Source organism: Macaca thibetana, chromosome X (assembly GCF_024542745.1).
Source record: "Macaca thibetana thibetana isolate TM-01 chromosome X, ASM2454274v1, whole genome shotgun sequence".
Lineage (NCBI taxonomy): Eukaryota > Metazoa > Chordata > Mammalia > Primates > Cercopithecidae > Macaca > Macaca thibetana.
In genome coordinates, this window is record NC_065598.1 from 104,993,584 (window position 1) to 105,255,523 (window position 261,940).

A 261,940-nucleotide genomic window follows, 5' to 3' on the forward strand; every position below is an offset into this window, starting at 1 on the left:
TGTCCATTTCTCTTGGCTAAGTATAACAATTCATAAAACCAACTACCCTCAATGCCACAAGTTATAACCATAGTAAACAATAACTAGATTGTTTTCAATGCACAAATGAGGAATGTTTTCATTATCAAAGGTTAATGGTCCTCAAGAAAAAAGTTAACCAACTATGATATACTAAAAATGTGACTTAATTTAACTCTTTAGTATTTTATGAAGGAAATATAAAAACACTCAAACACTTTTCAGATAAAGAGCGAGGTATCTAACATCTAACAAACACAAGAAATACAATATATACTTTGTTTTTAAATAATAGGTATGAAGTTACATTATATATATGTGAGTATATATATGTATATCTTCACAGGTGATGAGAGAGAGGGTGATAGTAAATAGATGGATGGGAACACAAGAAAAACATTAAATAACAAAAGGGGTAAAAGTGCTCAGAAAAAAGACACATATGCAGAAAGACATAGAAATATTCATTTATTTATTTAACATATATTTATTAAGTGCCTGTCATATGCATCAGGCACTGTGCAGAGTATAAAGATGAATTAAACATAGTTCCTGCCTTCAAGAAGCTTATAAAATTTTTTTAAATCTAGGTCAAATATAGTTGAGACAAGAAGATAAGTAAACAACCGTAAAATAAGTTAATGTTACATAACCATTAAAGAAGTATAGCTAGGAATTTCGAAATGGAGACATGTGATTACAGTGAATAAGGAAGGCTTTTGGTGAAAAGAGATATTTGTCTAGACTTTGAAGAATGGGTAGAATTTGGGTAGGAGACAGAGAAGGAATTTTAGGTAGAATAAACAGCATGATTAATGGCATGAAATCAGAAAATGTCAAAGGAAAGAGCTAATAATAGATTTTGACTAGAGAATAAACTGCAAGAAGAAGGGTAGAGAAAGCTAGGTTGGAAACCAACTAAGAAATTTATAAAACTAGTGGAACATTGAAGTTTCTGGAGCAGGAAAATTACAGGAGGTGAACTGTGATCCCAGAAAAATACACTTAAATGCAGCAAAGATATACATACAGAAGGAAAAAAAGTTACTTCCCTGGAGTAACATAACCTTCTTATGATATGGTTTGGAATACTGTTACTAAAAACCATTAGAATAGTGTTGTACTTTCTAATTATAAGCATAAGTGGGGATATTTTGTATTAATGTTTACCCTGTAGGGTCAGTGACTAAGTCAACCCAAATCTGACCAATGAGGTAGGTTCTACAGTCTCACAACCATCCAAAAAACTTAATCTGACCCTAGATTGCTCCTGGACCAAGGGATGCCCCACCAAACAAGTTGAACTTATTTCTAAACCACATCAAAGATGTCCCAATGAAATTAAAATACTGCCACTAATAGTGAGCCAAAGTGAGTATATAGGTTAATGGTCACCTGTCCCCCCAGTCTCTCTTTGAAAGAGATTCATTATTGCTTGACCTACAGCAAACCCAAACTAGCTCCATCAGCTAGTCCCTGAGAGAGCTCATTCTTATTACCAGTGCTGCTTGAACAATTGTTTTTCCTATGATCTCTCATTCCAGGAAGCCATGGTCATGAGAAGTTCACCTGTGTCTATTCCCCATGATAAGCTCAACCACCCCTGAAGTAAAGCCCTTCTTTGGCTAGTCTACACCCAGTGGATACAAAATTGTACTCACAACTCAGGAAATTCCCTATCTCTGGAGGAGAAAGTTGGTGTCGACAAGTAGTAATCAGATTCAGTTCTTATCTTGCTTTAAAGTTCACAGGTTTGGTTCTCCCCTGACTCCTCTCACTATATATAGGAGCTACCATTTGGATATTGGGCACATTGAAGACATTCTTGGTGTTCTCCAAAGTCAGGTATCTCCTCATGTATTTCTGAGACTTTAGTTCTATAGGACTTGGGTCCTGTGCTAAAAGCTACAAATGAATCCATAGGGCCAGGCAGAATTAGAGGTTTATTCTCCATTCACTTGGGTCAGATCATCTTAGATAGGGACGTATATGGATTAGATCCTGTCTGCATGGTAAAGCTGATTTAGTGATCAAGGAATCTGCTATCTTCCTTCTGTACTCTATTTCTTTCTGGATTGTGATGTCAGCAGTCATCTAGCTCAAAACACCCCAAACCAGAGTATTCCTGCCAAGCCCACGCTTGTACGTACACGGTTAGGGATCTTACCCCCAGAATTTCCAAGAAGTATTCCTAAGGGTCAGAGGTTTTCCTTGACAATTCAGATCTGTTTTTGACTTGTTAAAGCAAGTTCTTATTTACTAACTAGATGGTAACTTTAAAAGGATCGCTTCTCCTCTCAGAATCTTCATGTTCTCCTTCATACTATAACAGGGTTGATAGTTTCCAAAGGCCCTGCCAGCTCTATGCTTCTATATGTATATTCATTTGCTTGGAATTAGTCACCTTTGAAAGATCTTTAGTGGCAACTGGAGCCACTCTAATTTATAGTGAGCCAAAGTGAATGTATAGATGAATGGTCACTTCGGCTTCTCTCTTTGAAAGCAATTCATGGCCTACAGCAAATCCAAACTAGAAAATAAGTAAGATTGCAGGGGTTTTACAAACTACTCTAGGAGAAACACAAACACCACACAAATAACAGACATATAATGTCTTATAAAAGGTAACTTGTGTCCATGTCTATGGTCTACTCACCAATTATCTTGACCCAAGAAAAAGGCATGGACCACAGAAGGGGTGAGAGAGAATTCTATTGCGCAGACTCCACTATTGTAATGGGCTATATTCAACCGGTCAGATGGGAAATGCATTGATTAGGTCCACAAGCTTTGGCTGGAGAAGAGGTTAAAGTAAAATGGTCAATCCTCTGTGGACTTTTGGCTAATTAATACTTACTTGATTCAATTGAGTGTTTAAGTTACGTTCAACTATTTGATGTCACATAGATGTGACCACCCAGTGAATGAAGTATTACTGTCTGGCTGTTTGCCACCTCCTACTCCTTGGAAGTTGATTCCAGTTGGATTAAGGACAAGAATGTAATTATATGAGTAGTTTGGTAATAAAGTTGTTTATACTATGTCTAAGACAGGGTAGGAAAAACGAGAGTCCTTGCAACAATACTTCTTGTTAGAGTTGCTTTATGTAGTAAACCTAGTTATGGCCCTCTGATGAAGTAGATAGCCATCTGCTATCTCCTCCTGCTTCACTATCCCAAGTGCAAGAAAGAATGACTGGATCACTGAAAGCTTCCCAAAATCTAAACAGAGTCAACCTCTACCATCAAAAATATGAATAATATTGCCAACAATAAAATAAAATAAAAGCAAAGTGGGTAATTTCAGAATCAGCTGAGTTCAGGTATTCTTTGGCTAGGTAGATGCTATAATAACATGCAATAATCTATGAAGTGAAGCCAAACAGGGAAGATAGAATAAAGGATCTAAAGGAATTTTGAACAATCCTAACTTCCTGTGTGCCTTTCTGTGTTTTTCTAAATTTTCTACAATGAACATATATTGCTGCTGAGGTCCATAAGGAAAAAAAAAATCTAAAGAAAAGGACTTATATAATTCCCCATGGGATGATCACTTTATTAAGTTATGTTGTAAAGTACAGTAAAACCTCAAATAAGCAAAACCTAACTTGCAGTCCATTCACATTTGGCTTTGTTTTTCCAATAATTTATTTTTAAAAGATAAATCACAAGAAAACAAGCAGATATGAGGGATGTGATAAGATAAATTTAAATTTGTTTGAAAACTTTATTTGAATTGTTTTCTAAATAATTTATTTTATACAAGGAATATAAGGGTACTTAGGAAAACAACTGGGAAGAAATTTTTACTCCCTCTTAATGACCAACTCAAGCCAGTGTGTTAGTAGCAACAGACAAATAGAGAAATAATCAGCTGTATGTGAGAATCATGCTGTACCTCCCTAAATAAATCAAATAGTATATGAGAGTAGGGAATGGTTTTTCTTCTGATCAGATAATTAAAGCACTAAGAAAAATTGAAGAAAACTTAGTTTTGGTCAATGCAGAAGGCCTTAATGAAAAAGAATCTAAAAATGGATGGAATAGTTTTACAAAGGGCCTCATGATAAAATCAAGCAAAGGGAGATGTGATCATGAACAAGACAGAATTAGTAGGCTTGACAAGATAAACTTGGTTGACATGCTGGACTAGAGAAATACTAAGGAGGGAAATAGGGGATAGGATCAGATACAAAGTTAAGAATCACTCTCAGTGGGTTTTGTTGCTTAATAAAAGATTTTGGCTGAGCAACGTTCATTTTGCACGCCCACGCTGGAGCTGTAGGTCCTAGGGCTAAATAACTGAACTGTGTTTGGGAGAATACAAATTCATGGAGGATCTGGAGCTGCAGCCCCACTCCCACTCCCTTGCCCTCAATTATCCTTCCATATGTATACTGCAGGATAATGCTACCATCTCTGGAAGAAGAAAAGCTTTTTCATTGCCTCACCAAGAGAAGATTCAAATCTTGGAGCCCTTTGCCCTAGGGTGAGAGAAAGAGAAAACATATGCCTTGTATATCCTAGACCTTTCACAGGATTTCAATATGAATAATTCCAAGCCCCACACCACCACCATATTCCATAAACAGCTTGCAAATTCCTCAACTTTCCTGGATTGTTAAACAAATAAACATTATTACATTTGTCGCCCAAACTTCTAGTTAGGTCTTAAAAGCTCAGTTTTTGACTAAGACCTTGATAAAAATAGAGGATGATATTTTATGTGTCCTTCTCTGATATGTCTGGAAAAAGGAGTTAGAAACTCAGCTCAAGGAAGTTGAAAGGTAACTTAAGCCTTTTCTGCGTCCTCTTGAACAGCTTTGGCATGGTAAATAGACCACCGGAGGCTGGCAGAAGTTGGATTCTGTTAAGAGATAAGTAGTCCAAGGGCCTTTGACTAAAGGTTGAAGGAAAACTGCTGGGAAGAACTTTTGACTCTAAGCTCAGATTCAGGGTGAGTTGATAGTGGAAAAATTAAATAATAGTGAGAAAGGTATCAAATTATACCTTAGGCATTTATTTCTTTAAAAGGGGTTGTACTAAAAAGAATTAACTGCTTTACTAGCTGATATGTTTGGGTTCAGCTGTTTTAATAAGGAGATTTTTTAAATATAATAAACAAGAGGAAAAGCTTGCTTAACTATTTTAAACATGCCTGAGACTTAAGCCTTATTGCTTTGGTCCACGTGACTGCGGCAAGCCACTGCCAATAACCCCTTGAAAGTGGAATCTGGAAAACTAAAAGCATAAAGTAAAAACAAATGTTCAAAGGGATTTATTTTAGGAGAAGGGGTAGAGGGTTGAAAGGCAGGGTGGGCAGGAAAAGGGAGGGAAAGTACAAAACTTTAAGGGAATCGCTCAGTTCAATCCATGATTTTTATATATTTTACCCTGACAACATATCTTACATTTATTCTGTCATGTTTAGAATACTACCCTGAGTCGCAATGAAATACTCATCTAGCAAGGACAATCCAATTATGTTGCCCAACTTAGGAAAAGAGACCGTGACAGTTTTGGAAAGATTTTGAAAAATGAGCAATAAGGAAACAAAGAAACTTCTTAGCCTTCAGTTATCCAAACAACACAATTAACCAGACTCTTCTCCCTCCTTCTTCCTTATGCATTCCAGCCAATTGAGATCACAATAGACTGGGATTCAGATGTATGTTTGTGAAGGTTTTTTTTTTTTTTTTTTCCTGGCACTAATCTTATAGTATCTGAGTCATAAATTATGTTCATTAAATACTTTCTAGAGATTAAAATGAAATGAAAAAGAAAACATAGTGCCTCCTACTTTTTTTCTGTGAAAATAGAGAGCTTCTCATCTTCATCCAAGTTGGGCCTGCTACTTTGGAATGACTAAACTTGGAGGTGGCTCTCTACTCTTCAATAAAGTTCACATCTATTGCAGTTTACATTCATACGGCCTTGCTAGTGATAGCTGGGTACTGAGCGAAACTTTTAAAAATACTTCCCAGTGTCCTGCTCACACTGGAATTAGGTCATCCTCAGAGGTGTAGTCATTCACTAATTTCTTGCCCAAGCAGAACAATTTGTTGAACTGAAGTGAGCTTTTCCATTGCCTCACCAAGAGAAGATTCAAATCTTGGAGCCCTTTGCCCCTGGGCGAGAGAAAGAGAAAACAGTAACCATACCTTATATATCCTAGGCCAAAACAGTAAGCATACCTTATATATCCTAGGCCTTTCACAGGATTTCAGTATGAATGATTCCAAGCCCCACACCACTATTATATTCCATAAACAGCTTGCAAATTGCTCAAATTTCCTGGATTGTTAAACAAATAAACATTATTACATGTGTCAGATTTGCATGATTAGACATTGCTATTTACAGGGGTTTTACAAATTTAACAAACCATCATTCTTAGCAAACTATCACAAGAACAGAAAACCAAACACCGTATGTTCTCACTCATAGGTGGGAACTGAACAATGAGATCACTTGGACTCAGGAAGGGGAACATCACACACCGGGGCCTATCATGGGGAGGGGGGAAGGGGGAGGGATTGCATTGGGAGTTATACCTGATGTAAATGACGAGTTGATGGGTGCAGCACACCAACATGGCACAAGTATACATATGTAACAAACCTGCACGTTATGCACATGTACCCTACAACTTAAAGTATAATAATAATAAATAAATTAAAAAAAAAAAAGAGGGCATGTTAATATACAGGTGGTCTCAACTTACTAATGAGGTATGTTCTACACATTTATAAGTCGATGATTTGGAACTTGGAATGGCTTCCTCCATAGTAACAGTGCTATATGTGTGGTGGTCAGGTTTCTAGCCAGTCCACAAAGGCTGATTTAACTCACATGGAGCAGAGTTATATTAAAGCTCTCGTGGGGGTCTTGGGTCCTGATAGCAGAAGGAAAATGTGCTTTCTCTCCATTCGTTGAGTCCAATAAAGACTCAAAAGGCTTAAAAGAGGTGGAATGTAAGCTAACTTTTCCATCTTCATACTTACTTTCACCCTTTCCTATTTCCCAGGGATCCACTGCTTTTGTGTTATCCCAAGTCTGCCAGTGTGACCCTCTATTCTTCAAAACTGCCAACTTCGCCATTTCTCCTTGTCCTAATCAAAATAACCAAATCCTCCTGAACAGTTAGCTCAGTTCACCTTCATTATGATATGGGTGATTAATTGCTTCTCACCCTCAAAAAAGCACATCTATGATTAAAAGAGGGGGCTTGTCAGCCCAAAATTAACCCCAGTTGGTGAAATGTTATGGAAAGTAACCAGATGATACAAAAACCAGGTTTGAGAAGTAGTGGATATTTGGGGACACAAGGTAAGAGTTATCAGGTAGGGCCCTGCTTGAGGCAGCCCCTATAATCACTTCACCAAAGCTGTGCCCCCTTTCATAGCAGTTTTTCATCCTTCCTGTCCAACCTCACAGGGCTCTCTTAAAGGTTTCAAGTTTTTCCTCAACATCTCTTACGATGGTGGCAGCAAGTCAGTGGCATTCATAGGTGTCATAGGTCTTTTGTAAGTTGGGTCTATCCCAGTAAGTGTCAGCCTGTAAATTCACAGAAAGTTGGAAACATTCTGGAATAGGCGGTGTTAGCAAGTAACAGCAACATAGGTGTGCTTGGATTTAGGACAAGCCTTCTGAAATTTGTCAGGGGTGTACTTCTTGGGGACTTTTGTGATTTGTATAGGCCAGCAAGGCCATGTGGTCAGTTAACAGGCTGATTGAAGTACCTGTGTTAACGAGGCCAGGACCAGAGGTGGAATCCTCTCTTGACCCAATGGCTTCGATCTGTTCCATATATCTACAGTACACAGAAGCTGGCCCTCTGTCAAGGGGTTCCAGATGAGTGAATTTACAAATGACCTAAGCAACATTCATCTGTATGTCAGGAAAGCACTACCAAGCACACAGCCAATGATGGTGAGTTGCAGTATTTTGTGCTGCAAACTCCAACACATTCTTAGGAATGGATGGGTTCTTGTACAGTGCCTCCAATGCCACACTACCCTTCCAAAGGGATAAATCCTTCGAGAGCTTCCAAACACTTTCCTGAAGAGAAACAGAGAGAGAGAGAGGAGAGGAGGGGGGAGAGGGAGAGAGGGAGAGAGGGAGAGAGAGAAAAAAAGAGAGAGAGAGAGAGAGAGAGAGGAGAGAGAGAGAGAGAGAGAGAGGAGGGGGGAGAGGGAGAGAGGGAGAGAGGGAGAAAGGGAGGGAAGGGGAGAGAGAGGGAGAGGGGAGGGGGGGGGGGAGAGAGAGAGAGAGAGAGAGAGAGAGAGAGAGAGAGGCTAGAGAGTATGTGTCTGGATCTGTGTGTGTGTCTGTCTGTGTCAGAGGTTGTTGCTGTGTTTCCCTACTCAAAGGAAAGAATGGTTCTGGAAATTGGAAGACTGTAGAACAAATCCTGGCCCCAGGTGTCAGGGAGTCAGAGGGTGATGCAGGAGGCTGCAGAAGAGCCACACACTCAATACAGAAGCCTTTGTAATGCATAAATGTTTACGACTAGTTCAGGGTACCTGTTATTATTGCAGAAGTGAAGATGCATTGGGGTTTCCTTAGGACAGAAACAGTCACAAAGAATCAACAAAGTCATCAGAGGCCAGTAGGAGAATATGAAAGTATGTGGATGCCTTTAGTAGTTGCTGTTAGAATTGTGATTATTCTGGGACAGGTTAGAGAACAAGGGAGCAGGAGTATGTGGAGATGCCTTAATGTTTACCTTAGAATCTTGTGATTTCCAAGGATATGTGGAGAGAGCGAAATGTTTCAGGGTCAAAGTTTCCATGGAAGAGAGAATAAGAAAGCAAGATTTTAAAAAAGAAAAAAACAAAAAGCAAACACGATAAAGAAGATAAGAGATACTGAGAAGAGACAAAGAACACAATGGATTCCTCAGAGATAAATATGGATAAATATGTGGAGAGAATTCCTGATAATTAGGTGGTTGTTGCTGCTTCAGAATTGTACCATCCTAGTAGGGGAGAAAGGATGGGAGAAATTGTCCTGAATACAAGCCAGGCAGTTAAAGAGTAGCCAGTCTTATTTTGCTTGGCAAGGCCAACCGTGAAAGCGATCAGGCAGTGCCTCCGGAGGAAATGACATAAATATCCCCTCCAAGGTGGTCTTGCCAACAGATCCCAGGAATAGCAGGTAGTCCTATTACTATTGCCTAGACAGATGTAAGTCTCTAAAGATCTGATGTGGCTCACCATGTGGCCCAGGTGCTCAACAATAAAAGAGACAGGTGTACCTACCTGATAACTGGATAGCAAGGCCAGCTTTGTTAGCATTCAAATGTGTTGTCAGGGCAAGAGGCAAGGGTCTCTCTCGGGCCAGGGCAGACAACTTCCCTCAAGTGCAGTTCACCCTGCAGCAGGCCTCCCCACAACAAGATTTTCACCCATTTTATTAGACCGTGGAAATTCTCCAGCTCCATCACACTATGCCAACAGAGTGTAGGCTGACACTGGCACGCATGCCAAAGGAAGCTCCAGATTTGAAAATTTGGCAAGCTGCTGTGCTGTTTTCCTCCTGGCTATTACCTTATGGCTTGTTTCTCACCAACTGCCTTTCTGCTTTTCTTCTTTGGAAGGCTGCAATTTCCACTGGCTGTAGGCCATGGCCCACTTGCCTGCAGGGCAGGGGAGACATTAAATAGGTAGTGAAGAAAGTGTGGCAGAGTATGGCATAGGAAGACTCCAATTAAATGTGAACTCCACTTACCCATCTTTGTCCACTGGTGGGGGCACAGGAAGGGGCTTCGTGAAGCCTTTTTTCCCAATCAGCCAGAAGGTCTCCTCTGTGCCTTTGCCCTTATTATAGAAAACATGAAAAATCTTAAGCATGTTATAATCAATATTCCAAAAGGATACAAGCATTCAGGTTGGCTCAGAAATTGCCTCACCACTCCCTGGAGTCTTCCTCCCTACGGGGCTGAGCCAGAGCAGCCAGATGAAAAGTGAACACCATATCAAGCTGTCATCCAGATGCTTTGTCTCCCGCCACCATATAGCTTCATCATTGGGAATATGTGGATGTTTGGCTTCACAGCAACCAAATGTCTGGATGCCCAGTTGAAGATTTTGTATATCATTTGTGCCCTGATCTTTTGGCATTAGGCAAGCCATTGTCTTCTGTATCTAGGGTGCATATATTCAGATTCTACCTACCTCCTTACCCTCTCATTCAATGGCTCTCACCAAACCCAAAAAGAGAGTAGAAATAGAAAACAGGCTGTTAAATTTTAAGCCTAAATTATCCTGGCTATTTTGAGAGGTCTACATTTGTGCAGTGTTCTTTTCTTCCAGCCAAGGGACTCTCACAGGTAGGGCAAGACCCCAAGTTGGCCTCCATTTATAGCTCAGTTACTTGGTTGTCAAGAACCACAGGTCTAAGAAGAGAAAAGGAGTGTACACTCAAGTTAGTCACCCCAGGGCCTGAGTGACGACCTCAGAGGAGTCAAATTTTCTGCCTCTGTTCTGCCTTCCTCTCTTTCCAGTAAACTTTCCTCTCAATGTGCTTCTCTCTCCTCCTTTCAATTCTCTTTCATCTGTTCTCTCATTTCCTCTAATCCATAAGAAAAAAATGTGTTTACCAAGACTGAGGAAAGTAATGGGATGTGTTTCCAACTCATTAATCTGAAATATGGTCTCACTCTCAGCAGCTCTCATTTGGAGCAGTTCTGAATTGTTTAACTTCGAAATTCCAATTAGATTTGCCCCCTTTAAATATCAAATCCACTGTTCCCTATTTTACATCACATATATTTATCCCTTAATAATAATGACAATGACCATAATAATTAGCACATTTAATTGGAGAATCTCAAAGCATTTTGCAAATATTTGATTCAAGGCTTGAACAAGCCTTCTATGAGGCAAGTAGAAAGAGCATACCACATAGTCCAACCTCCATTAACTGGCATCAGACTCTCCCTAAGTCTCAAACAGTTCAAATAATTGGACTATTTGAGCCTACTCTGTTTTCAGAAGAGGTAAACAACTTGAAAATATATTCCTTCATGCATTCTTTCATTTATTCCACTCCTCCTGTACTAGGGCTGGAAATACAGAGATGGCTCCATCCTTAAGGAGCTCACAGTATGGTTAAACACAACCACTAGGCCATGTTTTAGGCCCTAAACACATTAAGCCCAACTCTTCTGCTTCCAAAGCTTTTTCTTTTTACACGGTATCTAGTGTGGTGTCTTATACAGACAGTTGCCCAGTAAATAATCAGACTGTTTCATTAATTGAAACTCTCAGCCCTTGTACACTTGGAATACTCAAGGTGCCATTGGATCTTATTTTGGAAAAACATACTATTAAAGTTCAAACTCAAGAGTCCCCCACCCTCAGCCATATTTGACTGTTTGTCTTGAGATCTAGAGGCTATCAGGACAGCATGCCAATCTCCAAGGGAGCTTTGTAGATGCCAGAATTGTCCAAAGATTTGGGTGGGTCTTAGGACACACTGGGATGCCAAAACTAATGGTTGCAAAAGAGGATGGAAGTGTTATGGACTCAGGCAAGCTTCCAAATCAGAGTATGCAGGGGAGCTCCAGGGGCCCTCTGAGGTTTTGGAGCCCATCCAAAAGAATTCTTAGAATCCTAGTTCTCTGTTTACCTACCTGACTTCCACAATTTTGCTAAAGGGAGAAAAAGAGAGAAAACAAGTATGGCAACAACTAAAGCCTGAAGCAAACTCTTTGACCCAATATCAATCCCTAAGCAGTCCTAGAGATCCCCCAAATAATAGCATCTTACTTTGGCATGATGCTTCTGAGACATTTTGGTATCTCCGATCTTACTTAATCCTCACAAAAATCTAGAATATAGGTTAATTATTAATCTCATTCTGCGAATGGGGACACTGAGGTTCCTGGAGATTAAATGACTTGTCAATAAATAGGCACAACGGGGACTTGAACCCATCTCCTAGACACCAAATTTTAAAGGCTCTTCCTTCCATTAATTATTAATCTCATTCTGCGAATGGGGACACTGAGGTTCCTGGAGATTAAATGACTTGTCAATAATTAGGTACAACTGGGACTTGAACCCATCTCCTAGACACCAAATTTTAAAGGCTCTTCCTTCCATACCACAAAACTTCTCCAACACACTGGAGTCAAAAGGCAGATCTAGAGGCCAAAAAGCAACTATTGGGAAATTTGAAGCTTGTGAGATTAATGAGCTTCCTGATAACCGCAAGTCAGATGAGGCCTCCATGTGGACAAATGAAAGCACGGAGAGAGGGTGAAATTACTTGTCTGATGTCAGACATTAAGTCAGTTATGGGGCAAGAATTTGAGGCAAAACTTTCTGACCTTCATGGATCTGTCAGTACAATCTCACCATTTCTTAATTCAGTTGCTGGTGTGTGTGCATGTGTGTGCTTATATGCACACTTGACTGCTTGTGTGTGTACGCTAGGGGTTGGGTATGAGTAGAAAATATTGGGGAAAATAAAACAAACACTAATACTTAGGAACCTGAGAACCAAATACTGTTTAACCCCAGAATTCAAAGACAAGTTCAGAAAGTGCCCACCTCTAGAATGTAAATTAGTACAGCCATTATAGAAAACAGCATGAAGATTTCTCCAAAAAGTTAAATTACCATATGATCTAGCAATTCCACTTCAGGGTATTTACTCAAAATATTGGAATTAGTTTGTCAAAAAGATATCTGCACTCCCATGTTCATTGCAGCACTAGGCACAATAGCCAAGTTATGGAATCAACCCGTTTATCAACAGACGAATGGATAAAAAAAGTAGCATATAAACACAATGGAATACTATTCATCCTTTAAAAAGAAAGAAATTCTATCACTTGTGACAACATGAATGGAATTGAAAATGTTTGCTAAGTGAGATAACCCAGGCACAGAAAGGCAAATACTGCATGTTCTCATTTATACGTGGAATCTAAAACAATTGAACTAATAGAAGTAGAGAGTAGAATGGCGGTTACAGAAGCCAAAGGTGGGTGAAATTAAGAGATGATGGTGTAAGAACACAAAATTTGTTCAGTTAGACAGGAGGAATACGTGTGATTTTTTTCAGCTCTATTGCATATCATAGTGAATATAGTTAATAATGTTGTACATTTCAAAATCACTAAGCGAATGCATTTCAAATGTTGCCACCACAAAAGAAATGTTAAGTATTTGAGGTGATGGATATGTTAACTGGTTTGATTGAATTATTCCACATTGTATTACTAAATCCTAACATCACTTTGTACCCCATAAAAATACACAATTATTAATTGTCAGTTTACAATAAAAAATTACGAAGTATTTATAAAGTGTCCACCTCTGACAACAACAACATAAACTGGCTGAAGAGCAATCATTTGAGAAAGTCTCCCCAGAATGTAGCTCTACCTAAAAGCTTCTGGTAAATACAGCTGATAAGCCTAGATATATACAAAAATCTCAGCAAGGAGCTCCACACTTGTCAGAAAAACAGTGACTGAAACACGACTCATGTACGAGAAGAGGTAATACAGTGACTTATCACTAGCCCATCAGGAGAGAAATATTGAAAAAGCAGAACTGGCCAGCTAGGCATTGATAATTTGTTGCCAGTATAGTACAAGAGGGGGTTGAAGTGGGCAATGGGCAGTGGGCACAAGAGGCCGAGCTTCTCATCTCTAAATGAGTCCTCCCCCAAGCTACTTCAGCTTCCTCACTTTGTTCTCTTTCTTTGTAACCTCAACCCAGCCAATTACTCAACTGCCCTATGTTCTCCTCTCTCACCCAATTAATCCATGTTTTTGATTCCACTGAGGGAAACAACATAAAGTGTCATCAACCTAGTGGAGGAGATGCGGTGGGGGGAAGAATGTTCTTACTGGATACAAGCCTTGAGCCCAAGAGAAAAGGCTTTAATGGAGGAATTTCAAACATCAGTCAGTTGGAAGGAAAAGACATTTCTAGCCATCAACTTTGAAATCACACCAGGCTCACCATCAAATGTGATATTTCTGCCCCATGTACTAGAGCAACTCTTGCTTCTAGTAGCACAGAGTAGATGAGGAGTGAAAATGTTGAATCAGAATTTCTGAAGTGTGCTGGTGACATGGTCTTATTGGGGGTATATTGCATGTCCCTGGTGGACCAGAAACCCCATGCCCCTCAGCCCCTATGATGCAATGTACAACACCTGTTTCTGGTGGTGAGGTAGAGGGTACACACACAGAAAGGATCCCTCCGCCTCTCCTGACCTTTCCTGGGGCCTTACTTCCTCTCCTCTTCCTTGTTCTCATTGCCCCTTCCTTTCCTCTGAGGCTCCCTCTTCTCTTCCCTCTTAATCTCTCCTCCTTATAAGGACCCTGACACTACAATAACCCAGGCCCAATGTGGCATCAGGAAAAGGCTCCTCTTCCAACCTGCTACAAAATGTTCCCAGATTCCCTGGGGTTGAGGAAACCACGAAACTGCAAAGGGCCCTTTTGAAGTTAAGTCCTGATTTTGTACTTGAAATACCCAAAGATGTGAGTGCTCCTGAACTGAATTTGTGGGACAATAAAAACCATGGGGACAGGGATGCATTTTCGTTTTTCAGTTTCAAAAGTGGCAACTCGTCGGTTTTTAAATGAGGGATCTCTGCCCAGCAATGCAGAGGAAAAGGTCTTCAGGAAACCAAGCTGCATTTCTACTCCTCTGTTGAAATATGACATAATGTATAGAAGGATCACAAAAGCTTTGGACAGTTAGATTTGCTGCCCAAGTAATATCCCTGTCCCCATCATTTCACTGTCTGAGTTCTCTGCAAGAGGTGGGAAAGGAGCCTCTGTCCCCTTGTAAAGTGACTCATCCAACCTACTGGAAGATACTAATAACCTATTGGAAGGAAAAAACTAGGACTCGCCATAGGAGGAAGTTATCAACGAGAATTAGACCTTCCAAATTTTAACGTCTAAAATCTAGCTACGTGTAACTTGCCACCATTTAGAAAAGGAATGCCAAAGTCAGAAGCTAATTGTGCATCACTTAGTGCCCTGCTCTTGCTTTACCCAAAAATAATCACTGAGAAAATCATCTTCATGGAGCATGATGTCATGGAAAGGTCGCTAAAAAGGAAGTCAGGCTTCCTGAGTCTTGACCTGATTCTGCTATCAGTTGACGGTGTGACCCTGCTCAAACTACTTCACCTCTCTGGACCTTGGTTCTTCATCTGAAAATGAGGGAGTTAGATTGTTATATCACTGAGCTCTCTTACAACTGGGTCAACCGGTGGTCTTTGGGTCATTCAGAAATAGATAAATAGAATGTAGTGGAAATGGCAAAAAAAAATAAAACTAAAATGATTCTAATCCTATATCTCAGGTCAAGCGATAACTCTAACAGGGAAAAAGGAGTTACAAAATGTTTGTCTTTCATAGAAACTGACTTTGTTCCTCCTGGTTTCTTAGGGAAAGAAAATGTCTCTCTGCAAATAGTGTGCCAATGGGTGCCTTTCACCCAGGAAGGGTGGCCGCTGAGAAAGTGAATAGAAAATCCAAACTAACAAATACTGTGGCTTATTAACAATGGCTGGCACTGCCAAACAGTGAACAAATGCAGGTTAGAAAATGTAAATAATAGTGCAGCTCATTGGAAAGCCAAATTTTGTGCAGTTCTTTAAGAGAGAAAGATACAACTTAAAGTCTGAAAAATGCAGAAAAAATCTCAATACTCCTCCCCACTGTAGCCATATTTTAAAGAGAAGAAAATTGAGGCAAAATGGAGCAATCTTTTGGGAACCCCAAATGGGGCTGAAGATTCTGCCCAAGTTATAGCTCTGAGTATCAGACTCCCAGGTAAACTCTTTTAGGAGACCATGACCTCTCCAGAAGCAGGTGTATCCAAATAGTCTGGCTCAAAAAACAAAAAGACATTATACCTTGAGCTCTGTTCTTCCTCGAAGCTCCATTTCATAGCCCTCACTCAGATTTTGAAGAATTGTAACAGTGCTGAGACTGACATGAATGCGATAAGCTGCAAAAGAAGGAGAGACATGATTTGAGCTCCTTTCTCATTGGTAAAATTAATGAGAAAATATCAATGTAATAAATGTCTTCACTTGTAAATGGACTGGACCATTAGCAACGTCCTGAGAGAGGTTTACTTAGGGTTTCACAAGAGGTGGAGAGGGAGTGATTGCCTTCCTCACCAGGTCCAAATAAGGCATTAGTTGTAGCACCTATCAGCCTCCTAGACACTATCTCAAATGAAAGGCCATGCAATGGAAAGGTGTTAATTTAACTCAAAGGTCGAGATGGAGAAACCAGCATCTACTGTGCTCTTGGCTGAAACGTGACGTCATTTGAAGAAAGTTTGACTTCAGCAGCTTCTTTCACAGGCTGCTACTATGGCTGAACTCTCATGCTTTACATATCTTAAGAGGCAAAAGGATGTCTTTTTCATATGCATTCTTACAATTATCTCTCAACATTGCTATACTGAAAAATAAAACATCAATGAGAAATATGCCAAGAACTCTTTCAACAAATATTTTGTGAAGACTGTACATTTATAGCTGACCTTTGGGTGGGGGCACCTAGCTGTGTCTACACATGAATGTACTATTTTCCAACCAATGATCTCAATCTGGGATAAGAGATTTACATGGGGAACTGCCACATTAAAATTTTATTTAGAACCTAAGAGTAATTATTTGATGAAGAATAATCACTTGTTCACTCAGGTAAGATCCTTGACATTTCTAAAAACTGTCACCCCATGAAGCGAGACCTTGCTGAGGTTGAGTCTTAAATAAAAGTCCAAGGCTAGTTTTCACACATGCTTGAGAAAATCATTTAAAAAAAAAAAAAAAAAAAAAAAAAAGCTGATTACAACCTGAGTAAGAAGGCACGGCTTGAGAGACCTGCAAGGATTTTCTGCTGCGTATACTCACAATGACGTTCTTTCTCTTGATAGCTCAGTACTGTTGTTTGTTTGTGTCTTCCTCATTAACTCATGATCACCCAAAGCCCTTATTCAAAAAAGGTTGTCCTATTCCTAAAATATACATGCCCAGCCAGTATATTCCTAGCCAGTCCTATGTGTGCATCCCACAAGCATCTGGTCTTCAGAGAACCTTTCAGTAATCTTGATAGTAGGGAACACACAGCTTAAAAGAGAGATAGCTCATACCAACGACCATCCACTTGTATGGTAAGGAGAATCACTCCAGGGCTGGGTCACAAGTCACTTCCATTCCAGAATCTCAGTGGTTTCAACTGAGCACAAAGGAGATATTGAGGAAATAATGTTTTTATTAATAGATGTGTGACATATCCTGATTTCATATCCAATGTGAGGAGAGGCTACCTCTCTACAGATCTCCATTCAGTTGTGGAGCTTAATGTCATATTTGGGTCATGGTCATTAGCTTTTAGAAAAGCACATTAACCAGCTCCTTTAGCACAGAGAGCATGTGTGTATACTTCTTTGTATGCTTCACAATAACTTCCTTGCACAGTCAGTGCTTAATAAACTCCTGCTGTGGGTGATTCACTCCATTTTCTTCTTCCTAGCTGATCACTGGGCAAGGAGCTGTCTAAATCTCAAAATTCAATTTCTGGTCTCGACTTTGTATTTCCAATGTGAAATGTGTGGAGTTTTCCCTGGTTCAGACCAGAATATGACTTCAGCCTTCTACAAGCTTACATCAGTCCAGAATACTGCGCCAAATCTGCATTGCAGTTCCATGATAAATGTCACTTCATCTTGGGTTGCACTTTAAGAGTAAAATCATATGCAAAGCCATATTCATGCAGCAGTTCCTGGATGGCTACTTCCATGGCCTCTGCCATATCTAAGGAGTTTGAAGACTTTCCCAGATGTCAGAAAATTTATTCTGACAACAGCTTCTAAGTTCCATACTGCCTCCTTAATCATGGCTGCACAGGCTAGATTGACTAAGACTGGACCCATTGTGTAAGCCTGTTTCTACACATGAGTGATGGGAAGTGGGGTCAGACAGGGCACCACCCACTGTTATACAGGCCACCATAACATCAGGGACTAGTTTGAGTATATTGCTGAAGTTTGGGAAGAACTTTTCTTGCCAGAGCTAGAGCTTCTAAGGGCTTAATTGATTTCTTCCCTTTTTTGGTATAAAATCCATGAAAACTACATATAGAATTTAATGTTATTCTCTATGCTCTTCCTATAATAGCATAAAAAATGCTTTGCTCAACCATGATATAAGCAAAAGGCACATTGTGATTCTGTAGTGGCAGTAAATAACCAAGTAAGAGTTGAGCCAGCATCTTACAAACAGACAAATGGCATATGGTTTGTACAGTTTTCTTTTCAAAGAAGCAGAGAAGAAATGGTATCTTTGATACTATGCCTGTTTTGATAGAAGCTAAGGGTTTTATATACAGGGAAGTTGCAATAAATTATTTCAGAATTCCAAGCTACTTGGATTGAGGGATTATTGCTAGCTAAGTTCTAGAGGGCTATTTGATGAAGCCAGAACTCCTGGGGTCCTAACTGGTTCAAAAAGGGGACTGCAACAGCAAACAGTAGGCAACTGGGAGGCAGCTGGCTTCAGTGTGTCTCCACAAACTAGTTGAAAAATGGAAAATGTCAGTCCCTCATGTAGTTCTTTTCTCAACATGACTCCCACAAACCCACAAGCCCGGCCAATTTTTTTCTTTACCCAAAATACTATTTTAGTTGTTTTTATCAAATTGAGTGGCTGTTTTGGTGTCACTTAGCTACAGCTTCATTTCTAGAACAAGAAAGGTACATGTTCAGTCCAACATCACCCCCTACTGGTTTGCCATTAGAGACCAGGAAAATGTGTGATAAATCTCAATCTTCTCAAATTATCTTTTATTTTTCTTTAAAACATTAAAACATCAAGTACCCTGCTCTCTTTCATGTCTGTGAAGAAGAATTACCTTCTCAATAGCAGGATGGTGCCATCCTATCCATCCCTCTATTAGGTACTCACGTAAGCCTGTTGATTCCATCCGAGAAGCTGTGTTCACAGTGTCTCCAAACAAGCAGTATCTGGGCATGGTGAGGCCCACCACTCCAGCAACAACCGGCCCTGTAGAGTAGCAGGGGGTTGGAATTACAGTCAACAGGTACGCACCCAATGCTAATAGAGGAATGGTACAAAGAGGAAGGAATGTATCTTTGTAAAAGAATAAAAGTTGCCATCATATAGCTCTGGGAATCTGAAGAAAGACATAATGAGTAATGAACTCTTTGCCCTACAAGAAAGCAAATTTATAACAGTGCAGACATGACTGCCCTTCTGATTTGTACCTTTGTTCCAAGTAACAGTTACACTCGAGATGCTTGTATCTGTCAACAGGGACAAATAAGTATCAAACCCAAACCAAAAAGGCCTGGACAGGGACTCAGGGTCCAAACATGTTTGTTGTAAGGAAAAAAATGTAATTTTTCTCATGCCTTAGCGTTGGAAGAAAGACTTTCATGGGTTTATCTGGCTCCCAAACTGTGTCTATCAAGAGAATTATTCTAAAAACAAATAGAGTTCATTTTCAATTGTCTGTGTTGGAGCATGGAAAAGCAGTATGTATAAATAATCAAAGAATATTTTGCATTTAGAATTTTTTTGTTCTTACATTTTAATATGGCTGTGTTAAGTGTTCAAGGTAATTGAGAAAACTTCAGCAGCCATACTGAAAAGTCAGTTTGGGAGTATCCAGAAAGTTCTTCACCTTCACCTTTCTGGTTTCTGCTCTGATTTTTTTTCCTAAAAAGAGATGGGGGTCTCACTATATTTCCCACGCTGGTATCAAACTCCTGAGCTCAAGCGATCCTCCCACCTTGGCCTCCCAAAGTACTGGGATTACAGGTGTGAGCCACCATGCCTGGCTTTCTGCTCTGTTTTTATGGCTCAGCACCAAGGAGAATAAAAAAGAAAAGTAACACATAGTCTTAGTTCTCCAGGAATTTATAGTCTAATTGAAGAGAAGATACTATCAAAGAGGAAGCAATTAAGCAGTAACCCAAGACAACATATGGCTGAGGCAAGAAGCACAGACAGGAGTGCTATAATAGTTCAGAAAATGGGGGGAGGTGCTTATTAGGACCTGACTCAATCAAGAAGGGTCCAGTGGAGAAGGTAGGATTTGATCTAGGTCTTGATGGGTAAGTAAGATTTGAACAGTGGAAAAGAGACATAAATCAAAGGCCTGTGGTTGGGACTGAACATGTAATTTGGGAAGCTCTTAGAGAGAACAGTCTGCCTAGTTCACATGGCTCGGGAGAAACTGGAGACAAGGTTGGATTAAGTGGGTTGTACAAGATGGAAGATCTTGAACCACTAGAGAATTTTGAGCAAGGAATTACATGATCTTCTTTCTCAGATCAGTATATAAAATGCACTGAAAGGGGAAAAAGTAAAACCAGGGAAAACCTTTAGATGGCTGCTGCAGTAATCCAAGCACAAGGTACTTAAAAGGAGGCAATGATAAGAAGTGGATGGCCACGAAGTAATAAGAGAGACATAAAAGAATCAACAGACTTGTTGGCTGTCTGATTGACAACCATGAGAAAATTGCCATGGGCTTGTGAGTTTATGCTGATTTGTGGAAAAAGATGACTTGAAGTTTTAAATATGTTAAATTTGAAATAATGGTGAACGCTTCAAGAAAATGTAGGCTGAGGGGGGTTGGAAATGTGAAACTGAAGCACAGATGACAGATGAGGGCTTTTCTCTAAAAGAAAAAATCAAACACCTGCTATGTGCTAAGAACTCTGGATACAAACATGAGTAAGATATGCTTCCTGCCACCAAGGAGCTTAAAGCCTAATGGAAGGACAGACAAGGAAACACAGATTATGCTGATGACTATGAGAAGGATGGATGGTAAGGGGCAAGAGTGGAAGCAAGAAGATGCTATTGCAGTGATCCAGGCGAGAGATGTTGGTGTCCTAGGCTTGGGTTGTGAGAGTGAAGAAGAGACAAGATAGATCAATACATATTTAAAAGGTAAAGTGTTCAAGACTTAGTAGTTAGTTGAATGTTAAAGGTCAGAGTAAGGGAGGAGTCAAAGAGAATGACTCCCAAGACTAACTGGAGAAACTAGGTCAATGGTGGTACCACCAACTAAAATAGAGAATAAATATGAGAAGAGCAGGAAGTTTGTATGAGTAAAAAATAATTCTGTTTTAGATGTGTTGAGTCTAAGGTCCATGTGGAACATTCAGGTGGGCATATCAGCAGGAAGTTTGATATAGAAGGCTGAAGCTTAAGTGAGAAGACTGCACTAAAGCTGTGGAGTTGGAAGTCATTAGCGTACAAGTGGTAGTTAAACCACAGGTATGAATGAGATCACCCATGAGAGTATGTAGGAGGAGAAAAAAAGTGCATCATGACAGAACACTGGAGAATACCAATATAAGGGACAAATAGAGACACAGACTGTGGTAGATAATGAAAGTCAGGTTGCTGTGGGTTGAGTAATAAATTAGAGGTGATACATGCAGACAGCAAAGAGATCACAAGACTGAGAGCTTTGCAGAAAATGTTAGAGAACAGGAAGAGTCAAGAGAACCAGTAAATAAAGTGAAAAGCAGCATTCACAGAGTGAGGAGCATGTCATAAAAGCCAATTGAGAAGCGTTTTAGGGAGGCTTGTCATGAATTCCAGATGCCGCAGAGGTAAAGGCAGACAAGGATTGGGGAAAGTGGTGAGAACTGAAGTCAGATTGCAAAGGAGCTAAGGAGGGACCGGACAGTGAAGAAATGGCACGGTGGATGTCATTCATTTTTTTAAAGAAGTTTGGTAGGAAAGGGGTAAAAAGGATGGGGGAAGGAAAGGAGCCTAGAAGAGCAGAGCAAAGAGAAAAAGGTAGGGAGTGGATACAGAAGCAAGAGGAGCTAGTAGGTAATGAATATGGGAGGAAAATAGTTCCGAAGTTGGGATTTTAATTAATTAAATGAATTATCCTAACTACAAGATACACTTGTTGATTTTATAGCATAGTCAAACATGGAAATATTGCCTCTAACCAAAATGGTAGATTAAAAGGGTTTAGTACCTGGAACAAGGAGCTGCTGCCCACTGTGTTAGTGCAGGTACTGGGAGGAGAGTAAACTTGGGTAGGCATAAAGGAATTATGCAGCCCTGGACACCTAGATAATCCAGTGGCCAGGGATCAGTGGAGAGCTATCCTTTTCCCTTTCTTTTTTAGTCTTCTTAGAGGCACATGAGAATGTTTCCTTACTTTAACTGGTTATTACCTGAGTGCAGGCCAATTCGAATTCGGACTGGCACCTCTGGCATGTGCCGCATCTTGAAAGTGCCCACGGAGCTCAGGATATCTAAGGACATGTTTGCAATCTCAGCTGCATGCCTACTGCCATTCCTCTTCGGGAGGCCTGAAGCCACCATGTAGGCATCTCCAATGGTCTCTACCTGGGAATTAGGAAAAATAGAATTAGCAAACAACTTATTTGTGCTTTTTTTAGCACAGAGCTGTAAGGGTATAATGGAGGCCAGGTGGTTTTGTTGTAAAGTGAGAAAGGCAGAGAGGGACTGTCAATGATCCACAAGTCTGGCTGCATGTTAGAATTGCTTAAGGAGCTTTATTAAAAATACTGAAGTCTAGGCCCCACACCAAGAGATTCTGAAATGAGTATAGCTACCTCACAGGCTCCTGATTGACCTTAGAAAAATACCAGGCTCTGAGACATTTGTGGGGAAGAGAAAAGGGAGATTTCTAGGACTGTCCCTAGGGTGTCCATGGGGGAGCATCTTAGGAGAAGGTGGCTATGAGGCTTCCCAGCAAACGTTTCTATAGATTATTTGGGGTAAATAAGCTAGGGTAGCCTTAAGGAAAATATAGGGAAAGGGAAAGGAAGAACAAGCCTGTTCCCTCTGCTTTGCCTTGCTAGTATGATGAAGTTAGTTTTGCTGGCCTATTGGGTATAAGAAATTAGTCTCTTCCCACCAGTTACCTCCTCCTCTCCTACTACTACCTCCCTGAGGAGCAGCAGTACTGGCCCTCAACTGCTTTGCAGGGGATGGTTAGGGCTGGACACTTGAAAAAAAGGGAAATCTATGCTCCTCGCCTTCCCCACAGAAGTGTGCTCACTGTTTTAGATAACCAGTAAGTTGAAACTTTTCGGGTAAATCCAGAAAATAACTAAGCTGAAGGGACTTTTTATGAAATGTGCCAGTCAGACTGTGTTACTACAAGTTTGAATCCAGTTAAAACCCATGTGTTCCTGGAGAAATGCACCCACAGAATACAACAGTTAAGAACATGAAACTCTGAAGTTATACCATCTTGGTTAGCATTTAAGATTCAACATTTGCAAACTGTGTGGCCATGGGTAAATCACTTAATCTCTCTGTACTTCAGTATCCTTATCTGTACGATAGTGTTAATGATAGTAAAAACTTCATAGGGTTTTCCAAGGAATAAATAATTTAATATATGTCAAAGCATTTAAAACCTGCCTATTAGATAATATATATTTAGTTCAAGCTATCACCATCATCATCATCATCATCATCATCATTATCAAATAGGTATGTCTCGAAACTAGCCTTGGAACTGTGGATATGATTCAGCTCCAGAGAAAGAAGTTTAGCAATCAGCAATAGGCTCTTCATCATGAATTTCTATAGCCAATAACAATGATCCTTTCAATCTATAGGACTTTCTGCCTCAAAATGTTTCCATCCAAGGTCTCCCTTACCTTGTGCAATCTGAGGAATGGATACCTGCCCTCACGTAGGCATGCCAGCCTGCACACAGGAGGGAAGGATTACCATGTAAATGCTATATGGAAGGGGAAAGTCAGTGGCTGGCCATTATCAGAGATTAGTGGTTGACCCTTTAGCTTTGATGAGTCAGTCACCCAGGAGGCCCCAAGGATATGGATGAGGAGATTAGAAGAGCAGGGAGCATGGGCATGCATGGTCTTGGTGTGCAGACTGCTGTGGAAAATTATGGGTTGCTGTGGAAATTATCAGTCAACATAAGGATGCTGAGAGGGAAAAGGAGGTTTAGAAAGGGGTGCGATTGAGATGCAGATACTGGCAGGAGAACTGAAACGGAATCACTAACTTCACAATTCTATAGTAGCCCTCCATTTCAGATTATCCATTCCATTTCAGATTATCAAGTACCAGGGGGCGTGATTCAAATTTTACAGGTAAAGAAAATGAAAATACAAATGAGTTTGGTCATTTGCTGCTGGTTCAATTTTTATTTCCTTTGCACTGTGTCATTTTTAATAAACAGGGCTGAAAAAAATAAATTTCATTTTTGGATTTATATAGCCTTGCTCTGTTCTGGGAACAGCCCATTAACTCCCTACTGCAACCATTAAGTACCAAAATATCTAATAGCCTATTGGTAAGACCCCCAACAATTGTCTGAACAGAATCAGCTGGATTGATTAAACTGGTAGCTGTGTTACAGCCCACGCTGAATCATCTTTGATTTTAGTTTCAACTGAATTAGCTTTCAGTGATTTGTTTTTCTCTTCAGGCTGCTTGAGTTCATCAAGTTAAGACAGGTACTCTGATTCCATGGATTTTTCCTGCATCGTGGTTTCCATGTGTGCTTCTTGATTAGCTTGTAGCTCCTGCTGATTGACAGGTATGATGTTTATTTCTGAGCCCTATTTAGGTGGCTTGGCCTAGCCCTGAGGCTCCCTATCTGACCTGAAAAGGCCCTGTCTAATCTGAGATAAACACACTTTCTTGTGTGTGATTTGAGAGCTAGAACATTTCAGACTACTGTGAAGAATCCAATGAATGGAGCTACTCATTCTCCAGCTCTACTTTGGTCCTGGGATAGAGAAGCTGTCTAAAGTTTAGGATGCCTGGGGCATCTTTCTTCTTCAATAAGACAAGTATCCATGATGCAGACAACGTAGAAATGTCCCTGCACAGCTTTGAGATTTTTAGTCATGTTTTGCCTAGAGACAAGACAACATATGTAAACAAAGGTAAGGAAGCATGGCACCAAAATTAGTCAATGTAGTCATTTTGCAAACTCTAATAGAGTGACAATTCACAGGCTGGAGGAGTGAGAGAAGGTGGGAACAGGGGCTTGCCACCCCGCAATTAATCACTTCCCCAGACCTCAGACCAATAGGCAGCCTTTCAGTTACCCTGTAGCAATCCCAAAGAGCCTTGAGTCTAATATTTCTCTGCTGTAATGCCAAGTTCTCTCCCGTAAAAAACAGTACCTGAAGGAGGAGACCAAATTTTTATAGCATGTATTAGATCTACACAAACCTTACCAAGAACTCTGTAGCAGTCACCAACTATGGGCAAAACACCAATACTTCCTCTTTATCCCCTTCAGTGCCTAGTACAGTACTGCCTACACTATGAGTACTCAGCCACTGATGTGCAATAACTCTCTTGGTCCCAACATCTTCTTAGTCCCAATTCTAGAAAAAAAGTTCAAAAGAAATCTGACTGGCAATCTTTTGCTGGGTTGAAAGTTGTTATTTTGTAAATTGGGAAATTACATGCATTCTACCTGGCTTTCATTTCCAGTGACATACCAAGGGAAGGGGTGTACTATTTAATTTTTTATTCCTAAATAACAATATTCCATAAATTTTATTCTTCAATTTTGGAATACACATGGATGGGCCTCATGTAAAAATTTCACTATGGAATATATTTTCCTGCTAATTAACCTACCTTGTAGACATCATGACTGCCAATTATTGCATCAAATAGTGTGTATAGGTCATTCAGAAGATCCACCACCTCAATGGGCTCACTCACGGCTGAAATGGTTGTGAAGCCCACAATGTCGCTGAAGTACAAGGTGACCAAGTCAAAGCCCTCAGGTTCAACTGTGCAGCCCTTTTTGAGAGATTCAGCAACTGATCTGAAAAGCAGACACAGCTATTCCTAAGATGACTCTGGTCCCCCTTCATGCCACATCCACCTCCTAAAAATACACCAAATAAACCTCTAAAAATCACTGCTAATAAATGATGAGGAAGAAAGTGTTACATTGATGAAAACATTAATTCGTTCATTTATTCTACATATAAGTTTTAAGTGCTTACAATGGGTCAGGAACTATGCCAGGTGCTGGAATACAGCACTGGATGAACCTGGTCTGTGCCTTCATGTGGAGGTTTTTCAGCTCTCTAAACGCCTAACTCAGACACCTGGGGAATGCTCCCAGGTGACTGCCCTTTCATGAGGCTAGTTTCCTTAATTATATCCTAGAAGATCACGTTACAACATAATAAGTAAGGTGCCCTGGAAAACTTGGAAATTGTAGCAACAGATAAGGTTTTCAGCTAAGAGAGGAAAGACCTGGAAAAACGACCTTGCTACTTTCCTCTAGGAGCTCAAAGAACTGCTTTCTTTTAATCAGTCAACCTCCTAGGAAAGTCACGAAGTGATATACAGAAAAATCAAGGCACAAAAACTTAAATGACCAGCATGATCTACAGGTAGTGGAAATTAGGATGTGTGCTCTGCTCCCTTGGTTTCCAATTTTACTTTGATTTGAAGGTGTGACTCAAGTCCACTAGAGGGTGCAGGACAAGGGGAGGGAGCAGTTAAGTTGATGGGTAATTTTTTCTTTCTTTCTTTTTTTTTTTTTTTTTTTTTAACAGAACACACTGTTATAAAGATTCACACTCCTCAGGTGTTCTCACATACGGCGGTAGCATCTGTGTTAGAAGCTTTTCCGTTTTCTGTTTTTCAATTTCCAGCTCTTCAGTCCGCTCCCGAATCAAATCTTCCAAGTTGCTAGAATATTGCTCCAACATCCGAAGCATAGAATCAATGATATTTGTCTTCTTCCCTTTATTAAAAGTTTTAAACTGGAAGTAAAATAGAAAAGGGAACCAGAAAATGCTTATTCCTCAAACTCAGAGATGATGGAGCAGGTCCCCTTATCACAAATCCATTCCACTAAAATGCCAGGGCAGGAAAGGTGAACCCAGATATAAATAGGAAAAGTCACCACCCATCCTCACTGTCACCCTGACCCATTTACAGGGCACTTCCAGTGCACCTCTGCCCCCTCCCCATCCCCGCACACCAGTAGTTCTTCCCCTACACTTCTGGTTCTTTCAAGCCTGAGCAAAAGTGCTCTGAGCAGGCTCCTTCAGTTCTGAGATGCTATTATATGCATAGTAGCCACTTCTAAGACAACAGGATTTGGTCTTGAGCCCAGGCCAGTTGTGTGTGAGGTAAGGGGAAAGAGGGCCGAAAGTGCCGTTTTACTCTTCTGGATCATCAGTCTACTAAATCATTCTTATCCTCAAATGCCACTGTGTTGCCAGTTTTTGAACAGTGAGAGGCTCCTTGACCTCTTACAGAGGGCTCAAGATCCACATGATAAAATCAACCCCTATTTCTTACCATGGAGGTCCAAGAATAGGGGTGTCCTCTAGCACCTGTCCTTCGGTCAGTCAGAGTGATGTAAAATTCAACTGATTTTGCCCCCATTCTATGCCCTAATGCCTTAGAGATGCTTGCATGTCATGAATTTTCAATATGCCTTTTTGGGACCTTGTCTATCTACAGTAACAGGGAGCTAGGCATAGTATTAGAATCATGAGGGGTAGCCCCTCTATACTGTTATAGTCAACATGCACATGACTGTGTTCACAACAACAAAAAATCGGAGGCGGTTTTGCTAAGCAGACATCTAGGGCTCTGTCCCAGTGAACCTTTTATATATAGCTGGGCCACACATGCTCCATCTAGCACCCAATGCCCCAAGGCCAACACTAGGAGTTTCCCTTCTGAGCCTGGTTCACATCCGCAGGTTCATCAAAGTCCTGGGGATAACCTTGTAGCCAGTTTAGATCCTTCGGGCTCCCCCTATTGCCTAACCCAGGGAACCTCCCTCTCCTCCTCCTCCCACTTAAGTGTTATTAACTGCAGGAAGTTAGGAGGCTAGCCTTGTCATCAGACAGCCTAAACTTCCACTGAAGCATTTTAGTGAGGGCAGCTATAGCAATGTCTTGTTTGAAAGTCTCATGATGTACACTCCCCCTATCTATCACTGGCTTCTCTGCTGCCTTCTGAAATAACATCTCTAGCATCAACACAGGGGCAAATGCTCTTTCTCCTGCCTCATGGTAAGGTTTCAGAAATTTGACCTTCATGGTCCCTCACCTTTTCCATACTATTGAACACCTGTTTGAGTGTCCTCAAGAAACTTAGCCGGGCTAATGGAGGCATTGTTAGCTGGGGACACGGATGACTTCATAAGCAGGGCCCCTCAGGCTTTCAATTCAACTCTTTCTTTCTTTCCGCCTCAGATACCTGCCACTCATAAAGCATGTCAGTGCTGTACTCCAGCCAGGCACAAAAGCCTCTCTGCCAGAGCTGACACAGCACTCATGGTGAGCACCCTCAGTTTTGGTGTCCTGTAATTTCAACAAAGCCTAAACCGCATGCTCCAACATTGGAATTGCACCTTAGTTTCCACAGCAGGGCCCACTCTGTCCTTTCCTTCACTCCCCTTTCAATCTCCACCTCTAGGGAAAGAATCACCCTCTTTAGAAATTCAGTATCTTAAGGAGGAAGGTTATCGCTTTTCATGTACCCCATTGCCTGGGAACTTAAGGAATTTCCTGCTTTTGCACGCCACATTTGCACTTTCTCTTTCTTCCATCTTGAACACCAGAGTTGAATACCAGAGTTGAATACCAGAGTTCTCTGGTATCCGAAAAGTAAACATGGCTCTGTGAGGAGCCCCATCTATTCCATGATACCCATCATCTAATAGTTTCAATGCCATTGCCTTACAAATGCCTAATGGTTCAATTCCATCTCTGAAAGGTTGATTAGGTCAGATTGTGGATGGTCGGGAACAGAGCTTCAGACACAGAAGAACACTAGAACTAATCTTTGGGCTCTTGGAGGATGTGCTGATGACACTCCAGCACCAAGAGCCTCAAAGTAGCCACTCCCAGGCTGTTTCTCCGAGAGGAGTGCCCTTCCCCCTTGCAAGAGGTTCCTTCCACAATATGACAAGGACCAAGGAGTTAGCCTTGTATAGGTTGACTTCAGGAAGGCTCCTGGGCAATGATAAGATTCAGAGTCCTTACCTGGTTAAATATTTCATCAAACGTTGGTCGTTGTTCTGCAGCCTCAGCCCAGCACTGCTTCATCAGCTGGAGACATTCTGGAGGGGCATGCTCAGGAGGAACTACTGGTCTGTACACAGGAGGAGGCTTCTTAAGTCTGTTTATGATTTCTGTCCAGATGCAAGAAGAGAAAAGTTTACAAATCATGGAAAAAAGGACCAAGATTTGGCAAAGATAACTGACTTTTAGCCAAGAATGGGGGTAGGTTAGCAGATAACACAGAAGGGCCATCTCCTTTGCTCTCTCCTTAGGTGACCTGAATATAGATTATATTTGAGCAAAAGCTGCATCAGGCAATGGGGGAGGAGTGAGATATTAATCAGTTGGACTCTTGGTATCATTTAGGCGCAACTTTATTCTGTTTCTGCCAGGTTTTAGATACTGCCTATCTGATGTCAACTCTAATGCTCTAACTTCAGTGACCTGGCTCCCCTCACCCATCCCCAATCATCTAAGCCATCCAATCCCCACAATAGACCCACTTAACTTTCCTTACAAGCCCAGGCCCAGCCCAGGTCCAGGTCTCTACCTTGTGTCTAGGCAAAGGGAATTAAGAACTACAGTAAACAGTTCAAGGCCTCATCAAGATCCTCCTGGTTGATGGTCCATGAACTCCACTTCCAGTAGAATATTTCCTATATACCGGTAATGTGCTGAATACTTTGCATGCATTATTTCACTGGATTCTCACATACAAACAGGTGAGGTAGGCACTCTTATTTTAATTTTATAGCTAGGGAAACTGAGACATGAAGAGAGTAAGTAACTTACCCAAGGTCACATGGCTAGAGAGTGACAGAGTTCAAATTTGAACCCAGGCAATCTCAATCTGTTACACTGTCCTGCTTCCAAATGTCTCAGACTTCAACTGGGAATTCTTAGACTCCCTATTCAGACCCAACAGCCATTAGTGACAAAAGGTCTGGAGCAGTCACACTGACCTTTTTACAAAAAGAAAACTCCCTGGCAGCAGGGGAAAAAAATCGTTATCTCTCAATATCCCCAGCAACCCACACTGGGCCTCAAACTGATCTCTCTGCTTCCAACCTACCCTTCTCCAAACCTTTCCTAAAACCCAGATCTGGTCATGTCACTTTCTTGCTCAAAAGCCTTTTATGACTCCCCATCACCCACAGAGTAAAATCCAGGCTCTTGTCCTATCTCTTCAGGCTCATTTCTCATCTTTAGTCCCCTCCCCACCACCTCCAATTCTAACTTTCTAACTGCCACATCAGGAACCAAGCTTTGCTTGCCCCACCAGTGTGACCTTCCCATTCCTGAATTGGCTATAACACTCCAACAGTGCCGCTTTACCCCTGATACGAGCCCCTTGCCTCCATAAAAGAATTCCAGTTGTTGCCTCTGACTTCGCAGTTCCTTGTGACATCACACATTCCGTTCCTTTAACCCAGGTCAGGCTGTACCAGTAATGGTTCCTCCATTACAGCATCGTGCTCTCAGTACAACAGATTCCATGAGAATGTACTCCTTGAAACTTGACTGCCTCATCCATTCTCTGGCAGATGGAGTCTTTGTCCCTTTCTCAGAACACCATCAAGATGAATGGGCCACCTCTCTGCTTAGGCACAGCATGATTCATGCACTTGAGGATCTCACAGTCCAATTGCAATAAACAATGGCAAACAATATAAGTGCTCTAGCTGAGACAGGCACTTGTGAGTACAGAAAAGGCACCTGACCCACACTAAAGAAGGTTTCCCAGAGAAGGTGACATGAGTTGGATGAGGCAAGGTTGGGAGGAGGTGGGAAAATTCCACCTCCTAGTATGTGAAAAGGCACAGAGATGGGAGAGACCATGATACTTTCAGGGCCCTGCCAGTCATGTGGTTTAGCTGGGATATAGAGGGTGACAGAAGATAAGCCTCGAGAGGTAGCTAGGGGCCAGATCGTGAAAGGCCTTGTATGTCATGGGAGGAGTCTCACCTTCACTTAACAAGTGATGAGGAACTGTTGGAGGGCTTTAAGTAGAGGAATGATGTGGAACCCTGAGTGGGACACAGCCTAGCTAAGTGGTTTTAGGGTTTTTTTCTTTTTCATTTTTAAAAGATTTTATTCTGAAAAAAATTAAACTTCCAGAAAAGTTTTAAAAATAGTACAATTTCCTGTACACCTTCACTCAGCTTCCCCTATTGTTAATAACTTACAGAACCATAGTACAAAGGAAATTAACATTTGTACAATAATATTACTAAGGTTCTTATTTGAATTTCATCAGTTTTCCCTTAATGTCCTTTTTCTGTTCCACAATCCAATTCAAGATCCCATATTGCATGTAATTATTGTCTTTGTCTCTTTCGGTCTGTGATAGTTCGTCATTCTTTTCCTGTCTTTCCATTCTTTCCTGTCTTAGATACTTTGGATTAGTCCTAGCTACTTATTTTGTAGAATGTCAGCTGGGGTTTGTCTAAAGTTTTCTCATTATTAGATTGAGGTTGTGTATTTTTTTTTTTTTTTTTGTCAAGAATAACACCAAGGTGACATTGTGCCCTTCTTAGTGTATCATGTCAATGGATATATGACATGGGTGTGCTGTATTACTGGTAATAGCTTATTATTGGTAATCTTGATCGCTTGCTTAAGGTGGTGTCTACAGGATCCTCTACTTGTAAACTCTATTTTTTCCATTTGCAATTTGTAAGTATCTTGTGGGTTCATACTTTGAGCATATACAGATATCCTGTTTCCCCTCAAAGTTTTGTCTACTGATTTTGTCATTATTGATGGATATTGCCTAATAGCCAAGTGTCTTGGTGGGAGATTAGGATGGAAGCCTGGGGCATGTCACAGGGAAACAGTGGTAGGGCCTTGACATCCAGAAGCATCATGAGGGATACTAAAATACTTGGCAGAGTGTCTCAAAGGAGTAGAGGGGACTGTGAAATTAAAAAGAAAAAAAAAAAAAAAAGGATTGGCATCAGTCCTGTAGGCCCTTGGCTTATGTCACAGTCTGAAAAAAAGACCAGCTTCTTGGGTGGGGGAATTTCTTCCAGATGCCTAAAGCTGTCTGGCTATAAGTCCCACCTGTACATAACTTGAGCTGCTTGCAGACTATCAGGCTGTTAGCACTAACACTCTTCTGGAAAATCATGACAGCCTGAGTTGGTCTGATGATCTCGGCCATGGTGGACCCCTGGGGCCCTTTTCTCACCTCCCGCTTACCTTGAGCAGGCAGATCCATCATGCAGAATGGGGTACCCCGGACCATCACTTCTTGCATGATGATGGCAAAGCTGTAGACGTCTCCTGCAAAAGAACCTAACCTGCCGCCTCTTGGGGTTCTCAACAGTTCAGGGGCAGTCCACAGCAGCTCTAAAAAGAAAGCATTGTGTAATGAATGCAGGGAGGATTAACTGACGACATCTGCAATGCCCTTAAGGGCTCAGAGGGTACTGTTTTATTGACTGCCTTATATTTTTATTAGACAGACTGCCATGCTAGTGCCCCCCATTCCCCCAGGTCTGAATCTATTCTTCTAAGGAATTATGAACAGAGAAAACATACTACTCTCTCCACCCCAGAACCACGCAGGCAGACACAGCAGCAATGTGGGAAAGGACGCAGAAGCTAAAAGTATAGAAATTCTCTGGTGCTTGCTTTCTTGAGCCTGCAAGTAGCAGTTGGCAGGTTTCCAGGGAAAGGCAAGTGTGCTACCACACTGGTTGCCATGGATTTGTTGTTTGCTGAGATCTATATGTGTCTGGTAATTTGATTGTGCTGGGGCTAAGAGATTCACAAGTTGCTTTCTCTAGGTCTCCTCTAAAAGGATTAGAGGAACACCAACCTTCCTGCTCCTTGCAGTGCAAAAAGGTGCAGCAATTCCTTCAACTCAGTTCTGCAAATATTTATTGACGGTCTACTAGGTACCACACACTGTGCTAGGTGCAGAGGTGGTACCAGAGATGAATCAAACTTGAGGAGTTCACAGACCAGTAGGAAACACAGACATATGCACCCCTAACTGCAATAAAAGAGTTGGAATGATGAGGGCCACTATATAGTAAAGGGAAATGAATCCAGTAAAGGTCAAAGTCCAACACCCATTGTGTGCTCTGCTTCATTTCAGGCCCCATCAGGGACAAAAGACTATTTCTGTGTTCAGAGTTTATGGCAGTGAGAATGTCAGAAATTTTTCTTGGGGGGGCACTGTAAGCAATATATAAAGAAATGTAATTTAACAATAGAAATATGGTACTCAAAAGCTGGAGGAAGAGTGTTTTAGATTGAATTATATAAAGTTACCATTTCTGTGAATCAAAAACAGTTAGATATTGGCAATTTCATCAGGTTCAAACTAATAAAAAAAAAAACTGAGCTGAGCAAATTAATCCAGGAAGACTTCCTGGAAAAGTTAAATTTTAAATGTGCTTGTTAGGAAGGTCAAGGATGCAACTTTCTGGAGCTGAGAAGGTAAGGGCTTTTCAGGGAGAAAGAACAGCATGTGCAAAAGAACAAGAGGCAGAAAGGAGCAAATTGCGGCGGGGGGGCGAGGTGGTGGTAAGCAGATTAGCTTGGCTGAAGAGAAGCACTCTGTTAAGGAATAATGAGAAATGAGAAGTGGGGTTGATGAAGTGGGGGAGGGCGGGTGGCTGGAAGAATGGCAGCAGAAGGTGAGAGGGCCTGAGAGCCAAATGAAGGCATTTGGAGTGAATACAAAAGGCAGTAGGGGTGCTGGAGCTGGAGAGGGATTTGATGAAAGCCCTGTTGGGGAAGATTAATCTGGCAACATGCACAAGCTGGATTGAAGGAGAGAGGCTGGAATCAGGGAGACCAGCTAGGAAGTCATTGCAGTAAGAGCAGGTAGTGAGGTGAGAGGAGCCTAAATGGGGGTGGGAGTAGCAGCAGCAACACAGGGAACCAGAAACATTGGAAGGCTACAATGGAGAAAGCAGTGACAGGGCTAAGGATAGGCTCCCTGTGCCTTGAGAATGAGAGGGAGTTGGAGTAAACAACAAGGTGACATCTAGATAGTGAGGCTGGAGACAAACATCTGCTAAGAGTGAGGGTATCAGGGGGAAAGTAATGGCTAACTTTTCATCTTGTTAAATTTTGGGTATTGGGAAGAGAGTCCAAGAAACAAAGTACTATGAAATAGGAAGAAGGGTAAAAGGTGAGATATTATTTTTGGTTTGTTAGCAAAACCCAGGAAAGAGAACTCCACCATGGAAATTCTTATTTTCAGCCAATCCTGATCAAAATGGTGAAATAAGAAATTCCAGCTTCACCACCAATCATGCACCCATCTTCTCTCTTTGCTCTTTAAGCGTCCCCAGCCTTTGTCCCCCAACCAGGCCCTTCTGAGCTTCCACCCACCATCCACTACTCACCTACACCCATGAAAGTCTCCAACACACTCACTATAGTGATTTTGCCCCTATGTCTCCCTACCTAGGAAGATTTATATTTACAAATCAAACGGGAAACAATGAATGATAGTTTAATGACTGAATGTCAAAGGAATACATTTATGGTTGTGGGATTTTAGGCACCATGGCTTTGGAGAGGAGTGCAAGGGTGAATATTTGACAGCAAGAAAAATGGCATGTGGCTGCTTCTTTTTGACATCCTTTCTCCCTGCACATTTAAAAGCACAAGATGGAAAAAGAGAGCAAAACTCTCTGGTAAAAGCTGGGTGATTAAATACAATCATTACCAAATAGTATTTCCAAAGAGCACTTACAGGTATGTTGTTAATGGCTATAATGAGGCTTTTCTGCACTATACTTACATAATTGAAAGCGGACAGTAATGAATACACTTACAACCCACCCCCATTTCCTCATCTCCACTCCAGAACCAAGTAAGAGCCACTAACTACCATTAGAGTTGAACTCTCGAGAAAACTAGAGAAATTACTTTGGCTTGTTTTTTATCTGCTGGAGCCAGTATTAACTCTGAGCTTTGCTAGGGCGATAGAATTGACTTTGGAGAGCTACTGCGGTATAGTATAAAAGAACACAGAACTGGAAGTCTAGAGACCTGAGTTCAAAATCTTAGGTTGGCCACTAAGTAGCTTACCTTTCTGAACCTTGGCTTCCCTATCTATAAAATGGAAGTTGAGTCAGATGACATCCAATGGCCTTTCAATTATAAGATTCTTTTAGCCTCATCATCTAAGGTAGGGAGACAAGTTCCTTTATTTCATTTTATTTTGTTCTTTTGTTGATTCAACAAATATTCTATCAGGAACTATGAAAGGCACTGAGAGAGGCAAACCTGTTTCCTGCCCCTACAGAGCTTGTAGTTTGGGTGGGGGGAGAGAAGGCTAATTGAATGAGTAATGCTAATGGACTACGGTCTCACAACAAAGTTCAGGGCCCTGAAGGATCATAAAGAGGGTAACCTAGCCCAGCATAGGGGTCATGGAAAGCCTCTTGAGGCAGTGGTACTTAAGTTGAATGCTGAAGAAGGAGTAGAATTTAGCCAGACCCAGAAGAGTATATGAAAGAGTGGGAAGAGAAGAGTGTCCCAGGCAGAGGACACAGCTTGTGTGGAGATTTGGTAGTAAGAGACAGCCTGGGGTAAATAAACAACTAGAAGGAGTTCAGCATGGCCAGAGCATAAAGACAGAGGGGGAGTGGTTAGTATGGGAGGTCAGCAAGTTCCAGGCCATGCGGGGCTCAGCTCGTAAACCGTGTAAAGGAATTTGAACTTTATCCTTAGAGCAATGGGAAGCCATTCAATAGATTTAGGCACAGCTGTAACATGATCAGATTTGTGGTTTAGAAAGCTCCTTCTGGCTGCAGTGTGTGAAGAATGGACTGACCATCCATACTGCCACTGCAATTTGGAGAATGGAGTAAAATGATAAGAGGGAGAGACAGAGACAGAGACAGACAGACATAGTCCCCTCAGAAGCACAAAACCAGAAAAGAGAGTCCTGCAGCTATCTTTTACCCACCTTAAGACTAGATTTTCTTAAGTTTCAAAGCTGCCAATCTGGAAATTAAACGGAACTCTGAGAAGCTAGGCATTGTTGTTTGTTTGTTTGTTTGTTTGTTTTCGAGACAGAGTCTCATTCTGTCACCCAGGCCGGAGTGCAGTGGCACAGTCTTGGCTCACTGCAACCTCCACCTCCCGGGCTCAAGCGATTCTCCTTCCTTAGCCTCCCAAGTAGCTGGGATAACAGACGCGTGCCACCATGCCTGGCTAATTTTTGTATTTTTAGTAGAGATGGGGTTTCACCATGCTGGCCAGGCTGGTCTCAAACTCCTGACCTCGTGATCTGCCCGCCTCAGCCTCCCAAGGTATTGTGTTTTATAGAGAATTGATTTTGACAGAATGCTAAGTACTTGCCATGTCTACAGGATAGGGGTCAGACTTCAGAAAATCTGAATTTGAAGTCCTAGAACTGCTGCTAAGTCACTGCAGGTTTGGAGGAAATCATGAGTTTCAATTGTCTCATCTGTAAAAGGAGGGAATTGGACTAGACAACTCCCTAAATTTAATAACCCACAAGTCTTATAAAGAGCAAAGATGATACCACCAATGACTGGATTCTCTGTCTATGCATGTGTGTCTCCCTCTCTATGTGTCTTTCATTCTTCTTTTCTTTTATGTAGTAAAGTCAGCAGTTTAAAAACTTATGCCAAAGATAATTTTAAGAATATGGATATATGATGTAGTTTTGCATCTCTCTCTCTCTCTCTCTCTGTCTTTTTTGGGCTGTTTGCTTTTCTGTCTTTTTGTGTCACTATCTCTCTTCTTTATGCTTGCAATATTGGTTAAAACATTTAATGCCCACATTTCCTATATGTATTTCATCATATTTGTTCTCTTTCTTTTTTCCTCTTTCTCTCTCTCATCTAGCTGCTCATTCCTCCCTGGTTCTCACCCACCCACCCCCCCATCTCAGATTTCTCCTATTTCTTTGATCTGTTATGACTCCTACAGGCATTGTTTAGTGCTACCATTGGTGCACTAGACAGAAGACAAAAACACAAAATGGACATTGTTGGTGTGAACATTGATGATATGAACTGGAGTTATCTTATTACATCCAATTAAATTGGAGTCCAGAGACCACAGGAGAAAAAGAAAAGCACTTGGGGTACAAGTGTCTGCCCAAGGATAATCTTGCAAGCCAGATGCCGAAATGACCTTCTATAATCTTAATAGCCAGATGCCGAAATGACCTTCTATAATCTTAGTATCAGTTTTACCTAGTAGCTGATGAAACAAACTTCCATGACTCTAAGACTAGTTTTACCTACGGCCATCACTTACCAATCGGAGCTTTCCTGCTCCCCAAAACTTTGGTAGTGCCAATGAGTTTTCTTTAAAAAACATATATAACATTTCTCTTTCCAATAGAACCCCCAACTTTTCTGTGTTCTTTGGACATACCAAGGACCACCCTGGTCTATGTGCATGCCACAAATTGAAATACTGTTTTCCCAAATAAAATGTTTCATTTAAAGATTTGTCTCTATATTTTTATTTGACTTTGAGACAGGCAATGGCTACTTATTCGCTAGAAGGCCACAGTTCTGCCTGAAGCCTTCCCACATAACCCATAGAGCATTTATTTGCTGAGAGATCACTCCTCAATTCTTCCTCTCTGACAGAGACAGTGCTGGTATGCTCTAGTGACATCCCATTCTAAAATGTACTTTGTGGGGGTCCAGCTTCCAAATTACCCTCCATTCAACTTGACAAGTATTTATTGAGCACCTACTGTGTGCCTAGTGCTCAGCAAGTTTTTCCAGGGACTGCTGGGGTCTCCAAACAATACAGCCTAATCCTGCCACAGCAGGAACTGAACATTATTACACTGGCTTTGTTCAGAAAGCTAGGCTGGGCCGAAGTTACAGCGGGCCTACTTCATTCAAGTCCCTTGGCTTGGAAATGAGTCTGGATTTTCAACAAAAGTGGAGAGTTGAAATCAGCCTGAGGCTTTAATTCAGTGCATATTTTCATTTGAACTTTGGAGTTACCTCATGTGCATCAGAAGGGTACAATTCATCGCTTACCTTCCACACAAGATTCCCCTTCAGAGAGTCTCAGCATTTCTAAGATGTCGTTAAAGCCATAATCTGTCACTTTTAGTACAAAACGCCCATCTACCACACAGTTTCGAGACTTTAGCCTCCCATGAACAAACTCTCTGTGGTGTAAGTACTTCATGCCCTGTAGATGACACAACAGGATTTATTTAGCAACTCATTTAACTATTTTGTGCTTTTAATACCAATTTCTTAGATTGTTAATGGCGTGAGTTATTATGATCCAGAACTCAGCTGTTTTCTCTTCTATGCAGGCAAAGTAAGCCTTTGACAACATGAGTCAGTTTTCAGATCCCTTGTAGCTCCAAAATGTTATGTTTTGGTGAAGAATGTTATCTTGTGTGTACAGAGAATTACGTGTTACTAGGAGATTTATTAACATTTCAGATACAGAATACATACATATGCATATAATTGCCAGGAATTTGGAGAATTTCCCCCAGAAGTTCTAACCCACTCTCACCCATTATTGGCAAGAATGGAAACTGGGACAAACTTGTGCATGGGCAGTTTGGCAATAGCTATCAAAATTATCAAAATTTAAACTATATGTACCCTATGATCCAGGGGTTCTACCTCTCCTCCAGAGAAATGCTTGCATGTATACACAAAGAGACAAAGATAAGACGGCTTGTTGTAGCTTTGCTTTTATAATAGTATATAATTAGAAATGCACTAAATATCAATAAGGGACTGGCTAGAGTGTGATACATTCACACTAGGGAATATTCTACAGCACTTAAAAAGAATAAGATAGACCTGTATGTAGCTGACATAGAAACAACTCTAAGCCATCAAGTAAGTGAAATATAGTAATTGCAGAACTATGTGAGAGCATGTATATTTAACAAACAAAAAAGTCATCTATAATGCTATAATGCATATAAATACACATGAAATTAATTACAAGGTGGTTGCCAAATTGTTAGCAGTAGTTAACTTTGAGGGGGAGTATGAAGAAAGAGGGTTGAGTAAATGTATTTTTCTAATATATATCATTTGAGTTTTACATTTAATATATTATTTTTGTATTTAAAAATAGGCAACCAGAAAGAAGAAAGCTGTCTAGTACTGATCTCTGCACTTGCTTGGCAACCTTTACAAGGTTTTCAAATGTGACCAGGACTCTCATTCAGATGGATTTATTCATTCTGCATATACATACATTTATATTCTAGTCCAGTCATTTCAGAACTTTGTTTGCTAAAAGTCCTTTTAAGTATCTGGCTCTTTTGCAGTGTGACACCCCTTTGTACTTGGAATTATTTTCACCCTGTGCTCTTGGATAGTCTGCACTCTTCAGTACTTCTGAGTAGAGTCTACAGTGGGCAAGATTCCCCCCATGTTGTCTAAGGGTTGCTTTTCATTTATCATGGCCTTGAGAGGATTGTCATTAGCGGCTCCTCCCTTAACTCACTGGGCTTAGCTTACAGTGTGAGCAGAAAAAGTACTAGAATAAGAATCAGGAGATTTGGATTTTATTATCAGCTCCACCACCTAATAGTTGGCTGAGAAATATTTATTGAGTACCTACTATATGTGCCAGACACTCTATAACAACGTGTACCTCATTTAGCCTCCCTGAGTCTCTGTAAAAGGAGGCTAATCACACCTATCTTAAAGGGAATTGGCATGAGAGAATGTCTTTCCCTTTCAAGGCCCCTGAAAAAGGATTAGGCTAGCAGAAAAAGATCAAGACTATGATCAATATGCAAGAAGCCCAAAAAGTCATTGATTATGCAGATCAGCCCTGTAAAAAAATGCACATATACACAATTTGCATATCATTCCGTGGCATTCATGGGATCCCCAAAAACTCCTCCATGGGACTCATCTATGAACCCTACCTTGGCTGTCAGGAGTCTTTGGCTCAGAGTATAAAGGTGATCCTTGATAGATCCACTGGTCTTTTGGTTTTCCAGTGGCACTGAGTTCCACATACACAGCCATGGTGTGTAAAGACCTGTCACCTAGTTCGAGACTGAGCCACCATTTAGAAGGGTGAAAACTAGGAGGTAGAGCTAAGTAGCCCCAAATAATCTGGGAATGAGCACTTTCTCACATCCACAAAGCAGAGAAATTGGATGAAAGAAAGGACGGCTTAAGGCAGAAGAGTGCTCAATGACAACAGGAAGTAAAGAAAAATCTGGACCTCAAATTGGGGAGAGGACAGGCAAACCTTTTCTGTATCTGTATCATATAACAGATATGGACAAAAGAACTGTGAGAAGGGTGGTGGGGGCAAAACTTGGGAAGGAAAGTGATATGGTTTCACTGGGTCCCCACCCATATCTCAACTTGAATTGTATTTTCCAGAATTCCCATGCATTGTGGGAGGGACCCAGGGGAATGTAATTGAATCGTGGGGGCTGGTCTTTTCCATGCTATTCTCATGATAGTGAATAAGTCTCATGAGATCTGATGAGTTTATCAAAGGTTTCCACTTTTGCTTCTTCCTCATTTTCTCTTCCTGCTGCCATGTAAGAAGTGCCTTTTGCCTCCCATCATGAACCTGAGGCCTCCACAGCCATGTGCAACTGTAAGTCCAATTAAACCTCTTTTTATTCCCAATCTTGGGTATGTCTTTATCAGCAGCATGAAAATGGACTAATATAGTAAGTTGGTACTGGGAGTGGGGCATTGCTGAAAAGATACTCAAAAATGTGGAAGCGACTTTGGAACTAGGTAACAGCCAGAGGTTGGAACAGTTTGGAGGGCTCAGAAGAAGACAGGAAAATTTGGGAAAGTTTGGATCCTCCTAGAGACCTGTTGAATGGCTTTGACAAAAATGCTGATAGTGAGATGAACAATAAGGTCCAGGCTGAAGTAGTCTCAGATGGAGATGAGTAATTTGTTGGGAACTGGAACAAAGGTGACTCTTGTTATGTTTTAGCAAAGACACTGGTGGCATTTTGCCCCTGCCCTAGAGATTTGTGGAACTTTGAACTTGAGAGAGATGATTTAGGGTATCTGGCAGAAGAAATTTCTAAGCAGCAAAGCATTCAAAAGGTGACTTGGGTGCTGTTAAAGCATTGTTTTAAAAGGGAAACATAGCATAAAAGTTTAGAAAATTTGCAGTCTGACAATGCAGTAGAAAAGTAAAACCTATTTTTTGAGGAGAAATTCAAGCTGGCTGCAGAAATCTGCACGAGTAGCAAGGAACCTAATGTTAATCCACAAGACCATGGGGAACATGTCTCCAGGCCACATCAGAGACCTTCATGGCAGCCCCTCCCATCACAGGCCTGTAGGCCCAGGAGGAAAAAGTGGTTTTGTGGGCTGGGCCCAGGGTCCCCATGCTGTGTGCAGCCTAGGGACTTGGTTCCCTGTGTCCCAGCTGCTCCAGCCATGGCTGAAAGGGGCCAACATAAAGCTTGGGCTGTGGCTTCAGAGGGCAGAAGCCCCAAGCCTTGGCAACTTCCATGTGGTGTGGAGCCTGCAGGTGCACAGAAGTCAGGAACTGAGGTTTGGGAACCTCTGCCTAGATTTCAGAAGATATATAGGAATGCCTGGATGCCCAGGCAAAAGTTTGCTGCAGGAGCAGGACCCTCATGGAGAACCTCTTCTAGGGCACTGTGGAAGGGAAATGTGGGGTCAGAGCCCCCACAAAGAGTTCCTACTGGGGCACTGCCTAGTGGAGCTGTGAGAAGAGGGCCACCATCCTCCAGACCCCAGAATGGTAGATCCACCGACAGCTTGCACTGTACACCTGGAAAAGCCACAGACACTCAATGCTAGCCCATGAAAGCAGCCAGAAGGGAGGCTGTACCCTGCAAAGCCACAGGGGCAGAGCTGCCCAAGACCATGGAAACCCACCTCTTGCATCAGCGTGACCTGGATGTGAGACCTGAAGTCAAAGGAGATCATTTTGGAGCTTTAAAATTTGACTGCCCCACTGGATTTCGGACTTGCATGGGCCCTGTAACCCCTTGGTATTGGCCAATTTTTCCCATTTAGAACAGCTGTATTTACCTAATACCTGTACCCCCATTGTATCTAGGAAGTAACTAGCTTGCTTTTGATTTTGCAGGCTCATAGGCAGAAGGGACTTGCCTTGTCTCAGATGAGACTTTGGACTGTGGACTTTTGGGTTAATGCTGAAATGAGTTAAGACTTTGGGGGACTATCGGGAAGGCATGATTGGTTTTGAAATGTGAGGACATGAGATTTGGAGGGGCCAGGGATGGAGTGATGTGGTTTGGCTGTGTCCCCACCCAAATCTCAACTCGAATTGTATCTCCCAGAATTCCCACATGTTGTGAGAGAGACCCAGGGGGAGGTAATTGAATTGTGAGGGCTGGTCTTTTCTGTGTTATTCTCATGATAGTGAATAAGTCTCATGAAATCTGATGGGTTTGGCAGAGGTTTCCACTTTTGCTTCTTCCTCATTTTCTCTTGCCACCACCATATAAGAAGTGCCTTTCACCTCCTGCCATGATTCTGAGGCCTCCCCAGCCATGTGGAACTGTAAGTCCAATTAAACATCTTTTTCTTCCCAGTCTCAGGTATGTCTTTATCAGCAGCATGAATATGGACTAATACAGAAAGTATTGTGAAATGATCACAACAATCTAAGGAAGATAAAATATCCCAAAACATTAAAGTTCTAATCTACAGAGAAAATCCAAGATTTCCTCAGTCTTCCCATTAACCTTTATGAGATCCAGCAGGAGTGATGATTTAAACATCCAGTCGAGTTTCACATCTTGGTTTGTCAGTATGTCTTCTAGGCTCCCTCGGGAACAGAATTCTGTCACAATGGCAAACATCCCCGAATCATAGAAGAAACCCAATAAAGGGTTAATATTCTCATGACGCAAGTCCTTCATCTGGAAATGAGAGAGAGAAATGAGAGTCACAGCTGTCCTGTCTCAACTGGGGACCAGAGTTGAGGGCACATAACTTTCTCTTGACCCTTCTTATGATTGGTTGTGTGGTTGACAGAATTTTGACTCCCATGATCTCCAACCCCTAGTGTTACTCCTGTGATTGTGTTTTGTTATACAACAAAAAGGAGATTATCAGGGTGAGACTAATCTAATCACATGAGCCCATAAAAGCTTCAAAAGAAGACTGCAGAAGATAAGTCAGAGAGATTCAAAATATGAGGACTCAACAGGCCATTGTTGGCTTTGAAGATGGGGGGAAGGAGGCTATAAGCCAAAGAACGTGGGCAGCCTCTAGAAGCTGGTAACCACCCTCAGCTGACACCCAGCAAGAAAGTGGGGGCCTCAATTAATATGGTTTTGCTGTGTCCCCACCCAAATCTTATCTTGAACTCTAGTTCCCATAATTCCCACATACTGTGAGAGGGACCCACTGGGAGGTAATTGAATCATGGGGACAGGTCTTTCCCATGCTGTTCTCATGATAGTGAATAAGTTTCACAAGATCTGATGGTTTTATAAAGGGGAGTTCCCCTGCACACGTCATCTTGCCTGCCACCATGTAAAATGTGTCTTGCTTCCCCTTCACCCTCCGCTATGATTGTGAGCCCTCTCCAGCCATGTGGAAGTGTGAGTTCATTAAACTTCTTTCCTTCATAAATTACCCAGTCTCAGGTATGTCTTTATTAGCAGCATGATAATGGACTAATATATCGATCCTGTGACCCCACTAAACTGAATTCTGCAGGCAACCTGAAGGAACCTAGAAGTGGTTCCTCCTCACCCCAGCCCTGACCCCTGCCACAGGTCTCCAGATAAGAGCACAGTGCAACTGACACCTTGACTTTGGAGTTTTGAGATGCCAAGCAAAACACCCAGCTGAGTCAGCATTGACTGCTGATCTACAGAACTGTGGGATAATAAATCAGTGATGTTTTAAGCCACTGTTTGCACTAATTTGTTACAGCAGCAATAGAAAACAAATTTAATGGCCAAAGGGGAAAGTTTCAGAAAGGGATCTCTTTTAGCATAATTATAAGTGAAACTGAAGCTGCAGATTTCTCCTTGATTCCTTTGGGACTTTCTGGAATGGAGCTCAGTGGGTCAAGAGGACTAAAGAGAGATGATACAGTAAAATGTAGAATAGATTGTCTTTCTATGAATACTCATCTACCTAGCACCTATTAAAATAGTTTCCCTATATAAACATCAGGCCAGAGCTTATACAATTTTTTTCAGAAGAAACATTTAGAATTTTGGCCACACTTTCTCTTTGCATTCATTCATTTTATTTCACTAATGTGAGAAGCATTTAGTGCATGCTCACAACATCCAAGACACTGGAATGCATGCTAGAGAAAAAGAGACAAACAAGGTAACATCACTGTCCTGAAAAAGCTTACATTCAATGAAGGGTGATAGGCAAGTAATCCAATAATTGTATTTCATTGTGAAATGTGTTCTGGAAAATGGGGGCATGGGATGCTGTGAGAGCTCAAATGTTAAGTATCTAATTCACCCTAGGGTAGTCAGAGAAGGCTTCCCTAAGGAGGTAATATGTGGACTCTCTCAAAGGACAAGTAAGAGTTGACCAGGTGACGATGACATGATGAGAGGGGTTGAGAGTGATAGCACATTATGTTGAGAAATCCACAACAGGTTTAGGTGGTCAGAATGGAGTGTAAGGAAGAGAATATTAAATACCAGACTGGAGAAACAGACAGGAGCCACATCCCATGGGACTTTATGAACCATGCTATGGAATTTGAAATTTATACTGTGGGCACTCAATAATTATCATTTATTATTATTACTATTTAAATGAGGGATGAGAGAGGGGAAAAAAGACTCCATGATCCCTCCCAGATTTTTACTTGGATACCTGGGTAGACAGTGGTGCTACATATTAATATAGGGAATTCAGGGATGAGGTAATAGTGGATATGTTGGTGCCCTACACATAAGCCTTTAACCATGCATCCCCCAACTGCTGTGACTGTTGACTGATAACTCATAGTTGCTCCATTTAAAAAAAAAAAAAAAAACTGTCCTAGAGCACAAATTAATGGTGAGCCACCTTACCTGAGAGGTTAGGTCCCACCCACAGGCCTCAGGCAATAATTTACTCACTGAGGACAGTACAAAAGTCCAGCTTCCTAGCCTCAAGGTAAGATTCATGGTATAACTTGTACTCCAGCACTTCCCCATAAGATCATACTATTGCTAGTTTCCAGCTGAAATCAAATGTTTGCTTAACTTTTACCCTGTCCTATCCTACTTGCCTCACTCTTTACTTGAAAGCATTTTCTCCATAAAAAATTTGAACAAGAATTTCCATCTCAGGCTCAGATTTGGGGTAATCTCAGCTAAGACAGATGGAAAAGCACATTTGGTGGTGGAAAGGCTGATAAATTCAGTTGGAGACATATTGAGAATGAGGTACCTACAGAACATCAAGGTAGAACTATTTCAAAGACAGTTGTATAGTCAGAGTTGGAAGCTCAGGAATGAGTTCTGACCAGTATAAATACATGTGGGAATTGTAAGCAATTAAATTTTAGGTAAAAACAGTGGGAATAGATGAGATTACCCAAGGAAAGTATAAAGAAAAAGAGAAAAAGGAAACATCAACATTTGAAGGGTGGGAAAAGGAAGAACAGCCTGCAATAAGACTTAGAAGAAAGGCCAGGAAGTAGGGAAAAGCCTATTTAAAACAATATCGTTAAAACCACAGGATTAGTTTCAGGAAAGTGAGAAAAATGCCCGCCAGAAAGAATTTCAGGGAAGTGTGATAAATACCAGAGAGGTCAGGTAAGATGAAGAAAAGTGTCTGGTGAATTTCACCATTAAAATTTATTAATTATAGAAACTTACAAGTATGTTTACACAGATATGTATATCTATATCTATCTAAATAGAGAGATAGGCTTAGAATGGTAACAGTGTAAATGAACAGCAAAAGGCAGATCTGAGATGTATTTTGGAGCCATAAATCACGTGACTTGTGCGGGGAGGGGAGGAAAGAATGAAATCAAGAATTATTCTATTTTGAACATTGAACTGATGGTGGCCCATTTATTGAGATGAATTACACTATAGGACTTAGAATATGAGCCTGCCTCTTAGAATATGATACAAGCAAATGTTAAATTATCCCTGGTGGGAATGTCAGCTATTGACCACCAAGGTTGCCTTCTAAGCACAAGAGCCTGGCACCCATGACAATTCTCTTCATCCACTGCAACCTAAACTAGTTAAGGTGGACAGAAACTCAGCCCACAAACAGCAAAACAGGCACTGCTCCTAAAGTTCTATTTTCTTATGAAGCAAGCAGCCAAAATTACTGGGCTCTGGAACTCTGTTGGAAGAAAAAGTAAAAAGTTGTCATATTCAATACTACTAGCTGTTCAACACAAATCTATTTTCTCTTCTTCTTGGGCAGAGAGCTAATCCATATTTTCCAGTCTTTCTTGGAGCTAAGTGTAGCCATATGACTGAATTCCAAGCAATGGAATAGAAGAGGAACCAATATATGCCACTTCCTCTAGGCAATTAAATGGGAGAGGAAGTGATATGTGCCATTTCTAGGCTAAGGCTTTTATACCCTCTTCCATATTATTTTCCCACTTCTATGGATGAATGCAGATGATGATACGGCCCTAAGACATAGCAGAGCCATGAGATGGTTATAGCCTGGGTCCCTGAGTCATGATATTGGAAGAGAGTCACCTGCCAACAGTACAAGAATATCTACCTTGTGCTGTTATTTGGGTGAAAATTAAACTTCTGCTGTGTTTGAGACATTACGTATTTGAAGGTCTATTTGTTAAAGCATCTAGCATTATACTAATGGTATTGGCATGGGAAAAATTCTGTCTAGATCTTTGATAGATCTCTATATGCATCCATCCTCAGCTGTAACCAATAGAGAAGATCCCGTATAAGGAGCAGGTAGATGCCTACATGCAGTCATGTCCTACCAAGATTCTGGACAACCTCAGGACGCAGAGAAAGTTTGCAACATCAGCTTTAGCAAGATGAACATTTACCGGGTAGACATGTACTTTACCTCTTCCATAATACCTATCTGGCTGGCTACCATCAAATGTTTAAGAGTTGAATGTGTCCTGTCTCTCAAGGATTTTGTTAGCTTCATATTCGACATGACATCTTTTTTTTTTCTTTTTTTTTTTTCTTTTTTTTTTTTGAGACAGAGTCTCATTCTGTCACCTAGTTGGAGTGCAGTGGCACGATCTCGGTTCACTACAACCTCTGCCTCCTGGGTTCAAGCGATTGTCCTGCCTCAGCCTCCTGAGTAGCCGAGATTACAGGTGCATGCCACTACACCCAGCTCATTTTTCATATTTTTGGTAGAGACGGGGTTTCGCCATGTTGGCCAGGCTGGTCTCGAACTCCTGACCTCAAGTGATCCACTCGCCTTGGACTCCCAAAGTGTGACATGACACCTTTAAGCATACAGCCACCAGAGACATCTGTTCCTAAGTCAAATACTGACCTAAATTATCTGAAAGACTCCTTCACCCACTTGAAAAAAGTTCCTAGGATGTCATAACACCAGAATTAATCTCTCCGTGTCCCTCTTCCACAGCAGCTGAAATTTCATCCTAGAGGTGGGTGTGTATACCTTTATGAAAATGTCCTTCTCCACATAGGTGCTCACCCGCAACTATATCAGCAATTGCTGACTATTTTGACAAGAAAATGTTCTTTTTTTTTCTTTTTTTCTTTTTCCTTTGTTGTTGTTGTTGTTGTTGTTGTTGTTGTTGTTGTTTTGAGACGGAGTCTCACTCTGTCACCTAGGCTGGAGTGCAATGGCACGATCTCAGCTCACTGCCACAACCACCTCCCAGTTCAAGTGATTCTCGTGCGTCAGCCTCCCAAATAGCTGGGATTACTGGTGCGTGCCACCATGCTCAGCTAATTTTTGTATTTTTAGTAGAGACAGGGTTTCACCATGTTGGCCAGGCTGGTCTCGAACTCCTGACCTCAGGTGAGCCGCCCACCTTGGCCTCCCAAAGTGCTGGGATTACAGGCACCAGACAGTGTGCCTGGCCTCAACAAGAAAATTTTCTACCTCCATGAGTTAATTGGTGATTCATGTCTGTTTCCTGCATTTATTTTTATTTTTATTTTGTTGTAAAGAGCTATTGTTCAAGACCTCCTATCCCTGGATCAACCTACCCACTATCTAACACCCAGAGGTCAATTGTCATATAGAACACATTAACCAGGTACTAGTGAAAGACTTCTGATCCTATATTTCCCACTAGCAATATTTTATTCATTTAACAAAGTTTTTTAGTACCTATTATTTTCCAGGTCCTGAGAGAAAGACTGGGGACAAATGATGAACAAAATGTTACATGGTTTCTGACCTCTTGTTTTAACCAGATGATTACACAATGATACAAAATTTGTGACTCTGACAAGTCCTATGGAGGAGAGTTACATAATGTGAGTATGTATAATTGGGGCTTTGACCAATCAGAGAAGTTGGGACAGGGCTCACGGGAAGTGAGAATTGATCTGGGAGTTAAAAGATGAGTGGATTAAACCATGCAAAGCAGGGAAGGAAAAGTATTTGAGGGATTGTAATAGTACAGGTAAAGGCTTTGTGCTGGGAGCATATCATAATCCAAAGACTAAGTAAACGCCAGTGTGCCTTAAGCAGAGTGGTTGAAGGAAATATGATGGTGATATAAGACTGAAGAGACAGGGAAGAGCCAGATTATACAGAATGTAATAGGTCATTTTAAGTTGCTATTTATTTATATTAAAAATGATTATAGGGACATTGAATACCAAGTAGGGTGTAGTAGGTTATGGCAGACCACCATTCCTGATGCTACAGCTTTTAACAACTAGAAAAATTGAAAAAATATATTTTAAAAAAACCACTGGGGATATGCAGGTGCAAAAAAAATAATCTAAAATTCAAAGATGCAAGAGCCCTTCTAAGATAACCAGGCTGTTGTCCGCCATTTTCTTCCCTGAGGACATTTGCTGATTTCCAGCACAAGCCGAAGATTGGGCTTAGTTTAACAGAAAGAATTTGCTGGGAAAATGCAAAACCTGGTAATGCTTTTGGCAATTGTGGAAGACTGGTATCACAATTAATAAATTTCAGGAGACCTAAATGTGAGCTAATTTTCTCCCCACAGCATATTTTCTGAGTCTGGGGGCTATAGAGGAGACTAGAAAGCTTCTATAAAATTGTTTGAGATCTTCTGTAGTTTTCCGATATTTAGGAAACAAAGTCTCACTGAAGAAATAGGGCCTGCGGCAAACATTCGGTTGGTGTCTTCCTCAAGAAATTTGCCAAATTTGGAAGCAGCATGGATTGAGAGTAAAGGAAAAAGGTTATGAAGTACAGTCTGAATATCCCAATCTTTCAAAGTGGAGGAGACAGACTTGTAGACTCTTGGAAAGATATGCCTGAGAAACAGTAGAATTTGTGGTGGACTGAGTCTAACTAAAACTGCAACACAGCTTCAATCCAGCTCAATCTTTGATTCGATTAATCTGATTAGTTCCTTACCCAATCCACCTAACAAATGAAAAGAGAAAAATCCTTGCTGGTAGAACATATGACCTGGAGCTTCTACAGTTTATTTACATAAAATATCTAGCATAAAATAAAAAATATTAGATATTTGGGAATGCAGAACAAAGTCAGAAGACAATTGAACAATGTCTTTAAATACTCAGTAGACAAAGAAACCTATAAAATATGAATCAAATATTCTAAAAACCTGAGACAGTGGAGAGTGACTGAAAGCAGAAATGGAGGTAGAACTATATTTGAAAGACAACTAAAATGAGTAAAATTTGGATTTACCTCCAAGAACAAAAAAAACAGTTCTTCAGAGCAACACCACAGAATCCAGAGTTTCTAAAATGTATTATTCATAATATTCAGTAATGAACCAAAAAGCCTTAGATGTACAAAGAAATAGAAAAAATGTGACCCATACTCAGGCTAAAAAAAGGTCAATAGAAATTAATCTCAAAATGACACAAATGTTGTGATTAGCAGAAAAGGCCTTTAACACAGATTTTATAAATATATTGGAATATTTAAAGGACAACATATGCAAAATGAATATTTGGGTATAGAACATGGCAGAGAAAAAGAAACTATAAATATGAACCAATTGAAAACTATATAGCTGGAAAATATAATAACTGAAGTAAAAAAATTTGCTAGGTGGGCTTAGGAAATGACATAAGAGTAATGAACTTGAGGAGAGATCAATAAAAAAATACCTAATCTGAAAAACAGAGGGAAAAAGGATAAGTGGGACAATATCAAACAGACTAACACATAAGTAACTTGAGTTCTAGAAGGATATAAAGAAAATGGGGCAAAACAATTTTTATAGAAATAGTGGTCAAAACCTTTGTGAATTTAGTAAAAGACATCAACTTAAAATTCTAAGGAGCTCATTGAACTCCAAACAGAATAAACACAAAGAAAATGCCCTACATACATCATATTCAAACTCCTACAATCCAGAGATGAGCTTAAAATCTAAGAAGTTCAGTGACCCACCAAAGAGATTAAATACAAAGAAAGCAATATCTAGACATTTAACAGTCAAAACCCTGAACTATGATAATAAACTTTTGAAAGTAGTCAGAGAAAAACAGTACACACTACATACAAAGAATGAATAATGGCTGACTTCTCATCAGTAACAAAGAAATACAAAAAAAAAATGAAACGAAATATTTAATATGCCAAAAGAAAATAAATGCAGCTATCAACTCATAATTCTGTACCAAGCATAAGTATCATTCAAAATTGAAGACATTATCAAATAGACGAAAACAGAAAATTTGTCATCAGCAGGCCTGCAATACAAGTAATGCCTAGGGGGAGGATCTTCAGGTTGAAGAGAAAAGATGCTAAATGGTAACTTGGCTCTATTAGGAAATAATTAAAGTTATCAGAAATAGTAAATATGTTGATAAATATAACAGAATATATTTTTATTTCATTCTCTTAATTTGTATGAAATGCATATGAATGCTTAAAATAAATTTTAACACTATATTATATGGTTCACAATAAATGTAGGTATATATATGATAATAATAGAGCAAAGAATAGTAGGCTAGTAAATGGGACACTGCCGTTACAAATTTCCTATGTTTTAGGTAAAGAAGTGGAATATTAATTCTGAGTAGTTTGTGATAAATTCAAGATGCATTTAAGCAATTCCTAGAACAGTCATTAAAAAGTGCAAAAATGTATCGCTAAAATGCCAATATAGGAAACAAAATGGAATATATGAAAAACACTTTTAGCCCAAAGGAAAGCAAGGAAAGGGAAACAAAGGAGCAAACAGAGACATAGATGAGTCAAATAGAGAACATATAGCAAAATAGATGATGAGAAATCCAACTATGTCAACAAGTGCCTTAAATGTAAGTAGCCTAAACATTTCAATTAGAAGACAGATTGCAGAATGGGGAGATAAAAAGAAAGAACCAAATGCCTGCTCCCTAAATAAGATGAACAGTAATCCAAAGACACAAATGCATTGAAAGAAAAAGTACAGAAAAAGTGAATCACGCAAAAACTAATCAGAAAGCTAAATTGGCTATGTTATTATTGGAGAAAATAGAAATCAAGAAAATAAGTATTATCAGACATAAAGAGGGACATTTCATAATGATAAAATAATCAAGACATAATAATAAAATGTATATGTGCAAAGATGTGCTGGATCATAAGAAGAATATTTTGCATATTTCTTACCATCTCTGTGTTCAATGACATCACATGGGTAGTCCCAAATTAGTTACAATGGAGGTACTTACAGCACAGAAATCAGGAAATGCTCCAAATTAGGGATCTTTTTCAGAAAGCCTGTTGTTAAACATTTACTAGATGTACTTAATAATAGAACTTCAATGCACCTGAAGAAAACACTCACAGAATTAGAAAATAGGAAAATTTTATGGTAATTGATAAAACATATTGACAAAAATGTAGTAAGGATATAGAAGATCTGAATCACACTATCAACCATCTTGACCTAATTGATATTGATAGGATTCTACACCAAACAACTGTACAATGTGCATTAATTTCAAAGTATGTGGAATGTTCACCAACATAGACCACATGCTTGGCTATAGCCAATGTTTTTGATACATTTCAAGATTAAATTTGCAGATAATATTCTTTGACCACAACAGAATTAAATGAGAAATCTATTAATTGTGGTATCCAGAAGGGCCACAAATATTTGGTAATTAAGCATATATTTCAAAATAATACATGGGTCAAAAAAGAATAATGAAATTATAATTATTTCAAGCTGAAAGGTCAATGAAAATGTAACTTATAAAATTTTATGGGATGCAGCTACAGCGGAGCTTAAATGTAAATATGTCATTTAAATTAAAAAGAAAGAATGTTCAAAAAATAAGAATGAATAAACCAAAAATAAGCAGAAAGAAATAACATAAGGGCAGAGATCATAAAAATAGAAAACAATCAAAATGTAGAGAAAATTAACAAAATCGAAACATTGTTCTTTAAAACAAAAGTAATAAATTTAATAAATCTCTAAGAAGACTGATCAATAAAAAAAGAAAAAGAAAAAATTATTAATATCTAGAATGAAAGATATGGTATCACTACAGATCATACAGATATCAGTAAGGTTATAAAGGAATTTATAAACAATTTTATGCTAATAAAGTCAATAACGAATTTGACATTTCTTGAAAAACACAACTTATTAAACTTGGCACAATATGAAATAATAATCCTAACAGCCCTATATTTAGCAAAGAAATTGAATTTGTTTTCAAAAACATCCCCACAAAGAAAATCCAAGGACCAAATGATTTTATTTGCACTCCAGCCTGGGCGACACAGCGAGACTCCGTCTCAACAAAAAAAAAAAAAAAAAAATTTAATAATAAATAATACCAGTCTTACACAAACTCTCAGAAAAAGACAAAGACGTCCAAACTTGTTTTATGAAGCCAAACATAATGCTGACAAACATTAAAAGTATAGACTAATTCTTCTTAAAAACATAGATGCAAAAATTCTTTTAAAAGATTAGCAAATATCGTCTACCAATATATTAAAAAGATAATCTATCGTGACCAAGTGGAATTCATCCTGGGAATATTAAGATGTGCTTAATATTTCTTTTAAAAATGATGTAATTCACCACGTTAACAGAATGAAAGAGCAAAACCATAGAATAATTGCAATAGGTAGCAATATAAATATAAAACCTCTTTATGATTAAAAGAATCACAGAAATGCAGAAATGTGAAAAACTTTCAGGTAACATCAAACCTAAAAATAAAACATTGATTCCTTTTCCTCTAAGGCCAGGAACAAGGCAAAGATGTCTGCTGTTACCATTTCTACTCAACTTGTATAATAGTATCAAAACTTTAATAAGAAAAAAGTAAAGAAAACTTAAATAAATGGTGACATATACCCCATTAATGGACTGAAAGACTCAGTATTGTTAAGACATCCATTTTGCCTAAATGTCTCTATAAATTCATTGCAATCCCCATCAAAACTTACAGAAAGCCTTGTGGAAGTAATAGACAGGCTGATTTCAAAATTTATTTTAAATTTAAAGAATTTACAATGTCCAAAACAATCTTGAAAAAAAAAAGTTAGAGGCTTACACCACTTGACTTTAGGAGGTACTCTATAGTTATGATAACCAAGGGAGTGTGATATTGGCATTATGGTTACACTAATGAGTGAAGGAAACAGAACAGAGACTCCAAAAATATATGCACACATACATAGTCAGTTAATTTTTCTCCAAGTTACAACATTAATTCAATGGAAAGCTTTTTAAAAACAATTGTTACTGGAACCCTGGGTATCTATATGCAAAAACTGAACCTTAATCATTGTCTCAGTCTGTACACAAAAAGTAATTCAAAATGGATCATAGGCTTAAACCCAGAATCTTGGACTGGGGGGAGGGAGAGAGACAGAGAGAGAGAGAAGAAAAGAAAGAAAGAAAGAGAGAGAGAGAGAGAGAGAGAGAAAGAAAAGAAAAAGAAAGAAAGAAAGAAAGAAAGAAAGAAAGAAAGAAAGAAAGAAAGAAAGAAAGAAAGAAAGAAAGAAAGAAAGAAAGAAAGAAAGAAAGAAAGAAAGGAAGGAAGGAGGGAGGGAGGGAGGGAAGGAAGGGAGAGAGAGAAAGAGAGAAAGAGAGAGAAAGAGAGAAAGAGAGAGAAAGAGCGAAAGAAAGAAAAGAAAGAAAGAAAGAAAGAAAGAAAGAAAGAAAGAAAGAAAGAAAGAAAGAAAGAAAGAAAGAAAGAAAGAAAAGAAAGACAAAGACAAAGAGAAAGAAAGTAGGAGGCACAAAGGGGGAGGACAAAGGGAGAAGAAGGGGGAAAGGGAGGGGAGTTGGAGGGGAAAATAAAATGATAAATTGGACAATTGGACTTCCTTAAAACTAAAAATGTTGCTCAACAGAAGACATCATAGACAAGCCACAAATTGAGAAAAATAATTACAAAATAAATAGTTCAGCAAAGGCTATTCAGGATATATAAAGAATGTCTGTAATTTAAAAATAAAAATACAAAAAATTCCCAATGTTTAAGAATGGGCAAAAACTTGAAAAGGCTCTTCACACAAGAAGATATACAAGTGAATTGTAAACACGTTAAAAGGGTGCTCAACAATTTTAGTCATCAAGAAAATGCAAATTAGAGTATAAGATACCATTTCATACACACTAGAAAGGCAAATATCAAAAAGACAAATGTTATTAAGAATTTAGAGCAACTGGAACATTTCCGATGGGAACGTAAAATGCCAAAACCAATCGGTTTTGGAGAACAGTTTGGATGTTTCATATAAAGCTACACATACAACTACTCTATGACCCAGTTCTATTCTTATGTATCTACTCAAGAGAAGTGAAAATATATGTTCACAAAAGACATATATAAAAATCTTTATAGTTTTCTATGAAAAGATGGCCACCACCACTAATTAATAGAGAAATGCAAATCAAAACCTCTGGGAGATATCACCTTAACCCCATTATGATGGCTACAGAAAATAAGTGTTGGCAAAGATGTGGAGAAATTGGAACACTTGTGCACTGTTGATGGGGTTGTAAAATGGTGCAACTGCTATGGAAAACAGTATGAAAGTTTATAAAAAATATTAAAAATAGAACCATCACATTAGCCAGCAATCTTACTTCCAGATATATGTACAAAAGGATTGATAGCACAGTCTCAAAGAAGTATTTCTACAACCATGTTCCTAGCAGCACTATTCACGTTAGCCAAGAGGTGGATGTAACCCAAACATTTAACAATAAACAAATGCATAACATACAATGGACTATTACTCAGTCTTAAAAAAGAAGGAAATCCTGTCACATGCTACAACATGAATGAACCTTGAGGACATTATGCCAAGTGAAATAAGACAGTCACAAAAACATAAATACTATATGATTATACTTACATGAGATATCTAAAGTAGTGAAACTCATAGGAACAGAAAGAGTGGTAGTTACCAGGGGCTGTTGGAAATAGAAATGGGGATATTTTCAAGATCAGATTTGCAAGATGAAAAAGCTTAAGATTTGCAAGATGAAAAAGTTCTGGAGATATGTTTCACAACAATGTGAATATGCTTAACACTACTGAATTGTATACTTAAAAATGGTTAAGATGGTAAATTTTATGTTATGTGATTTTTTTACCATAACGAAAAATGTTTATAGTTGCCTCATTCATAAAATCGTCAAAAAAACTCTTCTGGTGCTGATGAGTTGATGGGTGCAGCACAGCAACATGGCACAAGTATACATATGTAACAAACCTGCACGTTATGCACATGTACCCTAGAACTTAAAGTATAATAATAATAAAAAATAAAAAAATAAAATAAAATAAAAAAATAAAAAAATTAGAATCAAGCCAAATGTTCAACAGGAGAATGATAAAGAAATTGTGATATAGTCATAAAACGAACTACTACTGGCAATTTAAAAAGTGACCTACAGGTATATGCAAAATCGTAAGTTAATCTTAAAAAGCATTGTGCTAACAGAAAGAAGGCAGGCACAAGATACTGTATCATTCCATTTACATAAAATCAAAGAACAGAAAAAAAATATTAATTTATTTTAATAGACATTAGAATAGTGATTGCCTATGGGATAGGAGAAATTACTGAAAAGGAGGACAAATGAACTTTCTGGTGTAATGAACATATTAGTAACTTTTTTGGAGAATGGTTACATAGATACATGCAATTGTCAAAATTCATTGAACAGAACATCTAGCATGTGTACATTTTATTTTATATTACACCTGAATAGAAAACATATTTTATAAACACAATGAAACATTATGCTAAGTGAAATGAGTGAGTCACAAAATGACAAATACTGTATGATTCTACTTATACAGGATATACAAAGTAGTGAAAATTCATAGGAAAAGAAAATAGAATGGTGTTTACCAGGAACTTCAGGAAGGAGGAAATGGAGAGTTGTTTAATGAGTACAGAGTTTCAGTTTTTCAAGGTGAAAAAGTTCCAGAGATTATCAGCTTAAGGAGATTTTGGGCTGAGACAATGGGGTTTTCTAAATATACAATCATGTCATCTGCAAACAGGGACAATTTGACTTCTTCTTTTCCTAACTGAATACCCTTGATTTCTTTCTCTTGCCTGATTGCCCTAGCCAGAACTTCCAACACTATGTTGAATAGGAGTGGTGAGAGAGGGCATCCCTGTCTTGTGCCAGTTTTCAAAGGGAATTTTTCCAGTCTTTGCCCATTCAGTATGATATTGGCTGTGGGTTTGTCATAGATAGCTCTTATTATTTTGAGGTACGTTCCATCAATACCGAATTTATTGAGCGTTTTTAGCATGAAGGGCTGTTGAATTTTCAGCAAAGTCTCAGGATACAAAATTAATGTGCAAAAATCACAAGCATTCTTATACACCAGTAACAGACAAACAGAGAGCCAAATCAGGAATGAACTTCCATTCACAATTGCTTCAAAGAGAATAAAATACCTAGGAATCCAACTTACAAGGGATGTAAAGGACCTCTTCAAGGAGAACTACAAACCACTGCTCAGTGAAATCAAAGAGGACACAAACAAATGGAAGAACATACCATGCTCATGGATAGGAAGAATCAATATCGTGAAAATGGCCATACTGCCCAAGGTTATTTATAGATTCAATGCCATCCCCATCAAGCTACCAACGAGTTTCTTCACAGAATTGGAAAAAACTGCTTTAAAGTTCATATGGAACCAAAAAAGAGCCCACATCTCCAAGACAATCCTAAGTCAAAAGAACAAAGCTGGAGGCATCACGCTACCTGACTTCAAACTATACTACAAAGCTACAGTAACCAAAACAGCATGGTACTGGTACCAAAACAGAGATATAGACCAATGGAACAGAACAGAGTCCTCAGAAATAATACCACACATCTACAGCCATCTGATCTTTGACAAACCTGAGAGAAACAAGAAATGGGGAAAGGATTCCCTATTTAATAAATGGTGCTGGGAAAATTGGCTAGCTGTAAGTAGAAAGCTGAAACTGGATCCTTTCCTTACTCCTTATACGAAAATTAATTCAAGATGGATTAGAGACTTAAATGTTAGACCTAATACCATAAAAATCCTAGAGGAAAACCTAGGTAGTACCATTCAGGACATAGGCATGGGCAAAGACTTCATGTCTAAAACACCAAAAGCAACAGCAGCAAAAGCCAAAATTGACAAATGGGATCTAATTAAACTAAAGAGCTTCTGCACAGCAAAAGACACTACCATCAGAGTGAACAGGCAACCTATAGAATGGGAGAAAATTTTTGCAATCTACTCATCTGACAAAGGGCTAATATCCAGAACCTACAAAGAACTCAAACAAATTTACAAGAAAAAAACAAACAACCCCATCCAAAACTGGGCAAAGGATATGAACAGACATTTCTCAAAAGAAGACATTCATACAGCCAACAGACACATGAAAAAATGCTCATCATCACTGGCCATCAGAGAAATGCAAATCAAAACCACAATGAGATACCATCTCACACCAGTTAGAATGGCAATCATTAAAAAGTCAGGAAACAACAGGTGCTGGAGAGGATGTGGAGAAATAGGAACACTTTTACACTGTTGGTGGGATTGTAAACTAGTTCAACCATTATGGAAAACAGTATGGCGATTCCTCAAGGATCTAGAACTAGATGTACCATATGACCCAGCCATCCCATTACTGGGTATATACCCAAAGGATTATAAATTATGCTGCTATAAAGACACATGCACACGTATGTTTATTGCGGCACTATTCACAATAGCAAAGACTTGGAATCAACCCAAATGTCCATCAGTGACAGATTGGATTAAGAAAATGTGGCACATATACACCATGGAATACTATGCAGCCATAAAAAAGGATGAGTTTGTGTCCTTTGTAGGGACATGGATGCAGCTGGAAACCATCATTCTTAGCAAACTATCACAAGAACAGAAAACCAAACACCGCATGTTCTCACTCATAGGTGGGAACTGAACAATGAGATCACTCGGACTCAGGAAGGGGAACATCACACACCGGGGCCTATCATGGGGAGGGGGGAGGGGGGAGGGGGGAGGGATTGCATTGGGAGTTATACCTGATGTAAATGACGAGTTGATGGGTGCAGCACACCAACAAGGCACAAGTATACATATGTAACAAACCTGCACGTTATGCACATGTACCCTACAACTTAAAGTATAATAATAATAAAAAAAAAAAAAAAAGTTCCAGAGATGTGTTGTACAACAATGTGAATATACTTAACACTACTTAACTGTACACTTTAAGGTGGTAAATTTTATGTCTTTTTAGCACAATTAAAAATAAAAAACACTATGAGAGAACCTCATCAACTCACTAGAATGACTAAAATTAAATTGACAACATCAAATATTGGCAATGATGTAGATCAAAGGGAATTCTCATAACTTGTGTGCAGGAAAGTAAAATGAGAAAATATTTCACAGGGTGTTATAGAGTTAAGTGTACACTACTCTTTAACCTAGAAATTCCCTTCCTGGTATTTCTAGGAGAAATTCTTGAGAGAAATTCAAATATGTGTCCATAAAAAGACTGGTTCAAGAATATCCATTGCACTTATATAGACAATAGCCAAAATTGCAATCAACCCAAATGTCCATCAGCGGTAAAATGGATAATTAAATTGTGCTATATGCAATGGAATACTACTTAGCAATAAAAAGGAACAAGCTACTTATACATGGATGAATATCACAATCTTTCTGTTGTCTGTTTCCACTTATATGATGTTTTAGAACAAGCAAAATTAATGCAAGTTAAACAAACAAACAGAAAAACAGAACTGTGGTTGCCTCTGGTTTTCGGTGAACACAAATTTACTAAGGGACACAAGTGAAATTCTGGAGAGAAGGGAATGTTTTATATCAGGGGTCAGCAATCTTTTTCTATAAAACTACAGATAATAGATAACTTGGGCTTCGCAGATAATACATGGTTTCTGTTGTTTTATTTTTTCATAACCCTTTTTAAAATGTAGAAAATATTCTTTGCTTCCAGACTGTAAAAACAGCCTATGGGCCATAATTTGCTAATCCCTACTTTATATCATGATAGAAGTCTAGATTGTATGGGTATGTCATTTTATCAAAATTATAGAGAAATGATATGGGCATTTCAATGTGTGTAACTGCACCTAAAAATACAGAATTGAAAATTAATAATAACTACCACAAAATTAGGGATGTGAGAAATGGGTGAAGGTATAGATGAAAAAAAATATAGGATAATGATGATTGTTGAAGGTGAGTTTTGTACACATAAATGTTATACTATTTTGTTTATTTTGCATATGTTTCTTCCTTTCCTTTTTTTTTTTTTTGGTAGCAATGGGGTCTCTTTATGTTGCCCAAGCTGGTCTTGAACTCCTAGGCTCAAGCTATCATCCTTCCTCAGTCTCCCAAAGTGCTGGGATTACAAAAAGTGGGTTTTTTTCAAAAAAGAAAAATTTCTGGATTGTAGCTGAAGCAGTGCTTAGAGGAGATTTTCTAGCTGTAGGTGACTAAATTAGAAAATAAGAAAGGTTAAAATCAACCATCAAAGCTTCCAACTCAGAAACCTAGTAAAAGAGCAACAAATTAAATACAAAGTAAGTAGAAGGAAGGAAAAAAAAAGATAAGAATATAAAAAAAAAATAAGAAGAATATAAATCAATGGGACAGAAAGCAGGCATACAATAGAGAACAATCAACAAAGTTCAAAGTTGATATTTGGAAAATATGAATAGAATTAATATCCTCTAGCAATGCTGATTAAGAAAAAAACATAAATTATCAGTATCAGGAATGAAACGGAGAACATCGTTACAGATCCTAAGGATATCTAAAAGATAGCTTGAGCATATTATATATACAACTTTGTGCCAATAAGTTTGATAACGTATATGAAATGAACAACTTCCTTTAAAGCCATAACTTACCAAAACTGGCACAAGAAGAAATAGAAAGTTTGAATAGTCCAATATCTATTAAAGAAGTTGAATCTATAATTTGAAATCTCCACACAAAGGAAAGAACAATAGGAATCTACTAAAGAGATTTAAGCAGTGATAAAATCGGACTCAATTTTGAAAAGAGTAGTTTGCAATGTGAAGAATGGATTTGAGAGTGGATGTGATTAGAATAGTTAAAAGACAGTTGCAAGGTGCCAGGGGTTAGGGGCAGACAGGTGTGAACAGGTGGAGCACAGAGGATTTTTAGGGGACTGAAACTATTCTGTATGTTGCTATAATGGTGAATACATGCCATTATACATTTGTCAAAATTCGCAAGATATATAACACCAAGAGTTTACCCCAATGTAAACTATGGACTTTGGGTGATAATGATGTGTCAGTGTAAGTTCATGATTATAATCAATCAGCCAGCCTGTTCATAGTTGGGGAGGCTGTGCATGGGTGGGGACAGGAGATAGATGGGAACTCTCTGTGCTTTCTGCTCAATTTCCTGTGAACCCAAAACAGTTCCAAAAAATTAAGTCTAGATGTTGGAGTGGATGCAGTGAACAGAGAACACTTTTTTTTTTTTTTTTTTTTTTTGAGATGGAGTTTCAGTCTTGTCACCCAGGTTGGAGTTCAATGGCATGATTTTGGCTCACTGCAACCTCTATCACCCGTGTTCAAGCAATTCTCCTGCCTCAGCCTCCAGAGTAGCTGGGATTACAGGCGCCCACCACCACGCTCAGCTAATTTTTGTATTTTTAGTAGAGACAGGGTTTCACCATGTTGGTCAGGCTGGTCTCGAACTCCTGACCTCAGGTGATCCACCTGCCCCGGGCTCCCAAAGTGCTGGGATTACAGGCATGAGCCACCATGCCCAGCCGAACAGGGAACACTTCTACACTGCTAGTGGGAATGTAAACTACTACAACCACTATGGAAAACAGTATGGAGATTTTTTTTCTTTTTTTTTTTTTTTTTTTTTTTGAGATGGAGTCTCACTCTGTCGCCCAGGCTGGAGTGCAGTGGCATGATCTCGGCTCACTGCACCTCCCAGGTTCATGCCATTCTCCTGCCTCAGCCTCCTGAGTAGCCGGGACCACAGGTGTCCACCACTACGCCTGGCTAAGTTTTTGTATTTTTAGTAAAGACGGGGTTTCACCATGTTAGCCAGGATGGTCTCGATCTCCTGACCTCGTGATCCACCCGCCTCGGCCTCCCATTAGCCACCGTGCCCGGCCAACAGTGCAGAAATTTCTTAAAGAACTAACAGTAGAACTACCATTTGATTCAGTTTTCAATCCCACTACTGGATATCTACCCAGAGGAAAAGAAGTCATTATGTGAAAAAGATACTTGTACACGTATGTTTATAGCAGCACAATTTGCAATTGCAAAAATATGGAACCAGCCCAAATGCCCGTCAGTCAACGAGTGGATAAAGAAATTGTTTTGTGTGTGTGTGTGTGTGTGTGTGTGTGTGTGTGTGTGTGTATGATATAGATGTGTATATATCTATTGGTATATATGTGTATATATATCACATCATATATACATATATTTATATATATGATGGAATACTACCCAGCCATAAAGAGGAATGAATTAATGGCATTTGCAGCAACCTGGATGGAACTAGAGACTATTAATTCTAAGTGAAGTAGCTTAGGAATGGAAAACCAAACATCGTATGTTCTCACTCATAAGTGGGAGCTAAGTTATGAGCATGCAAAGACATAAGAATGATACAAAGGACTTTGGGGATTAGGGGGAAAGGGTGGGAGGGGGGCGAGAGATAAATGACTACAAATTGAGTTCAGTGTATACTGCTTAGGTGATGGGTGCACCAAAATCTCACAAATTGCCACTAAAGAACTTATTCATGTAACCAACTACCACCTGTTCCCCCCAAAAAACTATGGAAATAATTTTTTTAAGAAATTAAGTCTATGAAAAGAAAAAAAAGACAATCTTAGTAGCTCTAGTGGGAGATGATGGTAGCTTGGACCAGGATAGCAAGAGTAAAAATCGAGAAAGAGAAGGACATTGGAGCTTCAAGGAAAATGGAGAAGCTTTGATGTATGGGTTGTAGGAAGTGAATTAACCAATAAAGTATAATGGAATTATGAGGTAGTAGTAAGGGACATTTAAATATAAGAAACCATGAATTTATAGTGGAAACAATATACTTTGTTGCATAACTTTCTGCTATAATATTTGACTGTTTAAGTGCAAGCACAAATAAAGTTAAGAGTTGGGATCATATAGAACTAGAGTTTTGCAAGTGGGTCTGACCAAAAAAACAGAAATATTAATAAGAGCATGTTCAAATGATGGATTATAGAATCTGAATTGGACAATAAAGTAAATAAAACAAGGGCTTGTGAGTTTGGAGAAAGCAGAGGTCAGTAGAGTGGAAGACCTGATATAGTCAAATATAGGAACAGTTGGGATAAAAGGAGGTTATAATCAGAGAGTGTGATGAATTCATAATTTGGGAGGTGAAGCTTTTTGTTTGTTTGTTTGTTTTTGTTTTTTTTTTTTTTTTTTTTTTTTTTTTTTTTTTTTTTTTTGAGACGGAGTCTAGCTCTGTCGCCCAGGCTGGAGTGCAGTGGTGTGATCTCGGCTCACTGCAAGCTCTGCCTCCCGGGTTCACGCCATTCTTCTATCTCAGCCTCCTGAGTAGCTGGGACTACAGGCAGCCACCACTACAACCAGCTAATTTTTTTATATTATTAGTAGAGACAGGGTTTCACCATGTTAGCTAGGATGGTCTTGACCTCCTGACATCGTGATCCGCCCGCCTCGGCCTCCCAAAGTCCTGGGATTACAGGCGTGAGCTACTGTGCCCGGCCAGGTGAAGCATTTTCAGTAGCAGTTATAGAAGATGGAAAAGCAGAAGGTATTAATATAATGGTAGCAGTGTTTGACCAAAGCAGAATGGAAGAGAAGATTATTAGGACAATATGACAAAGAATGAAATAGTCAAGATATATAGTTGTCCACAGTCCATGTCCAATTGATGTCACCAGCATAACAGCAGGTCTTGGAGTAGAGAGGAGGACCATGATCCATATCCCAAAATATTCAATAAATTAGGGGTAGTGAATATGGAGAGTAGATGGAAGTAACAGGAGGTGTAGAAGATGCTAAAACAGATAGTGGCATTAGCCTCAAAAGCTTGTGAGTGTGTTTAACAAAGGCAAGAGAATCATCGTTTGGGAAGCATCATCAGTAATCAAGGGATACAATTTCACCACATGATCATGATCCTGAGGTACTGAGGCATAATAACAGCCACCACTGGAGAAGAAGTGGCTACGGGGAAGATAATATTCTCAATAGAGGCTCTAGAATGGCCCCAAATATTTTTTCACAAAGTAAACACTTTGTTTCACAGCAACTGCAGTTTACTCCTCTTCGCATTTCTTAAAGAAAGAGATAATCTCTAACAACTGAGAATTTCCTTTAAAGAACTCCAGGATACTTTCCATTTGCCTTTAGAGGAGTACAGGGAACATGCCAATCAGTTCCACATTATGGGGAAGAACATGAGACTAAGAGATACAGCCTAATTTTTCTGCACACAATTTTGCAGAAGTTGTGATCTTAAAAGATGTTGAAAAGTATCAGCTCTGTGGCCTTCTGACTCTAGCTGCTTGTTTTTCAAGGACATCCATCCCATTGTGCACTGCTCCTTTCTATATCTGGCTCAGAAAGGTCTGCTTTCCATCTGGATCCTGGTACCCAGCCCTAACGTTATAAAGGTCATGAATACATATAAGTAGTCAAGGCAGTGCTGGACTCACAGTGACAGTATGATCAGATACGTATAAATAGTCAAGGCAGTGCTGGACTCACAGTGACAGTATGATCAGATCCACCTCCAGCTTCAAAAAAGCATTCAACTAAAAAGCATTAAAGCACGCCTACATGGTAAATTGGTAAATTCTAGAAAATCCTGGCTTTCTCTCTAAGTTTGAGTTATACTCTATACCTGACATGGCAACACAAGTCAGTGAAGGGAACACATAAAGAGATGTCATGAGGATAATGGGAGGGCAATTCTTCACTGTCGGAGAAGGAAATTACAAATATGGAAAAGTAAAAAATAAAATAAAATAAAACAGAATTAACCCTGTGGCACTGGATTAGAATTAGAGAGTTTAGTATGAATTTATGGTTTTAGATAGATTTATTGATATGAATATTATAGATACTAATTGAATAAAATAAAAACCCATATGTGCACACTGATATAAATAAATGAATGAATAAATAAATGAGGAAGAAGAGAAGCTTCTTTCTTATAATAAAATGTCAACCAGTAAATGTAGAAACAATGATGGAATACGACATTTATCAATGGATGTCAAAATTATTGGGTAAAACTTTGATGAAGAACAGGATATTTACATAAAGTATCTCTCCCAATATTATATATTAATTACAATAAGATAAAAGCAGTTACTCTCCAGTGGAGGAACTTGGCAGACAGCACCTACTAAATTAATTACTTACTAAATTAAGTAATCAGGTTAACATCACTAATAATGGGATGATCAACATCATCCTCATAAAGTGCCTCCTGATAAAGTGCACTGAAAAAGACACGTAACTTCTGTAGTATTCTGGCTGAAGATGCATAGTTTAAATCAATCTTGAGGAACCCAGGCAAACTCAAATTGAGGGACAGTCCATGAAATAATTGATCTGAATTCAGTAAAAATATAAAGATGAAGAAAAACAAAGAAAATCTGAGAAACTGTTACAGATTAAAAGCAACTAAAAAGATATGACAGCCAACTAAATGTGTGAGTCTGGATTAGAAACTGATCTGTGGGAATATTAGCTGTATTGTATAAGACCATTAGTAAAATTAGAATATGGGAAGTAGTTTAGATAATAGTATTGTAGCAATGTTAAATTTTCTGATTTTGATCATTATACTGTAGTGTTTTTAGGAAGTACACACTGAAGTGTTTAGAGATAAAAGGGCATAGGGTCTACAACTTACTCTCAAATGGCTCAGAAAAATAATGTACATAAATATATAAGTAGATAATAAAAAGCAACTAGGCAAAATGTAAATAATTGCTGAATCTTTGAATTATTCTTGAAGCTTTTTGTAGGTTTGAAATTATGTCAAAATTAAAAGCTACCCCAAAAAAGATGTCATGGACACACTCTACCTTGAGTCAATACTTCTAGTGTATCAGCTGTCCCAGGTTTGGCCTGTTTTGGCTCCATAATTTGGACCTAGATTTCTGTTTAGCATCCTGGATTATCAAACCAGTGTAGAATTGTCTATTTTAGTTCTGACCTTGATCCCCCTTTTGGACTCATGTCTCATTATCTTGCCTTCATCTCCGGGCATTACAATCACGTGTAAGAAAAATACCAAATTGGCCGGGCATGATGGCTCACGCCTGTAATCCAAGCACTTTGTGAGGCCGAGGCGGGAGGATCACCTGAGGTCAGGAGTTCCAGACCAGCCTGACCGACATGGTGAAACCCTGTCTCTACTAAAAATATAAAATATTAGCCGGGCGTGGTAGTGGGTGCCTGTAATCCCAGCTACTCAGGAGTCTGAGTACTCAACTACTCAGGAGAATCCCAGCTACTCAGGAGAATCGCCTTGAACCTGGGAGGCAGAGGTTGCAGTGAGCTGAGATTGTGCCATTGCACTCCAGCCTGGGCAACAGGAGCAAAACTCCGTCTCAAAAAAAAAAAGAAAAATACCAAATCATAACATCTCTTCCTAACCTCTAGGACATGTCCTATCTTCCACAGGCCACATATCTTCCATTTCCTTTGTTTTCTCACTTGTTCAGTGCTCTGGAAGTAGTAGTTGCCTCATTCAGATTTGTTGGAATGATTTGAAATGGCCCGCTTCATAAATGTACAGCAATCTGTGATTGCCTTTTAAAATCCCACTTTCAAGAACCTGAAGGAACCCAAGATAGTATTCACAAGTCTTGTATGGACTCAGTCCAAGGAGGAGCCAAGATTTTAAAATGGCTTAGGAAGGATCATCAGTATCCTTGCCTTATCTACAGGCTGCTTTCTTAAGCAAGCCATCCAAGGTCTCCTTGAACATAATTAATGGGATTAGGGAAATAACCACTTTTCAAATAGAAATTACCAAGTGACTGGAAAATGAAGATTTGGAATGATTATGGGATATTTACTTGATAATAATCCTAATAGTTACCACTTGATAAAGAAGCTATGCGCCAGGAAATGCACAAGATGCTTTACGTGTATTGTCTCTTTAAATCCTCATCCAACCTAAAGGGTAGACATTAATATAACCCTTTTATAAATAAGGAAACTAAGGCTTAGGGAGTTTAGATGACTTGCCCAAGTTAATACAGCTCTTACATGGTAGAGCTGAGATTTGAGTGCTTCATGTCTCTTTGACTCCAGAGCACATATCTTTGCCATTGCATAATATGATCATGCCAACCCAGTAGCAACCCTGCAGTTTCCCTGAACTGATTTGTTAAGGGGTCTTCCTAAACAGCTCTGATGTTAGTTACTTTGGAGAACAGATTTATTTTAGTGGGAATTTACATAAATGAAGGTTTCTCATACCATTTCGAACACATCACTTGCTCTTGACTTGATGGACTTAACGTCTCCAAAATCTCCATGAGGGAGCTTTTTCAGCCACACCCAATCACCCTAGAAAGAAAAGGAGGAGAATGAATAGTGGTTAAACTTAGTTCCCAGCAGTTTTAGAAAAATGTCCCTTCCACATAAAGGGTTTATAGCTATACCAGCAATCCAAATAGACATTTTCCTTCTCTCCCACCCTCCACCTCACAGACATTCTGTATTCTGAGCTGAAATGAAGTCATGCACAGAAGTTAAACTCAAAAATTACAGTTTCTCAAGACAGGGAAACAATTGCAGGTATGTAGACTCCAGAAAAGGAATGATACCACTCTTTGCAAAGCCTTTCTTAACTAACTGTAGGAAGTGCTAGGTCATTTCACTTTTTCATAGCTAAGTGATGTAGCACCAGGTTCCCCGTGATTAATGGTGATGGTTAGTGGTTGCAATTCCCACTGCCTTGAGGCGTCTGTGGAGGGAAACGTAGGGTGGGAGATGTAGTGTAGCAAATGTTTCCTGCATTTACCTTGATCCATTTTTCTCTTGTGGGACAGGCCATTTGTGTGTGTGTGTGTGGAGGGGGGGGGTTGTCTTATGCTTTAGTCATAATCCAATTGGCTTAAATCTAGATTAAACATTTCTTATTTGAATGCTCAATGTACTACCATAGTAATGTGAGTAATCTAGAGTCTTCCAAAAGTCTGTTTCTGACTTATTAAGTAAAAAACTGCTATTTTAAGGCTTCTGTCAAGTTAAAAACAACAATTATTTTATTGTTTTCACTTCAACACCAGCGCCTGATAATTTTTTCTATGTGCATAGCCTCAAGGATTCATCAGTCATAAAGCCCTATTTAGTTTCCATCCAACCCAAATTTAAAAAAATACAAATATAGATTCTTTCTTCTCCATAATAGTAATAATGCCTTACATTTGCACAATTCTCTCTACTCTTCAAAGTGATTTCACATCCATTACCTATAGCCTGGAGATTCCATTTCGGGCTGCACCAACTTGTCATCAAGTAGAGATAATAAAGCAGAGAGCTCTGTGCAGTCAAATTCCAAAAATAAAAGAGTGTAACCAAGCCGGGTGCACGCCTGTAATCCTAGCACTTTGGGAAGCCAAGGCGGGCACATCACGAGGTCAGGAGATCGAGACCATCCTGGCTAACACAGTGAAACCCCATCTCTACTAAAAATACAAAAAATTATCTGGGCGTGGTGGCGGGCGCCTTAGTCCCAGCTACTCAGGAGAGTGACGTGAACCTGGGAGGCAGAGCTTGCAGTGAGTGGACATGGCGCCACTGCACTCCAGCCTGGGCAACAGAGCAAGACTCTGTCTTTAAAAAAAAAAAAAAAAAAAAAAAAAAACAGTGTAACCACTCTCTTATCAAGGAATATATCTGGCTATGGCAGTGCATCTGGAAACCTGCCAGAGGCAAAGGCTAATGGAAGCTGCAGGCTTCTGAGTTAGTTGCCAGCACTTTGTATTATCATTTACTACCCAAGGAGCTCAAAGCCCTTTAACTAAGAAATAGCCCTCCGAGACCTTCAGCAGCTGGAAAAAACGAACAAACAAACAAACAAAACCCAACAAATGCACTGGCCAGGCTCAGTTCCCAGAGAGTTCAGAAGGGTAGTCCCGGATCAGTGCCTGCCTGCAGCAGAATGGTCAAAGCATTCGATCCACTAAATCTCCAAGTGTGGTCCCTGGACCAGCTGCATTAGCATCACCTGTAAACTGGTTAGAAAGGCCAGTTCTCAAGCCCCACCCAACACTTAACGAAATCAGAAATTGTAGGGTGAGGTCCAGCAATCTGTGTTTTAACAAGTCCTCCACGCGACTCTAATACAGGTGAAAGTTTTTGATCCACCATCCCAGCCTTTGCCTTTTCCTCATATTTATGAACTCTCCTCACTCATACTCTCTTCATTTACCTCTTACTAAGTTTCTTTCATCAAAATCTGCTCTCAGTCAGGGATCTAAAACTCATTCACAGAAGTCAGGAGGGCCTGACACAAGCTTGAAGTTTTACCCTTCAGAGAACTTTGCCCTTTAGAGGGACCAAAGGCTAAACATTAAGCTGAAAGAATAAAACTCTGTAACTGAAAATTCATGGAATCAACCAACGTGTGGGAAAGACTAGTGAACAAAAAAGCCTTCCCGGCACCTTTGCAGTTATGTTACTGAGCCCACAGGCACTTTTGTGCTAGTTAGAAAGGGTATTTTCTCTCAAATTTAAAAAATCTTAATTTTGTGAGTATATTATCATACAGCCTGTGGCAGCCCTGTGATGTTAGGCAGCACACCCTGGCTGTATACATACACATACCATACTCTCATTTATGGACACATCCCCCAGACACCAGGGAGCACATTCCACTAGCAGCATGGATGCTCTGCACATCACCAAATTCTATCTGCCCAGTGAGGCCTCTTTGTTAGCTTTGCAGTCAGGCATTAGGAGTTGGGGTGAGAAGTCGAAATTGGTCCTCTGAGAATATTAGGCAGGAGAGAAAAGCAACCTCAAGAAACTTCTGGAAAATAGTCAAGATAGTACATACCCAGCTACACATGAGTTTACCAGTGACTGTGTACGTGCATAGCTGGGAGTGCCAGTATAGATGTAGATGTGAGAAGGCTCTTCTACCACCTCATTCCAGAACTAGGCTGGGAAGCCAGAATCTCTGTGCCCACTTTGGTACCACTCACACATAAGTTGGCATATGTTACAATGTGAATATTACCCTCTTAGATGTAGTTCCCTTTTGCAGAGCACAACCTGAACATCAGTACTCACAGTCCTGACTCTGCCTCACACCTGGTACCCCATACCTTCTTCCTAGAGCCAGCCCTATTGCAAACATGGGCTAACCTTCTGTCTGGCTTATTAACTGCCACCAGCAGCTAAGCAGAGCTTTTTCCTGCCAAATCAACAAATGTGAGAGCTGGAAAGGGTCATAGGTATCCCTAACACAATCCCTTCATATTTTGATAAAGAAACTGAAAACTTAAGAGATTAAGTGATTATCCCAAGGTCAGAAAACTAGGTAGTAACAGAGCCACAGTTGACCCAAGGTCTTCCATCTCCTACTTTGTTGCTCTTTCCTTTCGTTGGGGTTTCTTTGGTTTGGGAGATTTTTGTGTGTTTGTTTTAAGATTTAAATAATTCTCACAAAGTTTGTAAGCAAATTTTTTAGTCTGTGTGCATTCTACTTCATGAATAATGAGGAAAAGGGAGGAAATGGGCAAGTTTTATCTTCACCACACATGCACTATTTGTTTTGTTTTTTTCTTCTAAGAGAGAATGATAAAATACTTCACTCATCACTCACTTTTTAATTAAGAGCAAGAAACATCAAACTCTATTCACTTAACTTTTTAGAAGTAATTTAATGTCCATCAGTTTTGAACTAAAGCCATGGTGTATTAATAAGGGGAAAGAGCACTAGATCCTAGACCTGGCTCTGCTTCAAACTCAAGGGTGGCCTTAGAACAGCCACTCAATCTGCCTGAGCCTCAGTTTCCTCACTGACAAAGCTGGACTTACTAGATGATTCCTTAGGGCTTACTAGATGATTTCTGGACTTACTAGATGATTTTTTTTTAGCTCTGATGATCTGCGATTCTGTGATAAGAAAGAAAAGATGGTTGACGGAAGGGAGGGGGCAGGGAGAGAGTTACAAGGGATATAGAAGGTGAGAAGACAGAAAAAATGCTCTGAGAAAGAGAGATGAATGGAGAGAAAGAAAGATGAGACAAAGAGGAAAACACAGGGAGAAGCAAAGAGGAAAAAGTAGTCAGAAAATGAAGAGGGAAGATGAATTCAGTGGGTTCTCTCTGAATGTGTCAGGGTTACACTGCTGCCCACCACACCTCGTCTCACCCAGACTGTAACTATTAGAGCAGATCATGACATGTCCCCACTGCATCTGCTATTCACAGCTCTTTCTGCCTGGAAGTCAGCTCATCTGGCTTTCCTTTCACATTTCAAAGGCTATCTGTGAAATGAGGGCTGATTTTCCCACACAATTCCAAAGGTTATGCATCTGTGTGTAAAATAAAGTGTGAATTTGTGAGTGTAGTACAATGTGATAGCATGTCCTAGGGAAACCTGTCTTTTGCTATTAGATATCTGCTACTCCAGGCACCTTATCTGGAAATTCCAGGTCTTCCAATGACAATTCTTATGAAAATCTGATTTATTTTAAACAGAAACTAGACAATGAGTCTTCTTTAAAACATTCCTAATAGAATACTGTTTCAGAAGACACACTACGTCTTTGTTTTATCTGTTAATTCTATTGGCTTATGTCCCCTCTTTGAGTCCTCTTTAACCTCTTTAGTCAGTCCTCTTTAGTCAGGGCAGTTTTCTAGCCTCAGCTTCCTTCCTTCACACTGTGCCATCAGCCTAATATTGACTTCACCGTGTAGGTATTATTCTCATAACACCCTCCTTTTGTAAAAATAAAGTCCCCATTTGGCCTACACCATTTAAAAATACTCATGATCTGACTGACCAATAGTCATTCTTAGCTCTCTGCCTCCTTCCAAAATGAGAAAATACCTGACAGACTGTTAAAGGCCGGTTACATACAGATGTTAATTTTTTTCCCCTTCTCAATTCTACACTATAACCTTCCAACCCCACCAAATAAAACACACCACAATTTAACACATAAATTATTCCACAGAATCAGAGAATGATAGCATATTCAGCCAGAAAAGGCCTTAGAGGTCTGTTAGACCAGCAATTCTCAACCCAGGCTGCACATATCAGAGAACTTTTAAAAAATACCAATACCTGGCCCCACCTCATGCCAACTGAATCAGAATTGCTGAGGGTGGGGCCTGGGAGCAGGTATTTCTTAAATTTCCCCAAGGAGATTCCAGTAAGCAACCAAGGTTGAGAATTTAGTTCAACCCTTCATTTTACAGATAAAAACCAAGGTTATGGAGATTTACTTCAGAATCCCAGAGGTGTCAATACATTTCTAAAGCCATCAGTTCATTCCATTTGACATTCAAGAGCCATCTGGTTACCCTATCTTAGGTCTTTGAGAGAGTAGAGCTGACAATTCCCCAATACCTCAAGTTTACATTTGAAGCGGTTCTCCTCTTTGATTGAATTAAGTCCAAAGCAAGATCCAGAGGTTTCTGCCACTAATTTAAGTCAAAGCCCTCACATAGGCTGAACAAACATACACCATGCTAATGTTGGTGTTGAAGGCCTATAGTCCATTTGTGCTGCTATAACAGAATTCCTATGACTGGGTAATTTATAAAGAGAGGAATATATTTCTCATAGTTCTGGAGGCTGGGATGTCCAAGATCAAGGTACCAGCAGGTATGGTGGTCTGGTGAGGTCTGCTCTCTGCTTTCAGGATGATGCCTTGTTGCTACATCCTCCCAAGAGGAGGAACACTATGTCTTCACATGGCAGAATACAGAACAGCAAGCTAGCTGAAGGCTGCATTAAGCCTCTTTTATAAGAGCCTTAATATCGTTCACAAAGGAGAAGCCCTTGTGGCCTAATTAGCTCTTAATATCATCACATCAATCTGTGAAATCAAACAAATCATATGCTTCCAAAATACAATGGTAGGATATGCACAAGATAGACATTTCTATTCCAAAAGTAAGAAGTAGGCAAGAAGAAAGATGTAACAGGTCCAAAGTAAGTCCAAAATCCAACAAAACAAACAACATTAAGTCTTAAGTCTTGAGAATAATATTTGACTCCATGTTCCAATTCCCAGACACATTGGGGTGGGTGTTGGGCCCCCAAGGCCCCAGTGGATTCCACCTTCATGGCTTAACTGGGTGCAACCCATGCACAGCTCTCACAGGTTGAAGTCAGTATGACTGCACCTCTCCCAGACTGGCGTTGCATTCTGGTGGCTTTACAGGTCTGGGGTGTCAAGGGTGGCCATGCCCCAAAGCCCCACTAAGCACTATGCTACTGGAGGATCTTTGTGGTGGCCCTGACTCCACAGTTTTGCTGAGTACTGCCCTAGTAAGGACGCTTTGTGGTGGCCCAGACCCCACAGTTCCACTGGGTATTGTTCCAGTAGGGACTCTCTGCAGTGGCCCTGCCCCTGTGGCAAGTCTCTGCCTGGGTGCTGAAGCTGTCCAAGACATCCTTTGAAATCTAGATGGATGTATCCATGCCTCCATACCTCTTGCACTCTGAGAGCCTGCAAAGTTGGCACCACGTGGATACTACCAAGATTTATGGCTTGCATCTTCCAGAGCAGTAGGCCAAGCCACATCTTGGACCACCTGAGTCAGAACTGGGAAGGTCAAAGAGCCCTGCACTGAAACATGGGAAGCAGAGATTTGAGTCAGCCCCAGGCGGCAAGCCCTGGGATCTCACAGGTGCCCTGGACCGCATCAGTGTCCTGGGCCTCTACTTTGAAACCAGTTCGACGCTCAAGGCCCTGGCTCTCTGGGCCTGTAAAGGGCATGATAGCTTTGAAGATCCCAAAATGTCTTTGGGGTCATTCTCCCATTCTCCCGTCATCTTGATGAATAGCATCTGGCTTCCTTCTATCCATACCAATCTCCTTAGCAAACTTTTTTTTTTTTTTTGTCACACTCTTGGTTTTCTCTCCTAAACATGCTTTTTCATTCTTCACATGGCAAGGCTGAGAATTTTACAACTCTATATGTTCTGTTTCCCTTATTTTTTTAAAAAAATGCATTCTGTCTTTAAGTCATTTATCACTTTTTGCATCTTACTATAAGCAGTTAAGAAAAGCCATGCAGCACCCTGAATGCTTAGATGTCTAGAGATTTCTTCCACCAAAAATCCTCATTCATTGCTCACGAATTCTACCTTCCACAGGGTCCTAGAATATGGACATAATTCAGCCAAGTTCTTTGCCAATTTATAAAAAGAATGGCTTCTTTTCCAACTTCGTTCCTCATTTCCATCTAAGACTTCCTCAAAATGGTCTTTAACGTACATATTTTTACCAATGTGGTCAATCTGTTCACGACCACTTAAGTAATCTCTAAGAAGAATCAGGCTTTCCATACAGTTCATCTCTTCTTCCAAATCCTCAACAGAATTTCCCTTACCACTCCATTCTCAGCAATCAAGACTTTTTCCAGCACTCCCTTCAAAAGTGTTCCAGCCTCTCCTCATTACCCAGTTCCAAAGCGACTTCCACAGTTTTAGGTATTTTTTTGGTAACAACTCACTGCTCTGGTACCAATTTCTGTCTTAGTCTGTTAATATTGGGTAATTTATAAAGACCAGAAAATTATTTTTTACAGTTCTGAAGGATGGGATGTCCAAGATCAAGGCGCCAACAGGTTTGGCTGTCTAGTGAGGGCTGCTCTCTGTTACCAAGATGGTGCCTTGTTTCTGCACCCTCCAGAAGGGAGGAATGCTGTGTCCTCCCAGAGCAGAACGTGGAAGGGCAAATTAGCCAAACACTGCATGAAGCCTCTTCTATAAGGGCTTTAATTCAATTGATGAGAGAGGAGCCTTCATGGCCTAATCACCTTCTAAAGACCCCATCTATTTATACCATCACATTGGCCATTAAGTTTCAACACCTGAATTTTGAGAGGGACACATTCAAACCATAGTAAGGTCCCTGTCAATTATTTATCTAATGGAGAAGAGTATTCATTTGAAAAATCCAATGTGGTTGACAATCTAAAAACTCATTCTGTCCTGTTTTGGACTTTCTTTGTAGTTACTGTTGAAGTTGAGAGTATTTGCTGCTCTTGGGAGTATCTTCAAACAAAACAAGGAAACCACACTGAGAAGGCCTCACTTAGAAGGAACAGAAAGGCAGTCTAGTTTCCCTTTTACCCCCTGCTTAACTCATTCATGCTGAGAAGAAACAGTTCATCTCTCTGATGCAAGATTTGTTCTGGTTGCCAAATTCTAGTATCTTAGATCAGGTGGTACAGGGTGGCCTCTTAAAGCTTGAAAGACCGAAACCTCAGTGGAATGAAAAGGATTTCTATTTTCAGCAGCAGAAAGTAACCTGTTACTCCAAGAGGCAGAACAGGTGAAGAAAAATAAATAACTGAATAATTTTTAAAGTCTCAATATCAGAAGTACAAGTATAGGAAGAACAACTAGAATTTGAAGAGAAGGGTACCCCAAACTCTGCCGTGCACACGCATGTCTCTAGACATCTCATTACAAACAATAGACTCAGGGAGTCATTTCTTCTATTATTATCTATATATCTTCTGGAGTGAGTGACACATTTAAATGTTTGGGTCTCAAGAACTTTTTTCTACATGCATAGTAAATATATGGAGTTGAAAGACCAGTGAAGTTATAAATAAGTAGATTTGTTGCTGAGGAAAATAATTGCCAAGAATGTCAACTAAACAAGTCCATAAGCAAACACAGACACCAAACTGGAAAGACTTGCCAAAAGCCCCAGTATTTTTACCCAAAGACTAATTACTAAATCATTGCCTCATTTTAAAATCCAAGAAAGCAGTAGATTAGACAGCTGTTAAATATCTTACTTCATAAATCGCTATGTTGGAGTTTTCATAGGTAGCTGGAGTTAGACTGCCTGAAGAAAAGGAGAGTCTTGGGAACCTCCCACTTTGGACCTCTGAGGTAATCTGGAAGCTTACACTGGCACGACTTCCTCTCTGTGAAAGGATTAGGAAAGAAAAGTTATGAACAAAATACTCATGATATAGCACAGAGCTTATCTGAATTTTCTTTTTTATTCCTAAGAAAAGAACCGTATGAGTTGAACTCTGTAAACATGAGGTTGATTGATTTTCCCTATCCTTCTGAACTTTTTTTCTTTTTTAGTTCAGGGTTGGTACCTTGTTTAACCACCATGTAGCACCAAAAAATTATAAAGGTGCTTCCATCTCCTAGAGAGGATTAAAATTATAGATGGGGGCAAGAAAGAATGCCAGTCATAATTTAATCTGGGACCCTCACTTTATAGACAAAAAAGTAAGACCAAAAAAAGATAAAATAAGTTTCCTAATATCATACAGCTAGTCAATTGTTTAGTTACAAGAATTATTGTTTATAAAAATCTAACATTAAAAAAAGTCAATAGCAGACCTAGGACAGCATCCCACCTTGCTGACTCTCAGGAGTGGCTCTTTTTGTGATACTATCCTGAATGGCATCCTTCTTTGTGCAGGTAAAATTAATGGCAGAGGGATCCCAGAAAGCAATAATAGTAGAGAGTGAGCAGATCACATGCCTATATATAATTTATGAGTCTGATGCTTAAATGGGTCAAATTCTCTATTCCTTGATTTTTGAAGTTGAACACATAAGTCTGGTAGGAAAGGGCTGGGAACTGCACAGTTGAATGACAAGAGGAAGAGTTACCTGCAATCTGTGTTAACCTTTAAAATTGAACCTCTGTATCTTCAATTGAACCAGTAGACTTATTTCACATGAAGACATATAAATCAACAGGTTCCTCATATTCTCCATACCTCCAAATGTGCCTTTCTTAGAATTAAAGCAATCCAGAGCTAGTAGTTACATTTTGGTATTGTCTAGGAGTGCCCCCACCCTCAACTCCAACATCCCTGTTTTATAATTAGGAAACAAAGACCTAGAGAGGTACATAGGGACTGGGACAAAAATCTTGGTGTTATATCTGATCCTGTGCTCTCTCTACAACTACATTATGCTTTATTTTACTTTGCTTGCCAATAAAAATTAATCTTAACTACTTCCCAACACTCTACCCCTTAATAGTCTTTGATCAACTAAAGATTACAGCTGAGTTAGCCCAGAGTTAAGCTCCTTCTATGAAGACTATCACAAAGTTCCAAGACAATGGTAAACTCCACCCAGCCCCCAATGTGCTGAAATCTCAACAGCTCAAAATTCAGACAAGATGGAAAACTTGACTCTTCACATAACCCCAGCATCAACCTGAACACTCCCCAACAGAGCAAGGTCAGGGAGGAATCTACTTCCCTTTCATTCTTTATTTTCATATCTCAGCAGGAGTACCTAGATCTGTATATTGAGATATAGACCTCTCCATGAAGGGCAAAGGAGAAAGCAAGGGAATTGCCAAAATCCACATACATTTTGACTTCAGCTTCATTTTCTTCTAAAAACTTCCTTTCCTAACCTGACTTCTCCTGACCTGCCAATTTTTCTAGACGGAATTAATTTTATATTCACTAAGAGTTTACACTTTCAGACATTCCATTTGGATGGAATTCTTGGCTTGGCTTCTTGACTGATTAGGCACAGCCAGCTGCAAGTTTGTGACTACACAGCAATTAAGGAAAATGTATGCTTCCCCTATCTCTTCCCATCAGAACCTCTGATACAAGCCAAATGCCAAAAGGGATCTGGAGGCCAAGAGCTATGTTCTTCTAGGGTAATGCCATCCTTTTCCACCTGGGCCAAAATAGTAAAAACATAAAATAAAATAAAACAATTTTTTTTTCAATTTACAAAAGAACATTGCCTACTATAAGGCTACCAATCCCTTATAACAGTATACCAATCCCTTAGTAACAGTAATAGTCCCGTTACTATTCATTTTTCTCACTCATGTGGTAAAAAGTGATGACGTTTTATTCTCATCTCAAAATTTATGCACAAGTGAAAAAAAAACTATCAGGATGAGCAAGATTTTAAAACCCTAGGTACTTTGTTTACCTGAAGGTAGCACTGCTCAGCTATTTATGGTGACTTTGTGAGGCCTGGTATGCTTTAGTCACCCAAATATGGTTTATGTCTCAGTACAAATGAGAGGAGGAATAGGTGGAGGTCTTATAGACTACACTGGACTATTGCAAATCCTATACAAATTAAAGCCTCATTCAGCCCAAAATTGAGCTCTGTGTATCATTTTGATATGTTAGAGCTAAAACATCTAGGCAATTGATATGAACTGTCATTTTGACATGGATACCACCAAAGAAGTGGGGATTTTACAAATAGGTTTATTGCTTTTGACTGAAACTTTACTATATTTTGCTACATTTAGACAATAACTTCTAATCATCTACTTTTACTACTGAACATCCATTTCTGGATAAAACATCTTGTCACAAAAGTGAATACTTTTTTCTTAGTATTGGGTTACATATTAGTATTGCTTCAGAGCTTGTATTTCAACATCTATACTTTCTACTTAAAGCAGGAAATTTTATGCAAGGCATACTGAGTATGGCAAATCCAGACAAATTCCACTACCATGAGTCCTAGGGTCCTTTGGTGGCTCCAAAAATGGGGACTAATATCAATAAATTTTTATGCCACAAGTGTGGAGTGTAGGCTTCAGCCACAGTGACAGTTTTGGCTTTCAGCAATACATTTCCAGGAACACAATATCAACCTTACGAAAAGATCTGATGATTTAAACAAGTAAGAATTAGGGTTATAATTGAAAATTAAATCAAACAGCTGAACAACTAATTTGACTCCAACTGCTCAGGGTAGTACCATGTAAATCCATTCTTACCCAGCCAACTAACTAAATATACCCTTCAATTTCACATTCAGGCAAAATACCAGTTTGGTCACTGAGATAACAATTAATTATCAAATCTGGCACAGTTGTGTAGCAAGAGTAAATGGCACATGAAGACAATATAAGGTGTTTGTATACTCTTCCTATATCCACTACCATACTATAAATTACAGACTAGTGTCTTTACTGTGGCTACATATACTAGCACAAGGAGACACACTAGCTAGCTTTGACAGTACTCTTCCCCACATGTTCTCTTCTCCAAGCTTCTATTTATGCTGTTTCCTCTGCCTAGGATGCCTCACCTATGGGGCCAGATAGGTAATATAAAGAGGTGAAATATGCTGAGTATAAGACAATATAGAGTGGTGGGAATTGTATCAAACTGCAAAGAACATGCCTTTTCCACAAAACACAACTACTACTGAGTTATAGCCAATTGTCAGAATGAGATCCAAGGTTGACAGATCTTCCAACTTTTAAAGAAAACTCAGAAATCCAGATTTTTATATGTAATTTCATAATTTCAAAATTCTGGCTTTTTTTAATAGCTGTGAGGGTGAAACAAAGTTGGTTACCAGTTTGTGACCTAAACAAACCCTATCCTTCCTTCATTAAGACTCAGTTTTTGTGCTGAGTTTCTGAAAAGCCTCCCTCCACTGATCTGCCTCCTCTGAAGTTCTACCACACTCTAGTTTCTTTGTACAACATGGCGTCTCTCTTGTGTGGTATGATTTGTCTCTCTAACTTAACTGCAATCCTCTTGAAATCTGGGACTACATGTCATCTTTCACAAAGCCTAGCCCCAGGGGTAGGACATAGTAGCAGGCCTTTAATGAAGATCACCAATTACATTACAATCACAACCAGTGAAGACCTTTTGGTGAAATGCAACTCTCTTTCACTAGTTGATTAATTCACCAAACTTTTACAAGCACCTACTATATTATAAGCATTGTTAGGCTAACATTTTAAAAGGTATATTGCTGCCCTTGAAGAAATAACCATCAAATGTTGAGTCCATATATACAAAGAACTACATTAAGTCAAAGCTAAACTACTGCTCAAAGTGCACTGCATTCACTTGCACAACAATGTTCTAAGGCTGCACTATTTAATAAAAATGTAACATGAGCCATATATGTAATTTTAAGTTTTCTAGTAGTCACAATTAATAAAAGGAAACAGGTAAAATTAACTTTAATAATATACTTTAACCCAATATATCTAAAATATTTAATTTTGACATTTAATTAACTTTGTAATTGTTTAAATATTTTTTTAAATTTAATAAGATATTTTACATGTTTTTGTACTGTCTTCTAAACCCACTGAATATTTTACTCTTATAGCATATCACAATTCAGACTAGCCACACGTCAAGTGCTCAATAATTATCTGTGGCTTGTGGCTACCATATTGGACAGGGCAGCAAAAGAAAAGGATACGCCTTACCTTACTGCCAAAGTGGGGGTTGATAAACGTTACATCCTCCAAAGTCAGTAGAATTCTATTGGGTCCTTTGATCAACTGGATTTTATTTATACGACGCCTAAAACAAACATGAAATCAGAGGGTCACAAGGGACTGGGTGTTTTGGCAAAGCCAGGGTTAATTTGCCCTAAGATAACAGTTAAAGAATATTCAAGGTATACAAAATAATTGGGAGGATAATCACACATGGATTTTTACCATAGTACCCACAGGAAAAGAAGGAAGCCACCCCGGCCCGCACAACTTGCAGTTACAAAGACCAAAAGAGAAAAATTAAAATGCTCTTGAAGATGCATCAAAAGAGAGGTGCGAAGGCACTGCATGGGAATGGTATCTCAGGCTAATAAAATGGTGATCCCACATCAAGGGCACATTCATAACAACACGTCTGAATACATTTAAGGAACTCAATACTCTTTCTCATATGCCATAGTATTTATCCTGATAATACCAGGGCCAAGAATCATTAATCTCCATTTTATAGACAAAAACACATTAGAGAAACAAAACAAAATTGAGCAAATTGGCATGAGATCCCCTAGCCTGAGGCAGAGCTGGAACTTGAATCCTTGCTCCCTGGCTGTGGGCCCAGATTTCTGCCCATAAGACTCTTGTCTTGTAAAGTTGCCAAAGCAACAGGTTGAAAAGTGGAAAAATTCAATCAGTTGGTTGCTTTGTCTACATGATTCCAAACAAGTAGGCTGACTGAGTTTTCTTCTTTTACTGAATTGGTCTCTTGTCTGAGCATTACAGACACAGTTTAAACCTGATTCTCTCTAAACATGCCCATTAATTTGTAGTGAATGTAATTATTTTCTACAAATCAATTACTAGACACACAGGAGTTTATGATGTGTACTCACACAGTCAGGTAGGTCTGACTGGGCAACTTGAAGACCTGGAGGGAATCTTGATTAGTCGGTATGCTCGTTTTGTTGTTTTGTCTTGGGGGCTCTGACAGCTACAATTTGGCTTTGCTTTTTCCATAACCCCATAATGGTTACTCTGTGGAATGTGTTAAAGCCAAGAGCCATCATGGAGAAAACAACCACTGAATCAAAATGCTTTGTCAAGTTGCTTTAAGAAGTTTACAATGTCACTGTAGCTTTAAGTATCAGCAACTCAGTTTTTCTCAGTGATTCCACTGGTTTGTAAACAAACAATTAATGTGTTTCTAATTGTCTGCCAACAAACATGTCCCTTATCACTGTGGGAGCTGCTGCCCTGCAGAGAAAATTAAAAGAGCCCTGTAGTGGATTCTTGGGTACAGCACATGAATCTTTTGGCAAAGTAAAGCATCACTCCCTAACTCATCTGTTTCATATGTGTGGTGAATTGTCTTAAAACAGGCACACCTGTAAAAATAATCATGCTACAGAGTACACTCTAGTAGAAAGCAAACTGGACTCCCAGTCCAGAGATCTGGGATGTGGTGCAGATTCTGTCATTAATTAGCCAGGTCCAAGTGACCTTGGATAAATAATTTAACCTCTGCATGGCTCAGCGTCCTCATCTAGCAGGATAATAGTCCTTGCATTACCTGCTTTATAGAGTTGTTTTGAAAATCAAATCAGATAATGTATGTGAAAGTGCTCTGAAAAGCATAAAGCACTATGAAAGTATGAGGGCTCATTATTATCATTATCATCATTAGTATAACAAAGCACGGGAGAGCTTTATAGAAAGGCGATGCAATCTGGTTCCGGAGGAGTAGGGAGAAAGGAGGAGTTCAAAGAATCCTTTGTTTTGGGGTGGTTGGGTTCTTTGCATGTCTTTCTTTCTGAAAAAAAACCTTAAACAATCAAAACATACAGAAAAGGAAGGAACAGAGAGTTACTCTCCTGCAAGTAATCACCGTCTATTACAGAATCTCATCAGCCGCTCAGCTCTTCTGATTGCAGCCGTGGTGGGCAGAGAGAGGGAGGAAGGCAGCAAAGAGGGGGCATCTTTTGTGCTTTGTTAGCTGAAGAACCAAGGACCAAGTGAGTCTGGGAAATGATGTACCTCTTTCCCATCTCTGAGTTTTCTGTGACCACTTGAAGTACCAATTGTCTCAAACTCATTTTCCTCTCCAATCATTTTCCTCTCTAATCAGGTCCCTCTCCAATAATTTTCCTCTCCAACCTTTGCCCTTCAGCCCACAAGATTCAAACAAACCCCTCCCCACTGTTTTTGTTTTTTTTTTTTTTTTCCTTTTTTCCTTCCTTTTCCAAGAATTGCAGACTAGGCTCACTCAAAGCGCAAAGAACCAGTCCATACAGTGAGAAAGATGAGTGAGAACTGTCAGTTGGGGGGTTGACAAGTAACATAAACAGCTGAGTGACTACATTTTCCACACTGCCATGGGATGTTTTGGCATTAGGTAGACAGAGTCTGTTACTCCTCAAATTTCTCTAGACAGGGAAGCTTTTTGATTGGATAGAGTTAATTTTTGCTAAGTATCTAATGATGTTAATTAAATACTTTATTCTTCGGCAGCAGCTAAGTTAAAGATATTGAATTTCTATTCTTAGCAGGAATATATCCCAGTTACAGAAATTAAAAGAAAAACTTCCTTTGAACTAGTGTCTTTATCAAGTGTGTTTTAACAATTCATAAGCTACCTACGACTCTGTGTGACTTTATCAAATTTCTAATACTGGGGAAATTTAATAATAGAAGTTTTTCACAGCTATGCCAACATTTTAAACACTAAGAGTAACACCTGTTATGGTTTCAATCCAGGATTTCACAGACTTATTAAAATATCAGAGCTGGGAAGGCTCTTAAACATCATCTAATCCAATTTCTTCATTGTGCAAATGAGAAAATTCTGGCCAAGAAAGGTTAGGTGGCTTGCCCAAGGTCACACAGCTATTTAATACACTATAGAAATTTTTTCGTAGAACTCAACAAAATAGCCTCACTCTATTCCCTACCAATCCAGGCCATATTGTTGTCAGGACCACCCTTACTAAGAGGTGACAATGATGTGGTTTGCAGGGTGGCAATGGAAAAATGAGATGGCTATAATTTATTTTATTTTTCACTTTCCTCCAATTGTTCTAGTATGGAGAGGGTCCAAGTGTTAAAATGCAAAGTTTCTAAGAAACAGCTGTCATGTTAGGCCATCTTCAGCCACTTATCCCTGGTTCTGTAGTACCTCATTAGATTATTTGGTCATGTACTAAGGGATCTGAGGGAGGAAGGCAAAACTTGATGATAATAAAGATGTTGATGGTTAGACAGGATAACTTTTGCCCAAGGAAGCAAGATGGCAGAAATCTGGAATGTGATACCCTGGACAAAAGGCATGAGTATCAAAGTGAAGATCCTGAGCTTCCAACAATCAGCAAGAGAGTTCCTTATTCTTGGGAAGGGGTTGAGATTTTACCATTTATTGAGCACCTACTATGAGTCACATACTGTTCTAGGTGCTTTACTTATTTTAGTTTACTTAATCCCCATTATAGTCCTATGAGTTCATACCATTATTCCTAGAGCTTGGATTTTAGCAAAGTCTGCCTAATTCTTGAAATTCATTAAAATATCTCAATTCCATTCCCTATCATCACATATCATTTGGGCAAGGAGATGGTTACAGGAGACTCTGCTAGGAGAAAGGAGAACAAAGATAGGGAGTACACAGGCCCTAAAGTACTAGTTCTCTTATTTCACCATTGTGTTGAGAGCCAGATCTATTCACAGGCAACAACACTGACAACACAGCTGAGGAAGTTATTCTTGGCATCATGAAAACACTTCACTCTAAATGGGGCCTGTAGGAATGGTAAACCACTGTGGAAAAAAGAAAATCAGTGGGTCATGTAATGAGGCAATTGTAATGAAACAGGACTTCCTGGAAATCAATATTAACAAGGCTATTATGGGCTTGTATTTTTTTATATACAAAAAGAACAAAAAATGTACCTTATAAAGTAAGCAAATCCATTAATAAACAGCAGGGCTATAAGCAAAGTAAGGCAGACCATCATGGCAAAGGCAGCATCGATGCCTGCAGAGAGTGAGAGGAAGAGGAAGAATGGCATTATCAGAGAGAGGCAGTAAATAAAGGGCACCGCAGAGTGACTCCTCATGCTTTCTGGTGACTCTAAAATCAAGCCACATCTACCTAACCTAATTCCATTTTTTCTCAGCACAGTCTGTCTTGTTGACTTTATGGACACAGAAAGCAATTTCACTGTTCTGAAGCAAAACCACTCACCACTCTGACAATAACAAATCACATGAATTAAGGCTTACCAGAGTGTTTCTTTGGAGGAAAAAGTCCACGAATGGAAAACTTTGAGTACCTTAATTTAAGTTGGACAGCAATAGAGTTCTTGAGAATAAATATGTTATCTCACCTGTGAAGGGTAAGTATTACCTTGCCTTCATAAAATAAAAGGCCTTTTTAATTCACCTGAGCCCATAGACCTTGCAAGTTATAGATGAAAAACACAGAACTTCTCCTTCAAGGGTGAGGGTAAGTCTGGTTTTGATAATTAGTGTTTTCATCAGAATGTAAATTAGCCTCCATAAAATCTAAATATTTGGATAGATTAGTAAGATTTTTGAGGGAAATATGATGTGAGTGAAGACGTAGCTGGATATATCATGCTAAAGCAAAGTAGAAATCAAAGCCCCTTTCAAATAGATGCATTTGGTTTTAAGAGTATGGTATACAGTTGCATAATAATATGGGTCCTTCCAATGATCCCCTCTGGCTCTCAGAGATTTGACCAAGTTTCCCCTCTTCCACAAGCTAGAGGAGTTCCACCAGTCAATCAAACTGCAAGTATTTACTGGATACCTACTGTGTTGGGCAGTTGGACACCATAAAAATTATTAGCTATGGTCCCTATCCTCAAAGAGCAATATATTTGGGAGTGGGGGTGGAGACAAAATCAGTACACAAGAAACAATTGAAAAGCAATTTTGTGCTAAGCTGTGAGGCACAAACTTTTTTTTCAATGGGAGTTCAGAGAGGAGAGAGTATAGACATGGTATTTCTGTGGTGGGACCTGATTGGCAGGATTTGGAAACATCAAGGGATGGATAGGGGACCTTGAAAGCAGGAGAAACAATCATAGGTCATAGCCTACAAAAGAGCAAGAAGAAGGCTAATGTCTTCCTCTTTTTAGAGTAAACTCTTTGGGAAAGAGTGGGATTCTTTTTAAAAAGAGTGGTGGGGAGGCTTTTAAATTGTGGATGATTATTCAGGGCTGCAAAGTACCTCTCATTGTTCTTATTATTTTAAATTAACTAGATAGAGTGCCAAGAGGTGTACGTCACTCGAATGCAAATGACTGATTTTATGCATGTTTCAATATTAAAATACGCCTTCTCCTAAAGAGGTTCCCTTGTAACCCAAGCTGAGCCAAATTGACTACTAGCGATTTTCCATTCCTTACCTCCATGGCAGATCTTCCCTTCTGCAAACCAGCATTTTGCATCTGCTCTAGGGGGCCTGCCACCAGGGAAGTGAATAGGGATCCCTCCGAAACGTAGCAGCTCCATTTCCATGTCCACAGTGTAGGTGCTATGGAGTTCCCATTCTTTCCAGTTGGTGTCCAGGATTACATATTCTGAAATTCCATTTCCATTTGAATCTGTCCTTATCAACTGGTTGAATCCATAGAACTGCATGTTTCTGGAATGCTGAACCAGGCTGGCAGCACCAGCCTGTCCATTTTCTTTCATAGCATTATTCATGGCTTGTGCGATAAAGTAAATTGAATTGTAGATGGTTCCAAACAACGGTGAAACCTATTTTTAAAAATTACAATTATCTTGAGCCCTGGTCACCCTAGAGCAATCTCAGAGTATATTCTAAGCCTGTGTTCATTATTATGGTCTGCACGTCTGAGTGAAGTAGAGCTATGAAGACCCAGAGGAAAAAAATTGTTTCTAAGGACTTGCTCAGTTTCTCCCCTGAATTTTCCTGTTTTTCTCCCCCAGGCCGTCACATCTTTAAATATATCAAATATGACAATTTTATGAGCAAACCAAGTCATACACAATATATTTTTATGCTTCTAAACTAAGAAAATGATTTAGAATTATAAAGGGCACTTAAGAAAAACAACTATAGAATAGACAAGGGGAATTCAAAGGAAATATGCCAGGTTAATTACTGGTGCACTGTGCATGGTAAAATCATTTTGCTGGCACTACTGGAGTGGTAGGTGTGTGTGGAAAGACTGTAAATAATGTGTCTCCACAGTCCATGTCTGTATCCTGTCTTAGTTCAAAACGGCTATTTTTCTGGACACATGCTCCCCAGAGAAAGTGAACATTAGAATTCAGTTTTAAACACATACCTACACATACACACTCACATGTATGCACACGCAAACATCCACCCTGACACATACGCACCCAGCTATCTAGAACCAAAGTTTGCAGAGTATAGAGAATATGAATTTTAGTCAGAAAACCTATTGGTGTGCAAAGTGGCAAAGCTTCGACTTAAAACAGTAGGACTGCTAGGGTGGATAGCATAACTATGCCTGCTAAATAAATATGGTAAAAGCAACAATGTTTTTGTATACTATGCCCAGATGCACTGCCCATTAACCTTGTAAGTTTGTTTTTGTATAAAATCTTGTATCTTTTTTCCAAAAAGGTAGAGGATGAGAAAACAATTCCTCCCTTCTCTGTACCTCCCCCTACATGGCCCCTCACACACGCGGCCATGGCTTCATGGTTTTCCATGTCACTTCATTTCTAGGATGGAGTTCAAGAAAGCTATGGTCATGCCATTTTTCTGAGCATCAGGGAAAGCTGATACTTGCTACTTTGGTTTCACAAGGTCTAGAAAGCTAAGCTCCTGTAACAACCTTCATGTGAAAAAAAAGGGCTTAAAATGGAGTGAATCATTTTTTATTAGAAATAAAAGTCAAGATGCAGAGAGGTGTAGCAGATAGCAAGACACTGCCATGTCCTGTTAATGTAGAGTGGGGGTTTTCAACACCAGCTGCACGTTAGAATTACCTGAAGAGCGTCAAAAATAGCAGTGCCAAACCCAACCCAGACCAACAAAAAGAGATGCTTTTAGTTTGATACTCCAGTAATCAGCATTATTGAAAGCTCCTCAAATATTCTAATACGCATGCAGGATTTTAAGACATCAGTATAGAAGATGATACCCTGTCCTGTGATCAGTGCCTAATGCCAGAATGTTTGAGAAAGTCATTTATCAGCTTTCTCTGTGCTTCCGTTTCTTCCTCTGTGAAAAGAGAACACAGAATCATGAATGTCTAAACTTTAGAAGTCATCTTGTCTAACTATCTTACATTATAGGTAAGAAAGGGAGACACAGAGAAGTTACATGATCTGTCAAGTTCACATACCTGAGCATAAAATAAGGAGTAAAATCAGGTCTCCTGTTTCTCAGTTTAGCATTCTTTATTGGAATATATGTCCCCTGTGGTCCCTTCTGGCTCTGAACTCCTGTGAAAATTCCTAATACTTGGTATAGTTCAGGGACAAAATTTAGCTTGTAGACATTTTCATAGCCTGTTTAGGGGTTCTTCTTCACCTCGCTGACCTCTCTCTTCACGTTGGAGTGCCCCAAAACTCAGTCTTTGGTCTTCTTCTCTGTCCACACTAACTTCCTTGGTGATCTCTTTTGTTCTCGTGGCCTTAAGTACTAGATCTCTGCCATAACTCTCAGATTTATACTTCCAATTCAGACCTATAGCCTAAATTCCAGATTCATATACTCACTTGCCTACTTTTATATCTCCACTTGGATGTTAAAAATCAACATACCCAATGTTGAACTCATGATATTCACCCCAAATCCTCCTGATCCATCTACAACTAGTCTTGTCAATCTATGTTAATAACTACTCCATTCTTCTAGTTGTTCAGGCCAAAACCTTGCCGCACATAACAGAGCTAACTACTAGCAGAGCAGAAATCAATACCTCAGTCTCCAGAGGGTTTTATTCCAATGATCTTCCTTCATCACTCTGTCTCAAGATGTACTCTGTAGAAATAGATCATGAATGGATGGCATGTGCTGCCACCAAGGTATCCACACTTAGTTGCCTAGCGCACGCTGAGCTCCCTTAAGAGGTTTTCACTAATTCCCCCTCCTGACATTCTTGGATGCTCTATTTGATTGTCTTTGGAATTTCTGCAAAACCCTGACTGTTTTCTGGGGGCTTTGGTAGGTTATGACAATAAGTGAAGGATGGAAAGTGGAGTATAAAATCAATACTAGTAAAACAAATAAGTGAAAAAAAAAAAAAAAAAAAAAAAAAAAACAGGGCAGCAAGCTCCTGAAAGCAAACAGAATGCTAGTGTTCTGTTTTGAAAGGCACAGAGCCTTCTGGGAAAGAAAACTGCATCTACCTACAGCCAAAAGTGAAGATTAAAACTCAAAAACAACATTCCCAACTCTGAGTTTCTCCAACACACTGGGTTTTCAGCTGGCCAGGCTGTGCTGGCTTTTGTGCTCTGATTGACCTATTGGAGCTGACTGACAGAAACTCCCCAAGATGACTGAAACTGAAACCTGTTCTTCAGGATTCTCTAGCCTAGACAACACATGTACTCACAGCCACAACACTATGGTAGAGAGACTTATAGCATAGCTATAGTAACAGCATTCACTTGCAAAAGAGGGGCTGTCACAATGGTCCACTGTCACTTCGAGGCCTTGGAGTTGTGCTGTAGTTGGTTTGAGTTCCTGTTTCACCCATTGTGCCCTTCAGCAAAGGGAATTGCCTCTTCCCATACATCAAGGGCATACTCTGTTGGCATCATTCACAAAAGGTCTCTAGTTGCACTTGCCACAAATAATGAGAAAGAGAAAAGGTAAAAGGTGGAACACGGGAAGAAGAAGCATTCTCTACAGGCCTCTATCCAGCTTCTCACTGAAGCTCCAAAAAAGTAAGACAGAATTAGCGGGAACTTCTGTCAGAGAGATGATCTTGTTGACATCGCAGTCCAAAATGGTGAGACCACTGATGACTAAGCCTATTGTTTTTGCCTACTCTATAGACCTGAACCTGAAATAATTAATTATGAATGATAATTAAAACGTATCACTGGTTTTTATTCTGTTACTTTAGATAGCTCTACCCTAGGCTTTTAAAGTTTTTATCCAAGAGAATAAGGTTTGGATCAGGAACAGTAATATCTGAATTTGTTCAGTATAATGGTTTGTGCTGTTGTTAAGTTGACTACCATCAGTTCAGATTTACTGTGTCTGAGAAGACACAAAACCGGCTTCCCAAGAATTTTGTCCTCAGAAGTGTACATTAAAACATGCATAGCTTCAAAAGCCATCACTTGAAGGACAAAATGGCACATCAATTATGAACAAAAAGTCAGGCACATGCACAGATCAAGAAACCAAATGATAATTGAATTCTTGTTATTAAAGGCAGTACCTCCAATAATGCATGATCTCAACCCTTGGGCATAGCCAAGAGATGGATAAAAGACCAATGTGTTTGATGTGATGCACATCAACACAAAACCCTTATTTTGTATAGAATGGGGTAGAAAGACAATCTTAGCCACTGTGAGCTGCAGGCAACCTTTTCTGACAACCTTGTTTGGTGTGCCCCATTCTGGAATGTTCCAGTCCTAAACACATCTGCTGCAGCCTAGCATCCCCCTGCCAGGCACCCATATTTAGGGTAATGGAAAACAATAGCAATAACGAGCATAAGGTCCCCAAGTTTGCTAAGAAATCCTAAGGATTTCCTTTGCTTAATCAAATAACTGTACATTTGAAAAAATATCCAAAATGTGTGTTCCAGCCATATATATTTGTGGCCAATAGAATTTAACTGAAAACAAGCATTGAGAATACAATGAAAAGGAAGAATGCAAGCATCAAACCCTAATTCAGAAGTCTAATTTGTGCCAAAATTTAAAGGTACAAAGTTATAATCCTTGCCCAATCATCCTGAGACCAAATTAGGAAGTTCATCACTGGTGTGCCCACCCCTCAAATCTCTCTATTCTGATTTATTGTTCTCTTTTCACAGGTCCACATAAGGTCCTAGTACCACCTACATTACAGGAAAACAATTCAATAAATCTATTCAAATCAAAGTATTAGTCACTTAGCAATGTTACTTTGCCTGAGTAAAGCATTGGCATTAGATATTATTAGCACAGTGGAATAAAACACAAGCCTAATGTGTGGTTAAATGATCAGGATCTGGTAGCAGCCTTGGGTTGGAATCCCAGCTCTGCCACTTGCCAGCTGTATGACCTTGAGCAAGTTACCTTGAGCCTTAGTTTCCTCAACCACAAAATGTAGATGTTAATATATCTAATTTGTAGGCGTTATCTGAGGATTCCATTGGATCATTTATGTAAATGACCTGGTACAGAGTAAACACTGAATATACAACAGCTGCTATTGTTTGCATTTCAGAAGAGGAGCATAGGGCTCTGGTAACATCATCCTGGAAGTATAGTGTTCAAGTCCCTTGTCCTAGTTTTGAACTGGTGACCAAGAAGTACTAGAGTCCCAATTTTAGATCCAATTTCCTTAGCACCTGAATGGAAAAACTGTTCTCCTTCATTGGGGGAAAGATCTCATTTCTATTTTGATCTCTATTATATCCCCTGCAGAGTGCCTGACCCACAATAATAATAATAATAATAATAACTTTAATAATAATAATAATGGCTAACATTAATTGAGGGGTTATCAGGTGCCAGGCAAACTATGTAGTGTGTTCATTCATTTAATCCTCACAAGAACCCTGTTAGGTAGGTACTATTGTTATTTTCAATTTTTAAAATGAGGAAAAGAAGACATAGAGAGCTTAAATAAACTTGAGGCAGTCTGCCTTCGAAACCCATGATCTTAACCTTCATATTAAGTCTGAGCTTAATAAATACTTACTAACTTAATTAATAGGCTTTGGTGAACTCAACAGTAAAATAATATCACATGCACCCTTTCGTGACTTATTTTTTCCTTTATGACTTTCCATATTCTTCCTTATTAAACGTAATGAAATCAAGATTTTTTTTTTACTCCACTCTCTTTCTCCTCTCAAACATCACTCTCAAACAAAGAGAACAAGGAACAGAAACACTAAATCTCCATATCTAATGGTATCAGGAAACATCTGTAACCCTGTACCACAGAATCTGAAAATAAAAATTTGCTACAAACATGGCAACTGATTTAGCAAAGTGGAGAACAGTCAAACCTAAGTGCCTGCAGAGGGGAATTATTGATAAGCAACAAGCAGATCTGCCCCGTAAGAATCCTGGAAAGACTTAGTAATTACAACCACCAAGTACTGTAGAAGTGAAGGTGAGGCCAAACACTAAAAGAGGGAGAGCTCTTTGAATGTCTGCGTAATAAACATGTAGACATCCCCCATACCCGCCTCTACTGGGAGGTGCAGATGTCTACAGGAAACAGATTAAATTGATTCAGAGTAGCTCCAGAGCTGGGACACTAGACAAAAAAGAAGTTGGAAATGAGGTGGAGCACAAAAAAACAGTGATGGAGTTAAAGTTTTCATTCTTTTTTTTTTTTTTTTTTTTTTTTTTTGAGACAGAGTCTGGCTCTGTCGCCCAGGCTGGGGTGCAGTGGCCAGATCTCAGCTCACTGCAAGCTCCGCCTCCTGGGTTTACGCGATTCTCGCGATTCTCCTGCCTCAGCCTCCCGAGTAGCTGGAACTACAGGGCCCACCACCTCGCCGGCTAGTTTTTTTTTTGTTTTGTTTTGTTTTTTGTTTTGTTTTTTTTGTATTTTTTAGTAGAGACGGGGTTTCACCATGTTAGCCAGGATGGTCTCGATCTCCTGACCTCGTGATCCGCCCGTTTCGGCCTCCCAAAGTGCTGGGATTACAGGCTTGAGCCACCGCGCCGGGCCAAAGTTTTCATTCTTAATGGTGAGAATCCCAGTCTCCTCCCAACATTGCTTCTGGAATACTGACAGCTATGATTATGACTCCCGAGAAGATTAGAAGACTCTTCTCTGAAGAAAAAGACTACCTCAAAAGCCAAGGCATACAGATATTGACCAAAAGAAGCAAACAAAAAGCAACAGGTTAGCCAATTGCCCTGTACTGAAGCCCACTTGTCAATATATCCATCATGCACATAAATCTTCAAATCTGCGGACATCTAAGGAAAACTTTCAACATGAAATAAAAACACGAAAAAATAGGAACTGAGGAAAAAACAGATAAAATAGAGAGCAGAAGAAAATGTCAAAAGAACTATAATGAGTACCTCAGTGAAATAGGAAAAATACTGTATTGATAAAACAAAAGCAGAATGCTATTAAAATAATCAAACAACAAGAATGAACTCTTGGAAATTAAAAACATAATTAAATCATTCTTAAGAATTAGTAAAAGTGTTGGAACACAAAGATGAGAAACTCTCCCAGGAAGGAAAACTAAAAACAAAAATATGGACCATATAAGATAAATAATAAGACAATTAAAAGATCAACCAAGGACATCTTATATCTTACATATCTCATAGTATTTCCAGAGAGAAGAAAGATAATGTTCTTCAAGAAATTAACAAATAAACAAGAGAAGAAAATTTCTCATAAGGGATCAGCTTCTAGATTGAAAGCCTCCACCAATACAGCATATTATGTGTCAAAGACTCATACGTCATCATGAAATTTCATAGCATCAGAAATAAGGAGAACATTTTAAAAGTTTCTGAGGGGATAAAGAGGAATGAAAATAGGTTGTATCAAAAGATTAGGAATAAGAATAACATCAGTGTTCTCAATACCAACAGTGGAAATTGGAAGACAACGTGACGTGTCTTCAAAGTACTGACGGAAAATGATTTCTATCCTAGATTTATATACTCATTCAAACTATCAATCAGTAGTGAAGATGAAATAATGACTTTTCGGACATGCGAAATCTCAAAAATTTACCTCCTGTAAAAAGCTACTACAGGGTGTGCTCCAAAAAAATGACAGATTAAACCAAGAAAATAGGACATGAGATTCATAAAACAGTAGATCCTGCAGAGAAGAGAAAGAGACATTTAAGAATTATGAAAATAGAAAACTAGCATAATATTAATAGTTGTGCAGCAGCCTTAGGGAGCAACATGTTTAGATTGGAATAGGAAGACAGAGAGCCCCAGCAAAAACAAATGAAATTGATAAGAGATTTAATAGGCTTTACTATGTATAAAATTGTTTTGAGAGGATTTTACAGCCTTATCAGAAAGTATGGAAAGACTTAGACATTCAAATTAAGGTAAGCAAATTAAAAAATAAAGCAATTATTAACCCTGGTAAAAATGAAAAGTTACATGTGACAAGAATTATAACCATAGTATATCATGTGGATCAGCAATAAACGATATTTACCTAGGTACTATGTTAAAAATACTAAATGTGGATTTAACTATAAATCATGACATAACCATATTTAAGGTTTAAAAGAGAGTAAGGAACTACAAAAAAACTAAGAGTGCTCCTCAACTATAATAGTAATGCAACAAATAACGCTCAAAATTGATTAATCAAGAGTCACCAGTAGCAGCATAGCATTTAGAAACATAGAAGTAAATACCAGAATAAAGAGCTAAAAAAATATGAAAGTGGTTGCTTCTGATGAAGGGAAGAAAGAAGGCCTTATAGACTGCTTTGTTATTTATATAAACCTTTTAGCATTTCTTGACTTTTAAAACTATGTGTATGTATCACTTTGATAGCTTTTTCTTCATTTCATTTTTTACTTGTTAAAGAAGCAAGGGTATAAATTAAGAGATGTTGCAGACAACTGCTGTAGGCAATGCTCCTTGTATATAGAAATCTCCATTTCATTGAAAGTTATTGGGCAAGGGAGAAATACAGTGATCCTGTTAATGCATTTGCTTAACCATTTATTATCTGTCTCTCTCACTAAAATTTAAGGTCTATAAGGGTGGCAATGAGTGATGTGCTAATAAGTGTTTGACAACAGCCATATGGAGAGGGAAAAAAAAACTCTTATTTGTAGCATTTGCCCGTTTCTGTGGTGTAACTACTATCATGCCTGATTTCAAGCTACCAATTGATGTCACTGAATGCAGAGCTGGGAAAAGATGCACAAAATCAGCTTTTCTGGACTGGTTCTAATATACCATTGCTAGAAACCCGTCTGTCTTGTTTAGTGTTCTACCTAGGGTTCAGCGTAGTGCCTAGCACATCACAGGTGCTCCATAAATAGTTGTTGACCTGTTGACCAAATAGGGAACAAAAAACAGAAGCCCAGGGATAGGCAAATATCAAACTACATAATTTGATCTGAGAATATGCCATTTATAATTTTGAAAGCTGGAAATACTGAGAGACTCTCTGCCAGTAATCAGAAAACTTCAAGAGAGTAGGAAGCTAAAGTCAGATTGTAACTTAGATGCTAGGTCACCACCAATCAATAAGGTCATCCTAGCCTCAAAGGAGAAAAAGTGGAAAAAAAGGTAGCTGTGAGCCAGGCACTCTGATAGTCACTTTTTACATGTTACTTTGTTTAATTTTCACAGTAGTCCTAGAAAATATAGCTCACAAATCCATTTTACACATGGAGAAACTGAGGCTCAAATGTCTAAGTAACTTGCCCAAGGGCACCCAGCTAGTAAAAGTGAGAGCTAGAATGTAAACCCAAGTTTGTCTAAAACCTTAACATTTGCAGTTTCTGCTATACTGGCTGCCTTCTAAAGCACCTTTGAGCAAGATAATTTAGGGAAAGTGGGGGTTTTGTTTATTAGAGACATGAAGATAATTATCTCACCCTTTTATCATTCTTCAGTTATGAAGGTCCAGACTGGGCACCTGCAAACTGAGGGGTACAAATGCATCCAAACAGGCTTTTTCATAAGCTCTGGATTCTTTGTTGTAGCTATTCTATTTCCTTGTGTAAAGCAGAGTGCAGGCTGCCTAGCAACCAAGCTAATGGCACCTTTTTTTGCCTTAATTACCTTATGTTTTCCACAAGCTCAAAAGGATTGACGCAAATATCAAGAGGAGAAGGTCTGAGTTTTTATATCAAAATACCTGTTCATATATATACGAGCAATACATATACACATACATGTGCGCACACACACACATACACCCTCTCCTTCCTTTGATTCTTTGATTAAAATAGAAAGATGACTTTAATTTTATCTATGTGATGCCATACCATTGGCTAAAAAGTACAAAAATTCACCATCTAGTTGCTTGCCTATAAACACATCAAACAACAGGTTTGACCAACCATTCTCAGCAATTTGAGGAGTTTTGCAATTCTTTACTAAACTGACCAGTTGTTTTCAGCTATGTGTGTGTGTGCATGTGTGTGTCTCCTAAAAGAGAGTAATACTTATTATAAACTTATCAGTAACAATAAAGTCCAAATCCAGCACTGTTAATATCTCTGTTATTAATTTGTTTATTAGAACAAGAATCAGAAAAATATTTGATATAAATCCTCCAAGCAGAAAGAGATACATAAACCTAAATTTCATTTGAATCACTATTCAGACAGAGAAGCAGCCCACAGGATGATGAAATAAAGGACAGATAAAAAAGAATATGAATATCAGACACAATCAGCTGCCTACCTAACAGCCTCTTTCTTGCTAACAGAATCTCAATTTTGTTCACATTTTTCCAGCAGCTATATATTTTGTTCACACTTTTCAATCACAGTTGTCACATTCCTCCTTCCAGATTATTGGTTTAGGCATGGGCATAGGACACAATTGTGACAAAGAAGGTATGGGAAAAAGTCTGCTTGGGAGATTCTGGGAAAGATTTCCTCACTCTTAAAAAGAGATACAAGGGAAAGACAGCCTCCACTTTCACCTCTGGACATTTCCACCTGTATGTGATGTCTGGAACTGTGGCAGCCACCTTGGGACCATAAGAGGAACAAGCTCATGAGGGCAAGTTTAGCATGCTACGGCTTGTAAAGTGGAAAGATGAAAAGAACATGTTTCATTGATGACATTATTGACTGCTGAATTAACCAACCCTGGGGCCCTCCTATCTTCAAATTTTGAAAACGAATTATTACTTAAACCATTTTGTATTGAGCTATTACTTACAGCTGGAAGCAATATGACTAATACAGTATTCTAGCAAATGCCAGCGCTGTTAAACTTACATGTATGTTGTTCTAAGTACTTTTGAAAATGCCTACTTTCTACATCTGGCCTCCAGTGTACAGAAATGTCCCTCTGTACTTTTTCCCATCTAAATGGCTTCTTTTGTCTCCCCATCTTCCTCTTGTATTCCTCGTCTTCTTTGTATTCGTCCTCTTTGTTTTTGTCTTTGCTCTCCGTTGTTTTTTCTATTTTCTTCCCCTCCTCACTCCTTTTTTTTTCTCTAAGCCTTCAGTGGCTATGATTGGAATCTGAAATATGCCTATACATACATTTATCTACACATATATAAATACTATTTCTTGTATATCAGAAGGGAGGACTTCTTCCCCATTCCAAGTGGCCTGTCTTCATCCACTTACTCGCTCCTCCCCACAAAGGAGAAACGAATTAATCTGACTGGTTAGTTTGGAAGGAGAACTAAGTATGTGTAGCTCAGCCCCTCCTGTCTTCTTTCTCTTGGGAGCAGACTACCTACAAGAAGCAAATGCTCTGCTGTTCCTCTCCAGACTACACATTTTACAAAAGGCCTGCCCTCATGGGGCAGGACTGCAGTGGTCCAGCAATGCCATTGACCAGATGGAGAAGTTTGTTTAATCCTTGGGTTCAGTATTGGGAAGCTCAAATGCCTACAGGTAGAAGCCATATCCTCCAATACCAGAGTTATCAAAAATAAAGGTAATAGTTTATTATATACTAGCTCTTTTGCCTTATTGTTAAATTAATTCAGAACTTACACCACAAACAGGAGTTCTTTTTATTAGGCTCCCTTGAACAGCACTAGTATATATTAAAGTTTTGTTGCTCTGTTCTTAAATATATTTATTTTTCCTGACTATATAATGTCATCATGGGCTGCTTAAAGATAAAAGAAAAAAATCTCAAATAATATGCCTTTGTTTCACAAATGTTTTCAGCAAACTAAAGATGTTTTTAATTTGTCTGTGGTTGCCTGCCATTGATTGGATCTCCTATGGAATTGAGACTGTTGGTATGAAAATAATTTACCATGCTGATGTTTTAGGTTCTCAGCTCATGATAACTTATGAATGTTTACTTACTTGATCGAACTCCAGCTTCTCAGGAATTTCACCTCTTGCTGCTGCCTCTGTAAAGGCTTGATAGAAGGTCTTTTCTTGGGACTCCACTGTAATGGTCAACACTGCATCATAGGCTTCCCGGAGCTTTGGGTTGTTCCTTAGGACCTGGTAGGGGGTGTGCTTATAAGGTAAACTGTAGAGCAGGGCATCATAGGGAACAAAGACGTAGGTTCCATCAGTCATTTTCAGATCATGAGCCCATTCCAAGAGATGCGTCTGAGTCTCTCCCCCAATCAAAGCTGAATGCATACACATGATGATTACTGAAACCAACAAAGCAAGGAGGTTATGGAAGCAATCTGCTAGTAAAGCACAGTACCAAAAACTACAGAGAGGAAAAATAAATGTGTTCTAACCAATTTGTAAGTAGTTTCTTATGCCTCCAAGATAAGCAAGATGTTGTCCTGAGCTGAGGCTGAGGTATGTTCATGGACTCTGGATTGGGGACAGTGACAAGAGAGATGCCTACAGGCTGCAGAGCCTAATACCTAGACAGGAACAAGAACTAGTATAATAAATGGGGAGTAACATAAAAAAGAGGCTTTAAGGTTGGAAAAATCAGCTTTACATCGCAACACCACCAGTTTTAACTGTGTACCCTTTTTTAAATTACTTAACCTCTCTCTGTCTCGCCCATAAAATGGAGATAACAATAGGTACTTACGGGGTGGTAGTGATGATTGAAGAAAGGAGACAAGTCATTTACTTAGTACATAGCACCCAATAAATAGTAGCTACTATATACATAAGAATTAGAAGAGAGAATAGTAAGAGAGGATGGGAGATGTTACCACAGCCACTATTGCTTTTTATTGTCCATCTCCTACAAACATGCACTCTAATACATTTTGACCAAGTGTTCTCATCCTTACTAAGGTTATTATAGACAATGAAAAGCACTAACTCCCTCACCTATAAATGTTACCACAGGTTGAGTACTCCTTATACAAACTATCGAGGACCAGAAGTGCTTCAGACTTCAGATATTTTTTGGATTTAGGATATTAAGTATAATATTTGCATTATACTTACCTGCTGAGCATCCCTAATCCAAAAATCTGAAATCTGAAATACTTTAATGAGTATTTCCTTTAAGTATCATGTTGGTGCTCAAAAGTTTTCAATTTTGGAGCATTTCGGATTTCAGATTCTCAGATTAAGGATGTACTCTCTATAATATTATGGGTGAGCTGTTCAACTTTTTAAAACCTAACTTCCCTGTAATTGGAATTACTATGCACTCAATTTAATTCTTCCTAGACTTATGAAACTATGTTGTTTGGCAAGGTTATGCTAGAATAGAGTGGATTCAAGGGGGCCACGGTTGAAAAATGACAGCTAGATCATGAGACTGAAAGTCTTATATCCAATTTTGCCCTTGGCATGCTAAATAAGTTTAGTTTAAGCCCACTTGTGCTTCAGTGCCCACATCTTTAAAACGCAGATTCCAATGCATTTTACAGGTACACTGAGTAGTTTAATTAGATAGTGCCTGGCAAGTATTCTGAGCTCCTTGAAGAAAGGCAAAGACTCTATTGCTACTGGTAAATATTAATTATACATGTTTACACGGAAACTTTAATCTCAAGAACTAAGGGTGCTTAACTACATTCAATGACTTGTCTTTGGCATTTACATATTGTTTCATCTATTTTCAAACACCTTTTTACACTTGTTAAGCACCCCTAGAAAGTTTCCCTTTGAGCTAGAGCTGGTACCTTTTATTTTGTAAAATGTAACTAATAAGTTATGAAGTTGATTTAAACATACCACACACATATGCACATACCACAGCATGACATGAGTTTTCAAATGACCATTAACTCCTTCAAAATAATTACACTAAGAGGTTCTTCATGTATTCTGATGCTCAGACCTTCCTTAGAATTCTCAAAGGATATCTTTGGAGCTAGTGCATGAGCCACACAAGGAATTCAGCCTTACTTGTTTATAATCACACATTGTATAATGGGAAAATGGAGTGCCAGAGATGTTTGACAATGCAAGAGTTGGATTTAGAAAGAGAAAGTAGAACTGAAGACTTCTCACTCTCTCCATTTGGCTGAACCATTAAAAATAAATTAGTTTGGTCAAATTAGCGTAGTCACAGGGAGTTTAGTCAGAGGCTTCAGTTGGCCAGTTTGTCCAACAGTATCCTCAGCAAGTAGATCAGTATTAGCATCTTTCTTCTGCAAATCAGAGATTGAGTGATTTGTTCAAGGTTACTCAACAGTGATACAATTTGATTTAATTTACTTAAAGGGATATTTAAATGACTTTACTGCATGGAAAATGTTAAATAGAACTAGTGTTTGATGCTGATTGCAATACAGCAAATACTTTACCATACATTACATGTAGTAGGTGCTATTACGATGTGCCATCAAGATACACACTTCAGCACTGAAGCACTCATTCCACTAGCTGCTGGGTGTGTTAGCAGCTGATAGGTGATTTTTCTCTGAGAGTTGGCCTCAGCTAAGGAAAAGCACCTCTCTCAAGGTTACATGATCTCAATAGTGTGTTGGGGCTCACTTTTGCTGGTTCAACTTCCAGAGATTTTGTGAGCTAGTTAACATCATGTTATTAGCTTGAAATTGACCATTGTGGGAGTGACCTCACTATGGAAATCAGCAAACACTACAAATCAGAACTTTTTTCACTCTGAAGATCTGACTGTTAAACAATTATTATTACACACTGTGCCCCTTTCTGTGGGTGCAACTGAACCTAATGACTATTCCACATGGAGGTAGAAGAGCCCAAACTCCTCATCTCAATTCTGGACAACTCTGAAGGGTCATACCAGTTCTAGAGCGCCCCCTAAGACCGGCTGAGGCCTTTGTTGTGGCTGCACTGCAGTTCAATTCTCTCTGCCCAATCCTACTGTCTTCTCTTCCTCACAGGTGTTCTCCTTGAAAATACTCATTAAATAAGCTTCCTGCACTCAAAGCTCCATCTAACAGGCTGCTTTCCAGGGAAACTGACTTGTGACACTGGATTAGAGCCCCCACCTTACCCTGAGATGATTTCTACCCTGGCACTTACAAGATTTGTTGCTCTTATTTACCTATATCAGCTTCTACTACCAAACTGTGAGCTCCTTGAGGTCAGGAACTGTGTCTTATTTATTTCCATATCCTTGTACATATTATGCACACAATGAATGTTGTTTAGATGAATGTTTGTAAACTAACAGCCTCTTCAGGAGGAGAGCTTGTACACTTGGGTATTTTTTGTGCGTTCCTTGAGATATGAGATATGAGCATATATTGATTGTTAGGATGGAGGAACAATTGGAAGTGATATTTGCTGGGCAGGTAGATACTGCCATACCTGTTGTTCATGCCTACTATCATTAACTATGCCCAGTACCTTACCCTCAACCCTGAATCTCTCCGCTTTATTTTTCTTTCATTGACCCACACTGACCATATTTCAAAGGGCCCAAAGTTTTATGACTGAAAAGACCCTTTAAGACCAAGTAGACCAACCTGTCCCCATCATTTTATAGAAGAAGAAATAAGAAACTCAAGAGGGAATAATCACAGGCTTCTCTATTTTTTGCCTAGCAAGATTTTGCCATTGAACATGATTAAAGTAGAAAGCATAAATACTGAATTCAAACAAAAGCATCTTAATTTAATAGATTGAGTGCTTCGTGAACAGGGATTTGTAGATACATCTGTTCTACAAGATAATTTTACTAAATAGTTTTATTATGTTAAAATTACATTCATTAAAATGGGATTTGACCTGTAAGTTGTTGTCAGGAAAGGATTAGTGTACAGAAACCTTAAATCCTAAACAAGGCCTGGGTCAACAGGTGGTCATTGAATAATACTAATTGGTAAGTTTCCATCCTGTCAAGCTACTTTATAGTCAAAACAAGGACCAGGAAATACACCCTTCTGAGATCGCATCTCACCAGGATATGACATCAGCACTTTCTCTGAGCTACTTGAGCTGTCTAGCGTCTATGTCTTCATATTGTGGCACCAACCATAGCAGGCTGTCTAGGACCCTTTCTTTCACTAGCAGCAGGAAATGTCATGAAACTCCGGGAGAAGTCAATTTCCATGTCACTCAATTCCTATTTCTCTTCCTAAATTAAAATATTCTATCAAATATTTTCTTGAGAGAGAGTAACTGTGTTTCTGAAAGGGCAAAGGGCACTTTATTTCTCTCAGATTACTGACTATGGTGTCCTCCATGGAGGAAACTGGGCCCAGTTTCACACCTTGCGAGATAGAAATGATTCCACTTGCTGCTGCTATAGAAGTCCTTAGGAGCCATATTCATATTTGTGAGCCATCGATATTGCTCACAAACCACAGAGACACCCCCCATTGTACTGTCTTTGCTCTTTATTGTAACCCCTTTGTGATATTTCCTATCACTGTCATTCATTTTAACAGTTGCTAAGAGGGCGGGGAGGGGAGGCAGACCAGAGGAGGAGGGCAGCATGCAGATTTATCCCAAGTCTCATCTTCTCTCAGGATTCTTTCCTATCTGGCTATATTGTGAAAGAATACATTCCTACCCTCTCCCTCTCAGTTTTCTCCCACCCAGCCTAATAAATGGCTGTGTAAGAAGAAGGTGGGAGGCTCTGGAACATGCATGTTTCCCAGGCCCTATCCCCAAGTGTGACTCAGTGCAGGAGGCCCTCAAAGTAGACTTTTAGAACACTACACTAGGGGATGTGTGGGTATCTCTATCAGCTAAGGACACCCCACGCATTTTTGGCCATAAGTCCTGAAGCTACCACTTACTTAACTACCACTGGTGTTGAACTGGTCCAAGTAGCTCAGCATGATGGCACACAAATATAACATTCAAAGACTATTCCATCTACATCAGACTATGCTTTTTCCATACTCAAACTTGTATTGCAATTGCATTTGTTGCCTTAACATTGCTGTCCAGCTTGAGATAAGGTTTTATATTTCTCCATACCTTGAAACATATGTTTTCTCCTGTTTTTCCTAAACAGCTATATACATAAGGCCTCTCAAATGCAAGAAGTCTAGATGTTTAGAGATTTCCTCTTGTGTCAAGTCTTCAATAATTTGATCATTAGTGATCATTTGCCATTCATGAAAGCAAGTGGTCCTCTTGCCATTTATATTTACTTACATTTGGTGTTACATTATAGCAAATCCTATACCAAATTCCCTATTGGTGCAAAGACTCCTAATCATAGTATTATCAGTATCACTGTTGTTATTAGCATAGGAAAACAGGGATAACACCTGTATGTTGAGGCAGATGAAAGAATTTTATCTATGGGTCCAAACGTTACGAAAGAAAGGTGGAAGGGCTGAATTATATGCCACATATAGAACACAGGATCTCAAGTGAATATGCTTCAGGAGCATACCACAAGTGGACGGGAGGTAGTATAGTATTGGTCTAGCATTAGACCAGTGGTTCTCAGTGTGGTCCGTGGACCAGCAGCATCAGTGCCACCTGAGAATGTGCAGTATTAGAAATGCAAATTCCGGGGCCCCACCCAGCATTCCTGAACCAGAAACTCTGGAGGAGGAACCCAACAATCTGTGTTTTAATAAGTCCTCCAGGGGATTCTGATGCCCACTGAGATTTGAGAGCCACTGCTTTAGACTACTCCGAATATATATCCTGGCTTTCTCATTCACCAGTTGTGTGACATTGGGTAAGTTATTTAACCGCTTTTAGCTTCAGAAGTCTTATTCATAAAATAGGTAAACAATAATTGCCCTTACTTAATAGGGGTGATGCAATTATTGGATGACATAGTCCATACAAAGCCCTTGAAAAATTACTAGCACATAGTAAACTCCCAATAAATATTAACTGTTATCATTATTTTTATTGCTATCTTTTTCTTATACACAAGAATCTTCAATAAATGAGAAGAAGCCATTCTGTCCCAGGCAATAAGATAGCAATCAGGTATCTAATTTTGGAAGAACAAGAGAAAGCTATTCCAATGGTGTCATATTTACTTAACATCATGTTGTAATGAAGCATTCCCAATTTGGAAGGATTGAAAGGAAATCCCAAATGGTCCAACATCCTGGTAAGCCCAAATTGAAAGGATTACACAATCAGCCAAGCACAGGGCTGATCAGCAAGAAGATGAGGAGAAAAGAGGGCTTAGAATAGCCATTTGAAAAGTTCTCTAAAGAGCTGCAGGTAGGGCCTCCTGCTAACCTTTGCAGGAATTAGAAGAGGAACCCCTTCTGAATGAATGCAACCCTACAGGTGCCTTGCTTGGTGAGTAAATGCCCTTTTGTGCCATTGGACAAAAACTTCCAACAGGGCTCATGGTTTGAGGAGCAGAGAGTGGACTGGATTTTGGCCCTCAAGTCTAATCAGCTAGGTTTCCTTGTGCAGGGCACAACCTACATAGCCACATACAGCAGCCCTGACTATAAATTAAGGCCTTCGTCTTTGATTAATATCTCTCCTATTTGACTTTGTCAGAAGCAAAGAAAATTGGTAGTTGCTCCCAAGGCTTAAGAGAGTTGAGTTGAGAATCTGGGAGAGACTGAATCCCCCTATTCTGAGAATTTATTTATTCTTTCTTTGGTGTTGATAGTGCTTACACCTATGTGCTTATTACTGTGAGACTCGCAGATATTGTAAAACTTGAAAGAAAATGCCTATCTCCTGGATAATCCTGAGAATTAAATGAGATCTATGTGCAAATGTCTTGTAAAATGTAGAGAGCTGTTTACACGTAAAGTAATAGTATGGTTGCTCTTATTGTCTCTATGGCAGCATATAGTAACACCTCTGCTGTTTCCCCACCCAAGAGCCCATGGCTATTATTATTGCTATTATTACCTACTATTAAATATATCATTGCATTGATATTATGTAAGTGTAACTTAGACCTGTCTCTGAGAAAGACACTTCCTCTAACTCCAGTAAGGTGCCAATGAGAGTTCCTAATTGGAAATATTAATTTATAAGAATCAGAAGTGTCATACCAGCCAGTAATAGGCTGCTCTTCTCTCCCCTCCCACACCACTACCACCATCACTACAACCATCACTGCCACTGCCACATGGCAATGCCATCACTACTTTTGCGAACAGATCAGAAAAAATAAATAAATAAATGAAAAATAACTAGTTCAACCATTATGGAAAACAGTATGGCGATTCCTCAAGGATCTAGAACTAGATGTACCATATGACCCAGCCATCCCATTACTGGGTATATACCCAAAGGAGTATAAATCATGCTGCTATAAAGACACATGCACACATATGTTTATTGCGGCACTATTCACAATAGCAAAGACTTGGAATCAACCCAAATGTCCATCAGTGACAGACTGGATTAAGAAAATGTGGCACATATACACCATGGAATACTATGCAGCCATAAAAAAGGATGAGTTTGTGTCCTTTGTAGGGACATGGATGCAGCTAGAAACCATCATTCTTAGCAAACTATCACAAGAACAGAAAACCAAACACCGCATGTTCTCACTCATAGGTGGGAACCGAACAATGAGATCACTTGGACTCGGGAAGGAGAACATCACACACCGGGGCCTATCATGGGGAGGGGGCAGGGGGGAGGGATTGCATTGGGAGTTATACCTGATGTAAATGACGAGTTGATGGGTGCTGACGAGTTGATGGGTGCAGCACAGCAACATGGCACAAGTATACATATGTAACAAACCTGCACGTTATGCACATGTACCCTAGAACTTAAAGTACAATAATAATAAAAAAAAATGAAAAATAAAAAAAACCTTTCAATTATTTCTACTACTTCCAAATATTTCTAGGCCCCTCCAAAGGAAGGGGTCCCTTTCCACTGTGTTTTGCACGTCACAAAAGCTCCTCTCTGAAGGTTTGCTTGGGGGTCCACAATGTTAAAAAGCAGCCTCATATCCAGCAAAATAGGGAAGAAGTCAGGCTCTGCCTTCTTCAGCCCTTCTCAGATGAAGTCACACAAAAAGTTTATCGTCTGTTTAGTTCTTCTCAGTCCCAGCAGTTGAGAAGAGCTGGAAAAGTAGCTAAAGCTGTGATCTAGTATGTGCCATGCATGGTGTGTTGCAGTCTTCCTCACTGCTATGTTGACCCAATCTGTACTCATTGGCTTCTGGCGCAGTTTCTCACCAAATCTCCAATTTTCTAATGGGACCAAAGATGTGCCCTGAACTTTAGGCCACTTAATTAAAGCTCTGATAATCTATTTTTGTTCATTCTCTGGATCCTGCTTTACATGTTTCCATGGGCTGGGGCATTGTTTTCAACAAATGATCAAGTGGACAACAAGGGCAATGTCTATCTTACTTTAACACTCACTCCCCTTCCACCATTCCCTCTGTTACACCTCACCCACCAGTTGGCATGCCCTCAGATACAGACATGTGCCTGTACCAGGTATGGGTATTACACACTCCTTTGAACAAAGCACAATGAGCTGCCTGAGGTTGTACTCAGGCCACAGCCTAACCTATGGCTCAGTTCCCCTGCCCCCACCCCACCCACATTCTGACTCATGTCACTGAGGTCCCAGCATGCCTCATCTGAATCTCCCTATGTTTTGTCAAAAAACAAAGGAAAATCCTGCAGTGCAGAGCTTTTGTCTTCACTCCCTTTTATCTCTCTTTCTGAATCCCTCCTCCACTTCCTGTTGCTGTACTTGCTATTCAAGGTCTTCCTTTGCTCCATAACCATCCTCTCTAGTTTTTTTCTCCACATCCTCAAAATTTCCATTCCCTTAGTGAGCAGATCTGTACTGTAATAAAGAAAACAATCTGACTAAGCGAAGTCATATTAAAACAATGGGAACTTAAAGTGAGAAATATTTATTTGCATTATTATTAAGTTAAAGCAGCGTTTCTCAACTCTGGCTGCACATTACAAGCGCCTGGGAAGCTATTTAAAATACCTTTGCTGGGAGCCACCACAGACGAATTCTAGTAGAATTTCTGGAGGTGGCACTGTGGCACCAGTAGTCCTGAAAAGATGTCCAGGTAATTCTAGCGTGCAGCCAGACTGAGAACCCTTGACCTAAAGGAATCTCTAATGGTAGGACAATAATATGTGCATTTGCTTCCTCCCTGCCTCAAAGGGGTTGTGGGTGGTTAGCACTCAATCCTAATTCTTCTCAGTCTGGCAGCCTAAAGAGCTTCAGGGCCTGTATTTATTTAACATTTTATGGTAGAGGCCAAAATGTCATTTCAAAGTATACAAATGGGTGGGATGTGAAACATTCATGGAATATAAACTTGCAGGAGACATTGGGCTTCAAGAAGATTTGTAACATATTATAAAGTTATGATACTAAATATATTAGCCTGTTCCTGGCATGGCTCCTCCCTGCAAATGATTTTATATCTTTCAAAATAATTCTATGCTCTGCTTTGAAAGTATCAAGCTCTATTATGAAGTAATCAGAGCCACACTGATTACTAAACATCACGGAATCTTGTCAACTGGAGCTGGAGGCAGATTACGGTAGTTCTGGAACTAAAAACTCCTCTTGCCCTCATCCTCTTGTAATCATCATAATTAAGGTCCAATACTGAAGCCACTTGAAACTTAAAACAGGCTTCTGGTTATAGGCCAGGCCAAAGCTGCACCATTCTCTAACAAACTCATTTTAAGGAAATTACTGGGACCAGGACTAATCCTTGAAGGAATCAGTTTGTCAAATAGTTTCTGAGGTATCTGTCCTAAAGTGGTGGAGTGGCTGCAGTGGGGGAATGAGCAGTGTTTCTATGAATCATAGCCATCTCCAGAGGAAGGTAAAATGGAGGTTAAAAAATTGGAATAGAAAAAAATCAAAACCAGGTGTCACAAGGGCTTGCCATAAGTGTAAGTAAAAGAGATCTGATTCAAGAGGACCAGGAAGGGCCCCCTTTTGCCAAAATCCACCCAACTAACTTTGAGAATGATAGCTTTAGTGGGTCAAGTCCTTTGCTTCACATTTGGTCTATTGTCTCTGCAAGAATCATCTTTGAACATTAAGCTTCCATTGGAAGGGGAAACTGTTAAAATTTAGACAGTCTTCTCATTTTAATATGCTTTCATTCATCAGCTAGGTTCCCTCCATATCAACTAGCTGTGTGCTGCAAAAAGAAAAGCCCTGCTTTGAGAAGAGGCAGAAGGTATGGACATTTTGGAGTCCAGAGAAGACAGATTCTAAATAAGTGTCCCACAAGGACACTGGGTACCTTTGAAGGAAAGTATCCAGAAAGGAGTCAAAAGTAAATCTCTCCTCAGTGACTAGAACAAACAAAAATGAAGCCATAAGAAGACCCTCACCTCCCCATACCATTTTGGCACTTTTGAAGCTACCAGGGTCCTAAGGGCAGAAAGAAAGGATGTATGGCTACAGTGCTCTTGACACCATCCTTCACTCAGGCGCTAAGAGCAGGCACTAGCCTCCACAGGCATATGAAGCACAGAGTTCTTTGTACTTTTATTCAGTTCATAAAATAGGCTCTGTTGAAGCAGGGCAGTCTTGGGACCTGAGTGTGAGTGAAAAAGGGCAAATGTGTGAAGAAATGGGAAGGGATGTGCTACCCTAGGGTGTAAGGGTAGGAAACCTTTTGGAGATTGTAATCTCTTTCCCTGAAGTCACGTTTAAATTTCAACCGGAGAAAGCACTCACTGCGAATTCGGTCTGCCTGGTGAATCCTCTGGAGAGCTTTCCGAATGCTTTGGCTGTCTTGTCCTGTGGTCAGGACGACCCCTACAGGTAAGCCGTGGCTCCGCAGAGCACTTGCGACTCGATTGGCTGTATGCACCCAAATGTCTTCATCTGAGGAAATGACTCCAGCATGAGCCCACTGGAAATATTTCATGACAGTTACAAGCACCCGAATGGGAGAAGGGAGTGTCCGAGAAAAGGTCGGGTAGCTATTTTTATTGTCTAATTCATAATTCACACAAGCCCAAGAGAAAATCCCTTTGTCCCAGCTGTTTCCCAGGAGCGAGGCTGCCTCGCAGTAGCCAGGGTTGGTAGGTCCAATAAATCCTGAGGCCATCTGGTGGTGGGAAATGAAACTGGAGAGGGCCCTCGAAGTCTGGCAATCTTCATTGAGAATCACATATTCAAAAGAGTAACTCAGGTCAAAAGATGGGTCCCGGTTGATTCGCTCAATGGCTAATCGCGCAGCAACCTCAGGCAGGGCCTTTGAAAACAGCGAATCACAAGCCCAAGGGCCCACCACCCCTATCTTGTAGGGGAGTGTCCACACCTGCTGCGGAAGGTACATGACAACCAGGAGGCACGAGCACCACAGGAACTTGGAGGACGCAAGGCCATGGTGTCCCAGCAGTTTCCTGAAAGCCGCAAACCAGAGCACAAGGCGAGAAAAACGCCAGAGTCCCAGGAACATAGCCCTGTTCTAGCTGCTTCCAGCAAGCTAATGACGAGATACTGGAGAGTTATTCTGTTTTCCCGACACGGACAGTGGTGTTTCCAAATGCCTGTCAATCAGAGGAAAAGGTTTGTTACTCACATTATTTCTGAAGCTTCTGGAAACAATCGGTTGTGAAAGAATGGCGAAGAAATGGTAGTGCCCAAACTAAAAGTTTCTTTCCCCCATCCTGACAAAACTCCTCCTCTTCCCGTACCCCTTATCTCAGTACATGGCACATCCATCCACTGTTTGCCCACTTGCTTCTTTCAGAAAACTGGAAATCACTGAGACTCCTCTTCCCCCACATTCAATTTATCACCAATTCCTGTTTACTCAACTTCAGTAATAGCTGCCCACCTTACAGTGTTGTGAAAAGCACATGAGTTAACACACAGCAAGTGCTTATAACAGAGCCTGGCAAGTCATTGGCATTATATTAGACATAGTATCATTATTATAGTTTTAAATATGTCTATTTTTCTGTCCCATACAGTTCTCTTGGAGAGAAACAGATGTAAACAGATAATGACAATGCAGAGTAAAAAGTGCTTTGATTGAGGTAGCCCAAACAGAGAGACAGAGAGGATCACCTAAACCCAGATTTCAGGGGAGGAGAGGAGGGAGGAAGAACAGTCTCTCTGGATTGAGTACGGAAAAAAAGTTAGCCAGGTGAATGAGGTTGCAGGAGTAGTTTGGTGCTAAGATGCTAAGAGCCTTCCAAACAGAAGGAACAACATGCAGAAAGACCCAGAGGTAAAGAGAGAGAGAGAGAGAGAGAGAGAGAGAGAGAGAGAGAGAGACATTATATATATATGGATTCTTAGAATTCTAAAGCATTTGTTCTGCTTGAGTCTGTGATGTCAGACAAGGCAAGGGCCAGATCACCAAGATATGCCATGATTTAATAGTGTACCCAATGGCTTTAAGCAGAGAAATGGTATTATCAGATTTCCATTTTAAAGGATTTCTCTAGCAACAATGTGGAGAATGAGTTGGAAGAAAGCAAGACTGGAGGCAGAGAGACCAGTTTGGAGTGCATCATAATAATCCCTATGAGAAATGATGACAGACCAAGAGAGTGGTAGTGAAGACCTAGAGGAATGGGATCATTTCCTCCAAGATTACAAATATCAAGGAGATTAAGAAAATAGAAATAACAAGAACTTGGTGACTGACAAGATATAGAAGGTAAGTGAAAAGAAAGCAGGACTCTAGGATGATTTTGAGCTTTTCAGACCTAGGAAACTGATTGGAAAATGGCACAAGTCTCTGAGATAGGAAACATTGGAGGAAGGAGGTGGGAGAGATGATGCATTTTGATAGAGATCTTGAATTGGTCAACAGGTGGCAATATCCAGTAGATAATATCACATACTGGAAGGCCTAGGAAAAAATAGAAAGCTGAACAAGAGTTATAAATTCTCAATAGAAAGCTGAACAAGAGTTATAAATTTGAGTGTAATCAATTGACAGAGGGTAATTTAAAACATGCCTTTTGTGGAGTAAAGAAAGAAGACAAAGGACAAAACCCCGAGACCCCACAACACTTAAAGATAGGTCAGGGAGATGTTAATAAGGAGAATCCTTAGTAAATCCTTAATTCTAATCAAAGATCAAAATAATGGCATAGCTTTCTTCAGGGCTGATCATCAGTGCTGGTGTGCGCCAGTCAGGTCAAACTGGTTGTTTATGGGCAGCAACAATTCTGTCTGTGCCAGCCCTGTTGGTTATTATCTTGACTCTCACTCCTAATTTTATGAGAAACCTTGACTCCTGAAGAGACCAATCTGAGGCATATCTAGTGAATCTTAAAGACCTACCACAAATAGTATGCCCCAACATTCATATATTGGTGAAAGCTGATTTGAACGAGAGTCAAGAAAGTCTTGGGGGAGCAAACAGTTCACAAAACAACATAAGCCAATGGCTGAGGGGTGTGTGGGATGGCGGAGGACTTCTAACTTTGCTTTGGGGACAGTGGAAAGATGATTCTGGGCTGATTATATGCATAAAAGCCTCAAATTTATTCCTAGGCCCTCAAAGATAATCTAGTCTAACCTGCTTCCAAAACTTTAAATCTATTCTCTGCACTGTGTTGAATGCATAAGAGTGAGATACAGGATGGTAGAGGTCTGAGGTGTTAACTCAGGCTTCAAAGAGCTCACAACCCAGGCTGAGCTTTAGTCAAGAGCCACATGCTTCTCCTCCCAGCTTCTTCCGGCTTCCCTCTTTTCTCTGCCGTGGCAAAATTTGGGAGCCAGGACACTGTAGGAGCCACTCATTATCTGGAGTAATATAGGAAGGGTCTCTATTTCTGGTCTGTATTGTGACAAGGATCTTGAACTACATGATATTTCTGTCCTTATAGGCCTCACTCTTTTGACCACTAGGAATGGGCAACAGTGAGGACAGCTCTATATGGGAAACAGCCCTATTCAGGGCAACAGGGCCAGAAGGCTGATGTAATGCGTCTTCTTCCCCAAACACACTAGTTTCCTGGGTTCTTTCCCAGTATCTGTGCATTTAATCCAGAAATTAGCACTTAGAATAACAAAGTCTAAGATACATACCGAATTCTTGCTGTGTGTCAAACGCTGGGCTACACTCTTTCCATGTATTGTCTCATTTTAAAAACTGAATTTAAAAAACTCATCACAGTCCTTTGAAGTATGTGTCATTATCATCACTATTTACAGATGATGAAACTGAGGCTCAGAAAGGGTAAGTAACTTGCCTAAGGGCAAACCATGGTAGAATGGAGATTTTCACCCCAGTTGATTGAGCACTATACTACATAGAAGTTCTGCAGATAGCCCCTCATCTATGAAGTCAATGAGACCACCATTATTATACCTGCTATATTAATCAAACTGAGTTTGAATCACTCATTTGCAGTTTAAAGAAGTTCCCCCAGTCACCCATGAAAGAATAAATTAGGTAGAGTTGGGGAGGGGCAGAGTAAATTGGGAGGAGCCACCAGAAATTCATTATCCAACCAGAAGTAATTTGCTACTAGTGTTCAAGCCTAGCCCTGGGACTGCCCACTTACTCCTCACTCAGTGCACAGTGCTGCACAGCTGGGGGTGGTGAACACCAGTTCCACTGCATTCTATATAAAGCTAATCCTAATCTTTGAGAATGGAAATCTTGAGGGTACACCCTTCAGCATATTAGCCCCAATTTTCAACTTCCTCATCTGCAAAATGGGGGTAAATTTAATCATTTTGAGATAAAGAATTAAATAAGTTAGAATACTAAGCACACAGTTTTCTTTCAATAAACACTGCTTCTTCCTTGCTATTTGGAAAGAGGACTCCACTGGGAATCAGAAGGCCAGGGTCCTGGACCCAGTTCTGCACCGACTCATTGTGTGACCCGAACAGATTGTTGCCTACTCTAGGTCTCTCCTTTTTCCCCTTTAGCTGGACTAGCAGATCAGCAAGTCCCTTTCTTCTCTGACCTCCATCCATCCTGGGATTGTGTACTTTGTCTAGGCAGTTACTTTTCTAAACCTCTGCACTTTGAAACTGCTGAGTTCATTCAACATTTTCTAACATTTGCTGCTCGAATTAGCTTCTCACTGGAGTTGGATTCCCCCAAAGTAGTTTGCTCTTGCTTCTATCTGGTAGATCCAGTTCCTGATCATTTTAAATTTTGGCCTAGAATCCTCTGTCAAGCATCTGTGATGTGAAGACCCCACTCCCCCACAATGCTGGAGTTACGCTACACTGAAAACCTGGGCTCCTAAAATCACTGGTTATCTTATTATCATTAATAACAAACACATGTTGAGAAGCTGGTCCGTGCTAAGACTAACTAAAAAAAAAAAAAAAAAAAAAAAAAAATGGGAGAGTATAAGGGTCTGGCCAAGAAATCTAAACAAGAAAAGCAAGCACGTACCTCAGGAGGGAGAAAACCAAGTTAGTAAGTTCCCTGCTTGCTTTTGCTTAACATTAAATCTCCAGTGCCCTTCGCAGTGCCTGACACATAGTAGGTGCCCCAAAAATATGTGTTGAATTAACACTGAAGAGGAGATACGGAGCACAAATAAAATGTTCTGTGTTACCATGTTATTTAAAATGCTCTATTTTAAGCCTTAATCAGGACCCACCTTTGGCAAAACTATCAAGGGATAAAGTTCATCTTCAAAATTCTAGTACAGCTCTCTCTGCCCTCTCGTTAATGGAGAGAAAAACAACTCTAAAGAAACTCTTTAAATGATTTGCACTAATATGTAAATCAATGATAATATTTGACACTTTCCTCTATTGCTCCCCAACCAGTGATGTTTGTTTTCTCATAAGGGGTGGGGAGAAGTTTATGCCGAAATAATTAATCTCTAATAATATAATGTCTATTTCAAGCATCAGTTGCAGGTAGGCAGAGGAGGATGGACTACTTTTTGAGTAAAAAACTGAAGAAACTTTTGGTGCCCCTCAGATCAAAGTGATTAACTGTCCATTCTAGGTCTAAGGCTGGCATTTTTGTGTTATAATCCAGGTCACTCCTAAGCACAATGCCCACCCCAAATTCTGAAAAGTTGGCTTTTTTATACCATTTCTCAAATTCGTACGACGTGGGTCCCTCCTCAGGCCACATGCCACAAAGTGCCCCTTGACATTCACTCTCAGTTGTTGCTCTTTTCCCTTTGTTAACTGCAAGATAAACATTCCCCAAGCTGAAGGTCTGCCCTTACATTTTTTCTGGTACCGGTGTGATGTATTTGGTGATATTTCTAGCTCCGTTAGGACTCCCTGGACAACCAGAAAGTTTTATGTTGCTATAGGATTTAGTCTTGATCCCCCAACTCAATATTTCACAGAAGGAAACTTATTCTTTAAAAAAGAAAAAAAAAAGGAAGGAAGGAAGGAAGGAAGGAAGGAAGGAAGGAAGGAAGGAAGGAAGGAAGGAAGGGAGGGAGGGAGGGAGGGAGGGAGGGAGGAAGAGAGAAGGAAGGAAAAGAGGAAGGGGGAGGAAGGGAGAGGGAAGGAGGGAAGAAGAGAAAGAAGGAAGGAAAGAAGAGGAGGGAGGGAGGGAAGGAAGGAAGGGAGGGAGGGAAGGAAGGAAGGGAGGGAGGGAAACAAAGGGGCAAGATAGGGGGAGGATGCCTTGAACTTCCACCTGCTGATTTCGGTTTAAGGAAAAAAACTAGCTCACTAAAGGCTTTCCTGGGGTTAATGGGAAATGTGGATATAACTAAAACAAAGTTTGAAGGTATGAAATTTTGGAAATAGAATACTAGTGACCCACAGTTGTTCTGGGGCCATTGCCTAGGTTACTCAGGTATGAACACCTGCATGGGATCAGGCTTCTATGGAAAGCGGCTAGAGCATAGGGATGTGTAATTTCATTTCAGGTAGTTTTCACAATCTGGTGGGAAGCCTGGCTTCACACAGAAAACCACTGTTCTTTAAACATGTACAAAGAAAGACTATGACAAATAGCTCTGAGGGAAATGGTTCCTCATACTAGCTTGTCAAGCCGAGGACTTCTATGAAAGATTAATTTGTCTTTCTAGTTACAGCCTGAATCAAGTTAACAGCTTGTATAAGACAACATCAGGAAGAAATAAAAAGGAATCATGAGACAAACCAAACGAAAGCTTGGATGAGAGCCTTTGAGCTCAAATCTTGACTTACAGTATCTCGAAGGCTCTCTTTAACCCGTCTTTCCTTTACTCTTTAATTTTTTTTTTTTTTTTTTTTTTTTTTTTTTTTTTTTTTTTTTTTACTACATATTGCAGTAAAACTAATGTATCTCAATCAGAGTCTCAGCTCCCAGGTGGGCTGTGTTTTATTTCCCCCATTACAATCTTTCTTATAAACAAGGACTGTCAACTACTCACCAAGTAATTCACCGCTCAAATGTCTTCAGTTTACTGCCTGCGCATGCAGACCACTGGCATAGCTACCTCAGTGTGCCCATTTCTTTGCATCCTCTATGCATTCACAATCCTGTCAAGGACTCCAGTCTGTTGATAAATTCCATTAATGGGGTAAATAGTTGAAAGCATTAGTAAACGTTTTGAAAATCACTCTTCAGCATCCGCAGACCAAGACTTGGATTAGGATTTAGAGTGACACTTCTAATCCTTTAAATTGATCCCACCTGTAGCAGAGTTAGTGCTGACCTAAATGCAATGACCCAGAGATTAACAATTAAAGTCCTCTGGATAAATACGTCCTCCACAGACTACTGCCTTCTTTTACCTTTCAAAGTCAGACACAAACTCTCAGATTTTGCCTCTGTGTTCTTCCTTTTTCCATTCTGTCTAATAACCACCAATCGCCCTTTCTCCAGGACAGTTCTAAATGCCAAAACATTCATCAGCTGTGAGTCAGCCTAGCATATAAAAGGTGATCCAGGCTGGCTCCCTGCAAAATTCAAAGCAGGTGAATTTTGTCTCCTTCTCCTATTCTCCTTAAGTGCCTTCACTGCCTTTCCTTCCAAGAGAGATTCCCTACTTCCCTCTACACCTTTGTACAGAGACATCGTTTCTCCCATACTTTAGATGTATTCCTTTTCCTTAATAAGTTCCTCTCTGTCCTGGGCACCATTCACTCAGGGCCCTGTTCTGGATTCCCAATGTGCGAACTGAGATGTTAAGGGCCAAAAATGACTTCTATTAAATGAGTAATGTTTTTTAATAATAGTTGTATTGAGATATAATTTATCTACCACAAAAGTATACAATGTAGGGGTCTTTTAAGTATATTCAAACACTTGTGCAACATTTTCATTATCCCCACAAAGAAATTCTATTCTTGTTTAAAAGTCACTCCCCATTTCTCTCCTCCTCCTAGCCCCAGGCTGCCACTAATTTACTTTCTCTATGGATTTTCCTATTCTGAACATTTCATATAAATGGAATCATGCAACATGTGATCTTCTGTGAGTGGCTTCTTTCACTTAGCATACCATTTTCAAGGTTCATGCATGTTCTAGCATGTATCAGTACTTCACTTCTTTTGTGGCCAAATAATACTCTACTTTTTTGGATATACCACACTATCAGTTGGTGGAAATTTGGGTTGTTTTCACCTTGGGCTATTGTGAATACTGCTTTTATTACCTTTGTGTAAAAGTTTTTATATGGACATATTGTTTTTATTTCTCTTTGGCATATACCCAGGGAATTGCTGGGTCATATAATAACTCTATGTTTAACATTTTTTGAATTAGCAAACTGTTTTCCAAAGTGTATGCACCATTTTTCATTCCAACCAGCAATATATGAGGGTTTTTTACCTACATTCTTACCAACACTTGTTATTATCCATCAATATTTTTATTTAAGTATGACAGGTATTTTATATGTACATTATCTTACATTATATTCACAACAACCATGAAGGTAGATATTACCCATTCTTTCCATTTTATAAATGAGGATGCCAAGACTGAGATAAATTAGGCAATAATCATACTTACTGAGTGCCGATGATGTGACAGGCATTTTCGGAAGCCCTGTCTCCTTGGATCTCCACAGTGACCCCATGAGATAGATACTATTTGAATTCCCAGATGCCCAGAGAGGTTAAAGTAACTTACCGAAAATCACACAGCCACTGGTCAGTAAAGACAGAATTTGAACTCAGACACTCTAATTCTAGTAGGTAATAGAGCCAGAAAATTTAAACCATTTGGCTCCAAGAAAGCTCACATTTATCCTTGATGTATTCCACTAATGCACCTTTGTGCTATCCCTCCAAAGACTGCTTGCACTCTAACAGGGTCTCCAGAAACACACCATGACTACCCAAAGGAAACAATCCCTAATTGTAGAATTTCAGGTGACCTGATGGGAATACTGGTGCAAGTGAGGGCCCCAGTTAGCATTCTGTATCTACTGCTGCATGGTGCCATGAGCAACTCCAGCATGGATTTTATGAGAAGGTTCTGATGAGGACTAGGATGTTCAAGGGACCATCATTCAAGGAATGTTCCAAAATCCTGAATAGACATAAGATTCTAAATTTATAGGTAGAAATAGCTGGGAATTGGCACATAAATAAAATTTCTAAAGTGAATTTGCTTCTTTTGATTAAGAGTTCCACAAACACTTGTTGCTTTATGGGCTTTACATATACTGACTCAATGGATCATCACAACTGTCCTATGGGGTAGGTATTATCATCATCCACATTTTGTAGATGAAAAACTGCGGCACAAAGAGATTACGTAACTTGCCCAAGGGCATACAGTTAGTTTGTGGTGAAGCCACCTGTGAAAATAAGTAATCTAACTTTAGAGTCAGAGCTCTTAACCACTGCCTCTTAATCACAGTATGGGGCTCACTGGATTTATCCATAAACTCAAAAATTCCCATTGGATCTCTAAGTTTTAGTTACAGTATAATTAAAGATGATTTTAGAACAGAAATCTAAAACCATTTGGGGTCCTCATGAATCTAAAATTATACAGATACTTCAAATCCATTTGCAAGTACAAACTTAAGAATTATTCCTACACACCTTTTAGAACTGCTATCAGAAACATCAGCACACTGTATGATTAAGTATTGACCTTAGTGTTCTCACAGACTCACAGCACCAGAATGTTCATGGATTCTACTAGATGTTGTTGGAACTCATATCCGTTCCTCTCTATGTTTCCAATATCAAAGCCAAAAAAAAAAAAAAAAAAAAAAAAAAAAAAAAAAAAAAAAAAAAAAAAAAAAAAAAAAAAAAAAAAAAAAAAAAAAAAAAAAAAAAAAAAAAAAAAAAAAAAAAAAAAAAAAAAAAAAAAAAGAAAAAAAAAAAAAAAAAAAAAAAAAAAAAAAAGAAAAGTAACAATTTACAAAATTTTCATCTTCTCTGGATGATCTTTACTTCCTCAGGTGCCATGGAATGAAAGAATCCAAAATAGCACCCTCTCCCTCCACAAAACTATGAAGCCAGTCACATCACTTTAGCTTTCCTCTTAACATTAGCCGCAAGGAAAAAAAAAATGTAGCCCTTTTACATTTAATATATATTACTACTAAACACTACAGGGAACTCCTAATTACATACACCATGGGAAATGGCCTTACATAATATTAGCCTAGGATCCTTGTATTCCTTTGGAGACTAAGATGCAGGGCTGGGGCATGAGGTATAAAAATGATTCAGGATGGTGTGCTTCTAGTTAATCATCCAGAATAAGGCTTAGACAAGTAGCTCCTTGTCCTGGGGAAAGTGAGAACCTGCGGAACAAGGGAGGTGATGGACGAAGACAAATTAGAATTAGAGAGGGAAACTACAAGAAAGGATGTTAGGCAAACTTACACATTTTGCTTCATTCCAGTGAGGGCTCTGAAATGTGGTTCTTGACTTTCCTTTAGATTTTTCACCTAACCCTACCTGACAGAAAGTTATTTTTCTAATTCAGTAGTAATAACAAAATTCTCTGTCTGCTTATAGTACTCAACAAATACTTATAGCACTCAGCAAGACATATATTGTTTCATAAAAGTAGAATAGCTTTGGGCAACAAGCAAAATGATAATTTCCGGTTTTTGAGTGTCTCCTTTCAACTGGCACTGTTAGCATTACTTCATTTATTTCTCACACCATCCCTAAGAGGTAGAGAAAATTCTTATTCTCACTTTAGAGATAGAGAAAAAAAAAAATAAAGCACAGGAAGTTTGTGTATTTTGGCCAAAGTCACACAGCTGATAAATGGTGGAACCATGATGCAAATTCAGGTAGCATGGTTCCAGGGCCTGACGCTGAATAACTGCTATACTGCTTCAGGATGCAAAGAAGTTATTGAAGTGTATTACGCTTGCATATTTACAGTATACGTTATTTTGTTTACATATATGTGTGTGTGTTTGTGGCATTATAAATGAGTTTGCTTTTCTTCAGTTTTGAGTGGAGAGGTGACCCAGCTTTCTGCCACATTCAGCCCAGAAAACGTGACCCGAATAGATCTCAGTGCTGCCCTCTAGTAGTCAGCTCCCACACTGAAAGTAACGCCAAGGTTGTAATGACACCATATAGCCGCAAGATGTCACTATTTTACCACTATTATCAAACTCCTCTAAGATCAATTTTTTTTAGAAATTAATACAAGTTGCCTGATTGTTGTAAAAATATGTTAGAAAATTCGGAACAGTAAAAACCAGAAAAAATTTTTTGTTTGTATTGAATCCTGTATTTTTCCAAGGTTAAACTCAAACCAGGTATACAATTTTGTAAACTTTTTTTTTTAATTTGACATTAAAACGTACCTATGTTCTCACTAAGGGCACAGGATTTGGAGTCAAACTGACTTGCCTTCAAATCCCAGCTCCATATTCCCCAGCTGTGTGACCTGAGGTTAATTACTTAATTTCCCTAAAGCCTTAGGTTTCCTCAAATGAAAGAAATTATGATAAACAGAACTATTTCCCAGCACTGTTGTGGGGATTAAAAAGAATGATGCATATTAAGTGTCGCACACAGTGGGTGCTCAAAACATGGCATTTCTTTAGACCATGCTAATCCCATGGCACTCTTGTTTTTAGAAGCTCCACTCTACATTTTTTATCACATATACTTTGACATGTACACACCCCGTATCCTATGTTAAATAAGTATATTTTTTGCTAAAAATTTGAGACGATTTTAAAATTTTGCCTTTGAAATTTATTATCAGTTATGCTTCTTAGCAGAGATTATATATACTAAAGAATTCTTACAAACTGATACAATCTAACCAACCATTTTCCCAATGTGTCAAAATTGTTCTGAACACAAAATGTAATAATCTATAAAAATGATGAGTTACATTTTTTGACATTTACTTAAACATTTATAGACTTTGATTTTGCAGTTATCTTCATATTTTGAAGCCAATAGCTTTTGTCAAGCTTCAAACCCCTTTGGCAGATCCTTGGGAAGTTCGTAGGCCTTAGGTATTGTCCTTGTAGTGCTCAATGGATTAAAATAAAAGAATCTGGTTAACATTATTATCATTTCACTTATGCATTATTTTATGGCTACAGAATATTAAATTTTGTATATGTTCCAAAATGTACTCAATCATTCCTCTAGTATTATATATTTAGGTAGTTTCCAAATTTTCCCTCTTATAAATGATGCTACAATGCATATCGTTAAATATAAACCTCTTTTCAGTGTATTAGGATTATTAATTTAGGATAGATTCCCAGAAGTAAAATTGCTGAGTCAGAGTGTATGAATATCAGTAATGGTGCTTAACATGTATTGTCCAATTACTTTCCAAAATATTTGGACCAATTTATGCTCTCACCAATGGTCAATAAAATAAAAGTGTCCATTTTATTGCCCTGTCACCAGCTGCAGGTTGTCTCAAATTTATATTTGTCAATTGTATAGGCCAGAAACAGATGTTTGGTATTAACATCTATTTTTCTATTACTATTGGGTTATTTTAAAATTATTTTCTCATAATTTTATAAGTCATACACATTTTCTGCTTTGTGAATCTTCTCCTTGTCTCTTTCCCTGCTTCTAAGGTCCAGTGGTAGACAGAGGATCCCCCAAAATTAGTGTTTTTGCACAGTCTTATGCAGAAGCAGGTAGTTAATAATGCTATATAGTGCTTATAAACTGTGCTAATACTATGGATTGGCTTGCTTCACTTCCATTCCACCGCAGAATCTTCTGTACCTAAGATTTTGCATGTGTATTAGATGTCACCAAGTAGATGCACTTATATGAAGTTCGGCAGTTAAAAGTGGGCTGAAAAACTATCTGTATACATGAGGTTTTCTGCAGTGTTCATTTTCCACCTTCCTAGGTATCAAGAGGAAGTGATGTGCTATCCCCACCAAAGTCAACAATAGCAGCATCCTGATCTGGTTTCTAATCACGGGGTCACAGCTATTGGATGCTCTTCGTCTAGCTCCCTAAGTATTCGGAAACAGCTGCAGCTGCTGCAAACGAGAAAATAGCAGGTTCTTGATTCTGGCAGAGCTCTACGGGTGACATCAAAGGTAGTAATTCCCTTAAAGTTTCAGTTCCATATTTTTCTGGAACTATGCTTGTGAAATAGGCCTGTAGACCTTCCAGCAATCTTATAAGTACTCAGTACCCTGTTTTAAATTCCTTCCTGTAAATTGTTAGGAACTTTTTGGAACATGATCTAACAGTATATATTACAATATAAAAATATATATACACTTTGACCTAGCAATTGTACTTGGAAAATTCTCTTGCACGGAAATAAAAGCATTAACATGCATTGTCACAAAGATATTTATTGCAGTGTTATTTTAGTGGCAGAGAACAACCTCAGGAAACCCTGAATGCCCACCAACGAGGGAGTGGTTACATTCATTACAGAACATCCATGCTGCAGAATACTATAAATCAAACTAAAAAATTTAAAAATTGTTTTAAAAAGAAAAGGTTGTCCATTTATTGATCTGAAAGTATGCCATGATACATTTAAGGAAATGGTCTGTATGATTCCATTTTTGTAATTAAAGAGGCAAGCACATTCCTTTCTGCTTAACAAACTTACCGTGGTTTCTGTTTTCTGCCCTGAACCCTGACTGGTACACACACTGTCATCATTATCACCATTAAACATTATATATCTGAGGTGATGCAAACAGCTGGTTTCTCATCCCAGTTATGAATCTCATAAATAAAATAAATATACAAGAAAATTCTTGGAGGCCTAATACTTGTTAAAATATTTTATCACACAAGGGACTTCTGTTTTAAGATACAGCAACTTGTAGCAAACTAATGCTGTTGCTGAGAACAACTAGAAAAAAATCAGGTGAAATACTCCCCAAAAAGTTCCTCTTTGAAAGCGTCAGAGAGCCAGGCCTTGAGAGGTAAGAACCGAGAAAGAAGGGAAGCTCATCAAAATCAGCTCAACTTTCTGCATGTTGTTTTTCCCTTAGGGTATTTCTCAATTCTTGGTCCAGAAACTGGGTAGAGGGTGGCTCCTATGAGGCAGAGAAGTCAACAGAGCTTTAGATAATATCACAGGACTCGGAGTACAAAATTGAAGTTTAAGGTCTGCCAAGGCCAGCCAGGATTTGAACGGCCATGAAACTGCAGAGAGAAGCAGCACAGGAAAGTGACCCTGACACTTAGCACAACTTTTCCACTCCTGGAAATTGCCAATTAAGTTGCGCAGGGCAAAAGATTGTAAGCCCTGCAGAGTCGGCTAAAAAGTAGAGCGGAGTTTCGGGAAGATTCACAGAGCTGAAGATACAAAAATTGAAGTTCAGAACTTCTCAAGGAGGAGTGTCCCTGGGAAACATCTATCCCGGGTTTTCATTTGGGATCCCTGGAGAGCTACATCCTAGCAATGGAGTAAACTAGAAATAGGTTGAGTCTAGCAAACACTGCAAACCAGCCTCAGGTCAGCTCAGTGGCTGAAAAGATTAAGATAATTTGCCCTTCCGCTGCCTGGCAAAATATAGGGTGAATCCTCTCTGGAGCACATAAGATCATCTAGAGTCTATATACTTTTTTAGGCACAAAGTCTGGCACTCAGTGAAAACCTAACTAATGTACCAAGAAACAGCACCAAGAAGAAAAAAAAAAAAAGTAGGCAACAGGAACAGACTTCATGACCAAGTTATTGCAGTTATATGACATGGACCATAAATATTCAAGAAAATGAAAAACAATGTGGAGAATTTCACCAGAAAACTAGAATCTATAAAAAGAATCAAATGGAAATTCTGAAAATGAAAAATACAATAAATGAAATTAATAATTCAATAGTGGGCCACATAAAGTCTAAGGTTCACCACTACTTTGTATGATATTCTGAGTACCAGTTATGTTATTCCCTCTGGAAGACTCCCTTCTCCCATGGTGTGTAGCATTCGGGGACTGCCAATCAATATGCCCTGCCCTCCTCTGACCAAGAAAGTGGTGGGCACTAGGTCCAAACCAAGTCAATTGGATTTGCCTAAGAATTTGAATCTTGAGCTAAGCAATGCAAAGATGAAAAACAGAGCTGATTCATAGTGCCAATGGTGCCCTGGTGATATGGTTTGCCTCTGTGTCCCCACCCAAATTCCAACCTTGAATTGTAATAATTTCTTCATGTCAAGGGCGGGACCAGGTGGAAGTAATTGGATCATGGGGGTTGTTTTCCCCATGCTGTTCTCATGATACTGAGTGAGTCTCATGAGAGCTGATGGTTTTATAAGCATCTGGTATTTCCCCTGCTGGCACTCATTCTCTCTCCTGCCACCCTCTGAAGAGGTGGCTTCTGCCATGATTGTAAGTTACCTGAGGCCTCCCCAGCCATGTGGAATTGTGACTTAATTTAACCTCTTTTCTTAATAAATTACCCAGTCTTGGGCATGTCTTCATTAGCAATGTGATAAGGGTCTAATGCACCTGGAAAAGTAGCTCATTAAGTCCCTCCATATAGATCCTGGATGATGTCATGATTTCCATCTTTTTTGAGACTTGCTAGTTTAATTATTCCTTCTGCAAGCTAACTCATTGTCTTCCAAATAAATTCCTTGACTAGCCAGTGTATTAATTCGGGTAAATAATACATCAACTGCCAAATTGCAGTGGCTTTAAAATATAAGCCTCAGGCCGGGCGCGGTGGCTCAAGCCTGTAATCCCAGCACTTTGGGAGGCCGAGACGGGCGGATCATGAGGTCAGGAGATCGAGACCATCCTGGCTAACGCGGTGAAACCCCGTCTCTACTAAAAAATACAAAAAACTAGCCGGGCGAGGTGGTGGGCACCTGTAGTCCCAGCTACTCAGGAGGCTGAGGCAGGAGAATCACGTAAACCCAGGAGGCGAAGCTTGCAGTGAGCCGAGATCCGGCCACTGCACTCCAGCGTGGGCAACAGAGCAAGACTCTGTCTCAAAAAAAAAAAAAAAAAAAAAAAAAAAAATATATATATATATATATATGTGTGTGTGTGTATATATATATATAAAGTCTATTTCCCATTCATGTCCTACCCAGAGTGGGTCTACTCAGGGACCCAGGCTCTTTCCATTCTTTGGCTCTCCTCTCTTCCAGGTCTTAGAAGTCCTCTGCATTCAACTGGCAGGATAAAATGTGGGAGATTTTTATGGAAAATGGCACATAGCACTTCTGCTCACATTCCATTGCCCAGAACTTAGATACATGACCATACCTTGGTGCAAGGTAGACAGGGAAATGTAATCTAGATGGGTGTCCAAACAAAAGAGGAGAATATTATTATGTATGAGCATCTGCAGTCTACATACCACAGCCAAGGTCAGTTCTGTTACTTGCTAACAAAGGACCATGATCAATACAGATAGATAGGATTTTAACAGAGCTTAAAGAGGAGAGCAACTCAGAGAGAGGAACTGGTGTAACCAAAGAGAATAGAGCGTCACGTGGTTTGGCTGGAATGTTGAATGCATGATTGGGAGCAGTGGGAGGCCAGTGGAATTCACTTCAAAACTGTTTCACCTTCTACCCATTACCCAGTTCCAAAGCCACTTTCACATCTTTAGGTATTTGTTATAGCAACACTCTACTTCCCTGGTGCCAATTTTGGTCTCAGTCTGTTTTGTGCTGCTATAACAGAATACCACAGACTGGGTAATTTATAAAGAGCAGAAATTTAATCACTCACAGTTCTGGGCACAGAGAAGTCCAAGATCAAGGTGCCAGCAGGATTGAGCCTGTTCTATCTGCCTCCAAGACAGCAACTTAAATGCTGCATCCTCTGGAAGGTAGGAACATTATGTCCTGACCTAGCAGAAAAGCAGGAGAGAGAACCCAGTCCCACCAACCCTTTTCATAGCAGCATTAATTCATTTACAAAGTCAGAGCCCTCATAAGGTAAACACCTTCTATTAGGTCCTACCTCTCAATATTGTTACAGTAGGAATTAAGTTTCCAACACATGTGTTTTGGAGGAGACAAAAACATTTAAACCACAGCAATTCTTTATAGGAAAATCTTCATGAGGCCATAGGAGTATGTTTCAGGAGAAATTGGTAAAGTACCAGGAGCAAGTAACCATAGGAGTGTTAAATAACCTGCTCAAGTGGATGCCTTTCAGACCTGCCTGTGCTCAGTCTTGTAGATACCACTTCAATTTTATAGCAGAATACTGATGAATATATTCATTTCATGATTCAGTTAATCAGTTAACACACCCAATTTATAAGGAGAAGTTCAGGTCATATAGTTTCCTTATGTCCCATAGTCAGGAATTCAGTTCCTGCCAGGGTCTAATAGCAAGCTAGTAGATGACTTTCAAACAGAGAATTGTTGTCAGTCAAGGAGAGCAGGAACTTACTCCAAGCATTTGGTCTGCAATGTGATATTTTTATTGGAGATTTCCAGAGACATCTTTCAGAAACTTTGTCTTCTGTAGACTCATCCTTATTATTATTTTCTAGTCATAAGGCCGAAGTGGCAGCACAACTTGCCCCACAATCTGGACCCTTTTCTGCACTGGGCCTTTCTTCAGTACCTAATTAAACATGGTCAAATATAGTGTACATTGCCTTCAAAATCCAAAAAGGCCCACCAAACGTTAAGCCTTTTTCTTTACGATGAGCAGTGCAAAGTGCAGCAACTTTCCTTTTAGAAGGATATCTCAAGATGCTTCAAATGGGACCACTAGAAACTTCATCTACATGACAGGATCTTGAACTATGTCCCACCATATATATATATGAACATATCTTACTAAGGTATCTAGTTTTATTTCTACTTCCTGATCATGAAATCTAATTAGCATAATATTGTCAATTTAATAGAACAATAATGAAGTGTGGGATATCAAGATGGTCAAGATCCCTCTCAACTATATTACGATACAGAATAGGAAAATTAGAATAGCTCTGGGAACAAGGAAAAACATAACAGTCATCCCCACTTCTGATTTTCACTACTGAGAGGAATGGGAAGAGGAAGCATTTTCCAAGTCAACAGCTGCATACAACGGACCAGAATCTGTGTTGATTTGCCTTAGTAAAAATACCATATCCAGAACTGGAGCTATGGCTGGCATCATCACCAGAATAAGTCTGTAACAATTTGCAGTCATTATCCACAACCTATCTCACTTTTGTACCAGTTAATCAGATGAGTTAAATGGGGATGAGGTAGAAGTTATCACCCCTGCATCTCTCTAGTCTTATCTCTGCAGTTCCTCCAGAGATATGGTATTGCTTTTGGTTTATTGTCTTTGAGTGGGATGAAGGGAATTTCCAAGGGCTTTTACTTGGCCACTTCCTACCATAAGATACCTCATCCTTCAGGTGGGAACAAGGTAGGGATTCTGCCAGTTACTAAGTATATATGTTCATATTATACGTTCAATGTCTATAGAAATAACCACTGAATGGATCTCTTGTTCCAATGGATCAGAGCCAGTGTATGATAGATCATTTTAAAATTCTGGTATGTTTTTTTCCCCACTGCACAGTCCCCTTAGTACATGGCTGAAGGCCACTTTGGGAGAAGTTTAGGGAAAGATTGACAGTATATACGTATGGCCATATAATAGAGTGCTTCTTCAAAAGGATCCAACCACCTCTCCATTTGAGAAGCTCCAAGTCTATTAACAAGCTTAAGTCTAAGAACTAGGTAAGAGGCTATCAATTGCCACTGTTTTGACTCAAGTTAGATTTTTGTCCAATAGACCTAAAATTTTTCCACATGTATCAAACAAGCAGCATTTTAATAGGCTGCCCATATATTTCATTTGAGGGATTCTGTTACCAATTAGCTACCACAGTTCTCTCCATTCCAAAATACTCTAGTTGCCATTATGCCACTGTGGCTTACTGTGATAATTGTATTCCCTTATTTCTAATGGTTAGGTGTTACTATATGTGTTCTATAATTTCAAAAATCCATTATTCACAAAGTGATCAGAGGATCCAATTCCACTACATCATGGACTCCTTCTACAGTGCATTCAGGATGTTCAAATATTTTTGCTTTATTAACTAGGCCATGATTGATATACTGAGATTAAGCTTTGATTAGTCATCCTAGTGGACCACTAATGACAATCCCAAGTGCAGTCATACATCACATAATGACAGGGATATGTTCTGAGAAATGCATTATTAGGCAATTTCATCATTGTGCAAGCATTATAGAGTGCACGTATTCAAATCTAGATGTATAGCCTACTACACACCTAGGGTATATGGGACAGCCTACTGTTTAGGCTACATGCTTGTCCTGCATATTACAGTACTGATTACTATAGGCAACTGTAACACATAATAGTAAGTATTTGTGTACCAAAACATATCTAAACCTAGAAAAGGATCAGCAAAAGTCCAATATAAAATATAAAATATGGTAAACATGTATAGGGCACTTATCATGAATGGAGTTTGCAGGAAAGGAAGTTGTTCTGGGTGAGTCAGTGAGTGAGTGTTGAGTGAATGTGACAGCCTAAGACATTACTGTATACTACTGTAGATTTTATAAACACTGTACACTTAGGCTACACTAAATGTGTAAAAAAATAAATAAATAAGTAAGATAACTACATCATGATGTTACAATGGCTATAACATCACTAGGTGGTAGGAATTTTTGGTTCCATTATAATTTTTATTTAATTTTTTTTTAGGGTCTCACTCACACTATCACCCAGGCTAGAGTGTGGTTGTGTGATCACAGCTCACTGAAGCCTCGACCTCCTGGGCTCAATTGATACTTCCACCTCATTCTTCTGAGTAGCTGGGACTACAGACACACACCACCATGACTAGATAATTTTTTAAAAACTTTTTGTAGAGAATGGGGTCCCAGTATATTGCCCACGCTGGTCTTGAACTCCTGAGCTAAAGTAATCCTCCTGCCTCAGCCTCCAAAAGTGCTGGGATTATAGGTGTGAGCCACCATGCCTGGCTTCCATTATAATCTTATAGAACCACCACCATATATGCGGTCCTTCATTGAACAAAACATCATGATGCAGAGCATGACTGTACTTGAATACTATCATATTCAATCCTGAATCTTGGGAGAGTGAAACTCTGTCAATATATCTTACATTTCTTCCCCTTGATCTAACATTTATAATGTGATGAATACATGAGTAAGCTAAAATAGTGACTGTGTGAAACAATATCTAATTCATGGGATCAAAAATATAGTAAAACAATGCTGGACAATGAATACATATAAGACAGAGTGGACTGATCAGAATTAAAGTGTTCTATGGTCCTTGTATTGTTTGGGAGGGTGGCAAATATAGTGATTTAATTGAAACATTATTAAATATGCAGCACATTTCTAAAATAGAAAAAGAGAATATAACTAAAATAATGGAAACAAAGCATATAACTTTCAAGTCGAAAAGGAAAAAAATAGTTGGGGATAAACAGACACATCCATAAAAATATCAATCTGAAAAGAAGCAAAAAATGAGGCGAAGAAAGAAAAAACAAAAGAACAACAATGAAAAAGATAAAAATGAATGTTAAATGTATAAACAAATCCAAATATATCACTAACCACAATGAATACAATAGATTAACCTCTTCATTTAAAGTCACAGACTGGACGGGAAAAAAGACTTCTACTTCTAACTACAAATGAGTAGCATTTATCTGACTAAGTCTCTCTCTGAAAATAATTATAAAAATTATACAAAATACATTTTTAAACAAAGTCTTTGGAGATACTGAAGAACAACCAACACAGGCAGGACATGATACGTTACTTTCCTTGAAAGGAGAAATGCACATGAGGAGAGTTTCACATTCATCCAGGCATTCACCGAAGGATATTTTTCCGATTTGAGAAAGCATGAGTATTTCTGGGATGAGGAGACAGAGGTAAGATCTCAGGCTACTGAATTGAGGTAAGGTTGAAGGCTGAGAGACAAAGTCATAGAAAGAAGGGAATCACAGAGAAATTGATCCCAAATCTGCATACAAATCTTTCTCATATTGTTAGGAGACTCCAAAGCTACACATGTCCACAAGACTCCAACAAACCAGTTCTATCTTAAAACCAACTCACAACAGCTCATTAAAGGTGATTGTGCACATCTCTTCCCAACTTCTCATTCAATGATGTTACATTGGTATCTTTAAATCCTTTATGATGGGAGTACTTACACCATGAAAATCAGCAAATACCATAAGTCATGGCTTTTTCTACCTCCCTAAAGAGGTGGCTTACCAGAAGACCTCCCAGTAGAAAATAGCAACTGACAGGCCAAAAATGATAAGTTAATCTCCACAGCTCTGTAGCAGTGGGAAGAAGTAAACATTCATGTCTTGCCAGAGTGGAAGAAGGAAACATGATAACCACTCCTGGACTTCTGTTGAAACAAAGAGAGGCCACATTCTAGGAGTAAGGGCTATAAGCCTAAAAGTAAGAGTAAAACTGAAATACAACAACCTCAACAAAGCCTAAAACCAGCTGGTGATCCATTCGTAATTCTATCTGCCTCCAGAAGAAAATTTAACATTATTTGGAGAATAACAATATCATCTAGATTTCTAAAATGTCAACAACTTTTTATACACAATATCTATTTGTCTATTCAATAATCACAAATCATGCTAAAAAATAGAACCAAATATGAAAAGAAAAGAAAAACATAGAAACAGACCCAAATGTATTTCAGATTTTAGAATTAGCTGAGAAAAACTTTTAAATAATATGATTAACACATTCAAGAAAATAGAAAGAAAGGTGGAAATTTTCTTTTTTTCTTTTTTTTTTTTTTTTTTTTTTTTTTTTTTTTTTTTTTTTTGAAACGGAGTCTCGCTCTGCCGCCCAGGCTGGAGTGCAGTGGCCGGATCTCAGCTCACTGCACGCTCCGCCTCCCGGGTTCACGCCATTCTCCTGCCTCAGCCTCCCGAGTAGCTGGGACTACAGGCGCCTGCCACCTCGCCCGGCTAGTTTTCTGTATTTTTTAGTAGAGACGGGGTTTCACCGTGTCAGCCAGGATGGTCTCGATCTCCTGACCTCGTGATCCGCCCGTCTCGGCCTCCCAAAATTTTCACCAGACATCTGGAATCTATTAGAAAGATCAAATGGACTTCAACTAGCATGAACCCAAAATGTGCCCACAAGGCCGGGCATGGTGGCTCATGCCTGTAATTCCAGCACGTTGGGAATCCATGGTGGGTGGATTGCTGGAGTTCAGGAGTTTGAGACCAGTCTGGGCAACATGGCAAAACCCCATCTCTACAAAAAATTTAAAAATTAGCCTGTCAAAGTGGTGTGTACCTGTAGTCCCAGCTACTCAAGAGGCTGAGGTTGGGAGGATTGTTCGAGCCTGAGGCAGAGGTTGCTGTGAGCCAGTATCATGCCACTGCACTCCAGCCTGGGTAACAGAGTGAGACCCCATCTCAGAAAACACACACACACACACACACACACACACACAGAAGAGTGCCCACACCAACACACATTATAGTCTAACTGTCAAAATTCAAAGACAAAGATAGAATCTTGAAAGCAGCAAGAGAAAATCAACTCATTATGTATAAGGAGCTCCTATGAGATTATTCAGAAATTTTCAGAAGAAATATTGTAGGCAGAAGGGAGTGGGAGGATATATTCAGAGTGCTGAAAGATAAAAGCTACCAAGAACATTATATCCAGCGAAACTGTCCCTCAAAAATAAAGGAGAAATAAAAACCTTCCCAGATAAACATATTCATCTTGGAAAAGGCCAAGAGAGTTCATCACCAGTAGACCTGCCTTACAAGAGTTTCTAAAAAGAGCCTTTCAGGTTGAAACAAAAGAACACTAGACAGCAACATGAACATATATAAAAATATGAAGCTCTCTAGTAAAGGTATAACAAATATATAGACAAATACAGAGTTCCCCAATATTGTAATGGTGGTACATAAATCACTTTTAATTGAGGTATAAAGTTTTAAAGATAAAATTATAAAAATAACTATAAAATGATATTAATGGGCCGGGCGCAGTGGCTCACGCCTGTAATCCCAGCACTTTGGGAGGCCGAGACGGGCGGATCACGAGGTCAGGAGATCGAGACCATCCTGGCTAACATGGTGAAACCCCGTCTCTACTAAAAAATACAAAAAACTAGCCGGGCGAGGTGGCGGGCGCCTATAGTCCCAGCTACTCGGAAGGCTGAGGCAGGAGAATGGCGTGAACCTGGGAGGCGGAGCTTGCAGTGAGCCGAGATCCGGCCACTGCACTCCAGCCTGGGTGACAGAGCGAGACTCCGTCTCAAAAAAAAAAAAAAAAAAAAAAAAAAAAAGATATTAATGGATACAAAACATAAAAAGATGTAATTTGATAATATAAAGTGTGAGGGGATATAAAGGAATAGATTTTTTGTATAGAACTGAAATTAAGTTGTCATCAGTTTAAAATAGATTGCCGTAACTATGTTTTATGCAATCCCCATGGCAACCACAAAGAAAAGACAAGAGAAAGGAATCAAAGCATGTCACTATAAAAAAATCAACAAAATACAAAGGATGGAGCAAGAGAGAAAATGCAAGGCAAAATAACTACAAGAAACGCAAAAAACAATTCACAAAATTGCAATATAACTACAAGACACACAGAAAACAATTCACAAAAATGGCAATAATAAGTCCTTTCTTATCAGTAATCACTTTAAATGTAAAGGAATTGAACTTCCCAATCAAAAGACATATATTGGCTGGGTGAATATAAAAAACATAAAAGATCCATCTATATTCTCTCTACAACAGACTTACTTTAACTATAAGGACATACACAGGCTGAATGTGAAAGAATGAAAAAAAGGTATTCCATAAAAATAGTAACCAAAAGAGAGCAGGGGTGGTCATACTTACAACAGATAGAATAGACTATAATTCAAAAACTGTCACAAGAAAAAAAAGGACATTATATAATGACAGAAGAGTCAATTCACCAGGAAGATATAACAATTTTAATATATATGTACCTGTCCATCCACATATAAGAAGAAAACATTGGCAGAATTGAAGGGAGAAATACATAGTAACATAATAATAGTAGGAGATTTTAATACCCCGCTTTCAATAAGGGATAGATTAACTAGACAGAAAATCAATAAGAAAATAGAGAACTTGGACAACACTACAAACCTAATAGACCTAATAGACATATACAAAACATTCTCCTCAACAACAGTAAAATACATATTCTTTTCAAACACACACACAACATTCTCCTGGAAAGATCATATGTTAGTCACAAAACAAGTCTTAACAAATGTAAGAAGATTGAAATCAAACAAAGTATCCTTTGTGACCACAATGGAATGAAACTAGAAACCAATAGCAACAAGAAAACTGGAAAATTCCAAATATGTGGAAATTAAACAATACGCTCTTGAACAACCAATAGGTGAAAGAAGCAATCACAAGGGAAATTAGAAAATATTTTTGACAAATGAAAATGGAAACACAATATATCAAAACGTGTAGAATACAGTAAAAGCAGTACCAAGAGGAAAGTTTATAGCAGTAAACACCTACACAAAGCAGAAGAAAAATCTCAAATCAACAACATAACTTTATACCTTAAGACACTAGAAAACAAAGAACAAACTAAACATAAAGTTAGCAGAAGAAATTTATAAAAATTAGAGCAGAAATAAACCAAAGAGAGAATAGAAAACCAATAAAAAAGAATCAAAAATAAGAGATATTTTTTGAAGAGATTAATAAAATCAATAAGCTATTCTCTAGACTAATAAAAAACTGACAAGACTCAAATAACAAAAACAAGAAATGAAAGAAGGACATTACAACTGATGTCACCGAAATGAAAAAGGGTCATAAGAGATTACGATGAACTGTTATACACCACAAAATTGGGTAACCTGGAAGAAATTGATAAATTTCTAGAAATATACAGCCTATCAAAACTGAATAATTAAAAAATAAAAAACCTGAACAGACCTATAGCTAATAAAAATATTGAATCATAACCAAAAACTTTCCAACAAAAACAACAAAATTGCCCAGAGGTGAATTCACTGGTGAATTCTACCAACCTTTAGCGAACAATACACATCAATTCTTCTCAAATTCTTCCCAAAAACTGAAGAGGGAACACTTCCAAACTCATTCTATGAGGCCAGCATCACCCTGATACCAAAATCAAAGATACAACAGGAAACAAAAACTACAGATCAACATCCCTGATGAATACTGATGCAAAAATCTTCACCAAAAAATACTAGCAAACCAAACCCAACAGCACAGTAAACGGATTATACATAATGAACGAGTGGGATTTATTTCTGGAATGCAAGGATGCTTCAACATACAAAAATCAATGCAACACACCACATTAACAGAATAAAGGAAAAACTACATGATTATCTCAATTGATTCAGATAAAGTATTTGACAAAAGTCAATACGCTTTTATAATACAAAAACAATTAACAAGCTAGGAATAGAAGAAACTAACTTACTTCAACATAATAAAACTCATATATGAAAAGCCCACAGCTAACGTCATACTCAATGGTGGAAAACTGAAAGCTTTTTTTTTCTAAGATGAGGAACAATGCAAGGATGCCCACTCTAGCTATTTCTATTCAACATAGTACTGGAAGTCCTAACCACAACAATCAGACAATAAAAAGAAATAAAAGGTATCCAAACAGGAAAGGAGGAAGTGAAATTTTCTTTGTACACAGATGACATGGCCTTGTATGTAGGAAACCGGAACTATGTCATTTACAAAACAATTGTTAGAACTAATAAACAGATTCAGCAAAGTTGCAGGATACAAAATCAACACATAATCAGTTCCATTTCTATACATTAAAAATGAACAATCCAAAAAGAAAATTAAGAAAAAAATGTTATTTACAGTATCATCAAAAAGAATAAATTATTTAGAAATAACCTCATCCAAACAGGCAAAAGATTTGCACATCAAAAAGTACAAAATATTGAAGTAAAAAATGTTAAAAACATAAATAAATGGGAAGACATGCCATGTTCATGGATTGGAAGACTTAGTATTGTTAAGATGTCTATATTATTCAAAGTGATCTACAGATGAATGCAATCCCTGTCAAAATCCCAATGGCATTTTTCTTCAGAAATGGAATAAAAATCCTAAAATTCATATGGAATCTCAAAGAACTATAAACAGCCAAAGCAGTCTAAAGAAAAAGAAAGAAAGAAAGAAAGAAAACTGGCAGCCTCACGCTTCCTGACATCAAAACATATTATAAGTTTACAGTAATCAAAACAGTATTTAGTAGTATAAAGACAGACATATAGACCAATGGAACAGAAGAGAGAACCCAGAAATAAATCTTCACATATATGGTCAAAGAATCTTTGACAAAAGTGCCAAGGTTTCAAAATGGGGAGAGGATAGTTTCTTCAGCTGGATATCACAAATACAAAAGAATAAAGTTGGACACTTACCTTAAACCATATACAAAATTAACTCAAAATGGATTAAACACATAAATATAAGACCTGAAACTATGAGACTCCTAGAAGAAAACATGGGTGAAAAGCTTCATTACATTGGATTAGCAATGATTTCTCCAATATGCACACCATACGCACAGGAAACAAAAGCAAAAATAGACAAAAGGGAATACATCAACCTTAAGAAACTTCTACAGAGCAGAAAAGACAGCCAACGCGGAGAAAGGCAATCCATAAAATTGGAGAAAATATTTGCAAACCATATATCTGATAAGGAGTTAATATCCAGAATATATAAAGAACTACAGCTTAGCAACGACAACAAAAAATCCAATTTAAAAATGGACAAAATACTTGAATAGACATTTATCCGAAGAAGATAAACAAATGGCTAAAAAGCAAATGAAAAGATGCTCGATCTCATTAATCATTACAGAAATGCAAATCAAAAGCAAAATGAGATGTCCCACACCTATTAAGATGGCCATTATTTAAAAACCAGAAAATAAGAAGTGTTGACAGAGATGAGGAGAAATTGGAATCCTTGTGCACTGCTTGTGGGAATGTAGAATGGTGTAGTTGCTGTGGAAAACAGTGTAGTGGTTCCCAAAAAATTGATAGTAGAATTACCACATGACCCAGCAATCCCATTTCTGATTACATATCCAAAAGATTTGAAAGCAGGATGCCAAAGAGATATTTGCACACCCATGTTCATGTTAGCATTATTTACAATGGCCAAGAGGTAGAAGCAACCTAAATGTTTATCTGCAGATGAATGGATAAAGAAAATGCAGTATACACATTCAAGGAAATAAAAGTAGAACTACCATTTGATCTGGCAATCCCACTACTGAGTATCTACACAGAGGAAAAGAAGTCATTATACGAAAAAGATACTTGCACATGCATGTTTATAGTAGCACAATCGCAATTGCAAATATATGGAACCAGTCCAAATGCCCATCCATCAATGAGTGGATAAAGAAATTGTGATATATATATACATGCACCATGGAATACTATTCAGCCATCGAAAGGGAAAAAATAATGGCATTTGCAGCAACCTGGATGGACTTGGAGACCATTATTCTAATTGAAATAACTCAGGAATGGAAAACTAAACACCATATGTTCTCACTCATAAGTGGGAGCTAAGCTATGAAGATACAAAGGCATAAGAATGATACAATGGACTTTGGGGACTTCAGGGAAAGGGTGGGAGGGGGTGAGGGATAAAAGGCTATAAATTGGGTTCAGTGTATACTGCTCGGGTGATGGGCACAACAAAATCTCACAAATCACCACTAAAGAACTTACTTGTGTAACCAAACACCACCTGTCCCCCAAAAAAACCTATGGAAATTAAAAAAATAAATAAAATTAGTTTAAAATTTAAAATAAGGAAAACTTGTCATAGTCTACAATGTAGATGAACCTTGAGGACATTATTCCAAGTGAAATAAGCCAGTCACAAAAGGACAAATACCTCATGAGTCCACTTGTATGTGGTATCAAAATAGTCAAACTCTTAGAAACAGAAAGCATTTCTGTTTTCCAATACAATCGTGGATGCCAAGCGCTGAGGGGAGATGGAAATGGTGAGTTGTTATTCAATTAATAAAACATTTTGCAAGATAAAAAAAATTCTAGACACCCATTTCTCAACAATGTAAATAGTTAACACTACTATACTATACACTCAAAATGGTTAAGATGGAAATTTTTTTTAAATTTTTTTTTTTTGAGACAGGGTCTCACTCTGTCACCCACGTTGGAGTGCAGTGGTGCGATCTCAGCTCACCACAACCTCCGCCTCCCAGGTTCAAGCGATTCTCCTGCCTCCTGCCTCTGCCTCCCAAGTTGCTGGGATTACAGGCTCCTGCCATCACGCCTGGCTAATTTTTGTATTTTTAGTAGAGATGGGGTTTTACCATGTTGGTCAGGCTGGTCTCGAACTCCTGACCTCAGGTGATCCAACCGCCTTGGCCTCCCAAAGGGCTGGGATTACAGGAAGATGGAGATTTTTGTTACATTTTTGCCATAATTTTTAAAAAGGATATAATGAGAATTCTAGAAGTGTAATTTAAAATTAACTAAATGGACTTATCAACAAATTAGGCACAGCGAGCAGATTAGTGAACTAAAAGACATTACAGTTGACCTTGAACAATGCAAGGGATGGGGTGCCAGTTCCTCGTGCAGTTGAAAATATGTGTATAATTTGACTCCCCCAAAACTTAACTGCTAATAGCGTACTGTTTACTGGAAGCCTTACTGGTAACATTAACTTTCGATCAACACATATTTTGCATGTTTATATATTATATATTTAATTCTTACAATAAAGTAAGCTAGAGAAAAGCAAATGTTATTAAGAAAACCATAAGGAAAATATATTCACTATTTATTAAGTGGAATTTGATCATCATAAAGATCGTCATTCTCACCATCATCTTCATATTAAGTAGACCGAGGAGGAGGATGAGGACGGGTGGATCTTGCGGTCTCAGGGGTGGCAGAGACAGAAGAAAATCCATGTATATATGGGCCCATGCAGTTCAAACCTGTGTTGTTTAAGGGTCATCTGTAGTAGAAAATATCTATATTGAATCCTATAGAGAGAAAAAAATGAAAAATACAGAAAGAGGGCATTGGAGATGTTAAAAATATTTTATATATGTGCAATCAGGGTCAGAGGCGAGAAGAATGACAGTGGGTAGAAGCAATATATGAAGAAATACTGGCCAAAAACTTTCCAAAACTGAGGAAAGACATGAAACCACAGACAAGAAACATTATGAAACCCAAATAAGATAAATCTAAATAAAACTACTGCAAGATACACCAGAATCAAACTTTTCAAATTGAAAAGAATAATTGAAAAGTAGCTAGACTGGGGGAAAAAAACCAACATTACCTACCAAGGAGCGATGATAGATTTTTTTTTTTTTTTTTTAGCTTTTCTAGAGAAATGACAGTAGACAGAAGACAACAGTATGGCACCATCAAACTGCTAAAAGAAAAAAAATAAATTTACAAACCTAAAATTCTTTAGCTGTCCAAAAAAAAATCTTGGCCAGGCATGGTGTCTCACGCCTGTAATCCCAGTACTTTGGGAGGCTGAGTCGGGTGGATCACTAGAGGCCAGGAGTTCAAGATCAGCCTGGCCAACATGGTGAAACCCCCATCTTTACTAAAAATACAAAAATCAGCCCAGGCATGGTGGCATTGGACAGATCTTCTAGACTGAAAATCAACAAAAAAAAAATGGGATTTAATCTGTACTATAGACCAAATGAACCTAGTAGGTATTTACAGAACATTTCAGCCACCAGCTGCAGAATACACATTCTTTCTTCAGTACATGGATCATTCTCAAGGATAGATGATACACTAGCTCACAAAACAAGCCTTAGAACATTTCAAAACATTGAAATAATATCAAGCATCTTCTCAGATCACAATAAAATAAAACTGGAAATTGATAACAAGAGTAATTTTAGAAACTATGTAAATACATGTAAATTAAACAATATGCTCCTGAATGACCAGGAGTCGATGAAGAAATTAAGAAGGAAATTGAAAAACTTCCTGAAACAAATGATAATGGAAACACAACACACCAAAACCCATGAAATACAGCAAAAGTAGCACTCAGAGGGAAGTTTATAGCTTTAAGTGCCTACATAAAAAAGAGAGAAAACTTTAAATAAACAATCTAACAATGTACCTTAAATAATTAGAAAAGCAAGAGCAAAGCAAACCCAAAATTGGCAGAAGAAAAGAAATAATAAAAATCAAAGTAGAAATCAGTGAAATTGAAATGAAAAAAGAATACAAAAGATACATGAAACAAAAAGATCTTTTTTGAAAAGTTAAATAAAATTGACAAACCTTACCCAGACTAAGAAAAAAGAGAAGATCCAAATAAATAAAATCAGGAAGAAAAAGGACACATTACAACTGATACTGCCAAAATTCAAAGGATCATTGGTGGCTACTATGAGCAACTATATGCCAATAAATTGGAAAACCTAAAAGTAATGGGCAAATCCCTAGACACATACAAGCTACCAAGATTGAACCAGGAAGATGTCCAAAACCTGAGCAGACCAATAACAAGTAACAAGATTGAAGCAGTAATGAAAATTCTCCAAGTAAAGAGAAGCCTGGACCCTACGGTTTCACTACTGAATTCTAGCAAACATTTAAAGAAGAACTAATACCAATCCTATTCAAACTATTCTGAAAAATAGAGGAGAGAACACTTCCAAACTCATTTTATGAGGCCAGTATTACCCTGATACCAAAACCAGACAAAGTCACATCAAAAATATAAAACTACAGGCCAATACCTCTGATAAATATTGATGCAAAAATCCTTAACAAAATACTAACAAACTGAATTATTCAATAGGCTGGAAAGATCATCCATCATGACCAAGTAGAATTTATCTCTTGGATGCAAGAATGGTTCAACATATGCATATCAATGAATGTGATACATCATATCAAGAGAATGAAAGATAGAAACCATATAGTCATTTCAATTGACGCTGAAAAATCATTTAACAAAATTCAGCATCCCTTCATGATGAAATGATCAAAAAACTGGCCATAGAAGGAACATAACTCAACAGAATTAAAGCCATATATAACAGACCCACAGCTAGTATTATACTGAATGGGAAAAACTGAAAGCCTTTCCTCTAAGATCTGGAACATGACAAAGATGTCCAACGTTGGCCGGGCCCAGTGGCTCACACTTGTAATCCCAGCACTTTGGGAGGCTGAGGTGGGTGGATCACGAGGTCAGGAATTCAAGACCAGCCTAGCCAAGATGGTGAAACTCCACCTCTACTAAAAATACAAAAATTAGCCAGGTGTGGTGGTGGACACCTGTAATCCCAGCTACTCGGGAGGCTGAGGCAGAGAATTGCTTGATCCCGGGAGGTGGAGGTTGCAGTGAGCCAAGATCGTGCCACTGCACTCCAGCCTGGGTGACAAAGCGAGACTGTATCTCAAAAAAAAAAGATGTCCAATGTCACCACTGTTATTCAACCTAGTAATGAAAGTCCTAGCTACAGCAATCAGATAAGAGAAAGATATAAAGGGCATCTAAATTGGAAAGGAAGAAGTCAAATTATCCTTGTTTGTAGATGATATGATCTTATATCTGGAAAACCCTAAAGACTCCACAAGAAAACGATTAGAACTGATTCACAAATTCAGTAAAGTTGCAGAATACAAAATCAATATACAAAAATCAGTAGCATTTCTATATGCCAACACTGAACAATGTGAAAAAGAAATAAAAAAGTAATCCCATTTTCAATAGCCACACATAAAATTAAATACATAGGAATTAAGCTAACCAAAGATGTGAAAGATCTCCGTAATGAAAACCATAAAACACTGATAGAAGAAATTGAAGAGGACACAAAAAAAATGAAAAAATATCCCATGTTCATGTATTGAAAGAATCAATATTTTTGTTTGTTTATTTGTTAGTTTCTTGAGACAGGGTCTCACTCTGTTGCCTAGGCTGGAGTGCAGTGGCATGATCTCAGCTCACTGCAATCTCCGCCTCCTGGACTCAAGTGATCCTCCTGACTCAGCCCCCCAAGATTTAAATAGAAATTTCTTAAAAGAAGACATATAAATGGCAAACTCCCCAAGTAGCTGGGAGTGCAGGCATGAGCCACCACACCAAGCTAGTTTTTGTATTTTTTGTAGAGACAGGATTTCACCATGTTGCCCAGGCTGGTCTCAAACTCCTGAGGTCAAGCAATCCACCTGCCTTGGCCTTCCAAAGTGCTAGGATTACTGGCATGAGTCACTGTACCTGGCCAGAATCAGTATTGTTAAAATGTCCATGCTACCCAAAGCGATCTACAGATTCAATGCAATCCCTATTAAAATACCAATGACCATTCTTCATAAAAATATGAAACAGAAAAATGAATGGAACGAATAGAAATAGAAAAACAATCCTAAAATTTATATAGAACCACAAAAGACCCAGAATAGCCAAAGCTATCATAAGGAAAAAGAACAAAACTGGAGGAATCACATAACCTGACTTCAAATTACACTACAAAGCTATAGTAACCAAATGGCATGGTACTAGCATAAAAACAGAACATAGACCAACAGAACAGAATAGAGGACCCAGAAACAAATCCATATATCTACAGTGAGCTCAAATGGCAAACAGGCATATGAAAAGGTGTTCAGCATCATTGATCATCACAGAAACACAAATCGGAACTACAATTAGATGTCATCTTACCCCAGTTAAAATGGGTTTTATCCAAAAGACAAGCAATAACAAATGCTGGCAGGGATGTAGAGAAAGGGGAACCCTGGTACACTGTTGGTGGGCTGGTAAATTAGTACAACCACTATGGAGAACAATTTGAAGGTTCCTCAAAAAACTGAAAGTTGAGCTACCATGTGATCCAGCAATCTCACTTCTGGGTATATACTCAAAAGAAAGGAAATCAGTATATCAAAGAGGTATCTGCACTCCTATGCTTTTTGCAGCACTCCTATGCTGTTTACAATAACTAAGATTTGGAAGTAACCTAAGTGTTCATCAACAGATGAATGGATGAAGAAAATGTGGTTCATATACACAATGGATTTGGATTACTATTCAGCCATAAAAAAGAATGCAATCCAGTCTTTTGCAACAAAATGGATGGAACTGGAGATCACTGTGTTATGTGAAATAAGCCAGGCACAGAAAGGCAAACATCACATGTTCTCACTTATTTGTGGGATCTAAAAATGAAAACAACCAGACTCATGGACATAGAGAGTAGAAGGATGGTTTCCGGAGGCTGGCAAGGGTAGTAGGGAGTTAAGGGGGAGGTGGGGATTGTTAATGGGTGTTAAAAAAAAATAGGAAGCATGAATAAGACCTACTATTTGATAGCATAACAGGGTGACTATAGTCAATAATAACTTAATTTGTACATTTTAAAATAACTTGAAGAGTATAATTTGATTATTTGTAACTCAAAGAATAAATGCTTGAGGGAATTGATACTACATTCTCTATTATGTGCTTATTTCTCATTGTATGCCTGTATCAAAACATCTCATGTACCCCATTAATATATATGCCTACCGTGAACCCATAAAAATTAAAAATAAATAAAAGTTGAGCTGAAAGGGGAAAAAAAGAAGAAATTGAAAATCTGATGCAATTTTCTACTATAAAATAGCAGAGATATCATCAGCAATCAAAACCTCTCAATTCAAAGAAAGCCCTGGACCAGATGGCTTCACTGGTGAAGTCTGCCAAATCTTTAAGGAATAATTAATATCAATCCTTCACAAACTCTCCAAAAAACTATACAGCTAGGGACACTTCCTAACTTATTCTAAGAGGTCATTATTACTCCGATACCAAGATCAAAGACATTGCAATAAAATAAAACTATACGCTATACCCCAAAGAATTCAAAACAAGTACTAAACAAAGACATGTACATGAATGGTCACAGCAGCACTATTCACAATAAGTAAAGATGGAAACAATCCAAATGTCCATCAACAGATGAATGGATAAGTAAAACATCGTATAGCTATAAAATGAAATATTATTCAGTCATAAAAAGTAATGTACTGATATAACATGAATGAACCTTGAAAACCCTATACTGAGTAAAAGAGATCAGACATAAAAGGTTATATATTATATGATCCACTGTATAAACTATCCAGAGTAGGTAAACCCATAAAGACAGAAAACAGATTGGTGGTTACTTGGAGCTGAAAGGAGGAGGAAATTAGGAGTAACTGCTTAATGAATACAGTGTTTCCTTTTGAAATTATGAAAATATTTTGGAAGTGTATGGAGGTGGTGGTTGATCAACATTGTGAATATACAAAATAAGACCGAATTTTTTCACTTTCAAGTGCTTGATTTTATGTTATATTACTTCACCTCAATAAAACAAAATATATTTTCAGAAAAACAAAAGTTAATTTTTTTACTAGCAGATGCTCACTACAAGAAATATGGAAGAAGAGACTTTGTGCTGAGGGAAGATTATTACAGATAGAAGTCTGAAACTGCAGGAAGGAACAAAGAGCACTAACTGTTTAAAACAATGATAATAACAATTTCCTATATTTTATTGTAGCAAAATATACATAACATGAAATTTACCTCTTATAGGGTTTTTAACATAAATAAAATAAAAGACATAACAACAATTGTACAAAAGTTGAGAGGTCAGTAAGTGAGGTGTAACTGTTATATACTACATGTTCAGGAAATGGTAAAAATACTAATTTAAGATAGACTGGAATAAGTCATGGATGCCTTTCATAATCCCTAAGATAACCAAGAAAAAGAATTATAAAATAATGTATAATTAAAAAGCAATAGAGAAGAAAATAGTGGAATAGAAATACTTGAATAAAAAAACAGAAGTCAAGAAAAGAAAAATAAAGAGCAGGACAAATAGAGAACATATAGCAAAATGATAGCTATAAAACCAAGTATATTTAAAAATTACATGCAAATGGACTAAACACTCCAATTAAAATACTACAATTGTCAGACTGCTTCTTTTATTAAAAAAAAAAAAAATACAACTACATGCTGCTTAAAAGAGACTCAAAGTAAATAAAAGGATATAGAAAAGTCAAGAGTAAAAAGGGTGGGAATATATATCATGCAAACACTAGAAAAGAAAGCTGATCCAGCTATATTTGATGAGCTCAACGGAACCCTGAAACCAAAACCTAATGAGAATATAGCAAGAAAGGAAAATGTCAGGCCAATATCTGTCATGAACGTAGATGCAAAAATCTTGAACAAAATATTAGCTACATTAATCCAGTAATATATAAAACAAATGATGACTAAGTGAGATTTATACCAGTAATGGAACCTTGGTTTAACATTTGTAAGTCAACCAATGTATTTTATTATGTTAGGTGAATAAAGGGGAAAACCACCAATGGATGCAGAAGTGGCACATGATAAAATTCAACATCTGTTTTTGACTTTTTTAAAAAAATACCAAACTAGGAATAGAAAGGAAATGTTCTAATCTAATAAGGGTTGTTTTTAAAAACCAGACATCATACTTTATGGTGAGATATTGAACTCTTCCCCTGAGATGAGAATCAAAACAAAAGTGACCACTATTTCCATTTCTCGAAATTGTACTGGAAACCCTAATCAGTTTGATAAGTCAAGAAAGTTAAATTTAAGATATAAAGATTGTAAATAAAGAAGTAAACTCTATTTTGAACAACATGATTATTTATATAAAATATCCAAAAGAATCTACAAATTATTATAAATGTTTAAATAAGTTGGGCACTTTGGCTAACACCTATAATCCCAATACTTTGAAAGGCCAAGGCAGGAGGAGTACTTGAGGTCAGGAACTTGAGATCAGCCTGGGAAATACATTGAGACGTTCATCTCCACAACAAAATTTAAAAATAAAAAATTAGCCAGGCATTGTGGTGCACATTTATAGTGCCAGTTACTCAAGAGGCTGAGGTGGGAGGATCACTTGAGCCCAGGGGTTCAAGGCTGCAGTGAGCTATGATCGTGCCACTGCACTTCAGCCTGGATGACAGAACAATACCCTATCTCAAGAGAAAAAAAAAAAGAAAATATTTAAGTAAATTTAACAAAGTCTCTGGATAAAGCTTAACACATAAGAATGAGTCATATGTCTAGCAGGTAAGATGTCATGGCTAACGCCTGAAATCTCAACATTATAGGAATCCAAGGGGGAGGACTGCTTAAGCCCAGGAGTTCAAGACAATCCTGGGCAACACAGAGAGACCCCGTCTCTACAAATAATTTTTTTAGATTCAGCCAGGCGTGGTGGCGCATGCCTGTGGTCCCAGCTACTCAGGAGGCTGAAGTGGGAGGATTACTTGAGCCCAGAAGATTGAGGCTGCAGTGAGCCATGATTGCACCACTGAACTCCAGCCTGGGTGACAAAATGAGACCCCAACTAAAATAAATAAATGATGGCAAACAATGGGAACATGTTTTAAAAGACAATATCATTTGCAATAGCATAAAAAATGAGCTATCCGAGAATTAATCTAGTGAACGTTATTTAAGACCTCTTTTATGAAGCATTGCTGAAAGAAATCAAAGAAGACCTAGATAAATGGAGAGATACATCATGTGCATAGATTTTGAAAGTGAATATTGTTAAGATATCAATTCTCTGCAAATTGGTCTAAGATTCAATGCAATCCAAATCAAAAGCCCAGAAGGATATCTTTGTGTAGAAATTGAAAAGTTATATATAAAAATTATATGGAAATGCAAAAGATCTAAAACAGGTACAGACAATTTGGGGGAAAAGAGGAACAAAGTTGGCAGATTATACACCCTCAAGTTTTCAAGGCCTATTTTAAAACTCCAATATTTAAATGTGATAGTGATGCAAACACAGACAAAGAAATCTATGGAACAGATTAGGAAGTCAAGTAATTTATAAACAATTACCTGAAATACAGCAAAGCACCCACGGCAATTTAGTGAGGGAAAGAATGGTCTTTTCAGTAAATTGTCCTGAATCATCAGATCTATGCTTCATACTACACACAAAAAATTATTTAAGATGGATTAGATATTATGTGAAATATAAATTAATAAAGCATAGGGTAATATCTTAAGGACCTTCAGGCAAGCAAAAATCCTTCATTAGGACACAGAAAACAGTAAATTTGAAAGGAGAAATTGACAGATTGTACTTCATAAAAATTAAAAGCTTCTGTTCATCAAAAGGCATCAAGACAGTAAAAAGGTAAGCCACAGATTTAGAGAAGACATTTACTATATATAGTGTATATATACGTGTATATATATGACAAAAGACTTATATCTGGAACTAAGAGAAACCCTACAAATTAATTTTTTTAAGACAGGCTACCTATCTTTTCAAAAAACAGATAAAAACAGACTACCTATCTTTTCAAAAAATGGGTAAAACACTCAGACCTTTCACTATAGAGGACAAACAAATGGCCAGTAGGCATATTACAAGGAGTTCAACTTATTACCTATCAGGACATGCAAATCAAAATCATGCTGAGATACCAGTACACATCCATCAAAATAGTTAAAAATAAAAGGACTGACAATACCAAGTGTTGGTAAAAATGTGAAGTAACTGGGATGTTCATAGGTTGCTGGTGAAGGTGTCAATTGGAAATCCATGTGCCAGAATCTACTAAAGTAGATCACATGTGTACCATATAATGCAGCAGTGTCACTCCTATGTATATACCCGCAAGAAATGAGTGCTTTTGTCCAACTTTAAGGCACATACAAAAATATTCATAGCCTCGGGGATATTTAAGATATACCCAAGAGGCAAGAGGATTGCTCGAGTCCAGGAGTTTGAGACCATCCTGGGCAATATATCAAGATTCTGTCTGTTAAAAAAATATATTTAGCCAAGTATTGTGGCATGCACCTGCAGTCCCTAGTGACCCGGGAGGATGACGGGGAAGAATTGCTTGAGCCCAGGAGTCTGAGGTTGTAGTGAACTACGATTGCACTGCTGCACTGGAGTGAGATCCTGCCTCAAAAAGAAAAAAAAAAAGCCCCAAACCAAAAACAACACAAAGGTCAGTCAATGGGAGAATAGACAAACTGTGATATATTTATACAAATATTTCAGAGCAATGAAAAAGAATGAACTACAAGGCAAAAACATGGATAAATCTCACATTAATGTTGAATTTAAGAAGCCAGATGTTTTTCAAAGTCTATTGCACAACAAGGTGACCACAGTTATTAATGTATATTTCAAAATTGCTAAAAGAATAGATTTCTTTTCTGAGATAGAGTCTCACTCTGTCGCCCAGGCTGGAGTGCGGTGGCGTGATCTCGGCTCACTGCAACCTCCATCTCCTGGGTTCAAGCGATTGTCCTGCCTCAACCTCCCTAGTAGCTGGAATTACAGGTGTGTACCACCACACCTAGCTAAATTTTTTTTTTGCATTTTTAGTAGAGGCAGCGTTTCACTATGTTGGCCAGGCTGGTCTCAAATTCCTTACCTCAAAAGATCCGCCTGCCTCAGCCTCCCAAAGTGCTGGGATTACAGGCATGAGCCACCACACACAGCCCCAAGAATAGATTTTTAAATATTCTCTACAAAAAAGTATGTGAGGTGATGCATATGTTAATTAGCTTGATATAATCATTCCACAATATATACATATTTCAAAACATCACATTATATCTCATAAATATATACAATTATTATTTGTCAAGTAAAAATTAAAATTTTAATTCAAAAAGAAGACAGATGTCAAAGAATACATATTATATGATACCATTTATAGGAAGTTCAATAACTGACAAAAGCTTTTTATAATCGTGATAGTCACTATAGTGGTTACCTTTGGGGAGTGTTGACTGGGAGTGGACAGGAAGGAGCTTTCTGGGACAATAGAAATATTCTGTTTTAACGTAGTTAGTTAGTAGTTATGTGAGGGTATACTTCTGTAAAATCAATCCAGCAGTACACTTAAACTTTATGAACATTACTTCATGCAAATTATACATCATGTTCTTAAAAAAACAGATTGTCAGGTAAAAAAAAAATAAAATCCGACTATATGCAATGTACAAAAGACACATCAACATAAGGATTCAAGAAAGTTGAAAGTAAAATGATAAGAAAATGTTATATCAGGCAAATACTAAAATAATTTAGTAGATCTATTTTAATATCAGAAGAAAATATACTTAAAGGTAACAGAGAAAAACTGAGTCACTACGTTAAGCCTCTAACATTTTCTGTCATTTTTTGTGGGGAAGAGTCACTTTTTGTTTTCTCTATTTGTTGTTTCTTTTTTACTGAGTTCATGGGAGGGGGAAGAAGTTTGGGGCTAAATGAAAGGAGGAAGGTAAGAAAGAAACAGATGTTTAATATGAAGAAGACTTCTCAGGTAGAACCAAATGAGAAAAGGAAACAGATTTTAGTTCATCTTGTTAATTAAATATATGTCTCTGCCTTAACCTTTCATTATGATATCCTGACAATTATAAATTACATTTTTCTAAGAAATTTGCAGACTGGGTAAGCCAGTGTCTTCGAGGGACTTCCCAAAACCTGAGAGCTCAACCAATACAAAAGCCTTATTATTCATTTCGCTTCTGCAAATAATTACTTGAAGAAAAATAAGTTTCCAGCAGGGAATTGAAAGAATTGTTCTCCTTTGAAGATAAGACTTGTGAATATCCCATAGAGGAGGCAATTGGAAAGTAATGAGGCGAAAATGGATTATACTCTCACTTCTATGCCACAGGAGGAAAAAGTTTCCTTTATAGGAAATTAATTCACACCTTCACTTCCTTAAGAATGGATTCAGAATGGGGATAGAGACAAGCTAAAAGGAGGAGGAAATTTGATTTGATCACTCAATTTTAACCACCTACTTTGTGTAAGATTTTTTCTCAGTGCCAGTGGTTTGTATAAGTGTTTAATATACGAAAAACATATAGTTATCCCTGGGAACTTAAAATATAGTAGGAATTTAAGTATACAAATAATAAAACACAGACTATAATGTCTTTTTAGAATACATTTTATGGTATGTATTTAAGGTATACAACATGATGTTATGAGATACATATATAATAAAATGGTTATCTAGTGAATCAAATGATCGTATCTATCATTTCACATAGTTACCCATTTTTTCCCATGTGGCAAGAGCAGCTATAAACTACTTGTTTAGAAAAATTCCTAAACATAATACACTATTATTAATTACAGTCTTCATGTTATATATTAGATGTTTAGATTTGTTCATCCTACATATCTGCTACTTTGTATCCTTTGACCTACACGTACTCATTTCCTCTCCCTACCAGCCCCAACACCCCTGTAACCACTATTTTATTCTCTATCTCCATATATTTGACTTTTTTGTCATATTTCACATATGTGACATCATGCAATATTTTTTTGTGTGTCTACCTTACTTTATTTAGTATAATGTCCTCCGGTTCATCCATGTTGTGGCAAATGACAGGATTTCTTCCTTTTATAGGGTTCAATGATATTCAATTGTGTGTGTATATATATATGTACACACACACACACGCACAATCACAGATTCTTTATCCATTCATCCATTGATGGACACTTGGGTTGTTTCCATATCTTGGATATTGTGAATAATGCTGCTATATACCCAAAGGAAATGAAATCATCGCCTCATAAAGATATCTTCACTCTCATGTTCATTGCAGCATTATTTATAATAATTTATTTTAAAGGATATGCAAAAGGACCATCCAGGCAGGACTACTGGAATGGCAGAGTGCACATCTCTGCAAACCCACCACTGCATAAAAGCAATGGAAACAATGACAAAAATGGTCAAAATAATCTTTTGCAGAACTCTAGAAGTTAAGCAAATACCTGTGAGAATCTGAGGAATATTTATTCAGAAACTGCTAAATATTTGTAAGGACACCAGGATTTGTAGAATTATAATTTGACACACTCGACTACTTCCAGACATCTCTCAGCAACTCCACAATAGCAAAAATATAACCCACAAAATGAGACAAAATATTAGTACATCATATATCTGATCAGGGACGTGTAACTATATATATGACACAAAACTCAATAACGAAAAGCCAAATAACCCAATTTTAAAAGTGAACAAAAAAATCTAAATAGACATTTCTTCAAAGAAGATATACAAATGGACAATAAGTTCATGAAAAGATGCTCAATATCATTAGGTATCAGGGAAATGCAAATCAAAACCACAATGCCCACTAAGATAGCTGTAATAAAAAATATAGACAATAACAAGTGTTGGTGAAGATGTCAAGAAATTGGAACCCTCATGCCTTGCTGGTGGAAATGTAAAATGTTGTAGCCACTGTGGAAAGCAGGTTGACAGTTCCTTAAAACATTAAACATTAATTACAATATGAACTAGCAATTACACCCCTAGGTATCTAGGACATGTCAATACAAAAACTTGTACACGAATGTTCCTAGAAACGTTGTTTACAATAGCCAAAAAGTAGAAACCATCCAAATGTCCATCAACAGATGGATGAATAAATAAAATGTGTTATACTCATTCCATGGAATATTATTCTGCAATTAAAAAGAATGAAATGTTCATACATGCTACAATGTATATGAATCTTGAAAATATTCTGCTAAGTGAAAGAAGCCAGACACAAAGGACCACATAATGTAGGATTACATTTATATGAAATGTCCAGGATAGGCAAATACATAGAGACAGGAAGTAGATTGGTGGTTGCTAGGAGCTGGGGTAAAAAGGGAAGTGGGAACTGACTGCTAATGGGAAAGGGGTTTCTCTTCGAGGTGTTAAAGATGTTCTAAAGTTGTGCGGTGATGCTTGAATAACTGTAAATATACTAAAAACCACTGAATTGGTTTTTAAATAAGTGAATTGTATGATATGAGAATTATATCTCCATTAAACTTTCTTTTAAAAGCACTATTTGATGTGAACAGTATAGTTGCCAATTAAGGACCTCAGAGGAAGGGGTTGACAGCTCAGATCACTTCCCTGTTTGTTCTAGATTAGTTCTGCTCAAGTCTTGAGCAAGGCAAAGATTCAGATGGGGATGTTGGTAACTCCCAACAACATTAATTTCATTAGGTTTACACTTGATCAGAAGATCTGGCTGCACAGCACAGCCTCATTTAATCCTACCTGACACAATTTATTGCTCCTACAGTCTGTTATCCCAGGGTCACCAGCCATCTCCTAAACTGTGCAGATAGATGCCTCTCAGTACCTCAAACGTTATCTAATCTGTCCCCACCTCATACTCTCAAATAAGTGGCTGCCTAATTTCCTCTGCCATGGGTAGGAAAATAATGCTCCTCAAGCAAGAACTATATGACAGGCACTGACTCATTTAATTCCTAAAGCAATGCTGTGAAATATGTACTAATATCATTTTCATTTTACAGATCAGGAATCTGAGTCATGGAATGGTAATTTTCCAAGGTCACAAAACTAGTCAGTAGCATGATTAGGATTCGAGCCCAGACTAGTGCCAACAGCAATGTGTTTAATCAAAATGCTGTGCTGTGTTCCCAGAAAAGCCCTTTCACATCCTTCCTAGTCATTCTTCCCAAGTTTTATACATTTGCAGTTATCTAGTGAAGAGCAGCTCCGTGTCTTATTCACTTTGTTTCCATTTCCCTCCCCCTCCACGCAACATAGTTTTCATATCTTTAAATTCACTGCTCTGACAACCAGAGCCCATCATTGGTTTCTATATTATCAGTTTACCCAGTCTCCTATCTTTGTAGCACAATGTAGCAATTTCCACTTTGTAGCACAAAATTCCGTGCAAAAATTCAGTGCAAAACTGGGCCCCCCCTCCACCTCTAACTCAACTGTCCCTTTCCAGTACTTCAACCCTCCCATATTTTTCAACACTATTTCCACACCAATAGCCACCCTCACAGCCATTAAAGAGGTCACAACAGTTGGGGTTCAGGGGACATGAAACAAGGGAAGGCTTCATAGGGAAGATCGCACCTGTCCGGGAGCTCGGCTCTTAAGACGCGAGTCTGCCGATGCTCCCGGCCAAATAAAAAAACCTCTTCCTTCTTTAATCCGGTGTCTGAGGAGTTTTGTCTGCGGCTCGTCCTGCTACATTGGTCCCTGAAGGACAGGTAGAAATGGAGGGAACCTTCCAAAAGAAGAATATATAAGTAAATGCATGAATAGCCAAGTGTCTAAAAGCAGACTTTGGGATTTGAAAGTTTGGGGGGGAAATCCCAGGCCCACTAGCTGTATCATCTTAACCAATTTACTTAACTTCTTTAAACTTAAGTTTAAATTTTAAAAAATCTAGATAATAATGTCTGCCTTTCTGGGGGTCTTGAGGATTGAATGAAATCATATAAAACACAATCTCTCAATCAAGAAAAACAATCACCAATAAAGCAGTAAACATCAGTCATTCTTGGCAACCAGTAGTAGTTAACTTTGCCAGTGTTGGTGAATTTGGGAGAATAGCCTGGGAAAATAAATTCAGATCAGACCAAGGTAGGTATTTAAAGATTATGAGAGTTTGGAAGAAAATAGGCAATAGAGTTATCAAAGTTTGTGTGGGAGGAGAGAATGAGAGGGGGAATGAGAAGGGGAAAGGGAGAGAAGTTCGGGGGGAGAGAGGGAGGAGAGAACGAGACGGGGAAAGTGAGAGAAGTGTGGGGGAGAAAGGGAGGGAGAGAGCCAAAAAGAGAGAGGGAGAAAAAGGAAAAGAGTTAGCCGGACCTGGTGGCTCGTGCCTGTAGTCCCAGCTACTCTACTCGGGAGGCTGAGGCAAGAGAATTGCTCGAACCCAGGCGGCGGAGGTTGGCAGTGAGCCAACTTCATGCCACGGCACTCCAGCCTGAGCCACAGAGCCAGACTCCGTCTCAAAAAAAAAAAAAAGAAAAAAAGAAATTAAAAAAAAAGGGAAGAGGGAGAAGGGTAGCAGGATTGCTATAGGGAATGGTCAGAACTAAGCAAGTTACTCAGTATTTCTTTGTAACTCATTGATGTTATGTTTATTGTCTAGCACTCTCATTACACTTTGATCCTCATAAGAATACGAAACATGTCCATTTTATTCTCCACTCTATATACAGAGCCTTGCACAATCCTTGGCACACAGTGACTACTTGATAAATATTTATTGAATGAATCATGATAAGGAGGAGAGGGAACCAAAAAAATAAAGATTCCGAGAATTCAAGATAGGCGACTGGGAGAATACAAAAGTTTGGAAGTGCAGAGGAAATAATGAGTTTAAATTTTGCACGTACAAGTTTAAGAAGCCTATAGTGCACTCGTGTTCATGTTTAGCAAAATTCATATGTGTAACTGGACCTCAGATAAGCGGTGCGGGCTTGGGATAGGTTGTTAAGATTCATTAGCATACGGGTAGCAATTTACATCACCCTGAAGAAGGGAGGCTTTAAAAGGGGGGATGCACCGGAAGTGACGCCAGTCAGAGGTTAGGTTAGCGGAAAACGGAAGCGGAGTGGCCGAGAAGCAGCTTCCGTTAGCACTACCTTAAAAGGAAAAGAGCCAGATAAAGAGAAAGGTTAAAAGTATGAGAAAGTGCAGAAGCCACTGGTCTCAGGGAGACAGAGAAAGACACCAAAGAAGAAGTCACTATTATGAGGGACCACACACCAGCCACTCAAGGTAAAACTACAACATCTAATTAATTTGCCATTTAAATCAGAAGTCGTTGGCGGCTTTGGGATGAGAGGTTTTTAAGGGGTGTTGGGGAGCAAAGCCAGATTGCCGTGATAGTTATATTGCTTGAGTTTGAATCTCAACTAGTCTGTTACCGTAGGCAGATTCACTCCATCTTAGCTGTAAAATGAAGATTATAAAATAATAGCAATTACCTCAGCATTGTTATAATAAGTGGATATATGTAAAACTGATTAGAAAAGCACCTTACATACAGTCAGCGCTTCACATTTTAGTTATTGTTAGAATACTTTGCAGAATAAATAGCCCTTAAAAGGTGGTGAATGGCACTGTGAACTTAATTTTTGTTGGTGTCTGCAAGACATTGTAAAATGCCAGAATGGGGAAACTAGATGAACTTTTCCTGTTGAATATGGCTAGGTTAAAATGAAACAGTAATTTTAGGCATACTGCCAAAACATAGTAATTCAGTGAGGGTGATCCTTCCAGAATGTTCCAGAATGCTAAATTGTTCACTATTCATGCACGCCTTTCCCCAAGCTCCGCCCATTTATCCTATAGGCTACGGAATAGGAGGTCTCGCATTTCGAATTGGTCTCCAGAGGACTTTGGCTCCGCCTCCTGGGGCAAAAAAAGTCCCTGTAATTGAACACTTTCATTTTTGCTTGTCCCCAGGCTTGTCGGTAGAAAACTAAGGGACTTTCCTTTTGAGTATCATGTTTACAAAAGCGAAGTGGTTTTTAAATTTTAAACTAAGTAAGTATCAAACAAGTAGATAAGGCGGATGGGAGGGATCTGCAGGAACTGAAGGGCGGTGGAACTTAAGGTTGGAACATCGGTGTGCTTTTAACGACGGACCGAGCTACTTCCGGGAGAGAATGGGAGGGTGGAAAATTCTGTGCGTTTGGCGGGTTTCGCTCTCTTCATAAGTATTGATCATTCCGCAGCTGTGGGGGCCGGACACGTGAGGAGGTAGTGACGCCGCCACTGCCGGAACACGCTGCTGCAGGCTCCCCGATGGCCATGTCTGTGGTGAGTGCTTGGGCTGTGGCAGGTCTGCTGGGCGCCGGACTCCAGTGGCTGATTGGAGGGACTCCGGGGCGGTCTGGTTGCTGCTCACGTGGATAGGTGACGAATCACGGCCCGGCTCTCTGTACTGCGGGGCGGGGCCCACGTTTTGCTGCCCGCCTTGCCGGCCCCAACCCCGCCTGTTTTGCTGTCGCTTTCTGGTCCCGGAAAGGACCCTGAGCTGCGAAATAGCGACAGGCGGGGGTTTGGGGTTTGTTGTTTATGGCTTGCATTCTCTTTTTCTCGATTATCTTCCTCTCTAAAAATCACTTTCAGTTACCTGACAAACTGGCGATTCATTGTTCTTAATTCTGTAATAGACTGGGCCCCGTAAATGAATGAGAAGGAAGGTATTCCTTAATTCTCCGGCACGAACGCCAACAGCGTTGCTTTCTTCGGTTTCACGGTTCTTATGCAAACAGCAGTGAAAGTTCACGTAATGTGGGAAAGTTTCCTAAGTGGAGCTGCCAGTTTTTCAAGTAGTTGAACTACTTTGGGGTGTGTGTGTGTGTGTGTGTGTGTGTGTGTTCCGTTCAACAACTTTGGAGTTTGGCCCTAACATCTCACTTGGAAAAGAGAAAACACTTGCCTAGCTTATTCAGTGGCAGTTTTCGCCGCTCGCTCTCCTTTTCTAAGGGTCAGGTGGTGTCATTTTCATTGCCGTGAATGTTTGTAAAATATTGAAAGTCTAAAGTACTTAGTTGCCAAGAAAAGATTATAAATTTATATGTAGAGACTGAAAAAGACTCAGATTCATTGAGAAGATTATGTCCTAAAGACTTGCACTTAAAGTTAGTGAAAAATTTTAAAATTGCAAACTTTAGAGTCCAGCCTTTAAAATGTCTGAATTTATATGAAAGAATGTGGACTATATATAGAACTACATGGTGGTTGAAATAAATCATCAGCTTCTGTCAGTGGTTTTGTGTTTGTGAGGGGTTGAAACGGTTGGTAATCTATACTTCTGGAATTTTTCTTGTAGGATTTTAAAACTTATGTAGATCAGGCATGTAGAGCTGCTGAGGAGTTTGTCAATATTTACTATGAGACAATGGATAAAAGAAGACGGGTGAGTGTTATAGACTCTACTACTGTTTTTAGACTACTACTCGTTATTAAATACCAGGTCGTGTCTGGAGCCAGCGTTTCATCTGCCTTGCATAAGTGGTAACTGTGGACTTACCCTTTAAAAGCAAATTGCTCAGGGAAGGATTGGTATGGCATTCATGGGAACATGGGCTCTGGAATCATATCCCAGGTTTACCTTTACCTAGTTTTTTAACCTGGAGCAAGCTGTCATTTTCCCTTAACCTCATTTTCTTTTCAGGTTGGTAAGTATGAATTAATTAAAATACCGCACTTAACATTGGGCCCAGCATATATTCACTTAAATATGTTTCCTTTTCTTAGTTCCATCAGTTAACCAATACGGTTAAGGTAGTATTAGTGCTAATGGAGGGGTCGGTCATTACTGGGAATATTTCCTGATTCGCCCCTTTTATTTCATATATTTATAGGTAATTTCTGATTATGGTTCAGAAGTATAGCTTACACCCACAAAAAGTATGCATGTAGCATGGATAATATTAAGTCCTCAGCAGATCGAGATTTCATCAGCTTTTTCATTGCAACTTATCCCTGCACCGTATCTTTTAAGTAATTATGTCAGTATGTAGTCAAGTGAGTCTTGCCTAGGTCTCTTACCAGCATAGAACTGTGCTTTGGAGAACTACTTCTATCCTGCAGCTGCAAAAGTTAATACCCTATCTCTAAAAACCTATTTTTTGTATAAAACCCATTTATTAAACATGGGATTATATATATATATATATATATATATATATATATATATATATAAAATATACTTTAAGTTCTGGGATACATGTGCAGAACGTGCAGATTTGTTACATAGGTATACAGGTGCCATGGTGGTTTGCTGCACCCATCAACCCGTCATCTACATTAGGTATTTCTCCTAATGCTATCCCTCCCCTAGCCCCCCACCCCCTGACAGGCCCGGGTGTGTGTGATACTTCCCTCCCTGTGTCCATGTGTTCTCATTGTTCAACTCCCACTTATGAGTGAAAACATGTGGTGTTTGGTTTTCTGTCTCTGTGTTAGTTTGCTGAGAATGATGGTTTCCAGCTTTATCCATGTCCCTGCAAAGGACATGAACTCATCCCTTTTTTTATGGCTGTATAGTAGTCCATGCTGTATATGTGCCACATTTTCTTTATCCAGTCTAACATTGATGGGCATTTGGGTTGGTTCCAAGTCTTTGCTATTGTGAATAGTGCTGAAATAAACGTATGTGTGCATGTGTCTTTATAGTAGAATGATTTATAATCCTTTGGGTATATACCCAGAAGTGGGATTGCTGGGTCAAATGGTATTTCTGGTTCTAGATCCTTGAGGAATTGCCACACTGTCTTCCACAATGGTTGAACTAATTTACACTCTCACCAACAGTGTAAAAGCATTTCTATTTCTCCACATCCTCTTCAGCACCTGTTGTTTCCTGAATTTTTAATGATCACCATTCTAACTGGCCTGAGATGGTATCTCATTGTGGTTTCGATTTGCATTTCTCTAATGACAAGTGATGAGGCGCTTTTTTCATGCTTGTTGGCCACATAAATGTCTTCTTTTGAACAGTGTCTGTTCACATCCTTCACCCACTTTTTGATGGGGTTGTTTTTTTCTTGTAAATTTATTTAAGTTCCTGTAGATTCTGAATATTAGACCTTTGTCAAATGGATAGATTGCAAAATTTTTCTCCCATTCTGTAGGTTGCCTGTTCACTCTGATGATAGTTTATTTTGCTGTGTGGAAGCTCTTTAGTTTAATTAGATCCCATTTGTCTATTTTGGCTTTTGTTGCCATTACTTTTGGTGTTTCAGTCGTGAACTCTTTGCCCATGCCTATGTCCTGAATGATATTGCCTAGGTTTTCTTGTAGAGTTTTATGGTTTGGGTGTTACGTCTTCTAAGTGTTTAATCCATCTTGAGTTAATCTTTGTATAAAGTGTAAGGATGGGGTCCAGTTTCAGTTTTCTGCATATGGCTAGCCAGTTTTCCCAACACCATTTATTAAATAGGGAATCCTTTCCCCATTGCTTGTTTTTGTCAGGTAAAAACCTATTTTTTTAAGGCAAGAGATAAAAGAAGTTTCTTGTACTGATATTTGATGTCAGGGAAAAGGGATGTGACAATGGATGTTTACTGTGCCTTGCCTTGAATGTGTATTGTACCTTATTGCTTTCAAAAAATAAAGTAGAAAAAAAAAGACAACATAGTTTATTACCAGTGTCAAGGTATGTGTTGACTTTTTTTTTTTTTTTTTTTGAGATGGAGTCTCACTCTGTCGCCCAGGCTGGAGTGCAGTGGCACGATCTTGGCTTGCTGCAACCTCTGCCGCCCAGGTTCAAACGATTCTCCTGCCCCAGCCTCCCGAGTAGCTGGGATTACAGGCATCTGCGACCGTGCCCGGCTAATTTTTGTAGTTTTAGTGGAGATGGGGTTTCACCATCTTGACCAGGCTGGTCTTGAACTCCTTACCTCGTGATCCACGCACCTCAGCCTCCCAAAGTGCTGGGATTACAGGCGCGAGCCACTGTGCCCGCCCGGCCTTTTAACCCAAATTACATTATAGAATTATAAGCTGATAGTGTGTCTTGTGACCCCAGAGTTTTAACTGTTGAATTTCTGCCTCATTCGGGCCTTAACTTATTTGACTTATCAAAGTCTCTGCTTTAGCAAGTACTCATGATTCTTTTGAACTAAGTACACTAATAGAGTAGTACTATAGCCGAGCATGGTGTGACATGCCTGTAACCCCAGCTACTTGGGAGACTGAGGCAAGAGGATTTCTTTTTTTTTTTTTTTTTTTTTTTTTTTTGAGACGGAGTCTCGCTCTGTAGCCCGGGCTGGAGTGCAGTGGCCGGATCTCAGCTCACTGCAAGCTCCGCCTCCCAGGTTTACGCCATTCTCCTGCCTCAGCCTCCCGAGTAGCTGGGACTACAGGCGCCCGCCACCTCGCCCGGCTAGGTTTTTTGTATTTTTTAGTAGAGACGGGGTTTCACGGTGTTCGCCAGGATGGTCTCGATCTCCTGACCTCGTGATCCGCCCGTCTCGGCCTCCCAAAGTGCTGGGATTACAGGCTTGAGCCACCGCGCCCGGCCGGCAAGAGGATTTCTTGACCCCAAGAGTTTGAGACCAGCCTGAGGCAATAGAGCGGGACCCTGTCTCAAGGTTTTTAAAAAACAGAATAAATTTTAAGAAAACACAGACCTCTTCTCTAAAAAGTGGAAGTAATGAACTAATTCTTTCTAACACATGCAAATATTAAATGTTTCATATATATAGCCACTAGCATTAAAGGTTACAGGTAGGGCTTGATCAAAAACTTTGTTAATTCTCATAATTACAAAAGGAAGACACACTAAAACTGGCTTGGAGCTGCATATGCTTGGAATTTGTGACCATTTAATTCATTTTAATACAGAAAGCAGAACTTAATTGGGTGCAAGGTTTTATTGTGTCTAAAGTGAAATGTGAAAAAATATATTTTACTGCCTAGTTTATAAAGAGTAAGATGATATTTATTTAAGGCCAAGATTATAAGACAGACATTTTGTTCACATTGGTTTCCAGTGGAGATGGAGCAAGTGGAGTGGAGATGAAGGTAGAACTACAAAAATTGTTTATATACAATCTGTAATATTTTAATCCATTTCTATAAAATTTTTATCTAGAAGCAGAATTATTTCCCTTTTTAAAATTTGTCTTTCTTTTTAGGCACTAACCAGGCTGTATCTGGACAAGGCCACCTTAATATGGAATGGAAATGTTGTTTCAGGGCTGGATGCCCTAAATAATTTTTTTGACACATTGCCTTCTAGTGAGTTCCAGGTCAATATGTTAGATTGCCAACCAGTTCATGGTAAGATCATGATCTTTCAAGATGCTTCCTTTGTTTTCCTTTAGTAAGCACTGAGCTTTTACACCAAAAGCAGCGAGAAACTTTCAGTGGTAGAACTATTTACTTATTTGAGCAAGTTAAATATTATGAAAAATTTAACTGTCCAGTCAAACTTTGGTCTTCCTTCAGATTCTTTCCACTACTAGGTTTTGATGGATTGTGTGATTTTGGCTTATTAAAAGTTGTATGTAAAATTGAGATTAAATGTGACTTTTGTAAATAGAGGGGAAAGATTATCTGATTTCTCGAAATAGTTGCCTGCTGGACCCTGAAATGTCTCCAGAGTACAATTATACCGTATCTCTGATTAATGTGTTTCAGTATCTTACAATCTATTAATATTTCACAGAAATTTACTCTGTTATGTGAAAGGATGACTTTTGACAAGACAATCTGATTCCAGGTAGATGGATACAGTTGAATATAACCTCTAGGTGGGGTCCTAAGTGCCTTAAATTGTAGTTTAGGGTGATTTTTTTTTTCCTTTATAATTTCTGAAAAGAACAATAGTGTAAGAAGCAAAACATGAATAAGCTCTGTTAGAAAACTGAAATATTAATTCTGAAATATTTATATATATATATATATGAAGGAAATGGTCCTATGCTAGATATAAGCCCCCCTCATTTTAAAACTAGAGTATCCCAAAGTTTTCTGGACTGAAAATAATTTTAATATCTTTGACTGAGTATTTAGTTTTCTGGATTTGGGTATGCATGCTTAAGATTATGCTCAAGGGACAGAAAGTTTATGAAAACATTTTTAAGCATTAGTCCATAAACAGTGTATTTTAAGCCTAAAAATCTGCTTATTTAGAGATAGAAAATGACCTGTTCTCTTTTTTTAATGTGGGTAAAGAGCAAGCAACTCAGTCCCAAACTACAGTTCTTGTTGTGACCAGTGGAACTGTGAAGTTTGATGGAAACAAACAACATTACTTCAACCAGAACTTCCTGCTGACTGCTCAGTCCACTCCCAACAATACTGTGTGGAAGATTGCAAGTGATTGCTTCCGTTTTCAAGATTGGTCTAGTAGTTAAAGGGGCAAAAGTCCATTCTCATTTGGTCCATTAGTTCCAGCAACTGAAATTTATGTGAATTATTTTGATTGTAGAAGCACTAATAATATGTGCTGAAACAATTTCTTTAATATTTTCTATTCCTATCAGCACCTTTTCTAGCAGCTGCCAGTTTGGAGCATTGACCTCTAAGAGCTTTAAAGCTATTTTTTTACATGCCTTATATACATTCCAATAATGACATTCTTACAGTAATATTAAGCACACGATCTTGGTACTAACATACTCACTGTGAACCCAGCCTATTGCAAAAATAAAATCCTTTTATAATATTATCTATGGGATGTCACCACAATATAATGCTCTGGGAAGAAGTGAAGTTTTTTGGTTATTAGGTTAATTTTGTAGTAAAACACATTGCCTGTTTTCAGTTAACACTGGTAATGCCATTTTAATATATGACTTTTTCAAATCAGTTCAGTGAAAATAGTACAGATTTAGGTTTACATAACTACTCTGACATAGTGGAATTGCATATAGAGATGTTAAGTAGTCTTTTTTCATTTTAAGTGATTTTTTTATTTTGACATGTTTTCTTATGAAGTAAATTAATCAACTAGAGAGGTGCAAAACATTCTCAGTTGATATCTGAGTATTGGGTGCATTTTGTGGCTTAAAAACAAAGCTTCCTAAAAAGATTTTTCTTGGCAGCTTCAGGTCTATACATTTAGGTAATGAGTGGTAGTACAACTAATAGCTTTAACAGGAGAATAGGGAATGAGAAATAGAAATCCAAGGCTGAAGCCAAAAGTAAGGAGGGTGGCCAAATGGTAAACTGTTGGTACTTGTTTTCTACCTCCTAAAACTGTAGCTTATTTTTAGGATTTAAATCACTAAGTTAATAAGTATCCTTGCCAAATGATCATGAGTGTCATTTTTGTTCTAAGACTAATATTTTTAGATCTTTTCACTTCACCTCATACTTATCATCAATGTATATCTCCATTTATTCAAGAACTTACTGGGGTAAAATAACAGCAATAAACCTAACCTTTTAACAGAATCTAACATGAGAGTTGGAGTCAAAGCCATTGTTATCTTTTGGTGACACCCTTAAATTTTAAGTCTTCCATGTGAACTTTAGGCCCAAAGTTTCTTATGTATGACACATCCCCCAAATAAGTGATTTTTTCCCGGTGCTTTGTACTGTCAACTGCATTATCTTTAGTTATTTAAAGGTAGAATTATTTAATTTTGTGATTTGTTCTTCCATATGACATTGAGCAAATAGATCTGTTTTAAAATATGTTTCTGCTATGTGGCTAACTCATTGTCTTTTTAAAAAGAAAATGGAGAATAGCAAATCTTCATGATAATCCTCAAAAGAACAAAATGCTTAACTTTACCTCTCAATTTCTAAAGGTAAAAAACCTAGATTCGCTTTTGCTTAAACATTAAATATCTTTTCCATTTTTTAATGTTTATAAGCTAGATATGCCAGCTTTGTTTCTACATGGCAACCAAAAACTGTTTCTTTTCACTTAATTATAAAACCAGTAATTCATTTACTCTTGCCCAAAACTATACACTGTGTTTCTGTTATAGTAACAAAATAGAATTATGTAGAATTGTATGGAACTCAAATTTAAACCATGCTTCCTTGTGGTACTGATCGAAACTTACACATTTTATTCTACTCATAGTGAGCTTATTCTTATTTTGGATTGATTTTCCAAAACCACAGCTTTAGCAGCAACAATCAGAATGCCCAAATGCTGTCCTTTCCCTTATGGAGAATAATGTCAAGTAAAAGCTGCATATAACTAGCAATAACTACATTGAACGGTGCGTATTGTTCACGATTGTTGTGTGTTTTAAGACTTGTATATAAATTGCTTTTTCCAAACTCTGTATAACTTTTAAATGGCTGGAACTACTCTTATAAGGACTAGACTGTATTTTTGACATGCTCTTATTTTTGTAACTTGAAAAAATAAAATTTTGCCTTGTGACAGATTTTCTCAAGCTTGTTTTAAGGTCTTTTGATTTTTGTTCTTAGGTTTCAGTCTTTACAATATAAGGTTTTTCAAATTTAGAAAAAAATTACAGTAGTGTGTTGACAACAGTGGTTAACAACTTGGATCTTCCTTTTGTTCTTTCTGTAACCTGCCACATCTTTCCCATTTTCCTGCCAATTATTCACATTCCTGAGATCATCACTTGTTTGAGATACCTGTAGGTTATTGGCGAGAAGTTGGAAATCTTAACCTTGAGAAACCAGCTAAAATACTATATTCAGTAGGCAGTGAAACCAAAATACAGTTGATTTCCAGAAAAAATGGTTCATTAACTTTAATTCTACATTAAAAATGTGTCAACACTACTGGGTAAATAACAAAATGAAGGCAGAAATAAAAGTGTTCTTTGAAACCAATGAGAACAAAGACACAACATACCAGAATCTCTGAGACACATTTAAAGCAGTGTGTAGAGGGAAATTTACAGCACTAAATGCCCACGAGAGAAACTAGGAAAGATCTAAAATCAACATCCTAACATCACAATTAAAAGAACTAGAGAAGCAAGAGCAAACACATTCAAAAGCTAGCAGAAGGCAAGAAATAACTAAGATCAGAGTAGAACTGAAGGAGATAGAGACACAAAAAAAACCTTCAAAAAATCAGTGAATCCAGGAGCTGATTTTTTGAACAGATCAACAAAATAGACCGCTAGCAAGACTGATAAAAAAGAAACCCCTGTGGGAGGGAATTAATTCAAAGAGAACTACAAACCACTGCTCAATGAAATAAAAGAGGACACAAACAAATGGAAGAACATTCCATGCTCATGGATAGGAAGAATCAATATCATGAAAATGGCCATACTACCCAAGGTAATTTATAGATTCAATGCCATCCCCATCAGGCTACCAATGACTTTCTTCACAGAATTGGAAAAAACTACTTAAGTTCATATGGAACCAAAAAAGAGCCCACATTGCCAAGACAATCCTAAGCCAAAAGAACAAAGCTGGAGGCATCATGCTACCTGACTTCAAACTATATTACAAGGCTACAATAACCAAAACAGCATGGTACTGGTACCAAAACAGACATGTAGACCAATGGAACAGAACAGAGCCCTCAGAAATAATACCACACATCTACAACCATCTGATCTTTGAGAAACCTGACAAAAACAAGAAATGGGGAAAGGATTCCCTATTCAATAAATGGTGCTGGGAAAACTGGCTAGCCATATGTAGAAAGCTGAAACTGGATCCCTTCCTTACACCTTATACAAAAATTAATACAAGATGGATTAAAGGCTTAAATGTTAGAACTAAAACCATAAAAACCCTAGAAGAAAACCTAGGCAATACCATTCAGGACATAGGCATGGGCAAGGACTTCATGTCTAAAACACCAAAAGCAGTGGCAACAAAAGCCAAAATAGACAAATGGGATCTAATTAAACTAAAGAGCTTCTGCACAGCAAAAGAAACTACCATCAGAGTGAACAGGCAACCTACAGAATGGGAGAAAATTTTTGCAATCTACCCATCTGACAAAGAGCTAATATCCAAAATCTACAAAGAACTTAAATTTACAAGAAAAAATCAACCCCATCAAAAAGTGGGTAAAGGATATGAACAGACACTTCTCAAAAGAAGACATTTATGCAGCCAACAGACACACGAAAAGATGCTCATCATCACTGGCTATCAGAGAAATGCAAATCAAAACCACAGTGAGATACCATCTCACACCAGTTAGAATGGCGATCATTAAAAAGTCAGGGAACAACAGGTGCTGGAGAGGATGTGGAGAAATAGGAATGCTTTCACACTGTTGGTGGGAGTGTAAACTAGTCCAACTGTTGTGGAAGACAGTGTGGCAATTCCTCAAGGATCTAGAACTAGAAATACCATTTGACCCAGTGATCCAATTACTGGGTATATACCCAAAGGATTATAAATCATGCTGCTATGAAGACACGTGCACATGTATGTTTATTGGGACACTATTCACAATAGCAAAGACTTGGAACCAACCCAAATGTCCCTCAATGATAGACTGGATTAAGAAAATGTGGCCCATATACAGCATGGAATACTATGCAGCCATAAAAAGGGATGAGTTTATGTCCTTTGCAGGGACATGGATGCAGCTGGAAACCATCATTCTGAGCAAACTATTGCAAGGAACAAAAACCAAACACTGCATGTTCTCACTCATAGGTGGGAATTGAACAATGAGAACACATGGACACAGGGTGGGGAACATCACACACCAGGGCCTGTTGTGGGGTTGGGGGGGGAGGAATAGCATTAGGAGAAATACCTAATGTAAATGATGAGTTAATGGCTGCAGCATACCAACATGGCACATGTATACATATGTAACAAACCTGCACATTCTGCACATGTACCCTATAATTTAAAGTATAATAAAAAAATTAAAAATATATATCTATGTCAACAGACCTGTTTGGAGGGGAATGAGAAGAAGCAATAGCCAGCCAGGCATGGTGGCTCACGCCTGTATTCTTAACACTTTGTGAGGCTGAAGTGGGCGGATCACTTGAGCCCAGGAATTGGAGACCAGCCTGGGCAAAATAGCAAGACCACTGTCTCTACAAAAGTAAGTTAGCAGGGCACAGTGGTATATGCCTATAGGCCCAGCTACTCAGGAAGCTATGTTGAGAGGATCACTTGAGCCCAGGAGCTCAAGGCTGCAGTGAGCCATGATTGCACAACTGCACTCCAGCATGGGCAACAGCAAGAGCTCATCTCCAATTTTAAAACAAAGTAATAGCTCTTAAAATTAAATATCATATTTTATCTCTTCAAAGATGCACGTATTTTTCACATTTTAACATCCCTGCAATTGGTATAGATCTTAAATTGATGCCATATCATAGTTGAGTCTCATTTCCCCTTTCTCAGTGGTAAAGTAATGGTGAGTCTTACAAACAAAGGCATCTTAGGAGTTTTGCCTAGATAAAAATGGCTAGGAATCTACTTAGGTCTAAATTTGTAGGCGTTAGTGGAAGTAAAAGGCTGTAAGCTTACAAAAGTAATGATTCATGACTCAAATTCTGTCACCATGCCATTTGTATTTCATGAGTAGCCCGTATGGCTGTAAGAGCCACAGACTTCTCAGTGAATTTGAGTCATGGTAACATACTTTTTGGAAATCACCTAGTAATGTATAGTGTATCTATAAAGATAGTCCCAATAAGGTTCAAGGATAAGCACAGTGTTTGGAAAAGGAGCAGGAAGTCAAAAGCCAAGAAGGTACTGTGAATTCTTTTCTGAAATTTTGATGAATTCACTATTTGCCTGAAATTGGGCAGGAAATTTGGTAGAAGGGGATTCCATTTACGAATCTTTGTTGTAAGCGTGTGTTGTCCTTCCTGCCCTATGTGTGCTTTAACATAACCACACGTATTTAGGGGAAAATGGTAAGGCATTTTTGGCTTTTTGATTTTACGGTTGGCTCTGTATAATAAAAGTATTTCATCAAAACACTTGTTTCCATACTACTGTATTCTATTAATAAATGCTTACCTTTTGCCAAATGCAGCTTTCTTTACAAAGAGGTCTCGGTAACTCTCCGTCAGCTATGTAGGTCAGTCTGGCTTCCTAGGGAAGCAGTAAAAGGTAGAAAAATGTATTGTTGGAATAATGTGTCAGATGGAGAGGTCTTAGGACACAACATAAATCTGGGATTGTGGTATATGTATTCTTTAGAGAGGTAGCTTTCAAATTTTTCATTATGACCCACAGTAAGAAGTATATTTTATATCACAACCCAGTATACGGATGCACAAATAAATCTATATATGTGGGGGTGTGCGTGTGTGTGTGTGTGTGTGTGTATAATGTCCAAAATAAAATGTTTACCACTTGTGGTGTGGTCCTTGCATTTTCTATTTCATTCTATCATTTTTTTAAATGCTGGTCATAAATTGCTCGATTGATTTTTTTACAACTTCCTAAGGGGTTGTACCATCAGTTTGAAAAACACAAAAATAGATCAAGCATATTTTCACTATCGCTTTTGAGTAGGGGTATAGGGCTGGCTTCCAATAGGTAGTGCCATATGTCAGTGATGTCACCCTGACTTTGAAGTAACCAAAACCTTCTTTCTTCTCTCAGATTTTTCATATTTGTTGAGGGCCATGAAGGGCAGCAGTGTTTGCCTCCCATTCTTTGGTTTGCGTGAGAAGTTCAGAGCTAAGAAAGCAAATGTTTACATTAGTCTTTAGGCAGAGTCTGGGAATAGAATGAGCGGCAATGAAAAGGAGTTGAAACGGAAGAAACTGTGCTATTTCAGGTGTCCAAAAAAGAAGTGAGAAGGCATTCTAGCAGAACCACTTTTGAACATGATCTGATATTATGTAAGCTGTATTTTGATAAATATTAAATAAATTTCATGTGTTTTTTTTTTCCTTTTCCTCTCTCCTTGAACACCCCAAACATCTACATATCAACTCCCCTTGTTTGACAAAGGCTGCGGTGGTCTCTAAGGTGTAATCCTGGTCCCAGACCCAAAGAAGACCTGTGTTCTAAGGCCGTTCTGCCCCTAATGTGTTTTGTGACTTTGCACAATTCACTTACTCTGGGCCTCTCTCTTCAGCTATTGAATGGAGATACTATTTGTCCTATCTGGTCCACCAAGTGGTTGTGAGAATCAAAAAAGGCAACAAACGAAAATATTTAAGTGCCACGTGCTACACAAATACAATGGTTATAGTTTTTGGCTTGATGATTGGTTTCCTCCCTTCCCAAAATTCTGGTTTTCTTTATGGGTAAAATCAATTGAGAGTGACTGTTTCCTGCAGCCAGACACTCATTCTAAACCTTGCCCCTGACTTTACAAGATAGTTGTTAATCCAGCTCCGCAAAAAAAGTCTAGATTAGAGCTATAGAGATGGTTATTTTACTGTTAAAAAAAAAAAAAAAAAAAGGATTCAGGGCCCTAAAGGAAATTTATAAATGTATTTTCAAGTAGTCTTTCCGTAACCAGAAAAACAAAATTGACTGTAACATTATTCATCCCAGTTCTCTTGCTCAAGGGCAGGAAATTGGCAATAGATGCCTGCAACACTTAACCAAGCCCAGGTACCACAGTCTGACTTGGAGACCTAAGCTGCCTGAGGTGACCAACAAGCACTTTGTTTTCCTGACTCTTTTGTGTTGTTTCTGGAAGAGCTTCTGGAAATGATTTTTCTAATGTACTAATCTGTCCATCTGCGGTATCCAGGATTCCCAATGGTCTGGGCTCAATCTCAGACCTAATAATTAATTGGCTTTGGATGTTGCTGAGGAGAAAAGACAAGCCTGGGAGAAGGGATGGAAGGAGTAATTAGCTGGGAGAAGGTGAGGGAGAAGGGTAGGTAGGGACAGTTGGGAAGACACTGCTTTGCAAACAATTGAAAATAAAAGGAAAGGAAGACAGGAGAGAGAAATTAGGAAAAACAGCCTCCCCAGACAGGTAATTTATAATAACTGGGAGGAAAATGAGAACTGCAGCCAAAAATATGTATACACTCACAAATCCCTGGAAGGCCAGTGGCAAAACTAGGAACTAGGAGACTTCCTACCTCCATGCCCCTTTCTCCTTCTTGGGCCCTATATTGCTATGCTCCCCAAGGCCCGCACTGTTGTAGACTCTAGACATAGCCTGCCCTCTTTTCAAATTCCTCAGGCCTCACTCTCTCCTTTCGAACTAAATCTGTTAACTCATTACTGTGGAGGCAATAGGCTTTTATCTTGGGGTTGCATTTTGCCTGGAAGTATCTGGAACAATACCATAACTGAAAGGAATATTTCATTAGTCTTGGTGTCAGAAGCGTTTGAACCAGAGCAACTCCATCTTGAGCAGTGGCTGGGTAAAATGAGGCTGAAACCTGCTGGGCTGCATTCCCAGGAGGTTAAAGCATTCTAAGTCACAGGATGAGATAGGAGGTCAGCACAAGATGCAGATCATAAAGACCTTACTGATAAAAACAGTTTGCAGTAAAGAAGCCAGCCAAAACCCACCAAAATCAAGATGGCAACAAGAACGATCTCTGGTCCTCCTCACTGCTACACTCGCGGCATGATAGTTTACAAATTCCATGGCAATGTCAGGAAGTTACCTTATATGGTCTAAAAAGGGGAGGCATGAATAATCTACCCATTGTTTAGCATAAAATTTAAAAATAACCATAAAAATGGGCAATCAACAGCCCTCAGGGCTGCTCTGCCTATGGAATAGCCATTCTATTCTTTTACTTTCCGAATAAACTTGCTTTCTCTCTGTGGACTCGCCTTGAATGCTTTATTCCGCGAGATCCAATAACCCTCTTTTGGGGTCTGGATCTAGACCCCCTTTCTGGTAACATTGGCACTTCAGGCATATACTTTGTGTTTTAGGAACAGAAGGAGTTTGATTTGAGGATCAGAGGGACCTTTGGTGCCCTTCAGACTATACCTTGCAGAAAGCAAACTTCTATATATCATTTGTCATGAAACTATACATTAGCCCAACATACAGCCACCCAAATATCTCACCAATTTTGCGTCATTTTGACTTTTGTTCGCTGGAATAAACGGCTTGCATCCCACTGCTGCTCTCTCACCTAGTCACTAGTGATCTGAGAACACCTCTAAACCCTGTTTCTGCCTCTTGCTTCTTATTAGCCTGCAGAGCCCCTTCAGCAGCAGCCTAAGAAAACTAGGAAGTATTGTGGTGTGGGATAATGGGGTTGGGCTCTGGAGTCAGACCTGGAGGTGAAATTCAGACCTGCCAGTTGCAGGCTGTGTGATCCTTTAGCAAGTTGCTAATCTGCCAGGGCCTCTGTTTGCTCATCTATAAAAGGGAGATGACCTCACAATAACCTTAGGAAATAGGTACTATTATCATTACCATTTTTCAAAAGAGGAAATCGAGGCTCAGAGTCACTTGTCCAAGGTCACTAAGCGGCAGAATCAGGATTCAAAACTAGAACTTTTTGATTCTTAACCACTTGATATTAAAAGTACAGGCAGTTCACAAATGGTAGTGATTACTAAAATTGTTGTGTTGTACATGCTTAGAGCCAAAATCGAAGGAGATTTAGCCGCCCATACACCCAGTGTATATATGTATGTTCACTCATTGTATGTCTTGGCAGCATCTTATTTCCTTATTCCCCTGACTGGGTAAACATGGAAAAGAAGCATATTCAAACATATGTGTGTGTATGTATCTATATATAGTAACTGAGGTGAAGCTTGGGCTAATATCTGGAGGAAAAAATACAACAGCACGGGTGAGAGCTTCTCTCACCCCTGCTCCTTGTGGGGCAGAGTGAACTAGCCCAAGTTGCACACCCTGTCGTAGAGGTGTCACAAGGTGACACCTTGCATTAATGCTGATCTGCTTATATACACCCATGCTGGCCTTTTCCTGGTGGTTAGAAAGAGTTAGACGTTGTGGCAGCTATGGACACTGCTCAATTCTCCCTTCAAGCAGGAACGTACCTTTCGTCTGTGAGCAGGGAAGTTAGCTGAGAACTTCTAGCTATAGCACATACAGGATTTGCACTATATTTGAACCAATGCCACGGTCTTCGAGGGCAGCCTGTAGTCAATGACTGAGCACAGTAAATGTACTCAAGTCTGGCCATTTCAGTCCATTGTGGGGCTTCTCTCATGGGACATCTTTGCTGCACAACTCTCTCTTGGATTGGGTGAGACTTTGTCAGAGCCACATCACAGCCTGCCTAATTCTGCTTTTGTCCTTCTTTCCCTTCACAAGTGTCAGATATACATCAAGGTCTGAATGCTTTCCTGCCCAACACTGCCTCTTTTTTTATCTTTCACAGATATTAACTATCCCCCAATAAAGCTCTTTGACTCCTAACTCTATCTCAATATCCGCTTACTGCTAGAGAACAAGAACTGACCCATGGGTTTTCGTTGCCTGTCTTTTGCTGAATTGAAGCACTGATCAATATTGAGAGTGAGTGGAAAGTGAGAGCCTGGTGGCTTCTCAGGCAGCTATCCTACTAACCTGCTTGGCCGTTACCATGGAAACATACACAGGGAAGGGAAAAAAAAAACAGGAGACAGGGACTCATGGCAAAACCCCACAGCCAGCCTGTGGGAGAGGCTTCCCAGCCACTTGGACAGAAGGCTTGGAGTCACAGCCAGTTGCATTTGGCCTTTTAAGGGCTGGAGTTGAGGATGGAATGGAGAGACACTTAAGCTGCCCAGGCCTGAGATATGGTGGCAGGGAATAGAGGATAGAGGGGAATGCTGGGTAATAGGAGTATATGGCCCACATTGCACTATTACTATTCACTAAGGGACCCCAGCTTCCTAGCATCTTCTCATCCTGGCAGCAAAATCCGCACTTAACCAACACTTTCCAAACAGAAGCCGACCTGCTAAAGATTTCTGTATACCCTGGCCTTCTGGCCCATCCTACCTCCCACTCTTGTCTTTGTGTGTCCTTGAATCATTGCTCCAGAACAGAGATTCTGAATCTGGTCTGGGGTCTATAGAACTGCTGGAACTTCCAGAGGGTGGTCTGTGATTCCCCCAAGGAAATTTTACAAATACTTATCTGGGAACAAGGGCCATAACTTTCATTGGAGATTAGGAACTTTGGGTTCAGGGAAAGTGAGTCCATTTTTATGGATTAAGTAGACAGTACTGGCACACAGTAGGTGCCCAAAAAATTGTTGCATAAATGAATGCATGACTAGAAAGAAGAAAATCAAGGTAGAAAAAATTAATTTAAGTGAGATAAGACATAAAACACTTAACACAGTACCTGACTCATGGTACTTGACACATGGTCAGTCTTTTCAACAAAATTCTAGTACTCCAGGCTGACTAAACAGTAAGCTACTTAACCATTTTCTGTCATTGGATATACCAATTTTTCTCCATTTTTTCTTATACACTGAGACATTGAACATCTTTGTACACATATTTTTGCACACGTGAGAACATACCTAGAGGATAAAGTTCTAGAAGTGCAATTGCTGGATTAAAGGATAAGCACATTTTAAATCTTGATTAAAACCACCAAATTTCCCTCCAAAAAGGCTCTACCATTTCATACTCCCACAAAACATATATGAGTGCTCATTTACCCACACTGTGCTTATTAATTTTTAGGAAGTTGCCAAACTCATGAATGAAAAAAACATTATTGTGTTTTAGTTTATATTTCTTTAATTTTTAGAAAATATAACTCCTAAATGTATGCTTCAGTTATGACCTCCAAACTTATACTGTAAATCAACTGCCTACTCAAATGCCTGACAACTCTAATTTAATCAAAATCCTAAATTGGAGGAATTTTTAAAAGGTAGAACTAAAATATGGACAACCATAACATTTAAGATAGGAGAGCGTTAACATGTCCAAACTGACCTGATCTTATTCTCAAACCTGCTCAACCTATGCATTATCCAGTCTCTGAAAATGGCAACTCCATTCTTCCAATTGCTCAGACCAAAAACCTGGAACCATCCTGGACTCCACCCTTTCTGTCACACCCACAGATTCAGACACTTCTCACTACCTCCACCAATACCACCCTGGTTTAAACCACTATGACTGCATTATTGTTCCAGCTTCCCACATGATCTTCCTGATCCCATGCTAACCGTCCCCAACCCCAGTCTATTCCAAGTATAACAGCAAGAGTGTTTCTTTAAAAAACACGATTCAGATCACAGCAATCCTCTGCTCAAAAACCCCCAATGCCTTTCCATCTCATTTTAAATAAAAGGTAAAGTATTTTCAGTGGCTTGCAAGGTCCCCACTGTCTGGCCTCTGCTGACTCTCTGGAACTCATCTTTCTCATGCTCACTCAACTTCAGCTGCTTGGCCTTTTTGCTGAATGTGGACCACTCTAGGAAAGACACCTATTTATGGCCTTTACCACTACTCACAAGGCTGTTCCACCAGATATCTTCCTTCATGCCTCATCCTCACACTTCAGTCCTTTTCTGCTCAAATGTCATATAATCAGAGATCCTCTCTACCTATCCTTGCTAAGGTAGCACACCCTTCAGCACCCTCTATCCCCCTACTTTGCTTATTTATTTTGTTATAATGCACTTTTCACCACTAGTATGTATCTTAATTTTCGCTATTTGTCTAAACCCACCAGAATGTAAATTCCAAGAAGGTGAGAATTTTGTATATATCATTCACGACAGAATCCTGAGCACCTATTACAGTGCTTGGCATGTAGTAGCTGCTCATTAAATACTTGTTGAAAAAATGAATGACCAAGATTAAGCATTAGTGAGGATGACCATTTGTAGTGCTTCGTCTGTGAACTGCCATTTCATGTCCTTTGCCTGTTTTTCCACCGAAGTTCTTTTTTATTTCTTACTGATTTTTGTAGGAGACCTTTAGAGAAAGTGGATTTGTTTTTTTTTTGTTTTTTTTTGTTTTTTTGAGACGGAGTCTCGCTCTGTCGCCTGGGCTGGAGTGCAGTGGCCGGATCTCAGCTCACTGCAAGCTCCGCCTCCCGGGTTTACGCCATTCTCCTGCCTCAGCCTCCCGAGTAGCTGGGACTACAGGCGCCCGCCACCTCGCCCGGCTAGTTTTTTGTATTTTTTAGTAGAGACGGGGTTTCACCGTGTTAGCCAGGATGGTCTCGATCTCCTGACCTCGTGATCCGTCCGTCTCAGCCTCCCAAAGTGCTGGGATTACAGGTTTGAGCCACCGCGCCTGGCGAGAAAGTGGATATTAATGCTTTGTTACCTGTTATAAATATTTTCTTTTTGTCACTTGCCTTTTTATTTTGTTTTTACTTTTGTCTGTTGTAATGATTAATTTTCTGTGTCAGTGTGACTAGGTTAAGGGATACCCAGATAGCTCATAAAACATTGATCCTGGGTGTGTCTTTGAGGGTGTTTCTAGAAGATAGTAGCATTTGAGTCAGTAGATTCAGTAAAGAAGATGCACCCTCACCCTCATCATCCAATCCATCGAGGGTCCAGAGAGAACAAACAAGTGGAGTAAGGGAAAATTCACTCTGTCTTCTTGAGCTGGAACATCCGTCTTCTCCTGCCCTTGGACATCAGAGCTTCTGGTTCTCAGGACTTTGGATTCAGCCTGAATCACACCACCATCTCTTCTGTTTCTCCAGCTTGCAGATGGCAGATCGTGGAACTTCTCGGCTTCCATAATCATGTGAGCCAATTCCCATAATAAATTCCCTATTCTCTATTTCTATCTATCTATCTATCTATCTATCTATCTATCTATCTATCTATCTATCTCTATCTATCTGTCTATCTAGCTATCTATCTATATCCTATTGTTCCTGTTTCTCTGGAGAACCCTAATATAGCTGTGCAGCTATTTTATGATTTTTATCTGTTCCAGCTTGGCTTTTTTTTTTTATTTATAACTTCTGGTGTTCATGGAAAGCTTAACACAGTATTCCCTACCCCAAAGTTACAAATATATGCTCTCATATTTTCAAGTACTTACATAGGTTTAGAGATATTTGTTTTCCTCAAGCTTTTATAAAATCTTAGTTTTTTTAAAAAAAATCTTAGCTTTTTTTTTTTTTTCATTAGATATATGGTGTCAAGCAGAGCTCTAAGTTTATTTTGCACTTCTATCTTCTACATCTGTATGCTTGTGACCCTTAGGGAAACGTACGTGGGACCCACAGACATAACTGGGCAGCAAGCACTGAGTTCATCATTCCTATAATGGACCTTCCTATCAATTGGTGTGGTGGGAAAAAGTAAAATACCTTTGCCCACCACCACCCCCTTCTGGAGCCAGATGAGAAACCAAGGGATTAGGGAGCAAAGGTACCATTAGTTCCTTCATTCTCAGTCAATGTTGAAAAGCTTTTCTGGACGGAGGAGGGGCAAATGCATTCTTAGCATAACATATACTTGCAATAGTTTGGATGTGGTGTGTCCCTGCCAAAACTCATATTGACATTTGATCTCCAGTGTGTTAGGAGGTGGGGCCTGGTGGGAGCTGTCGGGGTCATGAGGGTGAATGAATCCCTTATGAAGAGATTAAGACCCTCCTGTGGAGATGAGTTCTTCCTCTCACAGGAATGAATTAGTTCGTGTGAAAGTGGGTAGCTAATGTGAAATGTGATCTACAAATTGTATCACTCTGGTTCAGAGCTCTAAAATGGAGTTGGAAAGCCATTCTCAGAAGGACTACCTATACAACCTGCAACCTTGCAAAACAGGAACTTGCCTTGAACTTTGAACTGGGCTAAACCACCACAACAGCATCCTGGAAAACGGCTGAATTTTGCCAGTGCTGCAACTCCTGAACAGTGACAACTAATGAACTGTAGGCTCATTTACAAAGCCAGCCACCTCCACCAATGATATTTATTTCAAAACAACTTCTGTAATCACCCTGAGCATCCTTTTAAATATTGCTACTCTGCTTCCTCCCTCTGGCAGATAATTTGGCTTCTAGCTGAATTTGTGACTCCCAAATTGCAATTCCTAAGGCCTAATAAATGCTTTGTCTTGCTGTGTTGCAGTCGGTTCTTTTGCCTCTTCTTGGTTGACGTTAAATGGTGTCAGAAGTGGGATATGATGTTACTCTCTTACTGTGCATTCTGGTACTGCCACAGATTTGAGCACTGTACCTGCAGGAACTCCTTGTGTTCCATCACCTCCCTGACAGCTCCATACTCTGTTAGTGAGTCCCCTCTTTTCCCTGACCCTCCCAACTTGGTTTGAGGTTCATATCTTTATTGGGTGTTCTTCGTTGCCAGGTGTCCACAAAGGAAATTTTCCCCTTGTGGTGAGTATTCATGAGGGCTTTTGCTTCTAAGAGTATAGGTGCTGAGTCACCCCTTTCTGGGAATCTGTCGGTTTTTTGGTGCAAAAATTATAGTGCTTCATCTTGTGAATTTCTTTTTTGATGGACAAATATAACTGAAAGTGATCTGGAATTACAATGGCCAACCTGGTGATCTTTTGAATTTCTACAATGCATTTTCTTCCGCAAATAGGAGGGCTAAAAGAAATGACCAAATAGCCTAAATAGGATGTCTGCTTTAATTTGGTACCTTGAGGCATCTAAAAGATTCTAGGAATCCAAACTAGTGTCTGTAAAAGATAACAATGCTAAATTAATTCAAAGACTAAATTAGAAAAAACCCAGAAGCTTCTAAAAATGAAACAAATCTGGAAACGAGCACTCCTCTATTTGTCTTTGTCTTATGTCTCTTTCCCCTCCTAGCCCTAGCTATTCCATTTCACTGTCATTCTTAGCACCCTCTTTGCTTATATGGTAAAAACTTATTCTAAACCTGAGCAATTCCTCCTGGGCTTTCCATAAAGAGATTTATTGGATTGAGTCACTATTGGAATAAATATACCATTGGAAATTCTAATCATCAGTGGCCAAAAGATGGATCCTTTTAGACATCTTTCATTCTAAACAATTACCTTAGTTGTATATATGGGAGGATCAAATTTCTTTTAAAGGACATATAATAGTGTCATGCCTAGCCTTAGAAATTTTCTTGACTAAATTAAAGGGCAATCCTAAATGAAAGTTAAAATCTTTTGTATGCTCAAACTGTCTGCTTTGGAGCCCATGCAGGATTTACTTCCCCATCCCCACCACCCCCAAAAAAACACTTTACCCTATGGTCTAGGGCTGGGATTTGATGCTCTCACTGCCAGGTCCCAGGTTCGATTCCCAGTCAAGGAATCAGTCTCTGCTGATTAAATGCAAGAAAAGAAACATTTATTGAAAAATTGATTTGATATTTATGTGACTCTTAACTTTTTGGGGTATTCATTTGTTATTGATCCTCTTCCATCCGATGAACTTCTTTTGAGTTCTTGTCTTACCAACTTTCTCTTTTAATCCTTCATCTGTGGGTACATGGGATGGTCAGCTTTTGTGTGTAGACAGTCAGCTGAGAAGCTGAGATGTTAGAGAATATTGCTGGACACAAATGTGGGTTGTATCCCATTTGTGGCTAGCAAAACTGTCCTTTCTTTGAGCTGTCTTCGGGATGGTTCTGAGTCTTGTGAGGAATACTTTGCATTTGGCAATGCCTCATGTGTCCTTGGTTAGGTCATATCCTTGGTTAAAGCTTTTTGGTTCTGGTGAGTCATTTGAATGTCATCTTTGGGGGAAAAAAGTTCAAAAGCCAGTAATATTGACTGTTTGTCCTGGATGAAATCTGGTAAGATATTTGAAAAGATACCCTTTTTATAGGAACACTATAGTCAGAAATTGGCTAAATTAAAAGTGGATGTTCAGGCTATAATATTTTTAAAGGCCTTTCGGCTTTTTCTCGTTTAGATTCTGTTTTTGGGAATTTTTTCAGGCAACTGAAATCCCCTTTTCAATGATATGTTTGGTCCTTCTGTTTGCTTCCTTTCTTGTTGGCATGATTTTTGCTGAGAAAAAAAATGTAAAACTTCATTGGTCTTTCTGGGAAACTTAAAATTGGCTCCACAAATTGGCTCCGCTAGGACTTGTTGTTCCATTTCCTTCCACTTCTCCTCCTTCTTCCTTTTTGTCATCTTCAATTCCACATAACAAAATCTAGAGGAGACTTCTAGCAGCCCTAAAACCCCATTAAAAGGTGCACAGAGAAAGGTACCACACAACTCCTTTTTAAGATCTTCTGTTTTCCTTGTGGAGCCCCAAGAGTCATGGACAGGTTCCTTTCAGATCTCAAGCTCTGGTCTCTTTTGCATTCAGTTCCCTGATCTCTCTGGCTTTGGGGGGTACCAAGGATTAGTTTATGCTGTGAGAGAAAACCTGACCTATGTGTGTTTGATGACTGGTGGGTCACTAGCAAGGGCTGCAGTTTTGAAGGTGGCTGACAGTAGTTATTTACAATGAACGGTTATTACTGCACAGGCTACTCATGGTTTTTTTTGCATGTTTAAATTTTTTTTAAAAAATGTGGTTTGCACATTTGCAGGCCATTAGAACATTTTCCTCTGAGGGATGACACCTGTGGTGAATGGGCTGATCACAGAGTGGGCTAATGAGTCTTGGGTCTCCCACCACCTTCTGGAAATGTCTTTGCAGCAAAGTACACTGTGGAAGCCTTGCGCAGCCCAGTCCTGTAGTGTTTCTCTATTATGGAGGACAAAGGATTCAGTGTAAAAATGGGATCCTTGATTTTGGGGGATCTGGATGCTCTGCCTTCCAACTGCTCCTGCTTTTCATATACATAAGTGTTAAGCCGTGGAAAGTGCAAATGTTTTGTTGGCCCTATTCTTTAATGGCTCTGCCCTGAGCTCAGTGGTCCAGTTGAAAAACAGAGACTAAATTAGAAGCCACCTATCTAAAAATATTAGTCTCAAAATATGGCTTTCTGGCATTTAACTGGTTATTTTGAAAAGGTTTCTGAATTTTCCTAGGCTCATTTGTATAATCCTATGGTTAATTCCTATTTATTTTGTGTTACATTGGTATCCGTTTTTAATCTTTTTCTAACTAACACACCCAAACTCTTTCTTGAAAATGCTTAAATTCTCTTCCTGTGCTTTGAGATGTAAATTTTCTACCCTCTTTTCTCTAAAACTCAGTAAAAGCTTTGCCCGTGTGGGACAGATAAACTTCAACTTGTTCCATTTACAGAGGCACAATTTAATCCAACTTTCTTTTTAAACTAGTGAATTTCACCTGTCGCGTGACTAATATTTTACAAAGCTATATAATGTTTATATTTTATGTATGCATGTGTACGTGTCTGTGTTTGTATATTGAATAAATGATTCTAAATTTACTTATAAATAAATGAGTACTTATAAATTAAATAACTAGGCCATATGCTTTTTGAATTCACGTGACTTTAGTAATTTTTAGTAAATAAAGCTAGTTTAAAAATTGTTGGTAAAATAAAATAGAAATGTCTTCAGAATTTTAGATATATTCACCTGAGTCTACCACTCAAACAAATGTATGCCATCTCTACTAGATGTTTTAAGGTCATAAAAATCTTGCTTCTGTGATCATTTAGAGGCTTGCTTGATTTGTCTGTGAGCTAAAGCTGTAATGGGAGGATGATGGACCTCCCTAAAGCCTTGTGCACATCTTTCTGTGAACTTACGTCTTTCATTTTCAGCCTTTAAATACTGGGGTCTAGACAGGTGGCCATGGTGAGGCTGGAAGACATAGGTATGTCCACAGTGCCCTGGACACAAGCTGCAGAGCAGAGCCAAACCCAATATGGTCTCATCCTCCCTGGCCCAGCTGTGCCCCCTGGCCATGCTGGGAAGGGTCAGATCCTTCAAGCATTGTCTTCACAGCTCTGTCCTCTGTCCTGGGCTCTGCACCTGATGTATAACATTAAAATTACTTAACTCCTATGTTTTACTCTAGAAATTTGGATTACCGAAAGTTAAAATTATAGTTAATATATGTAATTAAAACTACTGGATATAAGAGAAACAATTCTGTACACAGACTGCGTAAGAAAAGTAGGATGTGTTTTGGTAAGAAAGTTTATAAGAAAGACAAGTGAATGTGTTTTTTCTTAAAGGAAAAGTAATCTTTGTCTAGTTTAAAGGTGATTTAAAGGTTGTTTTTGTTGAAGGAATAAAAAAGAAAGATATAACTGAATGGATATAGAAAGTTGAGGAAAGAGAAAGAATGAAAAAAACTTGTAAGAGTTTATAAAAGTGTTGTGGAAATCTTATCTTATGTGGTCAGTCTAAGATTGGATGAATTTGTTTATAGGATTTTAGTAAAATTAGCTTTAGTATTAATAATACACCAATGCAAAGGTAGAATTTGATTTTCTCTTTTGAACAATATTTTTGTTTAGTAATAATAAACAGTAATAGCCTGGTTCAACTTTTGAGTAAATTGCAAAAAAGAGAGGAGTTTGCCTCGTGCTGTCTTTATTAGGTCATTTGATTATTTAGAAAACTGTTTTCTGTCAAAGAGTAAAAGTTTTTAGCTTTGTGAAGCCTTTTAATTATCACTCTGGCTAAATGAATGACTGTTATTTTACAGTGATCTGTGATCTTATTCTGATATCAAGTGTTTTAAATCTTTGATATTTGACAAACTTCCCAAAATGAAATTTAAAATTCTAAATTAAGTCTTTTTGACTTTAAACAAACTTTTAGACATTTTTAAAAGATCCTCTGAGAAAGAGTTCAATACCAGCCTGGCCAAAATGGTGAAACCCTGTCTCTACTAAAAAATACAAAAATTAGCTGGGCGTGGTGGCACGCGCCTGTAGTCCCAGCTACTCGGGAGGCTGAGGCAGGAGAATCTCTGGAACCCGAGAGGCAGAGGTTGCAGTGAGCCAAGATCGTACCACTTCACTCCAGCCTGAGCAGCAGAGCAAGACTCCAACTCAAAAAAAAAAAAAAAAAAAAAGATCCTCTGAGAGTTCAAGAAAACATATTAGGCTTATTTCGTATGTTAAAATCAAGTGGAAATCATTGTCCAATAAGAAATGGTGTTTAACTTTGAGTTCTGTTTGTAGGGATGTTATTAATATGTGTTCCAAAATTGTGTGACATTCAAAAAATCTGATATGTCCTAGTAAATTGCTATATTCTGACGCTCTTTTTCTAAAAGGTCTTTGCAAATCTTAAAGTGTTGTGTCTTCAAGGAGGTTCATGGAAGACGGTCTGACAGATACTCTGAAATACAAAACTCTGCTTATGACATTGAAATTATTCAACTGTACTGGGTAAAATTTTTTTTAAAACTCTAATTTAAACAGTTGCATTCGTAAAATTGGTAACCCAACATTAAGCAGAACAAGAATTAATTACATGAGACTAAACTGATGAAGGACTGAAATGATTTTTATGACTTGTTGCTAGAACTATTGCTAAATGTTTTTATGGTTTTGTTTTCCAGAGTTAAGAAATATTTTTTCCCTCTTACGCTATTTTTACCTTATATCAATGGGTAATGTATACTTTTGTGAACAAAATTGAGACATTTACCTTTCTCTTTACCTGATTTATCTAGAATCTACACATTATTCATGAGTATTTTTATTTTATGGCAATACAGTTGTCTGCCTAAGTTCAATAAGAATCTGTTTTCTTCTGTGACAGGATACAATTGAGACACTGGTTATTTTACCAAGGTTTTGACTGGAATATCATATTTTTTAATGTGACCAGACTGCTTTGAGAAATTGAGATTGACTTTAAAGCCAATGGATGTGGAAAAAGACTGGCCTGGTACCTTGTCTGCACGTTCCCCTACAGGGTTCCTGACCTTTCAGTATTTAAAGAATGTCACTTTCTAATAGGTCCAGAAACCTCAAGGCATTTTGACGACTCTAACAAGAGAAGAATTCAGCTGGGTGTGGTGGCTCATGCCTGTAATCCCAGCACTTTGGGAGGCTAAGGTTGGTGAATTGCTTGAGCCCAGGAGTTTGAGACCAGCCTAGGCAACATGGCGAAACCCTGTCTCTACAAAAGATTACAAAAATTAGCTAGGTGTGGTGGCATGCACCTGTGAACCCAGCTACTCTGGAGGCTGAGGTGGGAGAATCCCCTGAGCCAGGGAGGTCAAGGCTACAGTGAGCTGTGATCTTGCCACTCCAGCCTGGGTAACTGGATGAGTGAGACCCTATCTCAAAAAAAAGACTGGGTGACTGGGTGAGTGAGACCCTATCTCAAAAAAGTGTTAAAAAAAAGAGAAAAAAAAAAAAAGAGTGTAAAGACTGGGTGACTGGGTGAGTGAGACCCTATCTCAAAAAAGTATTTAAAAAAGAGAATTCACCCAATTCATACAAGTATTACAAGCACAAGTCCGATGGTGAATCCTTAGCTTGGCTTCCTACACTTAAGCTTTTAAAAATCAAATCTGGTATTTCCTATTTTTTAAAGTTTTGGGAGTAGGAAGGAAGAGCCTCCTGGGAAGGTGAGGACTCAACTGTCCTACTGAGAATGAGAAATTAAAAAAAAAAAAAAAAAGAGAATGAGAAATAGGTATAGTTTTGGATGTGAAAAAGGTCCAAAAGCCCATTTCTTGCATAAAGCCATAAATAGAAAAGGGGAGAGAGACCACAGTGTGTTTGGAGAACTCAAGTAGTTAAATTTAAGGTGCTACAAAACAGTAGCAAAAGAAGTGGGTAGAGACTTTGTAAGAAAAAGCCAGATTGTAAAGGACCTTATATTAATATATCATGACCAAGCAGTGGGAAGAGCTCTGTTATCAATGCAATGTTGTGGGATAAAGTTCTCACTAGTGGGATTGGCCATATAACCAACTGCTTCCTAAGTGTTGAAGGAACCGATGGAGATAAAGCCTATCTTATGACAGAAGGATCAGATGAAAAAAAGAGTGTAAAGACAGTTAATCAACTGGCCCATGCCCTTCACATGGACAAAAACTTGAAAGCTGGCTGTCTTGTACATGTGTTTTGGCCAAAAGCAAAATGTGCCCTCTTGAGAGATTACCTGGTGTTAGTAGACAGTCCAGGCACAGATGTTACTACAGAGCTGGATAGCTGGATTGATAAGTTTTGCGTAGATGCTGATGTCTTCGTTTTGGTTGCCAATTCTGAATCAACACTAATGAATACAGAAAAACATTTTTTCACAACGTGAATGAGTGGCTTTCCAAGCCTAATATTTTCATTCTCAATAATCGTTGGGATAACTCTGCATCAGAGCCAGAATATATGGAAGATGTGGGGCACGTGCCAAAGGATTTCAGGCAAGATTACAGGAATTTCAGAATTTTGAACAAATCTTTGAGGAGTGTATCTTACAGTCAGCAGTGAAAACAAAGTTTGAACAGCACACTATCAGAGCTAAACGGATACTAGCTATCTATTTTTGTGAATAACATTATCTATGTTTGTGAAAAAACATAATGGATTCAATAAACATGGCAGCTGAATAGAAAAGGCATTATGCAGCAGAAGAGAGGGAAGACCAAATTGATAGACTGGACTTTATCTGAAACCAGATGAACCTTTTAACACTGGATGCTAAGAAAAAAACCAAGGAGGTCACTGAGGAGGTGGCAAACAAAGTTTCATGTGCAATGACAGATGAAATTTGTTGACTGTCTGTTTTGGTTGATGAATTTTGTTCAGAGTTTCATCCTACTCCAGATGTATTAAAAATATATAAAAGTGAATTAAGCATATAGAGGATGGTATGGGAAGAAATTTGGCTGATCAATGCACCAATGAAGTAAATACCTTAGTGCTTCAGTTCCAGCAAGAAATTATTGAAAATTTGAAGCCATTACCTCCAGCTGGTATACAGGATAAACTACATCCAGTGATCCCTTGCAAGAAATCTGATCTCAGTTATAATCTAAATTACTATAAGTTATGTTCAGATTTTCAAGAAGATATTGTGTTTCATTTTTCCCTGGGCTGGTCTTCCCTTGTACCTCGATTTTTGGGCCCTAGAAATGCTCAAATGGTGCTCCTAGGATTATCAGAGCCTATCTTTCAGCTCCCTAGATCTTTAGCTTCTACTCCCACTGCTCCTACCAGTCCAGCAATGCCAGATAATCATGAGGAAGAACTCATGATTACATTGGTAACAGGATTGGCTTCTCTTACATCTAGAACTTCCATGGGCATCGATATTGTTGGAGGGGTGATTTGGAAAACTATAGGCTGAAAACTCATATCTGTTTCAATAACTATGTATGGAGCTTTGTATCTTTATGAAAGACTGTCCTGGACCACCCATGCCAAGGAGAGAGCCTTTAAACAGCAGTTTGTAAACTTTGCAACTGAAAAACTGAAGATGATTGTTAGCTCATGAGTGCAAACTGCATCTACCAAGTAAAACAACAAATGGCTACCACTTTTGCTCACCTGTGCCAACAAATTGATATTACTCAAAGAAAACTGGAAGAAGAAATTGCTAGATTACCCAAAGGAATAGATCAGTTGGAGAAAATACAAAACAATTTAAAGCTCTTAAGAAATAAAGCTGTTCAACTTGAAAATGAGCTGGAGAATTTTACTAAGCAGTTTCTACCTTCACACAATGAGGAATCCTAACAATAGAGATTGATTTGGGGACCATGATAGGAGCAAATGAAACTTGTAAGATCGGGACAGTTGTTATTTTTATGAAATGACTTCAAATATGAATTTTACTAACTGTACCTAAATAGCAAAGCCCTATGTAGATTCTGGTAATGATCTATCTCAGTGTATTTGTATTTTTGAAGAGTGTTATGTCCTTAGTTTTAATTTTGGGTAAAGAAAAAACTAAAATATGGAATTAGTTACAAGCAACAGTACCAACTTATGTGACCCCTGAGGGGTGGGACTGTGAGCTCTTAATTTGTTTTAGATTCTGAAAAACTCTGCTTCCTGGCATCCAGGAGTTAGAGATTCAGCTTTTCATCTTCTTTCTCAAAACTAATTTTTGATGCTTTCTTTCCTGGGAATAGTCACTTTTTAATTTTATTTAATAAACTGCATTGCTGGAACCACACACAAAAAAGTTTCAGCAAAGCCAACTTAAAAGGAACATATATGACCAATCATTATTTTTGCTATACTTTATGCAAATCAGGCCAAGTATGGTAAGACCAAAAGTTATTTTGCAAATAGCTTGGCCCTACTATGATTCATCTTTGGTAAAAGTGGGGAACTGAAGAGAGAAAAAATATGTTTCAGAAGAAAACTATAGAACATCTGTTATTAGATTCTAACCCTGACCATTATTTTTTTGAGTTTTTATTATTTGCATACAATTTAGACTGAATCTTGAATTATTTCCTGGCTACAGGTCTCCAAACTAACAGTGCCACATTGTTCTTCCATTTTTCCAACTGAAACACACTGAAATTGCTACTAGGTTTGTTTTTAGGATCTGCAAACTGAAGCTCATGTATAAATGACCTTGACGTACAAACTGCAGACCAGAAAATTCTTTCATATTGCCACTGCCTATTTCCACTTTAATTGAGGGTTTTTCAAGTGTAACGTCTAGACACCTCAACTGACTGCTCTACAGACTCCAAGGAAACTGGTTTATAGACTATTCCAAACAATAGCTGTTGTTTTTCTTCTGTTGAGAGCCTGCTTGCAATGCCATCTCCTGAACTGAGACACGACTGTTTAAGTGGACTGGCCTCTTCCAAGAAATAGAGGACTAGTTTAATGGGATCCTTTGTCATTCAGCTATTGACTCAATTTTTTTCTCCACAGACACCAACTCAGATTTTAGTGTGTGAAAATCTTAGGGAAGTATCAGACAGGGGAATGCTGGAGTACAAAAAATGATCCCCCATAATATGGCACTTTGGCATGCTGAGTGTTTTTGAAAATTGAAAGGCCCAAGAAATTAGCCTCAGAATCAAAGTCATTTTAAACTTGTCTTATTCTTCCCATCCAAGGGCCAGGAAGGACTCTCTGAATTTCCTTATCTGACCAAGAAAGTTCCTTTCCAGAAGAAACACAATTGCCTTCTATGCCCACCCTGAAATCTCATCTATTTCCGAAAAGAAGAATGAGGAATAACATTTAGACATGGTTAAAATGAATGCCTCTCCTGATATACAGCTAATTACTATAGACTAATGTGGGCCTCCTCACTTAAATAGCTCCCTTGTAACTCGATCAGTTTCTAAAGCCTTGGATACACACTGACTTTCAACAACCCCACTCCATGGAACGTAACACTCTAGAAACAGGTACTTCCAGATCTGAGGGAAACTAATAACAAATCTGTAGCTGACCAATCAATAATTGATCATCGATGCTGCCTCACATCAGATCTTAATCAAAACAGGGGAATGTGAAATGTGATCTACAAAATGATGTCATTCTGGTTCAGAGATGTATAATGCAGTTGAGAAGTCACTCAAAAAAGTACTACCTGCACAACCTGCAACCTTGTGAAACAGGAACTTGCTTGAACTTTTTTTTTAGATGTAGTCTCGCTCTTGTCACCCAGGCTGGAGTGCAATGGTGTAATCTCAGCTCACTGCAACCTCCACCTTCCGGGTTCAAGCTATTCTCCTGCCTCAGTCTCCCAGGTAGCTGGGATTACAGGCATCCGCCACCATACCTGGCTAATTTTTATATTTTTAGTAGAGACAGGGTTTCACCATGTTAGCCAGGTTGGTCTCGAACTCCTGTACTCCAGTGATCCACCCGCCTCAGCCTCCCAAAGTGCTGGGATGACAGGCGTGAGCCACCGCGCCCAGCCGCCTGAACTTTGAACTGGGCTAAACCACCACAACCACAACATCTTGGAAAACAGCTGAATTATTCCAGTGCTATAACTCTTGATCAGAAACAACCAATGAACTACTCAGGCAGCCACCTCCACAAATGATAATTCTTTTGAAACAACTTGGGTAATCATCCTCATCATCCTTTTAAAAACCCCTACTTTCCTTCCTCCCTTTGGAAGACATTTTGGCTTCTAACTGAATCTGTGTCTCCTGAATTGCAATTCCTACGACCCCAATAAATGCCTTGTCTTACTGCTTTGCAGTCTAGTCTTTCACCTCTTCTTGGTTGCGTTAAAGTTGCAGATACCAGGATGAAATCACTTTTGTCCAATCCAGACAAAATAATACCAGGAAGGACCAAAGGAGAGGAGGCACATGCTTACATGTCTGAGATAAGAACTATTTTCAAGGACTTTCTAAAAACGCTTTACATATCTCCTACTTTGATGAGGCTTATCACTAGACATTCTTTAGGACTGCAATAATTCCAATAAGATGTTCTCAGAAGAACAGTTCTCCAGTAATTGCATCTCCACCAATAGATTGACAACTCTGGCATTGAACCTGGGGAACCAATGAGCTCTTTTTCTATGCAGCTTATGTAAATCTCTTTTTGCTCTAAAACTCCCCTTCCCTTTCCCTCCCTGAAAGTACTGGTGACTTGTGATTCCAAGCATTCTGAATTATAATCCCTATTTCCTTTTTTTTCTTTCTTTCTATTTCTATTTCTGAGTAAACCCCACATATTTAGAGGTAATTTTCTCTAGTGTTATTTTTTTGGATTAACAGTTGACATTCAAGAGTCGGCTTCCTCTGTTCTTTATTCTTCCTTTCTCACCATGTGATCTCTTAGCACATGCCCACTTCCCTTCCATTTTCTGCCATAAGTAGACGCAGCCTGAGGCCCTCACCAGATACAGCTGCTCATTCTTGAAGCATCCAGCCACCAGAATTATGAGCCAAATAAGCCTCTTTTCTTTGTAATTTACTCGACCTCTGGTATTCTGTTCTAGCAAAACTAAATGGACTAAGAGAGAAATGGTGCCAAGGAGTAGGGTGTTCTTATAAATACACGTGAAAATGGGAAGTGGCTTTGGAACTGGGCAATGGGCAGAAGTTGAGTTTGAAGGTACAGACTAGAAAAAGAAAATATTACAGTGAACACAGCATTGAAGACAGTCCTGGTGGGGGCTTAGAAAATGAACTAGAACTTATTAGGGATTGGTTAGGTGGTTGTAACCAAAATGCTTCTGGAAATATGAACAGTCAAGGGCATTATGATGAGGTCTTGGATGGACAGGAGGAATATTTATTTGGAAACTGGAACAAAGGTCATCATTTTATATAGTTGCAAAGAACTTGACTGCATTGTGTTTATGCCCTAGGGTTTTGTGGAAAGCTGAATTTAAGATTGATGGAATAGCATATCTTATGGAATAAATTTCTAAGCAGCAAAGTGTTCAGGCTGCTGCCATGGTTACTTCTAAGTGTTTATGGTGATTTGCTAGAGAAATTGGAAACAGAACAGAAGGATTTGGAAAACTCAAAACCTGGCCGTTTAATAGAGAAAAAAGAGCACTTTCAAAAGAGGAATCCAAGGGAATGGCAGACTTGCTAAAGAGATTAGCATGGCTAAAAGGGTTCCAGGTGTTAATGGTCAAGACAATGGGTGAATAACGCTGAAGGCATTTTAGAACTTTAAAGCTGCTCTTTCCATCATGGGCCCAGAGACCTAGGATGATAGAAATGTATTGGAGGAGAGACTTGGAGGGCTGCTGCTCTGGTGACCTCGGGACCCTGGTCTATGCATCCTGACCACCCTGGCTGGAGCAGCCACAGCACAAGTGGCCCCACATGCAGCTCATGCCCCTGCTCCAGAAAGCACAACTGGAAAGCCTTGGCAGCATTCGTGTCTATGTGGTACTCATTTTGCATGCATGCAGAATATGAGAGTAATGGAAATACGGTGGCTTCCACCTAAATTTCAGCGTATGCATCAGAAAGCCTGGGAGCCCAGGCAGAAAGTTGTTGTAGTGCAGAGTCACTACAACAGTAGACAGAACCTGTACTAAGGCAATGCTAACCAGAAATGTGGAGTAGGAGATACCACAGAGGGTCCCCATGAGGGTAATGTGTTGGAACCGAACTGTCGATTCCCTCCTGGGCAGGGGTCGCCGCGAAGGATCACCAACACGAGATTCACAGCAGAGAGTTATTTATTACTAGCGCGCTAGGGTCCCAAGCTCTAAGTTGGCCCTGGGACCCCGACTGCTTGTTACAGGCTGTTTATATAGGCAAACACAAGTTCAAACACAGCTTATGGCGCGAAATTCAAACAAAGCTTAAGGCGCAAAATGATTGGGTCTAGCTATGGCCTGAGCAAGGTGTCTTATGCTAATTGGTTAGAGCAGGACCTTATGAGGTTTTTTTCCTGGAGTTGTTGATTCCGGGAACTTCGAGGCAGGGTGGGACCCCCGGAATTGGCAGGGTGGGACCCCATGAGGTTGTTTCCCGGAATTGGCAGGGTGGGACCCTATCAGGGTGGGTCCCTATCGAGGCAGGGTGGGACCCTATCCAGAGCCACCTGGTGTTAATTTTTTCTATATGAGGCCTAGTTTCTAAGTTTTATGAGGCCTAGTTTCATTCCCTCCTCTTTTTGTGTCAGAGGCTCAATCTTGAGCCTCTTCTTCAGTCCTGAGGGTCTGGTATTGTTGGGTCAGAACCATAGCATGTACTATGTTTAATCTATTTTTAATAAGGGTGAGTAAGCGGTTGAGTATGCATGGCCCGAAAGTCAGGATGAGCGTGAGCAGGATGAGGGGTCCTAAGATGGTGGAGATTAGGGTGCTAAGCCAAGGGGATTGGTTGTACCAATTTTCAAACCAATTTTGCTGAGATTCTCTCTTTTTTTCTCTTGTCTAATCTTTCTCTTAGTTTTGCCATAGAATCTTTAACTACTCCTGAATGATCTGCATAAAAACAACATTGCTCTTTCAGGGCTGCACAGAGCCCGCCCTCTTTCAGAAAGGCAATTTCTAGTCCTCGTCGGTTTTGTAATACAACTTCAGACAGAGAAGTCAAGGACTCTTCAAGTTTTGTGATAGATTGTTCTATGGCTCTAAGGTCTTCATCTATGGCTACTCTAAGTTGTTGCAGATGATGGTTACCATGCACTAGGGCTGCTGTCCCGGTCCCAACTCCAGCCGCTACCCCAATTCCTAACATGACAGCGAGGGTGAGGGAGATAGGTTCTCTCTTTGGTCTAGTATGAGTTTTTTGCTCATACCGGAGATCAAAGGAGTCTCCAGAGTGATAGTATACTCGGGGAACAACTTGTACCAACACGCAATAGTGGGTGCCACTGCTAAAAACGGCTGTGGATACACAGGGGGTGAGCCCAGTGTTGCAAGCCCACCAGTCCGTCTCGGAGGGGACCAAATAGTGATTGGAGCTGGGTACTGTCAAGGTTACATTACAAAGATGCTGATGACTAGGGGGCACTTGGCCTATGCAGGTTCCCGACCCAGAAACTTCAGCCAGGGTTAGTTTTCTTTGTTGTTCCCATGCGCATCCAGTAGGATTGGTGGAGTTAGTGAAATTATTAGTGGAGGCAATGCCTTCATAGTAAGGGGGGCCTGTTGCCAGACATAGCCAGCAAGAGGAGGTAAATTCTGGCTTTGTCTGGTTTAAAGCGAAATAGGAGCCCTTTATGAGATTTAGGAGCCTGTCACCTATTCCCAGGTCAAGGGGCCCGCGGGTGACGTTTTGGGCTGAGGGTGTGTATTTTGAGGAGGTGGAGATTAAAGGCGGGGAAGTGCTTTTAGGAGCTCTTGGTTGGGGCTCTCTTGGTGCAGGAACCAGGGGCTTCCTTGTTTCTGATAAAACTTGGTTTGGTCCTACTGCGACAGGGGCTGTGATAGGGTTGACTATTAATTTGATTTGGATAGGGATTCCATACAGTGGCTTTTGGTATAAATATAGGCCCCATATTAACCCGGATATCCAACGGTTATCAGATTTTGCTGCATCTTCAAACTTGATGCGGACCAGATTGCAAGTTTTTGAATATCGGGTTCTGGTGCAGCGCTGGACAAAGGACATGGTTATGTACCAGGGTTTCGTGGCCCATTTCCATTCTCCATCATTAGTAGTTATACAGGACCAACTAGCGCAAAACAGGGCATCTATTTCTCCACAAGTTTTTCTCATTTCTCCTGTCCTGAATCCGGGACAGGCATAGAACCCGTTCCGGCTTACGGACACCCTTCTAGCCTGTTTTCTCCATTCTCCCCCTTCCATGTCATCTATCTTTGCTATTTTGTCTAGGTTGAAATAGAGGTCAGGGAACCAAGTCCCCATAGGAGCAATTTTTGAGGTTTTATCTAAGACCTCATGAGTACTAAAATCAGTTACCTGCCAGGTCAGGTTATATGGCCGGTGGGGGTTATTACTGCCAGCGACGCAGGGAAGGAGGGCTAGTAATAAGCAAGGGGCTAGATACGAGAGAGTCTTATCTTGAGCGGGTCCTCGGAGCGTCGGAGTCTCCATGTCTCAGGTGGTGTTGGTCCGGGCGTCTCTGGAGCAGCCTTGGCGTGGGATGCGTGGATCCAAGTGGAGATTCCGTCAACCTTTATGGCTGTGGGCGTGGTCAGGAGAACAATGTAGGGTCCTTTCCACCGAGGCTCTAGTCCTTGAGTGCGATGCCGTCTAACGTAGACAGAGTCTCCCACCTGGAAGAGGTGACTGGTCTGTGGATGTCCTGGTTGGTACAGTTCTGCCAAGGGGGCCCAGATTTGGGCCTGTACTGCTTGGAGTCCTTTTAGCCAGGCCTGTAGGTCAGTCTTAGGATCAGAGGGGGAGAAGGAATTAAGCAAGGTTGACAAAGGGGGAGGTCCTCCGTAGAGGATTTCATATGGAGTGAGCCCAAAACGGTTAGGCGTATTTCGGGCCCTTAACAGAGCTAAGGATAGGAGGCGTCTCCAATCTTTTAAACCAGTCTCTAAGGTCAATTTAGTAAGGGTCTCTTTTATTGTTCTATTCATTCTTTCTACCTGTCCTGAGCTCTGGGGTCTATAGGCACAATGTAATTTCCAATTAATCCCCAATATCCTGGCGAGCCCCTGACTTACCTGAGAAACGAAGGCCAGCCCGTTATCTGACCCAATTACCTTGGGAAGTCCGAATCTAGGAAAGATTTCTTCCAAAATTTTCTTGGCTACTATGTGTGCCGTTTCTTGCCGGGTGGGGTAGGCTTCTACCCATCCTGAAAAGGTATCTACAAACACCAGTAAGTACTTATATCCAGCATAGTGAGGTTTTACTTCAGTGAAGTCTATTTCCCAATAGACTCCTGGGCGGTTACCACGAGTTTGTTTCCCTTCTGGCACTCGGGTAGCCCCAGCGTTTACCTGCTGACAGACCTTACAGGCAGATGTCACTTGTTCTACGAGGGTACTTGCCTTTGGGATTAGAAAGTCAGTTTTTTCAATCAGTAATTTTAGCTTTCGATTACTCAAGTGTGTCCAGGCATGCATCTGCTGGATCATTGCCAGGGCCTCCTTTTGGGGAAGGACTATTTTTCCTCCTTTTTCCCAGTTTTTAGTGTCTTTGTTTTCTATAGCCCCTATGGCTTTTGCTTCTTCCTGGTCTTCTGGGGTATAAGTATGTTCAATAGTTATGTGGCTGGTTTCGTCAGGTTCTGTGGCTAGGGTCAGTACTTCCGCCATGGCGGCTTGCCTGGCCACTTGGTCAGCCTGTCTGTTTCCTACTGCGACTGGATCCTGTCCTTTCTGATGCTCGGGGCAGTGAATTATAGCCACTTCTTGAGGAAGAAAAAGGGCTTTTAATAAGGCAATTATTTCAACTTTGTTCTTGATTTCTTTTCCTTCTGAGGTTAGGAGACCTCTTCTTTCATAGATACTTCCATGAGTATGAGCCGTCGCAAAGGCATACCGGCTATCAGTATAAATGTTAGCTTTCTTTCTCTTGGACAGCTCTAGGGCCTTGGTTAGTGCTATTAACTCAGCCTTCTGTGCAGACGTGCCAGGAGGTAGTGATTGTGCCCAAATGGTGTTGTGGCCATCTACTACCGCCGCTCCCGCCCTCCGGGTACCTGAGTCAAGGTAACTGCTGCCGTCTGTGTACCAGGTGTGATCCGCGTCTGGGAGTTCTTGGTCTTTAAGGTCTTCCCGTGTTCCATGGGTCTCAGCCAGTACTTGCCGACAATCGTGTGGGCTTGGTTGGTCTTCTGGTACCGGCAGCAGCGTAGCAGAGTTTAGGGTGACCGGAGGGCCAAACTGGACGCAGTCCATGTCCAGTAGGAGGGCCTGGTAGTGGGTTAGGCGTGCGTTGGTTATCCACCGGTCCGGGGGCTGCCGCACTATGGCCTCTAGAGCATGTGGGGTAATAACAGTCAGTGGCTGCCCAAGGGTTAACTTAGCAGAGTCCTTGACCAGCATAGCGGTGGCTGCCATGATACGAAGACACGGGGGCCAGCCGGCCGCCACAGGGTCCAGCTTTTTTGACAGGTATGCTACCGGTCTTTTCCAAGGCCCTAATTTTTGGGTCAAGACCCCTTTGGCAATCCCTTGCCTCTCGTCCAGGAAGAGGGTAAAGGGCTTTGAGGTGTCCAGTAACCCAAGGGCCGGGGCAGACAAGAGTGCTTGTTTTAGTGCCTCAAAAGCCAATTGATGCTCTGTCTGCCAGGTGAAAGGGGTGCTCTCCTTGGTGAGTGCATAAAGGGGGGCAGCCAGTTCAGCAAAACCGGGTATCCACAAGCGACAGAACCCAGCAGTTCCCAAGAATTCACGTACCTCCCTGGGATTTCGTGGTGGTGGAAGGCGAGCCACTGTCTCTATGCGCCCAGGGGTGAGCCACCTTTTCCCTTCACTCAGGATATACCCCAGATATGTTACCTTGGTCTGACAGAGCTGTGCCTTCTTGGCGGATGCCCGGTATTCTTTTTCACCCAGTGCCTGGAGTAGATGCCTGGTACCTTGTATACAGATTTCCTTTGTAGGAGCAGCCAAGAGGAGGTCATCCACATACTGGAGTAGAGTCACTTCTGGATTTTGGGTCCGGAAGTCGGTCAGGTCTCGATGAAGAGCCTCATCGAAGAGAGTGGGAGAGTTCTTGAATCCTTGGGGAAGCCGGGTCCAGGTCAATTGGCCCGAAATTCCTTTCTCAGGATCTTTCCACTCAAAGGAAAAGAGTTCTTGGCTTTGGGGGGCCAGAGGTAAACAGAAGAAAGCATCTTTTAAATCTAATACTGTATACCAGTTATAGCCTGGTTTTAAGGTGCTGAGTAAGTTGTAAGGATTGGGGACCATGGGATGGATGTCCATGGTTCTTTTGTTAATTTCTCTCAAGTCTTGGACAGGCCTGTAATCCTGAGTACCAGGCTTTTTTACTGGCAGAAGAGGAGTGTTCCAGAGCGAGCGACAAGGTCGCAACACTCCGAGTTCTAGAAATTTGTTAATGTGCTGCCGAATTCCTATATGAGCCTCTCGGCTCATGGGATATTGCTTGATAGACACGGGCACCGCCGTGGGCTTTAAATCAATTATGATTGGGGCTTGATACTTAGCTAGCCCGAGTCCTCCCGTTTCCGCCCAAGCTTGGGGAAAGTCTTGCAACCAAACATCGGGGAGGCTAGTGATGACCGGAGCGTTGAAAAGCCGATGCTCATCTTGCAGAGACACAGTTAAAATTTGGATGGGCTGACCATCCCGATCTAATACTTGGGCCCCAGTCTTGGAGAAGTGGATTTGGGCTCCAAGCTTGGTCAGAAGATCTCGCCCTAGGAGGGGGTAGGGGCATTCAGGTACCACCAAGAAGGAATGTGTCACCATTCCTTGTCCAAGATTAACTGTCTGGTGGTTAGTCCACTTGTGCAATTTTCCCCCTGTTGCCCCCTGGACCCAGGATGTGCGGGAAGACAGGGGCCCGTCTGCCTTTGTCAAAACTGGATGTTGGGCCCCTGTGTCCACCAAGAAGGTGGTGGGGTGCCCCCTACAGAGAGAGTTAGCCGGGGCTCGGGGGGGGCTCCAGAACCTTGACACCCCTATTCGCTATCTTCACCTAGGGTGAGGACAGCGGCAGGTTTCTTTTGGTCTTTAGGATGCTTGGGGCAATCTTTGATCCAATGTCCCCGTTCTTTGCAGTAGGCACACTGGTCTTTTTCCACTTTTGGCCGCCTCCGCTTCTCTCCCTCTCTCCCTGGTCCTTTCTCTCTCACAACTGCCGCCAGGATTTTTGTTAAATGCTTATCCCTCACTCGGTCCCTACGATCCTCTCGCTCCATCTGTTCCTTCGCTAACCTGGCTTCCTTTTCCTCAGGGGTTTCTCTCTTATTATACACTTTTTCTGCCTCCCTAACCAATTCCTGTAATCCATAGGTTTGGATTCCATCTAGCCTTTGGAGTTTTCCTTTGATATCTAATGCAGCTTGGTCTATGAATGCCATAGCTGCGGTAGCCTTATGTTCTAGGGCCTCTGGATCGAATGGGGTATACATTCGGAACCCTTCCAGAAGCCTTTCCATGAAGGCTGCCAGGCTTTCGTCCCTTTCCTGAGTTATGGTCCTTACCTTGGCCAAATTTGTGGGGCGCTTTCCTGCCCCTTTGAGACCCGCCAACAGAGCCTGGCGATAGATTCGGAGACTCTCCCTACCTGGTGCCGTTTCATAGTCCCAGTCTGGGCGGGTGAGGGGAAATCCCTCGTCTATTTCATTGGGAAGTTGGGTTGGGAGGCCTCCTGGTCCTGGCACATTTTTCCGGGCCTCCAGGAGGACTCGCTGCCTTTCTTCAGTGGTTAGGAGAACCTGCAAGAGTTGCTGGCAATCATCCCAAGTGGGCTGGTGAGTGAGGAGAATGGATTCTATCAACGAGGTTAGGGCCTGGGGGTCTTGGGAAAAGGAAGGGTTATGGGTTTTCCAGTTGTGGAGGTCAGAGGCAGAGAAGGGCCAGTACTGGACCGTGCGATTGACAGTACGGAGGGGAAAAAGGGAGGATTGCCAAGTGGAAGGGCCATCTGGGTCCTCAGTCCGCCGCAAGCGGAGACGTGGAGGTGTTGGCGGCGGCATCCGAGGGGTGAGCTTGGGCGGGGCTGGAGAAGGAGACGGGGTGGAGGGAGGGGCCAAGGGAGAAGTTGGAGAAAGGGTAGGGGCCGAGGCGGTAGAGGAAAGAGCTGGGGACAAGACAGGGGGCAAGGGTGAAACGTAAGGTGGAGGTCCCAGAAGGGGGTTTTGAGGTGGAGGAGGCAGGGGGTCAAGAAGGAGGAGATCCCTCTGGGGTTCATCTGGGAGGACTGGCTTAGGCGGGTCCAGATTCCGATTCTTTGGGGCTTCTAAGGCAAGGAGGGTAGATTGGGATGGGGAAGGGGAATGGAGGAAGGGTTTCACCCAAGAGGGAGGATTTCGGACCAGATCCTTCCAAATAATTATGTAGGCCACCTGGTCCTGGTGTCCGAGTGGCCCAGGATCCATCACTTTTGCTTTAACCTGCAAGATAATTGAGAGGTTAAATGTTCCGTCCCGGGGCCACTCCCCATGGAGGGTTGGCCATTCGGACGAGCAGAATGTTTTCCATCGTCCCTTACAGGCTTCTACAGAGAGGTGGTGGGCTCGAGCCCGGATGTCAGGGAAGTGAGTCAGGGTTAGAGACAAAGGAGTCGTCAACGTCTGTCCCATTTCGTCCACGTATAACAAGGACAAAACGAAAGTAACAAAAATAAAGACCAGACAAGTAAGGAGAAGCCACGCGGCCAGAGAGTGGCGCCACAAGATCACAAAATATTCAGACGGCAGGGGCGACCTGCCTACAGATTTGAGGAGGCTGACTGAGTCGTCAGCCTTCTCCCAGACTACCGCCAGGGCGTCCCCCGGGGCGTAAGTGGGAAGGTGCCGGACACGTCTGTCCCCCTTCCCCACTTAATTCAGAAGGAGTACTCCCCAGAGTTCAGAGTTAGCCGGCAAGACAGACAGAACAAAATGAAAGTACCTGGTGGGTCCGTTCAGTCAGCAGTCAGTGGCCCGGGCCAGATGGGTCTCCGCCGGATGGGTCGGGGGTCCTCGGACGACCCCACTTCCCGGCCAACGCACCAAATGTTGGAACCGAACTGTCGATTCCCTCCTGGGCAGGGGTCGCCGCGAAGGATCACCGACACGAGATTCACAGCAGAGAGTTATTTATTACTAGCGCGCTAGGGTCCCAAGCTCTAAGTTGGCCCTGGGACCCCGACTGCTTGTTACAGGCTGTTTATATAGGCAAACACAAGTTCAAACACAGCTTATGGCGCGAAATTCAAACAAAGCTTAAGGCGCAAAATGATTGGGTCTAGCTATGGCCTGAGCAAGGTGTCTTATGCTAATTGGTTAGAGCAGGACCTTATGAGGTTTTTTTCCTGGAGTTGTTGATTCTGGGAACTTCGAGGCAGGGTGGGACCCCCGGAATTGGCAGGGTGGGACCCCATGAGGTTTCTCGGAATTGGCAGGGTGGGACCCTATCAGGGTGGGTCCCTATCGAGGCAGGGTGGGACCCTATCCAGAGCCACCTGGTGTTAATTTTTTCTATATGAGGCCTAGTTTCTAAGTTTTATGAGGCCTAGTTTCAAATGAATAATGGAGCCGCAGGGTAGGGCTACAACCTGGACCCCAGAATTGTAGAGCCACCAGCAGCATGCAACTTCAGCATAGAAAAGCCACAGTCATTTGACTTTAAACTGTGAGAGTAGCTACATGGCCCACGTCCAACAAAACCATGAAGGTAAGGCTGCCTGATGTCTTTGGAGTCCCCCCTCACACCAGTCTGCCCAAGATGCAGGACATGGGGTCAAAGGAGATTATTCTGGAGTGTTAAGTTTTAGTATCTGTTCTACTGGGTTGTACTTGTATGAGGCTTATCATTTTTCTCTTTCGGCCTATTTCTCCTTTTTGAAATGGTACTGTTTACCGAATGTTTGTCCTACTGTTGTATCTTAGATGTAAATAGTTTCTTTTTACTTTTGTTTATCTGTTTATTTTTTAGAGATGAGTTCTTGCCATGTTGCCCAGACTGTTCTCAAACTCCTGGGCTCAAGCAATCCACCTACCTTGGCCTCCCAAAGTGCTAGGATTACAGTTGTGAACCACCATGCCCAGCCTACTTGTTTTTGATTTTACAAACTCGTAGCTGGACTTTGGACCTTTGAGTTGGTGCCGGAACAAGTTGATACTTTTGGGACAATTGACATAGAATGATTGTATTTTGCATGTGAGAAAGACATACATTTTGGTGGGCCACAGGTGGAATGCTATGGTTTGGATGTGGCATAGCTCCATCAGAACTTGTGTTGAAATTTGATCCCCAATGTGGTGGTACTGGAAGTGGGGCCTAGTAAGAGGTGTTTGAGTCATGGGGTTGAATCCTTCATGAATACATTAATTCCCTCTCACAGGGGTTAGGGAGTTCTCCCTCTTGCAGAAACAGATCAGTTCCCATGATATCAGGTTGTTAAAATGTCTGACTTCCTTGGTTTCTCTTTCTTGCTTCCTCTCTCACCATGTGATCTCTTGGCACATGCCCACTCTCCTTCCATTTTTTGCCATGAGTGGAAGCAATCTGAGGCCCTCACCAGATCCAGTTGTTCAATCTTGAACTGTCCAGCCACCAGAATCAAGAACCAAATAAATTCCTTTTCTTTGTAAATTACCCAGCCTCTGAGATTCTGTTATGGCAACACTAAATGGACTAACAATACTGCCCACTGTCAGGCCTCTGAACCCAAGCTAAGCCATCATATCCCCTGTGACCTGCATGTATACATGCAGATGGCCTGAAGCAACTGAAGATCCACAAAAGAAGTGAAAATTGCCAGTTCCTGACTTAACCAATGACATTCCACCATTGTGATTTGTTCCTGCCCCACCCTAACTGATCAATTGACTTTGTGATAACACACCCTCCCTACCCTTGCGATAATGTACTTTGTGATATTCCCCCGCCCTTGTGAATGTACTTTGTAGGATACACCCTCCCCACCCTTGAGAAGGTACTTTGTAATACTCTCCCCCACCCTTAAGAAGGTACCTTGTAATATTCTTCCCACCCTTGAGAATGTATTTTGTAAGATCCACACTCTGCCTGCAAAAAATTGCTCCTAACTCCACCACCTATCTCAAACCTATAAGAATTAATGATAATCCCACCTTTGGTGGGATTTTTGCTGACTCTTTTTTCAGACTCAGCCCACCTGCACCCAGGTGAAATAAACAGCCTTGTTGCTCACACAAAACCTGTTGGTGGACTCACTTCACACGGACACATGTGACACCCACTCCCAAATGTCTGTCTTTCCTTTAGATCTCTTCTCTGAGCTCAAGTCTCATATATCCAACTGTTTGATTGCCATCTCTTCTTGGATGGATAATCACCATATCTAACTTAAAATGCTCAGAATTAAACCTGCCATCTCCCCTTCAAACCTGCCCCTCCTCAATGTGTGGCATCACTGTTGCTCATTCAGAATGTTGGAACCGAACTGTCGATTCCCTCCTGGGCAGGGGTCGCCGCGAAGGATCACCGACACGAGATTCACAGCAGAGAGTTATTTATTACTAGCGCGCTAGGGTCCCAAGCTCTAAGTTGGCCCTGGGACCCCGACTGCTTGTTACAGGTTGTTTATATAGGCAAACACAAGTTCAAACACAGCTTAGGGCGCGAAATTCAAACAAAGCTTTAGGCACGTGGTAATTGGGTCTGTCTATGGCCTGAGCAAGGTATCTTGTTCTGATTGGTTGGGGCGGGACCTTAGGAGGTTCTTTCCTGGAATTGCTGATTCCGGGAACATCGGGGACATTGAGTCAGGGTGGGACCCCATGAGGTTATCAGGGTGGGACCTCATGAGGCTATCAGGGTGGGACCCCATGAGGCTATTTCCCGGAATTGTCTTTCTGTTTGGGTTCTGGGAACATCGGGGGGCTATCCGTGGCCATCTGGGGTTTAAGTTTCATGATGGCCAAGCTTTCTAAATTTTATGAGGCTTAGGAATTATGAGGCCTAGTTTCAAGAATCCTGGGAATCCACCTTAACACCTTCCCTTCCCTCATTTTCCACATCCAATCCATTATGAACTCCTTTCAGTTTATATCTCTACAATACATCTCAAAAATTTCTACAGTTGATTTTCCCTATTCACAGATTCTGTATCTATGAATTCACCTACTTGCTAAAATTTATTTGTAAGCCCAATTTTCCAGCATTTTCAAGATCATTCCCAGACTAGTGCAGGGAGGTGAAAAATGCGAGTCAGCTGACGTGCACATTCCCAGCTGAGATGAAAAAGGGCAATGCTCTGCCTTCTTGTTTCAGCTTTCATATTGTAAAGAAGTATCTTTTTTGGAGACTATTTAGTGCCACTTTTTTTTCACATTTTTGTGCTTTGGTTAATGACTTCACTGTTTTAAATTATCCTGAAGCATAGTACTGAAGTGCCTTCTAACATTGCTAACTAAGCAAAAGAAGGCCATGATGATAGAAAACACATGCGTTAGACAAGCTTCATTCAGGCATGAGTTATAGTTATCTTGGCTGTGAGTCCAATGTGGATTAGTCAACAGTGTATGTTAAAGCAGATGTTTTAAAACAGAAACACACATAAAACAAAGTTAAGTATTTATCAGTTGAAAAAAACGTTGTGATCAGATGCTGGTAGAAACCTAACTCTGTTTCCCAAATGGTTTGGTATTCATTAATGCTGTATTCACAGCAACTTTGTAGAACATAACTACCACAAATAATGATAATCAACTATGCTTTGCTCAATTTCCACAACCTCTACCCTAGACCAAGCCACATGCCATCATCTCTTGCCTAAACTGCTGCAATGTCTTCTAGAATGAGATCTTTGATTCTACTCTTGTACTACTAGTGCCCATTCTCCACACATTAGCCAGAGTGGCCTTCTGAAATATTAAGTCATTTTATGTTATAATACTTCCCTCACTAAACCACTGGGGGAAAGTATCCAGTTGTGCTTAGAGTGAAATACAAATTCCTTACTGTATTAGGGTTCTCCAGAGAAACAAAACTAGTAGGATAAATATGCACAAAGGGATTTATTATGGAAATTGGTCTACATGATTATGGAAGCCAAGAAGTCCCACAATCTGCTTTGTGCAAGTGGGGAACCAGGAAATCCAGTGGTGTAATTTGGTTAAGTTTCAAGGCCTGAGAACCTGGGGTGGGGAGGGAGTCACTGGTATAAGTTCTGAAGTCCAAATACCCGAGAACAAGGAGCTCCTATGTCCAAGGGCAGGAGGACACGGATGTTCCAGCTCAAGAAGAGAGTGAATTTGCCCTTTTTCCACCTATTTGTTCTCGCTGGACCCTTAATGGAATAGATGATGTCCGCCTACATTGGTGAGGGTGGATCCTCTTTAGTCAGTTTACTGATTCAAATGCTAATCTCTTCCAGAAACACCCTCAAAGACACTCCCAGAACCAATGTTTTATCAGCTATCTGGATATTTCTTAACCCAGTCAAGTTGACACATAAAATTAACCTTCACACTTACCATGGCCTACAAGGCCCTGCATAATGTGGCCCCTGCTTGTCTCTGCATCATAATCTTTCTCTCTTACTCTGCTTTAGCCACACTGGGCTTATTGCTCTTTTTTGAATATACTGAACCCAGTTGCTCCTCAGGGTCTTTGCATTTGCTCCAATCTCTGCCTAAACCTTTTGACCAGCTCCTTGAATGGCTGACTTCTCAACTTTGAGAGCTTAGCTAAAATTTCTATGTCCTCAGAGAAACCTTCTCTGACCCCTCTGGCTAAAGTAACCTATCAAGTATTCATGGTTACAGCACCCTGTTTCTTTCTTCAGAAGAAGTATCACAATTCATAATTACATATTTGTTTATTAGTGTAACCCAACTGTTGTATGCACAACAGACTCCTTTCAGATTATGCAGGCTCAATTCATGACTTTGAAAATTTTCCTCTTACTCAGAGCCTTGAATACTCTCATATTTAGAGGATGATGGGAAATTTTGCTTTGCTGTTTCCATTAAGGAGTCTTTTAGCCAGCACCATGTCCATAGTACATGCGCTCCTAGAAGTCCCCCTCTTTACCTCCCTCTTGTCTTCCTTTTTAACCCCCTTACCTTCATTTCATCATGCAATTACATCTTGTGCTTGAAATAATCAGTCCAATTTTTACTCCCTCTTCAACTTCTGTGAAAAGATGACAGTTTTGAGATAGGAAGTTACAGTTTTATTTTTTCCTCATTTCCTCCATTTCCCTTCTCTGTTTTTTAAGCAAGTAGTCAACCTTATGCCCGTATGTTTCAGGGAAAAAATGGGTTAGAGTGCTTTTCCTGACTCCTGTTATTATGTCAGGCTGCCAGGGAAATCTTCAACTCAGATTTTGCCTTTCAATTTAGCTGACTGCAGGTAAGGCTCTCATCCCACATTGAGCTCCTTGCAACACAAGGCAGTTTAGGCTTCCCTCTGAACATCAAGAAAGAGTGAGTAAAGCTAGTGGCATTCCTTTTGCCAGTGTGAGGTGAGGGAATTCCACTGGCATGTTACCTAGGATCCTTGGGATCTCTCCCAAAAAGTCTTCTTCATGGGAAATATTTTCCAGTGAATGCATCCAGTCCATTTGAAAATTTTTTCTTGAATATCCTTGATTATTTGGAGCCAAACAGAAACCCGTTAACTAGTTCTAGCATCTGTTCCATTCCCCAAAGCACTGCCATTAACACTCTGGAACTTTATTTCTTAGGCTATAATATCTGCTGCTGTAGTACATCTGAGGGATGCCATAGTATCCTACAAATGGACTGTTCATTAGTGATAGTTTTTGCCATTCCTATGAGAAGAACTTTCTTATGCCAGTAGAGTAAGTTCACATCTTCCTTACCACCAACAGGGCTACTTCTTTCCTTCCCACTACTGAATACACTTGAATATTATCCACTGAGCTTTGCACTAATTCTCTATCGTCATTTGGTGAAATGGTGGTCAGTTTAGGATTAAAGGTTTCATGGCTGAAACTTTTAGCATAGCCTTTCAAGATAGTATCTGTGTGTAGTATAAAGGCCATATTTGAATTCTTGAAAGGCTAAAATGTCCATTGACTAGTTGGTCTGTTGGCATCATGCAGTCTGCCCACACCTAGAATTTTTACACCTGTACAAATCAATTGTACACAGGCACTGGGGCAATGTGGCAGAAACTGATATTTACCACCCCCACCCCCACCACACCTTCTGAATATATCCACTCTTCACTTCTTTCTTTAAGCATAGAAACCTTGCTTCTCAGATGAAGACTACATTTCCCAACCTCCCTCGCACCTAGGTTGAGGTCATGTTACTGGAATAAAGGCAGAGGTGATGTATTCAAACTTCTGAAAAGCAGCTTTAAGATAAGAAGAACAGATATATGGATATGACGATAAGAGCTGGAGAAGCCATCTTAGATCACAGGATGGAAGCTGTGTCTTAAAACGCTTTATCTCCATTTCCCCTCATTTTGACTTTTGTTACTGTCATCATGCACTTTTAATTTGACATATATTTGGAATCTCACAAGATACTATTTTTATGGTTTTATGAGTTGATATTAATTTGGATTTATCATTTTCATTACCATTTATTCCTTCCTGCATTTCCATGTTTCCATTTAGGAAAATTTTCCTTCTATCAAAGAATAGTCTTTAGTATTTTTGTTGTTGCTGTTGTTGAGATAGACTCTCGCTCTGTCGCCCAAGCTGGAGTGTAGTGATCTCGGCTCACTGCAACCTCCACCTCCCAGGTTCAAGTGATCCTCCTGCCTCAGCCTTCCTAGTAGCTGAGACTACAGGCACATGCCACCATGCCTGGTTAATTTCTGTATTTTTAGTAGAGACAGGGTTTCACCATGTTGGCCAGGCTGGTCTCTAACTCCTGACCTCAGGTGATCCACCTGCCTTGGCCTCCAAAAGTGCTGGGATTACAGGCATGAGCCAATGCACCCAGTCCTAGTATTTATTTTAGTGTGGATCTGCTAGTGACAAATTCTCTTGGGTTTTGTTTGTTTGGAGAAGTCTTTATTTTACCTTCTGTTTTTAAGAATATTTGACTATATATATTATAAAATTCAAGGTTGGCAGTTATTTTTCAGTACTAAAGGTACTGAAAAGGCACTTTGTCTTCTGGCTTCCACTATTTCTTTTGAGAAGTCAGCCAATATCTTATTATTGCTCCTTTGAACGTGACGTGTCTTTTTTCCTTCAGATGCTTTAAATAATTTTTTTTTTAGTTTTCAGAAATTTGAATATGATGTACCTAGGTGTGATCCAGATTCTCACCCTTTTGCTCTATAGCAAGAGTTAGCAAATGCCTTAAGAGTTAAAGCAGTGGGTCAGCTCTCCGTGGTCCCGTTTTCTCTAACTTCTTGGATTCTCAAAACCTGACTATTTTGACAGCTTTTGATGCCTCCAAATAGATTGCTTTTCTAGTAGTTCCAATTGACTCACCCATTGAAATCAGACCTGCTGGATCTGAACACATCTGTGCCCACCACCTCAATGACACCCGCTGTCACTTTCAAGAACTTTAGGCTGAATCTCCTTCCGCCAGATATGGAAGACGCTGCACTCACGACAATGTTCAATCTTATCTGCTCTTCTAAGGGACTGTCAGCTCACACGATAACCAAAACATAATAGTTATTGGAGACTCACTCTATGGTTCATCTTGGCACACACCTTCCACCATTCCACCACATCAGTGGTTCTCAACTGGGGCTGTACATTAGAATCATCTGGAAAGCAGTTTAAACATATCAATGGTGGACTCCTTTCAAAGACTCTGAATTAATTGGTCTAGGCTGAGTATCCTCACCTGCGGTCCCACTGGCCTCAGGGAGAAAAACTGGAGTTGTGGGGAAGAAGCTGGACTGCACCTGAGGAATTTTACCCATTATTTCTTTTTTCATTTTTCTTCTTTTTTCGAGACAAGATCTTACTCTGTTGTTGAGGCTGGAGTGCAATGGCATGACCATGGGTCACTGTGGCCTGTATAAAATAATAAAACAAATGTCTCATTTTGGTGTTGTAGAAAGAACCAAATTACAAGTCAGGGGACTGTGATCAATTAAAGTGTTCTAAGGTCTTTCTGTTGATTGGGATGAGGTGAAAATATTACCTAATTTTAGCCTTCGTTGAGGTAAATATGCCTGGTAAAATTTCAGAACTAACCACTAAAAGAACAGAAATTGAATATAAATTCCAAACCAATAGAGAAAAAATAATTTTAAATGAACAATAATAGCAATAAAATCAATCCCTCCAAACAAGGTGAGAGGAGAAAAGGAAGAGGAACATAAAAAATTAAAGCTCAAATACTTGGATAACCACAATACATACAAATGGACTTAATTCACTGCGTAAAAGAGATGGTCAAATTGAATTTAATTTTTAAATGCAGCTATGTGCTATTTGCAAAAGACCCATCTAAATTAAAATAACACAGAGAAGTTGAAGATTAAACAGCTGGGAAAATATATACAAAACAAATACTAACAAAAAGAAAACTAGAATTGCTATGTTAATATTAGAAAAATTAGACACTAGGACAAGAAGCAGTATTAGGGATACAGGGGACTACTACATAATCATAAAAGATTAAATTCACTAGGAAGATATAGCAATCCTAAACCTACATATATATTAAATAAAGTAGTTTTCAAATATATGAAACAAAATTGATAAAACTACAGGAAGAAATGGACAAATCCACCATCAAAGTGGAAAATTTCATGCTACCTCTCTCAATTATTAATTCAAAAAGACAGAGAATCAGTAAAGATATAAGATTTGAAGAACATAATTAACAAGGTTAATATCATAAACATATATTAAACGCATGAAATTTTTTTTAAATTATGTACAAGACATTTTCAACAACCCCCAAAATGAGTATCATACAGATCACGTTCTTTGACCAACAAACTATTCATTTAGAAACCAATAACAACAGAAAAACATCTCCCATTAATTTGGAAAATGTTTTTATTCTAGATAATTCATGGATCAAAGAACAAATGTCTTTAGATTTTAGAGAAATATACATCAAAGCCACAATGAGATGCCACTTAATACCCATTAGTATGACTATAATAAAGAAAAGACACAATAACAAGTGATAGTGAAAATGTGGAGAAATTAGAAGCCTCATACACTGCTATTTGTGCAGGAACTTTGGAAAAGGGTTTGGCAATTTCTCCAAGTGTCATCATAGAGTTACCATATTACTCAGTAATACCAATCTTAGGTGTATGCGTAGGAAAATTGAAAACGTGTCCACAAAAATACTTATACACAAATGTTCACAGCAGCATTATTCATTTAACAGCCTAAGGTTCGAAATAACCCAAATGTCTATCCACCAATGAATAAATAAATAAAATATTGTATAGCCATACATTGGGATATTATTTAGCCATAAAAAGAAATTAAATCATGACTCTAAGTCTTATTTTGGGCTTATTTTGGACCACAGCATCTTATCAGTACCAATATGTAAGTGCTGCCTGGAACCAGTGAAGAACCCTTGATCTATCTTATCAAGCTCAGCCCGTGTGAGCTAATTGGAGGAGAGAGGGGTAGAGCCAGTATGCATACTAAATCATATTAACATTTAGGACCAACACATTCAGATTCAGTAACTATTCAAACCCTGAGCTTTCACAGGTCAATGATGCTTGCTCCCGCTGCAGGGATATATGAGTCCTTCCAATTTCCTTAACACTGCAAGATCAATGATCTGGACAGAAACTCTTGACTTCATTCTAAAGATAGCCCTCATAGCAGATCCAATCCATAGTGAAGGCCTATGCCGTCACTGAGGAGAGAGAGCACATTATACCCACAAACAGACTGAGGTAATGAGACTTTCTACTCTTATCCTAAAGAATGTGTTTGTGTGGTATGTGAATCCACATAAAGTTTTACTTTAGATAGACTAGGTAATATTTTATGTTGGACAACATTGTGTTACATTGAATAATTGTATAATAATTATAATTTGAAAGACTATCTCTAATTGGTTTAACTTAACTACATCAAAATGTTGAGTGAATGTAGTAGGTAATAGACCTACCAACACTTAAGGTATTAGACCCCATAACTTTGAATGCTGAGTATACAGGTGTCTTCAGTTTGCAAAAATTCATGGAGCCATACCCTTATGGTTTGTGTACTTTTGTATCTATGTTCTACTTTAACAAAAACTGTATGTGTGTGTGTATCTATACATATATTACATATATAGATACACACATATACACACACACATATATATACACACGTGTGTGTGTATATATATACCTACACACATAGATATGGAAATATATATAGGTATATGTATTTATGTGTGTGTATATTATATCCTTTTCCCAAACTAGCAAAAAGCCTAGAAGATTTTAAATGTTCGTTCTATCAAACTTTGAAGAAACAGACTACCTAATTTTATACAAAGTCTTCCAGAGAATAGAAAAAGGGGAGAATCTACTCCAACTCATTCTGTGAGGTAGGTATGACTTTGATGTCAAAACCAAATTAAGGCTGAATGAGAAGGACAATTATAAGTCATTCTCCCTCATGAGTATAAAGGCAAACATTGTAAACATAGATATTAGCAAACTGAGTGCAGCAGTTTATAAAAAAGATAATATACCATAATTAAATTGAGTTATCCCAGCAATTCAAGGGTAGTTTAATGACAGGACATCTATAAAATGTTATTCATGCTAAAAACTGAAAGAAAAATAAATCATGATTAATTCAATAAGAGCAGGAAGAAATGTTTCATAAAGTTCAGTACACACTCATGATAAAAAGTCTTAGCAAACTGGAAAAAATAACTTTCTTGATGTGGTAAAGATTATCTACTAAAGACAAAAACAAAACAAGACCAACAGCAAAGTTTATTCTTCATAGGGAAATGGTGGAAGCATTTTGATCAAATCAGAAACATGACATGGATGACTTCAGTCACTGTTTCTATTCAACATTATACTGGAGGATCAAGTCAGTAAAGTAAAATAAAGAAATTAACTGTATGGCTAGGGTTGGTGGCTCATGCCTGTAATCCCAGCGCTTTGGGAGGCCGAGGTGGGTGGATCACTTGAGGTCAGGAGTTCAAGACCAGCCTGGCCAACATGGTGAAACCCTGTCTCTACTAAAAATAAAAAAAAAAAAGTTAGCCAGATATGTTAGCATGTACCTGTAATCCCAGCTACTCGGGAAGCTGAGGCAGAAGAATAGCATGAACCTGGGAGGCGGAGGTTGCAGTGATCAGAGATCATGCCACTGCACTCCAGGCTGGGTAACAAAGCAAGACTCGAAAGAAAAGAAAAGAAAAGAGAAAGAGAGAAAGAAAGAGAGAAGGAGAGAGAAAGAGAGAGAGAAGGAAGGAAGGAAGGGGAAAGAAAGAAGAAATTACCTGTATTCATTAGACAGAAAGAAACTAAGACATAATTATTTGCAGATAATACAACCATCTTCATTAAAACAACCCTAAACAATCCGCAAATGATAAATTATAAGAGACTGAGCAAGATGACCTGCTATAAGAGCAATATTCAAAAATCATTTGCATCTCTATGTCAGCACCAAAGAATTAGAAAATTAATATTTTAAAAAGACACCATTTACAATAGCAATGAAAACTACAAGGTACCTATGTCACAGGATCCTTAAGGTATCACTTTGTCAGCCGGAAACCTCTGTGGCCCGTGGCACCTTCTGCCTAAGTATTGCTCATGCCCACTGGGCTTGTTCCGCCCACTTAGCCCAGCAGACTGGACTGGACTTGCGCTACCGGCCTGGATCCCACACCTGTCAAGGGCAAGCCAGGCAAGGAGCGGTGAGGGGTGTGTGGGTGAGCAAGCGCTGGGTCTGGCCACTGTACACAGCCAGGCGTTCTGGCTGCTACAGCACGGTGGGTAGCTCCAGGTGCTGGCACAGGTGCTGGCTCCATATGAGGCTACAGATGGACCAGATGTACTGCATGCGGCTTCTGCTGTGAGCATCTGCATCTGGATGAGGGCAATGCAGTGACACCATGAAGCTTGGAGATGCCAGGAACTGCAGAGCCCCAACGGAGGTGTCACAGCACTGGTTTGGGGAGTCCCTAGGGCTAGGCTCCTCGAAGGTGCCGCAGCTCTTCTCCCCTTCTCATTGCCTGCAACATGGTGAGTGGGGGGGTGCTGTGTTTCAGCCCTGTTGGTTTTACAGCTCTTTCAGTCCTGCCATTAGGTGGGTCCCAAGTTCTTGTTCCACTTCCAGGAAGAATGAGGTACATGGAAAACTGGAGGGTGAGCAAGGCAGAGAGGCATTTCATTGAGCAACAGAAGAGCTCGCAGGAAACCCACAGTGGGTAGCTCCTTTATGCAAGCAAGTCATCCTGATATCTGTTCAAGTCTGGCTGAGTCTGGGGGTTTTTATGGGCTTGGAAGGGAGGAAGTGCATGCTGATTGGTCCATGGGCAGCCATGGGTGGCCAGGAAAAAGTACCATAAGTTCTCACTCTGGTCTGCAGACTCCACCAGGAACTGATAGCCCAGTCGCCATGCTTCATGCCCTCCCTGGCTTTAAGGTGGGGCTTCGCTGAGGACACACACTGTTCCGCCCAGGAGACTGCCTCCTGACACCATCCACATGTCATCCACAGTGCCCAGGCTGTTCATGGTAAGGGGCACCTGCAGGCCTGTGCTGAGCTGCCCTCAACACCCCCCCATCTCCCTCCTGTGCTCATTGACACCCAAAGTCCAAAGGGGGCTGAGGTGGCAGGAGGCTGGCATGTCAGCACTGCCCCAAGTGCACACACACCCAGCCAGGTCTCAATAGTGCTGGGGCTCTGCCACAACTTTGCTCTGCACCATACAGCAGGAGCAGGCACTTCCGAGCCTGCAGGGGTAGGGGCTTCCTGGGCCCTAGAGAGTACAGGGATGCCTGGGTCCAAAGCCACGGTTGGGAGGCTGCAGCTGTGCCTGGGAATGCAGGGCTCCCACCCAGACAACTTGGTAGGGGGCAGTACTCCTGCCTGTTCCTGGATCCCACCAGCCACACAGAACACACAACCCCACCCGTACCTCCCCTACTGCAACCAACATCTTCGCAGTAGCCACTGCTCATAGGCTGCTGCTGCCATCAGCTAGGACTAAATTTAAAAAAAGAGTGTAAGAGTCAATAAAGAAGAGTAAATAACTTTATAAAAAGACATTAAGAAGCTCTAAATAAATGTGACAATGTATCATGTTCATAATTAGGCACACTCAATACCAATTCTTCTCAAATTAATCTCTAGAGTCGGTGAAATTTAAATTCAAATTTCAACAGGGCTTTTCATTGAATTTGGCAACAAATTTTTTATATAGGAGAACAGAGTGCCAAGAATAGTGAAGACTATTCCTGAAGAAAAAAAATCAAGTAGGGAGATTTGCCTGAACAAATATTGAGACTTAATATAAAGCCACAGGGGCATATGTTCTCAGGACCTCTGTCATGGAAAAAAAACAAACAAAAAAAAAGCTACAGTAAATAAGACAATACATATGCTATTGAGGCAAGAGTTGACCAATGGACTCATGGAACAAAATGGGGGCTCAGAAATAGATCCATAAATACATGGAACTGTGACATATTAGAGAGGTGACACTGCAGATCATTGAGGCAGGAGTGACTATTCAATAACTGGTTCTGGGACAGATGATTATCCATATGCCAAAAATAATTAGATCCCTATTATACACCATACATAAAATAAAGTCCAGATGGACTGAAGACTTAAATGTGAAAAACAAAATTTTAAACTTTTAGAAGAAAACATAAGAGAATATTTTGCTGACTTTAATGTAGTAAAGGATTTTTTGAACAAGGCTCAAAAAGCACTAACCCTAAAAATAAAGACCGACTAATTAGACTACATTAACATTTTGAATTTCTGTTTGACAAAAGGCATCATAAAGAAAATGGAGAGACAAGCTACAAATGTGGAGGAGATATTTACAACATATACAACCGAAAAAAGATTCCTATCCAAAAATATAAATATAAATAATTCCTAAAGATTTTTTTAATGTAAAAATGGGCATAGACCATGAACATTCATTTGACAGAAGAAACACAAATGGTCAATAAGCATATGAAAAGATGCCAAACTTCATGAATAATCAGGAAAATGCAAATTAAGACCACAAGGAGACAATACTTTATGCCCATGGAAAAAATTAACATGTCTGATAATACCAAATGTTGATGAGGATGTGGATCAACAGGAACTCATACATTGCAGGTGTGATTGTCAATGGGTACAACCACTGTAGGAAACAATTTGCCTTTATATTTGCATACCCTACAACCCAGTAATTTTACTCCTTGGACTGTTCTCTTGCACATGTGCACCAGGAGTCAAAAACAGGAATATTCAAAGAAGTACTGTTCATAATAGCAAATATTTGGCGGCAAACAAATGTTCATCAACAAGAAAATGGATTAATATATTATGAATATCATGTGATAGTAAAAATATAATACAGTTACATTAAGCAACATGGATGGTGTGGATAAATCCTAGAAACATTATGTTCCGGACAAAAGAAATCCAACAAGACCATATGCAGTAGAATATCATTTTTATAAACCTCATAAATATTATTTAGACATTCACACTTATGTAATAAAGCTATTCCTTAAGGCAAGGGTATAATAAACACAAAATTCAGGATACTAATTACCTCTGGGTTTAGGGAAAGGGTAGGATGGGATAGGCAAGTATGAATTATTAATAGTGTTTGAAATGGTTTGGCTGTGTTCCCACCCAAATCTCATCTTGAATCGTACTCCTGTACTTCCCACATGTTGTGGGAGGGACCTGGTGGGAGATCATTTAGATCATGCGGGCAGTTTCTCCCATACTGTTCTCATAGTAGTGAATAAGTCTCATGAGATTTGATGGTTTTATCAGGGGTTTCTGCTTTTGCATCTTCCTCAATTTCTCTTGTCATAGCCATTGAAGAAGTGCCTTTTGCCTCCCGCCATAATTCTGAGGCCTCCCCAGACATGCGGAACTGTAAATCCAATTATACCTCTTTCTATTCCCAGTCTCAGGTATGTCCTTATCAACAGTGTGAAAACGGACTAATATAGTGTTCTATTTCATGAATGGCATTGTGAATTCATTGATACTCATTATATTATTATGCATTTTAATATATATATGTGTTACATAGTTTTACATATCAAATAATACATTTAAAGAGATAAAAATTAAAAGTGTGAAGAATAAAATAATTCATATTTCAATATGTATATAGGTGGTTATGATTAAAGAAATATTGAAATATTGAGCTGTTTATGCCCTTATGTCAAAGAAAACATGAATGTAGCAGCCACAGTTGCAGATTGATAAAGATTTGTGGTATTGTCAACTCAAATAAGATGACTAATCAGTGTTGTGCTTTTCCAAAATGGTAAGTAATTCTTGGTAAAATTGCAAACAAAACAAAGCACGATTTTCTCTCATTTTACATGGTAGTTATATAATTGGAAAATTCAGTATATACTGAAACTTTTAAAAGCTACTTCGTGTTTTTATTTAACACAGAGTTAGGTTCTGGACTCAGATAATTATAATCAGGTTTCACACCCTGCAAGGTGCAGGTGGAAAACTCCCAGCTTTTCTGTGAGTTGGGCTGGTATTTGAATGAGCTCATAAGAGAAGCTTCCAGATCTGACCATTGAAGATTATGTGAAAAGAGAGAGGAAGAAAGAAAGAGTTTTGGTTTGGGAAGATAAAGTGGGCAGGGGCCAGAGGCAGAAGAATGTAGAGAGAAGAAAGAAGTCTAAATGCCAGGCCCCCTAAACTGGGAAAATTATTCAAGAGAATGTCCTGTGAATCTTCAGTCCAATGTTGTACAACTACTCCATGAGAGGCCTACTTACTAGGACCACTGTAATATCCAAGGGGACTTTGGGACACCTAATGGGGTGAAGGAGAAGAATCTGTACCTGTGCTTGTAGTGTTGGATAATTGGATCCCGAATATAACAGTACTCCAATCTGGGTCAGTGGGAAATTGACCTTACAGTCACATAACTTTATTAAACATGTGGGGATGTTGCACCCTGAGCAAAAGGGGCAGTGAAGTCAGCATGTGCCGTTTCTGGCAATGCCCACAAATGTCACCAGGAAGGACTCCACAAGCTTGATTCCCCCTTTATGGATATTTGTGCCGGATCCGCAGCTGTCCACTGACCTCGGCTTAGGAGTTGGGAGCAGGGCAAAGAAGGAAACAGGCTTAACAGATATGCAACTGGGCCAAAGGAAAAAGTAGCCCAGAATAACCTAGGAAGACAAAAAAAGCACTTGATACACAGGTACGGTGCCAGGAGTCAAGGACCGGAGATTGGGTCCAGTTGCGGAAACTGGGCATCCTAAATCTGTCTAAGATAGCTGAGCATTGGAAGGGCATGCTGTATGTGGTAGAAAACAACAAGGATCACTTTCAACATATAAAGTCCAGCCTCAGGGCAGCCAGGAATAGGGTGGAAGCAGCTGTCAAGGTGATATATTGTAGCAATCATCTGCCCATCAGGCAGTTAGAGGAGAGAGGTCAGGTGAGTGCTGATTAGAACAAGAAACAAGTTCTAAGTTATGTTTAAAAAGGAGAAATATGAATCTCTCTTGCAAACCAGATTGGAGGGGGTCCAGAAGGAAATTAATCCTGTAGAATTCAGAGTCTAGAATGGAAGGCTTTTTCCTCACCCACTGGAATTAATTCAGTCTCACTACTCACAAAATCAAAAGACAATGGGTTTATATATTGTTTGGAGGGGCAAGTTGCTGAGTAATGCATAGGATACAATCTAATTTAAGTATTTTATCTACCATAAGGGAAACAAGCACAATCACACATACACATTTGTAAGGGTATAGAGAAAGGTGTGAAAGGATACACACCAAACTGTTAACACTGGTTACTTAGGAGGTAGAATTAAGATATGAGGGTAAAGAGGTCTATAGTTTTCTTTGTATACCTCTATATCACTTGAGTTGTTCAACTACCATGTGAACATTCCTAAAAAGTTAAATCTGATAGAAAGATTGAGCTCACCCCTCCCCTCTGCATATTTAGCAGAAATTAGTCAGGAGAGGGAAAACTTTGACATTCAGCAGACACTGGAGGAAGCAGACACATGGGACATGATCACCTCTTTTTTTTCCTTTTTTTTTGGAGGGGGAGTTTAGCAGACTTCAGAAGGCTTTATTTCTGTCGGGAGGGGTGAGGCACACATTCCCAGAAAAGAGGAGGCAGGGACATGGGAGAAGGAAAGGGTAAAAGGGAGAGGACTTAAGGAAGATAAAGAAAGGACCAAATCAGGGAAGGATGGGCAACCTCTGGAGGTTTGGAGAGTTTTTCTATGTGATGCCCCCAAGAACCAAGGCACTGAGACCTTGTGCCTTTGTAAGGGAATGAGGTAGCTCAGCTAAGGCTACAGTGCCTGCCCTCATTCTCAGCTTGGTGTGGCTTTGGACCAATCACCTGATCTCTGAGAAATGCTTAAGGGTTTGTTAGGGTCCAAGGTACATGGTATACTTTAGAGAAGGCAAATGTGGCAGCACAACAGGGAGCAAAAGAGCGAAATAGCTGCCTTGCTCTCTCCATGGACATCGACAGCACCCTCATTATGGACTATGGGGTAGCAAGAAATGCCTACCTGCAAACAACTGTGGGCGTCAGGGTTACAACGATTATCTACTCATGGATGGCAATCCAGCTGGAGAGACAGTAAAGTCCATTTCTCCTGCTTCCCCCATCAGTGGTAGCTAGAAATTCACCTCAAGTCAAAAGATAGAAGGGACACCACCTACATGTAACTGTATCTTGAAACAGGTCAGATCCCTAAGTACCTTCTGGATCACCAAAGACAGAATTACCTGTTTTACTATGGTTCCATTGTTGTTTTAACTTAGTTTTTAAAAATTATTAATGTCGGCCAGGCACGGTGGCTCAAGCCTGTAATCCCAACACTTTGGGAGGCCAAGACGTGTGGATCACGAGGTCAGGCTATCCACACCATCCTGGCGAACATGGTGAAACCCCGGCTCTACTAAAAAAAAATACAAAAAACTAGCCGGGCAACGTGGTGGGCGCCTGTAGTCCCAGCTACTCGGGAGGCTGAGGCAGAGAATGGCGTGAACCCGGGAGACGGAGCTTGCAGTGAGCCGAGATTCAGCCACTGCACTCCAGCCTGGGCAACAGCGCGAGTCTCCGTCTCCAAAAAAAAAAAAAAAAAAAAATTATTAATGTCATGTATCAGCTCAGTAATTATTCCCAAGTGAAGGGTGTTTGAAATTATCTGAAGGTGAGGGAAGTACTTCGGAAAACCAGATATACTAGTCCTCAGTCCTAGTGTGTCCAGAATTGGTGGGTTCTTGGTGTCACTGACTTCAAGAATGAAGCCACAAACCCTCATGGTGTTACAGTTTTTAAAAATGGTGTGTCCAGAGTTTGTTCCTTCTTCCCTGGGGGTTCGTGGTCTCACTGGCTTCAGGGGTGAAGCTGCAGACCTTCACAGTTAGTGTTACATCTCATGAAGACAACTTGGACCCAAAAAGTGCCCAACAACAAGATCTATTGCAAAGAGCAAAAGAACAAAACTTCCAAAGCATGGAATGAGACCCAACCAGGTTACTGGTGGCTGACTCTGGCAGCCTGGTTTTATTCCCTTATCTGGCCCCACCCACATCCTGCTGATTGGTCCATTTTACAGAGAGCTGATTGGTCCACTTTACAGAGAGCTGATTGGACCGTTTTGACAGGGTGCTGATTGGTGTATTTACAAACCTTGAGCTAGACACAGAGTACTGATTGGTGTATTTACGATCCTCTAGCTAGATATAAAAGTTCCCCAAGTCCCCATCAGACTCAGGAGCCCAGCTAGCTTCACCCAGTGGATTTCTCACTGGGGGCGCAGGCGGATCTTCCTGCCGGTCTTGCGCCGTGCACCTACAGTGCTCAGCTCCTGGGCGGTTGATGGGGACCTAGCGCCACGGAGCAGGGGGCGGGGCTCGTCGGTGAGGCTTGGGCTGCGCGGGAGCCCAAGGCGGAGGGGGGCTTGGGCATGGCGGGCTGCAGGTCCCGAGCCCTCCCCCGTGGGGAGGTAGCTAAGGCCTTGTGAGAACTCGAGCACAGTGCCAGACTGCCGGCACCCTTTGCAGCTCCTGGCCGGGGTGCAAAGCCCCTCACCGCCCTGGGCCAGCGGCGCCGGCTGGCCGCTCCGAGTGCGGAGCCGCTGAGCCTGCGCCCACGCCTGCCGGAACTTGCACTGGCCCAGGAGCACCGCACGCAGCCCCGGTTTCTGCCGGCGCCTCTCCCTCCACACCTCCCCGGGAGCAGAGGGAGGCAGCTCCGGCCTTGGCCAGCCCAGAGAAGGGCTCCCACAGTGCCATGGCTGGCTGGAGGGCTCCTCAAGCATGGCCAGAGTGGGCGCGGAGGCTGAGGAGGCGCCGAGAGCTAGGGCTGCTAGCACGTTGCCACCTCTCACTAGGTGAGTATCACTGTTTTGGTGACCACTTGCTATATGAATAGAAATGTATCATAGCACTCAGATATGTTGGGATAGAAAAGAACAGCAACAAAAGAGTGAGAACAGCTCTTTTAGGCCAGTAGTTCTCAAGAGAGTGATTCCTAGAGAGGCAGCTTTGGCATCATCTGGAAATTTGGTAGAAATGCACATTATTGGGTACCACCCAGACCTTATTGAATTCTAAACTCTGAGGATGGAGCCTGACAATCTGTTTTAACAAATTATCCAGAGGGTTCTGATGCACACTCAAGTTTGAAAACCACTCGTCTAGCCAAACCCAAAGCCTTTTAAATTTATCACTCTCCTTGGCAGACCACCAACCCCCCACCCCATTATAGTTGAGCTCTTTAACCACCTCCTTTTGTTTAAATGTCTCATCCCTGAGTATCTCTAATTTCTCTTGTCTTTTATTTCTCTTTCAATATCTCCTTTGCCTCTTCCTTTTTGCAAAATATGAATGTTTGCCTAGTGCTCGATAAGCTGCTCCTACAACCCTCCTTCTCCATTCTTCTTTCATCTACTCTCATAGTTTCAGTGACCATTTGTATGTTGATGCAGCTTGACATCAAAAGCCAAAACGGCAGCCTTCTATGACCATATACCCATAGACTAAAATCAAATAGTGTTTTCCACCAAGTGAGTGTCTAGTCATTGCTTCAAATTAGACTTACTCAACCTTCCCAACTCTGCTTTGTAGACTCTCCAAACTAACAAAAAAATCTCATATTTAACTTTGATGATTCCTTCTCTCTTTTCACCTAGCCCACCCAAACATCCTATTAAATGCTTTTTCACAATGTCTCCTGGATGTGTCACTCTCTGTTACTTTCCAATAACCAAGTCTGAATTCTTCACATCTCACACCTGAACCTCCTAAATGATCTTCAAGGTCATTTCCAGTCTCCCTTCCTTTGATGCCTTCCAAACTGCTAAATATCTATTCGCAAAAACATTGTATACATCATATCACCTTCCTGTTCAAAAATCCATTGATAACTTCCTGTCATTCACTGTTTCAAATCTAAATTACTCAGCCTGACATTCAAGACCCAGAACAATCTGGCCTTTTTCTTCCCACCCTCCATTCCTCACTTCGTGAGCATGTCCACATACCACATTGTAGCAAGTACCTAAAAGTTAGCAAAGACTGGCAAGCAATCTCCTTAGCCTATTCCTGGATTCTCTTAATCTGCTGCTGCTTGCTTATCTTCCTGGACCTCCAATCCCTGACTTTTGCTGTTGATATCATCTTTTAACCTCTTAGTTTTGATGAATTGGTCCAAATCTCCTTTCTGATTGACTGGACTCAACTCTTAACCCTTTACTGCTCTGACTTTAACATTGCCCTACGGTTTAGGGAAAAACATTTGTTTCACCAGCATTGAGCCTGAAGAACCCTTCCAGCTATACATCTCAACTTCTGTCTCCCATAAAGCTAACTCCTCACTGAGAGAATTCCCCCACACATACACACATCACTCTTATCCCCATGGTGAGCTCTTTGCTCTTTCTGTTCCTCTCATAACCTGCCCATTGTTAAAAACCCATCACATTAAACCTGTTGGAATTTTCCCACACTCATAGAGTAGACTGGCTTGTGTACTAGTTGGCGGACCAAAGTCTGAGGCTGGGTTACAAGAAGGCCCAAATGCAAGTAGTATTCTCCAGGTTTCTCATATCAGGAAGAGAAACAGAAAGGGTGGGACAAAAAGAGAGAGGAAGGAGAAGGAAGAGAAGAAGGAGGAGTAGGGAATGGAAGAGGAAGTAGTCCGGTTCGAGTCCAGGTCTTTGAGAGGAAGAACAGAGTCAAGAACTAGTGAGACAAGGTGCAACATCCAGTTGCAAGGACTAGAGTGGGGTCACAAACAAGATGTTGATTTTTAAATTGGATTGTTATATATTGGAAGTAATAGCATGTCAGAAAACATGAAGGAGTATCTTTGAGCCAGGGGAGTGGTGGAATATTTGCCAGGAACAATGTTGGATATTAGTGGCTCATTTTATAGAATGGTAGGAGAATGAGTGTGACATGATGGCTTAAAGTTTCAATGTTGATGCAGATACCAATTCCTCCTCCTTCCTGCCTTTCAGGTTATGGCATAGAACTTCTATTTTTTCTGCCTACATTTTCTCCCTCTGTAAGCTCTTTTGTACCTTTAGTCTGCATTAAATAATCAAAATCCTTTTTTATTTTGTCCCTTCCTCTAAATATCATTCCAATTTTGTCTTCAGATTTTTAATAACCCGGTTGGATTTTATTATACATTTAGTGACAAACATACTGATACATAGTAGATTTCATTAGAAGACATTAAAAGGAGTTTCTGGAAATTAAAATAAAATATGATTGCCAAATTTAAAACTTCAATAGAGACATAGTCACATAGTCACCGCTGAAAACAAAATTAGTTTTCCTGGCCAGGTGTGGTGGCTCACGCCTGTAATCCCAGCACTTTGGGAGGCCGAGGCAGGCAGATCACCTGAAGTCAGGAGTTCAAGACCAGCCTGACTAACATGGAGAAACCCCATCTGTACTAAAAATACAAAATTAGCCAGGTGTGGTGGCACATGCCTGTAATCCCAGCTACTCAGGAGGCTGAGGCAGGAGAATCCCTTGAACCTGGGAGGCGGAGATTGCAGTGAGCTGACATCGCAGCAATGCACTCCAGCCTGAGCAACAACAGCGAAACTCCATCTCAAAAAAAACTAATAATTAATAAATAAATAGTTTTTCAGAGGATGAATTGGAGGGAAAAACATTCACTTAAAGAAAGCAGAGAGTTAGTAAAGATAAAAGCTAAAATTAAAGAAATAGAAACTACCACCACCACACAGCCCCACATCCTGCCTCCTACCACAGACACACAAAGGAGAATGGAAAATTAAAACCAAAATCAACAGATCTATAGAAGAGACCCTCCTTCAGAGGCCTAATTTTTAAAAAGAGCAAAGATGAAAATATATGTTATTAGGAGTAAGAAATGAGGTTTAATCACTTAATAGATTGAAATAATGATAAGACAAAAATTATATGCAACTTGGTCAACAAGTCTGAAAATCTAAAGGAAATGAACGAATTTCTAGCAAGACATAGAATATCACAATTAACTCAAGAAGTGGTAGAAAATCTGAACAGACCAATAACTATAGGGAAAAAATAGGATATTTCTGAGTTTTATTTAACCTTCAAGAAAGTATTTTTCACATTTCTCAAACTGTCTCGGATTTGGTTAAAACTTCCAAATGTTTTCTGCACATACCTTTTTAAAATGTGATGGAAGAATGCAACAAAGAAAAAACTGTAGGTCACTTTTACTTATAAATATAGATGCAAAATGTTTTTATTTTATTTTTTTATTTTACTTTAAGTTCTGGGATACATGTGCAGAACGTGCAGGTTTGTTACATAGGTATACATGTGCCATGGTGGTTTACTGCACCTATCATCCCGTCATCTAGGTTTTAAGCCCCACATGCATTAGGTATTTGTCCTAATGCCCTCCCTCCCCTTGCTCCCCATACCCCAACAGGCCCCGGTTTGTGATGTTACCCTCCCTGTGTCCATGTGTTCTCTTTGTTCAACTCCCACTTATGAATGGGAATATGCAGTATTTGGTTTTCTGTTCCTGTGTTAGTTTTCTGAGAATGGTGGCTTCGAGTTCATCCATGTCCCTGCAAAGGACACAAACTCATTCTTTTTTATGGCTGTGTAGTATTCCATGGTGTATATGTGCCACATTTTCTTTATCCTGTCTGTCATTGATGGGCATTTGCATTGGTCTTTGCTATTGTGAATAGTGCTGCAATAAACATACATTGGCATGTGTCTTTATAGTAGAATGATTTATAATCCTTTGGGTATGTACCCAGTAATGGGATTGCTGAGTCAAATGGTATTTCTGGACCTAGATCCTTGAGGAATCACCACACTGTCTCCCACAATGGTTGAACTAATTTACACTCCCACCAACAATGTAAAAGCGGTCCTATTTCTCCACAGCCTTGCACCAAATGGTGATTATTAAAAAGCAAAGTGTTTCAATATAATATTAGCAAATAGATTCCAGCATAGAAGTAAGAAAAGTAATTCATTCTGATTAAGCAGGGTTTATATTTGAAGAATGCAGATATGGCTAAAGTAGGCAATCTATCCATATTATTCATTCCATCCACATATTAAAGGTGATAAATGTTATACGATTGTATCAAGAGGTAATGAAGAAGTATTCATAACTCATCAGGCATGGCTAATAAAGTCTTTAAAGAAAACAAACATGGAAGGAAAACACCTCAATCTGATAGACTGTTTGCCAAAACCCAACAAATACTATGAGATACTGTGAGTAAAAAAAGGTAACATCAATCGTGGGCTGCAGCAGGCCTGTCTGAGAATGACCTCAGTCTCCAGAAGAATTAAGATAAATGAACCTGAATGACATTATGCTAAATAGAATAAACCAGGTACAGAAAGACAAACACTGCATGATCTCTCTCTCTCTCTCTCTCTCTCTCTCACACACACACACACACACACACATATAAATATATATGCAGGATGGGAAAAGAGACATGCTGGTCAAAGGTCATAAGATTTCTATTATACAAGAGGAATCCATTTTAATGGTCTATTGCACAGCATGATAACCGTATTTAATAATAACACATACTTCAAAATTACTAAAAAAGTAGATTTTAAACTTACCACCAGAAAAGTAGGTAAGGTGATGGATATGTTAGCTTAATTTAATCTTCCTACGATGTACACATATATCAAAATAACACATCGTGGCCAGGTGTGGTGGCTCACATCTATAATCCCAGCACTTTGGGAGGCCAAGGCAGGTGGATCACTTGAACTCAGGAGTTAGAGACCAGCCTGGCCAACATGGTGAAACCCCATCTCTACTAAAATACAAAAATTAGCTGGGCGTGGTGGTGCACACCTGTAATTCCAGCTACTCAGGAGGCTGAGGCAGGAGAATTGCTTGAACCTGGGAGGTAGAGGTTGCAGTGCACTCCAGGCTGGATGACAGAGTGAGACTCTGTCAAAAAAAAAAAAAAAAAAAAAATCACATTGGCCAGGTGTGGTGGCTCACGCCTGTAATCCCAGCACTTTGGGAGGCTGAGGTGGCTGTATCACAAGGTCAGGGGTTCAAGACCAGCCTGACCATCATGGTAAAACCTTGTCTCTATTAAAAATACAAAAATTAGCCAGGCATGGTGGTGCATGCCTGTAATCCCAGCTACTCAGGAGGCTGAGGAAGGAGAATTGCTTGAACCTGGGAGGCTGAGGTTGAAGTGAGCTGAGATCTCACCACTGCACTCCAGCCTGGGCGAATGAGCAAGACTCCATCTCAAAAAAAAAAAAAAAAACAAAAAAAAAAAACCACATTGTACCCCATGTGATGGTTAATACTGAGTGTCCACTTGATTGGACTGAAGGATGCAAAGTATTGATCCTGGGTGTGTCTGTGGAGGTGTTGCCAAAGGAGATTAACATTTGAGTCAGTGGGCTGGGGAAGGCAGACCCACCCTTAATCTGGTGTGCGCAATCTAATCAACTGCCAGCCCAGTGAATATAAAGCAGGCAGAAAAACGTGAAAAGGCGAGACTGGCCTAGCCTTCCAGCCCACATCTTTCTCTTGTGCTGGATACTTCTTGCCCTCAAACATTAGACTCCAAGCTCTTTGGTTTTGAGACTCGGACTGGGTCTCCTTGCTCCTCAAGCTTGCAGACAGCCTATTGTGAGACCCTGTGATCGTGTAAGTTAATACTTAATAAACCTCCCTCAGAGAGAGAGAGAGAGGGAGAGATCAATCCTATTAGTTCTGTCCTTCTAGGGAATCCTGACTAATACACCCCATAATATATATACAATTATTATTTGTCAATTATGATTCAAAAAATAAATTTAAGCATACAATTACATAAAATTAAATATAGTTAAATAAAAGATAAATGGAAAACTTGTGTCTGTATTGGTGGTTGAATGCAACACCCTCTGGGTTGGGCTATCTGTAAGCAGCCTCGTAGGCTTCAGCTTTGCTGGCTAGAATGAATATGGTCAAATAGATACTGTGTTTCACTGAGAAAGAATGTACTTCATCTAGGTAACCGGGATCAAAATTTTAGATCATTACTTTGTGCCACACATGAAATAAATTTCAGCGGGATTAGAAATTTAAGTTTTCACATGAAAATTTTAGAAGAAAATAAAGAGAATATTTTTATAACCTTGGAATGGATATGGCCCATAAATGGGTTAAGCAAGATAGGAAACTTAGAAACCATAAAGAAGATTGACCAACTTGAGAACATAAAATTTTAAAACTCTCTGCGGCTCAAAAGACTCTGTAAAAACTTCACTGAGAAAATATCTGCAAATCAAGTGAAAGAAAACAGATTAATAGCCATATAATATAAAGAGCTCCTAAAATTTTTTATGAAAAAAACAACAGCCTAAAAATTATGGCAAAGGTTGCGAACAGGAAAATCACAGAAGTGGACATACAGATACCAACAAGCATATGATAAGTTTCTACTTTATAGGCAGTCAAGGATACAAAATATTGTAAATGATGGGATAGCATTTTTATTACCCTGCAGATTGGCATCATTTAAAAATATTGATAATGTTCTGTGCTGGCCAGAACATGGGGAACACCAACTACCTTACATTTACCTATAGTAGAAGAGTAAGTTGCCACAACCGTTTTGGAAGGTGATCTGGTAGTAACTATGAAAAATTTTAAATGTGTAGACCTTTGATCTGGCAATACCTCTTCTAGAAATTCTTCCTAGTATATTATTTTCACAAGTCAGTATTGATTTATGCTGAGGATGTTCACTGCCGTAGGTATTAGCACACACACAAAGGAAAACAATCTGAAGGTCTATCAAAAAGGTAATGGTTAAGTTAGCAGGCAACTGTACACTCAAATACTAAAATGGAGCACAAGTTGATAGCTCTCTAACTATCGGCCAGGAGAGTTGTCCATGATGTATTGTTGTTTTCAAAAAAGATACAGAGTATTTTTCATAATATGATGGTATCTTTATTTTAAAATAGTTGGAGAAAGGAACCACATACATCTGGGTGCATATATAACTGCATTTAGTAGAATTCAGAAAAGAATCTGCCCACATTCACATATAATTTCAGATCCCCCTGAATTTCTACTGAATGTAGTTCATGAAATGTTTCTGTATAACAGACTACAAGGGAACAATTATTTGGTAAACGTGTATTTCTCTATCAAATCAAAGTACTTCACTTCTGTTAAAAGAGTGTGATATTGTGGCTCTCCTGGTATATTTATTAAAGGAACATGTAACAAACCACACTGGTAAGCGTTCAAATGACAGAAAACAATTTTGGTAAAGTATTCAAGTTTAAAGAAAGCCTATATCAAAATTTAAAGTAACTTTGTGTGTTTGTGTGTGTATGTGTATGTATACTGTCAAAAAACAAAATTACAACAAATGCTTTTTAAAAATCTAATTGGCTTTTTTTGTGATTCTGGAAAACAAAGTGAAGGTTTCCATGAACTGAGCAGAGGTTAACTTTATAGGCAGAAAAGGGCTGAAGAAAGAAATAGTGAACAAAAAATGATGGGTCATTTCCAAATTATTTTCCTTGTAAAGGTTAAAATAGAGGGGACTTTCTTATCACACTGGCTAAAACTGGCCTGTCTGGGAATTTGGCTATTATCTTTGCCTCTCTTGGTTTGTCAGAAAGTCAGACAAATAACTTAGTTTCGACCTGGTGGCATGAAACTTCTGCATGAGTAACTCCATTTTGGTTTGGTCTACTGGGCCCAGCGCAAGGGCTCAGTCTGAACCAGTGGCCTCCTATCAATTTTAATAGGGTTCTTCTCCTATCAATTTTAATAGGGTTCTTCAGAAAAATTTGAAAGGACCCACATCAAACTGTTAACACTGATTATACCCCAGATGTTGTATAGGAAGGGAAAACTTTTTTTTCCGAATACATCTTCGTATATAATTTAAAACGAACAAGTCGTTTAAACCCTCACTTAGCAAAGAGAAATTCAGGGCAGAGAGAGAACGCAAGAAAGACTGCAAGCAGCAAGACAGACAGGTGAGAGAGAGTGAGAAGAGAAGAGAAAAGAGAAGAGAAGACAAAAGGCAAGAGAGAAAAAAACTGCAGTCGGTGATTGAGGAGGATGGGATCTAAGCAGCGCGGAGAGGCAGGCGCCTGAGGTCAGCCGCAGCCACAAGGCTTGGAGCTGCTAATCCCCGCGCGTCTGTGGCCAGCTTCCTGCAGCAGCCTGGACTGGCGGGCGCTCCAGTAATGTGGGAAGAAGCAGAACTTCACAGTCATTGAAACTGTACCTAAGGGAAACAGAGTGGGGCTCTGAATATATATCGATGGGAGCGACTGTTGCAGAAAGCAGACCAGAAAAAAAAGGCAGACGAAGCCTGCAAAGCCAGGCTGTGGGAAGTCTGCCCATCCACAGGGTCAGCTGGCTTGTGAGGCTCCAGGGGAAGGCTCCGGCTGCACCACCCACCTCTTGAGCCATTAAGCTCAAATGCAGCAAGTACCTCTTGTTCCAAGAGGATGATAATCTGGAGGAGGAGGGTGAGGAAGCGCAGATGATCAGGGAGGACAGGAGCTGGACAGAGAAACAAGCCAGTTATTCTCATTCCGCCTCTCACTGCGCCCTGCCCTTTAAAGGGGAGTCAGTGGAAAGCTGCTCTCTCTGCTACCCTTAGGGATGGGCAGGCCCAAGGGTTAGGAATGGGGAGGAACGTTATTGGCAAGAGAGGAAGACCTGACTCTGAGAAGGAAGAGTGTGGAGCTGGAAATATCAAGCCCCCTCGTCCTGCCAATCCTGACAGACCACATTGAGGCCTTTCACACAATGGAAGAATTTGAGCACAGCGGGCTCTGGATTGAAATCCCAACTCTACCACTTGCTAATTATGACCTTGGACAACCAACCTGACGTCTTTGGGTATCTTCTTTGTAAAATGAGGGAACAATAATAGTATTACCCCTCCCATGAGGTATTGAGATATTAAAGATGATAATGCATATGAAATATAGCACCCGGGAAAACGTAAGTGCCAAATAAATCCTAGTTATTATTAGAACATTAATTAATGTGTCATTTGTGTGCACAGCCCTAGACCAGATGCCGAGCTTTAATAGCCACAGAGGCTCCTAGATTCCGTCTCTTTTCACCATCTCCAAGCCCTCCCCATTTCTTCTTCCTGCCCCCACCAGTGCCGGATCTAAAAGCCTATCTTGCTTTGGAGCGTTTCCAGCTGTTTGCTCATTTTCCACTAGCCTGCTGTTCCCCGCCCCCAATACATAGGCACACATTCTCTTGGGAAACACTTTCACTCAGAGAGTGAAACCGCCCTGCCCAAGCCTTCTCTAAGTTCACGTGGAACTGAGGTGGGGAGCTGGAGAGGTTTGGGGGAGAGCAGTCTTAGGCTACAGATTTCCAGAGAGAACAGAGAAAGAATATTGAGGCTTGCTTGTGGGGCAGTTCGAGATCCCCAAGGCAGCCAGCAAATAGCAAATAGCAAATACTTAAGGTTGGTTTTTTAAATCAAGCATCTGCAGTTGCTGGGTGTAACCCTAGCCTCCTTCCTCTATGAAATGTGTGAATGTGCTATCGTCAAGCATTCCGCATATTGATTCTCTCACATTTCACTGACTTGATCCCTCTCTGACACCATTAACCCTGTATAACGGGGCACTTGCTCTTTCAAATCCAGGTCGATTCCTGCAGATGGCCAACTTTCATGATGGTTAACCAGCCATCCCTGGCTCCCCATCTCTGCTCAGAATATGCCATTCTATAGACAAACATGGAAGGCATAAGGGGGAAGACAAGGACTATTTCCTTAAACCTTTGTTTTGCCAAAGAATATGATGCTGCAGAATATATCCAATATGTCCAAATGTTCCCAAAAATAGACCTAGTGCTGAGGCTGTGTTCATGCCTGGGCATTCCTAGAACTGGTTTCACTATCCAGCTTCCAGTCGCTATCTGCGCAGAAGGTGGTAAAGAATTCTCACTTGATGTGGTGCTGAATAGTCAGTCCTTCGAGATTAGAAAGCTTCTTGATTTAGGAGACATTTGTTACGGAAAGATCTCAGTCCCCCTTGGGGAATCTCTGTTCACTCTCCCCGCTCACCATGTTCCTCCTCTTCCTGGCACCTTCTCAGGCAGATTATAGCCATTGCTGGATGTGACAGCATAAGATCAGCTTGGACCACTCTGGGCAACCATGGCTTTCCACATCCTCATGTATTTTCTGCAAGTTGCTCCAAGTAGACATTCTTCTTTTTAGCTACTTACTGTCAGCTGTCTCACCACCCACCATCATGTCTTAACATGTGTATTTTTATTGAGTCTGATTACAAATGTTAAACATGAGTATTGTAAATATTGACAAGTTACAAAACTGCAGTCTAACCATAAGAAAAACATTAAATGAACCTAAACTGTGGGACATTCTAATAAAATACCTAGACCAGCACTCCTCAGAAGTGTCAAGGTCATCAAATCAAGGAAAATCTGAGGAACTATCATAGTCCACAGGAGCCTAAGGAGACATGACAACTAAATGTAATGTAGTGTCCTAGATGGCATACTGGAACAGAAAAGGGGACATTAGGGGAAAAACCAATGAAATCTGGAAAAGTGTGGTCTACAGTGATAATAATGTCTTAATACTGATTCATCTTTGTCAATCTGACAGGTGAAATATGATTAGTAATTGTTGCTTGTTTTAATTTTAACTTCTATGTTAGTGAAGTTGAACATTTTTTCAGTTTATTGGCTCTTTGTATTTCTTCTATTAATTTCTTATTCATTCCTTTTGCCCATTTTTTGTGCTTTGTTTTTGATTTGTAAGAACTCTTTGTATAGTAAGCCCTTTGTATCATGTGCTGCAAATATTTTCTGTATAAAATTTTCCTGCAGTTTATTTATTTATTTATTTATTATTATTTTTTTTTGAGACGGAGTCTCGCTGTGTCACCCAGGCTGGAGTACAGTGGCCGGATCTCAGCTCACCGCAAGCCCCACCTCCCGGGTTTACGCCATTCTCCTGCCTCAGCCTCCCGAGTAGCTGGGACTACAGGCGCCCGCCACCTCGCCCGGCTAGTTTTTTGTATTTTTTAGTAGAGACGGGGTTTCACCGTGTTAGCCAGGATGGTCTCGATCTCCTGACCTCGTGATCCGCCCGTCTCGGCCTCCCAAAGTGCTGGGATTATAGGCTTGAGCCACCGCGCCCGGCCTGCAGTTTATTTTTAAAGGTGCTTATGATAGAATTGCTTTTCATTTTCTTTGGTTTTGCCATTTTCATGCCTTGTGCATGGCTTTTGTCATTCTCCACCTGCTTTCTTTCACATAACAGCCCTTCCAGGTAAAGTAATGGATGTGAAATGTCACATTAGTTGCCTTATGGACACACAGATGATGATGAAACTGGGACTTGAACCCAAGTCTCTCCACTCTTAGTCTAGTACCTTTTCCATTGCCAGGAAAGAGCAGAAGGAGTTATTTCCACATAAGAGAAAGGAAGCTTCTTTCTCCATGACTGCTAACCCCTCATGTAAAAATATACAGCTGGGCAGACTATATGACACACTATATGATAGACTAAATGACACACTATAGAGTCATGACCAATCTCAGTGGGGCCCTTATTGCTGCCACACAATTTTATTAGTTTCTTCATTAGCCTCTTCAATCCTCCTCCACAATGCCAATTTAAAACATTCTTCATTTTTACCAAGCTTCTGATCGCCATCCCTCACTTCTGTCCCTCTCCTATCTCACAGAGAAAATAAAACTTTTCAGGTGGGAATGCTCAACTTCCTACGCTATCACTCTTAAATTGTCTAAGTAAAGGGTCCCCCTCTCTTGTCCTGTCAAAAAGAGGTGGGGGAGGATATTCCACCCTTTGCCTTCCACTGAAGTTCAGGCTCCAATAATATCCCCCTCTGTTTCCTGTGCCTTCACCTTCTCCCTCTCTATTTACTCTCTTAACAGCATTTAAACATGCACAAGCCTCTCCCTTCCTAAGAAATAGAAGCAAACGGCCACAAAGCCTCTGTAGCCAGACTGCCTCTGTAGCCAGACTGCCTCTGTAGATTCCTCCTCTCTGGGCAGGGCATCTTTGAAAGAAAGGCAGCAGCCCTAATCAGGGGCTTATAGATAAAACTCCCATCTCCCTGGGACAGAGCACCTGGGGGAAGGGGCAGCTGTGGGTACAGCTTCAGCAGACTTAAACGTTCCTGCCTGTTAGCTCTGAAGAGAGCAACAGATCTCCCAGCACAGCACTCAAGCTCTGCCAAGGAACAGACTACCTACTCCTCCTGATGGGGAGACACCTCCCAGCTGGTGTCAACAGACACCTCATACAGGACAGCTCCAGCTGGCATCGGGCAGGTGCCCCTCTGGGACAAAGTTTCCAGAGGAAGGAGCAGGCAGCAATCTTTGCTATTCTGCATCCTCCGCTGGTGATACCCAGGCAAACAGGCTCTGGACTGGATCCCCAGCCAACTCCCACAGACCGGCAGGTGAGGGATCTGACTGTTAGAAAGAAAACTAACAAATAGAAAGCAGTAGCATCAACATCAACAAAAAGGATGGCCATGCAAAAACTCCATCTGAAGGTCACAAACAGCAAAGACCAAAGGTAGATAAATCCGTGAAGATGAGGAAAAAAACAGCTCAAAAAGACTGAAAATTCCACAAACCAGAATACCTCTTATCCTCCAAAGGATCACAAGTCCTCACCAGCAATGGAACAAAACTGGACAGAGAATGAGTTTGGCAAACTGACAGAAGTAGGCTTCAGAAGGTGGGTAATAATAAACTCCTCTGAACTAAAGGAGCATGTTCTAACCCAATGCCAGGAAGCTAAGAACCTTTATAAAAGGTTAGAGGAATTGCTAACTAGAATAACCAGTTTAGAGAAGAACAGAAACGACCTATGGAGCTGAAAAACACAGCACAAGAACTTCGTGAAGCATACAAAAATATCAATAGCCGAATCAATCAAGTGGAAGAAAGGATATCAGAGATTGAAGATCAACTTACTGAAATAAAGCATGAAGACAAGATTAGAGAAAAAAGAATGAAAAGGAATGAACAAAGACTCCAAGAAATATGGGACTATATGAAAAGACCAAACCTATGTTTGATTGTTGTACCTGAAAGGGACAGAGAGAATGAAATCACATTGGAAAACACACTTCAGGATATTACTCAGGAGAACTTCCCCAACCTAGCAAGACAGGCCTTCCTATTCAAATTCAAATTCAGGAAATACAGAGAACACCACAAAGATACTCCTCAAGAAGAGGAACCTTAGGACACATCATCATCAGATTCACCAAGGTTGAAATGAAGGTAAAAATGTTAAGGGAAGCTACAGAGAAAGGTCAGTTTACCCACAAAGCAAAGCCCATCAGACTAACAATGGATCTCTCTGCAGAAACTCTACAAGCCAGAAGGAAGTGGGGGCCAATATTCAACATTATTAAAGAAAAGAATTTTCAACCCAGAATTTCATATCCAGCCAAACTAAGCTTCATAAGTGAAGGAGAAATAAAATCTTTTATAGACAACAAATGCTGAGGGATTTTGTCACCACCAGGTCTGCCTTACAAGAGCTCCTGAAGGAAACACCAAATATGGAAAGGAAAAACTGGTTCCAGCCACTGCAAAAACAAACCAAAATGTAAACATCATCAATACTATGAAGAAACTACATCAGCTAATGGGAAAAATAACCACCTAGCATCATAATGACAGGATCAAATTCACACATAGCAATATTAACCTTAAATGTAAATGGTCTAAATGCCCCAATTAAAAGGTACAGACTGGCAAATTGGATAGAGTCAAGATACATAGGTTTGCTCTTTTCAATAAACCCATCTCGCATGCAAGGATACACATAGGCTCAAAATAAAGGGATAGAGGAAGATTTACCAAGGAAATGGAAAGCAAAAAAAGCATGGGTTGCAATCCTAGTCTCTGATAAAACAGACTTTAAACCAACAAAGATCAAAAAAGACAAAGAACGGCATTACATAATGGTAAAGGGATCAATGCAACAAGAAGAGCTAACTGTCCTAAATATATATGCACCCAATACAGGAGCACCCAGATTCATAAAGCAAGTTCTTAGAGACCTACAAAGAGACTTAGACTCCCCCACAATAATAGCAGGAGACTTTAACACCCCACTGTCATTATTAAACAAATCAATGAGACAGAAAATTAACAAAGATATTCAGGACTTGAACTCAGCTCTGGACCAAGTGGACCTGATAGACATCTGCAGAACTCTCCACCCCAAATCAATAGAATATGCATTCTTCTCTGCACTACCTAGCACTTACTCTAAAATTGACCACGTAATTGGAAGTAAAACATTCCTCAGCAAATGTAAAAGAATGGAAATCGTAACAGTCTCTCAGACCACGCTGCCATCAAATTAGAACTCAGGATTAAGAAACCCACTCAAAACTGCACAACTCCATGGAAACTGAACAACCTGCTGCTGAATGACTACTGGGTAAATAACGAAGTTGAGGCAGAAATAAAAAAGTTCTTTGAAACCAAGGAGAAGAAAGATACAACATACCAGAATCTCTGGGACACAGCTAAAGCAGTGTTTAGAGGGAAATTTATAGCACTAAATGCCCACAGGGGAAAGCAGGAAAGATCTAAAATCAACACCCCAACATCACAATGAAAAGAACTAGAGAAGCAAGAGCAAACAAATTCAAAAGCTAGCAGAAGACAAGAAATAACTCAGATCAGAGCAGAACTGAAGGAGAGAGACACAAAAAAGAAACCTTCAAAAAATCAATGAATCCAGGAGCTGTTTTTTTGAAAAGATTAACAAAATAGACTGCTAGCCAGACTAATAAAGAAGAAAAGAGAAGAATCAAATAGACACAATAAAAAATGATAAAAGGGAGATTGCCACCAATCCCACAGGAATACAAACTACCATCAGAGAATGCTATAAACACCTCTACACAAATAAACTAAAAAATCTAGAAGAAATGGATAAATTCCTGGACACGTACACCCTCCCAAGACTAAACCAGGAAGAAGTCGAATCCTTGAATAGACCAATAACAAGTTCTGAAATTGAGGCAGTAATTAATAGCCTGCCAACTAAAAAAAGCCCATGAACAGATGGATTCACAGCTGAATTATACCAGAGGCACAAAAAGGAGTTGGTACCATTCCTTCTGAAACTATTCAAAACAATAGAAAAACAGAGACTACTCCCTAACTCATTTTATGAGGTCAGCATCATCCTAATACCAAAACTTGGCAGAGACACAACAAAAAAAGAAAATTTCAGGCCAGTATCCCTGATGAACATTGATGAAAAAATCCTCAATAAAATACTGGCAAACTGAATCCAGCAGCACATCAAAAAGCTTATCCACCATGATCAAGTCACCTTCATCCCTGGGATGCAAGACTGATTCAACATATGCAAATCAATAAACGTCATCCATCACAAAAACAGAACCAATGACAAAAAACCACATGATTATCTCAATAGATGCAGAAAAGGCCTTCTATAAAATTCACACCGCTTCATGCTAAAAAAAAAAAAAAAAAAAAAAACCACTCAATAAACTATGTATTGATGGAACATATCTCAAAATAATAAGAGCTGTTTATGACAAACCCACAGCCAATATCATACTGAATGGGCAAAAGCTGGAAGCATTCCCTTTGAAAACCGGCACAAGACAAAGATGCCCTCTCTCACCACTCCTAATCAACATAGTATTGGAAGTTCTGGCCAGGGCAATCAGGCAAGAGAAATAAATAAAGGTATTCAAATAGGAAGAAAGGAAGTCAAATTGTCTCTGTTTGCAGATGACATGATTGTATATTTAGAAAACCCCATCATCTCAACTCAAAAACTCCTTAAGCTGATAAGCATCTTCAGCAAAGTCTCAGGATACAAAATCAGTGTGCAAAAATCCCAAGCATTCCTATACACCAATAACAGACAGACAGACAGCCAAATCATGGGTGAACTCCCATTCACAATTTCTACAAAGAGAATAAAATACCTAGGAATCCAACTTACAAGGGATGTGAAGGACCTCTTCAAGGAGAACTACAAATCACTGCTTAAGGAAATAAGAAAGGACACAAACAATGGAAAAAACATTCCATGCTCATGGATAGGAAGAATGAATATTGTGAAAATGGCCATACTCCCCAGAGTAATTTATAGATTCAATGCTATTCCCATCAAGCAGCCATTGACTTTCTTCATAGAATTAGAAAAAAATACTTTAAATTTCATATGGAACCAAAAAAGAGTTCGTATAGCCAAGACAATCCTAAGCAAAAAGAGCAAAGCTGGAGGCATCATGCTACCTGATTTCAAACTATACTACAAGGTTACAGTAACCAAAGCAGCATGGTACTTGTACAAAAACAGATATATAGACCAATGGAACAGAACAGAGACCTCAGAAATAACGCCACACATCTACAACCATCTGATCTTTGACAAGCCTGACAAAAACAAGCAATGGGGAAAGGATTCCCTCTTTAATATATGGTGTTGTGAAAACTGGCTAGTCATATGCAGAAAACTGAAACTGGACCCCTTCCTTACACCTTATACAAAAATTAACTCAAGATGGATTAAACACTTAAACATAAGACCTAAAACCATAAAAACCCTAGAAGAAAACCTAGGCAATACCATTCGGGACATAGGCATGGGCAAAGACTTCATGACTAAAACACCAAAAGCAATGGCAATAAAAACCAAAATTGACAAATGGGATCTAATTAAACTAAAGAGTTTCTGCACAGCAAAAGAAACTGTCATCAGAGTGAACAGGTAACCTACAGAATGGGAGAAATTTTTTGCAATCTATCCATCTGACAAAGGGCTAATATCCAGAATCTATAAGGAACTTAAACAAATTTACAATAAAAAATCCCCATCAAAAAGTGGGTGAAGGATATGAACAGACACTTTTCAAAAGAAGACATTTATGCAGCAAACACACATATGAAAAAAAGCTCATTATTACTGGTCATTAGAGAAATGCAAATCAAAACCACAATGAGACAGCATCTCATGCCAGTTAGAATGGCAATCATTAAAAAGTCAGGAAACAACAGATGCTGAAGAGGATGTGGAGCAATAGGAACGCTTTACACTGTTGGTGGGAGTGTAAATTAGTTCAACCATTGTGGAAGACAGTGTGGCGATTCCTCAAGGATCTAGAACTAGAAATACCATTTGACCCAGCAATCCCATTACTGGATATATACCCAAAGGATTATAAATCATTCTAATATAGAGACACATGCACATCTATGTTTATTGCAACACTATTCACAATAGCAGAGATTTGGAACCAACCCAAATGCCCATCAATGTTAGACTGGATAAAGAAAATGTGGCACATATATACCATGGAATACTATGCAGCCATAAAAAGACTAAGTTCATGTCCTTTGCAGGGACATGGATAAAGCTGGAAACCATCATTCTCAGCAAACGAACACAGGGACAGAAAACCAAACACTGCATGTTCTCATTCATAAGTGGGAGTTGAACTATGAGAACTTATATGCACAGGGAGGGGAATATCGCACACCAGGGCCTATCGGGGGGTGGGAAGCAAGGGGAGAGATAGCATTAGGAGAAATATCTAATGTTGATGACGGGTTGATGGGTGCAGCCAACCACCATGCCTCATGTATACCTATGTAACAAACCTGCATGTTCTGCACATGTATCCAGAACTTAAAGTATAATTTAAAAATTGTTTTTAATTTAAAAAAAGAAAAAAAAAGAATCACCATGAGATCATTAAAAAATACCGAGTTCTATACCCCTTTCCCAGGATTCTGATTTAATTGGTCTGGAAAAAAAAAGAAATAGCAGCAAACAGACACACTTCTTCAATCCTAGGTCGTCTTCCACCTTGCTTCTTCTAATAATGCAACTGTAAAAGCAAAGACCTTGCTTTGGAGCTGAGAGGTCTAAGATGCTGTATATGTGGTGCCAAGTTGCTACAAATCTATCTTGAAGGGAAGAAAAAAGTATTGCTTGCTGTAGGGGAGACAGTGCTGCTTTGGGAGGAGACAAACTTTTAGCTGAGGAGAGAGGAGATTGACCTGGAAGACTGGCCTGGCTCCTGTTCCCCCTCTGGCCCACCGGGCTGGATTTAAGTCCCTCTTGAAACACATAGAGACTTTGTAAGCTTCTCAGTGAGCACTGAGGTTCAGAGGCTGATAAGACAATTCACTTGCAACTTGATGAGACTCCAAGCATAAATAAGCCTGGCTTTGGGCTCCACTAAGCCAGTATAGAAAAGAATTACAAAAAGGATGGTTAGTCCTGCCTCTGTTCATAACTCAGATCTCCAGTGCCTCCCAGAGGAGCATGTGGTGCCAGACAGATCCCTGGGCATTGACACCAGTATGCTTATGATGACATCTAGCCACAGTAGCTGGGGTTGACAGTGGGTTCTGGAGGAAAAGAAAAAAAAGGATAGTAAGTGCAACTGACGGATCAGCTTATAGGCACGTGGGAAGCATCCTTTTGAGTGATTCTCAGATACAAGCAGAGAACTCTCTGAGGGAACTACCTACCTACCTAGAGCACTTGAGGGATGGGGAAGTATAGAAACTTGAGTATAGCTATAAATGTGACCCAGAGTCACAAGCTAAAAGGGCCACAAGGCATTTGAGTCTACTCAGGACCATACACATCACTCAGAGAGTATCCAAAGGGAGAACTAACTCTTCTTTCCCAAAGGGTAGCCAGTGCATATTGGACAAGGCCCTAGCAGCCTTTGGATTGGCCTTTCTGTTCCCCATAGGAGTAAATAAGATGAAAAGTAGGCTCTGTCACATTGTATTTGGATTGGGGCCTGGGCTTGGCGGAGAAATGTTGCTTTTCTATAGATAGATGAGAGCAGGCTTTTTGCCCTGAAGCAAATGATCAGTTGACAGGGCTCAGTGGCAGGCTTCTGCTGCAAAAAGTGCTTGTTTCCACTTCTCCCCTCTCAGACATTTTCTTTGAATTCAGTTCTCTGCTGAAACAGACTCGCACTTAGGAAAACTCTAGTGAGTGTCAACAGACATACACAGGCAACTTCAGCCATGGAAGAGAGGTCTTTCCAAGTGGCAAACAGCTCTGAGGCTAACCCAGCTGAGGGAACAGTAAAGGTTTTAATTGTGGGTGATTACCCCAAAGACTCAAGGGGAATGAGCAGAAGAACAAAGAGAGAGATAAAGAAATGGGGTGGCATAAAGAGGAAAAATGCAGAGGAGAAGCAAAAACATCCCTTTTCATGTAAGATGCTTTTGGACAGAAACTCCTAGGAGCTGGGGCCTACATGTCACCCAGAGAGCATTCAGTCAGTACTTGTTCTCTGTAGCTCTGTAAAGTGAGCACTAAAGTTAGTTGCCAGTCCCAGCAGATTGACTTCATGACCGCTGCTGTATGCCCTGAGCACTGATGGAATTCCCCTACCACCAGCACGTGGAAAAACATGTCTCTGATAAATTCCTCTTGATCTTGAACTTGAAAATCTCAAATAACTAAAAACCTGGTTTTGGGTCATCATGCACTAAAGTTTGTGGAGAAGCAGATGGCAGGAGAGAGACTTTTTAAAAAATAAAATGAGCTGTCAAGGAATTATGTGGATTCAATTCAGATTCTGGAAAATTTTCCTCAGCTCTTAGAGATACCCACCTTAATAATAGATGCTTCTGGATTTCTGAGGTTTTGCAAGATCCTTAAATGTATTCCCAATTCTGAAAGAAAAACTTGGTAATGTTTAGGAGAGTAGAGGAGGAGGGAAAAAGGGAGGGAATTTCCCATCTTACAAGTGGACAATATTCTTAAACATCTAATGCCAAGAAGCTTTAGGCATTTATTTACTTCCTTAGGTGCTTAGAGAAACCAGGTCGGGGAGTGGATGTGATTATTCATTTCTCCTTTAAAGGGAAGCTCTGGTTCTCTTCCCAGTCACATGTGGAATTTACACAAGTTTACCCAGTTCACTGTACAGAGGCATTAAGTTGAAGGGCCATCTCAATTAAGCTGCCGTGCTTTGAGCTTAACCCCTACAACTTGGCTCCAGCCTGAGGTGACCTCAAGAGGACTTCTTCTATTGACAACAGTTGGAGACAGCAGTCCAGTTATTACTGATCTCAAAGACCCTGAGGAGGCAGGATTTGGGAGTTTTCTGGACACGCAAAGTCACTGAACTGTATTTATTGGCATTTATTGAGTGACTAATAACAATAACTAATTATGTGTATTTTACATGCATTATTTCACTTCCCAACCCTCTGAGATAGGTAGGCCCTAATATTATCATGGGGAAACTGGGGTTCCAAGAAGTTAAATCACTTACCCAACGTCACTGAGCAAGTAAGTGACAGAACAGGAAGTCTGATCTGTCTGCATGATCCAAGATGCCATGCTGATTCCTTCCAAAGATTTATCAATTGATAATCCTTCCCTTTTATTTCATGTCCACCATTCTTGGAAGAATAGACCATACTGGCTATTTTCTGTTCCTACCACCAACTCACTGCTTAACCCTTTCCCTCTGGCTTTCCCTGTTCCCCACTAACTAGGCATCTGGAAGGTGACCAGTGACAGTCATCAGCAAATCAAATGTCTCCTTCTCAGCCTTCAGTTGCAACCAGTCTTCAGAGTCAGATATTCCTTCTTTCTTGAAATGCTTCTCTCCTTTGTTCTCTGCAGTTTTTCCTCTTTCCTGTTACCTTTTTTATCTGTCCTTCTCTGTCCTCTTCCGTAGATTGCTCTAATGCCTTTCTCCATAGATGTGGATTTTTCTCAAGGCTCTGCCCTCCACCTTGCCTCCACTCTCCTAGATTCAAGATGCAATGCCTCAGTGAGAGGCAGCATAACATAGTGGCTATGAGCACTGACTCTAAAGTCAGGCTGCCTGAATTTCAATACCCCTCTGTCATGTGCTAATAACTTTGGCAAGTTTCTCCATGCCTCTGTTTGCTCATCTGTAACATGAGGATTCATTGAGATCATGTATATAGAGCATTTGAACCAGGGTCTGACAGATAGTAAGCCTCATGCAAGTGTTTGCTTTTATATAGTCTGGGCCCCCAGGCCCTAACTTTCACCTACACTCCAGGCCCACTTCAACTGGTTTCTTCATATCTTTCCCCAAAGATCTCTAAGAAACTCACCATGTCCATAATTGCCTGTATGTCTCCTTCTTCCTATCCCACCTTTTATTACTCATCTCTGTCAAATATCACCACTATCCTCATCAGCATGCTGTTATACCAGCATACCAGGCATACTGGCACATGCCTGTAAACCCATCTTCTTGGGAGGCTGAGGTGGGAGGATCACTTGAACTCAGGAGTTCAAGACCAGCCCGGGCAACATAGTAAGAACCCATCTCAAAAACAAAACAAAACAAAAAACAAACCCAAGACTTTTCAGCTCTGTATGGGATGAAAGAAAAAGAAAACCCTAATGGGTTTGACCCTTCTCTCTCACTCACCATCTTACTGGTTGCATAACTCTGCCAATTCTACCTTTAAAAATTCTCCAATCTGGATGATGAAAATGTTTTGGAGTTGATAGTGGTGATGGTTGCATACCATGTGAATACACTAAATGCCACTGAATTGTATACTTTAAAATGGTTCTAATGGTAACTTTTTTGTTATGTGCATTTTACTACAATAAAAAATGAGGAGGTTGAGGCTGCAGTGAGCCAAGATTGTGCCACTCCAAAGGTACTCCAGCCTGGGTGACAGAATGAGACTCTGTCTCAATAAAAACCAGCAACAACCAAAAACTGACCATATCTCTCTACGTCCATTGCCACTGTCATAGTCCAGGCAACTGTCATCTCTCCTCTGGAATACTGTCACAGCCTCCTAACTGGTCTTTTATACTTCTGCTTTTGTCTACCCCCAAAGGTACTGATCCAGGAGGTCTGAGTTGGGAGCCTGGGAATCTGCCCTATTAACAAGTACCCCAGAGAGAAAGTTTGGGAGTCACTGACTACAGCATGAAGTCCAAACTCCTTAGTCTGGCAGGATCTTTCATGTCTTCTCCTTAGTGTGACTCTCTTCCCCTTTATTTGACTTCTTCTTTGTAATTGCTTTATATTTTGACTAAGGATGATCATTTGCCATGAACTGAGAAGTAGGATTAAGATAATTTTCTCTGAAATTCAAGGAGGAGAGAGAGAGACAGAGAGAGGAGAGAGAGAGAGGAAAAGAGAGCTCTGGATTTAAACCTTAGCTCAAATCCTAGCTCTACCACTTACTAGCTATATCACCCAAAGTAAGTTACTTAACCTGTTTTCATCCTCTCTCTCCTTACCTGTTAAAATAATAGTACTACCCTACAGTTTTGCTGTGAGGATTAAATTAGATAACACACAAAAAGTGCTTAGTATTTATGTATTTACAGCACTTTTACAAAAAAGTTAATGAGTTTTTAAGCTTAGAAAAAATAGAAATGATACATGTTAATGACATAGTTTTTCAATAAATGTCAGAGTTGTTTCCTCAGTGCTTAGCCCAGTGTGTGGCACATATCAAAAGCTAAGTACATTTTTTGCTGCTGCTGTTATTAATATCATAAAGTTGGGGCTAGGATCAAGCACACTGGCAGAGAGCTTAACTCTGGCAAGGTGAAGGAGCACATCTTCCTCAGAGCCGGAAGCATTTTAGATGGCTGTGTGGAGATGGCTCAGATAGAAGCTGAAGAAGCTCCTGTTAGTTGGCCTCAATCTTCTCAGAAATGAAGGAGGTGAAATCATCTCCTGAGAATGAAGGGGAGGGATGCGGCTGGGGGCTTGAGGAGAGGGCAGGAAGTTTGGAGCAGCTGCTGTAGGGAATGTGATAGGGAGTCAGCAAGCGAGGAATGAACGGATTGTTGAACAGCCAGAGAAGCCAGCTTAGAGAGCACACATTGGCAGAGAACCCAGTGCAGGGTTTTTCAAACGAGCCAAGAGTAGAAGCAGCCACCTTCAAGGGGTCACTCAGGGCTGCATATTGGAAAGACAAGAATGGGACGAAAGGTAGGATAGTGAAGGATTGTAGGATGGGTACAGGAACCATGGAACAGTCCATGGACCTGGGCTGCAAAGGAAGTTCATCTATATTCCTTCAACACATATTTAACCACCATATATTTTATACATATTATACAAGTGCCTGGGCATGAGGGATGCTGAAAAGAACCGTACACACAAAATTCCTATATTTAACACAGGCCCACACAAAGACTTGCACACAAATGTTTATACACGTTTTATTCATTATTGTGAAAAACTAGAAACTCAGATAATCTTCAACAGGTGAATGCATAAACAAACTATGATACCTACCTGAAATTACTCAGGAATAAGAAGAAATGAACTATTGATACATGCAACAATATAGATGCATCTCAAAAATCAGTATACTGAATGAAAGAAGTACATACTGCATTATTACATTTGTATAAAATTGTGGGAAATGCAAATTAATCTACAGCAACAAAAACCAGGTCATTGATTGTCTGGGCCAGCAGGAGGGAGACACAAAGCTAATTTTGGGGAGTGATAGGTAGGTTCATTATCTTGATTTTGGTGAGTTTTCACAGAATCAAGACAATATTCATATGTCAAATTCATATTCAATATTCAAAATCGACACATTTGTATGTCAAAACCCATCAGATCATCCACTTTAAATGTATGCACTGTTTGCATGTCAATTATACCTCAAAAAAGTTATCAAAATAAATTTTTTTAAATTGACCATAGAAAAATAAAATATAAAAATAAAAAAATTGACCATGACATCTCTGCCTTCATGGAACTTATAGACTACATGGGAAAGACTGACAGTAAACTAGTAAGTAAATAAAAATGATTATTTTAGTCATTGTTTGCTGCTGTAAAGTAAATATATAGGACAATGGGATAGACAATAGGGTGGGAGTGGGAAAAAGGAGCAACTATAGATAGGATGGTGAAGGAAGGCCACTGAGAAATTGCCATTGAACTAAGTCCTGAATGATGAGAAGGAAACAGCCATTGGATGATGTAAATAAAGAACATTCCAAGCAGAGGAAACAACATGCAAAGACTTTGAGGCAGAAAAGAACTTGAAGTGTTCAAGGAACAAACAGCAAGAAGACTAGTGTCACTTGAGTTTAGTAAGCAAGGAGAAAAGAGTATCAGGAGATGAGGTTTAGAGAGGTTGGCTAGGGTCAGATCATGAGGGGCTATAGATCATGGTAAGGAGTTGAGATTATGTTCTAATCGTATGGGTAACCCAATGGAGGGCCTTGGATTACCCATATGATTAGAACATAAATAGAGAAGAGACATGTTCTACTTTATTCTTCAATATTGTTCTGACTGTTGTATAAAGAACTGATTCTTGTGGGGGGCAATGGTAAAGGTAGGAAGACCAACTAGGAAGTGTTAGGCTAGTTCAGGTAAGAAATGATGGGGATATAGACTACAGTGGTAGAAGTGGAGATCTTGAGAAGTGGTTACATGTAGAATTTCTTTTGAAGGTACAATGGAAAGAATTTGGCTCCTAGATTGGCTGTGGGAGGATGAGGGAAAGAGCAGAATCAATCTGACTTCTGTTTTGGCATAAGCAAATGGGTGGTTGGTGGTAGTACCATTTACAAAAATGGATGCTATCAATAAGGGTAATCCTATAATTAAGTATCTTAATAAGTCGCATCTAGTCTCATCTAGAAGCAGGAAAGACTACACAGAAAGACCAAAGGTGTAATTTCTAGAGCAACAGTATTCACTCAAATTAGCTAGGAAAGGAGGATGTTTGGTGTTTTGTGTTTCACGCTAACCTTATGTTTGTGCATATATAACATGATGAAATGATCTTGTTTTGTCTTACTTCGTTATGGTCACAAAGACATGTCTTGCCATTGGACTTATCTGGTACTGGTGAGATTGCTTATGTCCAATAGGAAAATAACATGGCCTACCTGTGAACATCAGGCAAGCTTCTAAGAAGAGTGAAACTAGATGTAAATGTCACATCAGTTCCCAGATGTCAGGGATTGTTTTTTCTTTCACACATAGAAGAGCAAATTTGGGAGAAAGGAACTCAAAAACTCTAATTTGGACGTGTTAACTTCGAGAAAGGTTTAGATACCCAAGGAGAGATGTTACGTAGGCAGTCAAATATGCAAGTCTGAAGAGTAGGGGTTTCAATAGATAAAAACTATATAAATTTGGGAGTCATAATTGTAAAGATTGTATTTATATGTGAGGATAATATTTTTCATGTTGAGACTATTTGACATCATCAAAGGAGAAAGAGTAAGACGGAGAAGAGAGAAGGTCCCAGGATGAAGTCATGGGCAGTTCAACATTGAGAGGTTGAGGAGATGAGAGGTTGAGGAGATGAGAAGGCACCATTAAAAGGGACTGAGAAGAAAAAGGGCTAGTGAAGAAAGAGACAGTCCTGGAGACTGAAGTGTTATGGAAGTAAAAAGATGAATTTCAACAAGAGTCATCAACTCCATTAAATGCTGCTAAATAGTCACAAAGAATAAAGACTGAAAATTGGGCATTAGATTTGGCAACATGTAGGTCATTGGTGACCAGGACAAAGCAGTTTCATTGGTGTGAGGAGCTGAAAACCGTATTGCAATGGATTGAGACAAGATTGGAAGGTGAGAAACAGAGCCAGAGTGTAGACCATTCATTTGAGGAGTTTTACTCAAAAAGGGAAAAGAGCACTAGGGCAACAGCTGGAGGAGGAAGAAGGGCAAGAGAGTTGTTTTTAAGGTGAACAAGCCTAATATATTTTGTGTGCTGGCAAGAAATGAAACAAATGGAGCCAGAAGAAGAATAATATCCTGAAAAATAGCAATAGCAGTGGAGGGATTGGAAGTCAAGATGAGAGGGAAGTACAGAATGGTAGCTACTGAACCCTTCCCCTGGGCCAGGCACTATGTTAACTTCTTAATCTTCACAGCAACCCTGGGGAAGTAGGTACTACATCTACTTTACAGAGGTGGAAAGGAGGCTTGGAGGTTAAGTAACTCTCTTGACATCACCCAGTTAGTGAAAAACCATAGAGTTGGACCCATGCAGCCTGGCACTAGCACCTACATCCTATGCACCACAGTATTCTGCCTTAGTGGAAGATGGAAAAAATAAGAAGGTGGGGGATCTTGAAAGTACCAGCCACCAGGACTTGCTAGAGGAGAGGCTCACACTTCCATGGGATAGTGCCAGATACTTGGTACACAGGATGGAGACTAACCCAGCTGATTTCAGAGCAGCTACCTCCAAGCAGGGCTTGTCATTTCTCTGTGGCCTTGATTTAGTAGAGACTTATAGGTAGATTGCAGGAAAATGATGGCAACTCCATTCTTACAGTCCTCAGGGGACCCATCCTAGTATTTCTTCCCTCATTCCCCTCAGCCATTCCTCTTGGTGTTATGTTTGCTAAGGTGGCCTTCCAGTGGACAGAGGGCTAACTGGGAAGCAGGGCAAGGCCTTCTCTCCCCTTCCATCTGCCCCAATTACTCCCATCTCCACCCCCATCTTATCCCCCACAATAGGAGCCTCACATGAAAATGAAGATGCCCTCCTAGGCTGAATGTTGCAGTCTTCCAAAATCCCCTAGAAGCAGTGGAGTAAAGAAAAAAAAAAAAAAAAGCCCTTTCCTTGAGAAGCTAATCACAATGTTGTGACTGCCAGAGTTAGCTTACCCATATCATATTTGAGTGTCCTAGGACAAGCCCTCTTTCATGCCCCTCTCCCTCACTCAGTGTCTGAAAGCCACTATTAAAAATATATTCTTGCATCATCGCTGAGATGAATCGCAGATTAGGTATAAATGAATAAGATCATTAGATCCTAGCAGTAGGAAAGAGATAGTTTGGGAATACTGGGACTAGGGAGAGCAAGAGTGAGCTCGGAACAAGAAGGGGAAAAATGAGATAAATACCAATCCCATAGTTTTTCCAGAAGCTGATCCTAATCACATTGCCCCTAAAGAAGTGGTCCTAAAAGAGGAAGATTGAAATTAACAAGTCCTTTGTCTCCATTCTTTCTTGTGCTGGGCCTGCTGGAGCTGTAGCCCCTACTGGATCACAGTTAGATCCTAAAAAGAACCAAGGGGAGATCCCCTGTTCTTCTAGGGACCTGAAGTGTTTTCTTGAATAGACATCTTATGAGTCAGGTATGTGGAAATCCAGTGAGTTTGTACTGCAATCCAGTCATTCATGGCCACCTCCATCCTCCCCAGGGTTCCAAGAGCATCTGGCAGTGAGAGTAGAATGTGACTTGAGAAGCTGTGGGAAGTCCAGCATACCCACCTGTGTACTCTGCCTGACATCTGTAAACATTTCAAGGTACATCTTCTTCCATATTCCACTGAACCCCACAACTGGAGTTTCTTTCTTGGGGTTTTACCTTTACACTATCCTAAGTGATCTGTTATAAAATGTGAATATCCATGGAAGGGGTACCATCTAAAGCAATGATTAAGTATGCCACTTCTATTTAAGGGAATTTAAGCGTTCTCGTTTTTCTCTGACTGAAAATGGCACTGTGGTAAAACAATGTCTATGTACTTAACACTACTGAGCAGTACACTTTTAAAAATGGCTATGTGGGTAAATATCACATAATGTGTATTTTACCACAATCTAAAAAATGTATCTGAGGGATTTCCCTGTCTACTCTGGCTGCACTCTCTTCAGAGGAAGAGGCACAGGCCACAGCTTTGACCACGACTCTGTCCTCTTTCAAAACATAGCAGATGGGGGACTAGTTGGGGCCACCTGGTCCCATGCTGTGAGGCCTAGCACCGAAAGAGGAATTGGCTTAACCACATTATTTGTCTTCCTGGACAGCCTATAGGTTATGTTAAGTAGGAACAAAAGGGCTGAAAAGTGACTTCTCATCCAACAGCTTCTCCCAAGGCCATTTTTGATGGAAAGGTCAAGTTCATCTAGGCTGACTATTGACCAATCTAATCTGTTCACCTTTGGTGATCCTCAGTCATACTCTCTTAACGTCACAGAACATTCCAGTTCACTCTTCCTCCTACCTCCCTTATGAAGTCCAGCACCCATGATTCTTACCCTTCATTCTTTTCTCTTATGCTCGCTACCAATCCCTGAGGACTCCTGTCTTCAAAAGTCTAGACTCCAGTCCTGGTGGAGCATTGTAAATAAAGTGCTACTGTCATACTTTTTTTTAAAGAGCACCATGGGCCTGCAGGTAAACGAGAGTAGAGTAGAATGGTGAGACAGTTATGCAGTTTCCTATTCAGCCAAGATCCTGAGAATGGGGTAGATAAGCTTGAAAATGTGGGAGCCAGTGGCTAAGTATCAGCAATCCTCTTCTTTGAGCGTTAACAGTAGAAACTACATAATGGAAACTTTTCTCTTCCTCCCACTACCCTTACCCAAGTGCAAAGAGCACTCCTCCAAAGAAAGAAAAGGAAAGTATAAACTTAATACCTTCTATAGCTTCTATACTTCTCCTAGCCTTTTCCCATCTATTATCTCACTTGATCCTCAAATCCCCACAGCTGTAGACACTGGGGCACCAAGAGGTTAAGCAGCTCACTCTGAGAAACAAAGCTGGTTAATTGGCAAAGCCTGAGCTGGACCCAAGTTCTCCTGATTTCTGGTCCTATGCTCTCTCCACATCATGGTGTATTTGCTTTAGCCGGCAGGCAAGATTGTTTGGAAAGCAGCCCAGACCCTTTTATTGTTGTTGATGATACAAGTTATGTGCAGACCTTGGGTTTATAAAAGCAATGACAAATTGAAAAAGAGAAGATGGTAACTACAAACAAACAAAAGACCCCACTTATATCCTTCTAGAAAAGTAAAATTGACAACACAGAATTGTGTCTGTAATAGAAGAAAAGCATTTCTTTTCGCACTGTCGATGAGTAATTCCAGACATTGAAACTCAAAACATTCCCCTAGTTCTTCTTTGTAGAAAGCCTCAAGTTACAAGTAAGGAAGCAAAGGTCTTTTGCTTCATTATTATTTTGAAGTGAAGATCGAACCTGAATTGAAAGAGGATCTGGTTATGCAGAGGAGAAACAGACTGCTTGGTGGAGTAAAAAAAAAAAAAAAAAATCATTCTATTAGAATGTTTAACATCTTTAAAATCACATTAAGGACAAAGCTAACATTTTCCCAACTTGTATAGTCAGCTATTGCTATTCAGGGATACATTATCAAAACCAGGGGTTGGCCAAGCAGCACCCAGTTCTTCTTTCTTCTCCCTATCTTTTGCTGACCACAATATGATCACTTCAATGCTGTTAACACCTCCACTGTCTGGTAAAAGTTGAGTGTCCAGACTTCTGAAAAACTTCATTATCTGGGAGACAGTTGAAAGTCTGAGAGTATTTGAAAAAAGCCACTAGAAAGTAAATTAAATCATTCTTCCCAGCCCACGTCACTTTTCTCACCAGGAGGGTTCTATAGCTACTCTCGCTACATGTTCTTCATGGGTACCCTAAGTCATCATAAAAAGGTTAAAATGTTTTTAAAAGCAGGAACATTTTCCATGGGATTTGTTTTCCACAGCTGGCACATTAATATATAGTATGGGCACTGTCCCAACTGCTCCCAGCTTCTTTTATTTTTGGCAATATATTCTTTTAAATGTCTATGGGAAAATGGTACAAATGTGTACCAAATTTCAACACCTGAAGCAGTGACTATGCTTCATTATCAAAGTAACCTTGAGGCTGGGTGCAGTGGCTCAGGCCTGTAATCCCAACACATTGGGAGGCCGAGGTGGGCAGATCACTTGAGGTCAGGAGGTTGAGGCCAACCTGGCCAACATGATGAATCCCCGTCTCTACTAAAAAATATATATATGTGTGTGTGTGTGTGTGTGTATATATATATATATAATTAGCCGGTGTGGTGGCGCAGCCTGTAGCTCTGCTACCCTGCTACTCGGGAACTGAGGCAAGAGGATCCCTTGAACCTGGGAGGCAGAGATTGCAGTGAGCCAAGATCGCGACACTGCACTCCAGCCTGGGCGACAGAGCAAGACTGTATCTCAGTTCTAAAAATTAATAACCTTGAGTCCCTATTATGCCAGATAAATGAATGGCATTGTTTTACTTAGAACACAGGACTGAAGACTGCCCCGTCACATGTCCTCAGCATTGCTGTATATTATGCCTTCCCTCCACATCCTCCCCAGGCCTTCCTGCCTGGCTTGAAATGGCTCACACAGCTTCCCTTCTCTTTCTGTCATCGTCTTGGACTCCTGCCCAATCCCTGGCCCTCACCTTCAAGAGTGACCTTATGGCTGGAACAAGGACTGGAGAAGAGCCAATGGGGCAAGGCCAGTATAGCTTCAAGGAGTGAATCCTGGAAATAAAGGTAAGTTCACTTAACTTATTAATAGTTCCAATAAAATGCTAGATGGGCTGGAAGGTCAGACCCAATGCCTTGAATGAGGTTTGTGTGTTATCAGTGCATTTAAGTGACTGGTAATATATTTGTCCTGCTATCATTATCAGAGAACCCAGCTATATTTAAGCAAATTGGCTTACTTCTAAGAGGTGATTTTATTTGTGGTTGATGAAGCCCAAACAGCCATCATCAGATATAAGCATTTCAGCTGTAAGCAGGGAAGTTTCTGACAACCTTTTTGAGACAAGGAGAACAGATGAGTACAACACATACCTCTAACTTTACCCATCATTGGTTAAGATTGCTCAGTTCAAGAATTTTCTCTTTGACTTCAGATTTATACTATTTGGTGGCTTCCTTGTCTGTTAATAAGCCACTTTAAAAAAGTTATTGGCTGGGTGCGGTGGCTCATGCCTGTAATCCCAGCACTTTGGGAGGCCAAGGCAGGCGGATCACTTGAGGTCAAGAGTTCGAGACCCTCCTGGCCAACATGGTGAAACCCCCGTCTCTACTAAAAATACAAAAATTAACTGGGCATGGTGGGGCACATCTGTAATCCCAGCTACTAAGGAGGCTACTTGGGAGGCCGAGGCAGGAGAATCACTTGAACCCAGGAGGCAGAGGCTTCAGTGAGCCTTGATTGTGCCACTGTACTCCACCCTGGGTGACACAGAGAGACTCTGTCTCAAAAAAAGTAAAATAAAAAGTTATTAAGGCGGCTTCTAAACATTAGGTTTGATAATAGCTGAAAGTGATTCAGGGTCTTAGAGGTTTTTTTAAAGTACATCCTGAAAAACTGCATTGTGATCTTTGAAAGTGCTTCAGAAATAAGAGAAAAGGAGGGGTAAGTGATAAAGTAGGTATAACTTTTGAAACACTTGAAGAAACAACCCATTTAGCCACATAAACATTTTCTTCACCCACAATCACACGTATCAAATTGGAACTGGATATATAGATACAAATATCACAACCACCCAACCCCCAAATCCAAACTTCATTTCCAAAAGCAAAAGAAAAAGGATTCCTTCTCCATATGGTACTGGGTCTTAAGGCTGGAATCTTTGAGAGAAGAGTCTTGCGTTATTGTTTAAACAACCTTTATTACCTGCCTCTGACATTCCCCAGGGTTTACAGAGCAGGGAACATCTGAGCCTCAAGTTCCACGGATGAAGCAGACACTGCAATAACAACTGAATCAATAGAAGAGAGGCATTTGGAAGTACGGGGGTGATACACCCAGTAATGGTAACCCTCAGCAGAAGATGGCATAGCTACCAGAAATCAGGGAAGTTACCACTGGGATGAAAACTGGGGAGGCGAGAAAACCATACAGTTGCAGTCATAGATCATTTCCCTCCCGGTTGAGCAGTCCTCCCGCTTCCGTCCCCCATTAAGTTCATTCTATCCCATAGACTGTTCCTAGTGTCCTGCTAGCTCCCTACTGAAAGAGAGAGGGAGGGAAAAGATGTCTGAGGTCTCTTCATTTCCTTTGTCTCTGTCCCTAAGGCAACTGGAAGCTGGAGCTGCTGCAGTCGGCCTGGCAAGCCTGCTGGCTCTACAGAGTGAGCAGTAGCTGGCAGCCCCTGGAGCAGCTGCCAGTTAGAAGGCCCAGAGTTCTGATAGAATGCATTGCTTCAGTTCAATGCCAAGTGTTGGACGTGTTGGATTCAGTTCCCAGAGGGCTGGAGCCTGCTGTCAGGGCTGTCTGAAGACAAGAGAGCAGAGGCAGTTTAGTGCAGTTGGATGTGCAGGGTAGGGGTGGAGGCGCAGGGGTGAAGAGGGAGAAACTGGCCAGGAATGGGTAAGGTGGTGCTTCTCCTTCCAGGGCCTTCCAGACAAGGTCTCCTGGCCTCTCACCATTATTTGGGCCTCAGATGAGGCGAACCCTGGAAGGGAGTGGGGGGTGAAAGGCGAGAAGCGCGCCCAGGGATGAGCGAGATGAGGAGGGCGCGAACCAGCAACCTGGGGCTGTGGTTTTAGACCCGCTCAGCCCCCTGGGCCAGGGCAGGCAGCCCCCCGGGGGCAAGCTGGCGGCAGCCCTCGGCCGGGGAGTCCGCGGCAGTCTCGGCGTCGGCGGCCAGGGCGCCTCCTGGGGCCCATTCATGCTCGGCGCTAGCCTGGGACGGCTCGTCCTTGGCCTCGACGAGTTTACGGGAGCGGGTGTAGGCCAGGATGAGGCCTCCGGCCAAGCAGGCGTAGAAGATCATGATGAGCAGGATGTAGAGATAGGCGTCGTCGCCCTTGGCGCTGGTCACTTCGCGGCCCAGGAAAGGGTCAGGCACGACCCCCATGCCCATGCTGGGGCCAGGGCCTGCGCCCAAGCCGCTGGCGTTACCCCGATGGTGCAGCTCGAGCAACAGGCGGCTCAGAAGGGTTCGCAGCCTCTGGCTCTCGCTGCAGTTCATGGCTTTCGGGGAGTGACACGGCGGCTCCAGGACGCTGCTGACCTTTCCCCCTGGGCGAGGGGAAGCGAGCTAGCGAGCGGGCCGGCCGGCGGGCAGGGCTCAGCGGTGGCAACGGCGGTGGCACCCAGCTCTCCGGCGGTCTCGCAGTGGCTGGGGGCGCTGACCGCGGGGCCTCCTTATTCTCTCACTCCCGCCCCTCCTCCCCTTCCCCACCACGCCCCCTCCGGCCCGCGGCCGCCTCTTCCCAGGCTCTGGCTGTCTCGCTGCTCCAGGGAAAGGGGACAGCTGGTGGGGGGAGGAGAAGGGGACAAGAGTGGGGGCGAGGCTGAGAGACGGGCGGAGGGGGCGGGGGCTCGGAATGCGCGAGGCCCCGGGCAGCAGAGGCTGGCAGGGCAGCTTGCTGGGGCCAAGCCTGGACCCTGGGCTGCGGAAGAGAATTCCTTCCAAGTTCTGGCCACTTGCCCTGTAGGCCAGGCTTTGGCCCAGATACAGCATTTGGCCCCCTAAGGCAGCTCTGCCTTGGGGCGCTCAAGGGAGAGGGCAGACGCCTTTCCGCGGCAGAGACCCCTTGTCCACATTTTATGGAAGTTACTCCCATATACGAGGACCCAGGCCTATCTTTTTAGTCCTCATTCCTTTCTTTTTCCCCCCGCCCCCCTTCTCACCCCCCTCCCACCTTGTCGGAGGAGAGCATCTCATTCAGAAGATGCTCAGGCTGAATTTGGTGACTGAGTGCACAGGCACCTGCTAGAAGGCCAAGGCAGAGTAGAATTCCCTGGTTATCCAAAATGGTTTCTGGTGATATAAGTGATGTAACAGCCTTCTTGGAAGCACCCCTGCTCTGATGTTCTATGACACTTTTTGAAAAGTCCACACATCTTAGCACATGAATGTCCTATTCATAATGGGACCCTGTTTCCCATGGGTAAATAAGCCATCTTCCCAGAAGTGAAACCAAGTTCTTCCAGTAAGAGTAGCATGCACATTAAAAAAGGCCCTTTGAATACACTCTGTAGATGTCTCGGGATCTGAAAAGTGCCAGTTCTAGAGAATATGCTCACCCTACTCCCAGTTAGGCCAGCACACAGCTATGTGCCTCTCTAGACTTGGTAACAGGTCTAGGCCCTAATGGCTTATAGGACAGCCATTTTTTCTCAGAGGCTATCTTTTTTTAGGGGAAAACAAGGCACCAAGACAAAGATCAGGCCAGATATGTTAAATTGGAAACAGACTGAGCTTCACAAAGGAAAAGGGTTGGTTTGTAAATGGTGGGGTAGAAAAAATTAGGTAGTGCTGGCTAGGTGTAGTTGTCCATAGTTGCCAAATGAGAGCAGAAAGAAAGAAAAGTGTATGACCTTATGCACACCTTGAAAATAATGCTGCCTGTTCAAGACCGTTCAGTCCAGGGACCATTCCATCTATAGGTGCCATGGGTTTAAAAAGGAAGGTTTTCCGATGCCTCTTCCCCAACTGTTCTTCAGCTCACCATCCACCCAGGGGCTGTAGCCTTCTGTGTGTTCAGGTGAGGCTGGCATCAAACTGTATCCAGGGTCTCAAAAAGAGCCTTGCTTCACAGCCTCTAAACAGGCCTCAGAGACATTCCGCATGACCCTGACACTGGCTGCCTTCTAATCACCTTGCCTCAATCTTCTCACCTCAGAGGGGCTCAGGAAAGAATTGTTAAAGCAACTTGGCAGGATGAATGCCAGAGAACACAGCTAGAGAATTTTCAAAGCAGTACTAACCTAGTGATATGACTGTTGAGCTAAAAAGACTTCTGTTATCTGTTAAAACAAGAGTCCCCAACCTCCCAGGCTGCTGGACCCTGGCCTGTTAGGAACCAGTCGCACAGAAAGAGGTGAGCAGAGGGCAAGTGAGCATTATTGCCTGAGCTCCACCTCCTGTCGGATTAGCGGTGGCATTAGTCTCAGAGGAGCTCAAACCGTATTGTGAACTGTGCATGCCACGGATCTAGGTTGCATGCTCTTTATGAGAATCTAATGCCTGATGATCTGAAGTGAAACAGTTTCATCCCGAAACTATCTGCCCCTCCCCAATGTCCATGGAAAAAATTGTCTTCCACAAAACAAGTCTCTGGTGCCAAAAATGTTGGGTCTGCTGTGTTAAAACATACCTAGAAATATCTAGGGATTTTTTTTTTTTTTTTTTTTAGAGGAAAGGAGGAAGAAGCCCCTTTACTGTAACATAAAAATAATCATTTAAACTTGTTTTCTAATTTAAACAGCCTTATGAGCGAATAAGATTCTCATTTTCCAAAAAGGAAACTGAGGTTCAGACTGGGTAAGTAGCAGGACTGGAATTATAAAGTTTGACCTTCTTCTTCTCAGTCCTAACACATTACTTGCGTCACGTGGGTGGTATTCAAGCGCTACCTCCATTTTCCCACCTCTCCCTCCTCTTGAACCTTCTAGAGTCCAGTGCTTTCTGCCAAGACTGCTTTCCATAAGTCACTTCACCAGTGACCTCCCGGTCAAATTCAGGGGTCTCTGCTCCCTTTGCATCTTTGACCTCGAGGATGAATTTGAAACCATCAACCACCCACTCCTTCCTGCAACTCTCCTACCCTTGGCTCTTGTGGCATTGCATTCTCAGGTTTCTCTTCTTATCTCTCTGACCCATCATTCTCTGTCTCCTTTGCTGGTTCCTCTTCTTTCCTTCTCCCATTTACTATTGGAATCCCCAAAGACTCAGTCCTCAGCTATTCTGTCTCAACACCCATTTCCTTGAAGAATGTCTCTTTACATGGTTTCACCTACCACTTGGCATATATTTAGCCAAATTTGAATCTCTAGCTCTGATTCTTGGTAGCATGTCTCAGATCCCTCTGCTCCTTCCTTTCTCGTTTTATTGCCACAAGCTTAATCCATGTCCTCATTACCGCAGGTCAAATATGCAAACAGAGAATCCTGGCTTACAGCCGAATCTATCATGTTATGGCTAGAATAATTCTGCAACACCACTTCCATCAATTCAGCCCTATGTTCAGAAACCCCGGAGTTGTTACTCATTGATTCTTTAATAGAGTTTAGTCTTCTGTGGTGGAACTTAAGTCCTTACTACCAATAGACACCATCTTCTCCCCTTTAAATTTGAAAAACAGCATCTTCCTGGAGTTCCTCTGCAATACTCTGTGCATTTTGCCTTCCTCAAAATTTGCTGACTGAAAGAAGACTTGCTGTATCCCCATTTGCGCTTTCAGATTCTTCACAATGCACCCTTCTGAGCTTTACTTTGCAGCATTCAATGCAGAAATCTTGGAAAACGCAAAAAAGCACAAGAAAAATTTTGGAAATCTTGGAAAACACAAAAAAGTGACAAGAAAAAAGGACAAAAAATTACCAATAGTGCATACTCATGACAAATCTCTCTCTCTTTCTCTTTCTCTCTCTCTCTCTCTCTCTCTCGTGTTTCATGGCCTTTTTCTCGTGTTTCATGGCCTTAACAACGTACTGTAAATTTTTCCATGTCATTTACTATTTCTCCATAGCGTTTTTTGTCTACACAGTACTCCAGACTATGGATCTGCCATAATTTATTTAACTTTGCCATTTATTGTAATATTTATGTTATTTCAGGTTTTGCTATTAAAATAATGTTTTAATAAACACAATGCTACTTCTAGTTTTATTGAAAGACATCATTACCAGAGAGAAATCAACCTACTAATTTATAGAAGAATGGCATGGGGAGGGATAGATGTGTAGAAGCGGGTGGAAACAAACGGAGAATAGTCATAGAATTTAAAAAGGCCCAACACTCCGAAAAAAAAACAACAGGTGTGGGGCGGAGGGGATTCTGGCTTTCTTTTCACACTAGGGGCTTCTGGGCATCTTTTAAATCTCAGTTCCAGGCCAGCCTAGAATGGCTGAGATGCCAACCCCTTTCCCTACCACACTTAATGAAACTGCAAATCCAACAGATGGGCACTGGTTCTCATTCCTTACCACCCCTCCACCCTCACTTTCCATGAGCCCCATACCTGTCAAATAATCATCTGTTTATCCATCACCTGGAACTCATTTCCAAAATGGTAATCAAGGGTGTTGACAAAGGGAAGTAATTTACAATCATGTATTTAGACTTTCAAAGAGTCTCAGGAAAGATTCTCTTCCATGCCAAGGTTGCTTTAAAAGTACAATTGAGGCGCCATGGATAGGAAATGCTTTCCCCATTCCTTGAGACTGTGAGTGCTTCCTGCCAAAAGTGCAGCTCTATGGAAGTTGGTTGAATTGAACTGAGTTGAGTTTGGCTAGTTGCCAAAGGACAGACACAGATGGTAAGCACTGTCGGAATCCAGAAGGCTGGCAAAGCCACTGTGGGCTCTAAAGGAGAGAGAGAAAGAAGGCTTCATGAGGCACCAACTAAAGACTGAGAAAGAATCATTCATTCATTCATTCATTCAACAAATATTTATTGCATGTTACTTTGTGTGAAGCACTGTGCTGGGTCCTAGAGACACATCGGTGAGCAAGTCACATCGGTGAACAGTCTGTGCCTTTATAACTCTCACAGACACTTCTTTGTGAACTGGGGACAAATAGGGAGTGCCAAGATGTGGAGCTGGGTAAGTAGTGGGCAGGACGACCAGCCAGAATTCTGGTTTGGAGAGAACTGAGACTCTGGGCCCAATCTCTGAGCACTGGAGTCCAAAGCCTTGTTTGGAAAAAGGAAGACTCCAGGTGGTCTGAGCTCACTGTCCCAGGCTATGTTGCAAGCTTCTCTACCTCCTCCTAGCAGCACCATCTTGAGGATATGGTTTGCCATAAGCCACCACAGTAGGTCTGTTCTCAAAAGACTGATGAGAATGTAAATTAGACGGTTCCTGAATCCAACTGGGGCTTCTCAGTTGTTCCATGGGAATATACACAGCATTTCAGACTGACTGGGGTTTGATAAAGATCACAATAATTGTAGGTTGGAATGGGCCTCAGGAGCTTCAAATGCCTTACTTAGAGACTTCTTGGAGATCGTCATGGGCTTGTGCTGATATCCCCCTCTATTCAGGCCACATACTGAAGCATCAAATTTGGTCTCTGATTTCATTTATCAAGTGTCTAGCATATGCCAGGCATATTACATACATTATACTAATTAACCTTATAACAACCTTATGAGGTGGGCAGGTATGGATTCAACAGCAGTATGTCTTCAATGCTGATCAATCAGAATGGACTAACAAACCATCAGAATAGATGTTGACTGTGAACAACCAGTATGGCCTTACAGAGCCACAACATCATTGGGCAAAGAAGTAGGACACAGGCACGGACTAAATGGCTTCCCATTTCCCAGGGGATCAAACCAAGATCGCATCTCCTTAGGTTTTGGGGCTGTCCTGGTCATTCTGAACCTCTCTTTATGGATGCTTCCACCTGCTCCCATTGCTCATTGCAGGTACCTGAAAAGCTCCCTTGCCTGCCAATCCCCCTAAAGCAATGGCATCTATTGCACCTGCCCCTTTCTCCCAGTAAATTCCTAAAGATGTCACTCCTTGGCTCAAAATTCTTGAATGGGTCCACTAGACTTCCAAATGATCACCTTAGTGTGGCCTTCAAGACTCTCTGTGCTCTGGCTTGAAGACGCTGTCCAACCCTACTTACAGCACTAATTACCCAAAATGTCTTCAATGGCACACACCTTCTCAACTAGATGAAATCTCACTCTCCTTAGCAATCTCATAGCGTAAAATAATAGTGATGGATGGGCTCATCAGATGGCCCCTACAGACCTCTTGAGGGCAGGTGCTGTGTTCTTCCTCTTTGTATCCCTCACCGTGCCTGCCTGGCACAGTGCCTGGCACATAGTATGTGCTCAGGAAATATTTACCTAGGTCTGAGGTCTGCCTTCCTGCAATGAAACTTTCCAGCTTTGAAAAAGATTGACTCTGTGGGGAATGTGAAACATTGAAGTTACATTTTTCCAAAACAATATTGTGTAAAATTTCAAACATATAGCGACATTGACAGAATTATACAGAGGATATCTGGTAACCATCTAGACTCTACCACTAATATTTTCCTATACTGGCTTTATTCATCTCTCACCTACCCATTCCTCCCTCCATTTGTCTATTCATTATCTTTTTTTTTTTTGAAGTTGCAGACATCAGCATGCCCTTCACTCCTAAGCACTTTCTCCATACTTATCATTAACTATAGTCCAATATTTGTTTATTATTCTTTTTTCCTTTTAAGGTAAAATATACATACAATGAGATATATAAATATTAATTGCATGTTTTCTGAGTTTTGGCAAATGTAACCCCTACTAAGATATAGACTACTACTCAAGAACATTTCCTCTTGTCCTTTCATAGGCAATCCTCTCCCTTCACCCCCAGAGGCAGCCACTGTTCTTTTTTTCCACCATTGATTAGTTTAGCCTGTTATAGAAGCTCATACATATGGAATCATAAGGCATGAACTTTTTTGAATAAGACTGCCTTTACTCAGCTTAATGTTTTTGAGGATAATGCTAATACATGATACATAATGATACATAATTCATATATATGATACATAAATCATGATACATGCCGTTGCAAGTATCAGTAGTTTGTTCCTTTTTGTTACTGAGTGGTACTCCACTGTGTGACCATACTACAGTTTGTTTATCCATTCTCCTACTGATGAACACTTGGTCTGTTTCCAACTTCTGGCTATTAAAAATAAAACTGCTACAAATGTTCTCATACAAGTCCTTTTGTGGACATATGTTTTCCTTTTTCTTGGGTAAATACCTAGGTGTGGAAATGCTGGGTCAAGGGAAAGATGTACTTTAGTTTTATAAGAAATTGCCAGACATTTTACCAAAGTGGCTTGTATCATTTTAGACTCCCACCAACAGTGTAAGAGGATTCCAATTGTTTATGGTTACTTATGCAGCTCTCTGCTTCAATTGCATGCTTAGCCTTGCAGTGCACCCATGAGATGCATTTATCATTGTACTTATAAAAGGGCCAAGCCTGACTGTTTGTGGCTTAGTACTTAAAACTTCCCCCAATTTTGATGACTACTAAATGAACACCCAAACTCCAGGAAATTACTACATTGTGAGGGTAAGCTCTACGTGATAATAGCTTTTACTGAAAGTGGCAAACATTGTGTTAAACACTTTACATACATTATCTCACCTAATCCTTAACAACAACCCTCTGAGGTAGGTAAAACAGCATTCCTATTATACAGATGAGGAAATTAAGTTGCAGAGAGGTTAAGTAACTTGTCCAAAGTCGATTAGCTCATAGGTGGTCAAGCTGAGAGTTGAACCAGAGTCAGTTATCTTTTTTATTGTCTACTGTCCTTTGTATAGAAACTATCAGGGAAAATAAAACATTTCACGCTTGAAAGTCTCATCTAACCCTCTTATTGTAAAGGTGGAGCTACTGAGGTCCAGAGAGGAGAAGGGACTGGCCTGGAGTCTCTCATTAGTTAATGGCAGAGCCATCAGAAGCCAAGTCTGCTGACTGCTTCAATGTCAGGAAACCTTTTCACTCCACTGCACGGCCTCCTCCAATGCTTTTGGCAATTCACATTTTATTTCCAGCTTTGTAATGGTGACAAGGGTGCAAAAACCACTTTGAGATCTTTGAAATAAGTACATGAATCTAAAAGGGTGGAGTGAAATAAGGTCAACCTTGCCTTTTGGGCCAAAACATAAAGTCATAAATAAAATTGTCAAACACATGTCAATTCCTGCCTAAACATTATCTTGAAAATGTTTCTCTCACCCACTCAGGCTTCTCTGGAAAATCAAATACAATACAATAAAATTAAAAATGTGGCTATTTGGAGTATTCTTGGGAAAGGAGTGGGAAAGGAAAAGGTCCGAGGGCACTTTTCTTTTGGACTCCCACAGCACCATCTGGTGGAGGCCTGGAATTTTCATTTCTCCTCATTTAGAATGTTTTTCTTTTCTTATCTTTTAATTCATACGTGTTTATTTATTTTTAGGGTTTTTTTTTAAATATATACTTTAAGTTCTGGGGTACATGTGCACAACGTGAAGGTTTGTTACATAGGTATACATGTGCCATGTTGGTTTGCTGCACCCATCAACTCGTCATTTACATTAGGTATTTCTCCTAATGCTATCCCTCCCCCAGGCCCCCACCCCCAACAGGCCCCAGTGTGTGATGTTCCCCTTCCTGTGTCCATGTGTTCCCATTGTTCAACTCCCACTTATGAGTGACAACATGTGGTGTTTGGTTTTCTGTCCTTGCGATAGTTTGCTGAGAATGATGGTTTCCAGCTTCATCCATGTCCCTGCAAAGGACATGAACTCATCCTTGTTTATGGCTGCATAGTATTCCATGGTGTATATGCACCACATTTTCTTTATCCAGTCTATTATTGATGGACATTTGGGTTGGTTCCAAGACTCTGCTATTGTGAATAGTGCTGCAGAATGTTTTCCTACTCAAATGTTTCTGTGTCAGGCCCTGTGTTATTTGCTGGGATCCAGATGAGACTTGGTAATTTGGTTACTGATGTGATGTTGCTAACATTCCAGGGGGTGGGAGAAAGGCAGATGCTACCCAGACTATTACAACAAGGTGTGGAAAAGGCACTGTTAGAAGTTAATAGAGCATAGTGCTTAAGAACAGCAGCTCCAGCCTCACACGAACCTGCCTTTTTACATTTTGGCTTGGCCACCTACCGGCTGTTACCTTAAGCAAAGTCATTCATCTTATCTTTGCTCCAGTTCCCTCGATTGTAAAATGGAGATAATAACCATGCTTACCATGGGATTTTGTGGCAAGGATTGAGTAAGATAATTCATGTAAAGTACTGAACATAGTGCCTGGAACATATGAAATGCTCAATAATGTTGGCTGTGGTTATTTCATTAACATTAAACGTATGGTGCAGTGGGAACCAGAGAGGAGCATTTAACTCAACCTCAGAGAGCTCAGGGCACATTTCCCTAAGCATGTGACAACTGACATAAGTTTTGAGTAGGAAATAGCCACTAGGTTCCTTTCTCCATGCGGAAAACAATGCCTGTAACATTGGTAGGGAATAAACAATAGGGTTTACTCCTCTAATCTCACATTGTGAGGGATGACAGCATAGTGTTCCTTTGCCTCTGGGGTACCAGAGGTTGCAGTGAGGGCTTCTAAGCTGGAAGATGGTATGGGAACATTTAGGAATTATTGGAATTAGGCCCCAGACCACGTTAGAAATTGTTTCCATAGTGAACACACAGAGTTTGACTTGAAATTAGATGCTAAGAGAAACATGGTTGTGTCAACTACCATCTGTTTGTTCTAATTTCTACTTTGCTCTTCGGCAATGATGTTCAGTGGCTCTTTATTCATCCAGCATTATGTTAAATAGGCATGATGGGGCCTGATAATTTCCCATTGCCTCCAAATTGTGCCTGGCATACACTACAAACGTATCTGACTCTATTCCTATTGCTCATCACCCTTGCAAACCCTTATCCCTTCCGGGTTATCCGAATTTTACTCATTCTTCAATGCCTAGACTTCCTCATTCATTCATTCATGAAATATTTTATGAGCATGTACTACAAGCTAGGCACAGTGGCAGGCACTAGATATATAACAGCATATGAGACAGACACAGTTTCTACTTTGACAGAGCCTGTGTAACTTGGACTACAGACAGGAAAACAAATCATTGAGACCATGTGTTACCAAAGCTCTCCAAGAAGAGGGATACATCTGAAATAGTGCTTTCTAGCAGTTTTTACCACATAGCACACATAGATAACATATATTGGCTCCCTGGGATAAATTGATAAAAAAGCAACCTGCCAGGGAGCTCTGGCCACCCCAAAGGCAGAAGGCATCAATATCTTAGGTGCATGAGGAATCTCTTGGAGATCTCTGGTGTAGAACCTCAAGCTGTAACCCATGAAATTCCTATTGCTTTCACCCCATGTAGTCCGTGAAGACTGATGGGGCCTTCAAGGACTATACATGGGGTGAAAGCAACAGGAATTTCATGATGCAGTGGGCAGAGAGGATGCTGCTTTGAGTGAGTGCATGCTCCTTGTTATTATCTGGAATTTGGTAAAAGTCACTCTCGCCTCTTCAATAGTAGGCCCAGACTGGAGGCCGTCTCAGGCAACTGAATCCTTAAAGACTGTTTGTCTTTTCCAAATTCCTACATATGTAGACTCTTCAGCTCACAGTTCAGCTTCTCACTCACCCCCATGGTCTGACATCATGTGCTAATAGCACAAGAACTTTTTTGTCTCTTCATAACACCTAGTAATACTACACAAGAAGGGCCAGAAGCATTTAAGTGCCATGTTTTAAGACGAAGGAAATCTAAGAGTATTGGAACTTCACAGAGCTTTAAAACAAAAATGGCTTTGCTACCTAAGAAAAGTCCAGTGCTCAATCTGTCTTTAAAACTTGTAAAAGAGAAACTCCCAAAGTTTTAAGAGAGAGAATGAAGTCAACAGCTCAAGCAAACATATTTGTACAACCTTACTTCTGGAAACAGAATGCTGAGTCCCTGCAGCTCCAGGCCAATTGGTTTTGGAGTTTGTCTTCTCTGAGCAAAACCAAAGGCCAACCAAGATAGCCCACAACCCCAGGAGATGGGATACAGAGCGCTATTGTTTATACCATAAGCAAAAAGGAAGAGTTCACAAGCAAAGAGAGCCTGGGGGCCTCTTGCAGACAAAGACTCCTGCTGAAATGTAACAGAAGATTCCATATCCTTTCCTTCACTTGGACTCCCTGAGAAAGGTTAATTCTGTCACCACCATGAATCTTGATGGGCAATAAAATGTAGAACTGCATGAGAAATGATGCCACCCAGAGGAAGGCTGGGGAGCACACTTGAGCAATTTCAGCTTGTCTTTCTATATTTCTCCCTCAGTCAGTATCTAGGCAGGAGGGGCTTCCTAATTTTTCTCTCTGGCCTTGTCCCTCACCTACTCTTGGAGAGCCACTTTGCCACTTTCCTATGTTGATACCTGCTATTCAACATCCAAAACTGAATGTGGGGCATGAAGTGCCCTATAGTAAGGAATGTCGAAGATACAGCTAAGGTGAGAGAGTCATTTCTAAGAAGAGCAGTTGGCCATAGAGAAGAAAGTATATGTGGACATGTCTGTAATTTACATGTATGTACAAGTATATCTAATTTGAAGCTTCTTATAACTTCATGGGCTAGCAAACAGCCAGGTGCAAAAATAAATACCTGACTTCAAAAGAATTATTTTCTGATTTCTACTGCAAAAGTCACTCTAGAGAGACACATGCGTGGGTGAATTTTCAGCATACTCTCTCTTTTCTTTTTTCCCTTTGTTTTTGTTTGATTTATTTATTATAACCTCAAGGCAAAAATATGAATTGGGAAACTCGATGTTTAGCACTCCCAAGTGTCCCTCCACCACCACTAGAGCCCATTTTTAATTTGTGATACCCTTAGGAGTGTCTTCCAAGAAATGTTCTGATTCTATATTTCATCCTCTCAGAATCTCTCATTCTTTTTAGTGTTAAAGGAAATAGCTAGCTAACTTGTTGATATGGTTAGGCTTTGTGTCCCCACCCAAATCTCATCTTGAATTGTAATCCCCATAATTCTCATAATCCTCACATTTCAAGGGAGAGACCAGGTGGAGGTAATTGAATCATGGGTGGTTTCCCCATGCTGTTCTCGTGATTGTGAGTGAACTCTCACAAGATCTTATCGTTTTATAAGGGGCACTTCCCCCTTCGCTCAGCACTTCTCCTTCCTGATGCCTTGTGAAGAAGGTGCCTTGCCTCCCCTTCACCTTCTGACCTGATTGTCAGTTTCCTGAGGCCTCCCTAGCCATGCTGAATTGTGAGTCAATTAAATCTCTTTCCTTTATAAATTACCCAGTCTCAGGTAGTTCTTTTTAGTGTATGAAAACAGACTAATACACCTGCCAAAGTGAAAGAAAAATTGATCCTACCAAGAAGGAAGAGTTAGAAGAGCCAACAGTTAACTAGGAGCCTCCTTCCTTGGTTAACCGTGAAGACTGTCGCCTCCTCTGTGAATTATTTTATTATTTAATCCTAAAGATAAATGCTAATAAAGGAATTGAAATATCTAGCAGTATGGCCTCCATTGGCCAGTGAGGGAGGATGAGGTATCGAAATTGTTTTTCTGTTTTGTTGTTGTTTTTAACCTTCCCATGTGATTCCTAAGTGCAGCCAGGGTGAAGAACCACTGGGAGAGATGAGCTTAACATACTGGAGAACATACTGGACTAAAGATCACAATGAATTTATTATATCAACAACTTAAAACTCTTCTGCTGAGCACATCTACAGAGGTGCTATATACACCTCTGTTACACAAAAGTTATACATTTCCTAATTACTGCTATTGTTGTGGAAATACTGCTTCAGTCATCGTCTTCAAATATGTAAATACAAGGGAAATAAATTTATTCCAGACAGTTCCAGATTCAGAATGTGTTATTCCTCCCAGAACAATGACACCGAGGACATCATTTTTCCTTTGAGGCTGCTGAGCCATTTATGTGCCCTCTTTTTTTTTCTTTTTTGAGGTGGAATCTTGCTCTGTCACCCAGGCTACAGTGCGGTGGTGCAATCTCCGCTCACTGCAAGCTCCGCCTCCCGGGTTCAAGCAATTCTCTTGCCTCAGCCTCCCAAGTAGCTGGAACTACAGGTGCATGCCACCACGCCAGGCTAATTTTTTGTATTTTTAATAGTGACGGGGTTTCACTGTGTTAGCCAGGATAGTCTAAATCTCCTGACCTCGTGACCCGCCCACCTCAGCCTCCCACAGTGCTGGGATTACAGGCGTGAGCCACCATGCCTGGCCCCTTTTTTTGTTTATTATTTTAAGTTCTGGGATACATGTGCAGAACGTGCAGGTTTGTTACATAGGCATACATGTGCCATGATGGTTTGCTGCACCTATCAACCCACCATCTAGGTTTTACGCTGCACATGCATTAGGTATTTGTCCTAATGCTCTCCCTCCCTGTGCCCCTCACCCCTCGACATGCCCCAGTGTGTGATGTTCCCCTCTGTGTCCATGTGTTCTCATTGTTCGACTACCACTTATAAGTGAGAATATGCAGTATTTGGTTTTCTGTTCCTGAGTTTGCTGAGAACGATGGCTTCCAGCTTCATCCATGTCCCTGCAAAGGACATGAACTCATTCTTTTTTATGGCTGCATAGTATTCCATGGGTTGTATGTGCCACATTTTCTTTATCCAGTTATCATTGATGGGCATTTGGGTTGATTCCAAGTCTTTGCTTTGTAAATAGTGCTGCAATAAACATATGTGTGTATGTGTCGTTATAGTAGAATGACTTATAGTCCTTTGGGTATATACCCAGTAATGGGACTGCTGGGTCAAATGGTATTTCTGGTTGTAGATCCTTGGGGAATCACCACACTGTCTTCCACAATGGTTGAAGTAATTTGCACTACCACCAACAGTGTAAAAGTTCTCCTATTTCTCCACAGCCTTGCCAGCATCTGTTGTTTCCTGACTTTTTAATAATCGCCATTGTGACTGGCATGACATACTTTCTTGTATGACTCTCTACAATGTACTCTTTACTAAGCACTTTGCTACTGAAATGCCGCCTCTTGCCTTTTTAAACGTTAAATTATCTAAATATATTGCTATGGTGTCAATGTTTTTCTATCAATTTTCTCTCCTATCCCATACCCACCTTTGATTCATTTGAATTCATTTGAAAAGACTTGAGAAATGTCTTACTACTGACACTGCTGCATGTAGCTCTTGCTTATTTACCCATCTGGGGAAACAGGATGTATTTCCTTTTTTAGAAAAGCCAATTTACAGATTACACTAAAATACTCCTCCTTTTGCATCACTCAGCTTTTTAACTTGGTAAGTTTTAAGAAATTTCAACAGCAAAGTTGTTATTCAAGGGGCATGATGGACTACAAGTGCCTTGAGTTACGTATACCTGCCCTAGATGTAAACTTCATTGTTTTTTGTTGGATGATATTTTAAAAGGATATAAAATAAATTGGTCTAAAGACAGAAGGAAGGGAGGGAGGGAGGGAGGGAGGGAGGGAGGGAGGAAGGAAGGAAGGAAGGAAGGAAGGAAGGAAGGAAGGAAGGAAAGGAAGGAAGGAAGGAAGGAAGGGAACTAGAATGGGAAGTTCCTGTTGGAGAGAGAAGATGGAAAGCTTATTGACAGTGGAATAATGCTTTCAACATGGAGAGGAAATTTTCAATCCTATACCCAACCAAATTATCAGTTAAGGTCTCCAATTATTTCCCATTTATCCCTTCTCAGTAAGGTACTGTAGAATGTATTCTATCAAGGAGAAGTGATAATCCAAGTAAGAAAAAGACATGGGATACAGAAAACAGGAGATCGAACACATGACGAAGGTAAAGGGAAGTCTCAGGATGAGACCCTGCACCAGGGAAAGGAGGGCAAATGATCTGGTTCTAGGAGAGATTTTTTTCTAGATGAAATTGTTAGAATTCTTGTTATCTGGAAGTCGAGAGAGATTTAAGCAATTAGTTGCAGAGCCTGCGGTAGAATTAGCAGTAAGTGCATAGAAAACCAAGCAAATGAAAGAAAGACAATTATTAGTTCCAGTGGTTTAAAAGTGCAGAAGAAAATGAATCATTGTTTTCCCACTACTTTTCAGCTCTGAATAGCAGTTATTATAATGTAAAGACTTATTGATCCAACTATGCATTTATATTGAGAGGATGAGAAGTGTCCCTGTGTACACTGAAAAGTTGATAAAATTAAGAAGCAGGGATACAAGCATGTTATTTAGATACAAGAGGGTAAATAC

At 40.0% G+C, this 261,940-nt stretch overlaps 3 protein-coding genes and 2 pseudogenes across 6 annotated transcripts; 3 read left to right on the forward strand and 2 right to left on the reverse strand.

Annotated features, from left to right (window-relative positions):
• Positions 1-3,797: 3,797 nt before the first annotated feature.
• Positions 3,798-114,839, reverse strand: GUCY2F (guanylate cyclase 2F, retinal). The gene is made up of 20 exons (XM_050775226.1): positions 114,619-114,839; positions 108,020-108,840; positions 97,349-97,650; positions 85,589-85,943; positions 84,105-84,189; positions 80,157-80,253; positions 75,742-75,873; positions 67,214-67,303; positions 42,795-42,971; positions 38,110-38,266; positions 32,300-32,449; positions 29,081-29,229; positions 26,673-26,836; positions 25,689-25,881; positions 22,256-22,430; positions 18,987-19,085; positions 15,921-16,015; positions 9,750-9,838; positions 9,569-9,657; positions 3,798-6,145 (listed from the first exon to the last, which is right to left on the reverse strand). The coding sequence occupies exons 2-19, from the start codon at positions 108,747-108,749 to the stop codon at positions 9,570-9,572; spliced, it is 3,327 nt and encodes a 1,108-aa protein (XP_050631183.1). The 5' UTR covers positions 108,750-108,840; positions 114,619-114,839; the 3' UTR covers positions 3,798-6,145; position 9,569.
• Positions 114,840-152,144: 37,305 nt separating this feature from the next.
• NXT2 (nuclear transport factor 2 like export factor 2) lies at positions 152,145-161,457 on the forward strand. Of its 3 annotated transcripts, none has more exons than XM_050775227.1 (5): positions 152,145-152,350; positions 153,313-153,397; positions 154,416-154,502; positions 158,230-158,374; positions 159,272-161,457. In XM_050775227.1, exons 1-5 carry the CDS (start codon positions 152,256-152,258, stop codon positions 159,451-159,453), a joined length of 594 nt encoding a protein of 197 aa, XP_050631184.1. In that variant the 5' UTR covers positions 152,145-152,255; the 3' UTR covers positions 159,454-161,457. The 3 variants fall into 3 exon arrangements, with proteins under 3 accessions (XP_050631184.1, XP_050631185.1, XP_050631186.1); XM_050775228.1 differs by lacking the exon at positions 152,145-152,350 and adding an exon at positions 153,028-153,121; XM_050775229.1 differs by lacking the exons at positions 152,145-152,350; positions 153,313-153,397 and adding an exon at positions 153,500-153,644.
• A 10,939-nt stretch (positions 161,458-172,396) lies between these two features.
• LOC126945865 (mitofusin-1-like) lies at positions 172,397-182,444 on the forward strand (annotated as a pseudogene). Its single transcript, XR_007722553.1, has 2 exons — positions 172,397-172,455; positions 180,594-182,444. The product of XR_007722553.1 is annotated as a mitofusin-1-like (transcript).
• Positions 181,564-182,429, forward strand: LOC126945349 (mitofusin-1-like; annotated as a pseudogene).
• Positions 182,445-245,813: 63,369 nt separating the features above from the next.
• KCNE5 (potassium voltage-gated channel subfamily E regulatory subunit 5) lies at positions 245,814-247,290 on the reverse strand. Its single transcript, XM_050777617.1, has one exon. The coding sequence runs from the start codon at positions 247,136-247,138 to the stop codon at positions 246,710-246,712; it is 429 nt and encodes a 142-aa protein (XP_050633574.1). The 5' UTR covers positions 247,139-247,290; the 3' UTR covers positions 245,814-246,709.
• Between the last annotated feature and the right edge of the window lie 14,650 nt (positions 247,291-261,940).

Excerpts from the sequence above, each read along its gene's own strand:
- NXT2 (XM_050775227.1), top strand. The coding sequence starts at position 152,256 with ATGAGAAAGTGCAGAAGCCACTGGTCTCAGGGAGACAGAGAAAGACAC. Across the intron at positions 154,503-158,229 it reads CAATGGATAAAAGAAGACGG|GCACTAACCAGGCTGTATCT; the intron begins GTGAGTGTTATA and ends CTTTCTTTTTAG. Across the intron at positions 158,375-159,271 it reads AGATTGCCAACCAGTTCATG|AGCAAGCAACTCAGTCCCAA; the intron begins GTAAGATCATGA and ends ATGTGGGTAAAG.
- KCNE5 (XM_050777617.1), bottom strand. The coding sequence starts at position 247,138 with ATGAACTGCAGCGAGAGCCAGAGGCTGCGAACCCTTCTGAGCCGCCTG.
- GUCY2F (XM_050775226.1), bottom strand. The coding sequence starts at position 108,749 with ATGTTCCTGGGACTCTGGCGTTTTTCTCGCCTTGTGCTCTGGTTTGCG. Across the intron at positions 42,972-67,213 it reads CAAGTGATGTGTTCGAAATG|ATGAAGGACTTGCGTCATGA; the intron begins GTATGAGAAACC and ends TCTCATTTCCAG. Across the intron at positions 16,016-18,986 it reads GATGGAATCAACAGGCTTAC|CTTATCGCATTCATGTCAGT; the intron begins GTGAGTACCTAA and ends CTTCTTTTGCAG.